The sequence below is a fragment of the Coregonus clupeaformis genome, chromosome 1 (genome assembly GCF_020615455.1).
Source record: "Coregonus clupeaformis isolate EN_2021a chromosome 1, ASM2061545v1, whole genome shotgun sequence".
Classification (NCBI taxonomy): domain Eukaryota; kingdom Metazoa; phylum Chordata; class Actinopteri; order Salmoniformes; family Salmonidae; genus Coregonus; species Coregonus clupeaformis.
In genome coordinates this window covers 15,376,542-15,664,899 of record NC_059192.1, presented here as the reverse complement: position 1 = coordinate 15,664,899, position 288,358 = coordinate 15,376,542, and the positions used below count along the sequence as shown (strand labels likewise).

The 288,358-nt window shown below is 43.5% G+C and overlaps 7 protein-coding genes, 3 long non-coding RNA genes and 2 pseudogenes across 12 annotated transcripts; 9 read left to right on the top strand and 3 right to left on the bottom strand.

The window, feature by feature from the left end:
• Nucleotides 1-38,321: 38,321 nt before the first annotated feature.
• Nucleotides 38,322-42,256, top strand: LOC121567415 (annotated as a pseudogene).
• Nucleotides 42,257-47,305: 5,049 nt separating this feature from the next.
• On the bottom strand, nucleotides 47,306-53,919 carry LOC121574284. Of its 3 annotated transcripts, none has more exons than XR_006002158.2 (3): nucleotides 53,842-53,919; nucleotides 50,697-50,818; nucleotides 47,306-48,480 (listed from the first exon to the last, which is right to left on the bottom strand). It is a non-coding gene; the product is annotated as an uncharacterized LOC121574284 (long non-coding RNA). The 3 variants fall into 3 exon arrangements; XR_006002160.2 differs by having other exon boundaries at nucleotides 53,658-53,918; XR_006002161.2 differs by lacking the exon at nucleotides 53,842-53,919 and adding an exon at nucleotides 52,609-52,648.
• A 323-nt stretch (nucleotides 53,920-54,242) lies between these two features.
• On the top strand, nucleotides 54,243-60,430 carry LOC121567342 (annotated as a pseudogene).
• A 2,242-nt stretch (nucleotides 60,431-62,672) lies between these two features.
• On the top strand, nucleotides 62,673-65,929 carry ifit8 (interferon-induced protein with tetratricopeptide repeats 8). The gene is made up of 5 exons (XM_041899816.1): nucleotides 62,673-62,750; nucleotides 63,446-63,910; nucleotides 64,145-64,448; nucleotides 64,971-65,198; nucleotides 65,402-65,929. The coding sequence occupies exons 1-5, from the start codon at nucleotides 62,746-62,748 to the stop codon at nucleotides 65,774-65,776; spliced, it is 1,377 nt and encodes a 458-aa protein (XP_041755750.1). The 5' UTR covers nucleotides 62,673-62,745; the 3' UTR covers nucleotides 65,777-65,929.
• A 1,551-nt stretch (nucleotides 65,930-67,480) lies between these two features.
• LOC121574275 (neurofilament medium polypeptide) lies at nucleotides 67,481-72,366 on the top strand. The gene is made up of 3 exons (XM_041886897.1): nucleotides 67,481-68,541; nucleotides 68,679-68,803; nucleotides 69,282-72,366. The coding sequence occupies exons 1-3, from the start codon at nucleotides 67,510-67,512 to the stop codon at nucleotides 71,716-71,718; spliced, it is 3,594 nt and encodes a 1,197-aa protein (XP_041742831.1). The 5' UTR covers nucleotides 67,481-67,509; the 3' UTR covers nucleotides 71,719-72,366.
• Nucleotides 72,367-74,265: 1,899 nt separating this feature from the next.
• Nucleotides 74,266-84,203, bottom strand: LOC121574257 (voltage-dependent anion-selective channel protein 2). Its single transcript, XM_041886882.1, has 10 exons — nucleotides 84,113-84,203; nucleotides 83,809-83,993; nucleotides 81,906-81,977; nucleotides 81,444-81,493; nucleotides 80,446-80,598; nucleotides 80,171-80,223; nucleotides 78,234-78,461; nucleotides 77,239-77,389; nucleotides 76,856-76,913; nucleotides 74,266-74,580 (listed from the first exon to the last, which is right to left on the bottom strand). The coding sequence occupies exons 3-10, from the start codon at nucleotides 81,970-81,972 to the stop codon at nucleotides 74,489-74,491; spliced, it is 852 nt and encodes a 283-aa protein (XP_041742816.1). The 5' UTR covers nucleotides 81,973-81,977; nucleotides 83,809-83,993; nucleotides 84,113-84,203; the 3' UTR covers nucleotides 74,266-74,488.
• Nucleotides 84,204-84,292: 89 nt separating this feature from the next.
• On the top strand, nucleotides 84,293-88,413 carry LOC121574268. Its single transcript, XR_006002155.1, has 4 exons — nucleotides 84,293-84,447; nucleotides 87,621-87,826; nucleotides 87,931-88,046; nucleotides 88,154-88,413. It is a non-coding gene; the product is annotated as an uncharacterized LOC121574268 (long non-coding RNA).
• Nucleotides 88,414-91,141: 2,728 nt separating this feature from the next.
• Nucleotides 91,142-94,169, top strand: LOC121583949. Its single transcript, XR_006003636.1, has 3 exons — nucleotides 91,142-91,185; nucleotides 91,838-91,973; nucleotides 94,130-94,169. It is a non-coding gene; the product is annotated as an uncharacterized LOC121583949 (long non-coding RNA).
• Nucleotides 94,170-105,065: 10,896 nt separating this feature from the next.
• Nucleotides 105,066-117,318, top strand: LOC121574243 (solute carrier family 22 member 7). The gene is made up of 10 exons (XM_041886872.1): nucleotides 105,066-105,443; nucleotides 105,536-105,639; nucleotides 112,266-112,420; nucleotides 113,031-113,199; nucleotides 113,490-113,613; nucleotides 113,907-114,016; nucleotides 114,755-114,969; nucleotides 115,223-115,331; nucleotides 115,662-115,868; nucleotides 116,766-117,318. The coding sequence occupies exons 1-10, from the start codon at nucleotides 105,066-105,068 to the stop codon at nucleotides 116,848-116,850; spliced, it is 1,656 nt and encodes a 551-aa protein (XP_041742806.1). The 3' UTR covers nucleotides 116,851-117,318.
• A 6,282-nt stretch (nucleotides 117,319-123,600) lies between these two features.
• On the top strand, nucleotides 123,601-143,629 carry LOC121574228 (solute carrier family 22 member 7). The gene is made up of 10 exons (XM_045207240.1): nucleotides 123,601-124,159; nucleotides 124,470-124,573; nucleotides 138,896-139,050; nucleotides 139,203-139,371; nucleotides 139,462-139,585; nucleotides 141,610-141,707; nucleotides 141,941-142,155; nucleotides 142,571-142,679; nucleotides 142,767-142,979; nucleotides 143,349-143,629. The coding sequence occupies exons 1-10, from the start codon at nucleotides 123,782-123,784 to the stop codon at nucleotides 143,428-143,430; spliced, it is 1,647 nt and encodes a 548-aa protein (XP_045063175.1). The 5' UTR covers nucleotides 123,601-123,781; the 3' UTR covers nucleotides 143,431-143,629.
• A 941-nt stretch (nucleotides 143,630-144,570) lies between these two features.
• LOC121574218 (cysteine-rich protein 2) lies at nucleotides 144,571-176,634 on the bottom strand. Its single transcript, XM_041886853.2, has 7 exons — nucleotides 176,467-176,634; nucleotides 175,308-175,402; nucleotides 156,885-156,942; nucleotides 152,074-152,199; nucleotides 145,869-145,943; nucleotides 145,413-145,507; nucleotides 144,571-145,001 (listed from the first exon to the last, which is right to left on the bottom strand). The coding sequence occupies exons 1-7, from the start codon at nucleotides 176,507-176,509 to the stop codon at nucleotides 144,864-144,866; spliced, it is 630 nt and encodes a 209-aa protein (XP_041742787.1). The 5' UTR covers nucleotides 176,510-176,634; the 3' UTR covers nucleotides 144,571-144,863.
• Nucleotides 176,635-178,889: 2,255 nt separating this feature from the next.
• Nucleotides 178,890-286,524, top strand: hhat (hedgehog acyltransferase). Its single transcript, XM_041886845.1, has 12 exons — nucleotides 178,890-178,994; nucleotides 180,079-180,207; nucleotides 181,831-181,898; nucleotides 182,072-182,185; nucleotides 182,308-182,502; nucleotides 202,934-203,149; nucleotides 205,416-205,590; nucleotides 214,265-214,415; nucleotides 235,683-235,718; nucleotides 248,777-248,978; nucleotides 256,850-256,994; nucleotides 286,248-286,524. Exons 2-12 carry the CDS (start codon nucleotides 180,090-180,092, stop codon nucleotides 286,331-286,333), a joined length of 1,506 nt encoding a protein of 501 aa, XP_041742779.1. The 5' UTR covers nucleotides 178,890-178,994; nucleotides 180,079-180,089; the 3' UTR covers nucleotides 286,334-286,524.
• The last annotated feature ends 1,834 nt before the right edge of the window (nucleotides 286,525-288,358 follow it).

Below are 288,358 nucleotides of genomic sequence, written 5' to 3'. Positions count from 1 at the left end.
AAATATATTTTCCTTGTTGGAGCTAATCAGCACCATATCAAATGGAACTCCAAAATAACTGTGCTTACCGAATACCAAGTCCCTATAAGCTGAGAACAGACAAGATCTTTTAATTGATGGGCACTCAGTTCTATGAAAGGTATTTTTTTCTCTTATCCAGCACAATCAGTCAATGCCTCCTAAAATTGCTCTTAAGATAAAGCTCTCTAGTCTTACAAAGACTTGATGAACAGGTATGTGAGCCAGGTGGTCTTAATGAAGGGGTAAGGATAGGGTAAAGGTTAGGGTTAGTGGTTAAACACTGTGGTTAGACAATGATAAAAAGCCTTGGATTAGAACATACTATAGGGTCAACCGCCAGAAAAGCTGTAAGAGTCTAGTTCTGCAACCCAAATGGGACCCTATTCCCTATATAGTGCACTACTTTTGACCAGAGCCCTGGCCCTGGTCAAAAGTAGTGCACTACATAGGGAATGGCTTTGTTTTTGGGACTCGTAACGGAACATGACGTAATAGTTTCAGGCACAGTAGCACAGTTTTGAGTGTGGGGTGATACATGCATATCATATGCAGTCAGCAGCAGCCCAATGATAAATCATCACTCTCTCAATTCCATAAGTGATTCATTACTATTTATCGCTGATAATTTCCAGAAGTGATTTCGGATGCTTTTCACTTAGCTGGGAGGCAGTAATTTACAAACTAATATGAAAGGAAAAAAACAATACAGCTGTATTTTTTTGTCCTTGACGGGCTACAATGCGCTAAGCAATCTGTAGGATAAATTAGATAGCTGCTGAAGGATCATCGATTTAGATACTTAATTTACTCCAGGTCGCTTCTTTAGAAATGTACAGAATGTACCAGACACAGAATGCCACAGAGGTAGAAACGTACCAATAAAATATTTCCAACAAAACAAAAATAAAATATATTGAGCCATTCTTGAAGGAACATAAAAGTTAAATGTGATGTGTTTGTTTATCTTTTCTATTTTAACAACTTCTATCAGCCTTAAAGCATTCGTTAGGTTGCTTATAGACAAAAGACAGGTTTATCATTTAACAAAGACAGATTTACAGAAGTAAAGTCATTTAGGTAGTGCTATAATGTTTTGTAGCTGCTGTAGTCGCCTTGGGCATGCTGTTAGGGAGGTTGCGGTACTTTCTGCTAAACAATTTGTGACAGTTGACTTTAGTGAGAGTTCTGTACAAAATCAAATCATACAAGATTTGATTACATGAAATCATAATAGGTGTGTGCGTGTGTGTGTGTGTCTGTGTGCGCGTGCGTGCATTCATGCGAGGGTATGTGTGTGCCTGTGCGTGTGTGTCTGTGTGTGCAGAGGTCAGGGCAAATTAGAGGGATGTGTATGAAACCCCTGTCCTCAAGAATTAGACTTCCGGGCCTAGGGCACTTCATGTGATGAGGCAGTACAATATGGTATCATTAGACCAGAGTCATTATTTCAAGTGTACAGTATATGTGCACAACCATTTTGACTGCTCTACTTCCCTTCCTCTGAAGCTATGAAGCGTGGGAAGGAAAGGTGGGCACTGTGATGAGTGATTTCGAAGGAGTCAGGCGCAGGAGGGTAAATCACAGAATAACAGGATTTATTCCGGAACACAGAGTTACGCAGAAATACGTCAAAACACTCAAGTGCGCAAAACAGGCGCACTGGAAATAACAAGGCACACAGGGAATATCCCGGCGATACAAAATACACGGAGCTCCACCGAGCTTCTCTACCCTCCACAATAAACAATCACACACAAAGACAAGGGGACAGAGGGAACACTTATACAGGTACTGATGAGGGAATATGAACCAGGTGTGTGTAATAAACAAGAAAAAAACTAATGGAATGATGAGATGAGGAGCGGCAGTGGCAGCTTCGGAGGAAGTCGTGACAGGCACAACGTTATGTTTGGCCCAGTATTAGGTCTCGCTGTCTTCAGTTATTACTATCTCTCTTCAATTCTCTCTCTCTCTCTCTGAGTGGTGTAATTCCAGCACACCATGGGTGAATTAATTAATTACATAGCTGGCTGGGTATCAAAGGTAAATATGATTTAATTATATTCCCTGTGTCTTTGTTAAGAAGCCAACTGTCAGGCAGTGGTAAGTGGGCTGTGGCTCTCTGTGGCGCCCCAGGTGTGTGTGTGTTTGTGTGTGCGCGCGTGCATGCATTCATGTGTGCTTGCGTGCGCCTGTGTGCTTGCGTTTGTGTGTGTGTGTGTGAACCGTGCTCAGCCAAGTCGGAGAAACAGGAATTAACAGGTACATGGAGATGGAGCGATCTCCAGGTCTCCCTGGTGAGCCCAACTGGATGACTGGCATCTCTCTGACAGCTCCACAGTCCCAGTGAACAAGAGCATTGTTCCTGGTAGCTACTGCTGTTAGCTTCAGTTAACATCTTGGGGAAAACAAAGCTATGCTACAGACACATACACATTCACTCCAGCAAAACTACTAATGTTTTGATCACACACATACAGAAAGTAATTTAACCCCTTGTGGAACACAGGCAGCATATTCTTCCCTTCCCTTAGGCATTCTAACTGATTCTAATCAACGACATCATTTAAAAAGTATGGCTTAGCATGGCCCTATACTCTGAGTTGATATTAATGTCATGGGAAGGAGTTCCCCTCGACCACGCCCTCAAAAAACAATATTCTTCCCATTGACCCCCATTTTAAAAGCGCCAACTTCGTCGTAGATTTTTTGTTATACAGAAACAACAAAACATGCCGAAAGCTGATGTGTTGTTCAATGTACATGTAACCAGGTAAAAAAAATCCCGACCTACGGTTCGCAGTGCTCCAATGTAGGGAAATAGAGCCTGCGAGAAGAGCCCTGTGGCTTCAGGCTATTCGGCGTGGGAGAGTGGGAAATGTGGGGACCCAGTGTCCAAGTAAGCTACACGTAGCTATGTGTGTGGAAAACATTTAATCACAGGTAAGTCATTTCATTTGTTTAGTATAGTCCGCTTGTAACTTCACTCGCTACTTGAAGCTGTATGGTCTGTTTGTTTGTGTTGTTGGTCTTGGCTAGCTTAATGTTCCGGTCGTTAGCTAGCTAGCACTTACTCACATGGCTGCTAGCACAGTCACGAAAGGGGCATTAGGGAAGCCCTACAATATTATGTTTTGCTAAGTAGTAAGAATGCTCGGTAGCAGGCAATGTTGAAAAGTAATCTTTAGACATGTACTTTTCTTAAATGCAGTTTTGTAATTGACTAAAACAAGCAGACAACAAGAAAATTTCATTTGAAAAAGGTTATGTTTTTGCTGTGAGCCAGGTTGTTTTCCCCTCGGGGGGGCCGCAACATTCTATCTAACACCAACTCATTGTCTTACGTCAGATTCAGATCCTGCCACTCCTACGTGACGCTCGTCCCTAAACCAATCTGTCTTGTAGGACGTGGAACTCCAATTAAAATGTGAATATTGAGCATCCGCCATTCAAATAAATAAAAACATAGTTCCTAATTTTCTATACCACTGCGCTCTCGTATGACTCTCCATGAAATAGGCAGAATAACTAGCTAAATTATTACAAACATTGTCACAGTGATTTAATAGTTTGCCATTGTAAGAAAATCTAAACAAAGTGGTGGCTATCTCCTGCAAAAATGATGTCGGTCTCCAGTGCAGTGACTTCAACTTGGTCAGCTACGTAGCTTACTGTTATAAACGTTAGCTAGCTAGTTTACTGACATAGCTAGTTAGCTCTACCTTGCTTTGGTGACACAAAAATCTTGCTTAGCCTGTTTAAATTACCCTGATGTTGTAGACATGCAGCCCCACAATTAGGAGGGACTGTTATCAGAAATCAGTCCGTCGATCATGTTTCTCCGCGATCATGAAGGTGTATCGTAAGGTCAGCTGAGTACAGCGGCTGACTCAGGATGGGAGGCTCCTCAACGACTCGCGGCAGAACAGCTGCTTCATGAAAACTCATAATAATGTTAGAAATAGCACTACTACTGTCACGACTTCCTCCGAAGCTGCCTCCTCTCCTTGTTCGGGCAGGCTTCGGCGTTCGTCGTCACCGGCCTTCTAGCCACTGCCGCTCCTCTTCTCATCATTCCATTTATTTTGTCTTGTTTTTACACACACCTGGTTCATATCCCCTCATCAGTCCCTGTAAAAGTATTCCCTCTGCCCCCCATGTCTTTGTGTGTGATTGTTTCCATGTGGAGGTGTCGATAGCTTGGTGGAAAATTACAGTTGAAGTTGGAAGTTTACATACACTTAAGTTGGAGTCATTAAAACTAGTTTTTCAACCACTCCACACATTTCTTGTTAACAAACTATAGTTTTGGAAAGTCGGTTAGGACATCTACTTCGTGCATGACAGAAGTAATTTTTCCAACAATTGTTTACAGACAGATTATTTCACTTATAATTCACTGTATCATAATTCCAGTGGGTCAGAAGTTTACATAAACTAAGTTGACTGTGCCTTTAAACAGCTTGGAAAATTCCAGAAAATGATGTAATGGCTTTAGAAGCTTCTGATAGGCTAATTGACATCATTTGAATCAATTGAAGGTGTACCTGTGGATGTATTTCAAGGCCTACCTTCAAATTAAGTGCCTCTTTGCTTGACATCATGGGAAAATCAAAATAAATCAGCCAAGACCTCAGAAAAAAATTTGTAGACCTCCACAAGTTTGGTTCATCCTTGGGAGCAATTTCCAAAAGCCTGAAGGTACCACGTTCATCTGTACAAACAATAGTACGTAAGTATAAACACCATGGGACCACGCAGCCATCATACCGCTCAGGAAGGAGACGCGTTCTGTCTCCTAGAGATGAACGTACTTTGGTGCGAAAAGTGCAAATCAATCCCAGAACAACAGCAAAGGACCTTGTGAAGATGTTGGAGGAAATCGGTACAAAAGTATCTATATCCACAGTAAAAACGAGTCCTATATCGGCATAACCTGAAAGGCCGCTCAGCAAGGAAGAAGCCACTGCTCCAAAACCGCCATAAAAAAGCCAGACTACGGTTTGCAACTGCACATGGGGACAAAGATCGTACATTTTGGAGAAATGTCCTCTGGTCTGATGAAACAAAAATATAACTGTTTGGCCATAATGATCATCGTTATGTTTGGAGGAAAAAGGGGGTGCTTTGCAAGCCGAAGAACACCATCCCAACCGTAAAGCACGGGGGTGGCAGCATCATGCTGTGGGGGTGCTTTGCTGCAGGAGCGACTGGTGCACTTCACAAAACAGATGGCTTCATGAGGAAGGAAAATTATGTGGATATATTGAAGCAACATCTCAAGACTTCAGTCAGGAAGTTAAAGCTTGGTCGCAAATGGGTCTTCCAAATGGACAATGACCCCAAGCATACTTCCAAAGTTGTGGCAAAATGGCTTAAGGACAACAAAATCAAGCTATTGGAGTGGCCATCACAAAGCCCTGACCTCAATCCTATATAAACATTTGTGGGCAGAACTGAAAAAGCGTTTGCAAGCAAGGAGGCCTACAAACCTGACTCAGTTACACCAGCTCTGTCAGGAGGAATGGGCCAAAATTCACCCAACTTATTGTGGAAAGCTTGTGGAAGGCAATTTAAAGGCAATGCTACCAAATACTAATTGAGTGTATGTAAACTTCTGACCCACTGGGAATGTGATGAAAGAAATAAAAGCTGAAATAAATCATTCTCTCTACTATTATTCTGACATTTCACATTCTTAAAATAAAGTGGTGATCCTAACTGACCTAAAATAGGGAATTTTTACTAGGATGAAATGTCAGGAATTGTGAAAAACTGAGTTTAAATGTATTTGGCTAAGGTGTATGCAAACTTCCGACTTCAACTGTATGTACTTTATCACCGGGATATTCACCTGTGTGTTTTGTTTTTCCCAGTGCGCCGTGAAGTCGCACTGTAGTTGTTTTACGCATTGCTGCGAACCCCTGTATTGGCCGAATTAACCATTATTCTGTGATTTACACCTCCTGCGCCTGACTGACGCTACAATTACAGTAGGTTGCTAGCTAGCTAGCTTTGTTTGAAAGCGTTCAACATTGTGTGAGCAGCACTAAGCAGATAGGTTGGTTAGCAACATCGTTTCAGTGACTGGCTCAGCTATCAAGCTGCTAATGTCGGATACATTTATGCTAGGTTTAGTGCCTATTGTCAAACTTGAAGCACACAAATCCTTAGCTAGCTGTAAAATGTGGCGACTAAGACTTCCTCACCTAACAAAAAGCAAAATTATGGACTGATTTATTTGTTTTAGCTTAATGCTACAGAGAAAGCCAAGTGTTCTGGAGGGGTTTGTCACCAACCAACCACCAAACAAACAGGCTGTTTATAGCACACAGGCCTCAGATAAACCGTGTGTCAGCCAAACAAGGTAAACCAAGCCTAATTGGAAGCCCATTAGCAAATAGAAAAACGGGTGCATTTTGTTTTAACCACGTTAGAATCGAAGAGAGCTGTGCCTTCCCCCCCAGTCTAGTAAACCTGAATCAAGGTTTACAGGCAGGGCTCAATAATTATAATGTTCTGTATCCTTCTGAGGGGCGAAAAAAATCAATAGACTAAGGACAAAGAAACACTAGCCCATCACTTAATTCTCGTATCACTGTGATTTAGGGGAAGAGGAGGAAGTTAAAGAACTGTAAATCTTTGTCTATGACTTTGAGGGTGCTTTATGGCAGCTCTAACAGCATCTAGGAGACAGAATGTCCATACCTTCTGCAGGACACACAATTTATAGCTTTATTAGCCTTTGTCTTAAAGAGCAGAGAGACACACCGGGGAGGAAGAAGATAACAGGGAGAGGGGAAGAGAGAGAGAGGAGGGGGGAGAGAGAGGGGGCAGGGAGAAATAGAGAGAGAGAGAGAGAGAGAGAAAGAGAGAGAGAGGGCAGGGAGAAAGAGAGAGAGCGAGAGAGAGAGAGAGGGGGGAGGGAGGGAGAGATAGAAAAACATGGAGAAGGAGAGAGAAAGACATAGAGACGGAGGAGGGAGTGAGAGAGAAGGAGAGGAAGGGAGAGCGAGAGAGAGAGAGAGAGAGAATGAGATGCCATCATCGCCAGAGACATATCTCTATGACAGGTTTATAGTCCAGGAGTCAGGCTTCTATTTTTGGGTGGGGGTGCCCCCCGCCCCCCCCTTCGCCTCATCCACTGTCCACCCCATACCCCTCTCCACCCTACCTGCCCCCCCCTCACACACGCCCCCACACCCTCCAAAATCTGGCATCTTGTGACATTTTCGGATGTATCTTTGCGCCCCCCCACAGACAGAGTCATGAGTTCTTCTGAACAGGGCAAATGTTTCCTCATATTTTTTGGCAATGCTCTGACAAGTCTCTTATTGTTTCTGTTGATAAGGCTACAGTGTTCTACAGTGTTCCTGGCTATTAGAATGAGGCGTAAGTCACCGAGACGCAGGGCCAGGCTGAATCAATAGATAATGAGAGAGATTTATTTTGAATTCTAAAGGCAGTGTTATTATCTAGGCCTGTTAAAAAGAGCTTGTTTGTCCACAGGGAACACTCGTGGCTGCATGGACAAAAGGTCAAATAGGGGGTGCTTATATTTGTCCTGTTTCACACAAGTGTGTAACCTGTACAAGTGTGTGGTATGAGATGAAAATGTGTTACTGCTTCACCCCTGAGAGTGGTGTCATGCACAGGGATCAGCCATTTGTGACAGTGACCCTGGAGGGTTAAGTGCCTTATTCAAGGGCAGATTGACAGCTTTTTCACCTAGTCGGCTAAGGGATTCAAACTAGCAACCTTTTGGTTATTGGCCCAACACTCTGCTAGGCTACCTGCTGCCCAGGACAGGGTGAAGACCAGGAATAATCACTTACACTTTAGTTCAACCCTCAATCATAAGGGCTACACAACACTGTCAAAACAATTACACAAAATATGTTGTGAAATGATATCAACAGCTTATGACAGCTGCTTGACTCTACACTGTGTGTCAAGATGTAAAATCAATAGGCACAGAAACTAGTCACAAAGTCCCCAACCAGAAGGAGGACTTTGCAGTAGCTGATACTTAGGGAAAAAATATAGAAAGTATGCTTCTTGTTTTTCATGACTGCACAATACCACAAAATGATTTGTGACAACATAGCTAGACGGCTGCTTGTTTTTCTCAGTTGGATGATTAAACAATGTTAAGACCAAATTAACACTGTATGTATCCTGTAACGTTAGTTTGATAAGTTATGGCCAGCAGCTGTTGGGCCAGAGTGTGTGGACACTGGCCAGAATCTGACTGTGCTCTGGACTGGACAGGACAGGAAGAACAGAAAACAATAGCATCTTAAGGACGTCAACACTAAAGGTGACAGAGAGGTCTGTGGGTTACTGCCGTGTCTCTCAACCAGTGTTGCCGCCACACACCATACGGAACAGTCAGGCTATGGATCATACTCCACACAACCTGTACTGACTTATACCTGTTTTTCCAGAGAGCCAGTATCAATACATTTTAAAAGCTACTTTTAAACTCTTCACTGAGACACAGTTGTCATGAAGGAGAGGAGGCTAGTAGGACCAGGAGTTTTTTCAGCCCACATAACCTGACCAGAAAAAACTCTGGGCCCTAGATATGAGGAAAGATGGACTATTTTTGGGCTATTGAGCCACAGCCCTCCGGTTGCATATTATGGTCATTTATCCGACGCTTCGGATCACCCAAAGCTACTTCCAGTTAACACAAGCATATGAAGAGGCTTTAGCCTAGCTCAGCCCTGGCCGTTAGTGAAGAGAAAGAGACAGAGAGAGGAAGGGACGTCTGTGCCCGGTAGCTCCCCCTGCAGTCTTGGAATACATTAACGTCTCTACTCTGAAATAATTACTCACTAGACTAGGTCCTTGTGACACTTGCGATAAATTAAAATCCCCCCTTAAGTTTTAAAGGCAAATGCATATTGTAACCATCACTTAGCGTCTGCCCTCTCCGTGTGTACAGATAATTTGTTGTAACAATGTGTTAGCCACAATTTGGTAACTGGACCCTACAGCAGCTGAGCTGACTACAGCCCAGTGAGCAATGTTCCAATAAAAAAATTAAATAAGAGAAAAACAACTCTGGAGATAGATTAGAGTATTAACGGCAGCACGTGTCCTCAAAATTAATATATTCTACTCCATGAAGCAGTAATTTAATTATGAATTATGGATACGTCTGCCATGAATCATCAGTGCACTTTATTAGCTAAATTGGAGGAGGCTAGAATCCAGTCATATCATGGTGATTTAAATGAATACTTATTTTTTTTTGTAATTCTGGATAGTGTATGGCGAGGAAGAGTTAGTGACCTAACACAAAGTGATTGTGAGCCCCCAGTTGCTAATGGCGATAAAAGAAAATGTAATCAGGATTTTTTTTATAATTGACAAATTAGACCCAGGGAGCTGGAATCTTTTTTTCTCTCTAAATGTTGTTTTGGCAATGACTTTCTGAGCCGTAAAAACAGTTTTTCAAACAGCTGCGCGTCCAAAAGAGGTAATTATATTGTCGGTAAACATACATAAAATTTAACCAAACACATCAAACACCCGTCCCCAGATTAACATGGAGATATCATTCTGTCTTCACAAAGCCACATCTGGGAGCCTATTTTTTCTATATCAGGACATATTGTACGAAGCATATCTCTCTGCCATAGCTATTAGCTTTCACTACTTGTCCACAATAACAAAGCAAATATTGTGTGCGTCCAAACTCTCTGTGTGAAAATATTCTGCATGTTAATATAAATTAAATGGTACGCTAGTGTTTCTATTCACAAATATAACCAAAATAAACGGTTGATATTTGAATGTGGTTACGACTCACTCACATCTCCTCACAAAGCTAATTTTAAACAAAGACCAAACATGCATGTTTAAGGCTGAAACAGCAGTCCATGCACATGTGCGGTCGGTCTGCGGGTGTTGTGCCAGACACCTCTGGGGGAGTTTTAATAGAGGACTCCCTGTTCTAGATGGGAATTTAGAAGATTACTCCACCATGATCGAGTGTAACCCCTGAACCCATAGGGTATAAGTGTGTGTGCTGGTGTGTGTGTGGGTATGTGTGTGCATGCATTTCTCTAGAATCTACAGTGATAGATCAATAAACCACACACACACACACACCTCTCTCTTTCTTTCTCTTTCTCTCTCTCTGGGAAAAGTGACAATTACAGCCTTATGAGGATCCATGGAGCCTGGCCTTCTCTCATTATCTATATTAAGAGTTCTGGGCTGGGGCTTGTTTAAGGTGGAAACGTAATATGTCCCCTGTGTCTCCTCTCCCTTCAACACACCCTAATGGTCCTGCGCAGCCTGGGCTCAGTGCTAGAGCAGAGACGTAGAGACTAAATGGGGTTATTTGAGTAAGAAATCAGGGCCCTGAAAGGGCAGGAGACAGATTAAGACACATTAGGTGAGACCTGGTTAGAGAGTGGAGGTACTGTATATCTGAGGTCTCAGCTGCTTCCATTCCAACATGGTCTCATTATTCAAAATGGCATTGTTGTTATTTGTCACCCAAGCTGACATATTTGTCATATTAGTTATATTTCACACATAGTAACATATGAATTATATAAAGCATCACTATAATGATGAACTAGGGTATGGCTTCTCTTATAGAAGGGAATGTACACTGAACAAAAATATAAATGCAACATGCAACAATTTCAAAGGTTTTACTGAGTTACAGATCATATAACGAAATCAGTCAATTTAAATAAATTCATTAGGTCCTAATCTATGGATTTCACATGACTGGGAATACAGATATGCATCTGTTGGTCATAGATACCTTTTTAAAAAAGGTAAGGGCGTGGATCAGAAAACCAGTCAGTATCTGGTTGACTGTAGTGCGACACATCTCCTTCGCATGGAGTTGATCAGGCTGTTGATTGTGGCCTGTAAAATGTCGTCCCACTCCTATTCAATGGCTGTGCGAAGCATCCCAAACATGCTCAATGGGTGACATGTCTGGTGAGTATGCAGGCCTTGGAAGAACTGGGAAATGTTCAAATTCCAGTAATTGTGTACAGATCCTTGCAACATGGGGCTGTGCATTATCATGCTGAAACATTTGGTGAAGGCGGCGGATGAATGGCACGACAATGGGCCTCAGGATCTCGCCACGGTATCTCTGTGCATTCAAATTGCCATCGATAAAATGCAATTGTGTTCATTGTCTGAAGGTTATGACTGCCCATACCATAACCCCACTGCCACCATAGGGCACTCTGTTCACAACGTTGACATCAGCAAACCGCCATCTGCCATCTGCCATCTGCCCAGTACAGTTGAAACCGGGATTTATCTTTTAAGAGCACACTTCTCCAGCGTGCCAGTGGCCATCGAAGGTGAGCATTTGCCCACAAAAGTCGGTTACGATGCTGAACTGCAGTCAGGTCAAGACCCTGGTGAGGATGATCCCGCAGGTGAAGAAGCCGGATATGGAGGTCCTGTGCTGGCATGGTTACACGTGGTCTGCGGTTGTGAGGCCGGTTTGACGTACTGCCAAATTCTCTGAAATGATGTTGGTGGCGGCTTGTGGTAGAGAAATGAACATTCAATTCTCTGGCAACAGCTCTGGTGGACATTCCTGCAGTCAGCATGCCAATTGCATGCTCCCTCAAAACCTGAGACATCTGTGGCATTCTGTTGTGCAAAACAACTACACATTTTAGAGTGGCATTTTATTGTCCCCAGCACAAGGTGCACCTGTGTAATGATCATGCTGTTTAATCAGCTTCTTGAAATGCCACACCTGTCAGGTGCATGGATTATCTTGGCAAATGAGAAATGCTCACTAACAGGGATGTAAACAAATTTGTGCACAACATTTCAGAGAAATAAGCTTTTTTTGCATATGGAACATTTCTGGGATCCTTTATTTCAGCTCATGAAACATGGGACCAACACTTGACATGTTGTGTTTATATTTTTGTTCCATATAGTTGAAAGAAGTGTGGAAAGACTGACAGACGTACAAAGCTCTTCTTTTTCAACTTCTCTTTCAATATATTTAGAATGTTAATCTAACTGTGTCATCTGACATTGTTAGTTCAGGTCGGAAATGTTGCTCAGAAGACAGACCGGCTGACTGAGGCTGACGAAACACAGTGACAAACAGAGAAATCTAGAGCACAAGGCTGGTGTGTGTGTGTTTGTGTTTGTGTGTTTGTTTGTGTGTGTGTTTGTGTGTGTATGCCCACACCAGATCTCCCTCTGTGTTTGTGTCTGGTATCTCTATCTAAGTGACACCGTTTCACATTGAGGGGACAAGCCCTGTCCAACACAAGTAACTAGGCTAGCTCTCTTCATATAATGTAGCAGGACAGCACTGAGAGAATAATCAAGCTGTAGATATTCAGATACCACAATTCATTAACATGCAACACAGAATCTATCTGCAATTTTAAAGCTGATCTACCCCCTAAAAGAAAAAAAAGAAAACAAACATGCAACACAGATGATGTGTAACTAGATGAAATGTCAGTGTTTGGACATGTATGTAATCAAAGAGTTTTAAGTTAGCATAAGTAGATTCTCATAGGATCCATGTTCCCCAATGCATTGACCAAAACAATGTCACACAATGACAGGTGCTGGTTTGAAACAGTCAATGTTTTTTTATTTGAGTTTCTCACTTTCACCTGACAAGAGTTAGAGAGAAGGGAAGAAGGGATGAGAGACAAATAGACAAATAGAGTAAGAAAGATCGAGAGAGAAAGAAAGAGAAAGAGAGATGGATATCAAGCGTGAGAGAAGAGGAAGAGAGAGAGACAAGGGGTGTCGAGAGTGGGAGTAAGAGACAGATAGAGAAAAAGAGAGACACACACACAGAAAGACAGAGAAACACAGAAAGACAGTGAGCTCTGCTGCTGAGGACCAGGAGTGTATTTAGGCAGGAGACGTCTGTCAGACAGCTGCTGTCAGTCTGGTCTTTTTGATGCCATCATCACAGTATTGGAAGCAAAGACCCGCTCACAGCTCAGACAGACAGACAGGAAGGAAGGAGAGGAGGAGAGAGAACGGCATTAACACCTGGCAAAATACTTTTTTTCTCAATTCAGAAATGTCTGAAATCTGTGTCCTTGTGCATTCTAAAGAATTCCATTGCACTCAGTGTATTCTATTCTATAATTGCATGATCCTCTCCTGTAAGAAATACAATACGTTTTTACCTTGATACATACATTTCAACTATTGCTAACATTAACATTGTCTGTAGCCTTCTGTACATAATGCACAGTGATAGCATATCTCTTTATTTTATTTTATTTATACTCTATGTCTGCCTTTCATCCTGACCAGAACAGGATTCTGGGTTCCCAGTTCCCACACCACACTGCTCTCGGTTAGTCATCAGCAGGATGACTCGGCAGGATGACTGATATAACAGGGTAACGACCGGAAAGTAAAAGGAAACAACAGGGAAACTGCAACGACCAGGTAAGAACGTGGTAATAACCCGTTAATAGTTAGTAAGTCACTGCTAAATACTGATATAGTGTGATGAATTGTCCAGGTTGTTATGTAGAAACAATTATTTGTTACTGAAGAACTATCAATAATAGAGGCTAATAAGCAGAAATTATTTCACCTCTTCTCAGCAGCACCGTCTACTTTATACTTATTAAGAATATACTTGGAACTTTTGTAGAAAGACTGTTTATTTAACAACTTACCTATATTGTATGTTGGCCAACCTCAAAACTTACTTTTTACGTCTTTGCTTGTAGCTGGGTACTTACCTTGTAGTTGCTGTCTTGTTTCCGTCTTGTTTCCCTGTTGTTTCCTATTACTTGCCGATGGTTACCCAGTTATTTCAGCACTGTACTTAAGTCATTATTTGTAATTGGTAATTGATATTGGTAATTTCTTTATAGTTTCACCATAGTTTCATTGTACTGTAAACCAAATATATTTTTTCCTGTTACCATGTAAATTACTATTACTTTCTTAAAGTCCCTGTGCAGTCTTTTTAATTATATTTTTAAATCATCACTGTATGTCTAATAAATAATTGTATGTTTATTTAATGAAAATAATAATATTATATATATGTTTAATAATTTATTTTCCTGAGCATCTTTTGGCCATTGAAATTCTCAGTCTGCTCATGTGGGCGTTAGAAAATAAATTTGAAGATATTTACACTGAACAAAAATATAAACGCAACATACAACAATTTCAAAGATTTTACTGAGTTACAGTTCATTTAAGGAAAACAGTCAATTGAAATAAATGAATTGGGCCCTAATCTATGGATGTCAAATGACTGGGAATACAGATATGCATCTCGTCACAGATACCTTAAAAAAAAGGAAGGGGCGTGGATCAGAAAACCAGTCAGTATCTGGTGTGACCACCATTTGCCTTTTGCAGCGCGACACATCTCCTTCGCTGTTGATGGTGGCCTGTGGAATGTTGACACACTCTTCAATGGCTGTGCAAAGTTGCTGGATATTGGCGGGAACTGGAACACACTGTCGTACACGTCGATCCAGCGCATCCCAAACATGCTCAATTGGTGACATGTCTGGTGAGTATGCAGGCCATGGAAGAACTGGGACATTTTCTGATTCCTGGAATTGTGTACAGATGCTTGATACATGGGGCCATGCATTATCATGCTGAAACATGAGGTGATGGTGGCGGATGAATGGCAGGACAATGGGCCTCAGGATCTCGTCACGGTATCTCTGTGCATTCAAATTGCCATCGATAAAATGCAATTGGGTTCGTTGTAATAGACTAAGCATAGGTGATTTGATTAAGTTAAAATGGTGCTGGAATAGTGGAGGCAGCTCCAGTTTTCTTTGCGACTTGCGGTAACTGTCCGTGGTTCTAAATCAACAGTTATTTAGTGGTCCGAAAATGTGGGAAACATTAACTTGCTTGACCATGCTGTAGGTAATGTAACTGTTTGTTACATGCAATAGGATTTGTGGACTTCACCGGACAGAGGTTGCTCTCCGGTTTTGTGATGAAAGGTGTGGTTGAATATATTCTGCCACTTTGTCTTCTTATTGTCTCGGCCTTTAGGCCTATATATCACGATCGTAAGGCATGTGAACTAACAGGTTATAGAGCAAACAACGCAATTATCATAACACATGGGTTGTAATATGGCTTTTAATCTGGCTTCGACAGTTATTTTACCCACACACCGCTACTGCTTTTCCAGGGTAACACCCAATGCAGACAGCACAGGTCCCCATATGGGAGCTGTATTCAGCCATATGATAGCCAACATTCCTTCTGTCTCTCTCTTTCTCGTTCTCTTTCACGTTCTCGTTCTCTTTCTCTTTCGCTTTCTCTCTCTCTCTATCTGGGCTGGATGGGTATTCGACAATAAGAACTGCTGTTAACACTCAGCGTTTGGCCTTGCACCTCCTGCTAAACTATTGAATTCATCACGCATTAAACATTCAAGATGTACCTGAAAGCTATCTGTGGTTTTCTGTTTATTGGCTCCATACACAGTTTCCATCTTTCTCCGAAGAACAAGTTACACATGCACTGTGAAATCGTTGTCGCCATTTTAACACAGAATATAAAGCATAAAACAATATAATAAACATAACTGGGGCAAATAAATGGGATTCATAACAACCCTATGGTGGGATTTATGTAAGATAAGATAGTCTTTGTCATAACTGATGGCGTTAGGCGCGTCGAGGCACCACCAAGAAACTAATATGGTCTTATAAATGCACCAGGAGCACTGCGAGAGTACCTCCATCTCTGCTCCTTGGCTCGCCTAAGTGCCTCAGCAATGTATTGCTTTCATAAGAGCGTGGCAACTTTGCAGCACTCTATTTGGCGGAAATACGTCTAAATCCTTTGGGCAGTGTGATTAAGAATAAAATACGTATTGTATTACCTTCGAATAAATTCAAATAATGGCATAAGGAGAAAATGGTAAGCGGTAGTAGACAAAGTCAGCGGGTGGCGCGATGGAGGGAGGTATTCATCACAAACACCCACTGTCCCCCGGCACCATGCCTAATGTATCACCTCTGAATTACTGTAATATCTGTCTGATGGATGTGTGCTGGGCCAGGCTGGGTATGCCCCAGACAGGAGCCTCTGTGGCTGGGTAACTTTGTGGAGAATTGGCCTCCGGCCCTGGAGGTCCATGCTGTACCTATACTAGCTCCCATCTGTTCCCCAGGCTACTGTACCTTCCTCGTTTCTTTATTCCCACCCTTCATAACTCTGACCACTCCTTTCTTACCTACCTTTATACCTATATCCTTTCTTACCTTGATAACTCTTTCCTCTCCCTACTTTCATACGTCCTTCCTTCCTTCTTCAATCGTCTCCTCTCCTCCACTCCCTCCACTCACTCCTTCCCTACCTTCAGATCCCCCTCCCTCCCTCCCTCCCTCCTTCCTTTCCTCCTCGACACTCCTAGAAAAAAAAAGGTGCTATTTAGAACCTAAAAGTGTTCTTCGGCTGTCCCCATAGGAGAACCATTTGAAGAACCCTTTTTGGTTCCAGGTAGAACCCTTTCCACAGAGGGTTCTATATGGAACCAAAATAGTTCTACCTGGAACCAAAACGGGTTCTTCAAAGGGTTCTCCTATGGGGACAGCCGAAGAACACTTTTGGAACCTTTTTTTCTAAGTGTATCCCCTTCCTTCCTCCCTCCCTCCTTCACTCCCCTCCTACCCCCCCAGTGTTGTAGGAGCCCCCGGGGCCTGCAGGGAGAGGTGCTGATAAGGCAGCCAGCCATTCGTCAGCCCAGATGAAGGCAGTAAAGTTGACTGGAGGAGCCCAGCCATGGCCTCAGGTTGGCAGACATGCAGCTAGGCTCTCTGAGGAGAGCTGTGACTAACACACACACACTCACACTTTCATACAAACACACACACACACACACATGCATGTGCACACACAGGCACACACACACAGACATGCACACCAACATCAAATCCATCAACTTTATTTCTCCCTGATGTGCTCCTATTTTCCTTGTGACTGCACACCACACCACTGGCAAAAAATATGTATTTTTACTGATATTTTTTCTGCGCGAATACAAAATAATTCACACCTCGCCTCCTCCCTGTCTCATGCCAAAATAATCAATGCTTTCCAGAGAGGGACTTGTGGTCCTGACGTGTGAGCAGAGAAGGCAGAGCGGAGAGGAGAGAAGCAGGAGAGGCAGGGGAGGAAGATGCAGTAGACATAGCTCTAGGGCTCTCCTTGCTGCAGATAATAAGTGAGGAGCAGTCCTTGGATATGTTTTACAGCTATCAAGACTCATCATATTTGACATGCATTCTGGTGTTTGCACAGTCTCTCTGCCGTGAAATCCTCTCCAGCTATATTCAGGGTGCAGTGAGGAAACACACATATTACAACGCACACTGCAGCGCACACAGATTGTGTTCTGAAAAGCGTTTTGAAAAGAAAATCCTCTTTCTCTGCTTCTTTTTCTCTTTCTCCCTGTCTATTTCTTTCTCTCTATTCTCTCTTCTCTCCCCCTGCTCTCTCTCTCTCTTTTCTTCTCTCTCTCGCTCTCCTTCACTCGCTCCTGCGTATCCCATCTTTTCTCCACGGCTCTGTTCTGTTCGGTGATGGCGCCGTTAGCACCTGTCAGCTGACTGACTTCTTGTTCCTGGCGGCTTATGAAAAAGTAATGGCCGCCTGGCCTCAGAGGCTGCTTTCCCATCAATATGAATTCACCATGGTCTTCATGGAACATTAGCCCCAGCCCTGTTTTCATACAAAGAGACCCGCCGCTCCCCTCCCGCTCACTCTGCCTCGCAGATACACCCAGGAAATGAAGAGAGTAAATAGTCCTTTAAAATGTTACATCCGCTCATGTGTAGAGCACTGGAGCTTAGGCGCCTGTGTGAGCATCAACATTTTTATTTGATATGTTTTGTGAAAAGCACACCGCTCTGGTAGGCAGCATCTCCAAGTATTATATGAGGCCTATTAGTTTTACTGTAAGTGAAACCATATAAAATGCTGCACGTCTCCCCCCACGATGTTATAATACTGTAGCACATAGTTCATCCTGTAGAGGAACAGTTAGATTCACCTGATTTGTTTCTATCTCAGTTGCTGCGACAGTATACACAGTGGTGCAGTTTGCATGACACACAGGGGAAAGAGCATGGTATAGACATCCCCCAGATGTCTGTACAATAGTAGCTAAATATTATTTGATCATTTAGTTAAACTTTTGCATGATGGCAGTACCTCAACTAACACCTGAAGCAATGAAGAGATAAAATATTTAAAGCACAACACACCTATCTAGAACTAATATTGTATAGCATTAGCAGATCTGCCATCATCCCTTGGCTCAGGGCTCTCAATTATCATTTTAAATTGGTAGCACTGGTGCACGTAACTTACATTTTATGGCCTACGTTGGGCCTATATGAATCCTACTTACTTTTGAAGCAAATCTCCAGAAGAAGATATCACTTTTCCTTTCTTTCTCTGCCACCAAATGTTTGCATACAGTATACTGTCAAAATTACCAGGTTGTTAGTAGGGTTGCACGATATGGACAAAAGGTCTAATTGCAATATTTCAACCAAATATTGCAATTGACTTGCGATATAGATCAAAAACACTTGGGTGAACTGTTGGAATCATAGAAATAGAATGATTATTCTAATTCTATGGTTGGTGTTGTCTGGCATGACAACAAATTAAAAAGCCAGGTAGGAGTTATGACAGGGTATAGGGTATAAGTGAAGGGGAGGAGACAGGTTAATGATTTCTAAGCCTTGAAACAATTGAGACATGGATTGTGTATGTGTGCCATTCAGAGGGTGAATGGGTAAAACAAAACATTTAAGTGCCTTTGAACGGGGTATGGTAGTAGGTGCCAGGCGCACTGGTTTGAGTGTTTAGAGAACTACAACGCTGCTGGGTTTTTCATGCTCAACCGTTTCCCGTGTGTATCAAGAATGGTCCACCACCCAAAGGACATCCAGCCAACTTGACCTGACGAATTGAGGCTGTTCTGAGGGCAAAAGGGAGTGCAACTCAATATAACAAATCATTAGGAACACCTTCCAAATATTGAGTTGGACTCCCTTTTGCCCTCAGAACAGCCTTAATTCATTGGGGCATGGACTACAAGGTTTCGAAAGCGTTCCACAGGGATGCTGGCACTTGATGACTCCAATACTTCCCACAGTTGTGTCAAATTGGCTGGATGTCCTTTGGGTGGTGGACCATTCTTGATATACACGGGAAACTGTTGAGCGTTAAAAACCCAGCAGCGTTGCAATTCTCGACACACTCAAATCGGTGCGCCTGGTACCTACTACCATACCCCGTTCAAAGGCACTTAAATATTTTGATATTGCCCATTCACCCTCTGAATGGCTGACATACACAATCCATGTCTCAATTGTCTCAAGGCTTAAAAATCCTTCTTTAACCTGTCTCCTCCCCTTCATCTACACTGATTTAAGTGGGTTTAAAAGGTGACATCAATAAGGGACCATAGATTTCACCTAGATTCACCTGGTCAGTCTATGTGATGTTCCTAATGTTTTGTACACTCAGTGTGTATATATATATATATATATACACACAGTACATTCGGAAAGTATTCAGATTTTTTCCACATTTTGTTACGTTACAGCCTAATTCTAAAATTGATTAAATGTTATTTTTTTCTCTCATCTGTCACACCCTGGCTCTGGGACTCATTATGTTGAGCCAGGGTGTGTGCATTCTATGTGTTTATTTCTATGTTGGTAGTTCTGTTGTGTCTATTTCTAGGTTGTTGTATTTGGTTGTTCAAATGACTCCCAATCGGAGGTAACGAGTGTCAGCTGTCGGCTCGTTATCTCTGATTGGGAGCCATATTTAAACTGTGTGTTTTCACCTTGTGGTTGTGGGTTTTTGTTCCGTATCTGTCAGTGTCACAGAGGACTTCACGTATCGTCATTTGTTTTGTTGTTTCGTGGTTGCTTTAATTTAATAAAGTCAACATGTTCGCTCAACACGCTGCGCCTTGGTCCGCTCCCTCATTGGACGGTCGTGACAGAAAAACCCACCGTACCAGGACCAAGCAGCGTGTCCAGGAGCCAAGGGTATGGACATGGGAGGTGATTTTGGACGATAAAGGGTCCTGGACTTGGGAAGAAATCCTGGCCGGGATGGATCGCCGGCCATGGAGTGAGGCAGTGGAGAGGCGACGGAGAGAGGAGCAACGGCGTCAGCAGGGCCATCGTCGGAAGGACGAGAGGCAACCCCAAAAAGTTTTTTGGGGGGGGCACATGGCTTGGGCGGCTGGGCAGCAGGAGGCTGCCACAGGGAGACGTGGAGAGAAGGCTACCGGATTACGGGAGCCATTGGCGAGTAGAGGGAGGGAAGTTGTTGTGGCACGGCGTGAGAGACTGATGTGTGTTACCAGTCCGGTCCGGCCCGTTCCTGATCCCCGTTTAAAGTTAGGGGCGCGTGTCGTCAGTCCGGCTCCGGCCAGCGGGGCTAGACAGGACCAGGGGTACTTTGGGGGGTGGCAGAGGAGGTGGGGATCAAGGCCGGAGCCAGAGCCACCGCCGAGGAGGTATGCCCGCCCAGCCCTCCCTTGTTTAGCCCTTATTGAGGCGCGGTCGCAGTCCGCGCCTTTAGGGGGGGTACTGTCACACCCTGGCTCTGGGACTCATTATGTTGAGCCAGGGTGTGTGCATTCTATGTGTTTATTTCTATGTTGGTAGTTCTGTTGTGTCTATTTCTAGGTTGTTGTATTTGGTTGTTCAAATGACTCCCAATCGGAGGTAACGAGTGTCAGCTGTCGGCTCGTTATCTCTGATTGGGAGCCATATTTAAACTGTGTGTTTTCACCTTGTGGTTGTGGGTTTTTGTTCCGTATCTGTCAGTGTCACAGAGGACTTCACGTATCGTCATTTGTTTTGTTGTTTCGTGGTTGCTTTAATTTAATAAAGTCAACATGTTCGCTCAACACGCTGCGCCTTGGTCCGCTTCCTTAGACGATCGTGACATCATCAATCTATACACATTACCCCATAATGACAAAGCCAAAACAAGTTTAGACATTTTTGCTAATTTATATATATTTTTTTACTGAAATATCACATTTACATAAGTATTCGGACCATTTACTCAGTACTTTGTTGAAGCACCTTTGGTAGTGATTATAGCCTCGAGTACCCTTGGATGTGACGTTACAAGTTTGGCTCACCTGTATTTGGGGAGTTTTTCCCATTCTTCTCTGCAGATCCTCTCAAGCTCTATCAGGTTGGATGGGGAGCGTCGCTACACAGCTATTTTCAGGTCTCTCCAGAGATGTTCGATCAGGTTGAAGTCCGGGCTCTGGTTGGGCCACTCAAGGACATTCACCTTCCAACAGGACAACAACCCTAAGCACACAGCCAAGACAACGCAGGAGTGGCTTTGGAACAAGTCTCTGAAACTTCGCCCCCAGTCTGAGGTCCTGAGCGCTCTGGAGCAGGTTTTCATCAAGGATCTCTCTGTACTTTGCTCCGTTCATCTTTTGCCTCGATCCTGACTAGTCTCCCACTACCTGCCGCTGAAAAACATCCCCACAGCATGATGCTGCCACCACCATGCTTCACCGTAGGGATGGTGCCAGGTTTCCTCCAGACGTGGCGCTTGGCATTCAGGCCAAAGAGTTCAATCTTGGTTTCATCAGACTAGAGAATCTTGTTTCTCATGGTCTGAGAGTCCTTTAGGTGCCTTTTGGCAAACTCCAAGTGGGCTGTCATGTGCCTTTTACTTAGGAGTGGCTTCCGTCTGGCCACTCTACCATAAAGGCCTGATTGGTGGAGTGCTGCAGAGATGTTTGTCCTTCTGGAAGGTTCTCCCATCTCCATAGAGGAACTCTGGAGCTCTGTCAGAGTGACCATCGAGTTCTGGGTCACCTCCCTGACCAAGGCCCTTCTCCGCCGATTGCTCAGTTTGGCCGGGCGGCCAGCTCTAGGAAGAGTCTTGGTGGATCCAAACTTTTTCCATTTAAGAATGATGGAGGCCGCTGTGTTCTTGGGGACCTTCAATGCTGCAGAAATGTTTTGGTACCCTTCCCCAGATGTGTGCCTCAACACAATCCTGTCTTGGAGCTCTACGGACAATTCCTTCGACAATTCCTTCTGACATGCACTGTCAACTGTGGGAGATTATATAGACAGGTGGGTGTCTTTCCAAATCATGTCCAATCAATTTAATTTACCACAGGTGGACTCCAATCAAGTTGTAGAAACATCTCAAGGATGATCAATGGAAACAGGATACACCAGATCAAATTTTCGAGTCTCATAGCAAAGGGTCTGAATACTACATTTGCAAAACTTTATAAAAACATGTTTTCGCTTCATCATTATTGGTTATTGTGTGTAGATTGATGAGAAAAATAATATTTAATCCATTTTAGAATAAGGCTGTAATGTAACAAAATGTGGAAAAAGGGAAGGGGTCTAAATACTTTCCGAATGCACTGTATGTACTGTATATATATACAGTTGAAGTCGGAAGTTTACATACACTTAAGTTGGAGTCATTAAAACTTGTTTTTCAACCACTCCACACATTTCTTGTTAACAAACTATAGTTTTGGCAAGTCGGTTAGGACATCTACTTTGTGCATGACACAAGTAATTTTTCCAACAATTGTTTACAGACAGATTATTTCACTTATAATTCACTGTATCACAATTCCAGTGGGTCAGAAGTTTACATACACTAAATTGACTGTGCCTTTAAACAGCTTGTAAAATTCCAGAAAATGATGTAATGGCTTTAGAAGCTTCTGATAGGCTAATTGACATCATTTGAATCAATTGAAGGTGTACCTGTGGATGTATTTCAATTCAGTGCCTCTTTGCTTGACATCATGGGAAAATCTAAAGAAATCAGCCAAGACCTCAGAAAATAAATTGTAGACCTCCACAAGTCTGATTCATCCTTGGGAGCAATTTCCAAACGCCTGAAGGTACCACGTTCATCTGCACAAACAATAGTAAGCAAGTATAAACACCATGGGACCACGCAGCCGTCATACCGCTCAGGAAGGAGACGCGTTCTGTCTCCTAGAGATTAATGTACTTTGGTGCGAGAAGTGCAAATCAATCCCAGAACAACAGCAAAGGACCTTGTGAAGATGCTGGAGGAAACAGGTACAAAAGTATCTACAGTAAAACGAGTACTATAACGACATAACCTGAAAGGCCGCTCAGCAAGGAAGAAGCCACTGCTCCAAAACCACCATAAAAAAGCCAGACTACGGTTTGCAACTGCACATGGGGACAAAGAAATGTCCTCTGGTCTGATGAAACAAAAATAGAACTGTTTGGCCATAATGACCATCGTTATGTTTGGAGGAAAAAGGGGGTATCTTGCAAGCTGAAGAACACCATCCCAACTGTGAAGCACGGGGGTGGCAGCATCATGCTGTGGGGATGCTTTGCTGCAGGAGGGACAGGTGCACTTCACAAAATAGATGCCATCATGAGAAAGGAAAATTATGTGGATATATTGAAGCAACATCTCAAGACATCAGTCAGGAAGTTAAAGCTTGGTCGCAAATAGGTCTTCCAAATGGAAAATGACCCCAAGCATACTTCCAAAATTGGGGTAAAATGGCTTAAGCACAACAAAGTCAAGGTATTGGAGTGGCCATTACAAAGCCCTGACCTCAAACCTATAGAAAATGTGTGGGCAGAACTGAAAAAGTGTGTGCGAGCAAGGAGGCCTACAAACCTGACTCAGTTGCACCAGCTCTGTCAGGAGGAATGGGACAAAATTCACTCAACTTATTGTGGGAAGCTTGTGGAAGGCTACCCGAAACGTTTGACCCAAGTTAAACAATTTAAAGGCAATGCTACCAAATACTAATTGAGTGTATGTAAACTTCTGACCCACTGGGATTGTGATGAAAGAAATAAAAGCTGAAATAAATCATTCTCTCTACTATTATTCTGACATTTTACATTCTTAAAATAAAGCGGTGATCCTAACTGACCTAAAACAGGTAAGATTTACTAGGATTAAATGTCAGGAATTGTGAAAAACTGAGTTTAAATGTATTTGGCTAAGGTGTATGTAAACTTCTGACTTATATACATACATACCTGTACATACATACAGTACCAGTCAAAAGTTTGGGCACACCTACTCATTCAAGGGTTTTTCTTTATTTTTACTATTTTCTACATTGTAGAATAATAGTGAAGACATCAAAACTACGAAATAACACATATGGAATCATGTAGTAACCAAAAAAGTGTTAAACAAATCCAAATATATTTTAGATTTTAGATTCTTCAAAGTAGCCACTCTTTGCCTTGATGACAGCTTAGCGCACTCTTGGCATTCTCTCAACCAGCTCCACCTGGAATGCTTTTCCAACAGTCTTGAAGGAGTTCCCACATATGCTGAGCACTTGTTGGCTGCTTTTCCTTCACTCATCCCAAACCATCTCAAATGGGTTGAGGTCGGGTGATTGTGGAGGCCAGGTCATCTGATGCAGCACTCCATCACTCTTCTGCTTGGTCAAATAGCCCTTACACAGCCTGGAGGTGTGTTGGGTCATTGTCCTGTTGAAAAACAAATTATAGTCCCACTAAGCGCAAACCAGATAGGATGGCGTATCGCTGCAGAATGCTGTGGTAGCCTTGCTGGTTAAGTGTGCCTTGAATTCTAAATAAATCACAGACAGTGTCACCAGCAAAGCACCCCCCTCCTCCATGCTTCACGGTGGGAACCACACATGTGGAGATCATCCGTTCACCTACTCTGCGTCTCACAAAGACATGGCGGTTGGAACCAAAAATCTCAAATTTGGATTTCCACCAGTCTCATGTCCATTGCTTGTGTTTCTTGGCCCAAGCAAGTCTCTTCTTCTTATTGGTGTCCTTTAGTAGGGGTTACTTTGCAGCAATTCGACCATGAAGGCCTGATTCACGCAGTCTCCTCTGAAAAGTTGATTTTGAGATGTGTCTGTTACTTGAACTCTGTGAAGCATTTATTTGCGCTGCAATTTCTGAGGCTGGTAACTCTAATTAACTTATCCTTTGCAGCAGAGGTAACTCTGGGTCTTCCTTTCCTGTGGTGGTCCTCATGAGAACCAGTTTCATCACAGCGTTTGATGGTTTTTGCGACTGCACTTGAAGAAACTTTCAAAGTTCTTGAAATGTTCCAGATTGACTGACCTTCATGTCTTAAAGTAATGATGGACTGTCGTTTCTCTTGCCATAATGTGGACTTGGTCTTTTACCAAATAAGGCTATCTTCTGTATACCACCCCTACCTTGTCATAACACAACTGATTGGCTCAAACGCATTAAGAAGGAAAGAAATTCCACAAATTAAATTTTAACAAGGAACGCCTGTTAATTGAAATGCATTCCAGGTGACTACGTCATGAAGCTGGTTGAGAGAATGCCAAGAGTGTGCAAAGCTGTCATCAAGGCAAAGGATGGCTGCTTTGAAGAATCTCAAATATAAAATATTTCTTGACTTGTTTAACACTTTTTTGGTTACTACATGATTCGATATGTGTTATTTCATAGTTTTGATGTCTTCACTATTATTTTACAATGTAGAAAATAGTAAAAATAAAGAAAACCCTTGAATGAGTAGGTGTGTCCAAACTTTTGACTGGTACTGTATATATATACACTGTATATATACACTGAACAAAAATATAAACACAACATATAAAGTGTTGGTCCCATGTTTCATGAGCTGAAATAAAAGATTCCAGAAATTTTCCATATGCACAAAAAACTTATTTCTCTGAGATTTTGTGCACAAATTTGTTTACATCCCTGTTAGTGAGCATTTCTCCTTTGCCAAGATAATCCATCCACCTGACAGGTGTGGCATTTCAAGAAGCTGATTAAACAGCATGATTATTACACAGGTGCATCTTGTGCTGGGTACAATAAAAGCCCACTCTAAAATGTGCAGTTTTATCACACAACACAATGCCACAGATGTCTCAAGAAGATAAGTTTTGAGGGAGCGTGCATCTGGCATGTTGACTGCAGGAATGTCCACCAGAGCTGTGCCAGAGAATTGAATGTTCATTTCTCTACCATAAGCCACCTCCAACTTCGTTTTAGAGAATTTGGCAGTACGTCCAACCAGCCTCACAACTGCAGACCACGTGTAACCACGCCAGCCCAGGTCCTCCACATCCGTCTTCTTCACCTGTGGGATTGTCTGAGAACAGCCACCCGGACAGTGTATATATATATTTCTTATGAAACTGAGTATTTCTGTCTGTAATAAAGCCCTTTTGTGGGGAAAAACGAATTCTGATTGGCTGGGCCTGGCTCCCCAGTGGGTGGACCTATGCCCTCCCAAGCCCACCCATGGCTGTGCCACTGCCCAGTCATGTGGCATTCCATAGATTAAGGCCAATTGAATTAATTTCAATTGACTGATTTCCTTATATGAACTGTAACTCAGTAAAATCGTTGAAATTGTTGCATGTTGCGTTTATATTTTTGTTCAGTATATATGAAAACATATCTAAATCCTCCTACCTAACTCTGTACTACTAAGAAAATAAAAAAGAGCCCTAATAACTTATAAAAGACCCTCCCCATCCCCCAAAATCCCTTCCAAAACTTTGTCCAACCTCAATGACCCTACACTTCAATCTTTCCCTCTCAACACATGCTCCATCGTTTCATCGACCATACACTCCAGACACAAACCATTCACATGCTTGCCAACCAGATGTAATGACAAGTTCAATGTACAATGTACTAAACTCAACTGAGCAAACACCACCTCTTCGTTCCTAATCTGACCTTTGAATCTTGGTCCATGACCTTTCTTTGCATATAAATGCCGGCCCTTGGGCTTAGAGTCACATCTCTTCTGCCACACATCTATCAAAATGGCTCTGATCTTACATTTGGCCTCACCTTTACCCAGTGGAGCATGAATATCAATTATTTATTGTTTTAAAGCCCTTTTGGCTATCTGGTCTACAATTTCATTCCCTTACACGCCCGAGTGGGCCGGGATCCAGCAGAATCTCACTACTACACCCAGCCTCTCGATTCTCCATAATAGCATTAAGGCTTCCAGTAGGAGATCACACCTTTTAGATTTGGTAGAGGATAAACTACTCAATACAGACAGAGAATCTGAGCAAAATACAATTCTAACAGGTTGAACATCCTCCACCCACTGGACGGCAACTACTATTGCCAACATTTCAACAAACTATACAGACATTTAATCTGTTAGTCTTTTACATATCTGCACATCAAATTCAGGAATGTAAACACCTGCTCCTGTGCAACCTCTATCTGGGTCCTTGGAGCCATCTGTGAAAAATGGTAAAAATGCATAAAAGCTTCTACCAATGTAATTGTCAACCAGTTTTCCTATCACTGACTTTCCACCAAGATTAAATCAACAACAGGAGCCGGTAGTAACAAAGGAGGAACATCCCCCATCACCACAGAAGGGCCAACCCCTCCCCAGCAAGCTTTCCAACTGTCCATCCAAAGCCACTGCCTTGTCTAATATATTCCCAACGTTCATCTAGAACAATAACAGTGGGATGATCAACCTCAAAGCCGTCCAGCCAAACCCAATACGCTAATAACAATTTTTTTACGGTATATACAGTGGGGAGAACAAGTATTTGATACACTGCCGATTTTGCAGGTTTTCCTACTTACAAAGCATGTAGAGGTCTGTAATTTTTATCATAGGTACACTTCAACTGTGAGAGACGGAATCTAAAAAAATCCAGAAAATCACATTGTATGATTTTTAAGTAATAAGACATAAGTATTTGATACATCAGAAAAGCAGAACGTAATATTTGGTACATAAACCTTTGTTTGCAATTACAGAGATCATACGTTTCCTGTAGGTCTTGACCAGGTTTGCACACACTGCAGCAGGGATTTTGGCCCACTCCTCCATATAGACCTTCTCCAGATCCTTCAGGTTTCGGGGCTGTCGCTGGGCAATACAGACTTTCAGCTCCCTCCAACTGTGAGAGACTGAATCTAAAACAAAAATCCAGAAAATCACATTGTATGATTTTTAAGTAATTAATTTGCATTTTATTGCATGACATAAGTATTTGATCACCTACCAACCAGTAAGAATTCCGGCTCTCACAGACCTGTTAGTTTTTCTTTAAGAAGCCCTCCTGTTCTCCACTCATTACCTGTATTAACTGCACCTGTTTGAACTCGTTACCTGTATAAAAGACACCTGTCCACACACTCAATCAAACAGACTCCAACCTCTCCACAATGGCCAAGACCAGAGAGCTGTGTAAGGACATCAGGGATAAAATTGTAGACCTGCACAAGGCTGGGATGGGCAACAGGACAATAGGCAAGCAGCTTGGTGAGAAGGCAACAACTGTTGGCGCAATTATTAGAAAATGGAAGAAGTTCAAGATGACGGTCAATCACCCTCGGTCTGGGGCTCCATGCAAGATCTCACCTCGTGGGGCATCAATGATCATGAGGAAGGTGAAGGATCAGCCCAGAACTACACGGCAGGACCTGGTCAATGATCTGAAGAGAGCTGGGACCACAGTCTCAAAGAAAACCATTAGTAACACACTACGCCGTCATGGATTAAAATCCTGCAGTGCACACAAGGTCCCCCTGCTCAAGCCAGCGCATGTCCAGGCCCGTCTGAAGTTTGCCAATGACCATCTGGATGATCCAGAGGAGGAATGGGAGAAGGTCATGTGGTCTGATGAGACAAAAATAGAGCTTTTTGGTCTAAACTCCACTCGCCGTGTTTGGAGGAAGAAGAAGGATGAGTACAACCCCAAGAACACCATCCCATCCGTGAAGCATGGAGGTGGAAACATCATTCTTTGGGGATGCTTTTCTGCAAAGGGGACAGGACGACTGCACCGTATTGAGGATGATGGGGCCATGTATCGCGAGATCTTGGCCAGCAACCTCCTTCCCTCAGTAAGAGCATTGAAGATGGGTCGTGGCTGGGTCTTCCAGCATGACAACGACCCGAAACACACAGCCAGGGCAACTAAGGAGTGGCTCCGTAAGAAGCATCTCAAGGTCCTGGAGTGGCCTAGCCAGTCTCCAGACCTGAACCCAATAGAAAATCTTTGGAGGGAGCTGAAAGTCCGTATTGCCCAGTGACAGCCCCGAAACCTGAAGGATCTGGAGAAGGTCTGTATGGAGGAGTGGGACCAAAATCCCTGCTGCAGTGTGTGCAAACCTGGTCAAGACCTACAGGAAACGTATGATCTCTGTAATTGCAAACAAAGGTTTCTGTACCAAATATTAAGTTCTGCTTTTCTGATGTATCAAATACTTATGTCTTATTACTTAAAAATCATACAATGTGATTTTCTGGATTTTTGTTTTAGATTCCGTCTCTCACAGTTGAAGTGTACCTATGATACAAATTACAGACCTCTACATGCTTTGTAAGTAGGAAAACCTGCAAAATCGGCAGTGTATCAAATACTTGTTCTCCCCACAGGCATCTCTCCTGCCTCCACTTGTAAGGCACTTACAGATGTTGATTTAAATGCACCAATACATGTGGAATAATCTCCAAGTAACGTTTATTTGGATGTGTTGTTGTCTCTGGGTCAGTTTAGGAGAAGGGGATTTTTATATTAATAAATGTGTTTGTTTTGTTTGATTGTTTATTGTGTATATATATTATTAAATATATAATATTAGCTATTTATTGAATTTTGTGTTTTAAATTGTGTATAAAAAAAAATTCTGTATTGTTCCCAGGGCACATTTGCAAATGCGACCTAGGTCTCAATGTGTTTTTCCCTGGTAAAAAAATAATTTCAAAAATCCTTAAACCTCTATACTGGATTCTGTCCAGCCGCTGAAGCCAAGTCTTTGCTGCTGCTCCATAAACTATGCACCCGTAATCAATTGGCCTCCTGATCAGAGCTCTATAAATATCCATCTGCGATTGTCTGTAAGCACCCCATTCATAACCAGAGACTGAGCGCATAAGATTCATCACCCTCTTACATCTTGTTTCAAAATGTATGACATGATATTTCCATGTATATCTCTCAATGAACCATAGACCCAAATATTTGAACATAGAAACCCTACCCATAGGCTGTCCATACAGAAACAACTGTATATTATCAGCAACTTCACCACTGACAATTTAAAACTCCATTCAATCGACCATTTTTCAACAGCCACTATAGCTTGTTTAATAGATTTGGTCACATGAGAGACATTCCTTCCCCTTTTCCAAATAGCTCCATTGTCAGCATATAGGCATGCCCCAATGCCCCTACCCACATTCGTAAACACATAATTAATCATAATATTGAACAGAAAAGAACTGATAGCACTGCTTTGAGGAATACCATTGTCAACTCCATAGGCATCAGACAAAATGAATCCTATTTTAATTTGATTAAATAAGAAGGCCAAAACCTAGTTGTACTGTTTTTGTAATGGGCTTCAAGCTTATAAAATCTAATTCATGAAAATGGGGTCATTTCAAATATATATACAATTATATTTGTGGATTAATTTACCTTTACGCAATGCCTTTTATGAAGGTTTTCGATTAAATTACCATTTTTCATGAATTTAATGATATAAGTTTGAAGCCCATTCAAAAACAGTAAGGGACTTGAACCAGGAAGTAGGCGGGACGTTCATAGCGTATAAACAGTGTGTAGGAACTGTGTGCTGCCTACTTGAGTGACTGGAAGCAAGCAGCCGCGGGAGGCAGCCTGTCTTGTTTGAGCAGTGTAGAGAAGAGTTTTGCGGCGAAATATTGTTGGATTTTCTTAAAACACCAGGTCGCACTTTAAAGCCCTGTCTTGGCCTAAAATGTTTTCGGATTTTTTAATAAAAATTGAAGGCAGAAATGTAAACAAAAAATTGTAATCTAAAGTTTAAATTTAAACAAATGTGTAACTTTCACTCCTGGTACTGTAGATCTGATATTGTCTACAAGTATAGCGTCTCTGGCATCGTACAAAACTTTGCTTTGGTATCCAACCAGTGTTCTCTCTCTGAGTTCCATCATCCCTTGGCTGGGAGGAATCAACAGGATCTCTATGCTGCAAACAAATCATGTCACCACTCCCTCCTTTACTGAACATAGTCCAGCCTGAAAGCAAAACAATGGAAGGATACAGCCACACGTTGCTCCTGAGAGCTATTGGCCTCTTCCAGGAGTTAATCCAGTGATCTCTGTGTGAAACAAAAGGGTCTGGCTAGCAACATCTGCTTGGCTTGGCTCGCTTAGGGCCTCCTCTCTTTCTCTCTCTTTTTTTCTCTTTCTTTCGCTCTCTCTCACCCTCTATCTCTTGTTTTCTCTCTAGCTATCTCTCTTCCCTCTATATCCCTTCCTCTCCTCTCTCCCTCTCCTTTTAAAATATGTTGAAAGTCAATTATCTCCACCACTTGTTCCTGACATCATGGTGCTAATACGAGCTGCTCTTGACCTTACGGCTGTGTGTCTTGGTTCAGATGAAAGCGTGGCGTCGCACCATGATTGGATTAACTTCAGATGTGCTGTGTGTCTTGCTCTATTACACTGGACACTCTGTGATATCCACACACACACACACACACACACACACACACACACACACACACACACACACACACACACACACACACACACACACACACACACACACACACACACACACACACACACATACGCATGCAGGCATACACACACACACACACACACACACACACACACACACACCTCCAGCTACCCCATTATGTCCCACTATCTCCAGTCCTCTACAACCCACCCTGAGGCCCATCTGTCACACACATATGCATGCACACATAGAACACATTGCATATGCAAACTCATGCACACACACACTCGACACACCCTTATCCCACATGCTCAGGGCTCCTAATAATCATATTCCGTGTCCCTCTTCCTCCATGATGAGCAGCCTGGAGAAACTCTTTCCCTCCATCTTTCTCACTCTCTGTCTCTGTTCCCTCCATCTCTCTCTCCATCCCTTCAGTCATCTCTCTGAGAGCTTATAATCGAGTCAATTAAGAGGGTTCAATGGCCATGGCAAATTGATCTGTTATGACATTATCATTAGCAGTTCCAAGGTGGGAGAGAGAAAGAGTCTGGCTGGAGAGGATGGGAGGGGCAATTTGTGAGTATTGACATATCACATGCCGCACAAAAGATTTGCGTACTTGCAAACTGACAGAGGGAGAATATGTTCCTTTCCCCCCAAAAAAACGGTCATTATTATGAGATATTCCTGCGTCACCTAATATTCAGACAACTGTCAGCATCTCCAGAAATAGTAGATATATCTCTACCTTTTAGAAACTCCAAGTGTGACTGACAGACTCTGACACACACCATACCACACACAATCACGTACGCACACACCGATGGCACTGCCAGTCAGCCAGGGGGTTAGATTAGACAGCCGCGAGAGTCGCTGCCTTCAAATCCGAGAGACTCAACCGCTAATTGTTTCTGAAGAAATTACATTTAGTCTTTCTCGGTTCCTTGCTCAAGGTGTCAGCACCTCAGCAACTCTGGCTCATACCTGAGGTTTCACGGGGCCTCGGGTGCCCCACAGCACACCGTTTGATGTTTCTGAGGACTGTCACCTCGTCGCGTGACTCCATGGTAATTGAAATCTGTATTTATTTACATGCCAGGTAATAGAAAAGATGCCTCAGTGATTTGAAAGTCAAACAACCCCACCATGCCACTCAAACCTGGTTTTATGCGGTGGCAGATTCCCTACGTTCCAATGGGTTTAGATATACAAGAGGGATGATAGTGTTGTAAATTGAACTGGTTAATCCCTCTACATTTTCCCACAACACTATTTTTATAGAGCAAGCTATTATTCCAGATTTTCCATGATTGAAAAGGAATGTTTTTGAAGTTATTTTATTACATTTGAATCTAAATTCAACTAACTCTTGAGGAGTGACCTAGATGCAAAACAGAGGTCCTTTGTGAGTGTGCAGTGTGTACCACAGGAACCTGCTGAGGGGAGGACGGCTCATAATAATGGCCGGAAAGGAGCGAATGGGATGGCATCAAACACCTGGAAACCATGTGTTTGATGTACTTGATACCATTCCACTGATTCCGCTCCAGTCATTACCACGACCCCAATTAAGGTGCCACCAACCTCCTGTGGTTTGCACCCTTATTGCTCTCCAATTGAATTGTGTGGTCTCCAAACAACCACAGGCCTCAGCCCAGGTCCAGCGCAGACACAGTCACCAAGTTAGTTGGAGCAAATCAACGTCAGCCAGCCTATCTTCTATAGTGTTTGGTAAAGGAATCTTTAAGCAACCCTGTCATGTTAGGAGACATCAGCTGTCAAAGGGAGGACAAATCTAAAGATATCAATTGAAACCCCCATCAGAAAAAGGAAGAGAAAATGTCTGTCAATTGTCTTGACGTTCTGCTCCGCTACGATTAACAGCAATTAGTATTAATGTATGCAGACCTTTCTGACTGCTGAGAGGATGGTGCTGTGTTTAACGCTAAACTTACTTCGGTAACTAAGCAATACATCACAGACATCCCATAATACAAGTCTCACTGATTATGTAATCGGCGTTACAGGCATGTCAATACTTGAACTGGTGATGTCACTGAATTCATCAAGGGCGATAAAACACGACATGTTTCCAGATTAAGCAAAACAGTATTTGTAGTCTGCCCTCTTCCCATTATTAGACAGGGCTAGGACTGCAGATTTTCTCGACAATATTGCCACTTTCTGGTGAAATGCTGGTATTACACTACAGTTCTTATAAAGAGACAAAAAGGCATACAGTGGGATAAGTGTAATGCTGAAAGTGTAGCCCCTTCAAACTCAACTCTGGACCTCGAAGCCAGTTCCACTGCATTTTCTTTTATTGTTCCCCTCTAATCAAGGACTAATTTAGACCTGGGACACCAGGTGTGTGCAATTAATTATCAGGTAGAGCAGAAAACCAGCAGGCTCCGGACCTGGTGGGGTAAGAGTTGAATACCCCTGGCACTGTAGCATATCTCCTGCATAGGCTTGTTTCTTAGAATTATTTATATTTATGCATTTCTAGATTCACCCTTTAAGACAATGTGATTATATTACAGGCAAAAAACACCTTCTGCCTCTTGGGGAGTGTAAAGGTCAAATGCAGCCGTTTGTATCTCAATATTAAATAATTTCTGGGTAACAATTAAGTACTTTACTGTGATTGTTTTCAATCAAAATGTTCAAAAATAAACAAAAATAGTTTCTTAGCAAAGAGCAATTTCTCAAGCAAGAATTTTGATAGGACTGTCTGGGAGTGGTCTGAGTGGGGAGGGGAAAACTGAAAACGAGCTGTTATTGGCAGAGGTTTGGAACTTTCTTTCTTATTGTTGTACTGACCAATTTACCCCCTGGTGATGTCACAGGCCAAAACTCCATCCCATCAAAACAGGCTGAAATTTCAGGCGTTCTTTTCAAACAGCTCTCACACTAAAAGGGCATTTTCATAATTTTTAGTTTCACAGTATTATTCCAACCTCATAGTGTGGAAATATATATAAAACACAGTAAAATTAGGTTTTTTACTGCACTGGGCCTTTAAGGAATCATGAACATCAATCTCAAAAGTTCTGGGATTCAGTTTGGGCCTAACCCTATCACAAACTAGGCCTACACCCTCCTACTGCGCATTGTGCCTGCATACATACATGTTTCCTGCACTGTATTCACTACTTTCTTCTAAAGACATGAAAACAGGATCCTCCTGAATTATTTTGTTTCATATTAAAACAGTTTACAACTCCCACCTTTTTCTTACCACTACATCACTGGTGAAGAGGAGGAGGAGCATGAAGCGGGGAAGCCCGCTGCAGATGGCACACACATCTCCACGTTCCTTAAACAGACACAAAGAGCAGCTGAGGGACCCGGTCGTGTCTGTAGAATTTGCTGGGGACCAGTAGGTACTTGGCACAAGTAGCAGGAACAATTAGCGTCACATAAGCATAGGCCCAGAGCAGCGGGGGAGCCAGAGAGAGGATGTGGGAAACAACAAAGCATCTAATTTTCACTGGGAAGACCTGAGATGAGCTGAGCTGAGCAGTGCTGCAAGCTCACTCCAAGGCGTCCCTTCCCTTTCCTTTACCCGTCACCACTCTGAGATTTCGGGCAAGTCCCCCCACCCCCCCCACCCCCCCCAAAGACAGCTCAAGTCATGGCTCATTTAATTGATGTGTACTTGTGGGCAAGGAGGTTTTGTTTGCATCCGTGCATCCCTAATTAGGGAATTGACAGAGGAAGCTCGCTGTCCTTGGAGAGAGCTCCCTTCCCACTCACATCCTCCAAAATCTGTTTTAAACAAGTCTGTTTCTCTCCCCCCATCACAAACCTATGAGAAGCTGAAATGAAAAGTTAAACTAGTGTTGTTTCTTCATGACACACTTTCAGCAGCAGGCCTAGTTGTGAGCGAGTTAAGGGAAACACACGGACAGGCAGCAGCCAAACTGTGTGACTGACTTGACAACCAAAACTATTCTATTGGGCTGGGATCTCTTAACCCGTCTAAATAGAAAACAAGTTGTTTCAAAAGATTATGTAAAGTACAGTATGCTGTAATATTAGCTGTAATTTGATGGTGCTAATCTTTCCCATTCACTTGGGATTGAGGCCTGCAGATATCTCCTAAACACATAAAGACATCTACAGAAAATATGTGTTGTGTAGTATGGATTCAGCTCAACTAAGGCCTATTTTAGGTATTAAATAATCGGATAAACTTTTATCTTAGGGTGAACATACACTTTAACTAACTCTTTAACATCAGTTTGATTGAACGGTATTGCTCATACTCAACCCCAATGTTATGCCACTGGGGGGCAATGAATGGCAGGTCTAGTATTTGTATTTATTATTTGACCCTCTGTACTGTATACAGTGAGCTTCAAACACAGGTTCCCTATGGCTGACACCTTGAGAACTCCACTGTTACATCATGGGGTGCTTGGGGTGGTGTCTGGAAAACACATTGTGAGGTAAGTGTTCTTGTAAAACATGTACATACAGAGTGGCCGATATATTGTCCCTCACCCTAACATGGTAGTTCAAAACAAACACACAAGGAGGCCACTTTGTATAAATAAGAGACCCACATTCACTCAATACACTCTCTTTGGTGTTCTCTCTATACAGCTGAATAGACACACTTCCAAAATGTCTCCAGATATCATGATGTATTTCTGCATTGGGCTTGTTCTTGCACTAACAGGTACAGTTGAAGTCGGAAGTTTACATACACTTAGGTTGGAGTCATTAAAACTCTTTTTTCAACCACTCCACACATTTCTTGTTAACAAACTATAGTCTTGGCAAGTCGGTTAGGACATCTACTTTGTGCCTGACACAAGTAATTTTTCCAACAACTGTTTACAGACAGATTATTTCACTTATAATTCACTGTATCATAATTCCAGTGGGTCAGAGGTTTACATACACTAAGTTGACTGTGCATTTAAACAGCTTGTAAAATTCCAGAAAATAATGTCATGGCTTTAGAAGCTTCTGATAAGCGAATTGACATCATTTGAGTCAATTGGAGGTGTACCTGTGGATGTATTTCAAGGCCAACCTTCAAACTCAGTGCCTCTTTGCTTGACATCATGGGAAAATCAAAAGAAATCAGCCAAGACCTCAGAAAAAAAATGGTAGACCTCCACAAGTCTGGTTCATCCTTGGGAGCAATTTCCAAATGCCTGAAGGTACCACGTTCATCTGTACAAACAATAGTATGCATCTATATCCACAGTAAAACGAGTCCTATATCGACATAACCTGAAAGGCCGCCCAGCAAGGAAGAAGCCACTGCTCCAAAACCGCCATAAAAAAGCCAGACTACTGTTTGCAACTGCACATGGGGACAAAGATCGTACAGAGAAATGTCCTCTGGTCTGATTAAACAAAAATATAACTGTTTGGCCATAATGACCATCGTTATGTTTGGAGGAAAAAGGGGGTATCTTGCAAGCCGAAGAACACCATCCCAACCATGAAGCACGGGAGTGGCAGCATCATGCTGTGGGGGTGCTTTGCTGCGGGAGGGACTGGTGCACTTCACAAAATAGATGGCATCATGAGAAAGGAAAATTATGTGGATATATTGAAGCAACATCTCAAGACATCAGTCAGGAAGTTAAAGCTTGGTCGCAAATGGGTCTTCCAAATGAACAATGACCCCAAAGTTGTGGCAAAATGGCTTAAGGACAACAAAGTCAAGGTATTGGAGTGGCCATCACAAAGCCCTGACCTCAATCCTATAGAAAATTTGTGGGCAGAACGAAAAAAGCGTCTGCGAGCAAGAGGCCTACAAACCTGACTCAGTTACACCAGCTCTGTCAGGAGGAATGGGCCAAAATTCACCCAACTTATTGTGTGAAGCTTGTGGAAGGCTACCCGAAACGTTTGACCCAAGTTAAACAATTTAAAGGCAATGCTAACAAATACTAATTGAGTGTATGTAAACTTCTGACCCACTGGGAATGTGATGAAAGAAATAAAAGCTGAAATAAATAATTCTGTTGGAATCATATTTTAAAGTAACTGTTCAAATTTTAAAAGCTCACATTAACATACCAAAATAATGTTGTTGACTCATAAAACCACTCAGTAAAACCCCATCTCAAACCTGTTATTTAAACTGTTTTTAAAAAATGCTTGTGATTTTCTTGTGATGTGACTTCACATCTTTGGGTGAGACAGGCCCTTCTGTGATTTGTTTAAGACCACATTATGCAAATGGCAAGCAGTTGTTTTTATTTTATTTTCTTCTCCGGTGGGGAGAAGGAGACTAGGGGAGACACAATCTACCCACTGGGCACAGACATCAATTTAACGTCTATTCCAAGTTGGTTGAAATAACGTTGATTCAACCAGTGTGTGCCCAGTGGATAGCTAGCTAGCTAGCCAAGCAATCCATAGCTGGTGTAAGCAAAAAGGACAAAGCCTATACAAAAACTATCTCACCAGTCAATTTTATAATTTTTGTGGTTTGTAAGAGTTGGCTGTTGAGAAGCAGTTAGCTAGCATGCGAGAAATCACAGCAAACTAAGCTAGCTGACTAGCCAACAAGAAAGCATGTCAAAGCAGAGCCTCCACACAACTTGGTTTACAAGCTGCAAAGTCTGCCGGGAAGAAGGTGCAGCCGGGCAGAGCCTCCACACAACTTGGTTTACAAGCTGCAAAGTCTGTCGGGCAGAAGGTGCAGAAGGTGCAGCCGGGCAACCTGCCCCCATGTGGAACTCGGAGTTGGTAGCTAATTCAAATATCCAAGTGCATGCACGTCTCATTGGCTGAGCTGGCAAATCAGCAGTTTTTTACTGGTAAAGCCCACACTATTCTGTTGCAAGTTACAGACTCAGAGAAAAGCTGCTTTTTAACATCCTTAAGCACTGCGATTTCTTATCCTGATGTTGACAGTAATGAATTTTAGACAAAGGTTAACTTGCTAAATCCTGAACCCACTGTACACAATGTTTGCCATGGTTCCAAACATGGCTTTAGGGGTGACAATCAAAATTACCTTTAGATGGGTTACAATGCAAAAACGATGTTGTTATAACAATTGTTTTGTTGGTCCGGGACAGAAATAGGGTCTGCCCTGCCAAGTAAGAGCCACAGTCAAGGGAAGAACGACCCTGTATTGCGGTATGTGGTGAACAACTCTGAGAGAACATCCTGTCCTGACCAAACTCAGACTGGTAAGACTGGACTGGGTTAGCCAGAGTTAGGGTTGTGGTTGAGGGTTAGGGTTGAACCGGGATGTGGACATGAAGCTAGGGTTAAAGATAGACTGGTAAGACTGGACTGGGGAGAACCAGGCTATTTACCGTGGGGGATCAAAAGCAGGGATGGTTTACTATTGTATCATGAGAGTTACATAGGCTACTATAACCACTAGAGGTCAGCATAGTACCATACAATCACTGCAGAGAAGCTAAATAGTCAGCAGTCCAGTGATCATTATTTGGTTAGATTATGCCATAGAAAAATGACTTTTTGGTCATTTTTGGTCATGTCCTTCCTATATGTTGCAGAAAACCCTTGAGGACCCATGGAGCGTCATGCTGGATGCTAGTGAACAAGCACAACTGATGGTAAAGCTGGCCAAACTGATCAATGCCAGCAAAACCATTGAAATTGGTATGTAATGATAAAACAAGCTTGTTCCTGAAAACATGTAATATTACTATAGTATATTATTTGGAAGACACATTTCTTTGTGGCAATATTTTCAACGTTCTAACACTAATTTTGAATTTTGAGTGAACTGTCCCTCATTATAATATCAGTGTAGACTCGCTTGCTAGGACATCAGCGGCTGTGAGAAGAGACTCATGTTAATGTGGTGACTATTGGCAGATGGAAATCATAAGAGCGTGGTTGACAGAGATACATACTAGGTGGAATGGGCTGAGAGTAGCTGAGGGCTTGGTTTAAAAGTCCAGGATCCACAGTATAATAGTTACAACTACAAACACTAGGCCTATATATAATGTATACTGGATGTATTTAAGTACTATCAATCTAGATGTAATGTTTCAAATAACTATATTTTTGCTATGTAACTACTGTGTAAAAAAATATTGCCATGTATGTAAAATATGTGTAGAATGTACATGTAATAAAAAAAAGAAAAAGCTGTAAAAAGTAAGTTATTTTTGTCCTCCGAAGAGGGGGGGTGGTGAATTAAATCAAATTGTTGTGTATAACAACTTCCCCAAATATATATACAGTGCCTTTGGAAAGTATTCAGACCCCTTGACATTTTTCACATTTTGTTACAGTCTTATTCTAAAATGGATAAAATAAAATAAAATCCTCAGCAATCTACACACAATACCCCATAATGACAAAGCGAAAACAGGTTTTTAGAAATGTAAGCACATTTTAAAAAAGAAAAAAAGAAAAAAGAAATACCTTATTTACATAAGTATTCAGCCCCTTTGCTATGAGACTCGAAATTGATCTCAGGTGCACCCTGTTTCCATTGAGTATCCTTGAGATGTTTCTACAACTTGATTGGAGTCCACCTGTGGTAAATTCAATTGATTGGACATGATTTGGAAAGGCACACACCTCTCTATATAAGATCCCACAGTTGACAGTGCATGTCAGAGCAAAAACCAAGCCATGAGGTAGAAGGAATTGTCCGTAGAGCTCCGAGACAGGATTGTGTCGGGGCACAGATCTGGGGAAGGGTACCAAAACATTTCTGCAGCATTGAAGGTCCCCAAGAACACAGTGGCCTCCATCATTCTTAAATGGAAGATGTTTGGATCCACCAAGACTCTTCCTAGAGCTGGCCGCTCGGCCAAACTGAGCAATCGGGGGAGAAGGGCCTTGGTCAGGGAGGTGACCAAGAACCTGATGGTCACTCTGACAGAGCTCTAGAGTTCCTCTGTGGAGATGGGAGAACCTTCCAGAAGGACAACCATCTCTGCAGCACTCCACCAATCAGGCATTTATGGTACAGTGGCCAGACGGAAGTCACTCCTCAGTAAAATACACTTGACAGCCCGCTTGGAGTTTGCCAAAAGGCACCTAAAGACTCTCAGATCATGAGAAACAAGATTCTCTGGTCTGATGGAACCAAGATTTAACTATTTGGCCTGAATACCAAGCGTCACGTCTGGAGGAAACCTCGCACCATCCCTATGGTGAAGCATGGTGGTGGCAGCAAAGTACAGAGAGAACCTTGATGAAAACCTGCTCCAGACTGGGGCGAAGGTTCACTTTCCAACAGGACCACGACCCTAAGCACACAGCCAAGACAACACAGGAGTGGCTTCGGAACAAGTCTCTGAATGTCCTTGAGTGGCCCTCCCAGAGCCCGGACTTGAACCCGATCGAACATCTCTGAAAATAGCTGTGCAGCAACACTCCCCATCCAACCTGACAGAGCTTGAGAGGATCTGCAGAGAAGAATGGGAGAAACTCCCCAAATACAGGTGTGCCAAGCTTGTAGCGTCATACCCAAGAATACTTGATGCTGTAATCGCTGCCAAATGTGTTTCAACAAAGTACTGAGTAAAGGGTCTGAATACTTATGTAAATGTGATATTTCTGTTTTTTATATTTGATAAATTAGGAAACATTTCTAAAAACGTGTTTTTGCTTTGTCATTATGGGTATTGTGTGTAGATTGATGAGGGGGAAAAAACATTTTAATCAATTTTAGAATAAGGCTGTAACTTAACAAAATGCTGAAAAGTCAAGGGGTCTGAATACCTTCCGAAGGCACTGTATATATCGTATTTTTTTCTCTCCAGGGATGTACAACACCCTGAACATTGCGTTGGTTGTACCAGAGAGTGGTCATGTGGTAGCATGTGAAATAGACAACAAATATGTGAACATCGCTAAACCTTTCTTTAAAGAGGTCAGATCAACATTCCACTAGTCATTGCACCATTGATATTCAGCTAGTTTACTTCCTCCATCATTCCTCTAGACAGGAATTAGATCTGTTCGTCCAGTATTCTACCCCAATACAACATCTGAACCCATTCAACCCGTTGGAATTCAGAAACATTGTCTCCCCAGAAGCTTCCATACAGCATATGCTGTATCTAACATCTGTCATTCAGACTTCACAAAGTGCTGTGGGTGGAGTGGTGAGGCTACCAAAGGTGCAAAGCCAAGCAGCAGAGAATCCCTCTCTCCACAATGAACTTAATGCTCCCCTCCAAACCCCAACAGTAGAAATGCTACTGGACACAACGCAGGTCAACCATTGGGACAAAGAAATGCTTGGTATTGTCTGCTTCAAACGATCTAAACTCTAACCAAATCCACATTTTATTTTAAGCACATTGAAACTGCTCAATGGACTTCACGGTAAAGAAAGTTAAACAATGAAAGACATGCAACTAATCACCCTTGTCATCCTCTCTCTTTTCTAGGCAGGAGTCGAGGATAAAATTAATGTTGGTCTTCAAACGTTTATAAAAACACTGGGTAGGTGACTTTAAAGAACCCAAACACGATTCCATTATGAAATGGGTTAATCCTTTTCAACGTGATCTTTTTTTGTCCTATATGAGCTTATAGCTGCTGGGGAAGCAGGCACCTATGACTTTGTGTTCATCAATGCGGATCAACGGAACTATGACAGTTATTACAAGAAGTCTCTTGAGCTTGTGAGACAAGGGGGGCATCATTGCCATTGATAATGTGAGTAGACTATACCAAAACCTTTATTCCTACTAGAGAGTTGTGTTTTCGAATATGATTGGAATAATGCCAGCATGCAATCGATTTGATCTAGTGAGCTAAGTGAGGTAAAGATGCATGAAAAGATAGGCCTACATAGAAAAGATGGCAACCTCCGTGTCTTTCTCCTCACTCCACTTACCTGTCTATCTGATCACCCTTCCTTCACCTGTCACCTGTCAGAAAGAAGTCTCAAAATGGTTGCACTCACTACTGTAAGTCGCTCTGGATAAGAGCGTCTGCTAAATGACTCAAATGTAAATGTGAAATGTATCTGACTAACTAATTATCTTACCTGTCTATCTGATCACCCTTCCTTGGCCTGTCTATCTGACACAGCCAGGTCACCCGTGATACAAGTCACTATTCGACGTCCATCCATGTGACGTCCATCCATGTCTAAGGACGTCGGGAGATTTTTTTTATTTTATTCTTTATTTCACCTTTATTTAACCAGGTAGGCCAGTTGAGAACAAGTTCTCATTTACAACTGCGACCTGGCCAAGATAAAGCAAAGCAGTGCGATAAAAACAACAACACAGAGTTACACATGGGATAAACAAAACATACAGTCAATAACACAATAGAAAATCTATATACAGTGATGACGTGGAAACTGGCCACTAGAGGCAACAGTGAGCACTGTTACCTTCAAGTAGGTTTCGATTTTGCTAGGGAGCTGGGGATGGCGGATGGGCGTAAAGGCGTCTGCATGCTTCCCAGCTGAAACAGTTCAGAAGAGTTTGTGCATATACACTACATGACCAAAAGTATGTGGACACCTGCTCGTCAAATATCTCATTCCAAAATCATACATTTACATTTTAGTCATTTAGCAGACGCTCTTATCCAGAGCGACTTACAGGAGCAATTAGGGTTAAGTGCATTGCTCAAGGGCACATCGACGGATTTTTCACCTAGTCGGCTTGGGGATTAGAACCAGCGACCTTTCAGTTACTGGCACAACGCTCTTAACCACTAAGCTACCTGCCACCCCAAGCTAATGCCATCATAGGCATTAATATGGAGTTGGTCCCCCTTTGAGGCTATAACAGCCTCCACTCTTCAGGGAAGGCTTTCCACTAGATGTTGGAACATTGCTGCGGGGACTTGCTTCCATTCAGCCACGAGAGGTCGGGCACTGGTGTTGGGCGATTAGGCCTGGATCGCAATCAGCGTTCTAAATTCATCCCAAAGGTGTGCGATGGGGTTGAGGTCAGGGCCAGTCAAGTTCTTCCACACCGATCTCGACAAACCACTTCTGTATGGACCTCGCTTTGTGCACAGGGGGCATTGTCATGCTGAAACAGGAAAGGGCCTTCCCCAAACTGTTGCCACAAAGTTGGAAGCACAGAATAGTCTGTCTAGAATGTCACTATATGCTGTAGCGTTAAGATTTCCCTTCACTGGAACTAAGGGGCCTAGCCCGAACCATGAAACAGCCCCAAACCATTATTCCTCATCCACCAAACTTTACAGTTGGCACTATGCATTCGGGCAGGTAGCGTTCACCTGGAATCTGCCAAACCCAGATTCGTCTGTCGGACACTCCAGAGAACGCCATTCCACTGCTCCAGAGTCCAATGGCGGCGAGCTTTACGCCACTCCAGCCAACACTTGGCATTGCGCATGGTTATCTTAGGCTTGTGTGCAGCTGCTCTGCAATTACAACCCATTTCATGAAGCTCCCAACAAACAGTTATTGTGTTGACATTGCTTCCAGAAGCAGTTTGGAACTCGGTAGTGAGTGTTGATTTTTACATGCTATGCGCTTCAGCACTCAGCGGTCCCGTTCTGTGAGTTTGTGTGGCCTACCACTTCGCAGCTAAGCCGTTGTTGCTCCTAGACGTTTCCACTTCACAGGGCAGCTCTAGCAGGGCAGAAATCTGTCATTAATTTTGAAGTTCTTTGCCGAGGAGATCTTAGTCGGGCAATTTTACACCTAACTAAGATGTTTGGTGCAGTATTTCTCAATAGAAAAATGTGCATGAAAACGAGTCCTCTTGTTGAATGACAACAAAGACTTTACTGAAGAATCCCTACTGTTGACCAATCACCAACGAAGGAGCGTATACTTCGGCTACCGATTTCGGCTTGCCTCAAGAAAACAAATTGTGTGCCCGAACAACCGGAAGAAAAAAAACGTACCGAAGTCCAAAATGAACAAAAACGTCACAAAATGTCATCATGCAGGAATTCTTCCAAACCGTTTTGCATCTGCCAGACGTACAGTGGGGAAAAATAGTATTTAGTCAGCCACCAATTGTGCAAGTTCTCTCACTTAAAAAGATGAGAGAGGCCTGTAATTTTCATCATAGGTACACGTCAACTATGACAGACAAATTGAGGAAAAAAAATCCAGAAAATCATATTGTAGGATTTTTTATGAATTTTCTTTGCAAATTATGGTGGAAAATAAGTATTTGGTCACCTACAAACAAGCAAGATTTCTGGCTCTCACAGACCTGTAACTTCTTCTTTAAGAGGCTCCTCTGTCCTCCACTCGTTACCTGTATTAATGGCACCTGTTTGAACTTGTTATCAGTATAAAAGACACCTGTCCACAACCTCAAACAGTCACACTCCAAACTCCACTATGGCCAAGACCTAAGAGCTGTCAAAGGACACCAGAAACAAAATTGTAGACCTGCACCAGGGTGGGGAAGACTGAATCTGCAATAGGTAAGCAGCTTGGTTTGAAGAAATCAACTGTGGGAGCAATTATTGGAAATGGAAGACATACAAGACCACTGATAATCTCCCTCGATCTGGGGCTCCACGCAAAATGATCACAAGAACGGTGAGCAAAATCCCAGAACCACACGGGGGACCTAGTGAATGACCTGCAGAGAGCTGGGACCAAAGTAGCAAAGCCTACCATCAGTCAACACACTACGCCGCCAGGGACTCAAATCCTGCAGTGCCAGACGTGGTCCCCCCTGCTTAAGCCAGTACATGTCCAGGCCCGTCTGAAGTTTGCTAGAGTGCATTTGGATGATCCAGAAGAGGATTGGGAGAATGTCATATGGTCAGATGAAACCAAAATAGAACTTTTTTGGTAAAAACTCAACTCGTCGTGTTTGGAGGACAAAGAATGCTGAGTTGTATCCAAAGAACACCATACCTACTGTGAAGCATGGGGGTGGAAACATCATGCTTTGGGGCTGTTTTTCTGCAAAGGGACCAGGACGACTGATCCGTGTAAAGGAAAGAATGAATGGGGCCATGTATCGTGAGATACCTTCCATCAGCAAGGGCATTGAAGATGAAACGTGGCTGGGTCTTTCAGCATGACAATGATCCCAAACACACCGCCCGGGCAACGAAGGAGTGGCTTCGTAAGAAGCATTTCAAGGTCCTGGAGTGGCCTAGCCAGTCTCCAGATCTCAACCCCATAGAAAATCTTTGGAGGGAGTTGAAAGTCTGTGTTGTCCAGCGACAGCCCCAAAACATCACTGCTCTAGAGGAGATCTGCATGGAGGAATGGGCCAAAATACCAGCAACAGTGTGTGAAAACCTTGTGAAGACTTATAGAAAACTTTGACATGTGTCATTGCCAACAAAGGGTATATAACAAAGTATTGAGAAACTTTTGTTATTGACCAAATACTTATTTTCCACCATAATTTGCAAATAAATTCATTAAAAATCCTACAATGTGATTTTCTGGATTTTTTTTCTCATTTTGTCTGTCATAGTTGACGTGTACCTATGATGAAAATTACAGGCCTCTCTCATCTTTTTAAGTGGGAGAACATGCACAATTGGTGGCTGACTAAATACTTTTTTCCCCCACTGTATATATCCTTAACAGAAATTTTGGTGACCTTATTTGACCCTTTCTGCTGCTTTTGAGACACAGTTCGATCCCACTTTGGGGCACTACTTGTTGAGTAATTAAAACACTAAACAATCACAATACAGTAACTATTGGTCCCTCTATGTATTATTATTCTAATACGTATTAATTATAGAATTTTGTCAGTTATTAATGATCAACCTTTAAACTGCACTCTTCCTCCCCTCTCTCCATGTTTCAGCTCCAGATGACAAAACCTGCACACTCCGAGGGTTGCAGGTCTGCCGACTTCCTTTTGGTCACACATTCTATTCTGAGAAATATCCAATAAACCAAAGACATTGCTTTAACTGTGAATGTACTTTATTGCAGACATTTTCCTCAAATAAAGTGGAGCAAACATAAAATAAACAGGTTATTACAATTTATTTACATTGGTTCTAATGTGGGTGTGTGAGTGTGAGATTCATATTTTGTAAAAAGACAAAAGCACACAGAATTTCCCCAAAACCTATACACATATCAAATTAAATGGAGCATACATAAAATAAACAAATAATTACAATTTATTTACATATTCGCATGCTATTGTGTGTATGTGTGTACATGTTGTATTTTATTTTTCCTTGTCAGCCACCATCTCTCCTAACCATGCTCCCACCACCAACTGTGAGTAAGCACAACTGCATGTCCGTTGTGGGAAATAGATAACACAATCTGTAGGCCTAAATATCTCCAATCCAAAAATAAAATGGAGCATACATATACAATAAACAAGTAATTAAAATGTATTTACATATTTACATACTAATATGTGCGAGAGAGAGACTGTGTGTGTATGTTTGATTTCTTTCTTGTTAGCCATCCATCACTGCTTTTCTGCTTCATAAAAAGCTGAGGTCTGGAACTCCCTCCAGGTCATCTCTCTCTCTAGTCCATGGCCTTGGTTGCCTGATGACTCACCCTGAATTTGAATCGCTACATACATTCATTGTGGAGAACAAACGTCAGTTTGGCCTGAGCGATGTGGATGGGTAGCCAGGGAATGGCCTTGGTACCTTAAAAATAATTTTGCTGGACAATAAACATTGTTGTACTCCTGGGAACCCTGTACATATGTGAGGGCTGTTGGGGCCCTGTTTCAGCACCAGATGACAAAACCTGCACACTCCCAGAGGGTTGCAGGTCTGACGACTTCCTTTTGGTCATTCATTTTAATCTGAGAAATATCCAATAAACCAAAATGCTTTAACTGTGAATGTACTTTATTGCGCACAATCCTCAAATAAAATGGAGCATACATAAAATAAACAAGTAATTACAATTGATTTACATTGGGGATAATGTGTGTGTGTGACAGAGAGAGAGAATGTGTGTGCATGTTGTGTTTTATTTTTCCTTGTCAGCCACCCATCTCTGCTTTGTCAGTCTTGATAGGCCCAGTGTATGCACTTCTGGTTGAGGCTGTCGGGCAGTGGTGGAGTAAGTGACAGTAATTATACAGTTCAACAACGTGTGTGTGTGCACATCTGTTGGTGTGAGTGAGCGTATGTGTATGTAATATAATTCTGAATTACATGTATCCATCTGGGAATCCTCAAAAGTTTCTCCCTTCACAGCCAGTGTAGTAGGAACTGGTGCAGCCAGTAAATTAAATACCACAGCAGAGGACTACTGTGACTGTAGCTGAACTGCTGGTGGTGGCAGATCTAAAAGAGAGGCACCATTTTCTTACCTGACAATCATACAACTAAAGAGAATTAATGAGTGTAAAGCCTAGATTCAATCAGATCAAGTGTTAACCGGCAATAGCCGACACCCAAATAGCTGATGTTTTGGCAGTGTCTGAGGTGTAACTGCGTTGGATCTGTCAAATCGGTAAGCAGCTGCTCTTGATCATTGTCACGATACTACACCGTCCTACTCGGGTTACAAGTTCAGAACGAGAAAGTGTATAGAAAAAATTACATTCAAATTCAAAATCATTAAATTAAATAATGAGGATTTCTATCAGCCTAATCAAGGTGTAGATTACAAATCAAATCAAAATGTATTTTCCACATGCGGCGAATACAACAGGTGTTCAAACATGTAAACAGCTGTTCAAACATGTAAACAGGGCTCCATGAGATTTCTGTTAATGCGACTCTGTGCAGCCAATGGCAATGTCCGCTTTAAGTATAATGCCAGGAGTCACTTGTGGATTTGACAGCTCTAACACAGTTCCACCTCAGACACTGCCAAAACAATCACTATGCGGATGTCGGCTAAAGTGTATGTGATTGAATAGAGCCCCAAGTGAGGGAGAGTATGCATGCGTGTATACAATAACCTGTATCACCTATCGCGGCCGGTGTAGCAGGTGCAGGGGCAGACGACTGCAGCTGTGAGGGCTGTGGTTGAGCTAATAAGGGTGTCAGACCTAAAAGAAAGAGGAACATAATTACAAATAATTATACAACAAAACAGAATGAGTGATTGAGTGAGTGAGTGTGTATACAGTGCATTCGGAAAGTATTCAGACCCATTGACTTTTTCCACATTTTGTTACGTTACAGTCTTATTCTAAAATGTATTAAATAGTTTTTCCCTCATATACCTACACACAATACCCCATAATGACAAAGCAAAAACAGGTTTTTAGAAATGTTTGCAAATGTATAAAAAATTAATAACTGAAATATGACATTTACATAAGTATTCAGACCCTTTACTCAGAACTTTGTTGAAGCACCTTTGGCAGCGATTACAGCCTTGAGTCTTCTTGGGTATGACGCTACAAGCTTGGCACACCTGTATTTGGGGAGTTTCTCCCATTCTTCTCTGCAGATCCTCTAAAGCTCTGGCAGGTTGGATGGGGAGCGTCGGTGCACAGCTATTTTCAGGTATCTCCAGAGATGCGGCAGGTAGCTTAGTGGGTAAGAGCGTTGTGCCAGTAACCGAAAGGTCGCTGGTTCTAATCCCCGAGCCGACTAGGTGAAAAATCTGTCGATGTGCCCTTGAGCAAGGCACTTAACCCTAATTGCTCCTGTAAGTCGCTCTGGATAAGAGCGTCTGCTAAAATGACTAAAAAAATGTTCGACCGGGTTCAAGTCCGGGCTCTGGCTGGGCCACTCAAGGACATTCAGAGACTTGTCCCGAAGCCACTCCTGTGTTGTCTTGGCTGTGTGCTTAGGGTCGTTGTCCTGTTGGAAGGTGAACCTTCGCCCCAGTATGAGGTCCTGAGCGCTCTGGAGCAGGTTTTCATCAAGGATCTTTCTGTACTTTGCTCCGTTCATCTTTGCCTCGATCCTGACTAGACTCCCAGTCCCTGCCGCTGAAAAACATCTCCACAACCTGATGCTGCCACCACCATGCTTCACCGTAGGGATGGTGCCAGGTTTCCTCCAGACGTGACGCTTGGCATTCAGGCCAACGAGTTCAATCTTGGTTTCATCAGACCAGAACATATTGTTTCTCATGGTCTGAGAGTCTTTAGGTGCCTTTTGGCAAACTCCAAACGGGCTGTCGTGCCTTTTACTGAGGTGTGGCTTTCGTCTGGCCACTAACATAAAGGCCTGATTGGTGGAGTGCTGCAGAGATGGTTGACCTTCTGGAAGGTTCTCCCTAGTCTCCCGAGTGGCGCAGTGGTCTAAGGCACTGCATCGCAGTACTAGCTGAGCCACTAGAGATCCTGGTTCGAATCCAGGCTCTGTCGTAGCCGGCCGTGACCGGGAGACCCATGGGGCGGCGCACAATTAGCCCAGCGTCGTCCAGGGTAGGGGAGGGCATGGCCGGCAGGGATGTAGCTCAGTTGGTAGAGCATGGCGTTTGCAACGCCAGGGTTGTGGGTTCGATTCTCACGGGGGCCAGTATGAAAAAAAAAAATAATAATGTATGCACTCACTAACTGTAAGTCGCTCTGGATAAGAGCGTCTGCTAAATGACTAAAATGTAAAATCTCTACAGAGGAACTCTGGAGCTCTGTCAGAGTGACCATCAGGTTCTTGGTCACCTCCCTGACCAAGGCCCTTCTCCCCTGATTTCTCTTCTCCCCTGATTTCTCAGTTTGGCCGGGCGGCCAGCTCTAGGAAGAGTCTTGGTGGTTCCAAACTTCTACCATTTAAGAACGATGGGGACCTTCAATGCTGCAGAAATGTTTTGGTACCCTTCCCCAGATCTGTGCCTAGACATAATCCTGTCTTGGAGCTCTACGGACAATTTCTTCGACCACATGGCTTGGTTTTTGCTCTGACATGCACTGTCAACTGTGGGACCTTGTATAGACAGGTGTGTGCCTTTCCAAATCATGTCCAATCAATTGAATTCAGCACAGCTGGACTCCAATCAAGTTGTAGAAACAGCTCAAGGATGATCAATGGAAACAGGATGCACCTGAGCTCAATTTCGAGTCTCATAGCAAAGGGTCTGAATACTTATGTAAATAAGTTATTTGTATTATTATAATTTTTTTAATGTGCTTAATAAAATCATCTAAAAGCTGTTTTCACTTTGTCATTATGGGGTATTGTGTGTAGATTGATGAGATTTTTATTTATTTAATCAATTTTAGAATAAGGCTGTATCGTAACAAAATGTGGAAAAAGTCAAAGGGTCTGAATACTTTCCGAACGCACTGTATGTGTGTGTGATAATTACCTGGACCACATCACACTGCTTGAGGTCTACAAGCCTCTGGAGGTTCCAGCATACCACTGCAGGCCTGGAACAGCTTGGTGGAAACATGGTTACCTGTCACCCACCGAGCCTGGTTGGCAGATCTGAAAGACAGGCACAATATTATTTTAATGACAAAGCCTTGACTACACACTAACCTAAACAGAACAGACTATGGGAGGCGCACAGTACTACATAGAGCCATGACTACATGGAACTCTATTCCATTTCAAGTAACTCATGCAAGCAATAAAATTAGATTAAAAAACAGATAAAAATACACTTTATGGAACAGCGGGGACTGAAGAGACACAAACACAGGTACAGACACATGCATTCACACACACACGATAACATACACACTATACACACACGTACACATGGATTTTGTGTGGTAGATATGTGGTAGTAGAGTAGTGGCCTGAGGGCACACACTTAATGTATTGTGAAATCTGTTGTGAATGTAGTCATGTTTTTAAATTGCATAACTGCCTTAATTTTGCTGGACCCCAGGAAGAGTAGCTGTAATGGGGATCCATAATAAATACAACACAAAAAAAGTATTATGTTTGTGTGTGTATCGGGCAACCACACAGCAGACTTCATTTTCCCAACTGCTCATTGTACTTGCCGTCGCAATCTGTGGTGTGTGTTCTGTGTTATTGTAACTTAGACGTGTCAACCATTATCATTTACATTTTAGTCATTTAGCAGACGCTCTTATCCAGAGTGACTTACAGTTAGTGAGTGCATGCATTTTCATACTGGCCCCCTGTGGGAATCGAACCCACAACCCTGGCGTTGCAAGCATCATGCTCTACCAGCTGAGCTACACGGGCCAACCTGACCACATCCTTGTAGTAGGACATTCAGTTATTAGCTTTGGAAAAAATGACTATCAACAGTGTACAGTAAAAAGGATATCAAATAATGACAATCAATCAAGTTTTAAGATAATCCGGGTAGCCATTTGATTAGCTGCTCAGCAGTCTTATGGCTTGGGGGTAGAAGCTGTTCAGAAGCCTTTTGGACCTAGACTTGGCGCTCCGGTACCGCTTGCCGTGCGGTAGTAGAGAGAGCAGTCTATGACTAGGGTGGCTGGAGTCTTTGGCAATTTTTTTTGCCTTCCTCTGACACCACCTGGTATAGAGGTCCTGGATGGCAGGAAGCTTGGCCCCAGTGATGTACTGGGCCGTACGCACTACCCTCTGTAGCGCCTTGCGGTCGGATGCCGAGCAGTTGCCATACCAGGCAGTGATGCAACCAGTCAGGATGCTCTCGATGGTGCAGCTGTAGAACTTTTTGAGGATCTGAGGATCCATGCCAAATCTTTTCAGTCTGCTGAGGGGGAATAGGATTTGTAGTGCCCTCTTCACGACTGTCTTGCTGTGTTTGGACCATGATAGTTTGTTGGTGATGTGGACACCAAGGAACTTGAAGCGCTCAACCTGCTCCACTACAGCCCTGCCGATGAGAATGGAGGCGTGCTCGGCCCTCCTTTTCTTGTAGTCCACGATCATCTCCTTTGTCTTGATCACGTTGAGCGAGCAGTTGTTGTCCTGGCACCACACTTCCAGGTCTCTGACCTCCTCCCTATATGCTGTCTCATCGTTGTCGGTGATCAGGCCTACCACTGTTGTGTCGTCGGCAAACTTAATGATGGTGTTGGAGTCGTGCTTGGCCACGCAGTCATGGGTGAACAGGGAGTACAGGAGGGGACTAAGCACGCACCCCTGAGGGGCCCCCATGTTGAGGATCAGCGTGCAGATGTGTTGTTGCCTACCCTACAAGTAGGCTAAATCATGTGAAGTTACAAGACCTCTAGGGCTTAGTCTACACTTAAATTAAATAAAGGATGCAGGACCTGAGCTCTAGGACCATGCCTCAGGACTACCTGGCCTGATGACTCCTGGCTGTCCCTGTCCCCAGTCCACCTGGTCGTGCTGCTGATCCAGTCTCTGACGTTTCTGTCTGCGGCTATGGAACCCTGACCTGCTCAGGGCTCACCGGAAGTGCTACCTTGTCCCAGACCTGCTGTTTGATCCGCTCTCTCTCTACCGGACCTACTGTCTCAAACTCTAAATGCTCAGCTATGAAGAGCCAACTGGCATTTACTCCTGAGGTGCTGAACTATTCAGGTTTGGGAATGGCGGGCCTAGAGTATTGGAATATTAACAATAATTAGTGCCCACATTTATGAATGAATGAAATTCAATTTGGGTTAGTTGTGTATCTCATCTGATTGAGAATTGCTGATGATATACTGTATATGTCTGTTTTCTTTTGAAAATGTGCCACTGAACCACACAATTCGATCTTGTGAGAGTGCACACAACCATTAGCTTATTTTAGCAGGTCAAAAATAACATACTTTTTTCAAGGTAGACCTGGCAAAGAGGGCAGAGCTCTCAAGTAAAAGGCATAACCATAGCAGCAGCTATGGTATGGATAAAGACAATGTGACACCACCACAGCTGCATTCATGTGTGATCTCTCTATAATATTAGCTAATTTAACCATTACCAGACCCAACTAATAACAGACCAGTAGGAAGGGTATTGTTGCTGTATTGTAGCCTACTGTACCCCACCCCATCAACCAACTACTAGCTAGTGACAAGGCTACGTTGTTATCCTTTAGTAATGTTGTACTGTAGCCTACTGTACCCCATATCAACCAACTACTAACAAGGCTATAATGCTGTCATTCAGTAGTAACGGTACTGTAGCCTAACGTTACTGTACACCACATTAACCACCTAGCTAGCTAGTGATAGCTTAGCTAGCTAGTGATAGCTTAGCTAGCTAGTGATAGCTTAGCTAGCTAGCTCCAAAGAAACAACCAACGACATCAACAGGCTTTTTAACAAAATATCTAGTTAGCTAGTATGATGCATGTAAAACAAATGTACAGATTATTACAAAGTTCGAAAGTAAAGTTTACTTAGCGTAGCGGTCTGCTACTCTTGGGAACTAGATGGAAGCATCCACATAGGTTACCTAGCGTCGTTAGCGCTAGCATGCTAGCTATCAGATTATCTATCCATGTTAAGCCATGCTGGTTTAGTAAAATAAATCCAATCGGACTGAAATAATTAACAGGCTGAAAGTACATTTCTGTGACTCACTAGCTAACTTCAGCTTGCTAGCTCAGTGATTGGTGCTGGGCGAAGAAATGTGCACCTCTTACTGTTTACAGTCTTCCCTATGGGAAATCAGACTAGCGCCACAAAACCAACCAGTGGCCAGAATTACATTACATCCGGGTTGGTTTAGAAACCCCATTTGCAATGTATGGGAAATGGTCCAAAGGTTGCAAGTTCGAATCCAGCGATAGAAAGCTGTTTTTTTTGATTTTTGTTTTAAGTCAATCCCAAACCTTAACCCTTACCTTAACCATTCGGAGTTCATGCCTAACCTTAAGATTTCGGAGTTAATGTCTAAACTTAACCCTAACCTTAAAAATGTTTGAGTTAATGCCTAAACCTTAAACACTTCGAAATTTGATGGATGAACATCTAACTCTGACATGACACTGTAAGAGCTAGTAATTCTCTCACCTGTCATTCTGAACACCTCACTGTTCCTCCTCACTTGTCTCCCCCTACCTCTAATGTAGTTCAGGTTCAATTATTTTATGTCATTTAGCAGACGCTCTTATCCAGAGCAACTTACAGTTAGTGAATACATTATTAATTTTTTATACTGGCCCCCCGTGGGAATCGAACCCACAACCCTGGCATTGCAAACGCCATGCTCTATCAACTGAGCTACATCCCTGCCGGCCATTCCCTCCCCTACCCTGGGCCAATTGTGCGCCACCCATGAGTCTCCCGGTCGCGGCCGGCTGCGACAGAGCCTGGATTCGAACCAGGATCTCTAGTGGCACAGTTAGTACTGCGATGCAGTGCCTTAGACCACTGCGCCACTCAGGTATGAGATTTGCGCCACTGCGCCACTCACTTATTAGATATGATTCTCCACTGAATTGCTGCCTGAAAAAGTTATATACATTAACATTTTAGTAATTTAGCAGACGCTCTTATCCAGAGTGACTTACAGTTAGTGTGTGCATACATTATTTATATTTTTTTCATACTGGCCCCCCGTGGGAATCGAACCCACAACCCTGGCATTGCAAACTCCATGCTCTACCAACTGAGCTACATCCCTACTGGACATTCCCGCCCCTACCCTGGACGAATTGTGCACTGCCCCATGGGTCTCCCGGTCGCGGCCGGCTACGACAGAGCCTGGATTCGAGCCAGGATCTCTAGTGGCACAGCTAGCACTGCGATGCAGTGCCTTAGACCACTGCGCCACTCTCATTAAATGGATTATATTTATAGCATGTTGTGTTTAAATGGTCTCTAAATCATTCTCAGTGACAGTGAGAACACCCTTGAAAAGAACCTAAAGAAACTGCAATGTCACGTCACCTGGGAGCTAAACAAGGAACAAGCTGACCTCAACCTCCTGGAGATAAAACTACATGAAACCCTGGAGGTAGTTCAGGAGGGCTATGAAGGCAATCTGAAGAGGCACAGTTTAAACCTGCTGGCTTATATTAAACACCTGAAAGGTGAAGATGATGGAGCACTGGAATGCTTAGAGAAGGCAGAGAGGGAAAACGCGAGAGGCTGTGTGTAGTGACGTATGGAAACCTGGCCTGGGTCTGCCATCACATTGGAGATGACATAAGAGCAGAAGGGTATATTCAGAAGCTGGAGGAGGTACACAAGGCCTCTGCCACAGCATCCACCTCTGTACTGCTTGTGCCCAGAGAGGTGCACAGTGAGAAGGCCTGGTCCCTCCTCAAGTTCTCAAAGCACCGCTACACAAGGTATCTAGATTAATTATTTCTCATGTATATTGTAATAAAAGGCTGACTGCTGACTGTTGGCTTCATGTACTGTTTAGTCTGATTTCACTTTTGGAAATCAACATCTCCTCTCCTTTCTGTCCATTTTCCTCCCCTCTCCCTCATCTACCCTCCCCTCCTCTCCTGTTCTCTCCTCCCCTCTTCTCTCCCCTCGCTCCTCTCCTCTCTTCTCTTCCCTTCTCCTCTCCTTAGAGCCAAGGAGTGCTTTCAGGAGGCTCTGCAGATGGAGCCTGAAGATAAGGAGTGGAACTCGGGTTTTGCCTTCTCTCTGTTCTGCCTGGAGGGCCTGGTGACTAGGGAGGGTCAGAGGCTCTCCTATGAGGACTCCCTTGCTGTTAAACAGCTGAAGAATGCCCTGGAACTCAACCCAGACAGCGCCATGACCAGGGTCTACCTGGGCCTGAAGTGCTACAAGAACCGGAGGAACGCAGAGGCCTGGGGCTATATGAGGAAGGCTCTGAGTCTGGCACCCTACGACCTCAGTGTGGTACTACAGGTGGGGAGATGTTTAGACTAAAAAGCATTGTGATGCTCTAAGACAACGTCACATAATTCTGTGATGTCTTGGACCTATAGGTATTTTGGCTTTAGAATGCACAGTTTCTGTCTGTATATGACTGTCCAGGGTCATGTGTACTAGTAGGGCATGCACAGTGTTATGCAGAGGGCGCCAATCTCTTCCCGCCTGCACCACGAGATAGCCAACAACTACCGCTGGAAGGCTAAGCAGAGCAGAGACCCCCACGACCAAACACTGCTCAAACGCTATGTTATTCATCTGGAGGAAAGGGCACGCCTCAATCCCACACACATCTACCCACAGGTTAGGACTCACACACACACATCTACCCACAGGTTAGAGATACATACATGGATGCTCACACACACACACAGTGATACACACACACAGGACAGGGAAGCTACACACACTATTACCACTGATTTACCAAATCCATTCTCCTCTCGACTCTGACCCAGGTGATATCCAAATACTTTATTCATCACTGAGTTATGGTAATAATACCGAAACAAAACATAATCTCCCCCTATCCAGCTGGCTGTGAGGTATTCAGAGCTGAAGGACACCAGTAAGGCCATTGATAAGTTCCAGGAGCTGTGGTCCCGGTCAGACCTGAAGCCCTCCGACCACCAGGCCTGGCACCGCATGTATGGGGACGTCCAGCTCTACCGCCTGGGCTCTGAGAGAACCGCTGTCAACCACTACAAGGAGGGCATGAGGCTCTATAACATATCATCTGAATGGAGTCAGTGTAGAAGAAAGCTGCTCAAAGTGCTGAGGGTTAACAGGGAGAGGAGAAGAGATGACTCCTATGATCTTAGGGAGTTTGTTGACTCATTCAAGAGAGGGGTTTTTAACGGGGAGGACGCTAGGGTGTCGGCACTGACACTGGGCCACAGATAGTCGATGTCATCTCCTTTGGGTGGTGGACCATTCTTGATACACACAGGAAACTCTTGAGTGTGAAAAACCCAGCAGCGTTGCAGTTCTTAACACAAACCGGTGAGCCTGGCACCTACTACAATACCCTGTTCAAAGGCAATTAAATATTTTGTATTGTCCATTCACCCTCTGAATGGCACACATACACAACCCATGTCTCAATTGTCTCAAGGCTTAAAAATCCTTATTTTACCTGTCTCCTCCCCTTCATCTACACTGATTGAAGTGGATTTAACAAGTGACATCAATAAGGGATCATACAGTGCCTTCGGAAAGTATTCAGACCCCTTGACTTTTTCCACATTCTGATATGTTACAGCCTTATTCTAAAATTGATTAAATCAATAGAAATCCTCAGCAATCTACACAGAATACCCCATAATGACAAAGTTAAAACAGGTTTTTAGAAATTTTTGCAAATGTATTAAAAATAAAAAACATAAATAACATTTTTACATAAGTATTCAGAACCTTTGTTATGAGACATGAAATTGAGGTCAGGTGCAGCCTATTTCCATTGATCATCCTTGAGATGTTTTTACAACTTGATTGGAGTCCACTTGTGTTAAATTCAATTGATTGGACATGATTTGGAAAGGCAGACACCCGTCTATATAAGGTCCCACAGTTGACAATGCATGTCAAAGCAAAAACCAAGCCATGAGGTCGAAGGAACTGTCCGTATAGCTCAGAGACAGGATTGTGTCAAGGCACAGATCTGGGGAAGGGTACCAAAAAATGTCTGCAGCATTGAAGGTCCCCAAGAACGCAGTGGCCTCCATCATTCTTAAATGGAAGAAGTTTGGAACCACCAAGACTCTTCCTAGAGCTGGCCGCCCGGCCAAACTGAGCCATCTGAGGAGAAGGGCCTTGGTCAGGGAGATGACCAAGAACACGATGGTCAATCTGACAAAGCTCTAGAGTTCCTCTGTGGAGATGGAAGAACCTTCCAGAAGGACAACAATCTCTGCAGCACTCCACCAATCAGGCCTTTATGGTAGTGGCCAGACGGAAGCCACTCCTCAGTAAAACGCACATGACATCCCCCTTGGAGTTTGCCAAAAAGCACCTAAAGACTCTCAGACCATGAGAAACAAGATTCTCTGGTCTGATGAAACCAAGATTGAACTCTTTCACCTGAATGCCAAGCGTCACGTCTGGAGGAAACCTGGAACCATCCCTACGGTGAAGCATGGTGGTGGCAGCATCATGCTGTGGGGATGTTTTCACGCGGCAAGGACTGGGAGACTAGTCAGGATCGAGGCAAAGATGAATGGAGCAAAGTACAGAGAGCTCCTTGATGAAAACCTTCTCCAGAGTGCTCAGGACCTCAGACTGGGGCGAAGGTACACCTTCCAACAGGACAACGACCCTAAGCACTGTGGTGGATATTATAAAATAAGGATTTTCTGGAGTCCAAGTCAATGTAAGATTCTTTATTTTTCTGAGCTCAGAGAGAAATAAACAGAGTTACACAGCGCAGTGTAGACAGTCTGAATTTTCCGAAGCATTGGGCGATAAGCACATATCTTTATCGTTTCTGTTCTTGGGCGGAACTCTGTTCCGTTTTTATCTATACAAGGACACAGGTGCAGCTGGTTTGCAACACAGGACTATAGTCCCAAGAACAGGAGATGATAATAGGACAATTTCACACAGTTTCACAAGGTTAGTCACATACTCAATTATGTGAACACATACAATTTCCCATTACAGCACACAGCCAAGACAATGCAGGAGTGGCTTCGGGACAAGTCTCTGAATGTCCTTGAGTTGCCCAGCTAGAGCCCAGACTTGCACCCGATCTAACATCTCTTCAGAGACCTGAAAAAAGCTGTGCAGCAACGTTCCCTATCCAACCTGACAGAGCTTGAGAGGATCTGCAGAGAAGAATGGGAGAAAATCCCCAAATACAGGTGTGCCAAGCTTGTAGCATCATACCCAAGCAGACTCGAGGCTGTAATCACTGCCAAACGTGCTTCAACAAAGTACTGAGTAAAGGGTCTTGTGTGTAGATTGAGAAGGAAAAAAAACAATTTCAACAATTTTATAATAAGACTGTAACGTAACAAAATGTGGAAAAAGTCAAGGGGTCTGAATGCTTTCCGAAGGCACTGTAGATTATATTTCGAGATATAGGTGTGGTTAACATTGGCTGCCATAAATGTTCATTTTACTGTGATCCCTGTAATAGAAACTGAAACTTAAGTGAGAGTAATGAAGGACACAGCCTCTATCAGTCAACACACTTCATCTGAACAGGGACAGCTGGCATTTGAAAAAACAAGTCTTGACTTGAATTATGAGTTAAGCTATGGGGGGTTTGAAGTTATAATTTTTTTGTTACAATTTAATTTTTGTATTTTAGAAAATTATATGTTAGGAAATTACCTCTAGGTAAGCAATCGTTTCATTCTTTAGTGCATTATCATCACTATTTGAGGGAATCATTTTGAGTGGCATTTATGCATAATTTGCTTTATTGAAAATGCTTTCTTCTCATTGTGTAATACGAATCCCTGGCAGTGCTGCATAGGATGCTGCAGAGGGCGCCAAACTCTTCCCGCCTGCACCACGAGTTAGCCAATAACTACCGCTGGAAGGCTAAGCAGAGTGGAGACCCCCACGACCAAACACTGCTCAAACGCTGTGTTATCCATCTGGAGGAGGGGGCACGCCTCAATCCCACACACATCTACCCACAGGTTAGGACTCACACACACACATCTACCCACAGGTTAGAGATACATACATGCATGCTCACACACACACACACAGTGATACACACACACAGGACAGGGAAGCTACACACACTATTACCACTGATTTACCAAATCCATTCTCCTCTCGACTCTGACCCAGGTGATATTCAAATATTTTATTCATCACTGAGTTATGGTAATAATACCGAAACAAAACATAATCTCCCCCTATCCCCCAGGTGGAGCTGGCTGTGAGGTACTCAGAGCTGAAGGACACCAGTAAGGCCATGGAGAAGTTCCAGGAGCTGTGGTCCCGGTCAGACCTGAAGCCCTCCGACCGCCAGGCCTGGCACCGCATGTATGGGGACGTCCAGCTCTACCGCCTGGGCTCTGAGAGAACCGCTGTCAACCACTACAAGGAGGGCATGAGGCTCTATAACATATCATCTGAATGGAGTCAATGTAGAAGAAGGCTGCTCAAAGTGCTGAGGGTTAACAGGGAGAGGAGAAGAGATGACCCCTATGATCTTAGCGAGTTTGTTGACTCATTCAAGAGAGGGGTTTTTAATGGGGTGGACGCTGGGGTGTCGGCACTGACACTGGGCCACCCACAGTCAACGTCATCTCCTTTGGGTGGTGGACCATTCTTGATACACACGGGAAGCTCTTGAGTGTGAAAAAACCAGCAGCGTTGCAGTTCTTAACACAAACCGGTGAGCCTGGCACCTACTACAATACCCTGTTCAAAGGCAATTAAATATTTTGTCTTGTCCATTCACCCTCTGAATGGCACACATACACAACCCATGTCTCAATTGTCTCAAAGCTTAAAAATCCTTATTTTACCTGTCTCCTCCCCTTCATCTACACTGATTGAAGTGGATTTAACAAGTCACATCAATAAGGGATCGTACAGTGCTTTCGGAAAGTATTCAGACACCTTGACTTTTTCCACATTTTGATACGTTACATCCTTATTCTAAAATTGATTAAAACAATAAAAATCCTCAGCAATCTACACAGAATACCCCATAATGACAAAGTGAAAACAGATTTTTAGAAATATGTGCAAATGTATTAAAATGTAAAAACAAAATATGTGCAAATGTATTAAAATTTTGTTTAAAAAAAAACTTATTTACATAAGTATTCAGACCCTTTGCCATGAGACATGAAATTGAGGTCAGGTGCATCTTATTTCCATTGATCATCCTTGAGATGTTTCTACAACTTGATTGGAATCCACCTGTGTTAAATTCAATTGATTGGACATGATTTAGAAAGGCAGACACCTGTCTATATAAGGTCCCACAGTTGACAATGCATGTCAAAGAAAAAACCAAGCCATGAGGTCGAAAGAACTGTCCGTAGAGCTCAGAGACAGGATTGTGTCAAGGCACATATCTGGGGAAGGGTACCAAAAAATGTCTGCAGCATTGAAGGTCCCCAAGAACGCAGTGGCCTCCATCATTCTTAAATGGAAGAAGTTTGGAACCACCAAGACTCTTCCTAGAGCTGGTTGCCCGGCCAAACTGAGCCATCAGGGGAGAAGGGCCTTGGTCAGGGAGATGACCAAGAACACGATGGTCACTCTGACAGAGCTCTAGAGTTCCTCTGTGGAGATAGGAGAACCTTCCAGAAGGACAACAATCTCTGCAGCACTCCACCAATCAGGCCTTTATGGTAGTGGCCAGACCGAAGCCACTCCTCAGTAAAACACACATGACATCCCCCGTGGAGTTTGCCAAAAGACACACATAAAGACTCTCAGACCATGAGAAACAAGATTCTCTGGTCTGATGAAACCAAGAATGAACTCTTTGGCCTGAATGCCAAGCGTCATGTCTGGAGGAAACCTGGCACCATCCCTACGGTGAAGCATGGTGGTGGCAGCATCATGCTGTGGGGATGTTTTCAAGCGGCAAGGACTGGGAGACTAGTCAGGATCGAGGCAAAGATGAATGGAGCAAAGTACAGAGAGCTCCTTGATGAAAACCTTCTCCAGAGTGCTCAGGACCTCAGACTGGGGCGAAGGTTCACCTTCCAACAGGACAATGACCCTAAACACTGTGGTGGATATTATAAAATAAGGATTTGCTGGAGTCCAAGTCAAAGAAAGATTCTTTTTTTTTCTGAGCTCAGAGAGAAATAAACAGAGTTACACAGCGCAGTGTAGACAGTCTGAATTTTCCGAAGCATTGGGCGATAAGCACATATCTTTATAGTTTCTGTTCTTGGGCGGAACTCTGTTCCGTTTTTATCTATACAAGGACACAGGTGCAGCTGGTTTGCAACACAGGATTATAGTCCCAAGAACAGGAGATAATAGGACAATTTCACACAGTTTCACAAGGTTAGTCACATACTCAATTATGTGAACACATACAATTTCCCATTACAGCACACAGCCTAGACAATGCAGGAGTGGCTTCGGGACAAGTCTCTGAATGTCCTTGAGTGGCCCAGCTAGAGCCCAGACTTAAACCCGAACGAACATCTCTGCAGAGACCTGAAAATAGCTGTGCAGTAACGCTCCCCATCCAACCTGACAGAGCATGAGAGGATCTGCAGAGAAGAATGGGAGAAAATCCCCAAATACAGGTGTGCCAAGCTTGTAGCATCATATCCAAGCAGACTCGAGGCTGTAATCACTGCCAAACGTTCTTCAACAAAGTACTGAGTAAAGGGTCTTGTGTGTAGATTGAGAAGGAAAAAAAACAATTTCAACAATTTAATAATAAGACTGTAACGTAACAAAATGTGGAAAAAGTCAAGGGTCTGAATGCTTTCCGAAGGCACTGTAGATTATAGTTTGAGATATGGGTGTGGTTAACATTGGCTGACATAAATGTTCATTTTACTGTGATCCCTGTAATAGAAACTGAAACTTAACTGACAGCAATAAAAGACACAGCCTCTATCAGTCAACACACTTCATCTGAACAGGGACAGCTGGCATTTCAACAAACAAGTCTTGACTTGAATTATGAGGTAAGCTATGGGAGGTTTGAGGGTATAATTTTTTTGTTACAATTTCATTTTTGTATTTTAGAAAATGATATGTTAGGAAATTAGCCCTAGGTAAGCAATCGTTTCATTCTTTAGTGCATTATCATCACTATTTGAGGGAATAATTTTGAGTGACATTTATGCATAATTTGCTTTATTGAAAATGCTTTCTTCTCATTGCGTAATACATTTATTTGCTATGAACTTTAAAGGCCCAGTGCAGTCAAACTGTACTTTTTCTTGTGTTTTATATCATATTGTACAACAGCTGATGAAACGAAAACTGTATAAGTGTGAAAACATTTGATCAGTGTTATTTCCTGATAGTTGCTGGTAGAAAGATACAATCTATACAGGACCTTCTAATCAGCAGGTTTTCATGGGCGGGAGTTTTGGCGCTAAATTTGGTAATAGACCAATAAGAACAAGTGTTCCAAACTTCTCTGCCAATAACATCTAGTTTTCAGTTTCCCCCTCCCCACTCAGACCTCTCCAAGACAGTCCTAGCAAAGTTATTGCTTGAGAATTCTTTTTTTTTGCCTAAATGGTTTTAGCTGCCCATTTTAATGGAAATCTATTAAAGTAAGGAACTTCATTGTTACCCTTAAATGATTTGATATTGATATAAAAACAGCTAAATTACTGTTGTGTTTAAATGGTCTCTAAATCATTCTCAGTGACAGTGAGAAAACCCTTGAAAAGAACCTAAAGAAACTGCAATGTCACTTCACCTGGGAGCTAAACAAGGAACAAGCTGACCTCAACCTCCTGGAGATAAAACTACATGAAACCCTGGAGGTAGTTCAGGAGGGCTATGAAGGCAATCTGAAGAGGCACAGTTTAAACCTGCTGGCTTATATTAAACACCTGAAAGGTGAAGATGAGGGAGCACTGGAATGCTTAGAGAAGGCAGAGAGGGAAAACGCTCATGGCGAGAGGCTGTGTGTAGTGACGTATGGAAACCTGGCCTGGGTCTGCCATCACATTGGAGATGACATAAGAGCAGAAGGGTATATTCAGAAGCTGGAGGAGGTACACAAGGCCAGTGCCACAGCCTCAACCTCTGTCCTGCTTGTTCCCAGAGAGCTCCACAGTGAGAAGGCCTGGTCCCTCCTCAAGTTCTCAAAGCACCACTACACAAGGTATCTAGATTAATTATTTCTCATGTATATTGTAATAAAAGGCTGACTGCTGACTGTTGGCTTCATGTACTGTTTAGTCTGATTTCATTTTTGGAAATCAATAACATCTCCTCTCCTTTCTGTCCTTTTCCCTCCCCTCTCCCTCATCTACCCTCCCCTCCTCTCCTGTCCTCTCCTCCCCTCTTCTCTCCCCTCGCTCCTCTCCTCTCTTCTCTTCCCTTCTCCTCTCCTTAGAGCCAAGGAGTGCTTTCAGGAGGCTCTGCAGATGGAGCCTGAAGATAAGGAGTGGAACTCGGGTTTTGCCTTCTCTCTGTTCCGCCTGGAGGGACTGGTGACTAGGGAGGGTCAGAGGCTCTCCTATGAGGACTCCCTTGCTGTTAAACAGCTGAAGAATGCCCTGGAACTCAACCCAGACAGCGCCATGACCAGGGTCTACCTGGGCCTGAAGTGCTACAAGAACCGGAGGAACGCAGAGGCCTGGGGCTATATGAGGAAGGCTCTGAGTCTGGCACCCTACGACCTCAGTGTGGTACTACAGGTGGGGAGAGATGTTTAGACTAAAAAGCATTGTGATGCTCTAAGACTACGTCACATAATTGTGCCACTAGAGATCCTGGTTCGAATCCAGGCTCTGTCGTAGCCGGCCGCGACCGGGAGACACATGGGGCGGCGCACAATTGGCCCAGCGTCGTCTAGGGTAGGGGAGGGAATGGCCGGCAGGGATGTAGCTCAGTTGGTAGAGCATGGTTTGCAACGCCAGGGTTGTGGGTTCGATTCCCACGGGGGGCCAGTATGAAAAATACAAAAAATAAAATAATGTATGCACTCACTAACTGTAAGTCGCTCTGGATAAGAGCGTCTGCTAAATGACGTAAATGTAATAATTCTGTGATGTCTTGGACCTATAGGTATTTTGGATTTAGAATGCACAGTTTCTGTCTGTACATGACTGTCCAGGGTCATGTGTACTAGTAGGGCATGCACAAAGTGTTATGCCTCCTGTTTCACTCCATTTAAAATGGGTTTCTCCTGTTTTCTGCTTTCTGAACACCTGTCCTAGGTGGGGAGATTCATGAAAAAGGAGGAGAGTTATGATGAATCCCTGGCAGTGCTGCGTAGGATGCTGCAGAGGGCGCCAAACTCTTCCCGCCTGCACCACGAGATAGCCAACAACTACCGCTGGAAGGCTAAGCAGAGTGGAGACCCCCACGACCAAACACTGCTCAAACGCTGTGTTATCCATCTGGAGGAGGGGGCACGCCTCAATCCCACACACATCTACCCACAGGTTAGGACTCACACACACACATCTACCCACAGGTTAGAGATACATACATGCATGCGCACACACACACACAGTGATACACACACACTGATTTACCAAATCCATTCTCCTCTCGACTCTAACCCAGGTGATATTCAAATACTTTATTTATCACTGAGTTATGGTAATAATACCGAAACAAAACATAATCTCCCCCTATCCCCCAGGTGGAGCTGGCTGTGAGGTACTCAGAGCTGAAGGACACCAGTAAGGCCATGGATAAGTTCCAGGAGCTGTGGTCCCGGTCAGACCTGAAGCCCTCCGACCGCCAGGCCTGGCACCGCATGTATGGGGACGTCCAGCTCTACCGCCTGGGCTCTGAGAGAACCGCTGTCAACCACTACAAGGAGGGCATGAGGCTCTATAACATATCATCTGAATGGAGTCAATGTAGAAGAAGGCTGCTCAAAGTGCTGAGGGTTAACAGGGAGAGGAGAAGAGATGACCCCTATGATATTAGAGAGTTTGTTGACTCATTCAAGAGAGGGGTTTTTAATGTGGAGGACGCTGGGGTGTCGGCACTGACACTGGGCCCCCCATAGTTGACTTCATCATGAGTAGCCTTCCGCTGTGGGTCTACCATCAACAGCTCTTTACTTTCTACATGTTTGATCATTCATAATAATAATTTACTGATAATGAATTGAATATACACTGAGTACATCAAACATTAGTAAGACCTTCCTAATGTTGAGTTACACCCCCCCCCCCCCATCAATTCGTCAGGGCATGGACTGTACATGGTGTCGAAAGCGTTCCACAGGGATACTGGCCCATGTTGACTCCAATGCTTCTCACAGTTATGTCAAGTTGGCTGTATGTCCTATAGGTGATGGACCATTCTTGATACACACAGGAAACTCTTGAGCGTTCAAAACCCTGCAGCGTCGCAGTTCTTAACATATATTTTGTCTTGTCCATTCACACATACACAATCCATGCCTCAATTGTCTCAAGGCTTAAAAATCCTTCTTTAACCTGTCTCCTCCCCTTCATCTACACTGATTGAAGTGGATTTAACAAGTGACATCAATAAGGGATCATAGCTTTCACCTGGAGTCACCTGGTCAGTCTATGTCATGTGTATATACTGACTGACCTTCACCTGGTCTAAAAACACTTTACATGCATTTTTTTTATAGGGGATGGGGTGAGGGGAATTAGGGGTGACGAATAAAATACTACATTGCCGCTCAAATAGAAATAAATATATATATAATATATATAAATATAATATATTTAAATATAAACATTTTGCCTATGACATTTTTGAAAATATGTGAATCACTGTGCATGGTATTCTATCATACATCTGAGAAGTGACTAGGAGTTAATTAAGTGCTTATTTTTGTGAAGATACACTATTTCACAATAAAAAATATATTTGCTGATACATTGTTTTGTTATATTGCAACCAATGACAGTAAACATTTTACATGTACTATTCTCTCTCTCTATGAGGGTTTCATGTCTGATCAATAGTGTAAAAGGCTATCCTTCATCTGATATCATATTCATATTATTCACTCAAATATATCACTGATTTATATGAAGCAACCTACATATAGTAAAACATTGCTTGTAGTGAGGTGTGAAGAACGCTGCATCACTGGAACACATCCAGGCCATTTGCCTGATTTCTGGCTTTTCAGCCAGCCTGTCTGTGCCAAGCCAAGCAGACTTGTGCATTTTCCTCATGTAGACATTTATAAAAAGGCGCAAGGTTAAAAGTGCTGCTTGACTGAGAAATGGGAGTGGTTATGTCTAGGCCTAGGGTAATTCTTGCATTACTATTTTACACTTGCATTACAGTAGTCTCTTGTAGGCCTATACAGTAATATACAGTTCTACTACAAGAAAAGCACATTCAGCCAAATCAGAATGTACAACCCCTTTCCATAATATTAAGAAAATCATCAAAACAAGGAAAGCTATAGCCCCTTGGATAAAACAATAGTCTGAACACCTTAAAATGTATTAAAGACGTATTAAAGACTTGTGACTTGTGGTTTTGAGGTGTCATTGTAGACTACAGACGTTTGAAAGGGAAATTCTCTCCTATAGGCTACATCACTGCTGTGTGCGACAAAACAATGAAGTAGAGAGAGAGGGGGGGGGGTTGGCAGGCAGTCAAGCCTACAGCTGATTCAATACATTTTCAGCACTATGGACAGTTCCATTCTGCAGCGCGAGCGGACAGAGGGGGTATAAAAGATAGGAGCAGCGCTACTTAGCCTGCACAGCACACCAACACCGCTGAGACAACTGAGGCAATATGAGCCACCAAATTGAGTATCGGTCGGGTTCTCCGCATAGGGGAGCTCAAGCTGACTATTCCCGCTATCAACCCAAACTGACCGGATACCCCTCGACGTTCAGGACCGTTATAGGCTTTGAGTCGACTACCGCATTAATGAACAGAGGATATGCGACGAAGCTGAAGAGTGAATTCGGATCGGTTCCGAGATCATCGGAGAGCTTTTTAGATTTATCAAACCCGTTTACCGGGGTGTTGACGAAAATGAATGAGAAAGAACTGCTGCATGGGCTGAACGACCGTTTCGCCGGGTTCATAGAGAAGGTGCGTCATTTGGAGCATCAAAATGAATTGCTCGAGAGGGAAATCGAGGAAATCAAACAGAAGGCACAGTCCCCTGCATCTCTGGCACAGGAGCACGAGTCGGAGCTTATGGATCTGAGGAAACTAGTGCATGACATCACCCTTCAGAAGCGTCAGATCGTTATAGAACATCAGAACCTGGAGGAAGACTTCCTCACCTTGAGAGACAAGTACGACCAGGAGGCTCGTGAACGCTCGGATGCAGAGAAAGGCATCCTGGTGCTAAAAAAGGACGCCAACGACGCGTACCTGGCCAAACTTCAGCTGGACAAGAAAGCGCAGTCTCTGGTGAACGAGATCCACTTCCTGAAGAAGAACCATGAGGAAGAGGTGTTGGAGATGGTGGCCCAGATCCAAGAGGCTCAGGTGAAGGTCGAGGGGCACGCCTTTGTCAAACCCGATATCACTGCGGCTCTCCGGGACATCCGTGCGCAGTTGGAAGGTCACGCCGCCTCCGACATCCAGGTGGCCGAGGAGGGCTTCCGTGTCCAGTTCGCAAAGTTGACAAAAGCGGCAGAGAGCAACAGAGAGGCGCTGAAGGCAACCAAGCAGGAGATCCAGGAGAACAGAAGGCGCTTCCAAGGGAATAACATTGAACTGGACTGCGCGAAAGGAACGAGAGAGGCCCTGGAAAAACAACTACATGAGCTGGAGGAGTGTCACTATTCGGAAATGATTCATTACCAGGTAGGCTGTGGTTTATTTTGTACCGCTAATAATTAATTGTAAATAAACATATGCATTTGTATGATGACCCCTGACATCATACCAACCAAAGTGGCTGATGTAAATTATTGACTCTATTTGTGTGCTTTTCTGTCCAGGACACTGTCAGGCAGTTGGAGAATGAGCTGACCAATGCTAAACTAGACATGTCTGGCCACCTGAGAGAGTACCAGGACCTGCTGAATGTCAAAATGGCTTTGGATGGGGAGATTCTCTCTTACAGGTAAGAGACATCAACTCTGTCTCTCTCACTAGATTAGGCAACTGATTGAGCTTGTGTGGAGCTTGTTTTGGTCATTTTGAATATCAAAGTCTAGCCATATAATATCCTTGACAAAGGAAAATATCATATATGTTATAGTGTCTATTTCTGGAGATAACCAGGAGGTGCACATTTTATTCTACCCCAGCACTAAAACATTTGAAAATGTGCAAAACTGTCATAGTGTTAGTGAGGGATTACTACAGACACAGTTAATAATGAAAACAATTAAGAAAGAAACAGTAGACATTTTATTGAAATACCGGTAGTTTGATTTCATATTTAACATATCAAATGAACAGACCATGGCTCATATCACAATACACAATGACACTTTAGTCATAATATGGATATTGAGACACATCTACACACATTGGGACATATCCATATTATTGTCATGATGGTAATAACGCCTAACTGTCTCTCTGTCTCCCTATAGGAAACTCCTGGAGGGTGAGGAGTCCCATATGTCCACCATCTCTGACACCCAGATCTCCATGCCCTACATCTACCGCCAGTCCCCTGTATACACCCTGCCTTCCCTGGCCCGGCAGGGAGGGCCCACACGCAGGTCTGAGCCCCAGTACAAGTTTGTAGAGGAGATCATCACTGAGACCACCAGAGAGGTGGAGTCCGAGTTTGAGGAGACAGGCTCTGAGGAGACGGCTGGGGGAGAGGGAGAGGAGCAGGGAGAGGAGAGTGACAAAGCTGAGAGGAGGAGTGAGGAAGATGAGGATGAGGAGAAAGCGGAAGATGTAGGTAAAGTGGATCTTAAAGTGTACGCCCCAGAGGAAGAGGGGGGACAGGAGGAAGAGTCTAAGGGACAGCAGATAGAAACATCAGCAGAGGTCGAGGTAAATGGAGATGGAGTTAGCCCTAGCAAGGGAGAAAATGGAGAGGAAGGAGATGACGAAAGAGAGGAGGAAAAGGGAGATGAGCCAGATGCAGTTGAAAAGACAGAGGACATTGACACAGGTGACAATACACAAAGTGAAGTCAAATCAGCTAAGGCCACCAGTGAGGAAGAGAAGGAAAAACTGGACACAACAGAAGAGATAGATAGTGAGATAAAAGATGCTGGGGAGACATTAGAAATAGATGACACCCCAAAACATGACATGTCAGAGGTTCCCATGAAGGTTCACATCTCCATAGAACCCAAAACTTCAGAGTCAGAGGATATTCAAACAGAAAGTTCAATAAAGGGTGGACCACAGGTTCCCACAGAGGATATCTCCAAAGAGCCCAAAAAGGTGTCAGAGGAGAGCAAAAAAGAAAGCCCATCAAAAGAGAAAAAAGAGGTAGATCTGAAAGAGCAGAGTGCCCCAGCACTGGAGCAGAAGCCTGATCAGAAGGAGCACAGAGAGTCAGACCAATTCCAAGAGGCAGAGAGTGCTGTGACAACACAAGAAGAGGATCTCCCTGAGCCCACAGAGAAGGACATGAAATCCCCTGATATCACTGCAGAGCTGAAAAGCAGCTCAACCAAGGAGACATGGGAACAGGTGAGGTCACCACATGATTCTGGTGTAAAAACGACACAGGATGACAAAACAGTAGAAGGTAAAATTTCAGCCGGAATTCCCAGCACAACAACAGAGTGTGAGGAAGAGCCTGTGCCAAAGATTCCTGAAAAGGAGGTGGGTCCGACAGAGCCAAAAGTGAGCAGCAAGGATGATAGTGTAAAAACTGTTGAGCAGATTGAATCTAATGGCAGTGAAAAGTTCACAAAAGATGTCTCAACAGCTGAGGAAAAAGTGAAAGAATCTGATACATCATCTAAACCAGAAACAACTATCACCCCTAAAGAGGAAACAACCCCACAACCAGAGCCAACTGTCACCCCCAAAGAAGAACCATCCCCAAAACCGGACCCAATGGTCACCCTCAAGGATGAGACATCACCTAAACCAGACCCCACATTCACCCCTAAAGAAGAAACATCAAAACCAGACCCAACCATTACCCCTAAAGAAGAACCATCCCCTAAACCAGAACCATTAGTCACTCCTAAAGAAGAAACTTCCCCAAAACCAACCCCAAACATCACCCCTAAAGAAGAACCATTCCCAAAATCAGAACCAGCAGTCATCCCTAAAGAAGAAACTTCCCCAAAACCAGCCCCAACCATCACCCCTAAAGAGGAGACCTCCCCTAAACCAGAATCAACCATCACCCCTAAAGAAGAAACCTCCCCCAAACCAGCCCCAACCATCACCCCTAAAGAGGAGACCTCCCCTAAACCAGAATCAACCATCACCCCAAAATATGAAATATCCCCTAAACCAGACCCAACTGTCACCCCTAACGAAGAAACATCAAAACCAGCCCCAACCATCACCCCTAACGAGATCCACCCTAAAGATGAAATATCCCCTAAACCTAATTTAATCATCACCCCAGAATCAATGACCACTCCTACAGAGGAGAGTGAAACGATCAGCAGTGGTGACAAAGCTGAGACAGTCACACCACCAGAGAAACAGTTGCCTGCCGTTGCAAAGAGCAAGGACTCACACAGAGAGGCACCAGAGAGCAGCACAAGTATGGCTAAAGAGCCTGAGAAGGTTACTGATCCCAACGATGAAATCCCAAAGACAGAGAACGTGAAGACCAAGGCCTCTGAAGAGATGTCTGTTACAAAGACATCGCCAGTGAAAGAACAGGATGTATCAGCCATGGGTTTGAAAGAGAAAACTGTTGACGGGAAGACAACAGAAGAGGCACAATCTAAAATAGATGAGAACGGCTTTACAGGAGGTGATGGAGAGAGCAAAGATGACAAAACTGCGAAGAAGACATCAACAGGGCTAGCTGCTGAGCCAATCGCAGAAAAGCAAGCTAAACCTAAAACCTGGGACTTAACCTCTTTTTAGAATGACCAGATTTAGGGGTCTGTATACGTTTTCTGTAAACCTGCATGATTAGTGCAAGCCTTGAAAGCAATATGAGAACTGCTCCACCTTAAAAGATTAACTGACGCTTAATATGTACAGTATCATAATTCATGACTGTCAATTATGAGGCACAATTAATGAACTGCTGCGAGAGATGTACTGTAATATTGAATGTAACAAATCAAAAGCTGTATTTTGCTGTATCTATTTTCTTCTGCCCAATGGGTGATAATGTGAATAGGGATGATAATGTGCATGGTTGATAATGTGATTTGATAATGCCTGAATGAGCCAAGAAATAAATACTATTTCCAGCTACTTTAACTTGCTGTGCTGTATTCCACCTGATAAGATGCATCACATACCAGTCAATTTAAGAGTAAAAAAAGGCTTTTGTCTTTACATCAGTGTCCCCATGATGAAACCAAGGTACTTTAGGGTCACCCAGTTGCTTATAAAAGTGCGTTATAGTCAGGTCTTTATATAGACCAAAGTATCTGGATAAGGTGACCCTCAATTCATAAGCTTTGAAAGCGTGTTGCTGACACACCACATTGTTTGACTGACCCTCACACTCTATTACCCTCTGGACTCAAAGGTTATCCATGTGAGGTAGTCTATAAGCCAGCTTCCAGGCCAACTATACTGAACAAAAATATAAACGCAACATGTAAAGTGTTGGTCCCATGTTTCATGAGCTGAAATAAAAGATCCCAGACATTTTCCATACGCACAAAATGCTTATTTTTCTCAGATTTTGTGCATACATTTGTTTACATCCTTGTTAGTGAGCATTTCTCTTTTGCCAAGATAATCCATCCACAACCGCAGACTACGTATAACCACGCCAGCCCAGGACCTCCACATCCTGCTTCTTCACCTGCGGGATCGTCTGAGACCAGCCAACTGGACAGCTGATGAAACTGTGGGTTTGCACAAACAAAGGATTTCAGCACAAACTGTCAGAAATCGTCTCAGGGAAGCTCATCTGCGTGCTCGTCATCCTCACCAGGGTCTTGACCTGACTGCAGTTTGGCGTCGTAACCTACTTCAGTGGGCAAATGCTCACCTTCAATGGCCACTGACACGCTGGAGAAGTGTGCTCTTCAATGATGAATCCTGGTTTCAACTGTACTGAGCAGACAGTGTGTATGGCGTCGTGTGGGCGAGCGGTTTGCTGATGTCAACGTTGTGAACAGAGTGCCCCATGGTGGCGGTGGGGTTTTGGTATGGGCAGGCATAAGCTACGGACAACGAACACAATTGCATTTTATCGAGACGAGTTCCTGAGGCCCATTGTCGTGCCATTCATCCACCGCCATCACCTCATCTTTCAACATGATAATGCACGGCCCAAAGTCGCAAGGATCTGTACACACTTCCTAGAAGCAAAACATGTTCTTCCATGGCCTGCACACTCCACAGACATGTCACCCATTGAGCATGTTTGGGATTCTCTGGATCGACAGCGTGTTCTAGTTCCCGCCAATATCCAGCAACTTCGCACAGCCATTGAAGAGGAGTGGGACAACATTCCACAGGCCACAATCAACACCCTGATCATATTATATTATTATATTATTAACTTGACACAACAGTGGGAAACATTGGGGAGTCAACATGGGCCAGCATCCCTGTGGAACACTTATGACACCTTGTCGAGTCCATGCCTGAAGGAATTGAGGCTGCTCTGAGGGCAAAAGGGTGTGCCACTCAATATTAGGAAGGTGTTCCTAATGTTTGGTATACTCAGTGTATGTGCAAGACACCCCAAGCCCAGAGAAGTTAAATCTCAATAAAAGCAAGGAGTTGGATTCTGGAGTTCAAATACTTTATTGATAAGTTAAAACATACACGCAACAACCTTCCAGGTTTCCTGTGATCTTGTTCTTAGTCAGCCAAGTGACCAGAAGAATCCACTGGTTTAGCATACACACTGAACTTGACTTAGAGTACACCACACCAAAGCCGGACAGTATCCAGGCAGTTCGGCTTTACTGTGAACCTTAGTAAACCCTCCCTTAGTCGTCTGCAGCAGTAGAAAACAAAGAAAGCCTGCCAGGTCGGCCAAGAATGAACGGTTTACCCCTAACAGACTCAGTTTCAAGCCACCCCAAAACTGCTCAGTTTAAGTGAGGGCTTCATCATGTACAGCTTTGATATAACATCTCAAACCCTGATCGCCGAATGACAGATCATAACAGTACAACACAGCTTTAAGCTTGTCCTCATGTGAGTGGAAAGGTATACGACAATATTTAAATAGTAGGGGAAGCCTAGCAAATAACACAATTGCAAATGAGACGTTCAGACAACTGAGAATATTAGATGATTCGTTAAAAATTGTAAAATCAGAAAGGTATGACCAAACCCAACTGCCGCGTTTAAACAATCTGTTGTCTCATCAAATAAAAACACTTGAGATAAACATAGAAGCCACAGGTGACCAACTAGCCACATTGGGAGGAGAATGATGTGGTGTATTTCATTGTCATGGCAGTGTTGGATAGACGCAATGAGAAGGTGTATAAATTATTGACCCACTGAAAGTGTGTCTTTTAATGGAAACAACTACAAAGCAAACATGTACACCAAAGAATGACGGGGTAGTGTTTTTTTCTTCTCTTGTTGTAGCCTCTGAACAAATCCCCTCCTTCCATGATATATCCCCTTGCTGGTTTGAGTTGGAAATACATTTGAAGGCCAGATTCTGCTGATATTCTCTTGTTCCCTTCACCGCAAGGAGAGTTTAGGCCTCCAGTTCCAACCCCAGGCCCAGCTTGTGGCCTCCAGCGTTGATGCCCTTACCGTCCACCAGGGCAGAGAGGGTGAGTTTCACACCTGCAACAGGGGAGAGAGAAGGTCAGGGTCGCATTCAGGATGAGGGTGAAAAGAAAATAGGTGTCAACTAGGGATGGAAATTAAGCAAGCCAGAGGCTTGTGAAAATCCTTAAATTCTATCCCTGGTGTCAACATTCTCAACATTGCAGATATAAATCTCCTATAGAGCAGACATGATTTCCTATCTTTAAATGAAAGAGAAACAAGTCTTTGACATAACAGACTTCTATTGGAGCCTTCTGTAGCACTGCATGAGTATGAGTATATCTATAACAACACTCAGACATCGATAGCAAGTGATTTGAATAGGATGTTGCATTACTAGGGACTCACTTGCTGAGATAATCAGCGATCAAGTCGTTGAGATCTCCCCTTTAAACAGCACGCATGACAGCAGTCGCTGGGAATGTCTGGTCGCTAGCTCCCTCTCCCTCTATTAGCCAACAGTCGCTTTGAGTCTACTCCTTTCATTGAAAATGACTGGTTGCCGGTAGTTCATTTGCAGATTCTCACTGTAATGATGTCATGTCATAGTATTGTGTGGACCAGGGGAGTTAGTAGATAAGTGGTTTGCTGCCACAGAGTCTACATTCCGTTATGTCAAAGGAGATTACTGATGTTGATCTTAGAATAATTGATGGACAGGATATATGACTTGGGGGTAAAGGGTAATAACATCAAAGAATGGGAGTGCCCATGATGATTACCAGATGTTTGTGGAGAGACTTGTAACAGAGTGTATATATAGAGAGAGTGGATCTTTGTTCTGGAGTTAGGAAGAGGCAGGGCTATGTCCTTCGTCTGTTATAACTAACCATGGTACCATATTAAATATAGTTTATGAACTCCCCAAAAGTGTTTAAGTACATCCTTACATTCGTAATCACCTGATACCCTAGAAACTCATAACACTCACCATGTGCGAGTCCACAGTAAAGTATTAACATCTTCAAAATCAATTTTGGTGCAGTACCGAGTGTATACATGCACTTATAGAAGCATGTCTACTTCTACTCGCCGCCATTGGACCCTGAAGCAGTGGAAACGTGTCCTCTGTAGTGATGAATCACGCTTCACTATCTTAGTTCCAGTGAAGGGAGATCTTAACGCTACAGCATACAATGACATTATAGACGATTCTGTGCTTCCAACTTTGTGGCAACAGTTTGGGGAAGGCCCTTTCCTGTTCCAGCATAACAATGCCCCCGTACACAAAGCGAGGTCCATACAGAAATGGTTTGTCGAGATCGGTGTGGAAGAACTTGACTGGCCTGCACAGAGACCTGACCTCAACCCCATCCAACACCTTTGGGATTAATTGGAACACCGACTGCGAGCCAGGCCTAATCGCCCAACATCAGTGCCTGACCTCACTAATGCTCGTGGCCGAATGGAAGCAAGTCTCCGCAGCAATGTTCCAACATCTAGTGGAAAGCCTTCCCAGAATAGTGGATGCTGTTATAGCAGCAAAGGGGGACAAACTCCATATTAATGCCCATGATTTTGGAATGAGATGTTCGACGAGCAGGTGTCCACATACTTTTGGTCATGTAGTGTATTATGACGTGTGGGTTGGCCCTCAGCTCATTAAAGCAGTGGGCTACAGAGGAGAATGGTGCAACACACAAGAGGACCACTTTGGAAACAAGTGTTTTAATTCATACTTAGTGCTATCCTCTGGGTCCACATTGTATATTCCCCTACCTATGTATGTGGACAGAAGCTAATACATTTAAAATGTGGCTCTATACGGCAGCATTTAGGATTTGAAATAAAATGTTTTAGATAAGGCGACAGTACAGAATGTCACCTTTTATTTGAGGGTATTTTTATACATATCAGTTCTACCGGTTAGAAATTAAAGCACTTTATGCATCTAGTCCCCCCCCCCGGCTAATTGCATAGTCTCATCATGAGGAATATATAATATTATGCACATATCAAATATTACCCCACTACACAGTTGTTGCCCAATACATTATTTACTATTAATTTCTTGTCATTTTGGAGTCACTTATTGTAAATAAGATTATAATATGCAACAAAAAAAAATTCCCTCTTGCTTAAACAGACGGTTTTTATGGGGGATTTTTATTATTATCCTAAGAATTCCGCAGGGCGCGGACATCGACTCTAGGGGGATAAAGTCCTAACATCAGAACTAAAGGAACACGAACCAGTGCTGTGAACTTTATTCTAGTGACAGATGATAAAATAACCTTTAGAAACACCAATAAGATAACGATTATAATTATTCTTAAACGAGAGGTCTTACCTGGTCTCAGCGTCTGGGTATAGCCAACACCGACAAGGCTGCTGTTGTTTACTTTAGCCTGAAAATACAGAATTAATTGATTAACTTAAAATCCAAAGGCAGAGTAAAGTTCCTAACGACGGCAGTCAGAAATGTACTTAGCAACTCTGATATTTGAGAGCCAGACAATGTAGTAAGTGTAGAAGACAGCAATATACTATACATAGGACACAGTCTAAAAACAAAAACAGGCGGTTTCCCCAGACACAGATTAAGCCAAGTCCTGGACAAAAAAAAAACATATTCAATGGAAAATCTCCATCGACAATGCTTTTCAGTCCTGGTCTAGGCTAAATCTGTCTGTGAAACTGGCACAAAGAGAGTCACTCCTGCTCTGTACTTACACTAATGGAGGCGCTCTTGTCCAGCTGGTATTTGGCTGCGATGCCGAAGCTTGTGCTGTTGCTGCCGGCAGTCCAGGCAAGGTTGACCGCTGTCTCCAGCACGGGGCTCACCTTCTGGTAGATGGAGCCGCCGAACTGTGCACCGTCGTTACTGTAACACAAGAAAAGGGAGAAGATTAGGGAGAGAACTGCACACAGTCATTACTAGGGTATTTCTCGGTAGGCCAGTTTGAAATAAAGCCCTTTACCCGCCTACGCAGTTTGTAGGAATTTTTTGTTGTTGTATTTTACCCCCTTTTTCTCCCCAATTTCGTGGTATCCAATTGGTAGCTACCGTCTTGTCCCATCGCTGTAACTCCCATACGGACACGGGAGAGGCGAAGGTCGAGAGTCGTGCGTCCTCCGAAACACAACCCAACCGCACTGCTTCTTGACACAGTGCCCGCTTAACCCGGAAGCCAGCTGCACCAATGTGCCGGAGGAAACATTGTACACCTGGCGACAGCGTGCACAGCGCCCGGCCCACCACAGGAGTCGCTAGAGCGCGATGGGACAAGAACATCCCTGCCGGCCAAACCCTCCCCTACCCTGGACGGCGCTGGGCCAATTGTCGCAGCCGGCTGTGACAGAGCCTGGAATCGAACCAGGATCTCTAGTGACACAGCAAGCACTGCGATGCAGCGCCTTAGACCACTGTGCCACTCGGGAGGCCTGTAGGGACATTTTGAGCCCTGTATAGGGGCTTTGGTTCAATCATTAGATATTCAATGATCATCATTTTCAGGTTGAACCATCACCATATTGCCTACAGCTCTGTCCATTCATCCATGTCCATTTTTGTGTGTGTGTGTATATATATATATATTTTTTTACAATTGAATAGACAATGTATTGCCTTTGAAGGTAATTGGTACTGTATGTACACAGCAGAGCACTGGAAATTCATAACATTCTAAATAGAAATTCATAATAAACACATGTATGCCCTCAATTACACGTTGGTGTGCAGCTGGAAGTCCCCGGTCTTGTATCCCACAGCGAAGTTGTTCTGGGTCATCTTAGACTTGGCCGTGTCAAATGTCATCTGGTAGCCAGCGAGCCAGCCCTCGTAACCCACGACGGCCGCTCCGTGGATAGTGGGGCCAGCGAAGTCAAAGTCGACGTCACAGCCCAGGTTGACAAACTCGCGCTTGTAGGCGGTCTTGACTTTGCCGCTCTTCTTGCTGGTGTTGGAAAGGAAAACAGCTTTGGTTAGCCATAGCCTACATTCTGAACCATAATATAAACAGCTCAGGCTTAATATAGCCAGTCTGATGGAAATGTAGCAACCGTAACAGAATATGAAGGCATTTGGGACAAACCAAGAGCTGGAAAACCTCACTCCAGTAGTAATTCACCGATACACTATTATGTTCATAATCAATAGTCCACAAGCAATAACAATCCTGAGCCACGTCTTTCTGGATCATCATTACACTAGCCAACAAGTCTTATAGTAGTTGCACCAACACACACCACAACCAACCAGACTTTATGAGCCTCTTGTGCTAATGTTACATGACACCAAGCTCAGTTCTAAACTAATAGCCTGGGCAGCGTGACGCTAGCTGAAAAGCTGTAGCCTTCTGTGGGTTGAAGTTGCCCCTAGACACTGATCTTGAGTCAATTTCACATTTTCTGTACTAACGGTTAAGGTTAGGATAAAGGAAGCTGATCCTAGATCTGTACCTAGGGGAAACTCGTCCCCCGGAGCTCAGTGGACATGCAGTGACAGTGCGACGACCACCCCCTCCTCGACTTGCCCACCATGTGTCACTACTAGGCATGTGCCATATTCCATCCCCACATGATTTACACTTCCAGGAAAGTCAATACTATGTTGACTGGCTGGGGAGGCACTACTGCATAGGAGTGGAGGTAGGGCCGGGGGCTTGGACAGGGCTCCAGGCCAACCCTTTCTCCTGGTGCCACTAACATTCAGTTGGTGGCACCAGCCCATGATTTGGTCGCACCAAAATTGTCCCGTGTTACGGTGATGGTATGATTCAAGAAGTAGGTTTCATCTAACATCTCCAAGCAGGACACATGATCAAGACACTTTGAAGTGCAACCTAAACCAATGACTGCAGATCACCAGAATTAGATTTATTTTATTCAATAGATTCATTTGCTAGCTTATTTTTGTGTGTACAAATATCACATAGCCCAAAATGACTTAGCCTAATTCATCATCTGAGGAAGTGGAAACTCATTAGCTAGATTGCTAAATATAATAGGCTGCTAGTTAGTCTTTTAATTTAATCTAACAGTAAATGAAATGCCCTAAATTTTTATTTGGCAGCATACTACCCAATGATGTCTATACATAGGCTTATGCAATCAGGAGAAACAGCCACAGTGGCTGGGCAGACTTTCATGGAGGAATACGGATATTAAAAGGCACTTTAGGCTACCGTTGGACCAAATAATGGTTTTAGTGGGCAAATATTATTATTTATTTTTTTTTGGGGGGGGGGAATAGCCTGAGAATTTGCAGCTCGCATTAATGCGACCAATAAAAAAATGCAAGTTGGATAGCCAAGTCAAAGGGACGCAAAATGCGACCAAATGGTCGCAGTCTGGAGGCAATGCTAGGAGAATAAACAACTCCATTCAAATACAAGCACAAAAACAACAGTAACACAATCCATGGCTTGGATGTGATAATAAATACTACACAGATGAGAGCCATTTCAGACTAAAGTTCATTTGACTGACCCGTCACCTCAGATCCGCCCACGTGCCTGTAAGGACTGCGCACCCCAGATCATGTTACCTTCATGTAAGGACACTACGTGCTGGACTGACTACATGTTCACACCATCGGCACCCATAGATCCTATAAGTACTAGAACTAGTCCTCTGCATTGAAATTGTACATGACTAATCTTACCCAGTGTTTGGTGAGAAGGTTGTGTCAAATGTCAGCTTAAGACCCTTGGCAATCTAGAAGGAACAAGAACAGAAAGTTGGAACAAGACTGGTAACTCAAGGTTGATCTACCTGCATTTAATTTGATCAAGACATATTAGATATTCATTATTTGTTTGAATCCCCTTTTCCAATTGTGTGTCAAGGCTATCATGACGCTTCATAGACAGCCGTACACAACAAAATCTAACCGATTGTTACAAAAGCACTTTAAATAAAGTTTTGTTGAATCCAAACCTGGTCTTCGATGGTGATCTCTGTTCCCAGGGTGTTGTCAGTGTTCCACTTCTCTGTGAAGGTCAGGCCGTACTCGGACCTCTTGTATTTGGTTTCCAGGCTGCCCGCCACCTTGCTGTTGTCCGTGTTTGAGGAGCCAGACGTTTTGAACTCCTGTATAACATTCGTAAAAAGACTCAAATCAAGATATGAACAAAAATCAATGTCGTAAAAATATCTGAAAGCACTTGGGTTTTTATTATCAAGGAGTGTATTGAACTATGCTGCTGTCAAGCTCCCAGGGTTGTAAATTCAAAGTTACCTTCTATTGCACAATTACTGCAATCATAAAGACATATACACTTCTACAAATGGTAGAGTAGATACAGTGGTGTAAAGTACTTAAGTAAAAATACTTTAAAGTACTACTTAAGTCATTTTTTGGGGTATTTCACAACTTTTACTTTACTACATTCCTAAAGAAATGATGTACTTTTTATTCCATACAATTTCCCTGACACACAAAAGTACTCCTTAAATTTTGAATGCTTAGCAGGACAGGAAAATGGTCCAATTCACACACTAATCAAGAGAACAACCCTGGTCATCCACTACTGCCTCTGATCTGGTGGACTCACTAAACACAAATGCTTTGTTTGTAAATATGTCTGAGTGTTAGAGTGTGCCCCTGGCTATTTGTAAATGTATTTTTTTTTTTATAATTTAAAAAAGTTTGCTTAATATAAGGAATTTTAAATGATTTTTATACTTAAGTATATTTTAGCAATTGCATTTACTTTTGATACTTAAGTATATTTAAAACCAAATACTTTTAGACTTTTACTCAAGTAGTATTTTACTGGGTGACACTTTTACTTGAGTCATTTTCTATGAAGGTATCTTTACTTTTACTCAAGTATGACAATTGGGTACCTTTTTATTTTTTTTAGTGAGTAGATATAATTCTACTTTCATTTTCAAAGTACACAAATGATTAGAAAGAAAATAAGTAAACTTACCACTCCGCTGTCAGACTTGGTCTTCACATCAAGCTTCACCAGGCCAAACCCTTCAGGGAGAAAGCAAAGTTCTTACAAATTAAAACCTATTTCACAACACTTTCGTTGTTCAAATTCATCCTCGGACAGTTACACCATATTACATTTTCACACTTTGATACGCCAAAACTGTAAACATTTTCATGCTGTGTGATAATTGATCCGGGGGAGAACATGTAGAAATGTGCTGTAAGAATGTTTTGCATTTATTGTTTTTATTATTATATATAAAATATTTTCCTTGGACACAAAAATAACACGTCACATCAATTGCTTACATATAGAAAGGGCACCTGCCCATCCCTCCTATTGGTTTAGCATGCCTCTAACAAACCTACCCTAATGGTTATTCTTACACAAGGTGTTCCATTACAACCACCACTACAGTATAGCCTATTTGTTCCAGAGTGAAGGGTACAGTACCATAGCCTTTGTTGAAGATGTCCTTGGCGGATTTGCCGAGGTCACCATATGATGGAGGCACTGCCATTACACCTGCAGCAAGGGAGAAAAAATGCATACATTACACAGTCAGAGTATATTTTGGTTTACAAAATGCCTGTGCAAGGGTGCCTGCTTCAGAAAACAATGTTTATTTTGAGTCTATAAACATAGCTATTCATCCAAAACAGCTAGTCATCCTTTGGGATAATATGTTTATTTTCCCCCAACTATACATTAAAAGGGCGTGGTTGACTGTCTGTATAGGAGCCAGCTCTATCAGCTCAGAGCATGGGTTCCCTTGCAGATGCTGATCCTCCAAGTGGGCATGATAAGTGGCCTGTGTGTCTGCATGGCCAACTTATCTAAACTGACACTAGGCCACAACTCCATGACTCACTCAATCAAGGCCAGGTGGAGGAAAATAAAACAATTCTAGTAGGGGTGGGTCTGGAAAGGGCTCCACTCTCCAGCCAAGTTCTGGCTCCTACACAGTCTGTCCTATTAATCAATAACTGGGTATGGTGCAATTCAGAGACTACATTACTATTATCCTAGAACAGTCTGTAGGACAGACAATGGTAGGTGGGTCTTTCCGTTACAAGACCACACAGTCATACCTAGGTCGTATGAGGCCTCATCTTTGAATGAGTGTATAGCATATGGTATACTGTAAGCGAGGGGTGTTTGTGTAGTGAATCCATTTTTGACATGATGTGGTTGTCATAACAGTGGAGTTGAGTACATCAGTTTGTATGAGACAATTTGACATTGTCCATGTCCACCACACTGTTATAATATGGTTCAGGAATGCCTAGTGTTCTACACTAACAGTGTCAAGACATTCACCTGTCAGTACACACTTTTCAGAAGTGGACAACCATAAATCCTTGCTACAATTTATGCTTCAATTAAGCAATTCAGTTCTCGTCATATGCCATGAAGCAGGCACATGACATTCAGTAGATGTTAGACTGACTGGTAACGTTAGCTAGTTAGCAGATAGTGGGAGCCTCCTGTAGCTCAGTTGGTAGAGCATGGCGCTTGCAACGCCAGGGTTGTGGGTTCGATTCCCACGGGGGGCCAGTATGAAAAATGTATGCACTCACTAACTGTAAGTCGCTCTGGATAAGAGCGCCTGCTAAATGACTAAAATGTAAATGTAAATTGCAGTTCTGTATCTAACGTTAGCTAAAGTGGCTAGCTAGCAAGCTAATGACATGGAAAATACTGGTATTCCAATTCTGGCAAGTGTAATGTCAAACGTCATACAGAGCAAAGGTTGGGAAGGTTAACTGAGAGAAGCCATTAACATTTCAACCTATCCTATGGCTAATAACCATCTAGTGTTGCTGTGGCGAGCTAGCTGGCGTAGAAGCGCGTGTCTACAACGTTCTGGACAATACATCAATGTACCTACTCCTTGTGCCTTTTCTGTACAGAAATGTATAAGTTGTTTCGACACGTTAAAAATAGTCAGTAATGCACACAACTAGCTATGTAACCTGCTGGACGTCTGCATTGCCAGACATGCATTGCATGCCAAGGAAGCTAACTAAATTAGTTACAGCTACGTTCGTTGGCAGATTGAGTTGGCGCACAATACTGGAGTTCTCTCCTAACTAACTCACAGTTAGCTGCTCCAAAGTAACCTAGTTTAATTTGTAGTCTTAATTTCACACATGTGCAGCGGACATAAGTTGTCCGCTACAGTCCCTGCAGCACAGCTCAATAGCTAGCTAATGCTAACCGGCTGGCTAGCTAGCTAGGAACATTTAGTGATAGCGTGTCAGGCAGTTCTCGGGCAAGCGTGGTCATAAACTGCGAAAATATATAGTTTGGCTTGTTCACCTACAGTAAAAGCCAGTTTAGTTGCTTCACTTACCGGTAAAATATGGGACTAGAGCTCAACTAAAGTGACTTTATTTCAGATGTTAGTGGCGCCGCTGTAGACTTCACCGGTTGGACTGGAGTGGAGGGCGAATTGAAGGAGACTGCAAGTAATGAAATCCACAGCCTATCAAACATCATTCAACCGAAGCGAAGGACCCCTCCTTGTCACATGTTCGCCTGTCAAAAAATAATTGCAGATTCATTACAAAATAACTACAAAATGAACAAAAGTTAAAAAAAATTTTTTTTGCTGTAGCTTGAATTTGTATATCAATTCAAAAAGCAGTCTTACGCACTTTTTTCTTATGCATAGAAATATGTCTGTATCATAGATTCATCAATTTCTGGGTGTAACTTCTCTGGACAACTATATTTGATCCCGTAGAGTAGGTCATGTGGAGTACGATCACTACGTTACGAAAGGCACTGAGGGAGTCGTTGGTAAAGTAGCATCGCTTGAATGACTTTTCTGTCATGGGCAGGTCGAGAGAAGTGGGAGGATGGGGAGCAATGCGTTTAAGAAATGGGAGGATCAAGAGCAAAGTGCCAAAATTGCTATCTAGAGAGATATGGAGCGGCGACTTTAATGCACATAACAGTTTAAGGGGAAGCACACATACAGATGCTAATGGTACTATTGTGGAAGATATGATGGAAACAAGAGCATTAGTATGTTTTAACGATGGATGTGGTACAATAGTTTATGTTGTTTGAGTGGTTACATCCTGCCTGGACCACACACTGGCTTCTAACTCTATTGCATCTATGTGTGAATGTAACGTAATGAATGATTATACTGTTGGAAGTGATAATTTCCCGATTTCGTGTACCATGAACTTTGATGTTACTATTCCGGACAGGGTACCATTCAGAAGATGGTGCTTTCATAAAGCAGACTAGGAAAAGTTTGGTGATCGTTGCTTAAAGTCTGTTGGAGAGTTGTCTTTAGAGAGGCCGGTTGATGTACAGCACCAGTCAAAAGTTTGGACACACCTACTCATTCAAAGGTTTTTCTTTATTTTTACTATTTTCTACATTGTAGAATAATAGCGAAGACATCAAAACTATGAAATAACATATATGGAATCATGTAGTAACCAAAAAAGTGTTAAACAAATCAAAATATATTTTAGATTCTTCAAAGTAGCCACCCTTTGCCTTGATGACAGCTTTGTACACTCTTGGCATTCTCTCAACCAGCTTCATGAGGTAGTCACCTGGAATCCATTTCAATTAACAGGTGTGCCTTGTTAAAAGTTCATTTGTGGAATTTCTTTCCTTCTTAATGCGTTTGAGACAATCAGTTGTGTTGTGACAAGGTAGGGGTGGTATACAGAAGATAGCCCTATTTGGAAAAAGACTAAGTCCATATTATGGCAAGAACAGCTCAAATAAGCAAAGAGAAATGACAGTCCATCATTACTTTAAGACATGAAGGTCAGTCAATACGGAACATTTCAAGAACTTTGAAAGTGCAGTCGCAAAAACCATCAAGCGCTATGATGAAACTGGCTCTCATGAGGAATGCCACAGGAAAGGAAGACCCAGAGTTACCTCTGCTGCAGAGGATAAGTTAATTGGAGTTAACTGCACCTCAGATTGCAGCCCAAATAAATGCTTCACAGAGTTCAAGTAACAGACACATCTCAACATCAACTGTTCAGAGGAGACTGCGTGAATTAGGCCTTCATGGTCGAATTGCTGCAAAGAAACCACTACTAAAGGGCACCAATAATAAGAAGAGACTTGCTTGGGCCAAGAAACACAAGCAATATGTTATTTCATGGTTTTAATGTCTTCACTATTATTCTACAATGTAGAAAATAGTAAAAATTAAGAAAAAACCTTGAATGAGTAGGTGTGTCCAAACTTTTGACTGTTACTGTATGTGCTGCCTCTGTGACCTCAGATTTTGAGTGCTGTGAATTTATATGTACCAGTGAGTGAAGTGGGTGAGAAAAGGAAGGTGGTTCCTTGCTGGACTGAAGAGTGCACTGCGGCTATTCGAGAAAGAAATAGGGCTTACAGTGTGTTGCATAGGATTAGGAATACGACTCCTGAGAATCTACTTGATTTCCAAAGGAAGAGAGCTTTTGTACATAGGGTCATTAAGTCTGTCAAGATAAATGTATGGAGACAGTTCTGCTCCACAATAGGCAGGGGTACTGAGCTGGGGGATGTATGGTCTATGTTGAAGAAGATGACTGGAAGAAGCAAGTCCACTCGAATTCCAGTTTTGGTTGTTGGTAAAAGAAAATGGCAGTAACTGATCAAGAAAAAGCTGACTTGTTGGGGAAGATTACAGGTGTATAGTTTATGAAACAGTGGCGAAGATTTGGCTTCAGAGGCTGGACAGAATTCAGTATCTTTAAGGATATTTATTGGTGCATTTTAACTTAGCTTATAATAATATGCCATTTAGCATACGCTTTTATCCAAAGCGACTTACAGTCATGTGTGCATACATTTTTACGTATGGGTGGTCCCGGGGATCGAACCCACTACCCTGGCGTTACAAGCGCCATGCTCTACCAATTGAGCTACAGAGGACTTATTGTGTTAGGCTGTGAGGTTGATCATCCCACTGCTACTGTTCTAGATGACTGTTGGGAATATACTAGTAGACAAGGCAGTGGTTTTGGTTGGACAGTTGGAAAGCTTGCTGATGAGAGTGGTTTGAGGGAGTTGAAGGTTGGCCCTTCTGTGGTGATAGGGGATGTGATAGGGGATGATCTAACCTTGGTAGGGAAAATTAAAGATTGGTCAGAAGTCAGTGAAATAGGGAAACTGGTTGACAATTACATTGGTAGAAGTTTTTATGAATTTTTACCGCTATTCACAGATGGATTTTGAGCATGTTAACACACTTTACAGTTTCAGTCAAACTTTATGTAGAAGTCATTAGGTTAATTTGACAGTCTTTTCATAATAGGCAACATAACATGTTATGTTGCATACAGTGGATTTACAGTGGATTTCTGGTAGGAGTCATATTGATGGATTTTATTGTTGACCTTGTCATTGAGTAGAATGACAATACAATATAGAGCCCAGCAGTTCCCATTCTAAGCTGGTTTGTGCCAGATTCTACAAGAGTGGATTATTGAGCCCAAAACTATTTTATTGTCATCCTATGATGATAGCCATGAGTTATAATAAGGAAATATAGATTTACTGATAAATGAAAAATCTGTATAGTCTGTTTGGTGCCTAATAATAAGCCTACAACAGTAATTATAATAAGCTTTATTAACAACACAATTCTATTGCCCGAGGCTAGTACTTTTCAGACTGGGCTAGAAGACAATGTGCCAAACTAGCCTGACACAGCAGTGACATTTTGCCTTTACAAACATCGCGTGCCACAGATTTAGGACCTGAATGTAGAAATCGTGGTCTGCTGGCCAGTGCCCAAAATCCTTATGTTCCATCCCTGCATGTCAGTCCCTTTCAGATGATCCTGCTATCACTGTTGGTCCTCCTCAGGGACCTCACGGCTGAGGGTTTTAACTTTCCTCTTGAGAATCAGAAGTCCAGTTGTATAGCTCATCGCAGTACTTCAGCTCTTTGGGCAAATAGTACCCTAGACTGTCCTGATCATCTAGTTGAGCATTCCAGATAAGTCCTCCATTCCAGCAGAAATGTCCCATCCACATAGTAGGATGTGCAGATAGACCAAAGCCCAGTCTATTTTACCGTTACTATAGTCAAGTCTGTGGGTTATGGTATTTTAATATAGATGTTACCATTTTAGTAATAAATTTAGCTAGCTAGTAAAACAAACTTTTTTTTTTGGTCTTTCAGATGGGCGGACCGGAAACCCAGTGACAACACTCGGGTCTGTAGCTGCCATTCTCCATTGGGAAAGGGAAATGGCCCTGTATTTAACAGAAAAGGTAGCTCATCCACCATGGCAGATGAGGAAGATCCAGACTGTTGATTGGGAAACAAGAACAAACAATGAGGCATGAGAATTGGCTGTTGAGGGACCACTTGTCACATTGTCCAAGGTGGGTTTGTGTTATGATAAACAATGTATTTTCTGTCCAGATAAAGATGTTGATACAGCATTGAAAAATACCCACCACTGACCAAATGTCTCTTTGTTTTCCAGTCCAACAGAAGTGCACCCTTCAGACCATCCGGTACGTTGACATACTGTGCCAGTGTGATCCGAGCACAAGCGTCCAGTTGTGGAGACTACAGCACATCTAGCCTGTGGACGGACAGGTCAGTAACTCTTCAAATATGATAGAATATTGTGTAAAGCATTGAATTTGTAGATGCATCGATATTTTTACTTTATGTCCCCTTTTCCCCATTTTTTCGTAATGAAGCGTGACATGCGGAACATCAGGCTCTCCCCACGAGAAGCAGTGCATGATCAACGCAACCCTCAGCAAGGAGATCTGCTGGAAGTGATGTACTCTCTCACGCTCTCGCTCTGGGGTAAGACATAATTTAAACATCACAGATATACTGTAAATTCCCACTGTGCCCATGATAAAATGCTATGTGAATTGTGTTGTAGTACTGAATGAAACTGAGGAGATGCACTCAGACCAGCCTTTGTGATTGAACTTACAGTGCCTTGCAAAAGTATTCATCCCCCTTGGTGTTTTTCCTATTTTGTTGCATTACATCCAGTAATTTAAATTGATTTTTATTTGGATTTCATGTAATGGACATACACAAAATAGTCCAAATTGGTGACGTGAAATAAAAAAAAATCTGGAAAAGTGGTGCGTGCATATGTATTCACCCCCTTTGCTATGAAGCCCCTGAATAAGATCTGGTGCAACCAATTACCTTCAGAAGTCACATAATTAGTTAGATTGCACACAGGTGGACTTTATTTAAGTGTCACATGATCTCAGTATATATAGACCTGTTCTGAAAGGCCCCAGTGTCACACTCTGACTTATGGGACTCTTGTATGTTGAGTCAGGGTGTGGAGATCTATGTCATTATTTCTATGTTCACATTCTAGTTATTGTATTTCTATGTTTGGCCGGGTGTGATTCCCAATCAGAGGCAGCTGTCGCTCATTGTCTCTGATTGGGGATCATACTTAAGTTGCCTGGTTGCAATCATTAGTTGTGGGATCTTGTTCCGTGTAGAGGCTTGTTTTGTGTTTAGCCTGAGGACTTCACGTTACGTTGTTTTGTTGTTTTTGTTCGTGTGTTTATCTTTATAATAAACATGTATGCATTTCACGCTGCGCCTTGGTCTGACCCGTCCTTCAACGAACGTGACAGAAGATCCCACCAAACACAGACCAAGCAGCATGCCCAGGAGCAAACACCCTGGACACAGGTGTGGAAGATTTGGTCTTGGGAGGAGATATTTGCGGGGAAAGGACCCTGGGCGAAGGTGGAAGCCCAGGCAGGAGAGGAGCAACGGCAACACAGAAGGCGCCGGCCGAGGAGGAAGCCCGAGAGGCAGCCCCAATAAACAATTTGGGGGTGGCTAAAGGGGTGGTCGGGGAGCGAGAGAGAAGAGCCCCGATCACTGCACCCGGTGGGTTTCCAGGTTGAGTCCCTACGACCATGGGAACAAGAGTGGGAACAGTGTTATACTGAGGAGTCGGAGGATGACGACGACGATGAGTTTCTGTTCCCTAACTCGTGGGGGCTCCCGGAGGAGTCCTCACTGGAGGAGGAGTGCCGAGAGAGAGAGAGAAGGATCGGATCTGCAGGGTAAGAGAGGAGGCCACCACATTACGGGGGCTGATAGCAAGAATAGAGCGGGAGAGCTCCATTCAAGAGGAGGCACTGGAGGAGGCTCGTAGGGAGAAGGAGGAAGTAGATGCACAGAGAGAGGAGCTGGTTAGGCAACATAAGGAGCATGGGTTAATAGAGGAACCCATGTATGCGGAGATACGCACTGTATCGCCAGTGCGCATGCACAGCCCAGTGCGTTCTGTGCCAGCGCCCCGCACGTGTCGTGCGAATGTGGGCAGCCAGCCAGGACGGGTTGTGCCGGCTCAACGCTCCTGGTCTCCAGTGCGCCTCCAAGGTCCAGTATATCCTGCTCCGGTTCTACGCACTGTGTCACCAGTGCACCTCACCAGTCCTGTACGGCCCGTACCTGCTCCTCGCACCAAGCCAGTGGTGTGTGTCCTCAGTCAGGCCCGGCCCGTTCCTGCTCCTCGCACCAGACCAGTGGTGCGTGCTCCCAGTCCGGCCCGGCCCGTTCCTGCTCCTCGCACCAAGCCAGTGGTGCGTGTCGCCAGCCCGGTACGACCCGTACCTGCTCCCCGCACCAAGCCAGTGGTGTGTCTCCCCAGTCCGGCTTGGCCCGTTCCTGCTCCTCGCACCAGACCAGTGGTGCGTTCTCCCAGTCCGGCCCGGCCCGTTCCTGCTCCTCGCACCAAGCCAGTGGTGCGTGTCGCCAGCCCGGTACGACCCGTACCTGCTCCCCGCACCAAGCCAGTGGTGTGTGTCCCCAGTACGGCCCGGCCCGTTCCTGTTCCTCGCACCAGACAAGTGGTGCGTGTTCCCAGTCCGGCCCGGCCCGTTCCTGTTCCTCGCACCAGGCCAGTGGTGTGTGTCCTCAGTCAGGCCCGGCCCGTTCCAGTCCGCTCCACCGGTGCACAGTCCAGCTCCGGTCAGCAGCTCCACTCCGGAGCCATAGCAGTCCGCTCCACTGGTGCCCAGTCCAGCTCCGGTCAGCGGCTCCAGTCCAGACCCAGACGTCAGCCCCTCTCCAGGTCTCCCACACCAGGGCCCAGACAGGGCTTGGTGCATCGTGGGAGGAAGAAGAGGGGAAGCAGCGCGCCAAGGTCCAGACCAGACCAGGGGCGCAACGGGGAGGCTGAGAGAATGTGGTCGTCACGCCCGGAGCCGGATCCGCCTCCGAGGCGGAATGCCCACCCGGACCCTACCCTGTTATGTCAGGTTTGTGCGGTCGGAGTCCGCACCTTTGGGGGGGGGGTACTGTTACACCCTGACTTATGGAACTCTTATATGTTGAGTCAGGGTGTGGAGATCTATGTCATTATTTCTATGTTCACATTCTAGTTATTGTATTTCTATGTTTGGCCGGGTGTGATTCCCAATCAGAGGCAGCTGTCGCTCGTTGTCTCTGATTGGGGATCATACTTAAGTTGCCTGGTTGCAATCATTAGTTGTGGGATCTTGTTCCGTGTAGAGGCTTGTTTTGTGTTTAGCCTGAGGACTTCACGTTACGTTGTTTTGTTGTTTTTGTTTGTGTGTTTTATCTTTATAATAAACATGTATGCATTTCACGCTGCGCCTTGGTCTGACCCGTCCTTCAACGAACGTGACACCCAGAGTCTGCAACACCACTAAGCAAGGGGCACCACCAAGCAAGCGGCACCATGAAGATCAAGGAGCTCTCCAAACAGGTCAGGAACAAAGTTGTGGAGAAGTACAGATCAGGGTTGGGTTATAAAAAAATATAAATCCCACGGAGCACCATTAAATCCATTATTAAAATTGAAAGAATATGGCACCACAACAAACCTGCCAAGAGAGGGCCGCCCACCAAAACTTTCTCATCAATGACAATGACATTAATGACAACATTTTAGAACTGAGTTATCAGTCATCGAAGTCTGGTATCCGGGGTAATCTGGTTAATGACTATATCATTGATTAAGTGGCTCTTTCCTTGTAGAATGTTGACAGCTGTATAGAACACATTGTAATGTTGAGATGCTCTTAACCTAACTTAACTTAATAGCTACACTCACCGACACAGGATAAACTTTATCCCTGATACTGGCCCTGACCAAACCGATAAGTTGCCCCTCACTATAGCTGCACTTCTCCACATGGCCAGACTTATAGTGGTCTTCTCCCCTTTTAATGCTCTTATGCTCAATCTTGAAAAATGCCAAAGTCAATATACTGTACAAACAATTATCTAGGCTAAGTAATACAGTTAACTTTTGATCCACTGCTCTGTTAGCTAGCCAAAGTGTAGTCAGTGGCTAGCTAATACAGAGAAAGGGGACAGAAAAAGTTCAACACTTTATTTAATTCATTTCAATACAGCACATGGATTCATCATGGATTGGGCACAGGTCTCTGATCGCGCTGGTGAACGGTAGCTGACAGTAATTTTGCTGAGGTCTTCTCTGTTGCTAATTATCGAGAGCGAATTACACGGATATCAAAACGTCACGCCAAGGTAAGCCTACACCAAACAGCCTTTATGTTCTTGATGTGCTTTTTAAAATTACATACATTCTTCAAAGTTCACAAAAAGTGACGTTACCTGATGAAGATTATCTCATAGAACAAAATGTATAAGATGTCCTAAGCCTGTGTTTCCCACAGACCTTATTTTTGGCATTTACCCAAAAACCCTCCAAAAACGCCATTAATTTTCCCCATAGGCTTTGTCCAATAATCCATGGCGGAGTTGATGCCTACAAAAAGACGCCATTACTATTTCTCTCTATGACGTTTCTACCCGTAGGTCGGAAATTACTGTTTAAGTCGAATGTTGTGTTCAGGAAAGTTAATGGAAATTAGTGCTAAACTGTAGCGTTGAAGAATGGAGCAAAACGGGCTAAAGTTGTTAATGAAGATGGGCCTCAGTCTAATGCCTCGTTCCTTGTTGGAGTATGTTTCATGGATAAGGATGTGTTTTTGGGAGATCCATTTGTGGTCAAGGAGATGGTGGATGACACACTGGGAAAGGTGGAGTCGATCAAAGTGACCCGGAGGCTTGCTGAGGGGAGGATGGCTCATAATAATGGCTGGAAACCATGTGTTTGATGTATTTGATACCATTCCACCAATTCCCCTCCAGCCACTACCACGAGCCCGTGCTCCCCAATTAAGTTGCTACCAACCTCCTGTGGTGTTGATGTATTGTATGTCAGAAGAACAAAAGGAAAGTGCATTATGTCACAGGGAATTATCGGAGTATGAAGTAGAAAGCTTTCCTGAACAGGGCAACGGTAAAGGTGTCATCTCTGGCATTGCGGTGGAAATTGAGGCTGAAAATCTAAAGCACCACATACCAAAAGTAGTGGATGCATGTCAATTGAACCATATGGTGAATGGAAGGAAAGAGTAAAGCCTATCAGTGCTATTTCTATTTGATGAAATGTCTCTTCCAACACATGTACAGCTGGGGTAGCATAGAGCCGGGACGAAAGTAACTCTCCCATTTTCTCAGATAACTCAGAAGCTAGGATGACATAATGAAGTCGACCTCCCTGCAAAAAAACAGCCCAGTCTGACCATGTTTCGCCACGTTATCAACAAAATGTGGTTTTGAGCAATGTACAGTAAGTACAAAATAAATAAATAAAAAAAGACCTGGAAGTGTTTTAAGGTTGTAGAGTTGTATTTGGTTCCAAACAAATGTCATTTTGTTAACCCATCTAGCTAGTGACTAAATGACAGCATAGGTTTCAAGTATGATGCTAGCTAGTCTTGGGTGTTGGCCTGGGAGAAGTTACAAGAGAGACGGGACGAAAGTAACACAATGTAAACTGATGACCTGGAATTAAAATAGAAAAACGTTTAAGCACAGACCATTGTCTCATCTACATAGTTCATATGGCTTTCATAATGTTAGCAAAATATTGTTGTGGTTTGTGAATCTTCACTGAGTGTGAGCTAACATTAGCTAATGCTCAGTCACCTCAGCAGCTAACCTAAACCTGGCTAGCACTGTTAATCTAGCAAACTAATAACTCACTGTACAGCTGATGTGGAGGACTTGGGTGAAAGGACCAGAACAAACCTTCTTTCCGTTATGTTTATTGTACTGTGGGGATCCATTTTCTCATAACTGGATGTGATGACTAGCTTAGAAAGAATGCATTAATGATTAAGCATAAAAGGTTTGTACTGTACTGATATAAATTGTTTCACCTAACAAGCTGTGATTAATGTGAGGAGCTGTTTTAGGGAGTAGGGGGAGATAAGAACTTGTGTCTCAAAATACTAGACTACACTGCCTCTTTGTGATCTGTGAACCGTCCAAGGACGTGTACTGCAAAAGTGCTGACTTTCTGGATAAGTTGCAAAACAACTAGACACCTGGCAACAGTGGAGCGCCAAGGGACTGGGACCAGCCTGAGCGCCAGCGATAGGTTGAGTAAGTCTAAACCACGCTCAACCTCTACCCTGATAGGCCCAGCAGAGAGCGGGAACTAAAACTGTCAGGATATTTAAGGAAGAATTTGTAATGAGGAAGCCAGTTCTCTGTCTGCCCTGCGTGGTATTTCAGTGAGCCCGTATACGAACCATCATACATTTTGCATATAATACATTTAGCTTGGATTGAATATCTCTTGATTATGTTTTCTCTTATTCCAATACCAGATTTGAATTACGCAATTTCTAACAATTGGTGACCTCCGACTGTGATCTGGTAGCGGAACTTCGCTGGAATTCATCCAGCCCATTGGACATCGCTGTCGTCGAACGGTGTGTTTCACAAAGTGCCCGGGCTTCTAAAAACAAGTAAGCAGACACCTATTGTTATGTAACTAAAGTTCTGCACATTGGCTTTTATCCAAATTAATTTTGTGAAGCACCTGTTTGATGTAAGTGAACTCTATTACGCTATAAATAACGATTATAGAATAATAATTCAATTTTATAAAATTACCTTGCAAATGTTTGATAAATCTGATGGTTAAACCCATGGGATAAGTGAATTAACTGTGTAATAGAAGCGGCTGTGTGCCCATAGAGGAGGCTGTGTGCCCAATAGAAGCGGCTGTGTGCCCATAGAGGAGGCTGTGTGCCCAATAGAAGCGGCTGTGTGCCCATAGAGGAGGCTGTGTGCCCAATAGAAGCGGCTGTGTGCCCAATAGAAGCGGCTGTGTGCCCAATAGAAGCGGCTGTGTGCCCAATAGAAGCGGCTGTGTGCCCATAGAAGAGGCTGTGTGCCCAAATAGACGAAGCTGTGTGCCCAAATAGACGAAGCTGTGTGCCCATAGAAGAGGCTGTGTGCCCATAGAAGAGGCTGTGTGCCCATAGAAGAGGCTGTGTGCCCATAGACGAGGCTGTGTGCCCATAGAAGAGGCTGTGTGCCCATAGACGAGGCTGTGTGCCCATAGAAGAGGCTGTGTGCCCATAGAGGAGGCTGTGTGCCCATAGAGGAGGCTGTGTGCCCATAAAGAAGAGGCTGTGTGCCCATAGAGGAGGCTGTGTGCCCATAGAGGAGGCTGTGTGCCCATAGAGGAGGCTGTGTGCCCATAGAGGAGGTTGTGTGCCCATAGAGGAGGCTGTGTGCCCCAGAGGAGGCTGTGTGCCCCGTTGTATACCGTTGTTGACTGTGTGTCATGAGAAATTTTAGTTGTGTGACATAGAATTACGATTGTGTGTCGAGTGTAAGTGTGTCATTTATGACTGTGTGACATATTTGACTGTGTGATAGGATTATGACTGTGTATTGTGAGTGAGTGCGATAACTGTGTACTATTTTTTCTGTGTGATAACTGTATACTATGTTTAACTGTGTAATAACTGTGTACCATTTTTGGCTGTGAATACAAATAATGAGAATTACAATTAGGAAATAAAGTTTAAATTGTGAAAACGTTAACAAAAGACACCCATAGGAGGTACTTTAAATAGTTAGACAGTGCGAGCTATGACTGAGGATCATAGGAGGTACTTTAAATAGATAGGCAGTGCGACGCTATGGCACATATCAGTTCAGACTAGATATGACTAGGTTCATAGGAGGCACTTAAAATTCTTTAAGAAAGGGGTGACGCTATTGACACGTATCAGCAAAGGCTAAGATCAGAGTGTTGTCGTATGCATGAGAGTGTGAATGATAAACCTGTATACCTTGATAGAAAACTAATTGGGAATTAAAGACGTCTGTGGCTGTCCAAACTGTATAATTTGTGAATAACTGTTGGGTTTGTGGTTGCTTAAACCGTATAACCCGTTAATAACAATTAGGAACATAAAGGTAAAGTGATGAATGGCTAGTGTGACTGAACTGAAACGTTTGAGCTGATATGATTGAACTGTGGCGTTTGATGTTTGACATAGCATAATACTGGTTTTGAATAGTTGTGTTGAAGCAATTTGGTTTATTATTTGATTTAATGTTTGATGTTCGACATAGCATAATACTGGTTTTAGGTGGTTGGGTTGAGGCTATTTGGTTTGTTGTTTGATTTAACGGTTGATGTTTGACCCTGCAAAATACTGGTTAAATAATTAGACTGAAATAATTTGGTTTATCGTTGAAATATAAATATGCACCGACTTTAACTAATTAGGTGGGAATAATTTGATTTAAATAAATAGACTAAAGTACTTTAAATAACGGCAGAATATTGGAAACGCTAAAACGAAAAACAGACAAAGCCTGTTCCCACTGGACACAGAAGGGAGAGTTGCGAGAGGAGGGGCTGGAGACAGCGAGAGTGTGGCTTTTGGAGTCAGGAAAGACTGGGAGTTGGCTGGGAACACCACGGGGCGATTGTTTGAGAGGTGCCTGTGGGTTTCTGACGATATATACGTATGAACTTGCTCACCCGAACGTAGACGTACATCATGGGTGAGAAAGTAGAGAATATTCACATTTGCATTTTTGGTAATTTGGCAGACGCTCTTGTCCAGAGCGACTTATGGGAGCGATTGGGGTTGAGTGCCTTGCTCAGGGGCACATCGGCAGATTTTTCGCCTGGTCGGCTCGGGGATTGGAACCGGCGACCTCTCGGTTGTTGGCGCGGCACTATTGGTCACTAAGCTGCCTGCCACCCCATATGAGTTTAAGGTTGTGCCGTTGTTTGATCATGTGATGAGGTTTGATGGGTGATCGGACTATGACTGGTGTAGTTATGGAAGTCATGTATAAATAGTGGAGAGCCAGTAGGGGGCTCCATTGAACTATTATGTTTTGTTTGGCATTTCAATGGCATAAGGTGAAATCTGTGTGTATGAGTGAATTCGGCGGCTGGTATGGGTGAAGGGAGAGAGAGTTTTTTGCTGAGGTGAAAGCTAGTGCGATTTTCATTTGGTGACGTCACTTGCTCTATGAACTGGAAGTATTTACTTTGAAAGCATCGCGGAATGTGTGGGGTGACTGGCGATGTATGTAGAAGGTCCCGGGTTCGAACACAGGTAGGGACAGTGGGTAAAGCTTTCGCATTGGGGCTATAGACCTAGATTACTACGTGGATTGAGAAATGTGAAAGGTTGAATTAGATAGCTTAAGTAGAAGTATTCTAGAAAGGTCTATGAAAATATGTTACTAGGTCCCCGCCCCTTCCCCGTTGGATAGAAAGGAGCAAGGGGAGGGGTGAGAGATAGTTCAAATGTTAGGAATATCATTAAATGTATGCTTATCAACAATAACAAGTATTTGTTTTATTAATTAGGGCCTAATCAGAGAGAACAGTTAAAGAAATTGAATAGTGAACTGAAATAATAAGATAGAGTCAAGCGAGTTGGGTTGAGCTGTGGGATTTCAAGTGGAGGTCTGAATGCTTGACTGGAAGGCAGTGCTTTGATAAATTCTAATTGTTATTACTTTATTCGATGGGTTGCTTGACGCCAGTGGTGTATACAAATAGTTGGTACATTTTAGAACGATAATTTATTTTCGTTATGGGGAACAGGGGATGCAAGTGGCATTGGCTGTTGTGCTGGGGGAATAGCGCCAGCCTGTGGTGGGTTCTGGATTTGTTACATAAACAAACTTATATTTTAAACTAAAGTGATGGAATAGGCTACAATTATAACATTATCAGAAAAAGGGCACAACATAATGTGTAATAGTTATTACAATTATTATTGATAGTTATTACAGTTATTATAAAATGTAAATTATCATTGATCCAGTAATGATAGAAGGATAGTAGAGGAAAGGCAAGGGATTAAATCTCATTTAGGGAAAGAGGAAGAGTATGAAGATATATTAGGGAGAAAATACCATTAACTGAGGGATATAAAACGTTTAGCTGAAAAGAAAACAGGAATAATTTACCCCTTACACCTTAATATAGACATTGCATTACTTTTGATGTAACCGTGATTGTATTGGCTTAGAAAGAATGCATTAATGATTAAGCATAAAAGGTTTGTACTGTACTGATATAAATTGTTTCACCTAACAAGCTGTGATTAATGTGAGGAGCTGTTTTAGGGAGTAGGGGGAGATAAGAACTTGTGTCTCAAAATACTAGACTACACTGCCTCTTTGTGATCAGTGAACCGTCCAAGGACGTGTACTGCAAAAGTGCTGACTTTCTGGATAAGTTGCAAAACAACTAGACACCTGGCAACAGTGGAGCGCCAAGGGGCTGGGACCAGCCTGAGCGCCAGCGATAGGTTGAGTAAGTCTAAACCACGCTCAACCTCTACCCTGATAGGCCCAGAAGAGAGCAGGAACTAAAACTGTCAGGATATTTAAGGAATAATTTGTAATGAGGAAGCCAGTTCTCTGTCTGCCCTGCGTGGTATTTCAGTGAGCCCGTATACGAACCATCATACTTATCATACATACATTTTGCATATAATAAATTTAGCTTGGATTGAATATCTCTTGATTATGTTTTCTCTTATTCCAATACCAGATTTGAATTACGCAATTTCTAACAGTACACAAACAACGCACACTTTTGAGGACTGACTAGCTCCAGCACAGAACAATCTAGGTTCTAGGCCGGGGCCGTACCTCAAGTAAACTGCCCCAAAATGAAAGTTACACAGAACATGAATGTGGTGCTGACTGGTGATTGGCCAACACTATTGCCAATCAACCCACACGGTAGGCGGGACATAAAGAGGCATAACTGCAATATCAACAAGTGACAAAATGTTTGAAAATTGCGGGTGTTTAAGCCTAGCTCAGTGCTTTCTGTGGTGGTGGGGCAGCCAGCGTAAAATACGGAGCGTAGGGGTTGGTAATGTTCTCTAGTTGCGCCGTGATTGGCTCAGTGTTCTGTCACTCATGGGGACACTACTTCGCTGCAAAATCTACAGGTAGAGCTTGAAAATTCAAGCCCCTTGGGTGCTGCCATGGAGTTACATTAGAAGTGCCCATCCAAGAAGGCTCAAGGTCATTGGCCACAGATAAAATTACATCAAATCACGTTATATCTATAGTAGCTTTGATTGGACTGATCATGTCAACATCATACTTTCAAAGTCTTAGCTAGCGAGCTAGCAGTCATCATCATGAATCAAGTCGACAATCTACTGGTAAATCCTTGTCATATGATGAGAAATAATGAAGAGAAATTCTATATAAAACGTATTGGTGCTCATCGGTGTGTGGTCCAAGTCTGGGTTTAAGGGTCTCTTTTCCAAGCTTAAAAGGCAAAACATTCAACATTGGCCATGCTGTCAATCCAGCATGACTTCTACCGCGCTCAAAACAAATGGTAACTCAGAATTGGGAAATCTCAGACTTCAGTGAGTTCAAGACAACTGGGAACGAGCTCCAACTGGGAAAATGAGTTTGAACGGTCATCCAACTCGGAATTGCATGTTGGGAACTAAGGCCTAGAGCTCCGACCTGAAGATCACTGACGTCATCATGATTCGACCTTGTTTTTTTCAGAGTTCCCAGTTGTCTTGAAAGCACCATGAATCCAGAGAATGCCAGACTTTGATGACAAATTTGCCAACGAAGGACCGCCGCGCCACCTTCCTGTTCAAGTGAGCACAGCACAACAAGGTGAGTCCAAAAATGTCTTGTATGCTGCTGCATAAATGATGTAATATGCCAGGGAGATATGTATACTGTAGAAAAGAAAGTAATTCTAAGTGTATGTTTTGTAGTAAGCTGTTAGTAGCCCATGTTCCTCGCCCTAATAATTTGGTCCCTTTTCCCCTCATAATTTAGCCTACTGTTCTGACTTTGTGGTGCACATGTAGCCTATAACCTGTTTTAGAGAAATGTAATCATTGAATATTGTAAGAGTTTTCATTGTCTGCTTATATGCCCCCTTTATTTATCCTATGGTTCTGACTTGGTGTACAGGGAGAATGCTGTAAGTATGGCCCATGTTCTGAATTCTGTCGCTGTACAAATAGTTATATTGACTACGTCCATCCTAGCTCACTCATTAATGTCTTAATCGAAATTACGGATTGCCTCTTATCCGCCGTCCCCTTATGCCATAGTTTGTACATCTCAACTGTCAGTAGAAACCACATTTGTTTAAGAAAGTCAGCCATATCAGCTATGTTTTTTTAAAAGGCAGTAAATGAGGCTGAATGAACTGTTTCACTGCCAGACAAGGCTCTGCTGATAGCCAGGTGTAGCAGTGGTAAGGTGTTGGGACTACTGTTGGGACTCTGCTGTTGGGACAGCTTTATGTAGGCCCTAACAGTTTGTGGGTACCGTTTGTCACCGTTGTAGTGCAATTAATGCACTGTTCAGTGTTGTGTTGTGTTGTGCAGTGGCTTTGCTGGCATGCATCAAAACATTTTGGGGGGGAGTTTGCCCCACCAAGATTTACATGCTAAAATCACCACTGGATAAGCATGAATTTGCCGTTTGTGAAGAGAATAAAGACGTTTATTCTATCAATACACGAGGAGCACGCCAGCTGGAGCATATCTGATTGGTAGGGCTAAGCATGAGAAGTCATTGAAAATGGTGAAATACATCTCCTACTACATTTATTGTGCACTTCTCGCCAGCTGTTACTTCTGTCCCAAGGGTGTGATACTCCCACCACGCCTGCAGGTACAAAAGTAATGTTGCAGTAGTTCTATTCTCGGTCTATTTAATTTCAACTAATTTACCCCAGAAATAAAATTACAGTTTCTAATGGTAGAGGACATACAGCGCCTTCGGAAAGTATTCAGGCCCCTTGACTTTTTCCACATCCACACCTAATCCAGGCACTTGTCATCTCCCGTCTGGATTACTGCAACTCGCTGTTGGCTGGGCTCCCTGCCTGTGCCATTAAACCCCTACAACTCATCCAGAATGCCGCAGCCTGTCTGGTGTTCAACCTTCCCAAATTCTCTCACGTCACCCCGCTCCTCCGCACACTCCACTGGCTTCCAGTTGAAGCTCGCATCTGCTACAAAACCATGGTGCTTGCTTACGGAGCTGTGAGGGGAACGGCACCTCCGTACCTTCAGGCTCTGATCAGTCCCTACACCCAAACGAGGGCATTGCGTTCATCCACCTCTGGCCTGCTGGCCCCCCTACCTCTGCGGAAGCACAGTTCCCGCTCAGCCCAGTCAAAACTGTTCGCTGCTCTGGCACCCCAATGGTGGAACAAGCTCCCTCACGACGCCAGGACACTTGAAACCCCACCTCTTTAAAGAATACCTGGGATAGGATAAAGTAATCAACCTACCCCAAAAGGCACCTAAAGGACTCTGACTCTCTGGTTTGATGAAACCAAGATTGAACTCTTTGGCCTCAATGCCAAGCGTCACGTCTGGAGGAAACCTGGCACCATTCTCATGGTGAAGCATGGTGGTGGCAGCATCATGCTGTGGGGATGTTTTTCAGCGGCAGGGACTGGGAAACTAGTCAGGATCAAGGGAAAGATGAATGAAGCAAAGTACAGAGAGATCCTTGATAAAAACCTGCTCCAGAGTGCTCAGGACCTTAGACTGGGGCGAAGGTTCACCTTCCAACAGGACAACAACCCTAAGCACACAGCCAATGCAACACAGGAGTGGCTTCGGGACAAGTCTCTGAATGTCCTTGAGTGGCCCAGCCAGAGCCTTGAACCCGATCGAACATCTCTGGAGAGACCTGAAAATAGCTGTGCAGTTATGCTTCCCATCCAACCTGACAAAGCTTGAGAGGATCTTCAGAGAAGAATGGGAGAAACTCCCCAAATACAGGTGTGCCAAGCTTGTAGCGTCATACCCAAGAAGAATGAAGGCTGTAATCACAGCTAAAGGTGTTTCAACAAAGTACTGAGTAAAGGGTCTGAATACTTATGTAAATGTGATATTTCTGTTTTTTTTATTTTTAATAAATTAGCAGAAATTTCAAAAAACCTGTTTTCGCTTTGTCACTATTGGGTATTGTGTGTAGATTAATGAGGGGAAAAAAACTATTTAATCAATTTTAGAATAAGGCTGTAACATAACAAAATATGGAAAAAGTAAATGGGTCTGAATTATTTCCGAAGGCACCGTATATAACATTTTCCATAGAATAAAAAAAATTCTGAGATTACACACCAATACAGAACTGTGTGTACATTGAGGGTAGCTGGTCTCTGTATTACTGTTCTACCAAGTATTCATACCACTGACAGACTTTTATGAGCTGTTTTGACTGCAACTCTAAGCATATTAAAAACTACATTTTAAGTGAGAATAGGCATTAGTCTGCTGATTATAAACTGGGTGGTTCGAGCCCTGAATGCTGTTTGACTGAAAGCTGTGGTATATCAGACCTGTATACCACAGGTATGACAAAACATTACTTTTTACTGTTCTAATTACGTTGGTAACCAGTTTATAATATGTAGCAATAAGGCACCTCGGGGGTTTGTGGTATATGGCCAATATACCACGGCTAAGGGCTAAATCCAGGCATGCCGCAACATAAGAACATCCCTTAGCCGTGGTATATTGGCCATAAACCACACCCCCTCATGCCTTATTGCTTCATTATAATGTTGTATAATAATGTTGCATATTCGCCTTCTGGTGTAAAAAACATGGAATTAAAAAATAAAAACTACGTTTTAAGTGAGAATAGGCTTTGGTCTGAAGCCGAAAAAGAAAGGAAATTCAGATGAGCACCACAATGACTATTCCACCCATGCTCTACCAAGGATTTCCAGCACACAGGTTTGACCTACTACAGTAGCTATGTTGGTATTGTACTTCAAACTATGTGTTGGCAGGTTGCTTAGGATTCAAACCTTCTCAAACAGCCTAATTCATAATTAACCGCATACAGCACAGTAAGATATTATCCCATTACGCTACCTTCTCAAGCTTTGCTTTTATACATACAAGACCATCAGGCTTGATTGAGCTGTTTTGTCTTGTAATAATGTGGTGCATGCATGTATTTCCTTAAACCTTTATTTTATCAATACATGTCACTGAGGTCAAGATCACTCCAACAGGTCCCCCTCCACCCTCTGAGGATGTATAACGTATTAGTATGTCTCCAGGATTCAAATAAACACTTTGTTTTAAAGAATTGCCCTAGAATAACACATTTGTTTGTGTAGATTCAGGGCGTATCGAAGTTCTGTATTGCAGTTCTATCAATTATTTATACCATTGGCAGACTGTGTATACAATTGGCAGATTTTTATGTGCACAAAAATAAGGTAATTTTGGTTTTGTAGGCAGTCATATGATACGTGGTATAGAAAAGTTCAATCTTAGGCTAGTATATGGGGAGCTATAGTGGGGAAAAAAAGTATTTAGTCAGCCACCAATTGTGCAAGTTCTCCCACTTAAAAAGATGAGAGAGGCCTGTAATTTTCATCATAGGTACACGTCAACTATGACAGACAAATTGAGGAAAAAAAATCCAGAAAATCACATTGTAGGATTTTTTATGATTTTATTTGCAAATTAAGTGGTAGGCCACACAAGTGGCCGTGCGTAAAAATTGTTTGTCCTCAGCTGCAACACTCACTAGAGTTCCAAACTGCCTCTGGAAGCAACATCAGCACAATAACTGTTCGTCGGGAGCTTCATGTAATGGGTTTCCATGGCTGAGCGGCCACACACAAACCTAAGATCCCCATGTGCAATGCCAAGCGTCAGCTGGTGTGGTGTAAAAATTGCCACCATTGGACTCTGGAGCAGTGGAAATGCGTTCTCTGGAGTGATGAATCACGCTTCACCATCTGGCTGTCCGACGGACAAATCTGGGTTTGGCGGATGCCAGGAGAACGTTACCTGCCCGAATGCATTTTGCCAACTAGAAAGTTTGATGGAGGAGAAATAATGGTCTGGGGCTGTTTTTCATGGTTCAGGCTAGGCTCCTTCGTTCCAGTGAAGGGAAATCTTAACACTACAGCATATAATTTACATTTACGTCATTTAGCAGACGCTCTTATCCAGAGCGACTTACAGTTAGTGAGTGCATACATTTTCATACTGGCCCCCCTGTGGGAAACGAACCCACAACCCTGGCGTTGCAAGCGCCATGCTCTACCAACTGAGCTACACAATGACATTCTAGATTATTCTGTGCTTCCAACTTTGTGGCAACAGTTTGGGGAAGGCCCTTTCTTGTTTCAGCATGACAATGCAAAAACTGGAAACAATCAAGTGATCGTGTCAGACGAAAATGATATCAAACGTTTTACCATTGCAACATTTCATCGCGATTGGTTGTGCCCATCATTTGCAACAACGTCAACGAGCGTCATCACTGTCTTTCCTTTGCCGTACATCAAACTGTCTTTATTACCAGCTGAGATAAACTTTTATGAGTTGATTTTACTCCTGGCTCAGACTTTGTCTGGGCAATGTCTTAAAACAGGTATTAACAGGATTTAGGACCTTTTCTGATATGCTTTGTGGATACAGGCCCTGGTGTCACTGGTGTCTTGGGTACAACAGAACAGCTACAAAATGATCCAAATGTTCAATGCTTTCCATCGTTGAATCAAAAGAGCTGGAAAATGGAGAGACTTACCCCTGTAGCCATTTGGATATGAAGGTACTGTTGTCATATACCCATCCATTCTGACAGAGGACTGTAACTGGGTCACTGTCATTGGAGTTGGACAGAAGGTTGAACTGGGGCTCTGAGAACATCTTACAGGAACTTGGGAGTCCCATCTTCCTTCACTGGAATACTGACAGTCAGATACTCAAACTATCAACTGCAAGTCTGCAACTCTGTTGATACACAACAGCTTGTTGGAGTTATGGTTATGTTTATAGGGTTAAAGTAAGGGTTAGTGTTAGTGGATAGTTAGTTTAAATGCTGTTGAGAGTTAGTTGAACATCTACAAACCAACCATTTATTTAGGATTTTCCAAATAAAGTGTTACCGATTTATCACTTCAGCACCTCTAATGCTATAGTTTATGGTACTTGCCTAAAAAAAACATAAGAATAACATCCCATTTATTGGGACCAAGCTTTTGCTTTATCAGCTGGTACTGTATCTTTGCTTAGGATCAATGAATGGTTAACACTATGCTGGTAAATGTGTCCTTATCCTATTTTCCGACTTTTATATAACACACAGAATGAATGACCAACTGTAAGAAGAGCAGAGGAGTAGAGGATTGTCTCTTCAGACAGCATTAGAGGGGGTTGCTGCTACTTTATTGAGAGGAGTTCTGGCGACTCCAAAGGGCTTTTCAAAATGAAATTTGACAATGTCCTCTCAGAAATCAATGGATTTGGGAAATTTCAAATAATGATCGTCCTGATTCAGAGTCTCTCTCGCATGACCCTGCCGTGTCACTTCTTACTGAATAACTTCATAGCTGCTGTGCCCTCTCACCATTGTGACCTTAGCGCTCTGGATGATGAGGGTGTCTTTGGGAATCTGACCCAGGAGCAGAGACTGACTGTCAGTATTCCAGTACAGGAAGATGGGACTCCAAGCTCCTGTAAGATGTTCCCAGAGTCCCAGTTCCACCTTCTGTCCAACTCCAATGACAGTGACCTAGCTACAGTCCCCTGCCAGAATGGATGGGTATATGACAACAGCACCTTCAAATCCACTCTTGCTACAGAGGTAAGTCTCTTCCTTTTCTGTCTGTTTTGTTTCAAAGATGGTAAGCATTGAACATGTTGATCACTTTGGTTATTGTTATGATCTCTTTAAAGTGGGACCTTGTATGCGATAGAAAAGGGATGAACAAAGCGACAGCTACCATTTTCTTCATTGGAGTAATGTGTGGGGCTCCTTTATTCGGTTTCCTCAGTGACAGGTATGTATGCACTATACAGAAAGAACCCTTACTACTTCACACAAACTCGTGTATACACACCAAGGTTATTATAATAAACGAAAACCGAAACGAAAATAAAAAAAACGAAAATTGGAAAAAACAAAAACTATACTGAAACTATTATCTATGACGCAGAAGCTAACTAAAATAAAATAAAAACCATCATAAATTATGTTTAGTTTTAGTTTTTTAAATCTAAACTTTGGGCAAACCAACTTCAAACTGACAGCCAGTGCCGTGTCTTCTTAACCTTGCAGTCAACTACGGTTTCAAAACAGTTGGCACAGGTCCTCCTGGAGTCACTGCGTGAGCGCTTCGCATGCATACTGAATCCTCTGGCAGCCAACTTCGATCCAACCCCTGCAGCAGTTTGCCTGAAGGGCCCAAGTGTGTCTGTGGCACTTCGCTCAACAGAGACAGAGACACTGATGAGGGAAGCAGTCTTTTTTCCTCCATCAAATCAGAGAGTACAGCCGTGGAGCAGCAGGACCGCAGGAAGATGCCAGCCTGATGAATCCAGCAATCATCGCAACCTCAGTGCTTCATGTTTAATATTACATAACACATGTTTAATACTACATAACATGTCAAATGTGCAATGTCTTCACTCTTTCTGACAGATAAGGTAAAGGTACTTGATTCTCCTTACATCTACTACTAAAGTTAAAAAAAAGCATTGGATTGGTGTAAACATGGGCAAGAAAGTTTCCTTCCACCATATTTCTTGCACCAGTCTAGGCGCTTATCCTTTAAATCCAAGTCACATTAGGATTGATTTATAATCCAAACCTATTCAAACCTATGTCCTGGAGTCCTAGTGGCCAAAAGCCTATATTAGCATGGGCAGCGCCGTTGAGGACTTCTGCCATTTTGATTTAGTCAACTGGGCGGGACTTCCAACTTTATTGGCTGATCCCTCCTGATGATCCGGTTGGCATGACCTGATGACCCGGTTGGAGTCCTGACAGCCGGGTCATCAGAAATAATCAGCCAATTAATTTTACTCGTGAAGAAAAAAATGGAAAATTTCAAGATAGAGATGGCCTCAATGGCGCTGCCCATGCTCTCACAGACGCCATCATGACACAAATACAGATACAGTGGGGAAAAAAAGTATTTAGTCAGCCACCAATTGTGCAAGTTCTCCCACTTAAAAAGATGAGAGAGGCCTGTAATTTTCATCATAGGTACACGTCAACTATGACAGACAAAATGAGGAAGAAAATTCCAGAAAATCACATTGTAGGATTTTTAATGAATTTATTTGCAAATTATGGTGGAAAATATGTATTTGGTCAATAACAAAAGTTTCTCAATACTTTGTTATATATCCTTTGTTGGCAATGACACAGGTCAAACGTTTTCTGTAAGTCTTCACAAGGTTTTCACACACTGTTGCTGGTATTTTGGCCCATTCCTCCATGCAGATCTCCTCTAGAGCAGTGATGTTTTGGGGCTGTCGCTGGGCAACACGGACTTTCAACTCCCTCCAAAGATTTTCTATGGGGTTGAGATCTGGAGACTGGCTAGGCCACTCCAGGACCTTGAAATGCTTCTTACGAAGCCACTCCTTCGTTGCCGGGCGGTGTGTTTGGGATCATTGTCATGCTGAAAGACCCAGCCACGTTTCATCTTCAATGCCCTTGCTGATGGAAGGAGGTTTTCACTCAAAATCTCACGATACATGGCCCCATTCATTCTTTCCTACTACGGATCAGTCGTCCTGGTCCCTTTGCAGAAAAACAGCCCCAAAGCATGATGTTTCCACCCCCATGCTTCACAGTAGGTATGGTGTTCTTTGGATGCAACTCAGCATTCTTTGTCCTCCAAACACGACGAGTTGAGTTTTTACCAAAAAGTTATATTTTGGTTTCATCTGACCATATGACATTCTCCCAATCCTCTTCTGGATCATCCAAATGCACTCTAGCAAACTTCAGATGGGCCTGGACATGCATTGGCTTAAGCAGGGGGACACGTCTGAAACTGCAGGATTTGAGTCCCCTGGCGGCGTAGTGTGTTACTGATGGTAGGCTTTGTTACTTTGGTCCCAGCTCTCTGCAGGTCATTCACTAGGTCCCCCGTGTGGTTCTGGGATTTTTGCTCACCGTTCTTGTGATCATTTTGACCCCACGGGGTGAGATCTTGCGTGGAGCCCCAGATCGAGGGAGATTATCAGTGGTCTTGTATGTCTTCCATTTCCTAATAATTGCTCCCACAGTTGATTTCTTCAAACCAAGCTGCTTCACCATTGCAGATTCAGTCTTCCCAGCCTGGTGCAGGTCTACAATTTTGTTTCTGGTGTCCTTTGACAGCTCTTTTGGTCTTGGCCATAGTGGAGTTTGGAGTGTGACTGTTTGAGGTTGTGGACAGGTGTCTTTTATACTGATAAAAAGTTCAAACAGGTGCCATTAATACAGGTAATGAGTGGAGGACAGAGGAGCCTCTTAAAGAAGAAGTTACAGGTCTGTGAGACCAGAAATCTTGCTTGTTTGTAGGTGACCAAATACTTATTTTTCACCATAATTTGCAAATAAATTCATTAAAAATCCTACAATGTGATTTTCTGGATTTTTTTTCCTCAATTTGTCTGTCATAGTTGACGTGTACCTATGATGAAAATTACAGGCCTCTCTCATCTTTTTAAGTGGGAGAACTTGCACAATTGGTGGCTGACTAAATACTTTTTTTCCCCACTGTATATGTCTATCCTGGCCCCTCACCTTAAGTAATACTGCCCCCCAGTGGTAAGAAGTGACATGCCAAAGAAAACAAACTATAGGCCTACAACACATAAATGGTTCCTAGCCTCCCACGCAAAGGCTACTTTCTGTGCCTAACACTAAAACTAAAGCTGAAACTAAATAATATAAAAACTAAAAACAAATGTTTTTTTCAAACATGATACTAAATAAAAACGAGTAAATCAAGTCTGAAAACGAACTGAAACTAAACTGAATTTCTAATAAAAATCTAAAAACGAATAGAATTATCAACTAATATTGCAACACCAGGGTTCTGGGTTCGATTCCTACGGGTCACCAGTACGAAAATGTCACTACTGTAAATGCTAAATGACTAAAATGTAAATGTAAATATTACATCGCAAAACTATAATAACCTTGATAACATACGCACTATACACACACGTACACATGGATTTTGTGTTGTAAATATGCGGTAGTAGAGTAGGGGCCTGAGGGCACACACTTAATATGTTGTGAAATCTGTTGTAAAGTTTTAAAAAATGTATAACTGCCTTAATTTTGCTGGACCCGAGGAAGAGTAGCTAATGGGGATCCATAATAAATACAAATACAAATACACCATTCTAGAACTACTGATAAGGCAGCAGCTACTCTTCCTGGGGACCAGCAACATTAATGCAGTTATATACAATTCAAGACATTACATTTCATAACATTTTTCACAACACATTAAGTGTGTTCCCTCATGCCACTACTCTACTATCACATATCTACAATTCAAAATCCATGTGTACCTGTGTTTAGCGTGCGTGTCTGTGCCTGTGTGTGTCTCTCTTCAGAGTCTCCACTGTTCCATAAGGTGTATTTTTAATTATTTTTTTATCTGATTCTACTGCTTGCATCAGTTACCTGATGTGGAATAGAGTTCCATGTAGCCATGGCTCTATGTAGTACTGTGCGCCTCCAGTAGTCTGTTCTTGATTTGGGGACGGTGAAGAGACCTTTGGTGGCATGTCTTGTGGGTTATGCATGGGTGTCCGAGCTGTGTGCTAGTAGTTTAAACAGACACCTCGGTGCATTCAGCATGTCAACTGTCACAAGTGTAGAGAGGAGTAGGCAGGAGGCAGTCGCAGGATTTAGAACTACTGAATTTATTAAAGCACCATAGCTTAAAGCGGAATGAAATCCACAGTGCAAAATATAAAGTACTCAGGAAATAGTAGGAGCGATTCCTCTCAGGAAAACAAGCAACATATACAATGACCGACAAAGACAAATGAAAGAGGGAGTATATATACAGTAATAGAGTGGGGATTGGAACCAGGTGTGTGTGTAATGATGACGAGACAAGTCCGGGGTTGATGAGTAAAGGGCGTTTGCCAGCAGCAGGTTCGGCAGCAGCTAGAAGCCCGGCGACGCCGAACGCATGAGCTGGACAAGAGGGGGAGCCAAAGTGAAGGCTGGTGTGACATCAACACTTCTTACAAAAACTTTGAGCCATGAGAAATTTACATACATATTATTAATGTTAGCTCTCCGTGTACATTTCAAGGGCTAGCCGTGCTGCCCTGTTCTAAGCCAATTGTAATTTTCCGAGGTCCCTCTTTGTGGCACCTGACCACACGACTGAACAGTAGTCCAGGTGCGACAAAACTAGAGCCTGTAGGACCTGCCTTGTTGATAGTGTTGTTAAAACAGCGCTTTATTATGTACAGACTTCTCCCCATCTTAGCTACTGTTGTATCAACATGTTTTGACCATGACAGTTTACAATCCAGGGTTACTCCAAGCAGTTTAGTCACCTCAACTTGCTCAATTTCCACGTTATTTAATTACAAGATTTAGTTGAGTTTTAGGGTTTAGTGAATGATTTGTCCCAAATACAATGCTTTTAGTTTTTGTAATATTTAGGACTAACTTATTCCTTGCCACCCATTCTGAAACTAACTGCAGCTCTTTGTTAAGTGTTGCAGTGATTTCACTTGCTGTAGTGTATAGTGTTGAGTCATCCGTATACATAGACACACTGGCTTTACTCAAGGCCAGTGGCATGTCATTAGTAAAGATTGAAAAAAGGGGCCTAGACAGCTGCCCTGGGAAATTCCTGATTCTACCTGGATTATGTTGGAGAGGCTTCCATTAAAGAACACTGTTAGACAGGTAACTCTTTATCAACAATATAGCAGGGGGTGTAAAGTCATAACACATACGTTTTTCCAGCAGTAGACTATGATCGGTAATATCAAAAGCCGCGCTGAAGTCTAACAAAACAGCTCCCACAATATTTTTATCAGAAATGTCTCTCAGCCAATCATCAGTCATTTGTGTAAGTGCCATGCTTGTTGAATGTCCTTCCCTATAAGCGTGCTGAAAGTCTGTTGTCAATTTGTTTAAAATAGCATTGTATCTGGTCAAACACCATTTTTTTGAGACATTTTTTTTTTACCAGCCCTTAGTAAATGTTTACTAAGGGCTGGTAACAGGCTGATTGGTCGGCTATTTGAGCCAGTAAAGGGGGCTTTACTATTCTTGGGTAGCATAATTACTTTTGTTTCCCTCCAGGCCAGAGGGCACACACTTTCTAGTTTGCTTAGATTGAAGATATGGCAAATAGGAATGGCAATATCGTCCGCTATTATCCTCAGTAATTTTCCATCCGAGTTGTCAGACCCTGGTGGCTTGTCATTGTTGATAGACAACAATAATTTGTTTACCTCTTCCACACTCACTTTACGGAATTCAAAATTACAATGCTTGTCTTTCATAATTTGATCAGTTATACTTGTATGTGTAGTGTCAGCGTTTGTTGCTGGCATGTCATTCCTAAGTTTGCCAATCTTGCCAATGAAAAAACGTTGGCAATATCAGTGGATTTTGTGATGAATGAGCCATCTGATTCAATGAATGATGGAGCTGAGTTTGCATGTTTGCCCAAAATGTCATTTAAGGTGCTCCAAAGCTTTTTACTATCATTCTTTATATCATTTATCTTTGTTTCATAGTATAGTTTCTTCTTATTTTTATTCAGTTTATTCACATGATTTCTCAATTTGCAGTACGTTTGCCAATCGGTTGTGCAGCCAGACTTATTTGCCATTCCTTTTGCCTCATCCCTCTCAACCATACAATTTTTCAATTCCTCATCAATCCACAGGGATTTAGCAGTTTTTACAGTCATTTTTTAAAAAGGGGCCATGCTTATTAGTAACTGGAATAAGCAATTTCATAAATGTGTCAAGTGCAATGTCTGGTTCCTCCTCATTACACACCACAGCCCAACAAATCTTCTTTATATCAACAACATAGGAATCACTACAAAACATCTTGTATGCACTCTTATACACTATATTAGGCTCAGCCTTTGGTGTTCAATTGAATCCTTTACAGAAATGAAATACTCTGATAGTGTCTAGTGTTTAATAGCATGTTGTTGTCTTTTACTTAGCTGCATTGTGTATAGAAATATGGGAACACTTTACATTATGTCACGCTCGTCGAAATGAGTGGACCAAGGCGCAGCGTGATATGCGTACATCTTCTTTAATAGTGTACTTAGCAACACAATAACACAACAAACGATATGTGAAGTCCTCGGTTAACAACACAAACCTACACGGAACAAGATCCCACAAAACACAAGTGCACAACAGGCTGCCTAAGTATGGGTCCCAATCAGAGACAACAAGCAACAGCTGATTCTCGTTGCCTCTGATTGAGAACCACCCCGGCCAACATAGAAACACATAACCTAGAACAGAACATAGGAAACAAAACATAGACACTACACAAAGAAACTAACACCCTGGCTCAACATACAAGAGTCCCCAGAGCCAGGGCGTGACATATTATGATATACTGATAATTTGCCTTTATAATGTTTTATTTTTCTTTGAACAGATTCGGCCGGAGGGCAATGCTGATGGTGGCTTACCTGTCAACTATGGTGTTTGCCTTTACCAGTGCCTTCTCCACCTCCTATGTCATGTTTTGTATCATGAGATTTTTCACCGGAGTGACACTATCTGGAATAAGCATAATCTCCATTGTACTCAGTGAGTTAGTCCCTGATTGTGCTTTGTATTGTAACGTGTTATACATATTAAAGTGTTAAACAGGTAGCCTAGCAGTTAAGAGCGTTGGGCCAGTAACTGAAAGGTCACTGGTTCAAATCCCCGAGCCGACTAGGTGAAACATCTGTCGATGTGCCCTTGAGCAAGGCACTTAACCATAATAGCGCCTGTAAGTTGCTCTTGATAAGAGCGTCTGCTAAAATGTAAAATGTATAATATTATTATAGTCTCCCTCTACAAGAGATTTTAAACCTCAAGGGAATTGATCTTGGTTAAATTTGGGGTTAAATTAAATACACTGGGTTTTCATAAATTATACATATAAAAAGGTTGATGATTGATTTAGTGATATATTGCATGACTGAGTGATCTTTTATGTTCCTGCTGTAGCTTCTAGGAATATTCAGTTTGTTCAATATGAACTTTAACTGTAGAGGCACTCTGCAAATTATGTAGAGACAAATCTGAAAAGTAAATGAAAAAAAAACTGAGTTGCGTGACATTAGATGTAAGTGTTAGCATAGAAATCTGTATTTACTTTAACATTCAAATATAATTCATTACAAACTCTCTTTCCTGGACATTTCAACAGGTGTGGAATGGTTTGACATTCAACACAGGACCTTTGCTGGAGTGATAGTAAGCCTGGATTGGACAGGTGGAAACATGCTGCTAGCTAGCATTGCATACTTTGTGAACGACTGGAGGTGGCTGACCATAGCAGTTACCTCGCCTCTTGTCTTGGCTGTCATTACCTGGTGGTACACAACCCATTTTACTTTGATATTATGTGTTATATTTGGTTTGATGAGTTCAAAGTTAAAACTTGTCCCGTGGTAAAACATGTATAGGTAAAACTGTTTTAAATGTTTGTGGATGTACGGGTGAAGTCAGACCTTACTATTTGTGCAATACAAATTCCCTCTCCTGGGCAAATAACGGTATATATATCTACTAAAAGGAAAGGTTTCTAACATGTTATTTCTAACATTATTATTAGAGACCATGTGGTGGTCTTGCCTGGTGTCAACAGGGATCTGTGCCATTGCAGGTGGCTTCCAGAGTCTGCTAGGTGGCTCTTAGCGAATGGAGAAAAAGAAAAAGCCCTTTTCTACCTGGAGAAATGTGCCAAGATGAACAACAGATCCAAGTGTATGGCTGAGATCACACCACAGGTACATTTAATGCTCACATATGTGGTATCATATTAGGAGAGCCATAGTCTCAACAGGGCTTCTTTCAATCTCAAGTCCTGCTGAGACTGAGGCTGTCCTAATATCAACACCGTACTCAGAAAATGCTGCTCATTTTAGCATGCGTGGCTTCATGACAATGGTGAAACTAATGACTAATAGCCGCAGGTTAAATACAATTCTGAGCTATCTAGGTAAGCAAATAAGATACACCTAGAAATGAGTTGTTGGATCAAAAGTTTAACATAAAAACATGCCTTTTTGGATGCCCACAGACCCTTACGAATGCAGTAACAGTTGAAAATGAGGACAAGAAGTACGGTTTTGTGGACCTTGTGAGAACTCCAAATATAAGGAAACTTGCCATTTGCACAGGGATACTATGGTAAGTAGGTGAAAACACTTTTGGATCTCACCAAGGTCTGATGCCATATAATTAATCTTACAGTAAATGCCCTTAAAGGGAAACTCCACTTAAAAACTATATTTTAGTATTTTTTCATTGGTCCACTGTTGATATAGTCCACATCATCGGCCACATGCAAAACGGATCATCATGATAATGTGGCCAGTGACACTTTGCTTCTTGAAAGTCCAATATCTTGAAAACTGCTGACATGAAAAAAATTTTGGGACTGTATCAACAGTGGATTAATGAAAAAAACAGTTTCCCTTCAATGTTTTCTCTCCAACTTGTCTGGCTATCAAATTTAAAGGAGCAAGATGTACTATTTTAGCCATAATTTCAATTTCTTCAAGGTTCTTAAAGGACACTGCTTAGAAACGCCTAAAATGGCTTAGTACTGCTTCTTACCTTATCATATTCAATTTGCCATCCATTGGGCCATCCATTGACATTTGGCGCACAGGAGGTTGGTGGCACCTTAATTGGGGAGAACGGGCTCGTGGTAGTGACTGGAGCGGAATAGGTGGAATGGTATCATATACATCAAACACATGGTTTCCAGGTGTTTGAGGCCATTCCATTTGCTCCGTTCTGGCCATTATTATGAGCCGTTCTCCTCTCAGCAGCCTCCACTGATTTGGCGCTAGTTGCAGGTGGAAATGTATAACCTTTAAAAGTATTTTTGATCATAAGTTCCTTATTTTCTTCAACCTGTAGGTATGGAGTTGCGTTTACATATTACGGCATCAGCCTGAACATCACTGGGTTTGGCATGAATGTCTACTTCACACAGTTCATATACGCTGCCATCGAGATGCCTGGAAAGATTGTGGTCTATTACTTCTTGAACAAGTTTGGCCGAAAACCAGGACAGGTTGGGACACTGCTTTTGACTGGAGCCTGTGTCTTCATCAACATATTTGTTCCTCAAGGTATTTGTTGGTTCCTGAAAGATATCGTTAGCTAATAATGGATTATTCGACTTTGCAACAGTGCACTACATGTGTTAAGTTTTTACTTTACTTACGTTTTTACTTACCTACTTACTTACCTTTGTGTTCCTTGTGGAACATAGACCATTGATGCTGTTTGTTTTCTTTGTGCACTTGCATTTTGAGCCCTGGGTGGTATTTGTCAGTTGTTGGCCTTAGATTCAGTCGTCCATGTTTTCATATCTTAACTCAGGTATGTGGGTGTTTCGTACCATCATGGGTCTTTTTGGGAAAGGCCTGTCAGAAGCATCCTTCACAATAATGTTCCTTTATACCACTGAGCTCTACCCAACAGTAGTTCGGTGAGTGACCAATAAACTACTATATCACATAGTGTTCACTTAATGTAATGACCAGTAGTCCTGGTGTGTATTCAGTGACGGGAAATGTCTTTCACAATGTTGCAGATAGAAATGTAACAAATAGCGCTAACACGATTCCTACTTGACAGACAATCAACTCTGTTCTACACAATACATTTCTATCTGAACGTTCTGTAATGTTGTTGCCTCCTTATAACACACATTGTTGAAGAGAAGTTTCCAATTTAATTATGCTGCCAGATTATCATTATTTTTGCACAGATCTGTCCTCTTTTGCACTCTAAATTACTTTTTCGTTTGGTCCCTCAGGCAGAACGGCGTTGGCTACACCTCGTTTGTGGGTCGGCTGGGCGTGTCCATCGCTCCCCTCGTCGCCCTATTGGACGATGTGTGGGAGCTCCTCCCTGCTGTGATATATAGCTTGGTGGCTGTTGGTACCGGACTAGTGGCTTTGCTCCTCCCAGAAACATTCAATGTTCGCCTGCCAGAGTTCATCGAGGACATAGAGAGACCAAGGTAGAGCAGGAATTGTATTTGGTAACACTTCATCTAAAGCATCTAGGTACAGTATATGATTGATTGATGATTTATTTATTTAATTTCAGTTTCATACACCATTTAGTGCACAGCCCATATGGGCTTATAAGATACAATCAAGTGCTTGTGAAGAAAAGGGGAAACAAATACAGTTTACAATAAGGATGCAGTTATATAATGCATTGTAAGACTTGTCATGGGTCTGATTATAAGACATTATAAAGGCTCATACATGCTTATAACAAGTTGTAAACATTATACCCATGCCAATGCATAAACTGAATTTTTATAAAGGCTCATACATGCTTACAACAAGTTATAAAGCATTATAAACCAGGTAGTTTGAGTCCTGGATGCTGATTGGCTGAAACTGCACCTCAGCTGTGTGTATATCAGACAATATACCATGGGTATGACGCAAAATACTTGTTTACTGTTCTATTTACATTGGTAACCAGTTTATAATAGCAATAAGGCACCTGGGGGGTTTGTGGTATATGGTCAATATATCACGGCTAAGGGCTGTTCTTAGGCACAACGCATTGCGTGGTCTATGGTCTGATATACCACAGCTGTCAGCCAATCAGCAGTCAGGGCTCGAACCACCCAGTTTATAATGGCCAATATACAACACCCCCTCTGGCCTTTTTGCTTAATTATATAAACGAAATTTTTATAAATGTTCATACATGCTTATAACAAGTTATAAAGCATCTACCTATGCCAAGGTTTAAACCGATTCTTTACAAAGGCTCATAACAAGTTATAAAGCATTATACGTATATGTTTTAAGTAAAGGTTACCCAGTATTTAATCAGTATTCAGAATTGGATGAATGACCATGTAACATCTAATTGCACCTTTCCTGCTTTGCAGAGCTGAACTGGATGGAGAGAGTGGCATTCCACTGAAGCAAGCTGATGAAAACAGAAATGGAAATGGAGCAGTTGAGGTTACATGAATCCACACAGAGATCCTATTAGATTACAAAAGGATTCTATATGTAGTTCTATGTGAATCCATGTCACTCAGAGAGACAGCAGTTTTCAAGCAAGTGCATGAAAGATGGACACAGAGCAGAATATCTACCTAGAAGAAATATAATGGATGGACCAGAAAATAGATGTACTAGGGTCCTACTAACTTAACCAAAACAACTAAAAACAACCAAAAACAACCCATCATAACCCTTTATGTAACACACATGATAAAAGTTACTGATAACCTCTGAAATATCAATTAGTAATAGTACTTACTTGGTTAGTACTTACATAGTACATACCTGGTTATTCCATGGTGAAAGATCATTGTAAAATGAATTGTATCCATTTTCTTACATGGACATTATTGAATCTACAGTTTTTTTCTTCAGAAATACTGGTGTTTGTGTGTCTTACCATGTGTCTTGGCAATAAACCTGTGTTCTATACATCCGTTTCCTATACTGAGTTATCCTAACTGGGTTAGAACTGGGTTCCTTACGACCGCTGTCACGAGTTGTAACTTGTATTTCGGATAATTCCGACTGCGTACTATTTAAATCAAATAAAATAAAATAAAATTGTATTGACCACATGCGCTGAATACAACAGGTGCAGACATTACAGTGAAATGCTTACTTACAGCCCTTAACCAACAGTGCATTTATTTTTAATAAAAAAGTAGAATAAAACAAAAAAGTGTTGAGAAAAAAAGAGCAGAAGTAAAATAAAATAACAGTAGGGAGGCTATATAACGGGGGTACCGGTGCAAGGGGGGCCGGCTGTTTTAATACTTTAGTTTCTAAATAATAATACAGCAGCGTATGGGGGTGGGGGGGCAGTGCAAATAGTCCGGGTAGCCATGATTAGCTGTTCAGGAGTCTTATGGCTTGGGGGTAGAAGCTGTTGAGAAGTCTTTTGGACCTAGACTTGGCACTCCGGTACCGCTTGCCGTGCGGTAGCAGAGAGAACAGTCTATGACTAGGGTGGCTGGAGTCTTTGACAATTTTGAGGGCCTTTCTCTGACACCGCCTGGTATAGAGGTCCTGGATGGCAGGAAGCTTGGCCCCAGTGATGTACTTGGCCGTACGCACTACCCTCTGTAGTGCCTTGCGGTCGGAGGCCAAGCAGTTGCCATACCAGGCGGTGATGCAACCAGTCAGGATGCTCTCAATGGTGCAGCTGTATAATTTTTTGAGGATCTGAGGACCCATGCCAAATCTTTTCAGTCTCCTGAGGGGGAATAGGCTTTGTTGTGCCCTCTTCACGACTGTCTTGGTGTGTTTGGACCATGATAGTTTGTTGGTGATGTGGACACCAAGGAACTTGAAGCTCTCAACCTGTTCCATTACAGCCCCGTCGATGAGAATGGGGGCGTGCTCAGTCCTCTTTTTTTTCCTGTAGTCCACAATCATCTCCTTTGTCTTGCTCACGTTGAGGGAGAGGTTGTTATCCTGGCACCACACGGCCAGGTCTCTGACCTCCTCCCTATAGGCTGTCTCATCGTTGTCGGTGATCAGACCTACCACTGTTGTGTCGTCGGCAAACTTAATGATGGTGTTGGAGTCGTGCCTGGCCATGCAGACATGGGTGAACAGGGAGTACAGGAGGGGACTGAGCACGCACCCCTGAGGGGCCCCCGTGTTGAGGATCAGTGTGGCAGATGTGTTGTTACCTACCCTTACCACCTGGGGGCGGCCCGTCAGGAAGTCCAGGATCCAGTTGCAGAGGGAGGTGTTTAGTCCCAGGATCCTTAGCTTAGTGATGAGCTTTGAGGGCACTATGGTATTTGAATGCTGAGCTGAAGTCAATGAATAGCATTCTCACGTACAGTGGGGAAAAAAAGTATTTAGTCAGCCACCAATTGTGCAAGTTCTCCCACTTAAAAAGATGAGAGAGGCCTGTAATTTTCATCATAGGTACACGTCAAATATGACAGACAAAATGAGATTTTTTTTCTCCAGAAAATCACATTGTAGGATTTTTAATGAATTTATTTGCAAATTATGGTGGAAAATAAGTATTTGGTCAATAACAAAAGTTTCTCAATACTTTGTTATACAGTGTGGAGAACAAGTATTTGATACACTGCCGATTTTGCAGGTTTTCCTACTTACAAAGCATGTAGAGGTCTGTAATTTTTATCATAGGTACACTTCAACTGTGAGAGACGGAATCTAAAACAAAAATCCAGAAAATCACATTGTATGATTTTTAAGTAATTCATTTGCATTTTATTGCATGACATAAGTATTTGATCACCTACCAACCAGTAAGAATTCCGTCTCTCACAGACCTGTTAGTTTGTCTTTAAGAAGCCCTCCTGTTCTCCACTCATTACCTGTATTAACTGCACCTGTTTGAACTCGTTATCTGTATAAAAGACACCTGTCCACACACTCAATCAAACAGACTCCAACCTCTCCACAATGGCCAAGAACAGAGAGCTGTGTAAGGACATCAGGGATAAAATTTTAGACCTGCACAAGGCTGGGATGGGCTACAGGACAATAGGCAAGCAGCTTGGTGAGAAGGCAACAACTGTTGGCACAATTATTAGAAAATGGAAAAAGTTCAAGATGACGGTCAATCACCCTCGGTCTGGGGCTCCATGCAAGATCTCACCTCGTGGGGTATCAATGATCATGAGGAAGGTTAGGGATCAGCCCAGAACTACACGGCAGGACCTGGTCAATGACCTGAAGAGAGCTGGGACCACAGTCTCAAAGAAAACCATTAGTAACACACTACGCCGTCATGGATTAAAATCCTGCAGCGCACGCAAGGTCCCCCTGCTCAAGCCAGCGCATGTCCAGGCCCGTCTGAAGTTTGCCAATGACCATCTGGATGATCCAGAGGAAGAATGGGAGAAGGTCATGTGGTCTGATGAGACAAAAATAGAGCTTTTTGGTCTAAACTCCACTCGCCGTGTTTGGAGGAAGAAGAAGGATGAGTACAACCCCAAGAACACCATCCCAACCGTGAAGCATGGAGGTGGAAACATCATTCTTTGGGGATGCTTTTCTGCAAAGGGGACAGGACGACTGCACCGTATTGAGGGGAGGATGGATGGGGCCATGTATCGTGAGATCTTGGCCAACAACCTCCTTCCCTCAGTAAGAGCATTGAAGATGGGTCGTGGCTGGGTCTTCCAGCATGACAACGACCCGAAACACACAGCCAGGGCAACTAAGGAGTGGCTCCGTAAGAAGCATCTCAAGGTCCTGGAGTGGCTAGCCAGTCTCCAGACCTGAACCCAATACAAAATCTTTGGAGGGAGCTGAAAGTCCGTATTGCCCAACGACAGCCCCGAAACCTGAAGGATCTGGAGAAGGTCTGTATGGAGGAGTGGGCCATATTCCCTGCTGCAGTGTGTGCAAACCTGATCAAGACCTACAGGAAACGTATGATCTCTGTAATTGCAAACAAAGGTTTCTGTACCAAATATTAAGTTCTGCTTTTCTGATGTATCAAATACTTACGTCATGCAATAAAATGCAAATTAATTACTTAAAAATCATACAATGGGATTTTCTGGATTTTTGTTTTTGATTCCGTCTCTCACAGTTGAAGTGTACCTATGATAACAATTACAGACCTCTACATGCTTTGTAAGTAGGAAAACCTGCAAAATCGGCAGTGTATCAAATACTTGTTCTCCCCACTGTATACCCTTTGTTGGCAATGACACAGGTCAAACGTTTTCTGTAAGTCTTCACAAGGTTTTCACACACTGTTGCTGGTATTTTGGCCCATTCCTCCATGCAGATCTCCTCTAGAGCAGTGATGTTTTGGGGCTGTCGCTGGGCAACATGGACTTTCAACTCCCTCCAAAGATTTTCTATGGGGTTGAGATCTGGAGACTGGCTAGGCCACTCCAGGACCTTGAAATGCTTCTTACGAAGCCACTCCTTCGTTGCCCGGGCGGTGTGTTTGGGATCATTGTCATGCTGAAAGACCCAGCCACGTTTAATCTTCAATGCCCTTGCTGATGGAAGGAGGTTTTCACTCAAAATCTCACGATACATGGCCCCATTCATTCTTTCCTTTACACGGATCAGTCGTCCTGGTCCCTTTGCAGAAAAACAGCCCCAAAGCATGATGTTTCCACCCCCATGCTTCACAGTAGGTATGGTGTTCTTTGGATGCAACTCAGCATTCTTTGTCCTCCAAACATGACGAGTTGAGTTTTTACCAAAAAGTTCTATTTTGGTTTCATCTGACCATATGACATTCTCCCAATCCTCTTCTGGATCATCCAAATGCACTCTAGCAAACTTCAGACGGGCCTATAGACATTTACTGGCTTAAGCAGGGGGACACGTCTGGCACTGCAGGATTTGAGTCCCTGGCGGCGTAGTGTGTTACTGATGGTAGGCTTTGTTACTTTGGCCCCAGCTCTCTGCAGGTCATTCACTAGGTCCCCCCGTGTGGTTCTGGGATTTTTGCTCACCGTTCTTGTGATCATTTTGACCCCACGGGGTGAGATCTTGCGTGGAGCCCCAGATCGAGGGAGATTATCAGTGGTCTTGTATGTCTTCCATTTCCTAATAATTGCTCCCACAGTTGATTTCTTCAAACCAAGCTGATTACCTATTGCAGATTCAGTCTTCCCAGCCTGGTGCAGGTCTACAATTTTGTTTCTGGTGTCCTTTGACAGCTCTTTGGTCTTGGCCATAGTGGAGTTTGGAGTGTGACTGTTTGAGGTTGTGGACAGGTGTCTTTTATACTGATAACAAGTTCAAACAGGTGCCATTAATACAGGTAACGAGTGGAGGACAGAGGAGCCTCTTAAAGAAGAAGTTACAGGTCTGTGAGAGCCAGAAATCTTGCTTGTTTGTAGGTGACCAAATACTTATTTTCCACCATAATTTGCAAATAAATTCATAAAAAATCCTACAATGTGATTTTCTGGAAAAAAAATTATTCTCAATTTGTCTGTCATAGTTGACGTGTACCTATGATGAAAATTACAGGCCTCTCTCATCTTTTTAAGTGGGAGAACTTGCACAATTGGTGGCTGACTAAATACTTTTTTCCCCACTGTAGGTGTTCCTCTTGTCCAGGTGGGAAAGGGCAGTGTGGAGTGCAATAGAGATTGCATCATCTGTGGATCTGTTGGGGCAGTATGCAAATTGGAGTGGGTCTAGGGTTTCTGGGATAATGGTGTTGATGTGAGCCATGACCAGCCTTTCAAAGCACTTCATGGCTACAGACGTCAGTGCTACGGGTCGGTAGTCATTTAGGCAGGTTATCTTAGAGTCCTTGGGCACGGGGACTAGGGTGGTCTGCTTGAAACATGTTGGTATTACAGACTCAGTCAGGGACATGTTGAAAATGTCAGTGAAGACACTTGCCAGTTGGTCAGCACATGCTCGGAGTACACGTCCTGGTAATCCGTCTGGCCCTGCGGCCTTGTGAATGTTGACCTGCTTAAAAGTCTTACTCACATCGGCTATGGAGAGCGTGATCACATAGTCATCCGGAACAGCTGGTGCTCTCATGCATGCTTCAGTGTTGCTTGCCTCGAAGCGAGCATAGAAGTGGTTTAGCTCGTCTGGAAGTCTTGTGTCACTGGGCAGCTCGCGGCTGTGCTTCCCTTTGTAGTCTGTAATAGTTTTCAAGCCCTGCCACATCCGACGAGCGTCAGAGCCGGTGTAGTACGATTCAATCTTAGTCCTGTATTGACTCTTTGCCTGGTTGATGGTTCGTCGGAGGGCATAGCGGGATTTCTTATAAGCGTCCGGGTTAGAGTCCCGCTCCTTGAAAGCGGCAGCTCTACCCTTTAGCTCAGTGCGGATGTTTCCTGTAATCCATGGCTTCTGGTTGGGGTATGTACGTACGGTCACTGTGGGGACGACATCATTGATGCACTTATTGATGAAGCCAGTGACTGATGTGGTGTACTCCTCAATGCTATCTGAAGAATCCCGGAACATTTTCCAGTCTGTGCTAGCAAAACAGTCCTGTAGCTTAGCATCTGCATTTATATTTCCATGCAGTTAAATACCTTTATTGTGGTGTCACGTTCAATAGAACAAAATAACCATTGTGACGTGTTTCAGCATATCTAGACTTTGTCTCATTTCCCTTTTTTCTAAACACTTGGGAGGGAACAAGCCTGAGTCTGTTGGTGCCATCCTGCTATTGTCACGGTCGTCGATAGATGAAGCGGACCAAGGCGCAGCGTGATAAACGTACATCTTTTATTGAAGTACACCACCCTAACAAAACAACAAACGAAACGTGAAGTCCTAGGTTAACACAAACCTTTCGGAACAAGATCCCACAATGACTAGTGAAAACAGGCTGCCTAAGTATGGGTCCCAATCAGAGACAACGAGCTACAGCTGCCTCTGATTGGGAACCACCCTGGCCAACATAGATCTAACCGATCTAGAACGAAAACCATAGCAAACAAAACATAGAAAATCCACACCCTGGCTCAACAATTAAGAGTCCCCAGAGCCAGGGCGTGACAGCTATCAAGTACTTGTCACTCATTGTCATGGTATGTTTGGCTTGACAATGTGCAATGGAGTTTGAAGAGCACAGACATCATGTTCCATTCTCTTTTTGAATTGTTAACATATTATTGAATTCTGGAAACTTTGAAATTGTGGAATGTTCTTTAGTTGCTCAAGCAACTCCTTGCTGTCAATGCATCACCAATTAATGTAGATTTAGGCATTCTTTTACAAGCAAAAGTGGTTTATTTATGTAGTTTTGCACAGTAAAAGATTGATCTATTTCGCAAGGTTAACTAACAATGAGACAGTGGGACCAACAGACAACCTTTAGACTTTAGGTAAAAGATTATGATATATTTTCTTGGATCCAAAGTACGAACGTGAATGAGTGTGATTGCTGTGCTTTCAGTATTACAAGAAGTCTATCTGGACCAAGTGGAAGATGAAGTTTGAACACCTACTCTCGGATATCAATGGATTTGGACGGTTCCAGATGATGATCATTATCATCAGCTTCATTGCTCGATTCACCCTGCCATGTCACTTTATGCTGGGTAACTTTATAGCGTCCGTACCCTCTCACCACTGTGATCTCAGCGCTCTGGATGATGAGGGCGTCTTTGGGAATCTGACCCAGGAGCAGAGACTGACTGTCAGTATTCCAGTACAGGAAGATGGGACTCCAAGCTCCTGTAAGATGTTCCCAGAGTCCCAGTTCCACCTCCTGTCCAACTCTAATGACAGTGACCTAGCTACAGTCCCCTGCCAGAATGGATGGTTATATGACAACAGCACCTTCAAATCCACTCTTGCTACAGAGGTATGCTTTTCTGTCTCTTTGTCACTAGACTATACAAGTCGAAAGGTAATGATGTAGTCAATGAATGTCTCATTGAATGAAAGGTCATGTTGTACTCATTGAATGTCATTCTTCGACCTCTACAGATGGTTGCATATAAATTAAGTGTTATTTGTAAGTACAAATCTCATTGAATGCATCTTTGAATATTGTTGCAGTGCTAGCAACTCAATGATAGTCTTTCACAAAAGGTAAGTAGAGAGGCCGTTCTCATTTATACTGTACCTTGAATGAGTTGTCTGTTTATTCTTATTTCTACCTCTCACATCAGTGGGACTTGGTGTGTGACCAGAAAGGGCTAAATAAGGCGACGGCCACCATCTTCTTCATGGGCGTGATGTTCGGAGCAATGACCTTTGGTAGTCTAAGTGACAGGTAAGTTAACAATCATTTATTAATTCACAGACAGTGGATTTTAGAGTCAATTTAAAACTAATCTCTCGTGTACAGACGCAGGTAACATAACTGGTATGGTAGCGTCTGTCAACAGAATGTGTGGATGCAATGATTAATGAGGAACCCTTGATGCGTCACTGAGCATTTGGACAAATCTTGATTTTACAGGTGTTAGTATCTTTTGGCCCATAGACTTGCCCGTAACTTGGAAAGGGGGGGGCTACCGCGCTGCTTCCACTCCTCGTTGTAGGATATTTTCTAACATGTCTTTCCCCGGAACTTAATCGAGCATCTGATGCAATTACGTGAGATTTTAGTTCTGGATTTCCAAGATGACCTAAAACCATGAAGTAGACTGTCTCTGAATGGAAAGAGAAAAGTTGTTAAGCTGTGAAAGGCCCAGTGCAGTGTCAATTTGTTTTTTCCTGTGCTTTGTATCATATTGTACAACAGCTGATTAAACTAACACTGTAAAAGTGTGAGAAAAATGTATATGTGTTATTTCCTGATTACACTACATGACCAAAAGTATGATCGTCTAACATTTTATTCCAAAATCATGGGCATTAATATGGAGTTGGTCGACTCTTTGCTGCTATAAAAGCCTCCACTCTTCTGGGAAGGCTTTCCACTAGATGTTGGAACATTGCTGCTGGGACTTGCTACCATTCAGCCAGAAGAGCATTAGTGAGGTCGGGCACTGATGTTGGGCGATTAGGCCTGGCTCATAGTCGGCTTTCCAAAGCTGTTCAATGCGGTTGAGGCCAGGGCTCTGGGCTCTGGGCTCTGGGCTCTGGGTTCTTCAAACTATTTCTGTATGGACCTCGCTTTGTGCACAGGGGCATTGTCAAGCTGAAACAAGAAAGGGCCTTCCCCAAACTGTTGCCACAAAGTTGGAAGCACATAATTGTCTAGAATGTCATTGCATGCTGTAGTGTTAAGATTTCCCTTCACTAGAACTAAGGGGCCTAGCCCGAACCATGAAAAACAGCCCCAGACCATTATTCCTCCTCCACTAAACTTTACAGTTGGCACTATGCATTGGGGCAGATTGCGTTCTCCTGGCACCCGCCAAACCTAGATTCGTCCGTCAGACTGCCAGATGGTGAAGCGTGATTCATCACTCCAGAGAACACGTTTCCACTGCTCCAGAGTCCAATGGCGGCGAGCTTTACACCACTCCAGCTGACGCTTGGCATTGCGCATGGTGATCTTAGCCTTGCGTGCGGCTGCTCAGCCATGGAAACCCATTTCATGAAGCTCCCGACGAACAGTTCTTGTGCTGACGTTGCTTCCAGAGGCAGTTTGGAACTCGGTAATGAGTGTTGCAACCGAGGACAGACGATTTTTGCGCTTCAGCACTCAGTGGTCCCGTTCTGTGAGCTTGTGTAGCCTACGATTTCACGGCTGAGCCGCTGTTGCTCCTAGACAGTTGACCGGGGCAGATCTATCAGGGCAGAAATTTAATGAACTCACTTGTTGGAAAGGTGGCATCCTAAGACGGTGCCACGTTGAAATTCACTGAGCTCTTCAGTAAGGCCATTCTACTGCCAATGTTTGTCTATGGCGATGGCATGGCTGTATGCTCGATTTTATACAACTGTCAGCAACGGGTGTGGCTGAAATAGCCGATTCCACTAATTTGAAGGGGTGTCCACATACTTTTGTGTATATAGTGTAGTTGCTGGTTGAAAATACAATCTACACAGGACCTTCTAATCAGCAGGTTTTGCATGGGTTGGAGTTTTGGCTTGCCTGTTGACAACACCAGTGGTACATTTGTTAATTTACCCATAACAAAGAGAATTCCAAACCTATAAAAGTTTTCCCCTCCCCACTCAGACCACTCCCAGACATCCTAGCAAAATTATTGCTTGAGAAGTAGTTTTTTTCTAAAAAGTTATTTCTGATTCTTTTTGACCATTTTAATGGAAAACTGTTATAAGGTACTTAATTGTTACCCAGAAATTATTTAGTTTTTAATATTTTATTAGGATACCCATTCATTGCCACGGGAAGTAGGGGTTCTGAGGGTGCTGCAGCACCCCCTGAAAAATTTGAATATTTATTTATTTATTTATTTATTATTATTATTATTATTAATTTTTTACTGGGCCTTTACAACTCCTGTATTAGCGGACCGATATAGCCGTCTTCAGCTGCAGGAAACTTTTTTTCACAAAAGTAGTGCACTGGGCCTTTCCTGCTCCTGTATTCAGAGCTGGTCCTGGCCATTCTGCTGCCCTAGGCGAGACAAACATATAGCCCCTACAAAACTAGAATACTCCCAGTAAGCAAAATATCGTTGAAAAGATGTCTAAAATCCGTATTTTCCAGACGTTGAAGTTAGGTTCAATTTATATTCTGAATGAAAGGTGAAAATATGTATTTTCCAGATATCAAGGCCGGTTGGGACCACACCAAATCTGAACCAAACATAGGCATCTACGGTTGAGCAAAATCAAGGCTGGTTCAGACCGGACCAAAAACCAACAACCGTGGACGTGGAAATCAAGGCCGGTCTGGAATGCACCAAAAAAAGATTGCTGGTCTGGACAGGACCAAAAAAAGATGTCCAAAAGACATCGGCGTCGGTCCGTGCTTACTGGGGTGTCGCCTACAGTGTCATCATGCAATGGAATTTTATGAATGCCCATCCATGTCTTAGTCCCACCATTTCTAAAACAGGCTTTTCCATTGGCTTTATTAGTCCTGATTCCTGTGACTAATCAATTTGGCTATTTAAGCTCTGAATACCAGCAACCCAACTTTATCAGGAGTTATCCTGAGCATATTTGCAATGTGTTTACACAGCGGGAAATTGATTAGTATTTTATTTTTCGCTATAGATACAAACTTGAATCCACTGATCATGACAATTTAGCCCAAGGGGTGAAACTCCTGGACAGCAGTTGTGAGTAGCCTGATTATCCATTCCATATTGTCCATTTTACTTTGGCCTGTACTGTTTTTAGGATATGTTGTTTGTTAACATGTCAACACATGTTTTATTTGATTGGGCGCCATTTAGGTTAGGCTATTTGATCGGAGAAACCTGCATGATGAAAAAAGTGTCTGTCTCATTACTTATACATGTTTTCTCTAGCCTGAAGGCTACAGAAAAGGCTACATACTCTTTCTACCATATACTATATCTGCTACATAATTTATGTTAGATACTTTTTTGACGGAACGTTTGTGGAGCGTGGCATCGATGCATCTCTCCAACAGCACCCAGGAGAGGCGCGCTGGGAATGGACAAGCGAAATACTTTGCGCCCCTGCCTTTGACAAAGCGGGCACTGCTTATTACAGGGCAGCATCAGTGCTCACCTAAAAAGCCCATATGCCACTGGTTGAGAGAAATTGTCATTGTTTTTGGGAAGAATTATGTGAGGTTTTATGTGTTGTTGGAGGTGTGTCTTGGTCAGTTTAGCTCAGAAAATGCCGCCCTCTTCAATCTGCCGCCATAGGCTGCCGCTTAATGCTGCCTAATGAGCGGGCCGGCCTTTCCTGTATTAGCGGACCGATGTAGCCCTCTGCAGCTCGGGAAGCATTTTTTTTTCTCACAAAAGTAGTGCATTGGGCATTTACTACTTCTGTATTAGCGGACCAATACAGCCATCTGCAGCGCAAGGATAAATATTGTTTTAGAATTCGCAGCACCCCCACCTGCAAACATCTTCCCTTGGCTATGTCCCAATTAGCTATTGCTGAACCAGCAGCTACTCTTCCTGGGGTCCACACAAAACATAAAACATGACATAATACAGAACATCAATAGACAGGAACAGCTCAAGGACTGAACTACACAAATTTAAAATAAGGACAATAGAACCAAAAAAGGACCTACTAACACAACAATGAGAGAAACAGAGAGACCCATTACTCTATGCCTACATCCAAATACATTAATATATTACATTTCCATTTTCATATATTCCATTTACATTCAGTAGCATCTAGCAGTTACACACATACATACACTACAGGTCAAACGTTTTAGAACACCTACTCATTCAAGGGTTTTTCTTTATTTTTACTATTTTCTACATTGTAGAATAATAGTGAAGACATCAAAACTATGAAATAACACATGGAATCATGTAGTAATCAAAAAAGTGTTAAACAAATCAAAATATATTTATATTAGAGATTATTCAAATAGCCACCCTTTGTTACGGTCCGGCACTGTTGGTCCTGTCCCCGCTTGTTTTCCTTTTCCTTTTTTCCCTGTGTGTGTTGTCTGTGTCTGTCTCCCCCTGCTGTGCAGCCCAGTCAGAGGATCTAGGTCAGGGGCGTGGCCATTCTCTCTCATGCTCAGTTACATCCAGCTGCAGCTCATTGTCACCAATCAACCAGCAGTTATCTACCCGGGCTGGACACCTCTCCAGCGCCAGTTCGTTCCTACACCACCTGTGGTAACTTGGCTCCGTACAGCAATCTCAGTTTAGTTGTTACCCTCTCAGCATTATAGTTGTCTCTGCCACGTTTGTAACCTGTCTCTCTTTCGACCAGATCCCGTCTGTTCCTGCTGCCTGCCTGCCTGCCACTCCCACGCCGCAACCTGCTCATCTGTTGTCTGATATCCTCGTCATCCAGCTCTCAGTGCTACTGGCTCTCCACCCCACTCAGCTCCTACCCCGGTCTGAAGCTGCTCCACCCTGAACTGTTTCTCTCTGCCAAAACACGCTGAATAAACAACATCTTAATTCACCCTCTTTGTCCGTGCGTCCGTCTCTGCGCCTGAGTCCCCCACCCAGCCTAACAGAACGAACTTGCCAAACATGGACTCAGCAGAGATGCCACATGAAACAACGGGTGATGGCGTACAACGCGCCCTCCATTCACAGGGAATGTTATTGGGACAACACGACCAACTCATCCGGTCTCTATTGGATAACAACCAGCGGTTGTTGGATCAAGTATCTCATCTCACCTCTCAGGTAGCTAACCTGGTAACACTCACTACTCTTCCTCCCTCTGCTTCTCCTCCGCCTGTTCCTCCTACAGTGGCTCCAGGTTCGGCTTCCGCTCCTGCCCTTCGGGAACCCCCTACAACCTCACCCGAACCTTTCACCGGGGACCTGAACAAATGCCGTGGTTTCCTGCTTCAGTGCCGCTTGGTGTTCCAACAGAAGCCCCTGTCTTTCTCCACGGAATCCTCAAAGGTACATTACGCTCTGGGGTTACTGAGGGGCAAAGCTTTGATTTGGGCAGAAGCGGCTTGTTCTACTCAGCAGATTGCCAGCCTGTCGTTTGACGATTTTTCCTCTCAATTGGAAGTTGTGTTTGATCACCCGGACCATGCCGGGACCGCCACAAAGAGACTGTTGAAGCTACGACAGGGCACGGGTAGCGTGGCTGAATACGCCATTGATTTTTGGTCCTTGGCAGCCGATTCCAAGTTGAATGACGAAGCTCTTCAGGGAGCGTTTGTTAACGGTTTGAGTGACACGATTAAGGATGAACTAGCTGTTCGTGATGAGCCTGCTAACCTTCATTTTCTCGTTTCCCTTGCTACACGAATAGACAACAGGCTACGGGAGAGGAGACAGGAGAGGGGCGGTCGGGTCCGCACCGCAGGCGGGGCCCCCTCGCTTTCTGCAACCCGAGCAACACCACCACTCGGACACCGCCCACACACCTCAGCGGATCCCTCCACGGAACTAGACGAGCCCATGCAGCTGGGCCGTGCTCGCTCTGTCCCCTGCCGAAAAGGAACGGCGCATGCGGGCTGGTGAGTGCATGTACTGTGGGGACCGCACTCATTTCCTGGTTAACTGTCCGGTTCGCCCAAAGACCAAGCTCGCAAGTAAAGGTGGGGCGTACTTGCGAGTGCTACACCTGACTCAATGCCCACAGCACCCCGTCTAGTTATCCCAGCTACAGTCCAGTTCAGGAATCTGTCTCTCCCATTAGCTGCTCTCATTGACTCTGGTGCTGAGGATAGTTTCCTTGACGTTAACCTGGTCACTCAGGCTGAGATCCCTGTTAAGCCCCTGCCTAAGCCTATAACAGTAACCGCTATAGACGGCCATCAGTTTGCCAACATCACCCACCAAACTGTCCCCGTTTCTCTCATGCTGTCCGGCAATCACAAAGAAACCATCCAGTTTAAAGTAGTCTCCTCCTCGGCCTCCCCTCTTATCCTCGGTTTCCCTTGGCTTAGCCTTCACAACCCCCATATTGACTGGCAAAACCACAAAATACACAGTTGGAGCACTCACTGCCATTCTGCTTGCCTTGGGTCGGCTATTCCGCCCTCGGTAGGTTCCCCTGCTTCCCCTGTCAAACCCCCCAGACCTCTCTTCAGTCCCTGAAGAGTACCTGGACCTGGCCGAGGTATTCAGTAAGTCCAAAGCACTTTCACTACCACCTCATAGGCCATACGATTGCGCTATTGAGTTACTGCCTGGAGCCCCTTTGCCGTCCAGTCGGCTTTTCAATCTGTCCCGTCCTGAGAGAGAAGCTATGGAAACCTACATAGGTGAGTCCCTAGCCTCTGGTATCATTCGTCCCTCATCTTCCGCTGTTGGTGCTGGGTTCTTTTTGTAGAGAAGAAGGACAAAACATTACGCCCCTGCATTGACTACAGAGGACTAAATAACATCACAGTCAGAAATACGTACCCCCCTGCCTCTCATCAACTCAGCATTTGAACCCCTTCATGGTGCCACCGTGTTTACCAAACTCGACCTGCGTAACGCTTACCACCTCATTAGGATCAGGCAGGGAGACGAATGGAAAACTGGGTTCAATACCCCTCTCGGACACTTTGAATACCTAGTCATGCCATTCGGTCTCACTAACGCCCCAGCAGTGTTTCAGGCCATGGTTAACGATGTGTTGAGGGATTTTCTACACCGTTTTGTGTTTGTCTATTTGGATGACATTCTAATATTCTCTAAGTCACAGGATGAACACGTCTCCCACGTCCGTCTGGTTCTCCAACGCCTCATGGAAAATAAACTGTATGTGAAAGCAGAAAAATGTGAGTTCCACCGGCAGTCCGTCCCCTTTTTTGGGCTTTATTATCGAGCGGGGACAAGTGTCACCAGACCCTGACAAGATCAGAGCGGTTGCGGAGTGGCCCACACCCACGTCTCGGAAGCAGCTGCAACGCTTCCTGGGCTTCGCCAACTTCTACCGCCCGCTTCATCAGGGGTTTCAGCCGAGTGGTTGCCCCTGACCAAGCTCACCTCCCCAAAGGTGCCATTCCTGTGGACGCCTGAGGCCGAGTCAGCCGTGAGTACATTGAAGGAACTGTTCTCCACCTCACCTGTTCTTATTCATCCAGACACTAGTTTGCAGTTTATTGTGGAAGTGGACGCCTCTGATTCGGGGTGGGGGCTGTCCTGTCACAACGTTCCCCCATGGACCAGAAGCTCCATCCTGTGGCCTTTTTCTCCAGGAGATTGACCCCTGCTGAGAAGAACTACGACGTGGGTAACCGGGAGTTGCTTGCTGTCAAGTTGGCGTTGGAGGAGTGGAGGCACTGGCTAGACGGAGCAGAGCAACCCTTCATAGTCTGGACAGACCACAAGAACCTGGCTTACATCCAGTCATCCAAGAGGCTAAACTCCCGTCCAGGCCAGATGGGCTCTGTTCTTCAGCAGGTTCAAGTTTATTTTAACATATCGTCCTGGCACACGTAATGTCAAGCCTGATGCTCTCTCTCGCCAGTTTACAGACAATGAAGACTCCAGCAATCCTGAACCTGTTCTGCCCGCTTCCTGTTTGGTGGCGGCTGTTCACTGGGAAATCGAGTCCCTCGTCCGATCGGCACAAGAGTCGGAACCTGGACCGGCCGATGGCCCCCCGACCTTCTCTATCTTCCCGCAGCCGTGCGGCGCAAGTGCTCAACTGGATCCACACCTCGCGCTTCTCCTGCCACCCTGGTATGAACCGTACACTGTCGCTACTGAAGAGGCACTTTTGGTGGCCATCCGTCGAGACTGACGTCCGGGAATACGTGGCGGCCTGTTCCATCTGTGCCCAAAATAAGGCTTCCCACCGGGCTCCTTCGGGCCTGCTGCGGCCTCTCCCAGTCCCGAGTCGTCCTTGGTCTCACATGGCCTTGGACTTCGTCACTGGACTTCCTATGTCTGAGGGTAATGACACCATACTCACCATCGTGGACAGATTCTCTAAATCTGCCCATTTTGTTGCATTACCAAAATTACCGTCTGCCAGTGAGACAGCCGACCTCTTTGTCCTACATGTATTCCGTCCCCATGGAATACCTGTGGACATAGTGTCCGATAGAGGCCCACAGTTCATTTCTCGGGTATGGAAGGAGTTTTGTTCTGCTCTGGGTGCCTCTGTCAGTCTCTCATCAGGTTTCCATCCCCAGTCCAATGGCCAGACTGAGAGGACCAATCAGGACCTGGAGGCTGCTCTACGCTGTGTGACATCCCAGAACCCGTCCACTTGGGCCAAACACCTCCCGTGGGTCGAATATGCCCACAATTCCCTCACCTCATCTGCCACCGGCCTCTCACCATTTGAGGCGGCTTTGGGGTACCAACCGCCATTGTTCCCGTCTCAGGAAAAGGAGTTAGCCGTCCCGTCAGTTCAGGATAACCTTCGTCGCTGCCGCAAGGTGTGGGTGGACACCCGTGAGGCCCTTCTACGGACAGCAGAGCGTAACAAGAGAGTGGCGGACAGGCACAGGGTAGTCGCTCCCCAGTTCCAGCCTGGTCAGCGAGTCTGGCTCTCCTCCAGCAACATCCCCCTGCGCACTGACTCCCGTAGCTGTCGCCCCGGTATTTGGGTCCTTTCGAGATCGACTCCATCATCAACCCTTCGGCTGTTCGGTTGAAGCTTCCCCAGGCCATGAGAGTCCATCCTACATTTCACGTGTCCCAGCTGAAGCTGGTCTCCTCCAGCCCTTTGTGTCCGCCTGTGGATCCCCCTCCGCCACCGCGATATTGTGAGCGACCATCCAGCCTACACGGTGCGGAGACTGCTGGACGTCCGGAGGCGTGGTAGAGGGCTTCAGTACCTGGTGGACTGGGAGGATACGGTCCCGAGGAGAGGTCCTGGATTCCCCGGACGGTTTATACTGGATCCGCAGCTGGTGGCTGACTTCCATAGGGGACCACCCTGACAAGCCGGGTGGGTCGCCGGGTGGCGCCCGTTGAGGGGTACTGTTACGGTCCGGCACTGTTGGTCCTGTCCCCGCTTGTTTTCCTTTTCCTTTTTCCCTGTGTGTGTTGTCTGTGTCTGTCTCCCCCTGCTGTGCAGCCCAGTCAGAGGATCTAGGTCAGGGGGCGTGGCCATTCTCTCTCATGCTCAGTTACATCCAGCTGCAGCTCATTGTCACCAATCAACCAGCAGTTATCTACCCGGGCTGGACACCTCTCCAGCGCCAGTTCGTTCCTACACCACCTGTGGTAACTTGGCTCCGTACAGCAATCTCAGTTTAGTTGTTACCCTCTCAGCATTATAGTTGTCTCTGCCACGTTTGTAACCTGTCTCTCTTTCGACCAGATCCCGTCTGTTCCTGCTGCCTGCCTGCCTGCCACTCCCACGCCGCAACCTGCTCATCTGTTGTCTGATATCCTCGTCATCCAGCTCTCAGTGCTACTGGCTCTCCACCCCACTCAGCTCCTACCCCCGGTCTGAAGCTGCTCCACCCTGAACTGTTTCTCTCTCTGCCAAAACACGCTGAATAAACAACATCTTAATTCACCCTCTTTGTCCGTGCGTCCGTCTCTGCGCCTGAGTCCCCCACCCAGCCTAACACCTTTTGCCTTGACGACAGCTTTGCACACTCTTGGCATTCTCTCAACCAGCTTCACCTGTAATGCCTTTCCAACAGTCTTGAAAGAGTTCCCACATATGCTGAGCACTTGTTGGCTGCTTTTCCTTCACTCTGCGGTCCGACTCATCCCAAACCATCTCAAAGCTGCTCTTCCTCCCGGGGAATGACTGCCCGTTGTGTCCGCCTCCCAGAGTGCAAAGAGCCTTGGCGTGACCCTGGACAACACCCTGTCGTTCTCCGCTAACATCAAGGCGGTGACCCGATCCTGTAGGTTCATGCTCTACAACATTCGGAGAGTACGATCCTGCCTTACACAAGAAGCGGCACAGGTCCTAATCCAGGCACATGTCATCTCCCGTCTGGATTACTGCAACTCGCTGTTGGCTGGGCTCCCTGCCTGTGCCATTAATCCCCTACAACTCATCCAGAATGCCGCAGCCCGTCTGGTGTTCAACCTTCCCAAGTTATCTCACGTCACCCCGCGCCTCCGCACATTCCACTGGCTTCCAGTTGAAGCTTGCATCTGCTATAAGACCATGGTGCTTGCCTACAGAGCTGTGAGGGGAACGGCACCTCCGTACCTTCAGGCTCTGATCAGTCCCTACACCCAAACGAGGGCATTGCGTTCATCCACCTCTGGCCTGCTGGCCCCCTACCTCTCTGGGAAGCACAGTTCCCACTCAGCCCAGTCAAAACTGTTCGCTGCTCTGGCACCCCAATGGTGGAACAAGCTCCCTCACGATGCCAGGACAGCGGAGTCACTCACCACCTTCCGGAGACACTTGAAACCCCACCTCTTTAAGGAATACCTGGGATAGGATAAAATAATAAAATAAAAAATAAAAAAATAGAAAAAATAAATATATATATATACAGTGGGGAGAACAAGTATTTGATACACTGCCGATTTTGCAGGGTTTCCTATTTACAAAGCATGTAGAGGTCTGTAATTTTTTATCATAGGTACACTTCAACTGTGAGAGACGGAATCTAAAACAAAAATCCAGAAAATCACATTGTATGATTTTTAAGTAATTAATTTGCATTTTATTGCATGACATAAGTATTTGATACATCAGAAAAGCAGAACTTAATATTTGGTACAGAAACCTTTGTTTGCGATTACAGAGATCATACGTTTCCTGTAGGTCTTGACCAGGTTTGCACACACATGCAGCAGGGATTTTGGCCCACTCCTCCATACAGACCTTCTCCAGATCCTTCAGGTTTTCGGGGGCTGTCGCTGGGCAATACGGACTTTCAGCTCCCTCCAAAGATTTTCTATTGGGTTCAGGTCTGGAGACTGGCTAGGCCACTCCAGGACCTTGAGATGCTTCTTACGGAGCCACTCCTTAGTTGCCCTGGCTGTGTGTTTCGGTCGTTGTCATGCTGGAAGACCCAGCCACGACCCATCTTCAATGCTCTTACTGAGGGAAGGAGGTTGTTGGCCAAGAACTCGCGATACATGGCCCCTTCCATCCTCCCCTCAATACGGTGCAGTCGTCCTGTCCCCTTTGCAGAAAAGCATCCCCAAAGAATGATTTTTCCACCTCCATGCTTCACGGTTGGGATGGTGTTCTGGGGGTTGTACTCATCCTTCTTCTTCCTCCAAACACGGCGCAGTGGAGTTTAGACCAAAAAGCTCTATTTTTGTCTCATCAGACCACATGACCTTCTCCCATTCCTCCTCTGGATCATCCAGATGGTCATTGGCAAACTTCAGACGGGCCTGGACATGCGCTGGCTTGAGCAGGGGACCTTGCGTGCGCTGCAGGATTTTTAATCCATGACCGGCGTAGTGTGTTACTAATGGTTTTCTTTGAGACTGTGGTCCCAGCTCTCTTCAGGTCATTGACCAGGTCCTGCCGTGTAGTTCTAGGCTGATCCCTCACCTTCCTCATGATCATTGATGCCCCGACGAGGTGAGATCTTGCATGGAGCCCCAGACCGAGGGTGATTGACCATCATCTTGAACTTCTTCCATTTTCTAATAATTGCGCCAACAGTTGTTGCCTTCTCACCAAGCTGCTTGCCTATTGTCCTGTAGCCCATCCCAGCCTTGTGCAGGTCTACAATTTTAACCCTGATGTCCTTACACAGCGCTCTGGTCTTGGCCATTGTGGAGAGGTTGGAGTCTGTTTGATTGAGTGTGTGGACAGGTGTCTTTTATACAGGTAACGAGTTCAAACAGGTGCAGTTAATACAGGTAATGAGTGGAGAACAGGAGGGCTTCTTAAAGAAAAACTAACAGGTCTGTGAGAGATGGAATTCTTACTGGTTGGTAGGTGATCAAATACTTATGTCATGCAATAAAATGCAAATTAATTACTTAAAAATCATACAATGTGATTTTCTGGATTTTTGTTTTAGATTCTGTCTCTCACAGTTGAAGTGTACCTTTGATAAAAATTACAGACCTCTACATGCTTTGTAAGTAGGAAAACCTGCAAAATCGGCAGTGTATCAAATACTTGTTCTCCCCACTGTATATTGTAAAGTGGTTATCCCACTGGCTATTAGGTGAATGCACCAATTTGTAAGTCGCTCTGGATAAGAGCGTCTGCTAAATGACGTAAATGTAAATGTAAATGTAATTTGGTTGACGTCGGGGGATTGTGGAGGCCAGGTCATCTGATACAGCACTCCTTCTCTCTCCTTCTTGGTAAAATAGCCCTTTCACAGCCTGGAGGTGTGTTGGGTCATTGTCTTGTTGAAAAACAAATGATAGTCCCACTAAGCCCAAACCAGATGGGATGGCGTATCGCTACAGAATGCTGTGGTAGTCATGCTGGTTAAGTGTGCCTTGAATTCTAAATAAATCACAGACAGTGTCACCAGCAAAGCACCCCCACACCATAACACCTCCTCTTCCATGCTTTATGGTGGGAAATACACATGCGGAGATCATCCGTTCACCCACAACGCATCTCACAAAGACACGGCGGTTAAATGTACTGTATGTACTGTATGTATGTGTATATGTATGTGTATGTATGTATATGTATGTATGTGTATATGTGTATATACATATATATATATATATATATATATATATATTTGCGAGAAAACAAAACATATGGGGGATTGGAAGTGATGCAGACAATTACATTGATGGAAGTTACAATCTATCAGCAACATTAAAGCTGATCCCCCCCACAAAAAAAGTAAAACAAATTCAATAAATAAAAAGACACGGCGGTTGGAATCAAAAATCTCCAATTTGGACTCCAGACCAAAGGACAGATTTCCACCAGTCTAATATCCATTGCTCATGTTTCATGGCCCAAGCAAGTCTCTTCTTCTTATTGGTGTCCTTTAGTAGTGGTTTCTTTGCAGCAATTTGACCATGAAGGCCTTATTCACACAGTCTCCTCTGAACAGTTGATGTTGAGTTGTGTCTGTTACTTGAGCTCTGTGAAGCATTTATTTAGGCTGCAATTTCTGAGGCTGGTAGTTCTAATGAACTTATCCTCTGCAGCAGAGGTAACTCTGGGTCTTCCATTCCTTTGGCGGTCCTCATGAGAGCCAGTTTCATCATAGCACTTGATGGTTTTTGCGAATGCACTTGAAGAAACTTTAAAAGTTCTTGAAATTTTCCGTATTGACTGACCTTCATGTCTTAAAGTAATGATGGACTGTAATTTCTCTTTGCTTATTTGAGCTGTTCTTGACATAATATGAACTTGGTCTTTTACCAAATAGGGCTATCTTCTGCATTCCAGGTGACTACCTCATGAAGCTGGTTGAGAGAATGCCAAGAGTGTGCAAAGCTGTCATCAAGGCAAAGGGTGGCTATTTGAAGAATCTCAAATATAAAATATATTTTGATTTGTTTAACACTTTTTTGGTTACTACATGATTCCATATGTGTTATTTCATAGTTTTGATGTCTTCACTATTATTCTACAATGTAGAAAATAGTAAAAAATTAAGAAAAACCCTTGAATGAGTAGGTGTTCTAAAACTGTTGTCTGGTAGTGTACATCAGTATACATATGCCTATGACTTATTTAGGTAAGATAGGTATTGTGCTGTAAGGTTTCTATTACAATTTTGCTGTTTGCTTGAGTAATTTGAGATGGAAGGGAGTTCCATCTATATAATACTGTGCGTTGCCTTGAATTAATTATGGATTTGGGGACTGTGAAGGGACACCTGGTGGCATGTCTGGTGGGGTAAGTTTGTCTGTCAGAGCTTCTTCACCACATTAATATTTCTCACTAAAACCAAAATTGATGCAGTCAATCTCTCCTCTACTTTAATTAAGAGAGACTGACAATTTGATATTGAGATAAAAACGGCTGCATTTGGCCTTTAATCTTTTTAAATCGATTAAATTAAGGGGAATTTTGTATTTCTATTCTCTCTACATAAGCTTTTACATTTCTAATTGAAAGAGGGGAGCAGCCTCACACTACAGAAACAGAAAATAGGCCCCTGCCATATGGGCTGTTCTAGCTTGGACAAGGCTACTTAATGTAAGTAGATATTTTTCTGTTCACTTTATCTTCACATGTTGTCTTTTTTCTCTAGGTTTGGTAGGAAGACCATGCTCCTGGTGTCCTATATATCTGGCATGCTGTTTGGTATTGCCAGTGCTTTCTCCACCTCCTTCATCATGTTTGCTGTGCTCAGGTTCTTCACTGGGTTCGGCATCACTGGCATCGTCATCGTCTCATCAGTACTCAGTGATTATACACACACACTTGCACACACCCAAGCACACACACACACACACTCAAATATGAAGCCCACCCACCACTAGACGAATACAGACAACCAACGTGGTGTCCCAAAGACTATCCTTGTCTCATCTGGTGTTGCGTTGTGTTGCCCTCAGGTGTGGAGTGGGTGGACATTGAGCACAGAAAATTAGTGGGAGTGATTGACAGCCTGTCCTGGACGTTTGGTAACTCCATGATTCCAGCCATAGCCTATTGTGTGAACGACTGGAGACAGCTGACCATAGTGGTCACCTCACCTCTCGCCCTGGCCATACTCACATGGAGGTCAGAGGGAGGGAGGGACTGACAAACAAATGAATGGACAGTTAACAGTTGCTGTGATATTGTGAATAACATCTTTACCTCCTCCAATAGGTGGATTCCTGAGTCAGCCAGGTGGCTCATAGCCAATGGGAAGTTTGAGAAAGCAAACTTTTATTTGCAACAATGTGCCCAGATGAACCAGAAGGAGGAGTTTGCATCCAAAATTACACCAGAGGTAAGGGAATGCCAGGATAGGATAAGTTTAAGCAATATGGTTCTTCTGATTCTTTCACCTTTCCTTCTAGCCTGGTTACAGATCTGTTTGTGCTCAAATCAAATCAAATGTTATTTGTCACATGCTCTGAGTACACCAGGTGTAGATTTTACCGTGAAAGGCTTACTTACAAGCACTTTCCCAACAATGCTGAGTTAAAAAGTATGAAAATTAGCAAATAAAAATTGAAATATTAACACAATAAAATCATAACAAAGCTACAGTATATACAGGGATACCGAGTCAATGTGCTGGGGGTACGAGGTAGTTGAGGTGATTGAGGTAATATGTACATGTAGGTAGGGGTAAAAGTGAGGCAATCAGGATAGATAATAAACAGAGTAGAAGCAGCGTGTGTGAAGAGTGAAAGATTGCGAAAGAGTGCGAAAGAGTGTGTGTGTGTGTGGCGTCAATATGGATGTGTGTGTGTGTGTTTTGTGTGTGTGAGCGTATGTAGTGTGTGTGTGTGTTGGAGTGTCAGTGTAATATGTGTGGGTTGAGTCCAGTGATTGTGCATAGAGCCAGTGCGAGAGAGTCAGTGCAACAAAAAAAAAGGGGGTCAATGCAAAATAGTCCGGGTAGCCATTTGATTAACTGTTCAGCAGTCTTATGGCTTGGGAGTAGAAGCTGTTCAGGAGCCTTTTGGTCCCAGACTTGGTGCTCTGGTACCACTTGCAATGTGGTAGCAGAGAGAACAGTCTAAGACTTGGGTGGAGTCGTTGACAATTTTTAGGGCCTTCCTCTGACACTGCCTGGTACAGAGGTCCTGGATGGCAGGGAGCTCGGTCCCAGTGATGTACTGGGTCATACGCACTACCCTCTGTAGCGCCTTGCGGTCGGATGCCAAGCAGTTGCCATACCAAGTGGTGATGCAGCCAGTCAAGATGCTCTCAATGATGCAGCTGTAGAACATTTTGAGGATCTGAGGGCCCATGCCAAATCTTCTCAGCCTCCTGAAGGGGAAGAGGTATTGTCGTACCCTCTTCACGACTGTGTTGGTGTGTTTGGATCATGATAGGTCCTTAGTGATGTGGACACCGAGGAACTTGAAGCTCTTGACCCGCTCCAGTACAGCCCCGTCGATGTGGATGGGGGCGTGCTCGGCCCTCCGTTTCCTGCATTCCACGATCAGCTCCTTTGTCTTGCTGACGTTGAGGGAGATGTTGATGTCCTGGCACCATACAGCCAGGTCTCTGACCTCCTCCCTATTAGCTATCTCATTGTCGTCGGTGATCAGGCCTACCACCGGTGTGTCATTTGCAAACTTAATGATGGTGTTGGGAGTCATGCGCGGCCACTCAGTCGTGGGTGAACATGGAGTATAGGAGGGGACTGAACACGCACCCTTGAGGGGCCTTGTGTTGAGGGTCAGCGTGGCGGATGTGTTGTTGTCTACCATCACCAGGGGGCAGCCTGTCAGGAAGTCCAAGATCCAGTTGCAGAGGGAGGTGTTTAATCCCAGGGTCCTTAGTTTAGTGATGATCTTGGAGGGCACTATGGTGTTGAACGCTGAGCTGTAGTCAATGAACAGCATCCTCACGTAGGTGTTCCTTTTGCCCAGGTGGGAAAGGGCAGTGTGGAGCGCAATAGAGATTGTGTAATCTGTGGATCTGTTGGGATGGTATGCGAATTGGAGTGGGTCCAGTGTGTATGGGATGATGGTGTTGATGTGAGCCATAACCTTCCTTTCAAAGCATTTCATGGCTACAGATGTGAGTGCTACGGAGCGATAGTAATTTAGACAGGTTACTTTGGCCTTCTTGGGCACAGGGACTGTCTTGCTAACTCCTATGGTCAGAGTTGGCAAGACAGCACAAACAGATCTAGGACCTGGTTACTTTCCCTCTGAAAGCCTGGGTGGGATTTTTCCCATATTGCTTATATATATAATATCTTTTCATATCTACAGGAGTGTCGAGGAGATAAAGTCTAGGGGTTGATTTGGGATTCAGCAACTGATCCGCCTCTGTTCTTCTCGCCACCAGACTCTGTCCAGTATCATTGTGACAGAGAGAAAAGACAGAACCTACTCCTACCTTGACCTGGTCAGAACCCCAAAGATGAGGAGACTGTTGTTCATCATGTCTAGCTATACATAATAATGTAAGAATAATGTAGAAATTTATTGATGCTATCAAGTTGGGTAACATTTCATTTGAATGTTCTGATCTAATGTCCACATAAGATAATATCATGAAATGTAATTTCAACATTAAATTAGACTTTTAGCTCACCTCAAACTATGTCAAAACACATTACATCAGTCTACACAGTTTAACAACACCAACAATGCCAACCTGATTTCTCATCCCAAAGGTATGGTGTGGCTTCAACATATTATGGCATTAGCTTCAACATCACTGGATTTGGGCTCAACATATATCTAACCCAGTTTGTATATGGTGCCATAGAGCTGCCAGCCAAACTAGCAGTGTACTACCTTCTGGATAAGGTGGGCAGGAGAAACACTGAAGTAGGATCTCTGCTAGGAGCTGGAATCTGTCTCACTATTAACATTTTCCTACCCAGAGGTGAGTGCTTTTTGTTTTTATCAGGGAGGCGGGCAATTCCAGTCCAGGAGACATCATCTTATAATGTATAGGAGTTGTCATCTAATACTGGAGTTGGAACAAACCCTGGCAGTACTAGATGATAACTCTACAGGAGTTATCACATCTCTACAGGAGTTATTATCACATCTCTACAGGAGTTATCACATCTCTACACGAGTTATCACATCACTACAGGAGTTATTATCACATCACTACAGGAGTTATTATCACATCTCTACAGGAGTTATCACATCTCTACAGGAGTTGTCATCTAGTTCTGCTGGGGTGTGTTCCAGTCTGTTTCAGTTATTCATGAACTCATCCTAAATATTTAAATATGGTGGGTAACTTTGACTTAAAGGAAAGGTCATGTCGTTCCTCTCCTCCCTTTCAGACATGTCTGTTTTAAGGACGGTGGTGGCGGTGCTGGGGAAGGGTTGCTCGGCAGCATCCTTCACAACCATCGTGTTATACAGCTCTGAGCTGTTCCCTACTGTGGTCAGGTAAATCACACCTCTGTCTCCGATTTAAAGTGTAACTAAAGACAGGTCAAAATGTGTGTTCTGTATCTTTCTCTCTCTGTCTCTCAGGCAGAACGGCATGGGCTACAACTCGTCCATGGGTCGTCTGGGAGTGTCTCTGGCCCCTCTCATCCTGCTGCTGGATGAGGTGTGGAGGGATCTTCCGCAGGTCCTTCTCTGCTCCATAGCCCTGCTGGCTAGCCTGGTGGCCAGGATGCTGCCTGAGACACGGGGCCGCTGTCTACCAGAGACCATTCAGGACATTGAGGACGGGCAGACAGGGTACGATATAGCCTCTGTGATATAGACACTTAGGTTGGGATTCAATCCAATGTGCGTTAAAGAGCAGTGCACTAGACAGATGACAATTAACTGTAAGTCGCTCTGGATAAGAGCGTCTAATAAATGACTAAAATGTAAATGTAATGCGCCTATTAAAGGCGAAATATGCAGAAATCGCTCCGCCATTGCCTAGTTGCTAAAATTGTAAAATGCTAGTCTATAAACCTAGCAAACCACAATTTCTCAAGCAAGCATTTTGGGTGTAATCTGTAAATTCTTTGCAAACATGGTTATTGATGATTATGAATATCATAGTAAGTGTTTTATCAATGATTATGTGTTTATTTCTTTTTTAATGTACCATTCTAGGAAGAGTTTGGCTGGATCCCAAGTTGTGGAAACAACAGAAATCCCTCTAAAATCAAAGGCCAACAATGAGATGGAAAATTGATACTAAGACAGTCTTTCTGTATATATTTTTTATATGCCAAAATGTGCACCAACAACAATTTTTCAAGTTCCACATCAAAAACAACATTCAAACCTAGCACTATAATTTGTATATGAGGAATAAAATATGCTTCTCTTGTATCTCGTTTCTCTTTTTAGTCATTTAGCAGACACTCTTATCCAGAGCGACTTACAATTAGGGAGTGCATAAATTTTTTCATACTGGCCCCCCATGTAGCTCAGTTGGTAGAGCATTGTGTTTGCAACGCCAGGGTTGTGGGTTCGATTCCCATGGGCGGCCAGTATGAAAAAATGTATGCACTCCCTAACTCTAAGTCGCTCTGGATAAGAGTGTCTGCTAAATTACTAAAAATGTAAATCTTATAGGACAAGAGAAACGAGATACAAGAGAAGCATATTTTATTCCTCATATACAAATTATAATTTTCCACTCAATTGCAATACTATATTATCTTATTTAGAAAATACCTTTTTGTTTCATATCAACGAGGAACAAAATATTATCTTTGATAATGTATCATAACTCTTTATGCATTCTTCCTCACCATAACCATTGGCAAATACATGCAATCAATCTTTAATATTGGATATGAGCCTGATGTTAAATACATATTTTATAAATCAGTGTGCTTAGTAGGTTGCAAAAGTGATTTAAATAATATTTTTTGTTAGTTTTTTACCCCTTTTTCTCCCAATTTCAATTACGATCTTGTCTCATCGCTGCAACTCCCCAACAGGCTCAGGAGAGGCGAAGGTCGAGTCATGCGTCCTCCGAAACATGACCCGCCAAACCGTACTCCTTAACACCCGCCCGCACCAATGTATCCGAGGAAATACCGTTCAACTGATGACCGAAGTCAGCCTGCAGGCGCCCGGCCCGCCACAAGGATGCACTGTTGGTTAAAATAAATGCACTGTTGGTTAAGGGCTGTAAGTAAGCATTTCACTGTAATGTCTGCACCTGTTGTATTCGGCGCATGTGACCAATAAAATTTGATTTGATTTGAAGGAGTTGCTAGAGTGCGATGAGCCAAGTAAAGCACTCCCGGCCAAACCCTCCCCTAACCCGGACGATGTTGGGCCAATTGTGCCCTATGGGACTCCCGGACACAGCCTGGGATCGAACCCTGGTCTGTAGTGACACCTCAAGCACTGCGATGCAGTGCCTTAGACCGCTGCGCCACTTGGGAGGCCTAAATACTCTTAAACATTATACAAACAATATGTAAAAAATACACACAAAAATACAACCATGTTTATCAGCAAGCGTGTGGTTGGTTTCATCGCAATACCTGTCAATTCAGTCACTGAATAACTTCAGTCACTCAATTCAGTAATTTCAGTCACTCAGTTCAGTCACTGAAATTACCCCAATCAAACCGAAACCCCATTCATCTCACTTTCAGTGTGTGGTTAGGACTGGCTGGGTATTTCAGTTTGCTCCATGTCTTCTTTCTCATAGATGTAACAGCCCACCTTGCCGATGTTCACTCCTTTTGGTCCATACAGGATGCCGTAGCAAGGGACGTGGCAGTAAGGTATCCCTTCATGCTGCAACAAGGGAAACATCAGCAATGTCATGTTTTAGTTTTGAAATTTGATTGAGATATTATTCTTGGGAAACCCATTCTTTGTCATGACCCTAGCATTTGTCAGAATAAGACATAAATGATGGGGGCATTTAGCTTTTCTTAATTGCCCCTCCCTGAGGGGATGAATACAGTTATATTGGTTTAATTCCGTATGATTTAATTGACCAACATCAATGCATCTTCAGATTGTCTTATAAGTCCATGTGGGCTAGGCATCCTGAAAATGCAAGACACTTTAATAATAAAATACATCAAATCAAATAACCTTACATGTGAATTTCGACACAGAAGCACTGATGTGGATCTTAAAAGCAGCCCTCGCTTCGGTCATCAGTAATTGTAGTAGACAGTAATAATGTGGATGTAATACCTCAGCATGTCCACCAGAGGTCAGTGTCTTCTTACACCTCTCACAGCGCAGGCATGGTCGGTGCCAGTTCCTACCCAGGGACATCACCTTCTCTGCTGCAGAGACAAACAGACAAACACATCACTACGATTACCGAATTCAGCTGGCATGTCAGGATAATTAATAAACAGTGTACAAGGTTCTGTGTGGATCAGTTAGTAAAAACCTGGTGATTACCACATTGAGGTCTTGGGTTCAATTCCCACAGGGATCACATTCCAAAAATGTCACTTTGAAAATATAATAGGTCCGCTAAGTGACCGCTTGAACTATCAGTACAACATAGAAAATAAACATAAGAAAGCACATGTAAAAAAAACATATACAAAAATATATGTATAAAAAATATAGAATGCACATTTGAGTGATCAACGTTTATATCATAAATCAATCATGAACAGTCTGACCAAAACGTACCAAAATAGACCACTTTTCCACAGCCAGGACAGAGTGAGGTCTCTCCAGCAAACATCCTGGTCTGAGGGGGAGGAACTGGAGAAACAACAGTAGCTAGAGGTTATTCATAAGTTCAACCAACAGAAACAATTAAGTCAGCCTCAATTAAACTCATAAGTTAACCCTACATAAACTCACAGATAGGTTTTCTGCAAGTTACAAGACAGCAAATATAAGACCACCCCAACAGACACAAACTCAACATACCCCTTTCCCTTTCCTTTCCTTTTCCAAGTCCAGCTGCTAAAATAAATTGAATCTCTTACTTTACATACTTATTCAAAATACACAATGTATCTATTCAGGTTAACCAAACACATATTTACATTTACATTTACATCATTTAGCATAAATTGAGAGTTTTCAGATTGAACAGTGACATGATACATAACAGAAAGTTTGGGTTTACAATGTTTTGCAAAAGGCAAAATTCAACAGATTATAAGTAATTATAATAATAACATTGAACAATCAACAACTACCCCACCCATTCCTTTAAAAACATTTTAATCTCTAAAGGAAATGCTAAACCCAACAAGTGGTCTGTTAAAAACATCTGTTGAAAGTTCTAACATGGGTCAATCTTGAATCTTGTAATCAGAGATGGTTGTTTAAAGACATAGGGCTCTATTTTAGGCTGGCATTAAGGCGCTAGTGTCAAACGCACGTTAGTTTAGCAATTTCGTCATGTAAAAACTGCCGTACTAGCATTTTCTAGCCCTAAAGCCAGGTTTGGTAATTTACCTGTCTTATATCAGCTCGCTTGCGCTCAGATGGGCGGGGTGGAAATATTTTAGGCGTGTCCTTAAAAACTTGATCCAAAGTGCTAATTTCAGGCAGCGCTGATAGGGATATTTAAGACCAACCAAAAGCTGGTTTTAGCGGTAATGCAGTTGGTTATGACATTAATTTTGACAGCAGAAACGCAGCCTATCCAGCCGTGACGCACACTGCCCATATGTGCATGGAACAAGAGTAGCCTAATGTGCTTTTGGTGCTTGTATACTTCATACAGTGAGGGAAATAAGTATTTGATCCCCTGCTGATTTTGTACGTTTGCCCACTGACAAAGAAATGATCAGTCTATAATTTTAATGGTAGGTTTATTTGAACAGTGAGAGACAGAATAACAACAAAAAAATCCAGAAAAACGCATGTCAAAAATGTTAAAAATTGATTTGCATTTTAATGAGGGAAATAAGTATTTGACCCCCTTTCAATCAGAAAGATTTCTGGCTCCCAGGTTTATTTTATACAGGTAACGAGCTGAGATTAGGAGCACACTCTTAAAGGGAGTGCTCCTAATCTCAGTTTGTTACCTGTATAAAAGACACCTGTCCACAGAAGCAATCAATCAGATTCCAAACTCTCCACCATGGCCAAGACCAAAGAGCTCTCCAAGGATGTCAGGGACAAGATTGTAGACCTACACAAGACTGGAATGGGCTACAAGACCATCGCCAACCAGCTTGGTGACAACAGTTGGTGTGAATATTCGCAAATGGAAGAAACACAAAATAACTGTCAATCTCCCTCGGCCTGGGGCTCCATGCAAGATCTCACCTCGTGGAGTTGCAATGATCATGAGAACGGTGAGGAATCAGCCCAGAACTACACGGGAGGATCTTGTCAATGATCTCAAGGCAGCTGGGACCATAGTCACCAAGAAAACAATTGCTAACACACTACGCCGTGAAGGACTGAAATCCTGCAGCGCCCGCAAGGTCCCCCTGCTCAAGAAAGCACATATACAGGCCCGTCTGAAGTTTGCCAATGAACATCTGAATGATTCAGAGGAGAACTGGGTGAAAGTGTTGTGGTCAGATGAGACCAAAATCGAGCTCTTTGCCATCAACTCAACTCGTGTTTGGAGGAGGAGGAATGCTGCCTATGACCCCAAGAACACCATCCCCACCGTCAAACATGGAGGTGGAAACATTATGCTTTGGGCGTGTTTTTCTGCTAAGGGGACAGGACAACTTCACTGCATTAAAGGGACGATGGATGGGGCCATGTACTGTCAAATCTTGGGTGAGCACCTCCTTCCCTCAGCCAGGGCATTGAAAATGGGTCGTGGACAGGTATTCCAGCATGACAATGACCCAAAACACACGGCCAAGGCAACAAAGGAGTGGCTCAAGAAGAAGCACATTAAGGTCCTGGAGTGGCCTAGCCAGTCTCCAGACCTTAATCCCATAGAAAATCTGTGGAGGGAGCTGAAGGTTCGAGTTGCCAAACGTCAGCCTCGAAACCTTAATGACTTGGAGAAGCTCTGCAAAGAGGAGCGGGACAAAATCCCTCCTGAGATGTGTGCAAACCTGGTGGCCAACTACAAGAAACGTCTGACCTCTGATTGCCAACAAGGGTTTTGCCACCAAGTACTAAGTCATGTTTTGCAGAGGGGTCAAATATTTATTTCCCTCATTAAAATGCAAATACATTTATAACATTTTTGTCATGCGTTTTTCTGGATTTTTTTGTTGTTATTCTGTCTCTCACTGTTCAAATAAACCTACCATTAAAATTATAGACTGATCATTTCTTTGTCAGTGGGCAAACTTACAAAATCAGCAGGGGATCAAATACTTTTTTCCCTCACTGTACATATGGACGCACCACTTTATTTTTTTCATTTCACTTCACCAATTTGGACTATTTTGTGTATGTCCATTACATGAAATCCAAATAAAAATCTATTTAAATTACAGGTTGTAATGCAACAAAATAGGAAAAAACGCCAAGGGGGCTGAATACTTTTGCAAGGCACTGTACAGTTGAAGTCAGATGTTTACATACACCTTAGCCAAATACATTTAAACTCAGTTTTTCACAATTCCTGACATTTAATCCTAGTAAAAATTCCCTGTTTTAGGTCAGTTAGCATCACCACTTTATTTTAAGAATGTGAAATGTCAGAATAATAGTAGAGAGAATTATTTATTTCAGCTTTTATTTATTTCATCACATTCCCAGTGGGTCAGAAGTTTACATACACTCAATTAGTATTTGGTAGCATTGCCTTTAAATAGTTTCACTTGGGTCAAACGTTTCGGGTAGCCTTCCACAAGCTTCCCACAATAAGTTGGGTGAATTTTGGCCCATTCCTCCTGACAAAGCTGGTGTAACTGAGTCAGGTTTGCAGGCCTACTTGCTCGCACACGCTTTTTCAGTTCTGCCCACAAATGTTCTATAGGATTGAGGTCAGGGCTTTGTGATGGCCACTCCAATACCTTGACTTTGTTGGCCTTAAGCCATTTTGCCACAACTTTGGAAGTATTTGTCCATTTGGAAGACCCATTTGTGACCAAGCTTTAACTTCCTGACTGATGTCTTGAGATGTTGCTTCAATATATCCACATAATTTTCCTTCCTCGTGATGCCATCTATTTTGTGAAGTGCACCAGTCCCTCCTGCAGCAAAGCACCCCCACAGCATGATGCTGCCAACTCTGTGCTTTACGGTTGGGATGATGTTCTTCGGCTTGCAAGGCACCCCCTTTTTCCTCCAAACATAACAATGGTCATTATGGCCAAACAGTTATATTTTTGTTTCATCAGACCAGAGGACATTTCTCCAAAAGGTATGATCTTTGTCCCCATGTCCAGTTGCAAACCGTAGTCTGACTTTTTTATGGCGGTTTTGGAGCAGTGGCTTCTTCCTTGCTGAGCGGCCTTTCAGGTTATGTCGATATAGGACTCGTTTTACTGTGGATATAGATACTCTTGTACCTGTTTCCTCCAGCATCTTCACAAGGTCCTTTGCTGTTGTTCTGGGATTGATTTGCACTTTTCGCACCAAAGTACATTCATCTCTAGGAGACAGAACACGTCTCCTTCCTGAGCGGTATGATGGCTCGTGGTCCCATGGTGTTTATACTTGCGTACTATTATTTGTACAGATGAACGTGGTACCTTCAGGCGTTTGGAAATTGCTCCCAAGGATGAACCAGACTTGTGGAGGTCTACCATTTTTTGTCTGAGGTCTTGGCTGATTTCTTTTGATTTTCCCATGATGTCAAGCAAAGAGGCACTGAGTTTGAAGGTAGGCCTTGAAATACATCCACAGGTACACCTCCAATTGACTCAAATTATGTCAATTAGCCTACCAGAAGCTTCTAAAGCCATGACATCATTTTCAGGAATTTCCCAAGCTGTTTAAAGGCACAGTCAACTCAGTGTATGTAAACTTCTGACCCACTGGAATTGTGATACAGTGAATTATAAGTGACATAATCTGTCTGTAAACAATTGTTGGAAAAATGACTAGTGTCATGCACAAAGTAGATGTCATAAGGCAAAGGGTGGCTATTTGAAGAATCTCAAATATAAAATATATTTTGATTTGTTTAACACTTTTTTGGTTACTACATGATTCCATATGTGTTATTTGTAGAAAATAGTAAAAATAAAGAAAAACCCTTGAATGAGTAGGTGTTCTAAAACTTTTGACCGGTAGTGTATCTTAAAAGATCAGATACAAGTCAGCCTTTTATATAACTCAAAGTAATGTGTCGATGTTACATAGAACACTACGTCCCTTGTCAAATGTGAAGTGTTATTATACGACAATTCCTCATTCCACCCCAGTGACGAATAGAGAGAGGGTCATTACAAGTGTGTGTTTGTGTCTGTGTAACCCTCTCTCTACCCCTTTATGTTGCTATATTTAACCCTTAAAGGTCATACTTGGAGCACTTGGCAAGGCCAGTTAATCTGAGCAGCCCTGATAAAAAGGACTGGTTCCTTTGTGTGTTTGTGTATATACACTATATAGCCAAAAGTATGTGGACTCCTGCTCGTCGAACGTCTCATTCCAAAATCATGAGCATTAATATGGAGTTGGTCCCCCCTTTGCTGCTATAACAGCCTCCACTCTTCTGGGAAGGCTTTCCACTAGATGTTGGAACATTGCTGTGGGGACTTGCTTCCATTCAGCCACAAGAGCATTAGTGACGTTGGGCACTGATGTTGGGTGATTAGGCTTGGCTCACAGTCTGCGTTCTAATTCATCCCAAAGGTGTTTGATGGGGTTGAGGTCAGGGCTCTGTGCAGGCCAGTCAAGTTCTTCCACACTGATCTCGACAAACCATTTCTGTATGGACCTCGCTTTGTGCACGGGGGCATTGTCATGCTGAAACAGGAAAGGTCATTCCCCAAACTGTTGCCAGAAAGTCGGAAGCACAGAATTGTCAAGAATGCCATTGTATGCTGTAGCGTTAAGATTTCCTTTCACTGGAACTAAGGGGCCTAGACCAAACCATGAAAAACAGCCCCAAACCATTATTCCTCCTCCACCAAACTTTACAGTTGGCACTATGCATTAGGGCAGGTAGCGTTCTCCTGGCATCCGCCAAACCCAGATTAGTCCATCTGACTGCCAGACAATGAAGCGTGATTCATCACTCCAGAGAACGCGTTTCCACTGCTCCAGAGTCCAATGGCGGCAGCTTTACACCACTCCAGCTGACGCTTGGCATTGCGTATGGTAATCTTAGGCTTGTGTGCTGCTGCTCGGCCATGGAAAGCCATTTCATGAAGCTCCCAACGAACAGTTCTTGTGCTGACATTGCTTCCAGAGGCAGTTTGGAACTCGGTAGTGAGTGTTGCTACGCGCTTCAGCACTCAGCGGTCCTGTTCTGTGAACTTGTGTGGCCTACCACTGGGGGCTGAGCCGTTGTTGCTCCTAGATTGTTCCACTTCACAATAACAGCACTCACAGTTGACTGGGGCAGCTCTAGCAGAGCAGAAATTTGACAAACTGACTTGTTGGAAAGGTGGCATCCTATGACAATGCCACGTTGAAAGTCACTGAGCCATTCTACTGCCAGTGTTTGTCTATGGAGATTGCATGGTGGTGTGCTCGATTTTATACACCTGTTAGCAACGTCTGTGGCTGAAATAGCCGAATCCACCAATTTGAAGGAGTGTCCACATCGTTTTGGCCATGTAGTGTATGTATGTGTGTGTGATGTGGCGAGAGCTAAGGAGGGATTTTGTTTTTCATCAAGACAATATGCTACTCTAAGCTCCCTTAATAATACTATTACTACCCCTGTCGCTGTAGCCTGGCCCCAGATCTGTTTGTGCAGTCTTCCTATGATAATTGTTTGTCATGACAATGACCATAGGAGATAGCAAAACAGCACAAACAGGCTACCGTCCCTTACCTTTGGGTTGGTTCCGGGTGACCTGCACGGTGGTCCATGGTGTGGTGGGGGATCCTTCTGAGGGGCTGTCAAAGGTCGGTTGAGGAGTGTCGTAGATGTAGCAGCCTGCCCCTCCGATGTTCACACCTGGAGGAGAGGTTATTAGGCAGCCATAGTATTATGTGATATTATGAGGAGCTAGAGTGGGAACTTAGCCAAAGTACCAGTATCTTACAACTAGTGCCATGGAGTCATTGGTTACCCTTCTGCTGTACCGAAATGTGGTTGTCAGTGTGTTATATTAAAAAAGGAAACGTTTTAAGGCCCAGTAGAGGTCCTACTGCATAACTCCCATCTTGGACGATAGGCAGAATAGCAGAGGAGGAAGAAGCCAAGGGGAAATGCCTGCTGTTTTTCAGTTGGGTTTGAGGTTCCTTTATCCAAACAACCAGAACCAAACCCCGCCCACATCCTACCAAACCACCAGAGACACACACATTCCAGACAAATTCCTTGTTTCTGTATGTATGTACTGGGTCAACTCAACTGTAATGCACATGATTAGAGGGTAATCTCACTCTTTGTAGATAATAATAATTTAGATAATAATTTAGATAATAATAATTTTCAAAGATATGAGCTGAAGTTCGTCAGATGTGTAACCGTCTTTACTTTACATTTAGCTTCCCCAGTCTGATGACCCTCACCTACAGTGGGGAAAAAAAGTATTTAGTCAGCCACCAATTGTGCAAGTTCTCCCACTTAAAAAGATGAGAGAGGCCTGTAATTTTCATCATAGGTACACGTCAACTATGACAGAAAAAAGGAGAAAAAAATATCCTGAAAATCACATTGTAGGATTTTTTATGAATTTATTTGCAAATTATGGTGGAAAATAAGTATTTGGTCAATAACAAAAGTTTCTCAATACTTCGTTATATACCCTTTGTTGGCAATGACACAGGTAAAATGTTTTCTGTAAGACTTCACAAGGTTTTCACACACTGTTGCTGGTATTTTGGCCCATTCCTCCATGCAGATCTCCTCTAGAGCAGTGATGTTTTGGGGCTGTCGCTGGGCAACACGGACTTTCAACTCCCTCCAAAGATTTTCTATGGGGTTGAGATCTGGAGACTGGCTAGGCCACTCCAGGACCTTGAAATGCTTCTTACGAAGCCACTCCTTCGTTGCCCGGGCGGTGTGTTTGGGATCATTGTCATGCTGAAAGACCCAGCCACATTTCATCTTCAATTCCCTTGCTGATGGAAGGAGGTTTTCACTCAAAATCTCACGATACATGGCCCCATTCATTCTTTCCTTTACACGGATCAGTCGTCATGGTCCCTTTGCAGAAAAACAGCCCCAAAGCATGATGTTTCCACCCCCCATGCTTCACAGTAGGTATGGTGTTCTTTCGATGCAACTCAGCATTCTTTGTCCTCCAAACATGACGAGTTGAGTTTTTACCAAAAAGTTCTATTTTGGTTTCATCTGACCATATGACATTCTCCCAATCCTCTTCTGGATCATCCAAATGCACTCTAGCAAACTTCAGACGGGCCTGGACATGTACTGGCTTAAGCAGGGGGACACGTCTGGCACTGCAGGATTTGAGTCCCTGGCGGCGTAGTGTGTTACTGATGGTAGGCTTTGTTACTTTGGTCCCAGCTCTCTGCAGGTCATTCACTAGGTCCCCCCGTGTGGTTCTGGGATTTTTGCTCACCGTTCTTGTGATCATTTTGACCCCACGGGGTGAGATCTTGCGTAGAGCCGCAGATCGAGGGAGATTATCAGTGGTCTTGTATGTCTTCCATTTCCTAATAATTGCTCCCACAGTTGATTTCTTCAAACCAAGCTGCTTACCTATTGCAGATTTAGTCTTCCCAGCCTGGTGCAGGTCTACAATTTTATTTCTGGTGTCCTTTGACAGCTCTTTGGTCTTGGCCGTAGTGGAGTTTGGAGTGTGACTGTTTGAGGTTGTGGACAGGTGTCTTTTATACTGATAACAAGTTCAAACAGGTGCCATTAATACAGGTAACGAGTGGAGGACAGAGGAGCCTCTTAAAGAAGAAGTTACAGGTCTGTGAGAGCCAGAAATCTTGCTTGTTTGTAGGTGACCAAATACTTATTTTCCACTATAATTTACAAATAAATTCATTAAAAATCCTACAATGTGATTTTCTGGATATTTTTTTCTCAATTTGTCTGTCATAGTTGACGTGTACCTGTGATGAAAATTACAGGCCTCTCTCATCTTTTTAAGTGGGAGAACTTGCACAATTGGTGGCTGACTAAATACTTTTTTTCCCCACTGTATGTATTGCCCCCCAAACTGACTGAACCCAGGTCCCATCTAGGAAATTAAATGTTACCGCCTATCTTTCCCATCCATGTTTTGTGGCACCTCCAAAACAATCATGTGATATGCAGGCATAATAATATAAGGTGATAATGCTTGTCAGTTTTTCGAGAGTGACTTAGACCTTTGGTTCGAAACGTTACACTCAATAAACTGTTGGAGCTTTCAATAGGTTGCAGATACAGTGCCTAGTGAGTCTACACACCTTTTGCACAGTCTACACATTTTGCTGCCTTAAAATTTAATCTGAAAAGGGATTAAATTTGATATTTTTCCTACTGATTTACACAACCTACTCCCCATTTTTAAAGTAAAAAAAAATTATAGAAACATTTTCCAAATAATACTTTTTAAAAATGAAGATGTCTTGATTGCATAATGTCTTCACACCCCAGAGTTAATACTTGGTGGAAGCACCTTTGGCAGCCATTACAGCTGTGAATCATTTTAAATAACTTTATACCAACTTAGGTTAGGGCATCATACAGTATATCTATTGTTTTTGTCAAAATTGCTCAAGCTCAGTACATTTGGTTGGGAATCATTGATGGACAACAATATTCGAATCTTGTCCCAAGCAAATTTAAGTTCGGACTGAGACTGGACAACTCAGGAACACGCAACACTTCTTGAAAAACCATTCTGGTGTGTCTTTGGCATTAACATTTGTGTGATTGGCCTTCTGGAAAATAAAACTCAATCCCAGGTTAGGTTTTCAGAAGACTGGGACAGGTTTTCCTCTAACTTATTACCTGGGCTTTGCTACTTTCATATTTACTTTGATCTTGACAAATGCTCCAGTCCATACTGGTGACAAGCATACCCATAAAATTATGCTGCCATCACAATACTTGAAAATACAGAGGGTTTCTCCTGTGTTGTGTTGTATTGGATTTAATTTATTTGCTGTGTTGTCTTGCAGTATTATTTAACAGCCTTATCGCAAACAGAATGGATGATTTAGAGTTGATTTTTAACACAGGCTTCCTTCTTGGAATATTGCTGTCAATTAATGATTCCCAACCAAATTGACTGAGCTCAAGCAATTTTGAAAAAACAATGGAAGAAATTTCCCTAAGAGTTGTGCAAAGTTGGTAGAATCTTATAGAAAATTATTCACAGCTGTAATTGTTGCCAAAGGTGCTTCCACCGAGTACTAACTCAGACATGAAAGCATACCTAATCAAGACATGTTCATTTATTTTTATTAGGAAAATGTTCTATAATTTTTCTTTAACTTTGACAATGTGAAGTAGGCTGTGTAGATCGGTAGGAACAAAATTGATTTTTTTTTGTTTTGATAGAATTTTAAGGCAGTAAAATGTGAAGACTGTGCAAAGGGTGTGTAGACTTTCACTAGCGACTATATACAGTGGGGAGAACAAGTATTTGATACACTGCCGATTTTGCAGGTTTTCCTACTTACAAAGCATGTAGAGGTCTGTAATTTGTATCATAGGTACACTTCAACTGTGAGAGACGGAATCTAAAACAAAAATCCAGAAAATCACATTTATGATTTTTAAGTAATTAATTTGCATTCGTAGGATTTTGGTGTGCTCCAAAATGTTGTCACAGATTTAAGCAACTGTGAAACGAGGCCAACTTTTTATGCAACTTTGAAATTGAAGCAATTTTAAGAAATGAGGCCACCCTGGATAGGAGTAGTGATTGAATAGGCTCTGGCCAGGCAGTATAACACCAGGGCAGGGGGTCATTATAGATATAAATCTGGGCCCCACTCAGTACACATAGGACGTCTTGCACTTTGATTCATGGGAAAGGAAATGCCTATGACCGTACAGCATCTGGTATAGTATCCGTGTGATGAAATTGTATAATGTTTTTAACATTGTTTTCTTAATCAATCAAGTAGTTTTATGTCTGTTTGTGTGAGTGAGGAAAGGAGTACATTTGTGCTACTGTATGTATTGTGTGTATGTTTGTGTGCGTACGTGTGTGAGTGCGTGCGTGTGTGTGTGTGTGTGTGTGTGTGTGTGTGGAGTGTGTAAAATACAGATGTAGGATCTTAATTTGAGCCAGTTTGCTACAGCAGGAAAATAATCCTTCAGAAACAGGAAATGTGAATTATATATTATGTGGATTATAATTAATGGACATTTTCATAGGGGTTGATACATTTTTCGTAAGGGAAAATCAAGTCTGAAATTTCAAAGTGGAAATTACAAACTTCAGACGCCTTTTTAAACCTTAAATACATTCACTACAAGTTTTACATTTCCTGCATTGCAGGAAAGTTATCCTGCAACAGAGTGATCAAATTAAGATCATACACCTGTATAGTGCTGCTTTTTTTTTTTTATACAGCAGCACTGTGTATCCAAGACAATTTCAACCTCTGGGACAATAAAGTGTATCCTATCCTATCATTGAATGAATGTCTTACTGAATTCAAGCTATAGCCATTCTTCCTCATATCTGTGATGATGCTTTTTTAACAGTAACCTCTTACCTTTGGGTCCGAAGAGAGTTCCATAGCATGGTTTGTGACAGTAGGGCAGCCCATCATGCTGAAAGACAGACAATGTCTAATTTTAACAATTAGTCTTATCATAATAAATAGCTGAATATTGTTAATTAAGAAAAACTAAAACCACAGGAAGTCCGCTCACAACAATGTGCAGGTTTAGTGCAACTTTCAACTGTAACTATTTACTGAAACAGTTCTACTTATTACTGAAATAAACTGTTTACTGAAACTGAAACATTTCACAATTCACTGAAATTGAACTTTACAGTCAGTCAGTGTCAGTATAAAGCATTAGGGTTTAAACCAATCAGACAGAGGTTATATTTCAGGAATGTGACCACTGACTGGTCACTGGCTTAATCACAAATGGCACCATACTCCCTTTATAGTGCACTACTTTTGACCAGTGCCAATAGGCAATTGTGCAGTATATGGGTCATTCTACAAAAGTGGTGCATCATATATAATAGACATACACTGAATGTACAAAACATTAGGAACCCCTTCCTAATATTGAGTTGCACCCCCTTTTGCTCTTAGAACAGACTCAATTAGTCGGGGCATGGGCTCTACAAGGTGTCGAAAGCCTTCCACAAAGATGCTGGCCCATGTCCTTTTGGTGGTGAACCATTGATAACCATTCTATAAAAACTCAGCAGCGTTGCAGTTCTTGACAAAAAGCATTGCGCCTGGCACCTACTACCATACCCCGTTCAAAGGCACTTAAATATTTTGTCTTGCCCATTCACCCACTGAATAGCACACATACACAATCCATGTCTCAGTTGTCTCAAGGCTTAAAAATCCTTCTTTAACCTGTCTCCTCCCGTTCATCTACACTGATTAAAGTGGATTTAACAAGTGACATCAATAAGGGATCATAGCTTTCAACTGGATTCACCTGGTCAGTCTACAGTATGTCATGGAAAGAGTTCTTAATGTTTTGTAAACTCAGTATGTGTGTGTGTGTTCGCCTGTGTGTGTGCGTGCACGTTTGCGAGAGCCAAGGATGGTATTTGTTTTTTAATCAAGATAATATGCTACTCTAAGCTCCCTTAATAATAATACTACTATTACCCTTCCGTTGCTTAAGGCTTTAAATCGTTTTTTTGGGGTGGGACTGCAATTTGCACCACTTCTGTTGAATCACCCATATAGGAAATAGGGTGCCATTTGGGAAGCAACCATTATCTTTCAAATTTAAACGAATGCCTTCTCCTCCTGACCTCTTCAAGTTAATAATGGAGGAGCTCTATCTGTCAGTCTAAAATGGACCGAGCAGAGCAGACAGAGAGAGCAGACAGAGCAGAGCAGAGCAGAGAGATCCTTTCAACCCAAATTCCTGTCAAACATCTCCCCAATTCAGACTTTATTTTTAGCAAACTGCTTCCATATGCTCTTGCTCCTTCACATTCCAGTGCATGAACTGGGAATAAAACAATATTTAGACAACTAACACCCGTCTGAGAGGAGGATAGAAGAGATTTAGGATGCTGTGACCTCAGCAGGCTCTTAAAGCTCTTCATTCTAAATGGCTGCATTTGTAACCGACCTTAGAGAGTTAGGCTGCATCCCAAGGGCCGGGCCCATAGGGCTCTGGTCAAAAGTAGTGCACTATGTAGTGAATAGAGTGCCTTTTAGGACTCGTCCTTAGAGACACGCAACGTATGTGTTACCACACCTCTTTTCGGACCAACACTGGGTTATTGTGTGTGGGAGACAGCTCAAACAGTACCTAAATGAATGAATGCACACACACACTCTGTCGTACAAAGCTCACTCTGACCACACAAGAGTGTTCTATGTCTCCTCAAGTACAAGATACTTGTATAACTCTACAAACTGCCCTCCTCACTCACACTACAACAACAACAAAGTAGGACAAACCTAAGCTCCGAAGAAGATTCTCCAAAAACACTTAAGTCACTCTTATAAAATACTATTTGGGACCAAAGTTCTTCATAGCGAAAAAATAAATACAACTTTAGATCAGAAACAGTAATATTACAGTGTAGGTACATATTAATACTTGGCATTTACAGTGCAACTGTTTGTGGGTCAATGGCATTGAAGTGAACAAGACATGCAGCAGAACTATCTGAGTTTTGAGAGTAGGGCTTTGTTATGAACCTCACATTTTACCCTATCAACCTCACATCTGTAGGGTGACAGTTAGAAAGCAAAAAAAAAAGCGTTTTGCCAAAACTGCGTAATTCCAAAATACACACTTTCATGATTTTGATGGAGACTCACTGCATGCGTCGCATATACACACTGTTAACTTTAAAGTTAAATCATCACTTCCTTCATTCCTATTTCAGACCTTTGAGTCTATATACGGACACTGAGGTCTGGAACGTCACGTTTACGACAGCCTGTGACTCAGCTAGTTCAGCAAATCTGAGCTCATGTTTTTTCTGGAGAGTAAAGTGTGTCCCAAATGGCACTGTACTACCTATGTAGTGCACTTCTTAAGTAGTGCACTGTGTTGGGAATCAGGGGCCATTTGGGACGCAACCTCTGATATCATAAGCATCCGTTACAGACCTGACAGTCTGGTGTGATGTCACACTTTCACTGTTCATTGTCACGTTGTCACTGAGGGTGTGGGTGTGATGCCATGAAGTCATGGAGCAGCCATTAATCAGTGTGATGAATGAGTTGATGATAGATGCAAAGGAAACATTGTATCAGCTTTGGGCTGGCATCGTAGACTACAATCCAGAAACTAAGGACATGCCTCTCTGACAAGGTCATTATAAATCTTGTAATTTAACCACAGGAGGCTGGTGAGGGGAGGACGGCTCATAATAATGGCTGGAATTGAGTGAATGGAATGGTATCAAGCACTTAGAAACTGAGTTTGATACCATTCCATTAACTCTGTTCCAGCCATTACTATGAGCCGTCCTCCCCAGTTAGGGTGCCACCAGCTGCCTATGCATTTAACGTCTACTTAACCTCATGTAAATGTCCTTTAACCTGATACAGCAGTGGGCTAAATCAGGGTCACACCAAGTGTTTCTGGGTAGTTTTAAACAAATCTACTTTGAAACAAAAGTATACACCTCACACACATGGTTATGGGCTTAATCAAAATAAGACATCTGTACCATGTCAGATATAGAGTTGAAATGTATTCAATTTTGAGTTTGAATCCCAATATTACACTTTACAGTTGAAGTCGGAAGATTACATACACTTAGGTTGGAGTCATTAAAACTTGTTTTTCAACCACTCCACACATTTCTTGTTAACAAACTATAGTCTTGGCAAGTCGGTTAGGACATCTACTTTGTGCATGACACAAGTAATTTTTCCAACAATTGTTTACAGACAGATTATTTCACTTATAATTCACTGTATCACAATTCCAGTGGGTCAGAAGTTTACATACACTAAGTTGACTGTGCCTAGATTTTTATTTGGATTTCATGTAATGGACATACACAAAATAGTCCAAATTGGTGAAGTGAAATGAAAAAAATAAAGTGGTGCGTCCATATGTACAGTGAGGGAAAAAAGTATTTGATCCCCTGCTGATTTTGTAAGTTTACCCACTGACAAAGAAATGATCAGTCTATAATTTTAATGGTAGGTAAACTTCCGACTTCAACTGTATATACACTGCTCAAAAAAATTAAGGGAACACTTAAACAACACAATGTAACTCCAAGTCAACTAGCCGGTGCCCCCGCACATTGACTCTGCACCGTTACCCCCCTGTATATATAGCCTCCCTACTGTTATTTTATTTTACTTCTGCTCTTTTTTCTCAACACTTTTTTGTTGTTGTTTTATTTTACTTTTTTATTAAAATTAAATGCACTGTTGGTTAAGGGCTGTAAGTAAGCATTTCACTGTAATGTCTGCACCTGTTGTATTCGGCGCATGTGGCCAATAAAATTTGATTTGTTTTGACTTCTGTGAAATCAAACTGTCCACTTAGGAAGCAACACTGATTGACAATACATTTTACATGCTGTTGTGCAAATGGAATAGACAACAGGTGGAAATGATAGGCAATTAGCAAGACACCCCCAATAAAGGACTGGTTTTGCAGGTGGTGACCACAGACCACTTCTCAGTTCCTATGCTTCCTGGCTGATGTTTTGTCACTTTTGAATGCTGGCGGTGCTTTCACTCTAGTGGTAGCATGAGACGGAGTCTACAACCCACACAAGTGGCTCAGGTAGTGCAGCTCATCCAGGATGGCACATCAATGCGAGCTGTGGCAAGAAGGTTTGCTGTGTCTGTCAGCGTAGTGTCCAGAGCATGGAGGCGCTACCAGGAGACAGGCCAGTACATCAGGAGACGTGGAAGAGGCCGTAGGAGGGCAACAACCCAGCAGCAGGACTGCTACCTCCGCCTTTGTGCAAGGAGGAGCAGGAGGAGCACTGCCAGAGCCCTGCAAAATGACCTCCAGCAGGCCACAAATGTGCATGTGTCTGCTCAAACGGTCAGAAACAGACTCCATAAGGGTGGTATGAGGGCCCGACGTCCACAGGTGGGGGTTGTGCTTACAGCCCAACACCGTGCAGGACGTTTGGCATTTGCCAGAGAACACCAAGATTGGCAAATTCGCCACTGGCGCCCTGTGCTCTTCACAGATGAAAGCAGGTTCACACTGAGCACGTGACAGACGTGACAGAGTCTGGAGACGCCGTGGAGAACGTTCTGCTGCCTGCAACATCCTCCAGCATGACCGGTTTGGCGGTGGGTCAGTCATGGTGTGGGGTGGCATTTCTTTGGGGGGCCCTCCATGTGCTCGCCAGAGGTAGCCTGACTGCCATTAGGTACCGAGATGAGATCCTCAGACCCCTTGTGAGACCATATGCTGGTGCGGTTGGCCCTGGGTTCCTCCTAATGCAAGACAATGCTAGACCTCATGTGGCTGGAGTGTGTCAGCAGTTCCTGCAAGAGGAAGGCATTGATGCTATGGACTGGCCCGCCCGTTCCCAGACCTGAATCCAATTGAGCACATCTGGGACATCATGTCTCGCTCCATCCACCAACGCCACGTTGCACCACAGACTGTCCAGGAGTTGGCGGATGCTTTAGTCCAGGTCTGGGAGGAGATCCCTCAGGAGACCATCCGCCACCTCATCAGGAGCATGCCCAGGCGTTGTAGGGAGGTCATACAGGCACGTGGAGGCCACACACACTACTGAGCCTCATTTTGACTTGTTTTAAGGACATTACATCAAAGTTGGATCAGCCTGTAGTGTGGTTTTCCACTTTAATTTTGAGGGTGACTCCAAATCCAGACCTCCATGGGTTGATAAATTTGATTTCCATTGATAATTTTTGTGTGATTTTGTTGTCAGCACATTCAACTATGTAAAGAAAAAAGTATTTAATAAGATTATTTCATTCATTCAGATCTAGGATGTGTTATTTTAGTGTTCCCTTTATTTTTTTGAGCAGTGTACATCACAGAGGACTGAAATATAACAAACCGTTTGACATAGAAACACTGGATTTCCGGTGGCTTTTCAGATTTTTTTTAAATTATGAAATTATGAACATGTTTAATAACATTCCACCCATGAGGCCACAAGGCAATTTTACTGCAGGAAAGGGCTACTGTTTTTTATGGAAAGATGCCAAGATCAGGAACCCATGCCTTTTGACTGTAATTTCAATGATCCCAACAGATATAATTATTGACAGTTCAGGAATGCAGATGCCAGTCTCCCTTCTCTGTCCCTCCCTGATGAAAAAGTATTAAAAGGTTTTAGAAAATGTTCTGAACAATGAAGATAACTCACTGCCGTGTATGAGGCCACACACACAGAGAGAGAGAGAGAGAGAGAGGTCAGTCCTTCACCCGACAGCCTGTCAAAAACACTCCCGTCCAGAAATAACAGCAGCCTATTCGTTCTCTCATGCCACAGCATTTCAGAGATAAAGAAGTGGATGGGACTGTATATGGGCTTGTGAAAGTGAACTAGCAGTGTTTGTACATTACTCCATGTATACTGTTAGGTTATCTATGACATTTTCATAAAGAAGGATAACTCCTCTGCATCTCCACTCAAACCTGTGTAAGAACAACTACCTCTCAAAAGTCAAGCATGTAAACCCTTCCAACCACAAGTAAACCTTAAAATCAACTAGTCATCTTTATCTTCTGATGAAAGGACAAAGACAGCATGGAGGGTTAGACTACTAGACTCTAGAGAATACAGCCATGACTTGTGAACTCATCTTTTTTTAGATGGAAAACCTGGAAAATGTTTCTAACAACGGCCTGTTTCTGAGAAAGACATACTGTATGAGACCTTCAGAACATTAAAACACTTTTGTGTTTGTTCCCTGCCCCCACTGAATCAACTGTCTGTGGGCCCAGGCTAGCCCACAATCTCCAAACTAACAACACTGAAACAACGCTTGACTTTGTCTCATATTGGTCTGAGATGACCTGAATAATTAGCCTCAGTAGCCCTAATATCACTCAACTCAAAGACTCCAGTGTTTGGGCCAGGACAATGACTTACCCCCAGGTTAGGGTATCAAACAGGATCAAACAGGCTTCCAAAACAATGATAGTGTTAGGCCTACTGCTGCTAGGTAGCTCTCTCTCTGCTCTCTCCCTCCCCTCTGTCTGTCCTTGATTGCAGGAGTGAAGTCTGGTGTGCGGGAGTCAGGGTTCCAGCTGCAGCTCATTCACCATAATCACCTCAGCCTTTAAGACCCGGTCAAACTTACCACTCATCGTCAGATCATAGTCAAGACGACCATGTTAGTCTCGCTGCCGACTCAACCTGTTTATTTTGCTCTTTGTGTTTTGGCCTGTTCTATTTACTTTTTCTCCTGTGCCACAGATATTTGGAACCTGACTCCTGCCTCCGCTTCACTCCTGCCACCACCATCCTGCTCTCCACTACCGGACCTCTCTTTTGGACTCACCACGGACATTAGGACATTACGGTACCACACCTGCCCTGACCTGGATCTGTTACCCTCCCTGTAACCTGGACTAGCTCTTCCCCTATTATTGGAAACCTGGACTATTGAACATTTTAAATAAACCTGTTAAACCTTCTCTGGCTTGGTGTACTTGTCTGCATTTGGGTTCTAATACTGGTAAATCATAACAGTATGATCTGACCATCATGAACCCAGCAGACAGTAGCTTGGATACCACCCCAGAGTGCACTCAAATTTGGACTGCCATAGCCAATCAGGGCATTTTACTTGGCCAACATGATACCCTGTTTAAGACGATTGCTGAGGACAGTCAGGTGCTGCTTAATCAGGTTCAATTACTCACCAATCAAGTGTCTGCCCTTACTACCCCTTCAGCCCAGATCAGAGAGCCTTTTGTTCCTGCTCCAGAGCGCTATGACGGGAACATGGGAACCTGTGGCGATTTTTTGACTCAATGCTCGTTAGTGTTTGAACAACAGCCCCTCACCTACGCCTCAGAAAGAGCCCGTATTGCCTACCTTATCAACTCTACTAGCGGTTCCGCTCGTGCCTGGGGATCCGCGGTCTGGGAGAGTCAGTCAGACATTTGCAACGCTTACGTTGCCTTCACCACTGAGATGAGGAAGGTTTTTGACCACCCCGTACGAGGCAAGGAGGCTGCGAAACGGTTGTTTTCTCTTCGGCAGGGGGCTCGCAGTGTGGCGGAGATGGCAGTGGAGTTTCGGACTTTAGCAGCAGTGAGTGGTTGGAATGACGAGGCATTACAAGGAGTGTTCATCAATGCTTTGTCTGAGACTTTAAAAGATGAATTGGTGTCATATGATGAATCGCCTACGCTGGATAATCTTATTTCACTCACCATCAGGTTGGATAATCGGATTCGGGAGCGTCGCCGGGAGAGGAGTGTTAGTTCCAAGCAACCTGTCTGTCATCAACAAACTCCTCCCCGCATCTTCCCTACGGAGAAAGCCGTGTCTTCCCGAGTCGATACAAGGAGCACTGAACCCGAAGCCATGGAGGTGGGTGGGTGCACGGTTGTCCTCAGAGGAGCGTGCACGTCGCATTCAGGCTCGGGTCTGCCTGTATTGTGGAGAAGCTGGTCATTTCGTTCCTTCCTGCCCAGTTCGTCCGGGGAAAAGGGCCGGCTCATCATTAATGGGAGAAGTTTTGGTGAGCCGAGCAGCGGATTCTTCCTCTTCTCCCCGCATTCTGCTCCAGGCATCCCTCCAGTGGCAGTTCCAGAATCTCTCTGTTAGTGCGCTGATTGACTCTGGTGCAGACGAAAGCTTTTTGGATAGAGAGTGGGCTCAACAAATGGATTTGGAGACTGTTCCTATGGACTGTCCGCTGCAGGCTAAGGGTCTGAATGGACAATTGTTGACCCATATTACCCATCAGACTGTTCCTGTTTGTCTTAGAGTGTCGGGAATCATCAGGAGAACATTCAATTCCATATTATCGACTGCCCACAGACCCCTCTGGTCCTTGGTATCCCCTGGCTCATAAGACACAATCCACACATTGATTGGGTGACAGGTAGAATTGTTTCATGGAGCACATTTTGTCATGTGAATTGTTTGTGTTCTGCTCTGACTCCTGCCAGTACTGTGCCTCGACCTCCACTGGAGTCCATGGATCTTTCTAATGTTCCTGACGTGTATCATGACCTGGCATCCGTTTTCTGCAAACACAGAGCTACTTCTCTTCCTCCTCACCGGCCTTACGACTGTGCCATTGACCTCCAGCCAGGAGCCCCGCTCCCCAGCAGTCGCCTGTACAATCTCTCCCGGCCGGAGACGGAGGCTATGGAGAACTACATTCGGGACTCCTTGGCGGCAGGTATTATGCGTCCTTCCTCGTCACCTGTAGGAGCGGGATTCTTTTTTGTTGCTAAGAAGGATAAGACCCTCAGACCCTGTATTGATTACCGTGGACTTAACAACATCACCATTAAGAACAAGTATTCTCTGCCTTTGATTAATTCTGCTTTTCCCCTCCTTCATGGTGCTACCATCTTTACGAAACTGGATCTACAAATGCGTATCACCTGGTGCGCATTCGTAAAGGTGATGAATGGAAGACTGCCTTCAACACACCCTTGGGACATTTTGAGTATCTGGTTATGCCTTTTGGGTTGTCTAATGCCCCTGCTGTTTTTCAGGCACTAGTCAATGATGTCCTTCGGGACATGTTGAATCGGTTTGTTTTTGTCTATCTGGATGATATCTTGATTTTCTCAGAGTCCTCCCAGGAACATGAACTGCATGTGCGCCAGGTGTTGCAAAGGTTGTTGGAGAACAAACTGTTTGTGAAGATGGAGAAATGTGAATTTCATGTGTCTGAGACCTCTTTTTGGGTTACATCATCGCTCAGGGGGAGTTGCGGATGGACCCAGCTAAGATCTCTGCTGTCACGGACTGGCCAGCCCCCTCTACCCGCAAAACAACTTCAACGATTTCTGGGGTTTGCGAACTTCTATAGGAGGTTCATCAAGGACTACAGCCGCATTGCGGCGCCACTCACCGCTCTCACCTCCATCTCACGACCGTTCGCTTGGAATGAAGGGGCCGAATCAGCGTTCGAAGAACTGAAACATCGCTTCGCCTCGGCTCCCATTCTGATGCAGCCGGACCCCGACCGCCAGTTTGTCGTGGAGGTGGATGCATCCGACACTGGGGTAGGTGCGGTGTTGTCACAGCGTTCTCCTGAAGATAACAAACTGCATCCCTGTGCTTTTCTCTCAAGGAAACTTTCTCAGGCAGAGAGGAATTATGATGTTGGCAATCGTGAACTGCTCGCCGTTAAGCTGGCTCTCGAGGAGTGGCGACATTGGTTGGAGGGGGCGGAACAACCCTTCATCGTTTGGACGGATCATAAGAATCTGGCTTACCTCCAGTCAGCGAAGCAGCTCAACCCCCGTCAAGCCAGGTGGGCACTATTTTTTGGGAGATTCAATTTTTCTCTGTCTTACCGTCCTGGGTCACGCAACGTCAAGCCTGACGCCCTGTCTCGTGTTCATTCGGCTGTTGATACTGGTAGTAACCCTGAACCCATTTTGCCTCCTACCTGCAGTATTGCGGTCGTCACATGTGACATCGAGGGATTGTTAGACAGGCTCAACATCATCAAGCTGACCCTGGGAGGGGTCCTCCTAACCGGATGTTTGTCCCTGAGTCTGCTCGGCTCCCAGGTACTTCAGTGGGCTCACTCGTCTCCCCTTACCTGTCACCCTGGAGTTTCGCGGACCCTTGACTTTGTGCGACGGAAGTTCTGGTGGGCCACGATGGAGGCGGACACTCGAGCCTTCATTGCTGCTTGTACGGTATGTGCAACGAGTAAGAACTCCACCCAGGCCAGCGCTGGTCATCTACGACCTCTACCTATACCCAGCCGGCCCTGGTCGCATATCGCTATGGATTTTGTCACTGGACTTCCCCCTCGTCTGGAAAGACTGTAATTCTTACGGTGATTGATCGTTTTTCTAAGTTCGCTCATTTTTTGGCCCTACCTAAACTGCCCACTGCCAGAGAGACGGCTGATATTTTGGTTGAACATGTGTTCCGCTCTCATGGTCTACCCACGGATATTGTCTCTGACAGGGGTCCCCAGTTTGTCTCCCAGGTGTGGAAAGCTTTCTGTAAAGCTTTGGGCATTACATCCAGCCTGTCCTCTGGATATCACCCCCAGACCAACGGGCAAGCCGAGAGAGCGAACCAGGAGATGGAGACCGCTCTTCGCTGTGTCACAGGGTCTAACCCTGGGTCATGGAGCTCCATGCTCCCCTGGGTGGAATATGCTCATAACACCTTGACTAACGCTTCCTCTGGTTTGTCTCCTTTTCTGTGTGCTCTGGGTTATCAACCTCCCCTGTTCCCTTCTCAAGAGAGGGAACTGGCGGTACCCTCGGTGCAGTCCCACATGCGCCGCTGCTTCAAGGTCTGGAGGAAGGCCAGGGTAGCTCTGTCCCGGGCTTCGGCGTACATGCAGAGGCAAGCCAACCGTCACCGGTCCCAGGCTCCCGGTTACTCTCCTGGTCAAGAGGTATGGCTGAAGTCACGGGACCTTCCATTGAAGGTGGAGTCTAAGAAGATGGCGCCTCGTTTTATAGGACCGTTCAAGATACTGTCTATTGTTAACCCCTGCGCGGTTAAGCTACAGCTTCCTGCCTCCCTACGGGTTCATTCCACCTTTCATGTTTCCCAGATTAAGCCTGTGTCGGTTAGCCCTCTGTGCCCGCCCTCTCGTCCCCCTCCTCCGCCCAGGATCGTGGGTGGGGGTCCGGTCTACACTGTCCGGCGACTTCTGGATGTTCGCCGCCGGGTCGTGGGTTTCCAGTACCTGGTGGATTGGGAGGGTTATGGTCCTGAGGAACGTTCCTGGGTGCCCAGGAGCTTCATTGTGGATCCTGCTCTGGTCCGAGAGTTTCATAGGTTACATCCCGAGAAACCCCGTCGGCCGCCAGGTGGCGTCCGTAGAGGGGGGGTACTGTTAGGCCTACTGCTGCTAGGTAGCTCTCTCTCTGCTCTCTCCCTCCCCTCTGTCTGTCCTTGATTGCAGGAGTGAAGTCTGGTGTGCGGGAGTCAGGGTTCCAGCTGCAGCTCATTCACCATAATCACCTCAGCCTTTAAGACCCGGTCAAACTTACCACTCATCGTCAGATCATAGTCAAGACGACCATGTTAGTCTCGCTGCCGACTCAACCTGTTTATTTTTGCTCTTTGTGTTTTGGCCTGTTCTATTTACTTTTTCTCCTGTGCCACAGATATTTGGAACCTGACTCCTGCCTCCGCTTCACTCCTGCCACCACCATCCTGCTCTCCACTACCGGACCTCTCTTTTGGACTCACCACGGACATTAGGACATTACGGTACCACACCTGCCCTGACCTGGATCTGTTACCCTCCCTGTAACCTGGACTAGCTCTTCCCCTATTATTGGAAACCTGGACTATTGAACATTTTAAATAAACCTGTTAAACCTTCTCTGGCTTGGTGTACTTGTCTGCATTTGGGTTCTAATACTGGTAAATCATAACAGATAGACCTTTGACATTTATCCTACCCTGTGAGATTTGTAAAGACTAGTCATGTGACCAACCATACCTGGCCTGACTATGGGGCCTATAACTATAATTCTATCAAACCAAGTTATCAGGAGTCTGTGATAAGTGAAAAAAATAATTTAGAATGCACATTTGGAAGCATTTCCAGACACTGGCTAGAATAGTTCCGATCCCCTTCTGTATTTTTTATAGATTCTTTGACAGCCACAGACAGCGGCCGAGTCGGGACTTAAACCCCCCTTGCCAGCGGGCATTTGTGGTCGACTGGCTCAACACTGCCTAGTTTACATCCATTGTTTATTGATTGTTTTATATCATGTATTTTATTAGTTTTAGTACAACAAACCCTCACTGGGGGATCCATGTAACAAGCTGAGTCTTCATTGTTCAGGCCCACCTGTACTTCCTTTATTTTGAGCTTATTTTCCAACTCTAATATCCGTCTTTTGATCTATTTCTGGGATTTGCTTATTATTATTGTGACTGTGTGTATGAGACATCCTTTAACAGGTGCTGTTAGTATGACTGTATGGCTGCTTTCTTTGATTTACATTATATACTGTGCATGACTAGGCAGAAATGTGGGGTCCTGGGGATCATACAAGAGGATTATGTTGATAATACTGTAATAGCAATAACATAACCCTACACTTTCTAGGTACCGATGGAATTCCATTACATTTCGAACTGGGCTCATATTCACAAATAGTCTCATATTAGGAGTGCTGATGTAGGATCCGTTTTGCCTTTTAGATTTAGATCACAATGAATAAAGATTACATGGACAGGGGAACCTGATCCTAGATCAGCACTGCTAAGATACTCTATGAACGCTGCCCCTGACCCTTAGTGACGTCTTAATACTTACATTCCCCAACCCTTTGTTATTTCCATCCATCATCATCAGTGTCATCTTTGCCTTGAGGGAGAAGCACCCTGGTGAAACGAGACACCAATCCTCCTGACCGAGTTTCATTATTCATTCACTAGAATTTGCGATGTCCCCTGAGCTAACATTCCATTCCATTGATGAGCTGGCTAGACTCCCCTGGGCTAGACTGCCATGCCAAGGGGAGGACATGCTGTGTATATATGTGTGTGTGTGTGTGTGTGTGGGGGGGGGGGTTCACACAGGAGTAATATTGTTTTTATTTTATTTTATTTTTATATATATTATTTTCAGTTTATCAGGGGGCACTGCAGCACCCTCAGCACCCCTACTTCCCGCAGCTATGTCTGCGAGATTGGGTGCAGTCAGATCTACAAGCACTAGATTCTGAACTTGAACGATTCAGCTCAGTGAGCTAGAAAATTCCTTAAATCTTCTGAGCAGGACAATGAAAGGTGGCATGACACAGGATGCGTTCCAAATGTCACCCTAGTCCCTATATAGTGCACTACTTTTTTTTATTTGCATATAGTGAATAGTGTGCTATTTGGGACACAACCACAGTGTAAGGATCAGTGTCACGATGCCTGGTGAGGGGTCGGAGTGGACAAAGGATGAGTGTCAGGTTATTCTAAAGCCACGCTTTGGTTCACGGACCAGCTATAATCAAAGGGACCCACAAAGACATAGCCGCTCAAAAGTTTCATTCTTGAGATGATTGGAATTTCTGGGCCACAGAATTTCAAAGCCACTGCTATAGCACTAGTGATCTGGCTTCTACTGCAGTTGCGCTACAGCAATTTTCATTATTTTTAGTTGATACAGTACATGGGTCTATAAACAATAACCCAGTAGTGCAACTCACTAACTGATAACACCCCTTACGTAGGATCTTCATTTGAGCCAGTTTGACTACAGCAGGAAAATAATCCTGCAGCAACAGGAAATGTGAATTATTATGTGGATTATAATTCATGGACATTTTTGTAGGGGTTGATACATTTTTCATGAGGGAAAATCAAGTCTGAAATTTCTAAGTGGAAATTACATACTTCAGAAGCCTTTTAAAACCTCAAATATACTACAAGTTTTAAATGTACTGCATTGCAGGAACGTTCTCCTGCAACAGGGTGATCAAATTAAGATCCTACATCTGTAGTTGTGATACAGTTTATGCTCAAATAGCTCGGAAGATTTAGGGAATTTTCTACTTCACTGAGCTGAATCGTTCAAATTCAGAATCTAGGGCTGACTGCACCCCCATCTCGCAGACATGGTCGCGGGAAGGAAGTAGGGGTGCTGAGGGTGCTGCAGCGCCCCCAGATAAATAAATAAATATATATATACAGTACCAGTCAAAAGTTTGGACACACATACTCATTCAAGGGTTTTTCTTAAATTGTACTATGTTCTATATTATAGAATAATAGTGAAGACATCAAAACTATGAAATAACACATAGTGAGGGAAAAAAAGTATTTGATCCCCTGCTGATTTTGTACGTTTGCCCACTGACAAACACATGATCAGTCTATAATTTTAATGGTAGGTTTATTTGAACAGTGAGAGACAGAATAACAACAAAAAAATCCAGAAAAACGCATGTCAAAAATGTTATAAATTGATTTGCATTTTAATGAGGGAAATAAGTATTTGACCCCTCTGCAAAACATGACTTAGTACTTGGTGGCAAAACCCTTGTTGGCAATCAGAGGTCAGACGTTTCTTGTAGTTGGCCACCAGGTTTGCACACATCTCAGGAGGGATTTTGTCCCTCTCCTCTTTGCAGATCTTCTCCTAGTCATTAAGGTTTCGAGGCTGACGTTTGGCAACTCGAACCTTCAGCTCCCTCCACAGATTTTCTATGGGATTAAGGTCTGGAGACTGGCTAGGCCACTCCAGGACCTTAATGTGCTTCTTCTTGAGCCACTCCTTTGTTACCTTGGCCGTGTGTTTTGGGTCATTGTCATCCTGGAATACCCATCCACGACCCATTTTCAATGCCCTGGCTGAGGGAAGGAGGTTCTCACCCAAGATTTGACGGTACATGGCCCCGTCCATCGTCCCTTTGATGCGGTGAAGTTGTCCTGTCCCCTTAACAGAAAAACACCCCCAAAGCATAATGTTTCCACCTCCATGTTTGACAGTGGGGATGGTGTTCTTGGGGTCATAGGCAGCATTCCTCCTCCTCCAAACACAGCGAGTTGAGTTGATGCCAAAGAGCTCTATTTTGGTCTCATCTGACCACAACACTTTCATCCAGTTCTCCTCTGAATCATTCAGATGTTCATTGGCAAACTTCAGACGGGCCTGTATATGTGCTTTCTTGAGCAGGGGGACCTTGCAGGCGCTGCAGGATTTCAGTCCTTCACGGCGTAGTGTGTTACCAATTGTTTTCTTGGTGACTATGGTCCCAGCTGCCTTGAGATCATTGACAAGATCCTCCCGTGTAGTTCTGGGCTGATTCCTCACCGTTCTCATGATCATTGCAACTCCACGATGTGAGATCTTGCATGGAGCCCCAGGCCAAGGGAGATTGACAGTTATTTTGTGTTTCTTCCATTTGCGAATAATCGCACCAACTGTTGTCACCTTCTCACCAAGCTGCTTGGCGATGGTCTTGTAGCCCATTCCAGCCTTGTGTAGGTCTACAATCTTGTGCCTGACATCCTTGGAGAGCTCTTTGGTCTTGGCCATGGTGGAGAGTTTGGACTCTGATTGATTGATTGATTGATTGCTTCTGTGGACAGGTGTCTTTTATACAGGTAACAAGATGATATTAGGAGCACTCCCTTTAAGAGTGTGCTCCTAATCTCAGCTCGTTACCTGTATAAAAGACACCTGGGAGCCAGAAATCTTTCTGATTGAAAGGGGGTCAAATACTTATTTCCCTCATTAAAATGCAAATCAATTTTTAACAAGCGTTTTTCTGGATTTTTTTGTTGTTATTCTGTCTCTCACTGTTCAAATAAACCTACCATTAAAATTATAGACTGATCATTTCTTTGTCAGTGGGCAAACATACAAAATCAGCAGGGGATCAAACACTTTTTTCCCTCACTGTATGGAATCATGTAGTAACCAAAAAAGTGTTAAACAAATCAAAATATATTTGAGATTTTAGATTCTTCAAAGTAGCCACCCTTTGCCTTGATGACAGCTTTGCACACTCTTGGCATTCTCTCAACCAGCTTCACCTGGAATGCTTTTCCAACAGTCTTGAAGGAGTTCCCACATTTGCTGAGCACTTGTTGACTGCTTTTCCTTCACTCTGCGGTCCAACTCATCCCAAATCTCAATTGGGTTGAAGTCGGGTGATTGTGGAGGCCAGGTCATCTGATGCAGCACTCCATCACTCTCCTTGGTCAAATAGCCCTTACACAGCCTGGAGGTGTGTTTTGGGTCATTGTCCTGTTGAAAAACAAATTATATTCCCACTAAACGCAAACCAGATGGGATGGAGTATCGCTGCAGATTGCTGTGGTAGCCATGCTGGTTAAGTCTGTCTTGAATTCTAAATAAATCACAGACAGTGTCACCAGCAAAGCACCCCCACACCATGACACCTCCTCCTCCATGGTTCACGGTGGGAACCACACATGCGGAGATCATCCCTTCACCTACTCTGCGTCTCACAAAGTCATGGCGGTTGGAACCAAAAATCTCAAATTTGGACTCATCAGACCAAAGGACAGATTTCCACCGGTCTAATGTCCATTGCTCATGTTTCTTGGCCCAAGCAAGTCTCTTCTTCTTTTTGGTATCCTTTAGTAGTGGTTTCTTTGCAGCAATTCGACCATGAAGGCCTGATTCACGCAGTCTCCTCTGAACAGTTGATGTTGAGATGTGTCTGTTACTTTTATTTGGGCTGCAATCTGAGGTGCAGTTAACTCTAATGAACTTATCCTCTGCAGCAGAGGTAACTCTGGGTCTTCCTTTCCTGTGGTGGTCCTCATTAGAGACAGTTTCATCATAGCACTTGATGGTTTTTGCGACTGCACAAGTTCTTGAAATTTTCCGGTTTGATTGAAGTAATGATGTACTGTTGTTTCTCTTTGCTTATTTGAGCTGTTCTTGCCATTAAGAAGAAAATAAATTCCACAAATGAACTTTTAACAAGGCACACCTGTTAATTGAAATGCATTCCAGGTGACTACCCCATGAAGCTGGTTGAGAGAATGCCAAGAGTGTGCAAAGCTGTCGTCAAGGCAAAGGGTGGCTACTTTGAAGAATCTCAAATATAAAATATATTTTGTTTTGTTTAACACTTTTTTGGTTACTACATGATTCCATATGTGTTATTTCATAGTTTTCATGTTCTTCACTATTATTCTACAATGTAGAAAATGTAAAAATAAAGAAAAACCCTGGAATGAGTAGGTGTGTCCAAACTTTTGACTAGTACTGTGTATATATTCTGAACAATAAAACGCAACATGCAACAATTTCATTGATTTTACTGAGTTACAGTTCATATGAGGAAATAAGTTAATTGAAATAAATTAATTACGCCCTAATCTATGGATTTCACATGACTGGGAATACAGATATGCATCTGTTGGTCACAGATACCTTTAAAAAAATGGGCCTCACAATGAGCCTCAGGATCTCGTCACTGTATTTTTGTGCATTCAGATTGCCATCGATAAAATGCAATTGTGTTTGTTGTCCGTAGCTTATGCCTGCTCATACCATAACCCCACCGCCATCATGGCGCACTCTGTTCACAACGTTGACATTAGCAAACCTTTCGCCCACACGATGCCATTCACGTGGTCTGCAGTTGTGAGGCCGGTTGGACATCCTGCCAAATTCTCTAAAACGACGTTGAAGGCGGCTTATGGTAGAGAAATTAACATTCAATTGTCTGGCAACAGCTCTGGTGGACATTCCTGCAGTCAGCATGCCAACCACACGCTCCCTCAAAATCTGAGACGTCTGTAGAATAGTGTTGTATGAAAAAGCTGCACATTTTAGAGTGGCCTTTTATTGTTCCAAGAACAAGGTGCACCTGTGTAATGATCATGCTGTTTAGTCAGCTTCTTGATATGCCACACCTGTCAGGTGGATGGATTATCTTGGCAAAGGAGAAATGTTAACAAATTTGTGCCCAAAATCTGAGATAAATAATTATTTACTGCGTATGGAAAATTTCTGGGATCTTTTATTTCAGCTCATGAACCATGGGACCAACACTTTACATGTTGCGTTTATATTTGTGTTCAGTGTATATATTACAGTATATACAGTATATATATATTTTTTCTTTACAAAATTATATTACTCCTTATGGAGGTCAGTGGCCTGCCCTACTCCCTCTGTCCCCATGCAACCCCTTCCCTCTCTCTCCCATCCTCTTGGGTAGGATAGCACAACCCTTCGATGTCTCCCTCCCTCCCTTTGTTCTGGGGTAAGATAGCACACCCCTTCCCTCACTCTCTCTCTCTTTCATTATATTTATTTCCCTCCTTCTTTCTCTCTCTGTTGACAGAATATTACGGCCACAGGGCCTCCCTTTACCTCAGCATGGTTGCCAGCCGACAGGGTCTTGTTACAGCGTTCGCATTTCAGGCAGAACCGGTGCCAGTTTTTCCCCAGCGAGCTCACCTTCTCAGCTGCAGGACAGACAGAGAGAGTTTGTTTACAAAGACTCAAATGACAACAACTCATAAACAATGATGTAGGCATAACACAATACAACCTTAGAATGTGGGTTATCAATTGGGTTATGAATACCTTACAATTTGGGTAGGACAGTTGAACTAAGCTCATAAGGCATTTACAGGTTATATCCTTCAAAAACATTGTTTGCAAATGATTTGTCTATTGCTGTTAGCTGTGATTATATCTCATTTTTGGGACATTATACAGAGGGTCACCTCTGTGTTGTTTCACAAGGTAGGCTATTACCAACACAGACTTTGTACTCTCCCCTCTCCCTGAAATGTAATTGGACATTTCGACCTCTCTCCCTCTGTCTATTACAGGTCACCACACTCCAGGATAAGGGTTCAACATGTAGCCAATAGATCTATAGAGAAAAGTGAATTTCAGCTCAGTTTCACTTGAAGTTCAATACCTAATCTTACAATATGCTCCATATTTTGCCATCAAACAAATGTCTGGAAGAGACAAGATTGATAACAACCAAGAGCTGTAGCCTCCTTCCTAATCATCAAGTCCAACAAGTGGTTTAACTGATGTAACCAGAATAACCTTGCCCATATGCTACGTTAAAGTAAATACACATGTCAAGTATTAATTAATTAAGTATTAATCACGTCTTTCCGATGTGAAAATAGTCCCGGCAGCAGAGATGCTGAAAGACCCATAGCCTGGCTTTGAAAAGGTAACATTAATCCTAATTTTAATTCTATATTATTTTATTTTTTGGGGGCGAAAAGCTCCTTGTCAGTAGGCTAAACGAATACGATGTCACCAGCAGGGACACTCTATTGTATTGTATTATATTATGTTCTGTTCTATTCATATCTGCACACAATTGTCACTACAATAACCATTTTAATTTTCAGTGTCAGTTAATTTTCTTTTAGTTAGCCCTATGCTAAATCATTATCATTATTCATCAAAATAAACAATCCAAGTTCTTTGATCATCTTCAATATTCACATTCCTTGGCATTGGCGGGGGCTATAAGTTTACAAAAATGATTCCTTACCAAAAAACACATCATTTGTGCATCTGGGGCACCTCGACGTCATTCTTCAGCAATTCTTGTCCAGCTGACGATCAAGTCTAACTTCAAATGCCTTCAAATTCTATTTGCAGGGCTGCCAGAACGATGCAGTGCCTATCGCGCCTTCAACTGTGTTCAACTAGAAGCAAAGCGATGTGGACGCTCCGCCTCCGAATGGAAGGTATGGAGTCGGGTGAAGTTGCTCCTAGACGCTGATCTTGGGTCAGTTTTGAATTTTCCCAAATGATTGTTAAGGTTCAGATTGCGGGGGGAAGCTGATTCAAGATTTGTACACAGGGAAAGTTCACCCTGGAGGAATGGGAGCTATAGCGTGCCATCCCATTGAACAAACCCAGTCTTTATTTAGGAAAGCTATGGTACCCTGCAATATGAAAGGGATAGTTCACCCAAATAACAAAATGAAACAATGGTTTCCTTACCCTGTAAGCAGTCTGTGGACAATATATGACAGCAATCCATGCTTTGGGTTAGTTTCCCTGGCACTGTTTCCACATGCTAACATTTTAGCATTTGTGGTTCAAATCCCATTCAAGTCATGGGACCGATATTAGCGCTTCATGTTCAAACATCTATAAGTCACTTAATTTAGCTTCACAACCAATTGTAGATACTTTCAGATAATTTGGATACGATGCACGAAAAATGCTAATATCGGTCCCATGACTTGAGTGGGATTTGTGCCACAAATGCTAAAACCTAAGCACGTCGAAACAGTGCCGGGGAAACTTAACCAAAGCATGGATTGCTGTCATGCCTTGTCCACAGACTGTTTACATGGTAAGGAAACCAATGTGCCATTTTGTAATTTGGGTGAACGATCCCTTGAACCTTGGCCTGAGGCAGCCCTCACTAGGGTCCGGTTTCCCAAAAGCATCTTAAGGCTAAGTTCATCGTCAGCCTTAAGATGCTTTTGGGAAACAGAGCCCAGAGCGGTTGTGTCCATAAACAATGCATTTTGGTCCACATGAGAAACATGTTTCCACCAGGGAACGTGTAAAGTCGTATCCTTTTTATAACAACAATCAGAAACTAAGAATAAGCTACAGGTGTCAGGTGAGACGAAACATGTTGTCATCCACTTTGCCCAGAGGAGAGAAGACATCCTATCAGCATATGTCTCACAATTCAAGATAGACTACTGTCATGGAAATGTTACTCCAAGCAGGCCTACGCTCCTGACTTCATATGTGGCTCTCTATCCCTACTCAGTGGACAAAGCTATCACCACACCACACAGGCTGTGTAGGACTGATAAGATCATAGGATACTTTGTAAAGAAATGATAGGCCTATAAGAGCATCAAATCATGTTTATAAGGGTAGCCTAATGTTGATATAGACCAGGGGTATTCAACTAGGGGAACGCGGACGTACTGCAAAATATATATATATACTGTATATACACGTTTTTATTTATTTTTAATTTTTATGAATATCACTAGCAACAAAATCACTTACATGCCTGCAGTAGAAAGTAAGAGAATACCTTATTTCTAATGATGTCAACTTTATTTCTCAACTCCTAATATTGATCAAATTAGTCTCATTGGAGCCAATTACATACACTCACTGGAGAATCTGACATAGGCTTTGAAAAAGCACTCGTGAATGAACTACCAGTACGGCAAGTGGTAAGCTTTCTTGACTCGGACATTCATTTTTGCCAACACATGGCTAACCTTTGTTTAACCAGTTAAACAGCGTTTGGAGTTACAGTACCTTTCTAGCTAATAGGCTATGTTAGTGTTTACACTTCCTCTTCCAATCATAATGTGGGGAGGTCAATATAATGAAAAACTATCTACCAAATCTATTCATTTTAAAATGTTGATTACTTTTCCTTGCCATTATCATTCACCTAATGGGGTAGGTGGGCAAGGGTCATGGCTAGAAGGTATCCAGCTTTTGTCAGAATTGACTTTTCGTAGCAGGTTTAGGAGATCTTACGCAGCAGGTTAGGATAATTAACGTGGCAGGTTATGATAACTAGGTTAAGGTTAGGAAAAGGTTTAGGGTTAGCTCAAATAAAATATAAAATAAAAAAATAATTTTGACGTAAATTGAACAAAAGCTGGATCCATCTAGATATGACCCTGGGCAAGAAAAGGTTGAAGACCCCTGAGCCTATGGCATTTCATGGGATATATAGTTTATTCGTTGAAATTACTAGTACTCTTACCGACTGTGGCTTTCCTCTCTTATGAAACATATTTAGGCATATTGATATAAAAATATGAACATTTCATCAAACGGGTCTGCAATTTATGTGATTGGCACTGATTTCATCCAATCATGTGATTGTAATGAAAAAAATCACTGTCTCAAATATAGCCAATCAAAAGTCTGAGTGACAAGCATCCAAGGAAAATGTGGGCGGAGATTTCCTGAATCCTGAGCGTTCGACAATTTTCCAAGGTAGCCGTGTTCACTGCCGGCCTACATACAAAGCGGAAGATGTAGCCGAGGGCATTTGTTTCTTTCACAGTGCATGTGAGTAACACAGTTGTTGCTCTCTGTTTTAGCCAATTAGTGAGTATTATGCTCAGTAACCAGCCATATTTGTGCCTTAGTCGGGCTCGCTAATAGAGGCATTGCTACAGCGTAAACAGTGTCAAACGGTGTAAAGTTCTGAAATCGGTTCATTTCGAATACAACGCCGTGCACTGCACACACGAACACATAGATGGTGGCTTTTTATATCCTGTTTCTGGAACCTGATCATAAACAGGGTCTCGTCTTTGCCACAATAGCCTATTGTTTCCAACGACGATTGTGGTATGCAGCGAATAGAAACGTGGTCCCTCACTCACCTCTGGCACAAAATGAGGTGGATGTTTCATTTGACGATTAAAGCTAGAATCCTTAGTTGCTACATCCATTTTTGGACTACCCATTGATTCTTGAAGAATATAACTTATTTATGCCTCATGAGCTCATGAACTGTTGTACCCCATCAGAACCCAAAATATAAACTTGCGTTACCCCAATGTTTGTAAGTAAACGCTGTATAGCCTCAAAATATGGTAAACATTTTGATATTAGTTAGTCCTTGCATCCATAGCTCAGTCAATGAATTTGAGAGTGGTTACATTTTTCCAGGCCCATCTTTTAGCTTTTTACCAAAACAGAGTCGGTGTCATGCTTTGTTTGAATTAAGGACTCTAGCTTTAAAGGCACAGTCTGTTAGGTGTCTACTAATTTCAAGTAATGAATGAAATAATTTATATACCTCCTGTTTTGGAAAATTTGACGTAGCCTAAATACAACTGACCTATAAAGTACTTATAAATAGCCTACATTACCTTATAACCAGAAACCTAAGGTCCTATAATTAGCATACACCATATTTTATTTTTTTGTCATAGGAGACTGCAAAAACTATGCATTAAATTAATATAATAAATAGGCTACCCTCTTGCTTTAAAACATGTTGGAGAGAAAAGTAGGGAATGTAATGTTGTTCTCATGGAATCAGAATGGTCCTCTATTTGTTGTTAGTGAGGGACAAATGTGGCCGATAAAGTGGCTGAAACATCTAATGTCTCTCACTCACTCTTCACCATGATCGTTCCAGTCTTGGCACTGATGGCCAAACAGAGCTCGACCCTTGCGGTGTTGCGGAGAGCAGAGGTCTGTACCTACTGGGTGCTCTCTCTTGGCTCCCATCTCTACTCCTTCTATCAACTGCACATGTTCTCCAAAGGTAAATGTACCGGTCTTAAGATAGTCTCTTTGATATAAAGGTCTATCAATTGGGCATTGTTTACATTTTTTCACACTGAATTTGCTAACTCTGCTGTATGCAAGATAACCTGATTTACCACCCTTTGTGGCCCTGTATTAGGCTACTTACTGTAAGTGGAGACCTCAGCTGTGCTGTGCGGTTTTTGCCTCTAGGTGGGGCTGTGGCATTGTTTCATACCCCTTGCAGAAACGTTTTTTTGCTTTGATTGAAACAAAACACAGGTATGCTACAGTTTAACAGCATCTGCTCTAAAATTCGCTCTGTACATAATTCAAAACAACACTGTACTCAGTGCTTGACTTGGACTGAAATAGGTGCCGGTACTCAATTTGGGTGCCGGTACCATTTATATTTAGGTGCAGGAGCTCCACAATACTTTTGAGCTAATATTCTATAAAATGAACCGGAGCTCAAGCAGTAGAATATTTGAGGTGCCGGTACTCTGTCCTCCTGTCCAAGTCAAGCACTGACTGTACTTCGAAACCACACTGTATATAACTCAAGAAGATCTAAATGCATGTCCCCATGAAACAAATTGAGATTAAATGGTTGGCAATGCATGCAGATGTTGCATGGACGTTTCACCGGTAAAACTAGATTTATGTGTGCGTAAAGTAGAGGTAAAGTAACATACGCAGAACGTGATAGAGATTTTTTTAGCTCTGGGGAAGAGGCTTCCAGGTGGGCGGAACGGGGCACTTACCTTCGGAAACGCAGCCTCGGCCTTATGTTTAAAATGAAACCATAGGACACAAAACAAAATCTCTCATAATGATTCCACTATGCCCAGACAGGAAAGGCCTAAGGGGAACAGAATCTGATGGGAGAAAATAATTAGTTCTACCCATTCTTATCAGAATTTTAACATTCTGAAGAAGGCTGATAATATTAGTATTCAGGGGATTACATGGGCAGGGCTGGGGAGAGGTGCAGTCCCATCTCACTCTGTTGCATTTTCATGCAGGAAGCAACGCCTTTTGTTTAGGTGACAAGGCAATAACCCCAAGGAACGGTAGTGGAAAAAGGAGTTTGATAAAAGAGAGACGAAAGGATAGTAAAGAAGCTGATGCTACATTGCAGAACAGGGAGAGGGGGAGGGAAATAATGCTAGTGTTAGGCTATATCTAGGGATTCCCTGTGTGTTGCAGTGTTTCTCCTAGCTAGGTTATTTTCCAGGTGGGGCGCAAAGGCCCCCAAATTAACATCCAGGGCCTCTTTTACCAAAATGTCAATTGAAACTGATTTAAGACAAATTATTGTAGGCAAGGGGAACAGAGTTGGTGGGGGCCCACCCCTCCCCTCCTATAATGTACAAGGGTAGGGGAGACACTGGTGTGTTGTCATCACAATGATTGCACCCAGTTCTCTTGAAAAAGCCTTCATGGAAAGCAAAGTGGATTAGGTGGACTGATTATAGTGTGCTATTCCCTTAATATTGCATAGTTCCCCACAGAGCTTGTCATACTTCATAGTGGAGTTCTTCAAGCCTCCTGGCAAAACTCTGGAATAAAAACAGAATGATTGTTGTCTGTACAGTCTCATTGTGAGAAGATGCCACAAAAATATGTTCTCTTTTCCTAGAACATGAAGCAGGATTGGAGAGACAGTCCCAACTGGAGAAAGGCTTTCTAATATGGGGGTATAAAAAGGTAAAAATCTTTTACGGCCGTTCAGGTCTACAAACATTTGACGACTTCCCGAGGTGCATCAATTTCTAGATTTTTTTTTCTCCCGAGATGTGTCTTTTTTTATTCCTAAGGTTTTGTCAAATGGCATGAAGTTTTCAGACTGGGCCCATGGTAAAATGAGTTGTCTTTGACAGGACCCCACAGACTTTGAGTGGAGTTTCTGGAGTCACTGGGCTAGAAAGTCTCTGCTGTGGACTCTGTTGGGCCATGCTGTGGTCTCCAGATTAGCCAGCTTCTTCATTCCTAAGGTATACTATACAAGGAAAACCTGAAGTGGGACCTTAACATTTTTACCCCCATTTTTTCCCAGACAAATTAGAACCAAAATACTGTAGCTTTAAGGCTTTTTTGCTTTTCCGCTCCCCATCAGTTCAGAGTGACAGCTCTGTTGGCCTATGGTCTCCTTGCGGCTTGCGGTGCGTTGGGGATTAAAGGAGTGGGTGTGGTCCTTGGCCATCTGGGCCTGTCATTGGCTGTTGCCCAGCTGTGTAACCCTGCTCTGTCCTGGAGCTGTGCCCTGCTGCTGCTTTCCACCCTCCACATCCCCCAACTGCAGGAGATACAGGTGAGTCACACCTCTTTTTACTCTCTCTTGCGCTCTCTCTTTTTCTCATTACATTTACATTTACATTTTAGTCATTTAGCAGACGCTCTTATCCAGAGCGACTTACAGTTAGTGAGTGCATACATTATTATTTTGATTTTTTTTCATACTGGCCCCCCGTGGGAATCGAACCCACAACCCTGCCGTTGCAAACGCCATGCTCTACCAACTGAGCTACATCCCTGCCGGCCATTCCCTCCCATACCCTGGACGACGCTGGGCCAATTGCGCGCCGCCCCATGGGTCTCCCGGTCGCGGCCGGCTACGACAGAGCCTGGATTCGAACCAGGATCTCTAGTGGCACAGCTAGCACTGAGACCACTGCGCCACTCTCATCCCCCCCACTGCAAGAGATACACACCGCTCTCGCTACTGCAGCAGAGTCACACAGACCGAAGGAGTTGTTCCCTAGTTATTTTTATATTTTTATTATAAAAAATATAAGAAAGTAACACACTTTTTTTCACCTTTATTTAACCAGGTAAGCCAGTTGAGAACAAGTTCTCATTTACAACTGCGACCTGGCAGTTGACTTTACAGATAGGAAGACAAAGGCCCCCAAAGCAATATCCAGGCCCTCTGGCATTTTTATTTATTCAACATTTTTCAAGGGAGACCTGGCCAAGAAGGCAGCAACAATCAATTTATTTTATATAGCCCTTCTTACATCAGCTAATATCTCGAAGTGCTTTACAGAAACCCAGCCTAAAACCCCAAACAGCTAGTAATGCAGGTGTAGAAGCACGGTGGCTAGGAAAAACTCCCTAGAAAGGCCAAAACCTAGGAAGAAACCTAGAGAGGAACCAGGCTATGAGGGGTGGCCAGTCCTCTTCTGGCTGTGCCGGGTGGAGATTATAACAGAACCATGCCAAGATGTTCAAAAATGTTCATAAGTGACAAGCATGGTCAAATAATAATCAGGAATAAATCTCAGTTGGCTTTTCATAGCCGATCATTAAGAGTTGAAAACAGCAGGTCTGGGACAGGTAGGGGTTCCATAACCGCAGGCAGAACAGTTGAAACTGGAATAGCAGCAAGGCCAGGCGGACTGGGGACAGCAAGGAGTCACCACGGCCGGTAGTCCCGACGTATGGTCCTAGGGCTCAGGTCTCTCAGTTGGCTTTTCATAGCCGATCATTAAGAGTTGAAAACAGCAGGTCTGGGACAGGTAGGGGTTTCGTAACCGCAGGCAGAACAGTTGAAACTGGAATAGCAGCAAGGCCAGGCGGACTGGGGACAGCAAGGTGTCAGCATGCCCGGTAGTCCTGACGTATGGTCCTAGGGCTTAGGTTCTCAGAGAGAAAGAGAGAACGAGAGAATTAGAGAGAGACATACTTAAATTCACACAGGACACTGGATAAGACAGAGAAGTACTCCAGGTATAACCAACTAACCCCAGCCCCCGACACATAAACTACTGCAGCATAAATACTGGAGGCTGAGACAGGAGCGGTCCGGAGACACTGTGGCCCCATCCGAAGAAACCCCGGACAGGGCCAAACAGGAAGGATATAACCCCACCCACTCTGCCAAAGCACAGCCCCCGCACCACCAGAGGGATATCCTCAACCACCAACTTACAATCCTGAGACAAGGCCGAGTATAGCCCACAGAGGTCTCCACCACAGCACAAACCAAGGGGCGCCAACCCAGACAGGAAGATCACGTCAGTAACTCAACCCACTCAAGTGACGCACCCCTCCTAGGGACGGCATGAAAGAGCACCAGCAAGCCAGTGACTCAGCCCCTGTAACAGGGTTAGAGGCAGAGAACCCCAGTGGAGAGAGGGGAACCGGCCTGGCAGAGACAGCAAGGGCTGTTCGTTGCTCCAGAGCCTTTCCGTTCACCTTCACAATCCTGGGCCAGACTACACTCAATCATATGACCTACTGAAGAGATAAGTCTTCAGTAAAGACTTAAAGGTTGAGACCCGAGTCTGCGTCTCTCACATGGGTAGGCAAACTGTTCCATAAAAATGGAGATCTATAGGAGAAAGCCCTGCCTCCCGCTGTTTGCTTAGAAATTCTAGGGACAATTAGGAGGCCTGCGTCTTGTGACCGTAGCGTACGTATTGGTATGTACGGCAGGACCAACTCGGAAAGATAGGTAGGAGCAAGCCCATGTAACGCTTTATAGGTTAACAGTAAAACCTTGAAATCAGCCCTTGCCTTAACAGGAAGCCAGTGTAGGGAAGCTAGCACTGGAGTAATATGATCAAATTTCTTGGTTCTAGTCAGGATTCTAGCAGCCGTATTTAGCACTAACTGAAGTTTATTTAGTGCTTTATCCGGGGTAGCCGGAAAGTAGAGCATTGCAGTAGTCTAACCTAGAAGTAACAAATGCATGGATTAATTTTTCTGCATCATTTTTGGACAGAAAATTTCTGATTTTTGCAATGTTACGTAGATGGAAAAAAGCTGTCCTTGAAACAGTCTTGATATGTTCGTCAAAAGAGAGATCAGGGTCAAGAGTAACGCCGAGGTCCTTCACAGTTTTATTTGAGACGACTTTACAACCATCAAGATGAATTGTCAGATTTAACAGAAGATCTCTTTGTTTCTTGGGACCTAGAACAAGCATCTCTGTTTTGTCCGAGTTTAAAAGTAGAAAGTTTTCAGCCATCCACTTCCTTATGTCTGAAACACAGGCTTCTAGCGAGGGCAATTTTGGGGCTTCACCATGTTTCATTGAAATGTACAGCTGTGTGTCATCCGCATAGCAGTGAAAGTTAACATTATGTTTTCGAATAACATCCCCAAGAGGTAAAATATATAGTGAAAACAATAGTGGTCCTAAAACGGAACCTTGAGGAACACCGAAATGTACAGTTGATTTGTCGGAGGACAGACCATTCACAGAGACAAACTGATATCTTTCCGACAGGTAAGATCTAAACCAGGCCAGAACTTGTCCGTGTAGACCAATTTGGGTTTCCAGTCTCTCCAAAAGAATGTGGTGATCGATAGTGTCAAAGGCAGCACTAAGGTCTAGTAGCACGAGGACAGATGCAGAGCCTCGGTCTGACGCCATTAAAAGGTCATTTACCACCTTCACAAGTGCAGTCTCAGTGCTATGATGGGGTCTAAAACCAGACTGAAGCATTTCGTATACATTGTTTGTCTTCAGAAACAATCAATACCTTACAGAATTAAAACATACAACAATACAATGCAACTTAACAACATGATCCAGCCCAAAAAAAAGCATTTACATTCCTCTGTAACAGAGTCTCCCATCAAAATGTTTAATTCATTCAGTGGCACTAACATATCTAGATGAAGAATGGATTGTAGACTATTCCATGCCTCTGGTGCACAAGACGAGAAGGCAGTCTTGCCTAATACTGTAAATGTCCTGGGAACTTTAAGTAGCAACCACCTAGCAGACCGCGTATGTTAATTGCTTGTGGTGAAGGAGACCAGACTACAGAGGTAAAGAGGGAGTTTACCCAAAAGGGCTTTGTAGATTAACACATACAAATGTAGCTTTCTGCCCATATAAAGTGAGGTCCAACCTACCATTTGGTACAAGGTGCAATGGTGGGTGAGTGACTTGGCATTTGTAATAAAGCACAAGGATGCATGATAAACAGAGGAGGTTGCATGCATATACAAGTCACCATATTAAATTACAGAGAGAAAAGTGGCCTGAACAAGCTTCTTTCTAGCCATAAGCGGGAAGCAAGCCTTATTACGAAAATAAAAACCCAATTTCAATTTAAGCTTCCTCACAAGATTATCCATATGACCTTTAAAGGACAACTTGTCATCTAACCATATACCTAGGTATTTGTAGGATTACACCTTTTCAATGGATAAGCCACCAGATGTGACAATGCTAACCTTCTCTGGCTGAGTGCGAGCTCTGGTAAAGGACATTCATTTTGTTTTTTGCACATTCAAGACCGGTTTGAGACCATAAAGGGAGGCCTGCAGTGACTGAAAAGCAGTCTGGAGCTCTTCAACAGCCTGAACCAGAGAAGGAGCTCATGAATATATGCCTTTTTCATCTGCATATAGATGCAAATTTGCTGGTTGCATCCCATTTCCCAAATCATTAATACAATTTGAGAACAACACAGGAGCTAAAATGGAAGATTACTTGATGTCTATTGTCACAGAACAGAGAGATTTGAAACAGTTAAAGCCTAACTCTTTTAAGCAGGTCTGACCATAGCCTGTTGCCGTCCCCATCCCCTTGTTGGTGTCTAAGTAGGGAGTCACGCCATTGTATATGATGATGTCATCTTGTTGAATAATGTTCGAATTACACATTGACTCTTGGAGGTACCAAATGTCCATATCTTTGAAATCTTTGTGTGCGTTGTGACGTCACGAGAGGCTACACAGCTTTCAGCGGGATTGCTCAAGTAGTGCAAGGAGACAAGGTTCAAACAAAACAAGGATTTTATTATAGGTCTTGGGAAATTAACGAAAATATAACAAAATTCTGTTCTCTTGTGGCTCTTTAAGGGTTAACAGTTCAGGGATGTCTCTTCCACATCCAAAATCATAATTCTCACTCGCTCAGATAACTTTTCCCCAGCCTTACTGTAGTCCACGTTGCAGCTAGTGGCCAACCCAGCAAAAAGTCCTTCCAAATGTCTCTCACGTATTTCCACAGGTGCATATATCCAAAGGTGAGTATTTCCCAAAGGTAAGTATCTCCAAATCCTTATATTCCTCATGGAAGTGGACGTGCAGCACTCTTGTCCTCCAGAGAGCCCAGGTTGGAGACTGTGTCTCTTCCCTTCCCAAACCTTCAGCTCATCAGCTCCTCATTTGTTTCAGCTGCGTGGGAAGATTGGCCATAGAGGGGTGGAGTTCCCGACCATACCAGCAGATGGAGCCATAGCTGTCTGGGTTTGCAGCCACCTCAGGGGGATGTAACGTCCCTCCAGGACACAGCCTCTCGTGACATCACACATCCCCCTCCTCGGGACCGACGTCCTCGTCGGGGTAAAGGCAGCGAAGAGGGCATCACGCCGGGAGAGGGCGTCCGCATTGCCGTGGTGCTTGCCAGCCCTGTGGACCACAGAAAAGTTAAACGGTTGCAAGCTCAAAAACCATCTGGTTACTCTACTGTTTGATTCCTTGTTCTTGGCCATCCACTGCAGAGGGGCGTGATCAGATACCACCATGAAACGTCGGCCCAGGAGATAGAACCGAAGGGACTCCAGGGCCCAGACTACAGCCAGACATTCTTTCTCCACCGTTGAATAGTTCTTCTCTCTTGGAAGTAACTTTCTGCTTAGGTAGAGAATGGGATGTTCTTCACCGTCATGTGCCTGGGTGAGGACAGCACCCAGACCCACCTCCGAAGCATCCGCTTGGACAATGAATTCCTTCTTGAAGTCTGGTGCCACCAGGATCGGACTGGAGCAGAGTGCTCGCTTCAGGTTGAGGAAAGCCGCCTCCGCCGCAGGGTTCCACTTCACCATTCGTGAGTGGCGTTTGGTCGTCAGCTCCGTCAACGGTGCAGCTATGGTAGCAAAATCTGCAATAAAGCGTCTATAGTAGCCAGCGAGGCCCAAAAATGACCTTACTTGCTTCTTGGTGATGGGCTGCGGCCAGTCCTGTATGGCCCGCAGTTTGGCTTCCTGTGGTTTGACCAACCCCCGCCCAATGGTGTACCCCAGGTAGTTTGTCTCACTGAAGGCCAGCTTGCACTTCTTCGGGTTTGCCGTGAGCCCTGCTTCCCTGAGCGAATCCAGCACCGCTTGTACCCGGGGTATGTGGCTGGCCCAATCCGGACTTTGTATAACAACATCATCCAAATAAGCCGCTCCGTGCCTCTTGTGGGGCGCAAGGACTCGATCCATCAGGCGTTGGAGCGTGGCAGGTGCCCCGTGGAGACCAAACGGAAGTCGGGTATACTGGTAGAGCCCCCTCCCGGGGGTGGCAAAGGCTGTCTTCTCCTTAGACGCCGGGGTCAGGGGCACCTGCCAGTAGCCTTTTGTGAGATCAAGAGTGGTTAGGAAACGAGCATGCCCCAAGGAGTCTATTAAATCATCGACACGAGGCATTGGGTATGCATCAAATTCAGACACTTCATTCAACTTTCGATAGTCATTACAAAATCGTACTGAACCGTCTGGCTTGGGAACTAGTACGATGGGACTTGCCCAGGCACTGTGGGACTCTTCGATTACTCCCAACTCCCGCATCTTCCTTACCTCCTTCTGTATAACCACTTTACGAGCCTCTGGCACGCGGTGCAGGGCGCTGGTTTACCGTTCGGCCAGGCATGGTGCGGATCTCATGTTGGACCACCTCTGTGTGACCGGGAAGGGAGGAGAAGACATCCTGGTTCTGCTCCACGAGTTCCAGGGCCATCTGTCGTTGATGTGGGGACAGATTTGGACCCAGCTGAACCTCTTCTCGCGCCGGTTCCTTGGTCTCTGTGGGGGTAGACAGCTGAACAGCGCCTCTCTGGCGTGCCACTTCTTTAAAAGGTTAACATGATAAATCTGCTCAGTTTTTCTTTTATCTGGTTGCCTCACCTTGTAGTTTACTTCTCCCATGCGTTCAATGACCTCATATGGTCCTTGCCAGGTTGCCAGGAATTTACACTCAACGGTTGGCACCAGGACCAGCACTCTGTCCCCCCGGCTTAAACTCCCTGGGTTGAGCAGATCTGTTGTAGGAGGCTTGCTGTTGCCGCTGACTGGCCTCCAGGTGTTCCCGCATCATGGGATAGATGGCCTTCATTCTCTCCCTCATAGCCCGACATGGTCGATCAGTGTCCGCTGTTGGCATGGCTGCTCCTCCCAGGCCTCCTTGGCGATGTCGAGCAGTCCTCTGGGTCTGTAGGAAAGCAAGAGCTCAAAGGGTGAAAAACCAGTAGAAGACTGAGGTACCTCTCTCACCGCAAATAATATGTAGGGTAACAGCTGATCCCAGTTGCGCCCATCTTCCCCTACCGCTTTCCGCAGCATGGATTTTAGTGTTTTGTTAAAACGTTCGACTAGGCCATCTGTCTGGGGGTGGTAGACCGAGGTTCTCAGCTGTTTGATTTTCAGTAAAGCACAGAGTTCTTTCATCACCCTGGACATGAATGGAGTCCCTTGGTCCGTCAATATCTCTTTTGGGATTCCCAGACTAGTTGAGAGACGGAACAGCTCCTTGGCGATTTGTCTGGATGTAGCCTTCCTCAGCGGAATGGCCTCCGGGTACCGGGATGCATAGTCCAGAATGACCAGAATGTATTGATGTCCCCTGGAACTTTTCGGTAAGGGCCCGACTATGTCTAATCCAATCCTCTCAAAAGGAGTTTCGATAATGGGCAAGGGAATGAGCGGGTTTCTATATGTGGGCTTTGGCGCAACCTGCTGACACTCAGGGCAACTACGGCAGTAGTTCTCTATCTCTTTGTGTACTCCTGGCCAAAAGAAACGTTGCATGATTCTTTCCTTAGTCTTCTCTACCCCCAAGTGGGCCCCTAGCGGGTGTGTGTGTGCTAGGTTGAGTACTGTGGCCCGATAGGGCTGTGGCACGAGGAGCTGTTCATGCACTTCATCATTTTTCTTGACTATCTGATATACTAACCCCCGGTTTACTGCGAAATGGGGGTAAGTAGGGTTTGTCTTATCACCTAACACTACACCTTCTAATACCTGCACATTTCTTAAGGCATTTGCAAGAGTAGGATCTTGTAATTGAGCCGTACCATACTGGCCTGTGAGAGGGGGAAGCTCTTGGGTGCCTGGGACGTCTTCTTCACTGGAGAACGGAGCACTTTCCTGGGCTGCGTTCTCTTCTCCCGTATCCGGACCAGTCTCGGTGTCGGTCTGGGCACCTGCCATCCCTATCAGAGCCCGGGCGGGAGTGAGTAACTCGGAGGATTGCACCGGAGCCTTCCCAGGATGAGTCTTGCCTCTCCGTTTCCGAGGTACTCGGGTTATCCTCTCCTGAGACTCTCTCCAGAGTGGGTAAAAGGCTGGGCAGTCTCGTCCAATTAGGACAGGGACGGGGAGGGAATCAACCACCCCCCGCCGTCGTGTGTATGGTTCCCCGTGTGCTGGTCATTGTAAGTTCAGTAATGGGGTATTCTCTGGTGTCCCCATGGACACAGGAAACTGGGAGGACTTTCCCCGGGGTCAGACACGTTGGGCCCACCAAATCCTTACGCACCAGGGTGGCCCGGCTACCAGAATCCAGTAAGGCCTCCACATCATGGTGATTCACAGTTACCGGGCAGGTGGGGGGTCGATCTGGGCCGCCATCTACGACTCCCAAGAGCGAGGCAAACGGTGTGTGGGTGCTGAGCTGGAGGACTCCGCAGTGGGCATAGGTTCCTCGGCTGGTTTCCCACACTGCCAGGAGATATGTCCCATCTCCCCACACCGGTAACACTGTCGAGTTTCCCCCTCCTGGTGTACTCTTCTTGGACCCGCCTGGTTTCTGGCTCCCCCTGGAGCCGGGATAAGTCCTGACGTGGCTGGGTTCGAGACCTTGGGGTCCTTTGGACGGGTTCTTCCCATTTGTGGTGGGGCCGCACTCCTGGGGTCTTTTCGGGAAGCATTCAGCATCTCCGCTGTGGCCTGGTACTTTTCCACAGCTTCCACGGTCAGATCAGCCGTGGTCAAGGCCTGTTGACTGAGGAACCGTTTTGCCTCATAAGGCAGGGGGCGCGTGAGTAACGATCCACCACAACGGCCTCCACCACCGCCGCTGCTGTATTCCTCTGCGGATCCAGCCATTTCCTTGCGATTCGGACAAGTTCATGCATCTGCGCCCGAGGAGGTTGGTCTGGTTGGAAGGTCCAGCTGTGAAAGCGCTGGGCCATACCAAACTTTGTGAGTCCATATCTGCTGAGGATCTCAGACTTCAGGGCATCATAGTCAGTAACCTGGTCAGGGCCCAGGTCCCGGACAGCATTCAGCGATTCCCCGGTTAGAAAGGGGGCTAACAGACCAACCCACTGTTGCTTGGGCCAGGCTTCCCTAGTGGCCGTGGCCTCAAATGCATGCAGGTATGCCTCAATGTCATCGGTAGCTCCCATCTTAGATATAAAGTCACTTGCCTTTATTGGGCGGGTATTTTGGACCACCCTCTGTCTCTGCAACTGCAATTCCTCTGCCTTCAGAAGGTTGGCTTTCTTTTGCTCCTCCAAGAGAGCCACGTTTGCTTGCATCTGGGCTTGCTGGCCAGCAACAAGGGCTTTCAATATGTCCTCCATTTCAGTCGGCGGGGAGCCTACGGCCAACTTGGAAAACTGGGTGATCAAACCTTCGGTATCCTCCTCTGACATGCACTATTAACGCTTGAGCGTGCCTGTATTCTCCACCATCTGTGACGTCACGAGAGGCTACACAGCTTTCAGCGGGATTGCTCAAGTAGTGCAAGGAGACAAGGTTCAAACAAAACAAGGATTTTATTATAGGTCTTGGGAAATTAACGAAAATATAACAAAATTCTGTTCTCTTGTGGCTCTTTAAGGGTTAACAGTTCAGGGATGTCTCTTCCACATCCAAAATCATAATTCTCACTCGCTCAGATAACTTTTCCCCAGCCTTACTGTAGTCCACGTTGCAGCTAGTGGCCAACCCAGCAAAAAGTCCTTCCAAATGTCTCTCACGTATTTCCACAGGTGCATATATCCAAAGGTGAGTATTTCCCAAAGGTAAGTATCTCCAAATCCTTATATTCCTCATGGAAGTGGACGTGCAGCACTCTTGTCCTCCAGAGAGCCCAGGTTGGAGACTGTGTCTCTTCCCTTCCCAAACCTTCAGCTCATCAGCTCCTCATTTGTTTCAGCTGCGTGGGAAGATTGGCCATAGAGGGGTGGAGTTCCCGACCATACCAGCAGATGGAGCCATAGCTGTCTGGGTTTGCAGCCACCTCAGGGGGATGTAACGTCCCTCCAGGACACAGCCTCTCGTGACATCACAGCGTGTATGTGTGTGTGCGAGTGTCCTTGTCTGTGTGTGTGGTTGGCACATTAATATTGCCTTTGTTATGGGGGTGCCCAGCCCCTCACACCACTCCCAGCCCCCTGTTATTGGAAGCCTGACTGTGCATTTCTTCACGGATGCTTTAACTGGGTCCTTCCACCGATTTAAGTGCCTTTTGAGTAGTGTAACTTGGTGGATGTATTTTTTTTTTAACCTAATATTAACATTCTGTCATAAAGAGCACATGTTCAACTTAATAAAAAAACATGTTTTCCCATCTAAGTGCCACATAAAGTAATGGGGTAGACAGTAATGGGGTAGACGATTTCATCTTAAATCAGACATAAATGGAAGCTTGTGTGCAACAGGGAGGGGCAATTGAATGCAAGCTTCACAAAAAAAAAAAGTAAATTGTGAAAAAATGTCTAACCTGTCATTCTATGTATGGGTAACAGGGTTGACGTGTTATGCTCGACGCACTCAGTTTTCCACCGCAAAAAAAGCAGAAAATGGCAAAAAATAGTAGAACCAGCTCACCTGCTTTTACACTATGATTTGAAATAAATATTTAAAAAGGAATAGTATCACCATATTAATATTTGAGTAAAAGTAAAGATACCTTAATAGAAAATGAAGTGAAAGTCACCTAGTAAAATCCTACTTGAGTAAAAGTCTAAAAGTATTTTGTTTTAAATATACTTTATTATCAAAAGTAAATGTTATTGCTAAAATATACTTAAGTATCAAAAGTAAAAGTATACAAATAATTTCAAATTCCTTATATTAAGCAAACCAGACAGCACCATTTTCTTGTTTTTTAAATTTCCGGATAGCCAGGGACACACTCCAACCCTCAGACATAATTTACAAATGAAGCATGTGCTTAGTGAGTCTGCCAGATCAGAGGCAGTAGGGATGACCAGGGATGTTCTCTTGATAAGTGTGTGAATTAGACAAGTGTGTGAATTAGACCATTTTCCTGTCCTGCTAAGCATTCAACATGTAATGAGTACTTTTGAGTGTCAGGGAAAATGTAAGGAGTAAAAAGTACATAATTGTCTTTAGGAATGTAGTGAAGTAAAAGTATAAAGTTGTCAAAAATATAAATAGTAAACTACAGATACCCCCAAAAATCTACTTAAGTAGTACTTTCAAGTATTATTACTTAAGTACTTTACATCACTGTAGAATTTTGGCACTTTAGCAAGTTTTTATTCATATAAAAAATCGGATATATTGAATTTTCCATGTGGTCTATATTAAAGAGCACTTCATTTAATATAACAAGCTTTTAAAATTGTATGTATGTGTGTGTGCAAATATCAGAAGGACGCTAAAGGCACTCATTTCGTGGAGTCTGAGGGTATGTCCCAAATGGCACCATATTCCCTATACAGTGCACTACTTTTGACCAGGCCCCTAAAAGTAGTGAACTATATAGGAAATAGGGTGCCATTTTGGACGCACCTGTGTTATCGATTGGCTGAGCCCAGAGCAGAGTAGACACCTGTATCAGCACTCTGTCACTGTGGCTGTTGTCTGACTATTGGCAATCCAGACTGACTGATGTTGTCAACTCTGTCCATTGTGATCCTCTTCTTCCTCCTGCTCCTTATCTGTCTCCTCCACCTTTTCCTCCTCCTTTTCCTCCTCCTCCTCAGTGTCCAGTGCTGAGATGACTTCAGTGATTTGGTGTATTTAAACATTGAAGAAGTCGTCCAGCGATTTCTAAACTTTTCCTGTTGAAAAGCGATATACTAAGTATAAATACAGTAATGTACACTTAAGGGTAAAACGACATGTTGTAGTGGGACTTTAAGGTCCCTGTTATCTCAGCCCTGGTTGTCTCTTATCTCTGTGCTGTCTCATCTTGCATGTTGACCTGCCACTCACAATTCACAGTGAGGGAGAATCGCTTCCTCGCTGTGACGACGGAGAGCCACATCTAAAGCCTCTGCAGCACCTCTGATGGATCTGTCTAGATTGATGTACTTAAGTGTCTGCCAGTGTCTGTTTTGGAAAATAATAGTATCAGGCATGGGTGTGGTTCGTGTAGTGCTCTTGCACTGTTCAAGGTGCTTCGATGTGATGTAACCTGTCTAGTACAATTGTTCAGCTGAAGCAGACCTTTATGTGAATTGTTTTAGGAAAACTTTTGTTACCTTAACCCAGCTGTTATATCCTGGCACCACACCATCATTTTTCTCTTAATCATATCATAACTTTTACCAGTTGAATGTAGACACAAATATGATACTTTTTTGTATATATTATTTTCTGAAATATTGTATAAAATATGCAAAATAGGTTATATCTCGTTAAATATGCGCCTGGAAGGGATGAGACAGCCAAGCCTATGGGTTCGTAACTTTAACTCCGCAGCGCACACACACACACTTACACACATCAACTGATTGGGCGGCAGGTAGCTTAGTGGTTAAGAGCGTAGTGCCAGTAACCGAAAGGTCGTTGGTTCTAATCCCCGAGCCGACTAGGTGAAAAATCTGTCGATGTGCCCTTGAGCAAGGCACTTAACCCTAATTGCTTCTGTAAGTCGCTCTGGATAAGAACGTCTGCTAAATGACTAAAATGTAAATGTAAAAATTAATGGACTGCTAAATGCATGTTTTTTTTCTCTTGCTTTGTTTGTTCTTTTCCATGTTATGTCTATCTCTGAGAAGCTACCCAGGAAAGGGCTGAAAATCGCCCATATTAATATATGTAACCTCTGAAATAAGGTTAAGGAAATCAATGCTTGCTAACATCATATAACATTCATATATTAGCCATTTCTGAGACTTAGATAATTCCTTTGATACTGCAGTAGCAATACAAGGATATAACATCTATAGAAGAGGCAGGAATGCTTATGGGGGAGGTGTTGCTATATATATTCAGAGCCATATCCCAGTATTGCTTAGAGAAGATCTCATGTCAAGTGTTATGGAAGTACTGTGGCTGCAGGTTCACCTGCCTCATCTAAAGCCTGTTATTTTGGGCTGTTGCTATAGGCCACCAAGTGCTAACAGTCAGTATCTAAATAATGTGTGTGAAATGCTTAATAGTGTATGTGATGTAAACAGAGAGGTCTACTTTCTTGGGGACCTGAATATTGACTGGTATTGATCAAGCTGTCCACTAAAGAGGAAGCTTACTGTAACCAGTGCCTGTAATCTAGTTCTGGTTATTAATCAACCTACCAGGGTGTTTACAAACACTACAGGAACAAGATCATCCACATGTATTGATCACATTTTTACTAATACTGTAGAACTGTGTTTGCTGGGGTCCAGCAAAATTAAGGCATTTTTAAAACCATTACAATACATTCACAACAGATTTCACAACATATGTGCCCTCAGGCCCCTACTCTACTACCACATATCTACAACACAAAATCCATGTGTACCTGTGTGTATAGTGCATATGTTATATTGTGTTTGTATGCATGTGTCTGTGCCTATGTTTGTGTTGCTTCACAGGCCCCGCTGTTTCATAAGGTACATTTGTATCTGTTTTTTAAAATCTAATTTTGCTGCTTGCATGAGTTACTTGATGTGGAATAAAGTTCCATGTAGTCATGGCTCTACAGTCGTGGTCAAAAGTTTTGAGAATGACACAAGTATTGGTCTTCACAAAGTTCGCTGCTTCAGTGTTATGAGATATTTTTGTCAGATGTTACTATGGTATACTGAAGTATAATTACAAGCATTCCATAAGTGTCAAAGGCTTTTATTGACAATTACATTAAGTTTATGCAAAGAATCAATATTTGCAGTGTTCAATCAATCAATCAATTTTATTTTATATAGCCCTTCTTACATCAGCTAATATCTCGAAGTGCTGTACAGAAACCCAGCCTAAAACCCCAAACAGCTAGTAATGCAGGTGTAGAAGCACGGTGGCTAGGAAAAACTCCCTAGAAAGGCGAAAGCCTAGGAAGAAACCTAGAGAGGAACCAGGCTATGAGGGGTGGCCAGTCCTCTTCTGGCTGTGCCGGGTGGAGATTATAACAGAACCATGCCAAGATGTTCAAAAATGTTCATAAGTGACAAGCATGGTCAAATAATAATCAGGAATAAATCTCAGTTGGCTTTTCATAGCCGATCATTAAGAGTTGAAAACAGCAGGTCTGGGACAGGTAGGGGTTCCATAACCGCAGGCAGAACAGTTGAAACTGGAATAGCAGCAAGGCCAGGCGGACTGGGGACAGCAAGGTGTCATCATGCCCGGTAGTCCTGACGTATGGTCCTAGGGCTCAGGTTCTCAGAGAGAAAGAGAGAACGAGAGAATTAGAGAGAGCATACTTAAATTCACACAGGACACTGGATAAGACAGGAGAAGTACTCCAGGTATAACCAACTAACCCCAGCCCCCGACACATAAACTACTGCAGCATAAATACTGGAGGCTGAGACAGGAGCGGTCCGGAGACACTGTGGCCCCATCCGAAGAAACCCCGGACAGGGCCAAACAGGAAGGATATAACCCCACCCACTCCGCCAAAGCACAGCCCCCGCACCACTAGAGGGATATCCCCAACCACCAACTTACAATCCTGAGACAAGGCCGAGTATAGCCCACAGAGGTCTCCACCACAGCACAAACCAAGGGGGGGGCGCCAACCCAGACAGGAAGATCACGTCAGTAACTCAACCCACTCAAGTGACGCACCCCTCCCAGGGACGGCATGAAAGAGCACCAGCAAGTCAGTGACTCAGCCCCTGCAACAGGGTTAGAGGCAGAGAACCCCAGTGGAGAGGGGAACCGGCCCGGCAGAGACAGCAAGGGCTGTTCGTTTGTGTTGACCCTTCTTTTTCAAGACCTCTGCAATCTGCCCTGGCATGCTGTCAATTAACTTCTGGGCCACATCCTGACTGATGGCAGCCCATTCTTGCATAATCAATGCTTGGAGTTTGTCAGAATTTGTGGGTTTTTGTTTGTCCACCCGCCTCTTGAGGATTGACCACAAGTTCTCAATGGGATTAAGGTCTGGGGAGATTCCTGGCCATGGACCCAAAATGTCGATGTTTTGTTCCCCGAGCCACTTAGTTATCACTTTTGCCTTATGGCAAGGTGCTCCATCATGCTGGAAAAGGCATTGTTCGTCACCAAACTGTTCTTGGATGGTTGGGAGAAGTTGCTCTCGGAGGATGTGTTGGTACCATTCTTTATTCATGGCTGTGTTCTTAGGCAAAATTGTGAGTGAGCCCACTCCCTTGGCTGAGAAGCAACCCCACACATGAATGGTTTCAGGATGCTTTACTGTTGGCATGACACAGGACTGATGGTAGCGCTCACCTTGTCTTCTCCGGACAAGGTGTTTTCCGGATGCCCCAAACAATCAGAAAGGGGATTCATCAGAGAAAATGACTTTACCCCAGTCCTCAGCAGTCCAATCCCTGTACCTTTTGCAGAATATCAGTCTGTCCTTGATGTTTTTCCTGGAGAGAAGTGGCTTCTTTGCTGCCCTTCTTGACACCAGGCCATCCTCCAAAAGTCTTCGCCTCACTGTGCGTGCAGATGCACTCACACCTGCCTGCTGCCATTCCTGAGCAAACTCTGCACTGGTGGTGCCCCGGTCCCGCAGCTGAATCAACTTTAGGAGACGGTCCTGGTGCTTGCTGGACTTTCTTGGGCGCCCTGAAGCCTTCTTCACAACAATTGAACCTCTCTCCTTGAAGTTCTTGATGATCCGATAAATGGTTGATTTAGGTGCATTCTTACTAGCAGCAATATCCTTGCCTGTGAAGCCCTTTTTGTGCAAAGCAATGATGACGGCACGTGTTTCCTTGCAGGTAACCATGGTTAACAGAGGAAGAACAATGATTTCAAGCACCACCCTCCTTTTAAAGCTTCCAGTCTGTTATTCTAACTCAATCAGCATGACAGAGTGATCTCCAGCCTTGGCCTTGTCAACACTCTCAACCGGGTGTTAACGAGAGAATTACTGGCAGGGCTGAAATGCAGTGGAAATGTTTTTTGGGGATTAAGTTCATTTTCATGGCAAAGAGGGACTTTGCAATTAATTGCAATTCATCTGATCACTCTTCATGACATTCTGGAGTATATGCAAATTGCCATCATCAAAACTGAGGCAGCAGACTTTGTGAAAATTAGTATTTGTGTCATTCTCAACTTTTGACCACAACTGTATGTAGTACTGTGCACCTCACATAGTCTGTTCTGGACTTGGGGACTGTGAAGAGACCTCTGGTGGCATGTCTTGATTGATTGAGGAATTGAAAAACTGTATGGTTGAAAGAGATGGGGCAAAAGGAGTTGCTAGTAAGTCTGTCTCCACGTCTGACTGGTTGACTAACTGCAAATTGAGAAATTATGTGACTAAACTTAACAAAAATCATTTAGAATTTTGTAAAGTTAGTGTGGGGACAGGTGGAAAAATAGTTATCGATCAATAATGACAAACCTCCTGGCATTGACAACTTAAATGGAAGGCTACTGATGATGGTAGATGACTCTATGACCACTCCTATCTGTCATATCTTTAATCTGTCTAGAGGAAGGTGTGTGTCCTCAGGCATGATGGGAAGCCGAAGTCATTCCGCCACCTAAGAGTGGTAAAACGGCCTTTACTGGTTCTAACAGCAGACCAATCAGCTTACTGCCAGCTCTTAGCAAACTGTTGGAAGAAATTGTATTTGACCAAATACAATGCTACTTCTCTGTAAACAAATTAATAACATGCGTTCAGCATGCTTATAGAGAAGGGCACTCAACATGTACTGCACTGACACAAATGACTGATGATTGGTTGAAAGAAAGTGATAATCAGAAGGTTGTGGGAGCTGTACTGTTAGATTTCAGTGCAGCCGTTGCTATTATTGACCATAACCTGTTGTTGAGAACTTATGTTTTATGGCTTTTCAACCTCTGCCATATTGTGGATTCAGAGCTATCTAATATAACTCAGAGGGTTTTCTTGAATGAAAGCTTCTCTAATGTCAAATGTAGAGTGTAGTGTACTGCAGGGCAGTTCCTCTACTTTTTTATATTTTTACCAATGACATGCCACTGGCATTAAACAAAGCTTTATGCTGATGATTCAACCATATACATGTCAGCAACCACAGCTAATGAAGGCACTGAAACCCTTAACATGGAGTTGCAGTCAGTTTTTGAATGGGTGGCCAGTAATAAACTGGTCCTGAACATCTCTAATACTAAGATCATTGTATTTGGTACAAATCATTCCCTAAGCTCTAGACCTCCGCTGAATCTGGTAATGAATGATGTGGCTGAACAAGTTAAGGAGACTAAATTACTTTGCTACCTTAGATTGTAAACTGTTATTGTCAAAACATATATATTCAATGGTTGTAAAGATGGGGAGAGGTCTGTCCGTAATAAAGAGATGTTCTGCTTTTTTGACACCACATTCCACAAAGCAAGTCCTAGTTTGGGCTAACTTGATTATTGTCCAGCCATGTGGTCAAGTGCTGCTACGAAAACCTAGTTAAGCTGCAGCTGGCCCAGAACAGAACGGCACGTCTTGCTCTTTATTGTAATTTACATTTTACATTTTAGTCATTTAGCAGACGCTCTTATCCAGAGCGACTTACAGTTAGTGAGCGCATACATTTTTCATACTGGCCCCCCGTGGGAATCGAACCCACAACCCTGGCGTTGCAAGCACCATGCTCTACCAACTGAGCTACAGGAGGGCTAATATAAATACTATGCATTCCAGTCTCTCTGGGCTAAGAGTTGAGGAGAGACTGACTGCATTACTTCTTCTTTTTTATAAGAAACATTAATGTGTGTAAAATTCCAAATAGTTTGCGTAGTCAACTTACGCACAGCTCTGACACACACATTTACCCCACCAGACATGCCAACAGGGGTCTTTTCAGTCCTCAAATCCAGAACAAATTCAAGAGAGCATACAGTATTATATAGAGCCATTATTGCATGGAACTCCCATCTCATATTGCTCAAATGAACAGCAAACCTGGTTTCAAAAAACAGATCAATCTATTTGACCTAGATATTTTTTGTGTATGTATTGATATGTTGGCTATGTGTGCCATTTAAATGTATGTAGTTCTGTCCTTGAGCTGTTCTTGTCTATTAATGTTCTGTATTGTGTCATGTTTCATGTTTTGTGTGGACCCCAGGAAGAGTAGCTGCGGCTTTCACAACAGCTAATGGGGATCCTAATAAAATATCTAAAATACCATATTTGGACAAGTCAGCCAAATATTTTGGTTTAATTTTTTTTAAGACAGCCAGGACCGGACTTACTCAGACCGGTGTTTCTAATGTTTGGTATACTCAGTGTATGTCCATTTAAAAGTGGTTAAAATTCATGAAATGTTGATGACGGTAAATTGATAAACTAAAGAAAATATACATTTACATTACGTTTTTGACATTTTTATGTTTACTTTTTGAAAGTACTCATTGAAGGACCAAAATGCAATAAAATCTCAAAATTGATAAGTAGATGCAAAATTGTCATTTCAGCCTGTGGTGCCTGGTCTTAAGAAAGACACCACATTACAGTGGATGGTTAGATACATTTGTCATTTACATTTACATTTTAGTCATTTAGCAGACGCTCTTATCCAGAGCGACTTACAGTTAGTGAATACATATTTTTTTATACTGGCCCCCTGTGGGAAATGAACCCACAACCCTGGCGTTGCAAACGCCATGCTCTATCAACTGAGCTACATCCCTGCCGGCCATTCCCTCCCCTACCCTGGACGACGCTGGGCCAATTGTGCGCCGCCCATGAGTCTCCCGGTCGCGGCCGGCTGCGACAGAGCCTGGATTCGAACCAGGATCTCTAGTGGCACAGTTAGCACTGCGATGCAGTGCCTTAGACCACTGCGCCACTCAGGAGCCATTTAGCAGATGCTCTTATCCAGAGCGACTTAGTTAGATGACTACTATGTTTCTTTTTTTTTTTTATTCTCTTTGTTTCTCTTTGTTTCTTTAGAGTATGTGTTGATTCATCTGTCGTTTCTCCACTTGGAGAGAAGGAAACTTGCTCTCCTTTCTCCTAACGCAGTTAACCATGTTACACAGTGATTGCACTATCACTCTCCCTCCCCCTTAATTACCTTAACGTGCAGTAGATATCAACAACGGCTCTCACTGCTATTATAGCATCCTGATGATCACCATCCACTCCCTTTATTTATTTATCTCTCTCTCTCTGATTTGAGGGAATAATGAATGGAGCCAAATACAGGCAAATCCTTGATGAGAACCTGCTTCAGAGTGCAAACGACCTTAGACTGGGGCAAAGATTTACATTCCAACAGGACAATGACCCTAAGCATACAGCCAAAGCGACGCTGGAATGACTTCAGAACAATAATTTGAAAGTCATTGAGTGGCCCAGCCAAATCCCAGACTTGAATCCCATTTAAAATCTGTGGAAAGAATTGAAGATTCACCGCCGCTCCCTATCTAACTTAACAGAGCTTGAGAAAATATGTAGGGGAGAAAATCCCCCAATCCAGATGTGCAAAGCTGATACAGACATACCCAAGACAACTCAAAGCTGTAATCGCCGCCAAAGGTGCTTCTACAAAGTATTGACTCAGGGGTGTGAACACTTATGTTAATGAGATATTTCTGTCTTTTCATTTTCAAATTTCTAAAAACATGTTTTCACTTTGTCATTATGGGGTATAGTTTGTTTATGGTGGAGGAAAAATCTATTTAATCAATTTTGAATTCAGGCTGTAACACGACAAAATGTGAAATAAGTCCAGGGGTATCGATACTTTCTGAAGGCACTGTATGGCTATATATTTTGCCCTGCAGATAAAGAAAAGCAGCCTGCACATGGTTTATTGCATCATCTACAATTGTAACATTGGGAACCATCAATGACTATGTATGAGCGTTCTCTCTCACGATGTGTTTCATTATTGAACTGGCATTGTTGATTCATTGTTTGTTTTGTAGTACACATTTATTTAGCCTCCTGCCTTCATCACACACAAAGGACCAGATCTGGTAGAGATGTTAGTACAGTAAGGATGATGAGACTTGAGTTGTTTCTGCCTCTTCAAATGGAAACCAACCAAATCCCTGCAGTGTTCTTCTTCAAAGAGAGGATGAGTGTTTTCACGGATTCCTAGAAGAACAGCTACTGCTATGTCTCTCTCTTGCTCAAAACGTGAACTCTCATACCTTAGGCTTAGGCAAAATACACTAGAAAACTTGGGTCACGTTCAGCAGGGTGCAACATACTGGCACTGAACATTGCAGATGGAATGTCATGAGTAGAGTTGACATGATTCCTTACTCTACATGTCAGTGAGGCATGTCTGTCATACACAATATTTGAACAGTTTACAATGTTGTGCTTTGCTGAACACAGCCTTGGGTCATGTTCATTAGGCCACACCTTCGGAAAACGAAAATACGTTTTTCTTATTGAACAAGTTCAGATAGTACCTTGTTTCTCTCTGTTTTCGACCATTTTTGTGGTTTCTGGTATGTTGTCTCCCACAGAGAAGCTGGTACCAGACAGAAGAGGAGTACTACCTCTTACTCTTCAGTGTGGCTGTGTGCGGCCTGCGCTTCATCAGCTTCAACCTGGAGCACTGCTGGTGCCCCCTGGAGGCTGGAGGACTGCAGCAGCAGCTCTACTGGCTGACAGCCTACTCCTTCTACCATCCTTTGTTCTTCAACGGACCCATCCTCACCTTCAAGGACTTCCTCCAACAGGTGAGATATCAGCCAATTATCTGTTAGGACAGGTTAGATATCAACCAATGAGATGTCAGGGCAAGAGGAAGTCAGGCGAAGTCAGTCAATGATCTTTTAGGGCAGGAGGAAGTCAGGTGAAGTCAGCCAATGAGCTGACGGCGCGGGAGGAAGTCAGGTGAGATATCAACCAATGAGCTTTCACCTTCAAGGACTTCCTCCAACAGGTGAGATATCAGCCAATTATCTGTTAGGACAGGTTAGATATCAACCAATGAGATGTCAGGGCAAGAGGAAGTCAGGCGAAGTCAGTCAATTATCTTTTAGGGCAGGAGGAAGTCAGGTGAAGTCAGCCAATGAGCTGACGGCGCAGGAGGAAGTCAGGTGAGATATCAACCAATGAGCTTTCACCTTCAAGGACTTCCTCCAACAGGTGAGATATCAGCCAATCAGCTGTCAGGGAAGGAGAAAGAAAGGTGAGAAATCAGCCAGTGATCTGACAGGAAAGGCGCCAATTTTCTAGCAATTTTCCCTGCTGGGTACTCCATTCAATTTTCATTTGAGAGCAATTGATGCAGAAGTTATTTTTTTAGCAAATGGGTAATGGAGCAAGATCAAGAGGTATCCCCTTGGTTCCAAACTCTTGCTTCCCAAAATGAAACATCACTCTCCAATTTCTCATCACAGATTGAAAAAGACAAGTCAGTGTTGCAAGATGTATCTGTGATTCCTCTCTCTCTGGTATAGTTTTAGACTCTGAGTGTGAAGGCTCAGGGATTTCTCAGCGCCTTGGGGTGAGGTTCTGACTGAGCGAGTTTTATAAGAGCAAATAAAAGTGCTGCAATGATCCGTTGCTGTAGCTTTAGTGAGTCAGCAGTCGGCATACTTTATACGCCACTCTTTGAGCATTTGCTTTAGCCTGCCTGGAGGGCAGGTTGGAGGAGGTTTGCACTTTTGGGACTTTTCTATTGGTTCCATCGCAACAGGCAAGCTCAATCAAGCACAGCTAAAGTACTAGGAAACATTTGAAATACTATTTGAACCCAGGTCTGCAAAGCACAGCTAAGCTTCTTCAGGGAGGCTAAAGCAACCACACAAAGTATTTGAAAGAATTCAAATGGTATTTGAATCTAGGTCTGAGTGAGAGAATGTCATATTGAATAGGTAAAGGCCAAAAACAGGGGAAGCTAACTGGGGTAAGGTTATTGGGGTATGTGGGTAGTGCTTGTATGGAAAGAATCCCTTCCATTATTTATCATGTCCTCACCAGTCCCATCACCATACGGACTATCAGAGGAGCAGTGTAGGCTGGTAACTTGAAAAACTGAGGAGGATGGTAAACCCACGGTATAGGCGTGGACCGCACGGAGACGACAAAGCATGTTTCAAAAATCGTCAACGACATTCTTTTAACCTTACATTTAATGAAGACATTTATATTAAAATATTATGGGGAATGGGATTGAGAAGGCTACTTACAGTGTTAGGAAGGGATCACAGCAGTGATTGAATGAGGGTATGAGGCATAAGTTGAGATGTTCAGAGGCTTGACTTCAGTGCAGGACAGGGATTGTGGTGTTCAGAGGCTTCAGTGCAGGACAGGCTCATCATGGATGGATGGTGTTGAATAGCTCAACTATTCCACTGAGGGTAGGACAGGATTTGACTGGGTAGACGAAAAACAATAACACAACACCGTTAGACAAAAGAGCTAAGAATGAGTTAGTCCAAGCAAGGATTAAAATCACATTGTGTAATAATGTGATTGGGTTTATATGTGATTGACTACATACAGTAATGAGAGAAAATTGACAGGGCTTGGAGGGGAAACATTCAATGCGCCAGGAAGAGGGTGAGGAGCCACGAGCCTCCTAGGTTTTGTATTGAAGTCAATGTAACCAGAAGAGGACGGAAAATAGCTGTCCTCCGGCTACACCATGATGCTACCCCAGAGGGTGCTGTTGAGACTATTGTAGACCTTTATTGCACAATAGTTTGTTTTAATCAGGTATTTGGTAACGTAAATATATAACATAAGTATAACTTTTTATTTTTTTTATTTACATTTTATTTTTATTCACTGAGTAGTATGGTCCTCCCCTTCCTCCTCTGAGGAGCCTGTATGAATGCTCCTCACAACACTCTGAGCACCCCAAAGTCATATAATGTTAACCAATGTGTTATAGCTTTTTTATAAAAAATATATAGATGATTACGTTTATAAACCCCTTTTATAAATCATTTTTTAAGTGTACCTTAATGTGTTACCTTTGTGTGATTGTTGCAGATGCAGATATCTGTGAAGGATCGTGGTGGTAGGATGACGTTCCTCTCACTGCTGGCCAACGCTGGGAGGATCTGTGTGTGGTGGCTTATAGCAGAGTACTTGATCCACCTGATGTACATGCACACTATACAGGCCAACGAAACATATCTGGAGATCCTGCCGCCTTGGGCCTTGGGTAAGTGTTTCTGTGTGTGTGTGTGTGTGTGTGTGTGTGTGTGTGTGCGTACATGTGGGCATGTGTTTATGCATACATGTGTGCGTGAAGTATGTACATGCATGTGTGTTTGTAATGTTCAAAACCGCCGTACTCTATTGAGCTAAGGAAACCGCCTCAAACTTGATTCTTGAGTTCGATGATAAAGCCATCTGTTCAGTTATACTCCTAATAGTGTATTCTGAAATACAATTTTACACATTAATACTATCAATATTAATATCTCAAAAGTACCCTTTTTGATTTTGTTCATTTTTAGACATTGTTTTAAATAATATACTCTACAAGTACATCACATTTCCAGAGTGGTCTTTCTGCTACTTTTAAAGATGATCCATTTTATAAGCACCACCAACACAGTGAATGGCAAAATGGATTCAAAGGAACTCGCTTTGCTGGTGATTTTTCAGATTCAGATTGTTTAATAGTCACATGTACAGGTGCAGCTGTGATTGCAGGGTACAGTGAAAATCTTGCTGTATGTGCAATGTGGCATGTGATTGGTTAAGGCCTGTGATTGGTTAATGACCTATAATGTAAATGTATAAAATTGATAATTTCTTCAAAAGTAGCAGAGAGCCCACTCTGGAGACCCATGGGGCGGCGCACAATTGGCCAAGCGTCGTCCAGGGTAGGGGAGGGAATGGCCGGCAGGGATGTAGCTCATTTGGTAGAGCATGGCGTTTGCAACGCCAGGGTTGTGGGTTCGTTTCCCACGGGGGGCCAGTATGAAAAATAAAAAAATTATGTATGCACTAACTAACTGTAAGTCGCTCTGGATAAGAGCGTCTGCTAAATGACTAAAATGTAAATGTAATGTAAATGTAATGTTTGAAGAGTATATTGTTCAAAACAATATGTCAAAAAATAAGCTAAGTCAAAAGGGGTACTTTTGAGATATTCATAGTAATTTTTGTAACCATGTACAGTTCACGGATCATAAGGTCTTACAGGAGGCATGTATAGGTCTAAAAAGGGCCTAAAATGGCCGCCACCATCATGATTTGTGATACAAATGTAAAAACCATGATAAACATCATTCCTCCCAATAAAGTTTATACGTGAGTATTACCAGAACAATCGGAGATACCAAAAATATTTTCGGGCCATGCTGCCGTGGAATCGACCCAATACAAGTTTTCAGGCAGCCTAATGGTTTTTGAGATGGAAAGCTACTTAGTGTAGTAGTAGTTAGTTATGAAGCAGGACACAAATTGACAGCTGCTTTTAAATGATCTGAATTCTTCATCTTGGAGGTAATGAAATAGGTTGGTTTGTCACCGAACAGTCTGCACTATACCGTCTGCAGTAAGCAATATGGCAGCCATTCTCCACCTGGCCTATCAGAGGGCAAGATGGAGCTACCACCATATTACTAACACGGATCCAATCCTCTCAGATATACACAAGTACCTAGGGGTAGAGGCTATGGGTTTATTGTTTTGATTCAGGGTTTCTTTCCATGCAGTCTATCTGCTAGTCCACTATTGAACACTAAGATTGCGTAAGTGAAGGTTAATTATTTTGGCGCACTTGAAGGAAAATAACCGTATTTGAATCTTAGAAGGTCAATTCACATGGCAGTTGTTATGAGGGAGTTGTGCGTTCCAAATGGCACCCTATTTCCTATGTAGTAAACTAATTTTGACCTGGGCCCAAAGTTGTGTCATTTGGGACTTAGCCAGTGACTGCTGCCCTCTTGTGAAGCAAGTTGAATGTTTTTCTATTTGTGGAAAGGGATTTAAAGATAGATTGGGTAGTAGGAGCACAATACACAATTCTACATGTAATATCACAAAGCAATTCCTGCCACTCATCTGCATCCCCATGTTGGCCATAGATCATTTAAATGGACATCCTGTCAGTCAGTACTGTACTGTATGTTCGTAGAGAGATAGGGCTCTATGCCTTTAGTGTGTCAGTCAGTGTGTATGTAGCCTATTGTACTGTACAGTGCATTCGGAAAGTATTCAGACCGCTTGACTTTTTCCACATTTTGTTACGTTACAGCCTTATTCTTAAATTGATAAAATTATAATTTTTCCTCATCAATCTACACACAACACCCCATAATGACAAAGCTGAAAAAAAGGAATTGTCCGTAGAGCTCCGAGACAGGATTGTGTCGAAGAACAGATCTGGGGAAGGATACCCAAACATTTCTGCAGCATTGAAGGTCCCCAAGAACACAGTGGCCTCCATAATTCTTAAATGGAAGAGGTTTGGAACCACCAAGACTCTTCCTAGAGCTGGCTGCCCGGAAAAACTGAGCAATCGGCTGTAACGTAACAAAATGTGGAAAAAGTCAAGGGGTCTGAATACATTCCGAATGCACTGTATATTCTGAGAAAGAGCTCTATGCATTTATGATCCAAATCAAATTGGTATAGACTAGCAGTGAAATCCTTACTTACTTTTCCAACAATGCAGAGTTAAAGATAAAATAAAAATAGTGACACAAGGAATAAATTCACAGTAAATAATGAGTAAAGAAAACATGGCTATATACAGGGAGCACCAGTACCGAGTCGATGTGTAGGGGTATGATGGAATTGAGGTAGCTATGTACATACAGTGCATTCGGAAAGTATTCAGACTTTTTCCACATCTTATGTTACAGCCTTGTTCTAAAATGAATTTTAAAATAATGTTTTCCCTCATCAATCAACACACAATACCCCACAATGACAAAGCGAAAACATGTTTTTAGAGAGTTTAGCAAATGTATTAAAAATAAAAATAACTCACATTTACATAAGTATTCAGACCCTTTACTCAATACCAATATTGAAGCACCTTTGGCAGCGATTACAGCGTCGAGTCTTCTTGGGTATGACGCTACAAGCTTGGTACACCTGTATTTGGGGAGTATCTCCCATTCTTCTCTGCAGATCCTCTCAAGCTCTGTCAGGTTGGATGGCTGCCAGCTGCACAGCTATTTTCAGGTCTCTCCAGAGACGTTAGATCGGGTTCAAGTCCGGGCTCTGGCTGGGCCACTCAAGGACATTCAGAGACTTGTCCCGAAGCCACTTCTGCATTGTCTTGGCTATGTGTTTAGGGTCGTTGTCCTGTTGGAAGGTGAACCTTTGCCCCAGACTGAGGTCATGAGCGCTCTGGAGCAAGTTTTCATCAAGGATCTCTCTGTACTTTGCTCCGTTCATCTTTCCCTCGATCCTGACTAGTCTCCCAGTCCCTGCCGCTGAAAAACATCCACACAGCATGATGCTGCCACCAGCGTGCTTCACCGTAGGGATAGTGCCATATTTCCTCCAGACGTGACGCTTGGCATTCAGACCAAAGAGTTCAATCTTGGTTTCATCAGACCAGAGAATCTTGGCAAACTCCAAGCGGGCTGTCATGTGCCTTTTAGTGCAGAATGGCTTTCGCCTGGCCACTGTACCATATAGGCCAGATTGGTGGAGTGCTGCAGAGATGGTTGTCCTTCTGGAAGGTTCTCCCATCTCCACAGTGGAGCTCTGTCAGAGTGACCAACGGGTTCTTGGACACCTCCCTGACCAAGGCCCTTTTCCCCCCGATTGCTCAGTTTGGCCGGGCGGCCAGCTCTAGGGAGAGTCTTTGTGGTTCTAAACTACCATTTAAGAATGATGGAGGCCACTGTGTTCTTGGGGACCTTCAATGCTGCAGACATTTTTTGGTACCCTTCCCCAGATCTGTGCCTCGACACAATCCTGTCTCGGAGCTCTATGGACAATTCCTTCGACCTCATGGATTGGTTTTTGCTCTGACATGCACTGTCAACTCTGGGACCTTAAATAGACAGGTGTGTGCCTTTCCAAATCATGTCCAATCAATTGAATTTACCACAGGTGGACTCCAAGTTGTAAAAACATCTCAAGTATGATAAATGGACACAGGATGCACCTGTTTCCATTGATCAGGGTCTGAATACTTATGTAAGTAAATAAGGTATTTCTGTATTTTATATTTAATAAATTGGCAAAAATGTGTACGCCTGTTTTCACTTTGTCATTATGGGGTATTGTGTGTAGATTGATGAGGAACATGTTTTACTTAATCCATTTTATGGAAAAAGGGAAGGGGTCTGAATACTTTCTGAATGCACTGTGTAGGTAGGGGTAAAGTGACTAGACAACAGAATAGATAATAGACTGAGCTGTAGCAGCGGCATGTCTGGCGAGTGTGAAAGTGTGTGTGTGGCGTCAGTATGCATGTGTGCACATGCTATGTGTGTGTGTGGGACTTTGTAATGTGTGTGTGTGTGTGTGTGTTGGGGTGTCAGTGTAAGTATGTGTGAATGTGTGGGTAAATGATAAACTCCTGGATGTGAGTCTTGGGCTTTGGATTCCAGTCTAGAATCCTGCATGTTCTCCATAGAAATATAATTATGGAATAATAATTATTTTTTTCCATACCCCATACTCCCTGGTTCCATGTCCTTCCCAACGCCCCTGTTCTCACCGATCTGAGTGGACTTAGTAGATGTAAGGAAGATTATCTTGAGGACTGGAGTTGGAGAGAATCCTGGTATAGAACATTCATTTTAGAAGTTGTACTGTATGTCTGATTTTTAGAAATAGCTAATGTGAGAATGTCCGCTGTTAACATGGAGGTCCCCAATAGTATTTTTTCCTCTCTCAGCCTATCAGCATAAAGCATTGATAAGCTACACAGATGTAGCTAGTGTAGCATGGCAAAACAGCAGTGGTAGGTTGGACGGTACAGTAATTTACTGCTGATGCTGCACTAAGTGCAGACCATGGAGGGGAATTACACCCCCATACCACTCCTTATCTATAGTGCAGCACATAATCAGGCAATACAAGTTTAGCAATCTCATCTTTTGCTTAGTAATGCTACCCTGTGGTTATTTTTAGATGTGCTATGGTTGTAATAACTTCATTAGACAATGTAATAGCAGTAATCCAGATGCACATGCCTGGGTAGGAAAAGGGCATGGTTGTCCCATAGTTGTTATTATTATGAGTGGTGTGTGTGTTGTATGTACAGTATATGTATTGCCACCACAGGCTATTTTTGATTTGAACAAAATTTAAAAAAGTAAAAATGTAGTTTACATTCCCTTCTCTTTTGTGTATGCTCATTCTGTTCCTCTATTTTCACTGTTCTTTCTCCTGTCGCTCCCATGAGCGACCATTTTTCGTTCAGTCATGGAAACCGCACACTACAAAACGTTTAAGTACATTTACATTTTACATTCTAGTCATTTAGCAGACGCTGTTATCCAGAGTGACTTACAGTTAGTGAGTGCATACTTTTATTTTCATACACAATTTATGTTCTCACGGTGAGGCTATTTATTATTTCCATACTGTTTAGAAAACCTTTGTGAAGGCATTTTCAAGCAGATTCAGGGTTGAGATAAGAGCGCCCAACTTGGACTTCCTTGTAAATTATTCATTGATGTCAGTGGGACATTTGCTGGAAATTGAATTCACAGGTGGTTCTCAAGTCTAAAAACTGTCCAATATAAATAAATGATACATGCTCCATGTTCAATTGAAATAACCAATGGAAACAGTCAGCAATACTGTGTGTTTCAAATAGGGCAAAATGTTATTTTTCCTGACATGTTCCTGACATGTTGACCCCAATGCCCTGCCTGCCTGTGGGGAAAACAACCTGTGGTTACCTAGGTTACCCCATTGTCTCACAGCAAAAACTTCACCTTTTTCTAAAGTAATTTTCTTGTCTGCTTGTTTTAGTCAATTACAAACTACATTTAAAAAAAGTACAACTTGGCTGAAGATTACTTTTCAACATTGCCTGCTCCTGGGCATTCTCACTACTTAGAAAAACGTAATATTGTAGCGCTTTTCATGATGGTGCTAGCAGCCATGTGAGTGAGTGCAAGCTAGCTACTGACCGGAACATTAAGCTAGCCAACAACACAAACAAACGGACTATACAGCTAGAAGTAGTAAGTGGAGTTAAAACAAACTATACTAAACAAGTTAAATGTCTTACCTGTGGTGAAATGTTTTCCACACACATACAGTGCCTTCAGAAAGTATTCACACCCCTTGACTTTTTCCGCATTTTGTTGTGCTACTGCCTGAATTTAAAATGGATGAAATTTAGATGTTTCTTGTCACTGGCCTACACACAATACCCCATAATGTCAAAGTGGAATGTTTTCAGATTATTATTATTTTTTTTAACAAATAAATTAAAAGCTGAAATGTCTTGAGTCAATAAGTATTCAACCCCTTTGTTATGGCAAGCCTAAATAAGTTAGAGTAAAAATGTGCTTAACAAGTCACACAATAAGGTGCATGGACTCACTCTGTGTGTAATAATAATGTTTAACATGATTTTTGAATGACTACCTCATCTCTGTACCCCACACATATAATTATCTGTAAGGTCCCTCAGTCGAGCAATGAATTTCAAACACAGATTCAACCACAAATACCAGGGAGGTATTCCAATGTCTCGCAAAGAAGGGCACGTATTGGTAGATGGGTAAAAAAACAACAGACATTGCATATCCCTTTGAGCATGGTGAAGTTATTAATTACACTTTGGATCGTGTCTCAATACACCCAGTAACTACAAAGATACAGGCACCCTTCCTAACTCAGTTGCCGGAGAGAAAGTCAAACGCTCAGGCATTTCACCATGAAGCCAATGGTGACTTCAAAACAGTGTAATGGCTGTGATAGGATAAAACTGAGGATGGATCAACAACATTGTAGTTACTCCACAACACAAACATAAATGACAGAGTGAAAAGAAGGAAGCTTGTACATAATAAAAATATTCCAAAACATGCATCCTGTTTGCAATAAGGCACTAAAGTAAAATTGCAAATAAGGTGGCAAAGAAATTCACTTTTTGTCCTGAATCAAGGTGTTATGTTTGGGGCAAAACCAAAACAACACATTACTGAGTACCAATCCATATTTTCACACATAGTTGTGGCTGCATCATATTATGGGTATGCTTGTAATCGTTAAGGACTGGGAGTTTTTCAGGATAAAAAAGAAACTGAATGGAGCTAAGCACAGGCAAAATCCTAGAGGAAAGCCTGATTCAGTCTGCTTTCCACCAGGCACTGGGAGATGAATTCACCATTTCAGTAGGACAATAACCTAAAACACAAGTCCAAATCTACATTGGAGTTTCTTACCAAGAAGACGGTTCCTGAGTAGCCGAGTTATAGCTTTCACTTAAATCTGCTAGAAAATCTATGGAAAGACCTGAAAATTGTTGTCTAGCCGATTTGACAGAGCTTGAAGAATTTTGAAAGGAATAATGGGCAAATGTTGCACAATTCAGGTGTGGAAAGCTCTTAGAGACATACCCAGAAAGACAAAGCTGTAATCGCTGCCAAAGGTGATTCTAACATGTATTGACACAGGGGGTTGAAGACTTATCATATCAATATAATATATATTAGTGTTTTATTTTTCATTAATGTTTTACAAATGTTAGAATTTTACTTCCACTTTGACATTATAGTATTTTGTGTAGATCGTTGACAAAATATGATCATTTAAATCCATTTGAATCCCACTTTGTAAAACAAAAAGTTGAAAAAGCCAAGTGTGAATACTTTCTGAAGGCACTGTATATATTGCCGACCACCCCACGGTTTGGGAACCACTGCCCCAGAGGCACCAATTCAACCATCTTTAGAGAGCCTTATCAAATATTAATATGCACAGATCTCTTTCTCGTCACCATCATCAGTTGTAGGGTCTCTGTACTGAAACTGTAACTCATCTTGCCATCATAAGTAGACATGCACTGTAACAATAACATTCCACCCATATCTCTTTGGCTGCTTTCCAATAGTCTTATTTCACAGGGTTTCGGTTTATTCCATTTCAATTAAAAGTTGAATGTATTTCAATTTATGAATTTCTTATTTATTCAGGGTACAACTCTGACTTATGCTTAAATCATTAATTAATATTAATAGGAGACTTGCATGGAAATTCGACTTGAGCGTGCAGATCTGAAGACCGAATATCGCCCTTATTGAATACCAATTAATCATGAGAGGAACTGACTTGATTTATGATACTTGAGATGTTAACTTAATGTACAGTATAAGATGTCATATCATAAACTGATCCTGGCAGTTAATGTGTATTTTCGTTTACTTAAATCAAACCTCCATTGCAGTTTTTACACAGTAGAATATAAACATTACCTTTCTTCCAGTGGACTAGGAAAAAACGCAGTATAAGACGTGCACAATTCAGAGTGGGAGATTGGTAAGGTAAGGGCGCAGATTGCAAGTAGTCAGAATACCACCTTGGGGCAGTAGTTGTGTAAACATAGATACTATAAACAAGGCTATATCTCTCCCTCTCCTTATCTATATCTCTGTCTCTACCTCCCTCTGGCAGGCTGTCCCTGGCATTAATCCAGTTCTATGTACTGTATATACTAAGTACATAGTACTGACACTATATATGTTAAGGCAGGGTTTCCCAAACTCGGTCCTAGGGGACCCCAAGGGAAGCACATTTTGGTTTTTGCCCTAGCACTACACAGCTGATTCAAATAATCAACAAATCATCAAGCTTTGAGGTCCCGAGGACCGAGTTTGGGAAACACTGTGCTAAGGCTTCATCCGTCTCCTCCTTACCCATCTCTCTCGCTCTTGCTCTACCTCCCTCAGGTGGGCTGGCCCTGGCGTTAGTCCAGTTCTTCTACGTGAAGTACCTGGTTCTGTTTGGTGTTCCGTCTCTGCTAGCTGGAATGGATGGGCTGGACCCCCCGACGCTACCGCGCTGTGTCAGCATTATGCACAGTTTCACAGGAATGTGGAGGTGAGGCTGGAACACACAGGCGCACTGTCGCACACAATCTATTTTAAGTCAGATCAAGAGTTTTCTCACTGCAGCTCTTGAGATGAGGCTGGAATAGGATGTAGGATCTTAATTTGAGACAGTTTGCTTCAGCAGGAAAATAATCTGCAGCAATAGGAAATGTGAATTGTCATGTGGATTATAATTAATGGACATTTTGTAGGGGTTGATAAAAAAACATTTGGAAGGGAAAATCAAGTCTGAAATTTCACAGTGGAAATTACAAACTTCCGAAGCCTTTTTAAACCTCAAATACACTACAAGTTTAAAAAGTCATCCTGCAACAGGGTGATCAAATTTAAGATCCTATATCTGTACAACCAGCGCCTTTTTATCTTGACCTTCACCAGAACGAGCCAAGATTGTCAGAATAAGGGTGTGTGTGGGTGTGTGTGCATGCTTGCGTCTGTGTTTTGAGATGTAGTTTTTAATGCGTCAGCAGGTAAGCTTGATAAGGCTTGCTAAATCCATTGTAGGCATCAAACAAGCCAATCAGTCTAATTTGATTACAAAGCTGATGTAAGTGCTGTGCCAAACTTTTACTGCAGGTGGCAGTGTTGCCTAAGTTTGTCTACCAATTGAAAGTCTTGGGAATTTCATCTGAATAGAACGCACACTCAGGGTAGCCTACATTGGCATAAAAAAATTTATGCTCATCATTGACATATTACATAAGCCTTTAATAATGTCTAAAAATTTGATATTTGATGGCTGTGTCATGATGGCATGGTTCATGTCCTATTTTTACTTTAGGCTGACAAAGACCCTGTAGGCTGAGTGGCTGATCTTGGGTTGTTGCTAAAAGGCTTTAATGGAAAGCATGTAGCAGGTATTATGTTGGCGTTCATGTGGAAACCATGGGTGTTCTCTTAGATTCAGTGATCTCTTACGTTGGCAGGGAGTTCTTGTTCTAGAAGTCTAGAAGTAATGGGGAAATGTTTCTGTTCTTTTATTGACTTGGTCTCATGTGAGAAAGCTGTAAAAATATATATATATATATATATATATATATATATATATATATATATATATATTTATTATATACAGTGCATTCAGAAAATATTCAGACCCCTTGACTTTTTCCACATTTTGTTATGTTACAGCTTATTCTAAAATGGATTAAATAAATGTTTGTCCTCATCAATCTACACACAATACACCATAAGGACTAAGTGAAAACAGGTTTTGCAAATGTATTACAAATCAAAAACAGAAATAACTTATTTACATAAGTATTCAGAGCCTTTGCTATGAGACTCCCAAAAAATGTTTGGGCCATCCACTGACACCGCCTAGTATATAGGTCCTAGATGGCAGGAAGCTTGGCCCCAGTGATGTACTGGGCCGTACGCACTACCCTCTGTAGCGCCTTATGGTCTGACGCCGAGCAGTTGCCATACCAGGTGGTGATGCAACCGGTCAGGATTCTCTCGATGGTGCAGCTGTAGACATTTTTGAGGATCTGGGGACCCATTCCAAATCTTTTCAGTCTCCTGAGGGGGAAAAGGTGTTGTCGTGCCCTCTTCACGACTGTCTTGGTGTGTTTGGACCATAATAGTTTGTTGGTGATGTGGACACCAAGGAACTTGAAACTCTCGACCCGCTCCACTACAGCCCTGTCGATGTGAATGGGGGCTTGTTCGGCCCTCCTTTTCCTGTGGTCTACAATCAGCTCCTTTGTCTTGCTCACGTTGAGGGAGAGGTTGTTGTCCTGGCACCACACTGCCAGGTCTCTGACCTCCTCCCTATAGGCTGTCTCATCATTGTCGGTGATCAGGCCTACCACTGTTGTGTCGTCAGCAAACTTAATGATGGTGTTGGAGTCATGCTTGGCCAAACAGTCATGGGTGAACAGGGAGTATAGGAGGGGACTAAGCACGCACCCGTGAGGGGCCCCCGTGTTGAGGATCAGCGTGGCAGATGTGTTGTTGCCTACCCTTACCACCTGGGGGGGGGGGCGCCAGGAAGTCCAGGATCCAGTTGCAGCGGGAGGCGTTTAGTCCCAGGGTCCTTAGCTTAGTGATGAGCTTTGTGGGCACTACGGTGTTGAACGCTGAGCTGTAGTCAATGAACAGCATTCTCACATAGGTGTTCCTTTTGTCCAGGTGGGAAAGGGCAGTGTGGAGTGCGATTGAGATTGCATCATCTGTGGATCTGTTGGGGCAGTATGCGAATTGGAGTGGGTCTAGGGTTTCCGGGATGATGGTGTTGATGTGAGCCATGACCAGCCTTTCAAAGCACTTCATGGCTACCGACGTGAGTGCTACGGGGCGGTAGTCATTTTGGCAGGTTACCTTCGCTTTCTTGGGCACAGGTGCATCCTGTTTCCTTTTATCATCCTTGATGTTTCTACAACTTGATTGGAGGCCTCCTGTAATAGATTCCATTGTTTGGACATAATTTGGAAAGGCACACACCTGTCTATATAAGGTCCCACATTGACAGTGCATGTCTGAACAAAAACCAAGCCATGAAGTCGAAGGAATTGTCCGTAGAGCTCCGAGACAGGAAATGTCTGCAGCATTGAAGGTCCCCAAGAACACAGTGGCCTCCATCATTCTTAAATGGAAGAAATTTGGAACCAACAAGACTCTTCCTAGAGCTGGCCGCCCGGCCAAACAGCAATCTGGGGAGAAGGGCCTTGGTCAGGGAGGTGACCAAGAACCCGATGGTCACTCTGAGAGAGCTCCAGTGTTCCTCTGTGGAGATGGGAGAACCTTCCAGAAGGACAGCCATCTCTGCAGCACTCCACCAATCAGGCCTTTATGGTAGAGTGGCCAGAATACTTAAGTAAATGTGATATTTCCGTTTATTTGTAATACATTTGCAAAAATGTCTAAAAACCTGTTTTTGCTTTATCATTATGGGGTACTGTGTGTAGATTGATGAGGAAAAAAACAAATGTAATCAATTTTAGAATAAGGCTGTAACGTAATAAAATGTGGAAAAAATCAAGGGGTCTGAATACTTTCCGAATGCACTGTATGTATATGAGCCAGTTTCGTCATTACTCAAAAGACCGGTGATTGGGACCTCAAGCATCGTACCCTAAGCGCCATGTGAACCCCAAGCACGTGTAGTATTACAACAGCTAATACTGGTGGTGTCTCGTCATTAGGTTCTGAACTTTTTCCTGGCCAGGTCACATGGTAAGAACAAACTGTCTCTACACATAGGGGACACCAAGAACTCACAGAGATCATTTGATCAACATACTGCAACAAGATCACTCTCACTGTGTGATGCTTAAGGTTTCTAATGTCCTGTGTTTTGGGTTACGAGGTCCATTTCATTTTTACAGTTTTCTTATCTGAGAACAAGGTTATAAAACAAAGTAAGTGTTTCCTTCAACTTTGTTATAAGTAGCAGTGTTAATAACATACTACAATACACCTCACAGCGATGGAACACAGTGATGGGTGAAAAAATCAATACTTACGTTTCCAGATATTATATGTTTTGATATATTGTATCATTTTGACAATCTCAATATTATTTTTGGGCTAGTTGGCTGTACCTGCACCAAAACACCAGTGTTTATCCTTCATAGCTTGTTCTCAGTCGTCTTTTTAAATAAGGAGCCAATTATTTTTCAGCACTTTTATTTCCCTGACTGATCCAAACTCGTTTTCTCATGGCTCTCTTGCAGACAAATGGTGAGCAATATGTTTGTAACATCAATCACAATAAAATCACAGTATCAAATCGCAATACATATAGAATCGCAATACAAATCGTATCGGCGCCTAAGTGTCGTGATAATATCGTATCATAAGGCCCCTGGCAATTCCCAGCCCTAGATGACAGCTGGGTTACAACTTATTAAAATACCCCTCTGTGGAAAACCATCTCTCAAACCCTCTTTCTTACCCTGGGACATAGACTCAAACTTTATAACTCTCCAGCCCCAGCAGAGGCAACCATCCCCTGGTCGTTCACACCGCTGGTCCTGGTCACTCTGTTGCTAGGGGTCTTTCTAGGACACACCCAGTGAACTCTAATTGGGACATTTGACTGCCCATCACCACATTTGACCCTGCCTACCTGCATCTCCTCAGGGCACCTGTCCAATAGGCAGGTGGGACCTGGACAAGTATAAAAGCACAGTCCAGACCAATCCGGGCTCAGTTTTCAGCAAGCAGTGGCAGATCGAGGAGCTCTCCCATAAATCTCGGCTCTGCACACCAACAGCTGGGCCACACCCCATGGATCTTCCTCCTGTCTGATTAATAATATAATATGCCATTTAGCAGACGCTTTTATCCAAAGCGACTTAGTCATGTGCGCATACATTTTTACGTATGGGTGGTCCCGGGGATCGAACCCACTACCCTGGCGTTACAAGCGCCATGCTCTACCAATTGAGCTACAGAGGACCATACTGGTTGTACTGTAAGCTTGTATGTACTGTAAGCTGTCTGATAGCCATTTCTGCCATAGGCCTTAAGATGGTCACTGGCCAGTGTTATTATTGTTATGCAACCTAAGATGGCCGCCCCCATTGCCTTATCCAACATGGCTTCTGTTTACATATTCCCATTGTTAGCCACATAGCATGCTAACATGCTACCGCTAATGGTTCTGGTTATATTATTGCCTTGTTAGCCCATGACCTTCAGCCTGCTTGCCTAGCGTGCTAAGTTATTACCTGTGCTAGTTGGCCTTGTGTATACATTGCGCAATGTTTATCATATTAGCCCATTGCTAACACCTTATAGCTGCTATTGTATATATTGGTAAACTGTGTGCTGCGTTTGCTATAATAGCCATAATACCATTAGCCTCACTAACGCTAGTTGCCCTGTATATATTGTTAAGCCTAATAGGATGCTATGCTAATACCTGATGTATGCTATGCCATGTTCACTGCTGCTGTACCATTATGTACAGTGGGGAGAACAAGTATTTGATACACTGCCGATTTTGCAGGTTTTCCTACTTACAAAGCATGTAGAGGTCTGTAATTTGTATCATAGGTACACTTCAACTGTGAGAGACAGAATCTAAAACAAAAATCCAGAAAATCACATTGTATGATTTTTAAGTAATTAATTTGTATTTTATTGCATGACATAAGTATTTGATCACCTACCAACCAGTAAGAATTCCGGCTCTCACAGACCTGTTAGTTTTTCTTTAAGAAGCCCTCCTGTTCTCCACTTATTACCTGTATTAACTGCACCTGTTTGAACTCGTTACCTGTATAAAAGACACCTGTCCACACACTCAATCAAACAGACTCCAACCTCTCCACAATGGCCAAGACCAGAGAGCTGTGTAAGGACATCAGGGTTAAAATTGTAGACCTGCACAAGGCTGGGATGGGCTACAGGACAATAGGCAAGCAGCTTGGTGAGAAGGCAACAACTGTTGGCGCAATTATTAGAAAATGGAAGAAGTTCAAGATGACGGTCAATCACCCTCGGTCTGGGGCTCCATGCAAGATCTCACCTCGTGGGGCATCAATGATCATGAGGAAGGTGAGGGATCAGCCCAGAACTACACGGCAGGACCTGGTCAATGACCTGAAGAGAGCTGGGACCACAGTCTCAAAGAAAACCATTAGTAACACACTACGCCGTCATGGATTAAAATCCTGCAGCGCACGCAAGGTCCCCCTGCTCAAGCCAGCGCATGTCCAGGCCCGTTTGCCAATGACCATCTGGATGATCCAGAGGAGGAATGGGAGAAGGTCATGTGGTCTGATGAGACAAAAATAGAGCTTTTTGGTCTAAACTCCACTCGCCGTGTTTGGAGGAAGAAGAAGGATGAGTACAACCCCAAGAACACCATCCCAACCGTGAAGCATGGAGGTGGAAAAATCATTCTTTGGGGATGCTTTTCTGCAAAGGGGACAGGACGACTGCACCGTATTGAGGGGAGGATGGAAGGGGCCATGTATCTCAAGATCTTGGCCAACAATCTCCTTCCCTCAGTAAGAGCATTGAAGATGGGTCGTGGCTGGGTCTTCCAGCATGACAACGACCCGAAACACACAGCCAGGGCAACTAAGGAGTGGCTCCGTAAGAAGCATCTCAAGGTCCTGAACCCAATAGAAAATCTTTGGAGGGAGCTGAAAGTCCGTATTGCCCAGCGACAGCCCCGAAACCTGAAGGATCTGGAGAAGGTCTGTATGGAGGAGTGGGCCAAAATCCCTGCTGCAGTGTGTGCAAACCTGGTCAAGACCTACAGGAAACGTATGATCTCTGTAATTGCAAACAAAGGTTTCTGTACCAAATATTAAGTTCTGCTTTTCTGATGTATCAAATACTTATGTCATGCAATAAAATGCAAATGAATTACTTAAAAATCATACAATGTGATTTTCTGGATTTTAGATTCTAGATTCCGTCTCTCACAGTTGAAGTGTACCTATGATAAAAATTACAGACCTCTACATGCTTTGTGAGTAGGAAAACCTGCAAAATTGGCAGTGTATCAAATACTTGTTCTCCCCACTGTAGCTATGCTGTTACTGCTAGGATATGCTACATAGCTACTAGCCATCACTGTTATTACTGTAATACATTCCCCTTTTGTTCCATTACAGAAACCACTTCTACTAGTCCCCTCTTGCTACGTTGGTGTGTGTGTGTGTGTGTGCAATTAAGTTTGTTCTGTACATCTCTCTTCTACTGGTCATTTGAAAAAGAAATGGAGAGCCGCACACTCTAGGAGCTCAGATGCAATAATTGAATAACCAACGTCTTGACAGACAAGCTGTCTTCATCAGGGTATAATGACAAACACTGCGGGTCACTAGTTTATATAGTGTCAAAGGACACACACACAGGTGTCTGTAATCATGGCTGGGTTTGGCCTGATATCATTGGTTAATTCACAAATAAACAGAACATACAAAAAACATGAATAGATAGCATGCGATCATAGATACAACTTGGCTACATAGGCCCACAAATATTTACAATGAATAGCAAAATCACAATAATCACAAGAATGGCTTCAAATCAAAGTCTACGTTGAGACCGAAGTGAGCAAGGGTCTTTCAATTAAAGATCCAGGCAGCCTCTCTTTTTAACAATAAGTTGTCGAGGTCACCCCCTCTCCTAGGGAGGGTGACATGTTCGATGCTGATATAACGTAGGGACGAAATCGAGTGGTTTGCTTCCAAAACGTGGGCAGCAACTGGGTATATCGAGTTTCGTACTTTTTAATTCGCGCTTTGTCTTACCCACATAATTTTTACCACAAGGACAAGTTATAAGATACATAACTGCCTTAGTGGAGCACGTAATAACACCTTTGATTGGGATCGGTTTCCCTGTTTGGGGGTGTTTGAAGGATCTACATTTGTAAGTGCCATTGCATTGAGCGCAGCCATTACACTTGTAGTTTCCATCCGGTAGAGGCGCAAATAGATGTTGTGCAGGGATATTTAGGGGTGGTAAATCAGAGTTTACCAATTGATCTCTGAGATTTCTGCCCCGCGAGAATACAACCAAGGGAGGGTCCGAAAACACATTACCAATACTGTCATCGGATCTTAGAATGTGCCAATGTTTGTGAACGATTCCCTTAATTTGTTCAGATCACTTTGAATAGCGTGTAGTTAGAACGCAAGAATGCTTCTTTTTGCGAGACTGTCCTTGAAAGAGATCAGGTCTTGATTTGTTTTGAATTTTCTACTGGTCATTACCACGCCTTCTAAGAGGCGCCGGGACGATTGTACCTATATTTAACCAGCGCTTCTTTCGGAGACCACCATTAGTTGGTGGCACTATTTTCATGGTCCTTCGAGCCGGATAAGGGAGGTTACTATGGCGAGATGATGGACAGACGCAGCTTTAGAGATGCCTGGCCTGCCTCAGTGGGAGAACTACCTCCACCAGCCTGGGGACCTCCAGCTGCAAGGACACGGACCGTCCCAACTCCTGCTGGACAGCCTGGCTTCATGGGCATCATGAGCACCTTGTCCCTCACCTCCCGCTCCAACCATGCTTCTGAAGGGTTGGCCTCATGGGGCGGCGGGCCTCTCTCTGAGTCTGGTGCCACAGGCAAAATTTTTTTTTATATGGTGTTACAGTCCTGAAGTCTTAATGGGAGTTTGATTACTTTATCTTGCCCTGCCTCAGCTCCTGCCGTGCGCTTTCTGGATTCAGAACTGACATAGATTTATTGGCACTTCCACTTCAGGTAAACACAGGCAAATGAAATGTACATACACGGAGGGAGGGGATAGTGGGCGAAGATAGGGGGCCTGGGGAGAGGAAGGGGTTGTGATGCTCCTCCGTGACAAATTAGCCCTTACAGGATACTGATGGCTACAGGAAATGTAGGATTTGGCCAGTGGCTCGGGTTCTGTGTTATCTAACATGGTTTTGGCTGCTGGTGTTGACACTGACGCTGTCCTGCCCCCGGTCTTGGCACGGAATCCCATCCCAACAACATCTATCTAACTGTTCACTACTGAGCCCCGGTTCCCTGAAACAGAAAGGGAATATTGGAGGCAGAAGGGATTTTTGAAATGTCATAGGATACTCAACTCGGTGGGTGCATGTATATGCATATGCCTGTGCAAGTTCCTATGTGTGTGTAATAGCTGACCAGGCTTCAAGATACTGTGCTGCCTGCCACGGGCACCAAGTGTGGTGTTAAACTAAGTGGATGATTTATGTCTAATATGTCTGCATTTAGTTAAGCAAGCTGCTGAATCTGAGCCATGAATGACCTTGGACAGGTTTATCTGGCCAGCCTCTCTTTCTGTTGGCTAAACAGATGGAGGTAATTATGGGGATTTGACGATAGAGAGAGGGCAATGCAGCCTCCCTACGGTATGCCAGTCCCCTGATTGCCTATTAATTCACTGACACTGAAGACCGGTTGTGCTGACTCTTACGTTTGTCGCACTCATGCACACACACACTTGCTAGCACACACCAGTGGCGTCATTAGGCCTGGGCTTGATCCAGCCCCAAAGTTTTTTAGTTTTTTTACATTTCAGTCTATGAGTTTCCATCACCACACATCACTTGCGCTATGCAGTATATTTTTGTTGTTTTACTGACCAATTTTTATGACAAAAATAAACGATCCAATACCCTGCGCTAGGCAGTAGCAGGCACTGCAAGAAGGGCTGGAGTGACGCGGTGCCTGCTGTGATTTGGTCACGTCACTTGACCCCTCCCCCACAGGTGTTGTTAATGTTTGGTACACTCAGTATATTTAATCCTGTTTAAAATTAGCAATGTTGAGGTGGTAGAACTGACAAAATGAAATACGTATGGGTAAACATGCTTGGCTCATGTCTGTTATTTCCATATAGGCTATGTAACTATATGTACAAAAAAACTGCCCATTTATTAAATTGGTGAAATAATTTAATTGAGCTTTTATTTTTATTACTCTTTTTATTCACTTAGCTACTTACTTTTTATATTGTTACATTGTCGAGAGGTTAACCTGAAAGTAAGCATTTAATTGCAATGTGTACCCCATGTATATCGTGTATATGACAAATAGTGCTGCGAGATCATGTATTTTCAGGTAGAGAGATACCGTACCTCGTGAAGCAATAGCTGCTCTCTGTCACATCACGATCGCACATTCTTCTCTCTTCTGTAGCAAGCGTAAAAGAAACAGAACGGGCAAGTAGATACGCAGTGGGATTATGGTCATTGTAGTTCATTACCACGTTTTAGCTAAACTTTGTAGAATATTGGCATGTTGGAAACTACAACTCCCTACTACATCGTACAATTCAGGCTGGATCTGATTTATCTCAAGAGAAACTGTGTGATGTGCACATTGAGCTCACAGAAGAAGAAAAAGTAAATTGAACCGATGTCAGTCATTTAGTTGTTTAAAAGCAGAAAGATAACCAATCGCTCAGCACTAATGACGAATAAACAAACTTGAACGAAAGGGGAAAAGATGGCCTGCTTTGTGGTTAGATTTGTAGGTCAACAAAACATTGAAAATACATAGGCCCTTAAGTTATGTGTCCTCAAATGTAATGTAATCAACACATCTCACATTAGCTGGTAGAACTGACGAAATGAAATGAATCATAGAGGTCTAATAACAGTTGTTTTGGCTCATGTCTCTTTATAGTCATAAAGTCTAGGGGCTATGTAGCTTCTTATCTCTCATGTTTGGAGTTGTGTTGCTCTGTTATGCGGACACTTGAATTTGTCTTTAGAGTTGAGTTGCCCTGGTCGTGTCAGTATACAGTAACCTTAAAGAGCAACTGGCCCCAAAAAAACAACTTCTCATTTAGAAACAGCCTGTATTATATTGATATGAGTCAGGAACATTTATTCTACTGTCAGAATTTACTACAAAGTGTAAATAGGATAATTTTGGTGATAGTCAGTCTCTTCCAAAAGTATTGTGAGACTTGTGGTCATGACTGCATCACAACGTAAATTAAGGATGGGTTTGTTTCAATCCTGCCCACAGCTGGCAGCACACAAGTGATCATCAATTCGGAGTGCAGCTGCACGTGACCCGGTCGTAATGCCTGTGGTAAATTTGGGTTGACTTTGGATATCCCTATGGGGCTAGTTAAGGACCATCGTTAATTACACAATGTACATGGGACAATATGTTAATTTCAATAGCTCCAAATTTCAATGATTTCAAAATCTCAAACGAACTATAAATTGTAGAAATTCTTATACAAATATTGAAAGCGTTTAATGAGAACTAAAAGGTGTGCAACATGAAAAGATTGTCTCATTTACATTGTGTAATTTATTGACGGTCCCTAACAAGGCCCGGAGATAGGCTATCCAAAGTCAAAGTCAGGTCGCACACCAGCCGGCTGAAGCTAATTGGCAAAATAATTTGGCTAACTCACCCACCTGCGAACACGTACATGAGACACCCACATCAAACCACACCCCGAAACCAACTCACGTTTGAATTCAGTCATCGCCACTAGCATTTCTTAATTAACCAAATCTAAAATGAAGCCAAATCAGGAAGTGCAGTTGCCCTTTAAAACTAACTAATTACATGTCACACCTCTACCTTGCTACCTTTCAGATGAGCCAAGGAGGAGAACAGATGAGAACAGCAGGCCAGTGGAGCACTTAGAACAGCAGCAGCCAGGGGCAACTGTTGGGAAGAAACAGAGACAGCAACAGAAGATTAGATGATAGGGAGAGACACCAGACAAGACACAAAGACAGCAACAGAAGAATAGGATATGATGGAGAGAGACACCAGAAGAACAGAACAGGCCATAACAGAAGAGGATAGACAAAGGAGACAGTAAGAAAAAAGAACCTGAGACGGCAACAGACAAGACACAGAGAAAGTGACAGCAGAGGGCAGATGGAGAGAGAACAAAGGTGGATTGAGCACAGAGTAGACTGTATCACTTCAAGCTGCTCTATAGATTCTAATTTGTTTTATTTATTTGCACAAATTATAAAGAGGTGAAATAGACAGTGGGAAGGTGCAAGTTACCTGAAAAATATCTAATCTCCCACACCCACACACCCACCCACCTCTTTATATATAAACACTGAGTGTACAAAACGTTGGGAACAGAGGGATCATGACAGTATTTTGCTCCAGAATTTCATATTTCTGTGGGTTTAGTCCAAAGCCAAAATGTCAAGAACAATATGAAAGGAGGATTTTTTGGTGTTCAATATGATTTATCTCCTTCCTTTTTATCTGCTGAAAATGAAAATAGGGAAGAATGAAGGCTGTTCTGAGGGAAAAATGGGGTGCAACTCAATATTAGGAAGGTGTTCCTAATGTTTTGTACCCTGTGTGTGTGTGTACACACACACACACACACACAAACTCTTACACTCACACACCATTTGCATTGAGTTTTCAAATCAATCAAGCCACCGCTCGCTCCACAGATTTGGCATTTACAATAGCCTACAATCAACATAACCCCATTGCAAAAGATAGATAGACCCCAGTCTATCAGTATATGAGTCTGTCTCTGTCTTTCACCTGATTTTAAAGTCTTCATTAAACATCTGACAAAAGGGCTCACTTGGACCAATCTGACCCTAATGACCATTAAACATACAGTATTCCCAGATCCCAGACTGTGGCTTTAATTGGTGTGGGAAGCTCTATCTTTGTCTCTGTAAAATCACAACCCGACAACACAGTAACCCACTTTACCTTCTTCTTTCGTTTTATTGCTGGTTCAATGCTGAATGAATTGGATTCCTCTTTTTAAAACCATAATGTCAGCATAGAGCGCAGGCCGTATTTGTGGCAGTCGTTAAACTTTGTTTGTCTCCGTGGGGTGATCAGAGGCTTTCAGAACAGGGCAGATGGCAACAATTAACTGAGGAAAACAGAATTATACTTAAAAAGAAGACTATTTTAGTTTGTGATGTTTTCTTTTTGAGATGCACATAGCCAATTTCCCAAAACCTTTGACTGGTATGGAAATTAAGTATTGAATCTTGAATCTTGATTACAATATCTGTATGGAATGTTTTGGAATATAGGTTTCCTTGCATAAGGGCTAGATACAATATACAGTAAGTCACAATATGCCAATATATCACTATGTGGTTACTTAAGTGATAATGCCCTCGAAGCCGGTGTTTGGAGGATATATTGGCACGGTTTGCCGGCCCTCGACTTAGTCTTGGGCCTAACAACAACCGTGCCAATATATCCTCCAAACACCGGCTTCGAGGGCATTATCACTTTTATACAACGGGTTACCAACATATTCAAATAATGATTGACATATTTTCATTAAAAATGTTATTTTGATTAATTTATTCATACTATTTCATCCTTCCACAATATATAGTCCCGACACACATCTAGGGTTGCTACCCAAGCAGGCTGGTCGTTTGTTCTATCGGTTCGGTTGCTAGAGACGCGATCCAGTCATTCAGTCTTTTTGTTCTGTAACTATCGACGCGACCCATTCGTTCGTTCTAAATGTTCCATTGCCATACTGGCTGGCAACGTTCTTATCCCATGCTTGCTAGCTAGCCAACTGCGGCTAACTTACAGTCAAGTCAAAAAGTGCAGCCAGAATAACAGCAATGTAGCTGCATTTGCATTTGTTTAAACTGTTTTCTAGTGATATTTATTTGGATACATCCATAACAATGAGGCACGATCTTTCCTGGCATAGAAAATGTGCTCACTCGTCAGGACACTGTTGTTCAGAGGAGCTAGCCAACAACACAGCTAACAACACAATCACTTCAAACTGAAGCTGGAAAGACTGCAAACTAGCTGCACTTGGTTTCATTGTACCTTTTTTCAATTTACATTTCTTTGTATATATCCATAAAAATTATGCCAGCTGATTCATGATTTCGACTGGCTGAGAAACGCTGCCTGCCTGTCTGTCTTGTCCCGACTCCCAACACGTTCATAACTATGGGACAACTGGAGATCGAATTTGAATATTGAAACAATGTTGCAAATGTGAGAGACAGACAGCAAGATTTATACAAATCTCTGCTGTTGAAAACTAAATGTTAGTCTAAAAGAAATGTGAGATAATGTCTAGATGCTTTTTAAAGTGGAGATCAAGTTTATAAATTGCTTGGCTGGGCTGATGAGACAGTGGATTGTGCAGTCAGATGGAACAGAGTAAATAGGCATTTTAACGTTGTAGATTTAGCCGGTGGTAAGTTGTGGAATAGACACCGGCTGGAATGCGGTTTTAACCAATAAGCATTCAGGATTAGACCCACCCGTATAATATGTGTTAACATTTACATTACATTTTAGTCATTTAGCAGACGCTCTTATCCAGAGCGACTTACAGGAGCAATTAGGGTTAAGTGCCTTGCTCAAGGGCACATTTACGTCATTTAGCAGACGCTCTTATCCAGAGCGACTCACAAATTGGTGCATTCACCCTATAGCCAGTGGGAAAACCACTTTACAATTTTGGGGGGGGGGTAGAAGGATTACTTTATCCTATCCCAGGTAATCCTTAAAGAGGTGGGGTTTCAAATGTCTCCGGAAGGTGGTGAGTGACTCCGCTGTCCTGGCGTCGTGAGGAAACTTGTTCCACCATTGGGGTGCCAGAGCAGCGAACAGTTTTGACTGGGCTGAGCGGGAACTATGCTTCCGCAGAGGAAGGGGAGCCAGCAGGCCAGAGGTGGATGAACGCAATGCCCTCGTTTGGGTGTAGGGACTGATCAGAGCCCGAAGGTACAGAGGTGCCGTTCCCCTCACTGCTCCATAGGCAAGCACCATGGTCTTGTAACGGATGCGAGCTTCAACTGGAAGCCAGTGGAGTGTGCGGAGGAGGGGGGTGACGTGAGAGAACTTGGGAAGGTTGAACACCAGACGGGCTGCGGCATTCTGGATGAGTTGTAGGGGTTTAATGGCACAGGCAGGGAGGCCAGCCAACAGCGAGTTGCAGTAGTCCAGACGGGGAGATGACAAGTGCCTGGATTAGGACCTGTGCCGCTTCCTGTGTAAGGCAGGGTCGTACTCTCCGAATGTTGTAGAGCATGAACCTGCAGGAGCGGGTCACCGCCTTGATGTTAGCGGAGAACGACAGGGTGTTGTCCAGGGTCACGCCAAGGCTCTTCGCACTCTGGGAGGAGGACACAACGGAGTTGTCAACCGTGATGGCGAGATCATGGAACGGGCAGTCCTTCCCCGGGAGGAAGAGCAGCTCCGTCTTGCCAGGGTTCAGCTTGAGGTGGTGATCCGTCATCCATACTGATATGTCTGCCAGACATGCAGAGATGCGATTCGCCACCTGGTTATCAGAAGGGGGAAAGGAGAAGATTAGTTGTGTATCGTCAGCGTAGCAATGATAGGAGAGGCCATGTGAGGATATGACAGAGCCAAGTGACTTGGTGTATAGGAGAAAAGGAGAGGGCCTAGAACTGAGCCCCTGGGGGACACCAGTGGTGAGAGCACGTGGTGCGGAGACAGCTTCTCGCCACGCCACTTGGTAGGAGCGACCGGTCAGGTAGGACGCAATCCAGGAGTGAGCCGCGCCGGAGATGCCCAGCTCGGAGAGGGTGGAGAGGAGGATCTGATGGTTCACAGTATCAAAGGCAGCAGACAGGTCTAGAAGGACAAGAGCAGAGGAGAGAGAGTTAGCTTTAGCAGTGCGGAGAGCCTCCGTGACACAGAGAAGAGCAGTCTCAGTTGAATGACCAGTCCTGAAACCTGACTGGTTTGGATCAAGAAGGTCATTCTGAGAGAGATAGCAAGAGAGTTGGCTAAAGACGGCACGCTCAATAGTTTTGGAAAGAAAAGAAAGAAGGGATACTGGTCTGTAGTTGTTGACATCAGTGGGATCGAGTGTTGGTTTTTTGAGAAGGGGAGCAACTCTCGCTCTCTTGAAGACGGAAGGGACATGGCCAGCGGTCAAGGATGAGTTGATCAGCGAGGTGAGGTAGGGGAGAAGGTCACCGGAGATGGTCTGGAGAAGAGAGGAGGGGATGGGGTCAAGCGGGCAGGTTGTTGGGCGGCCTGCAGTCACAAGTCGCAGGATTTTATCTGGAGAGAGAGGGGAGAAAGAAGTCAAAGCATAGGGTAGGGCAGTGTGAGTAGGACCAGCAGTGTCATTAGACTTAACAAACGAGGATCGGATGTCGTCAACCTTCTTTTTCAAAGTGGTTGACGAAGTCATCCACAGAGAGAGAGGAGGGGGGAGGATTCAGCAGGGAGGAAAAAGTGGCAAAGAGCTTCCTAGGGTTAGAGGCAGATGCTTGGAATTTAGAGTGGTAGAAAGTGGCCTTAGCAGCAGAAACAGATGAAGAAAATGTAGAGAGGAGGGAGTGAAAAGATGCCAGGTCGGCAGGGAGTTTAGTTTTCTTCCATTTCCGCTCCGCTGCCCGGAGCTCTGTTCTGTGAGCTCGCAATGAGTCATCAAGCCACGGAGCTGGAGGGGAGGACCGAGCCGGCCGGGAGGATAGGGGACACAGAGAGTCAAAGGATGCAGAAAGGGAGGAGAGGAGGGTTGAGGAGGCAGAATCAGGAGATTGGAGGGAGAAGGATTGAGCAGAGGGAAGAGATGATAGGATGGAAGAGGAGAGAGTAGTGGGAGAGAGAGAGCGAAGGTTGGGGCGGCGCATTACCATCTGTGTAGGGGCAGAGTGAGTAGTGTGGGAGGAGAGCGAGAGAGAAAAGGAAACAAAGTAGTGGTCGGAGACATGGAGGGGAGTTGCAGTGAGATTAGTAGAAGAGCAGCATCTAGTAAAGATGAGGTCAAGCGTATTGCCTGCCTTGTGAGTAGGGGGGGACGGTGAGAGGGTGAGGTCAAAAGAGGAGAGGAGTGGAAAGAAGGAGGCAGAGAGAAATGAGTCAAATGTAGACTATGCGGCTACTACGCGACTTTACCTTAGCATTGTCTCATCACAACGGAGTGGGTTTTTATGACCAATTCTGTTCCAATTAGAAAATAACAATATAGGGAATGTAAAATGTGATATACAAATAAGCTTTTACCCAAATTAGACTATAGTGTGTTCAATTGTTTTTACCCCAAATCGACACCTAGGCCCTATGCACTTGTGGATATCTGGAAAGATTGGATAGGTGTAAGCAATATGGAAAAACTACATAGCCTATCCATTACTATATTCGTTTTACTTATGCTTTCAGATATCAACGGGTGAACAGGGAATATAGAGCTAGGGGGTCGATTTAGGATTGGCCATATTTTCAATCCCTCTGCTGCTCGTAGCTTCACACACCTTTTTTAATGTATAGAATATTATCCAACTCCCCACCAATCTCCATGGCCCTTAAAGTGGAGTGCTTCTGAATTCTGAAAGTGTGCAATTGATGTATAATACAGAAGACTATCCTGCCAACGAACGAAGCCATACAAACACACACACACACACACACACACACACAGAGAGTGACACTCATTACCCCCTCTCTTTAGCCCTCACAGGAAAGTGCTTCTGATCTGACTTTCCACACAGCTAATACAGTTTATTCCAGGGAGTTGCGTTATCCGGCTGCCTCTCTTCTCTTACCTCTGACTCTCCGACCTTTACCAATCAGAGAGAAGCTAAGCAGCCTCCAGTCCCCTCACATCTCCCTTCCAGGTGTCTCCCCTTAATGTAGGCTGCTGGAAGGAGCATGGGCCATAAATTAGATTACAGTGGGCAGACAGGGTACTGGGTGCAGTCTGGATCGGGTGGTGATTGGTCATGCGTCCCAAGTGGTACCATATTCCCTATATAATGCTTATGTACCCTGGTCAAAAATAGTGCACCACAGTATATAGGGAATATGGTGCCATTTGGGACGCACACTGGGTGTGCCTCCAACCCTCTGTTCTGCCAATAATATATACAGTGACGGAAAAAGTATTTGATCCTCTGCTGATTTTGTACGTTTGCCCACTGACAAAGACATGATCAGTCTATAATGTTAATGGTAGGTTTATTTGAACAGTGAGAGACAGAATAACAACAAAAATATCCAGATAAATGCATGTCAAAAATGTTATCAATTGATTTGCATTTTAATGAGGGAAATAAGTATTTGACCCCTCTGCAAAACATGACTTAGTACTTGTTGGCAAAACCCTTGTTGGCAATCACAGAGGTCAGATGTTTCTTGTAGTTGGTCACCAGGTTTGCACACATCTCAGGAGGGATTTTGTCCCACTCCTCTTTGCAGATCTTCTCCAAGTCATTAAGGTTTCGAGGCTGACGTTTGGCAACTCGAACCTTCAGCTCCCTCCACAGATTTTCTATGGGATTAAGGTCTGGAGACTGGCTAGGCCACTCCAGGACCTTAATGTGCTTCTTCTTGAGCCACTCCTTTGTTGCCTTGGCCGTGTGTTTTGGGTCATTGTCATGCTGGAATACCCATCCACTACCCATTTTCAATGCCCTGGCTGAGGGAAGGAGGTTCTCACCCAAGATTTGACGGTACATGGCCCCGTCCATCGTCCCTTTGATGCGGTGAAGTTGTCCTGTCCCCTTAGCAGAAAAACATCCCCAAAGCATAATGTTTCCACCTCCATGTTTGACGGTGGGGATGGTGTTCTTGGGGTCATAGGCAGCATTCCTCCTCCTCCAAACACGGCGAGTTGAGTTGATGCCAAAGATCTAGATTTTGGTCTCATCTGACCACAACACTTTCACCCAGTTCTCCTATGAATCATTCAGATGTTCATTAGCAAACTTCAGACGGGCCTGTATATGTGCTTTCTTGAGCAGGGGGACCTTGCGGGCGCTGCAGGATTTCAGTCCTTCATGGCGTAGCACATACCAATTGTTTTCTTGGTGACTATGGTCCCAGCTGCCTTGAGATCATTGACAAGATCCTCCCCTGTAGTTCTGGGCTGATTCCTCACCATTCTCATGATCATTGCAACTCCACGAGGTGAGAACTTGCATGGAGCCCCAGGCCGAGGGAGATTGACAGTTATTTTGTGTTACTTCCATTTGCGAATAATCGCACCAACTGTTGTCACCTTCTCACCAAGCTGCTTGGCTGATTGATTGATTGCTTCTGTGGACAGGTGTCTTTTATACAGGTAACAAGCTGAGCTCCTAATCTCAGCTCGTTACCTGTATAAAAGACACCTGGGAGCCAGAAATCTTTCTGATTGAGAGGGGGTCAAATACTTATTTCCCTCATTTTTTTTATTTTTTTTATTTCACCTTTATTTAACCAGGTAAGCCAGTTGAGAACAAGTTCTCATTTACAACTGCGACCTGGCCAAGATAAAGCAAAGCAGTGCGATAAAAACAACAACACAGAGTTACATATGGGGTAAAACAAAACATAAAGTCAAAAATACAACAGAAAATATATATACAGTGTGTTCAAATGTAGCAAGTTATGGAGGTAAGGCAATAAATAGGCCATAGTGCAAAATCATTACAATTAGTATTAACACTGGAATGATAGATGTGCAAGAGATGATGTGCAAATAGAGATACTGGGGTGCAAATGAGCAAAATAAATAACAATATGGGAATGAGGTAGTTGGGTGGGCTAATTTCAGATGGGCTGTGTACAGGTGCAGTGATCGGTAAGGTGCTCTGACAACTGATGCTTAAAGTTAGTGAGGGAGATAAGAGTCTCCAGCTTCAGAGATTTTTGCAATTCGTTACAGTCATTGGCAGCAGAGAACTGGAAGGAATGGCAGCCAAAGGAGGTGTTGGCTTTGGGGATGACCAGTGAGATATACCTGCTGGAGCGCATACTACGGGTGGGTGTTGCTATGGTGACCAATGAGCTAAGATAAGGCAGGGATTTGCCTAGCAGTGATTTATAGATGGCCTGGAGCCAGTGGGTTTGGCGACGAATATGTAGTGAGGACCAGCCAAAAATAGCGTACAGGTCACAGTGGTGGGTAGTATATGGGGCTTTGGTGACAAAACGGATGGCACTGTGATAGACTACATCCAATTTGCTGAGTAGAGCGTTGGTGGCTATTTTGTAAATGACATCGCCGAAGTCAAGGATCGGTAGGATAGTCAGTTTTACGAGGGCATGTTTGGCAGCATGAGTGAAGGAGGCTTTGTTTGCGAAATAGGAAGCTGATTCTAGATTTAACTTTGGATTGGAGATGCTTAATGTGAGTCTGGAAGGAGAGTTTACAGTCTAACCAGACACCTAGGTATTTGTAGTTGTCCACATACTCTAGGTCAGACCCATCGAGAGTAGTGATTCTAGTCGGGTGGGCGGGTGCCAGCAGCGTTCGATTGAAGAGCATGCATTTAGTTTTACTAGTGTTTAAGAGCAGTTGGATGCTACTGAAGGAGTGTTGTATGGCATTGAAGCTCATTTGGAGGTTTGTTAACACAGTGTCCAATGAAGAGCCAGATGTATACAAAATGGTGTCGTCTGCGTAGAGGTGGATCTGAGCGTCACCAGCAGCAAGAGCGACATCATTGATATACATGGCGAAAAGAGTCGGCCCAAGAATTGAACCCTGTGGCACCATCATAGACTGCCATAGGTCCAGACAACAGGCCCTCCGATTTGACACATTGAACTCTATCTGAGAAGTAGTTGGTGAACCAGGCGAGGCAGTCATTTGAGAAACCAAGGCTATTTAGTCTGCCAATAAGAATGCGGTGGTTGACAGAGTCGAAAGCCTTGGCCAGGTCGATGAATACGGCTGCACAATACTGTCTATTATCGATTGCGGTTATAATATTGTTCAAATCAATTTATAAAATTTTTGACATGTGTTTTTCTGGATTTTTTTGTTGTTATTCTGTCTCTCACTGTTCAAATAAACCTACCATTAAAATTATAGTCTGATCATTTCTTTGTCAGTGGGCAAACGTACAAAATCAGCAGGGGATCAAATACTTTTTTCCCTCACTGTATAAGCATGAACAAGCCTACACCCTATGGCACGGAGCATAGCCAGATAGCCTAGGCCTACAGAAGGCCAACTCATATTCTGTTCTTCTGAAATACATGTAATTCATATCATAATGTTTCTTTAGAACTGACTAAAATAAATAATGGATTTCTTGTGATGGTGTATAATAAATTGATTTATTATACTTTTTTCAAATGTAGATGTTCCTAAGGCGCCCATCAGCGGCTTGTATGCGTGGAGGCCTGGAGATGCTAAACATGTTTATGTTTATTAATGGTAAATTACCGTGAGGCCGGTAGTCTTTTGCATGACAATAACTGGTTGACAAAATGTCATGACCTCGACAGCCCTAGGCACACATACACAATCCATGTCTCAATTGTCTCAAGACTTTAAAATCCTTGACATCAGTAAGGGATCGTAGCTTGTGACACAAGTGACATCAGTAAGGGATCGTAGCTTGCACCTGGATTCACCTGGTCAGTCTATGTCATGGAAAGAGCAGGTGTTCTTAATGTTTTGTATGCTCAAGGTGGTGTGAAAGCAAAATAACAAAATACTATGGAAAGTTGAGCATTCTTCCCTATTTTCATTTACAGCAAATAAAAAGGAAGGAGATAAATGATATTGAACACCAAAATATCCTCCTTTGGTTTTGGACTAAATCCACAGAAATATGAAATGCTTGGGCAAAATACTGCCATGATCCCTCCTCTCCCTTCTCTCTCTCTGTGCACCTGTTGAAACAGAAACATGTAGGACTGTGGAGTCAAAGGGATGGCAGATAATGAGGGACAGTTCAAAGTAACAGCAAAACAGATTTAAATTCTTAATTTATTTCATGGGTAGTTGTGCTCTTTCATTTCAATAAACTGACAGACATGGTAACCAAATTGGTAACATGTGTATATCAAAGATTTCATCACCCTCCTATCTCCTTAATGTGAATATTTCTTGTTTTCCAGACACTTTGACGTGGGGCTGTATCACTGGCTCATCAGGTGAGACTCAAATATTCAACATTTCCTAAAAATGTGTATGATCATTTTAAATAGGAAAAACCTATTTTGACAAATCAAGAGCAATTTTGTTAGAAATGCTATACCACAGGATTGAAATGTGTGTAGAAACTTGATGCCACATGATTGAAATATGTGTAGAAATGTGTTACCACAGGATTGGAAAAATGCAACACAATTGAAATAGATGGTTTTGATGCCTTCCTGCAACAACAGCCTGTTTCAAATTAACATAGGTGGGAAAGTGAATTGGAAAAACTGGTAAGAAGTGAAAGTGTGTTTCCTTCAAGCCTTTTAAATTTATTAGGGGTTCAAGCAGCGAAACTGGGTGAAACCCTATTGTATTAGTTGTCCTTCAAATTTGCCTCAAGGACCCATAAGGTCCAACATTATGGATTTTCTGCCATTTAGAATTTTGTGAAAAACACTTAAAACGCTCCTCCTCTGGCACCGAATGACCGATCTGCACAAAACTTGATATATAATTTATAAATAGCATCTATAGACCAAGGTCTCTCAACATAATATTTTCCAGGCTAGCATCTCAAATAACATGGCCGCTACTGACCAATAAACATTCACGTAGGCGTGGTCTGGCACATAAACAAATATAAATCACACACAGATATTCGTATTCTTACAAAACATGATAGACATGTTCCAAACACTGTCAAGACTCAACATATGCAAGCACATTCTGATCGACCAAATGGTGGCGCTATAACGGGCACATATATATTTTCATCTGTTTGACTCAGAGTGATTAAATTTGGCACACATGCTCGGGGATGAGTGTAGCAAACCTGTAGAGTATGGTTTAGTTTGGCCGCATGGTGGCGCTGTTAGACAAAAAAATAAATAATACATGCTCATTGGCTGTTGTTTTATTGTGTTTGCACTGTATATGTGAACAGCGACTGCGGGGCTCAGGGTAGAACCTGTAAAACACTAATAACCATCCTGTGTTCAATTAGTAGCTCTGTTCGAAGACACTATTTGGGGTTATCGTCTTCGTGAATTGTCCTTTCATTCTTGTCCCTATGTTCAGAGAGGAAGCAGTACATAACGAAGTGAAATTAACAAAGTGTACTTTGAAAGTATATATATATATTTTTTAATGAACTACCTGAACCTCTTTATTTTTTATTTTTTTATAACTGCAGCTTCTGTGGGTACTCGGCCTGATGCCGGAATCCACAAGTCATGAGCTTGGTTCGAAAAGATTCACACACACCTTACTTATATGAGATTCATTTTCACATTCATTGTGCTGAATCACTGGCAAGCTTATTTTTTCCCCACACAACAAAAGCAGCATAGAAATATGGTGTTTGAGTTTCTCTATTAAATATGTATCCTGGTACATTTGGGAAGCACTGTTTGTACTCCCTGTGAGCACATTCATTGTTGCATATTCAAGAGCTCAGTAAAATTCCCTGTACAGAAACACACTGTCATTACTACCTACATAGGCTTGTGCCAATGTGGATCTCCAGCAAACAAAAGATCTTTGATCCACTGCTGTATTTGCATGTATTCATTATTACGCCGTGTATTGCCATCACAGGTGAACCACTTGTGTGGCATATTTATTTGTATTTTTTGCTTTGTTTGAAAAATGCTCATCTCTTTGAATATGCGCATATGAAACACATGCATAATGAATCTGTGTTCATTTCTACTTTCAGTTTTTCTGTGTTTTTAATGATGGACAATAAGCTCTGAATGTGTTAGTTTGGGCTCCATGCTCAGGTCTGGTGAATGCGTTTAGAAAAAGGTTCCTCACCTTGGGTTACCACACCATCATTATCAGGTCAGTCACCTGCCACAATGTCACCAGACAAGAGATCCATCAGCCTAAACTCGAAGGGCCAGTTTCCCGGACCAAGATTAAGGCTAGTCCTGGACTAACATGTATGTTCAATCAAAGGTCTCAGTTGAAAATTGTTTTTTAGTGCAGGAATATACCTATTCTGTGTCCGGGAAACCGGCCTATAACAACAGATGCATTTAAACGTTTTCCTGCCCAATTCAATCAAAACCATTGACTAGAGATAAAGCATCATTGTGCTGTAAGAATGCAATCATGGTCTCTGCCATTATATAAAATGCTTTGAATTACATACTGAACAAAAATAAAGTAAAGTGTTGGTCCCATGTTTCATGAGCTGAAATAAAAGATCCCAGAAATGTTCCATTCGCACAAAAAGCTTATTTCTCTCAAATTTTGTGGACAAATTTGTTTACATCCCTGTTAGTGAGCGTTTCTCCTTTACCAAGATTATCCATCCATCCTGACAGGTGTGGTACAGTGGTAAAGTTCTCCCACTTAAAAAGATGAGAGAGGCCTGTAATTTTCATCATAGGTACACGTCAACTATGACAGACAAAATGAGAAAAATAAATCCAGAAAATCACATTGTAGGATTTTTAATGAATTTATTTGCAAATTATGGTGGAAAATAAGTATTTGGTCAATAACAAAAGTTTCTCAATACTTTGTTATATACCCTTTGTTGGCAATGACACAGGTCAAACGTTTTCTGTAAGTCTTCAAAAGGTTTTCACACACTGTTGCTGGTATTTTGGCCCATTCCTCCATGCAGATCTCCTCTAGAGCAGTGATGTTTTGGGGCTGTCGCTGGGCAACACGGACTTTCAACTCCCTCCAAAGATGTTCTATGGGGTTGAGATCTGGAGGATTTGAGTCCCTGGCGGCGTAGTGTGTTACTGATGGTAGGCTTTGTTACTTTGGTCCCAGCTCTCTGCAGGTCATTCACTAGGTCCCCCCGTGTGGTTCTGGGATTTTTGCTCACCGTTCTTGTGATCATTTTGACCCCACGGGGTGAGATCTTGCGTGGAGCCCCAGATCGAGGGAGATTTCAGTGGTCTTGTATGTCTTCCATTTCCTAATAATTGCTCCCACAGTTGATTTCTTCAAACCAAGCTGCTTACCTATTGCAGATTCAGTCTTCCCAGCTTGGTGCAGGTCTACAATTTTGTTTCTGGTGTCCTTTGACAGCTCTTTGGTCTTGGCCATAGTGGAGTTTGGAGTGTGACTGTTTGAGGTTGTGGACAGGTGTCTTTTATACTGATAACAAGTTCAAACAGGTGCCATTAATACAGGTAACGAGTGGAGGACAGAGGAGCCTCTTAAAGAAGAAGTTACAGGTCTGTGAGAGCCAGAAATCTTGCTTGTTTGTAGGTGACCAAATACTTATTTCCCACCATAATTTGCAAATAAATTCATTAAAAATCCTACAATGTGATTTTCTGGATTTTATTTTCTCAATTTGTCTGTCTTAGTTGACGTGTACCTATGATGAAAATTACAGGCCTCTCTCATCTTTTTAAGTGGGAGAACTTGCACAATTGGTGGCTGACTAAATACTTTTTTCCCCCACTGTATATCAAGAAGCTGATTAAACAGCATGATCATTACACAGGTGCACCTTGTGCTGGGGACAATAAAAGGCCACTCTAAAATGTGCAGTTTTGTCACACAACACAATGCCACATATGTCTCAAGTTTTGAAGGAGAGTGCAGTTGGCATGCTGACTGCAGGAATGTCCACCAGAGCTGTTGCCAGAGAATTGAATGTTCATTTCTCTACCATAAGTCGCCTCAAAAGTCGTTTTAGAGAATTTGGCAGTATGTCCAACCGGCCTCACAACTGCAGACCCTGCAGACCATGCCAGCCCAGGACATCTACATCCGGCTTATTCACCTGCGGGATGGTCTGAGACCAGCCACCCGGACAGCTGATGAAACTGTGGGTTTAACCAACTGAAGAATTTCAGAAACCGTCTCAGGGAAGCTCATCTGCGTGCTTGTCTTCCTCACCAGGGTCTTGACCTGACTGCAGTTCAGCGTCATCACAGACTTCAGTGGGCAAATGCTCACCTTCAATGGCCACTGGCACGCTGGAGAAGTGTGCTCTTCACGGATTCATCCCGGGTTTCAACTGTACCGGGCAGATGGCAGACAGCGTGTATGGCTTCGTGTGGGCGAACGGTTTGCTGATGTTAACGTTGTGAACAGAGTGCCCCATGGTGGCGGTGGGGTTATGCTATGGGCAGGCATAAGCTACGGACAACGAACACAATTGCATTTTATCGATGGCAATTTGAATGCACAGAGATACCGTGACGAGATCCTGAGGCCCATTGCCGTGCAATACGTCCGCCGCCATCATCATGTTTCAGCATGATAATGCACAGCACCATGTCGCAAGGATCTGTACACAATTCCTGGAAGTTGAAAATGTCCCAGTTCTTCCACGGCCTGCATACGCACCAGACATGTCACCCATTGAGCACATTTGGAATGCTCTGGATTGACGGGTACGACAGCATGTTCCCGTTAATATCCAGCAACATCGCACAGCCATTGAAGAGGAGTAGAACAAACATTCGACAGGCCACAATCAACAGCCTGATCAACACTATGTGAAGGCGATGTCGTGCTGCATGAGGCAAATGGTGGTCACACCAGATATGGACTGGTTTTCTGATCCATACCCCTACCTTTTTTTTTAACGGTATCTGTGACCAACAGATGCATATCTGTATTCCCAGTCATGTGAAACCCCTAGATTAAGGCCTAATGAATTTATTTCAATTGACTGATTTCCTTATATGAACTGTAACTCAGTAAAATCTTTGAAATTGTAGCATGTTTATATTTTTGTTCAGTGTTTAACTCCTATAGGTAAAATGCTTTGAACACTTGTAATAACACTACATAAAAGCTAATCATGACCACCATTATTATCCATATCCATGTCATAATAATGGAAGTTAGGTACCCTCCAGCTCTGAACACTGATACAATGTCCATCTGTAGCGGTTTCCCTCTCTTCCTTGATTTTTTCTGATTGTGCCGATCGGCTCACCGCAAATTATATGCGCAATGCCCACCTCCCCAGCTCGCCAAAGTGGTGCTGAAGTAGTTCTAATGCAGTTTTAAATCCGCTTTAATTGTCTGCAGCATCCCTGCGTTCCCTGTCTTAAGTGTGTAGGTGATAAAGGTCCTGTTCTTCAGATCTCTTAAGGCATGCAAATGGCTGTCTTCTCTCCCACGTAGGCTGCCTGTGGCATCGTCTCCACTCATACACCACTATAAGACTTCATCAGCTCTCTCAATGCTACAATCTGGGATTCGATTATCAGTGGGTATACTGGATATCATACATTTTTAAGACCAAAAATGTATGTACCAATCCCAGACTGTACCTTTAACATTGTCACCATGGAAATAGCCTCAGCCCACTTGAGGGATCTTGAAAAGCATGTAAAAGCAGCCTGGGCCCTGTAGAACAAGTGATGGGGTGTTTAAACCAGTGCACAGCTGTTAAACAAGTTGAAATAAAATGAAGGGACAGTACCCTTTATAGATCAAATTGCCCTATTAAAGGCAATTGATTAAGTTCTATTCCATTCTATTATACATTTCGGAACATGCTAACCTTGGTGACAAAGCTAGCCAGGTAAATACACTCTCTTTTTGTGATTTCGTTTTTGCAGTGCATTTCAAAGGAAAACACTGGCTGTTGTATTGAAGGAAGGCGCCCAAAATGCAGCCTCATCATTCAGATGCGTTGATTAGCCAGGGGGAGACTGTCTTAGATGAGTTGTTTCCACTGCAGCTCTCCAGCGCACACACACATAGCAGCACAGTGAGATAGTAGCAGACCTGAGTTCAAATACTATTTGAAATAATTTCAAAATGACCTAGAGTGCCAGACGGGCATGGCTTTGCACTTGAGACTTTGCTGTTGATTCCATTGCAACGGATGAGCTCAGCCAAGCTCAGCTAAAGCATTTGAAATGATTTATTTTAACTCAGGTCTAAGTAGCAGCACGTTGAGATAATAGAGAGGGCCCCAGGGGACACATACACAGACCATATACTGAGCTCTAGTAATTATAATAGGACAAATCTCTCCCCATCTGAAATGGTGGTTATTATTCACACTGACTGCGTACCAAATGGCATCCTATTCCCTATTTAGTGCACTACTTTCGACCAGGGCCAATAGGACCTCGTAGGAACCAGTCTCCTTAACCAGGGATGTGTATCTAGAGATGTGACATTTTCAATTTACGTGTAACGTTAAGATGAAGGGGCACTACATTACTGAAGGGGTTACGACATTCAGCATTTCCCCCCTCTGTTCAATACTGCTTTTGTGAGTTTAGGAGGGCTCTCCACATACTTTTGTATATATAGTGTATACACAGCATTCGGAAAGTATTCAGTCCCCTTGACTTTTTCCACATTTTGTTACGTTACAACCTTATTCTAAAATGGATTAAATTATTTTAAGTCAAGGGGTTTGAATACTTTCTGAATGCACTGTATACACTATATATATATAAATGTATGTGGACAGCCCTTCAAATTAGTGGATTCGGCTATTTCAGCCACACCCATTGCTGACAGGTGTATACAATTGAGCACACAGCCATGCAATCTCCATAGACAAACATTGGCAGAAGAATGGCCCCTTAGTTCCAGTGAAGGCAAATCTTAACGCTACAGCATACAATGACATTCTAGATGATTCTGTGCTTCAAACTTTGTGGCAATAGTTTGGGGAAGGCCCTTTCCTGTTTCAGCATGACAATGCCCCCGTGCACAAAGTGAGGTCCATACAGAAATGGTTTGTCGAGATCGGTGTCAAAGAACTTCACTGGCCTGCACAGAGCCCTGACCTCAACCCCGTCAAAACACCTTTAGGATGAATTGGAACGACGACTGTGAGCCAGGTCTAATCGCCCAACATCAGGGCCCGACCTCACTAATGCTCTTGTGGCTGAATGGAATCAAGTCCCTGCAACAATGTTTCAAGTTTTAATGTCACATGAACAAGTACAGTGAAATGCCTTTCTTGTAAACTCAAAAACCCAACAATGCAATAATCAATAACAATGTATTACTAGAAAAAAACACGATAAATAAGAATAGGAAATATGAAATACACTATAAATTAAGTAAGTAAGCAAGCATACTATATAGAGGAATAATTGTATGTGCAGGGATACTGGAGTGATGGAGGTAGATATGTATAGGGGATTAGGCAACAGAGGAGCAGCAGCTTTCATGTGAGTGGGTGTGCGGGTGTGTAGAGTCAGTTTAAATATATGTGCATATTATGAGTGAGTGAGAAAATGATGGCGTGAGTGTTTGTGTGTGTGTTGGAGTGACAGTGTGTGTGAGTGTGTAGGGCCCTGTGAGTGTGCATAGAGACAGTGCAAATATTGAAATAAAAGGTTAATACAAGGTAAACTCAGTCCGTGTAGCTATTTGTTAGCTATTTATCAGTCGTATTACAACATCTAGTGGAAAGCCTTCCCAGAAGAGTGGAGGCTGTTATAGCAGCAAAGGGGGGACCAACTCCATATTAATGCCCATGATTTTGGAATGAGATGTTCGACGAGCAGGTGTCCACATACTTTTGGTCATGTAGTGCATCTACTGCTGTACATATTATTCTTAGTATATCTTGCCTAAATTCATCCCGTGTAAATACATATATATCTCAGGTAGAGTATGAAAAATGTATGCACTCACTAACTGTAAGTCGCTCTGGATAAGAGCGTCTGCTAAATTACTAAAATGTAAATATACAGTGGGGAGAACAAATATTTGATACACTGCCGATTTTGCAGGTTTTCCTACTTACAAAGCATGTAGAGGTCTGTCATTTTTATCATAGGTACACTTCAACTGTGAGAGACGGAATCTAAAACAAAAATCCAGAAAATCACATTGTATGATTTTTAAGTAATTAATTTGCATTTTATTGCATGACATAAGTATTTGATACATCAGAAAAGCAGAACTTAATATTTGGTACAGAAACCTTTGTTTGCAATTACAGAGATCATACGTTTCCTGTAGGTCTTGACCAGGTTTGCACACACTGCAGCAGGGATTTTAGCCCACTCCTCCATACAGACCTTCTCCAGATCCTTCAGGTTTTGGGTCTGTCGCTGGGCAATACAGACTTTCAGCTCCCTCCAAAGATTTTCTATTGGGTTCAGGTCTGGAGACTGGCTAGGCCACTCCAGGACCTAGAGATGCTTCTTACGGAGCCACTCCTTAGTTGTCCTGGCTGTGTGGTTCGGGTCGTTGTCATGCTGGAAGACCCAGCCACGACCCATCTTCAATGCTCTTACAGAGGGAAGGAGGTTGTTGGCCAAGATCTCGCGATACATGGCCCCATCCATCCTCCCCTCAATACGGTGCAGTCGTCCTGTCCCCTTTGCAGAAAAGCATCCCCAAAGAATGATGTTTCCACCTCCATGCTTCATGGTTGGGATGGTGTTCTTGGGGTTGTACTCATCCTTCTTCTTCCTCCAAACTCGGCGAGTGGAGTTTAGACCAAAAAGCTCTATTTTTGTCTCATCAGACCACATGACCTTCTCCCATTCCTCCTCTGGATCATCCAGATGGTCATTGGCAAACTTCAGACGGGCCTGGACATGCGCTGGCTTGAGCAGGGGGACCTTGCGTGCGCTGCAGGATTTTAATCCATGACGACGTAGTGTGTTACTAATGGTTTTCTTTGAGACTGTGGTCCCAGCTCTCTTCAGGTCATTGACCAGGTCCTGCCGTGTAGTTCTGGGCTGATCCCTCACCTTCCTCATGATCATTGATGCCCCACGAGGTGAGATCTTGCATGGAGCCCCAGACCGAGGGTGATTGACCGTCATCTTGAACTTCTTCCATTTTCTAATAATTGCACCAACAGTTGTTGCTTTCTCACCAAGCTGCTTGCCTACTGTCCTGTAGCCCATCCCAGCCTTGTGCAGGTCTACAATTTTATCCCTGATGTCCTTACACAGCTCTCTGGTCTTGGCCATTGTGGAGAGGTTGGAGTCTGTTTGATTGAGTGTGTGGACAGGTGTCTTTTATACAGGTAACGAGTTCAAACAGGTGCAGTTAATACAGGTAATGAGTGGAGAACAGGAGGGCTTCTTAAAGAAAAACTAACAGGTCTGTGAGAGCCGGAATTCTTACTGGTTGGTAGGTGATCAAATACTTATGTCATGCAATAAAATGCAAATGAATTACTTAAAAATCATACAATGTGATTTTCTGCATTTTTGTTTTAGATTCCGTCTCTCACAGTTGAAGTGTACCTATGATAAAAATTACAGACCTCTACATGCTTTGTAAGTAGGAAAACCTGAAAAATCGGCAGTGTATCAAATACTTGTTCTCCCCACTGTAGATTGTATTTGGATTACTGTTACAGTGCTATTTGGGTTGTTAATTTGATTATTTGTGTTTCATTAATTTTATTATTTGTGTTTTTTAAACAATGTGTTAATTTTTTATTATTTGTTGACTTGTTTGACATTTTACTGCATTGGTAGGAGCTAGTAGCAAGCATTTCGCTGCATCCACTATAACATCTGCTAAACTATATACGCAACCAATACACTTTGAGTCCAGAGTCCAGAGCTAGCTCTGTCTTGACCCCATTGATTGACGAGCGCAAGCGAGTTACTGTTGTTCAAGTTGATGGTAACCAAAAATAATTTGTACAAAAAGGAAACAAAAAGGGCTTGCATCCCAAACACAAATAATCCAAGAAAAGTGGGCAGGCCTGCCTGGCCTAGAAGTTCTCACGCTGCCATCACCAGCAGTAACTTTAATTGCCCACCACTGTGCACAATCAACACTTAACAAGACTTCCTGGCCCGATTGATGCTGCCACCTGGGGCTGGAGTGTGGAAGTGATAGTGTAGTGTCGAAATGTGCTCTTAACATCTCAACTACCTAACTATTCCATAACAATATGCACAGCAACAATAGCAAACAATGTGTCTGGGGCACAACTTGGAAGTTAGGCTCCAATTGTGTGCTACCTTGTCTTTTTTAATATGAGCAGAATGGTGACGCCAGGCAGAGGGTATTTTTCTCCTCCCTTGTCTTTTGTACAATTGCTTAATACTTGTATTGAGCATTATAGCAGTGGCCTAATTGATTCAACCTTGAACAAACAGGCTGATTATGACAGTCAGAGAGTAAAGTTCTAACAATGCAGTGAGTGTTGCTGTGGTAAGAACAGTGAGTGTTGCTGTGGTAAGAACAGTGATTGTCTGTCTGAAAGCAGTAGATCTAATCTTTGTTAGCGATAAGAGGGCTATGTTGGCAGATCGGGTGCAATCAGGTGTTGCTGTGGTACATTGAGTTTTTGCTGCGGTACAAATCTGTGTTACATTGAGTGTCTGTGTGAAAGCTGTGGTAGAATCTGTGTTCACGATAGGAGGGCTGTGTTGTAAGATTTGGTGCCGGGTTGACCGTTGTGTCTCCTTTGGGGATTAGTGAGACGCCACAGGAGCAGAGCGGATGACAACGGGCAGCCTCCCAAACACACACAGTGATATTAATTGTATAAGTGACACAGAGGAGATGACAAATCCACCCCCACACACTCACTTGAGAAAAGAAAAGCACACTCGCTAGTCTACATTGGTGATATGTTTCTAGGCTAGAGTTTGTTATGCTATTCTAATCTTAAACTGTTTTCTCCACTTCCCTCGCTTTCTTTCTTTCTTTCTTTCTTTCTTTCTTTCTTTCTTTCTTTCTTTCTTTCTTTCTTTCTTTCTTTCTTTCTTTCTTTCTTTCTTTCTTTCTTTCTTTCTTTCTTTCTTTCTTTCTTTCTTTCTTTCTTTCTTTCTTTCTTTCTTTCTTTCTTTCTTTCTTTCTTTCTTTCTTTCTTTCTTTCTTTCTTTCTTTCTTTCTTTCTTTCTTTCTTTCTTTCTTTCTTTCTTTCTTTCTTTCTTTCTTTCTTTCTTTCTTTCTTTCTTTCTTTCTTTCTTTCTTTCTTTCTTTCTTTCTTTCTTTCTTTCTTTCTTTGTAGCTTTACCTCTGTTTTCCTCATCCTATGGTTAGGTCTGCATCAGCAGATTGCAAAGCAAACACATACAAAGAAAATGCTGTTACATTTTGATTCAAACACCTGTGAATCTTGTTATCCTGTCTGTTGTGTGGCCTTGAATTTACAATAATTACTTTTTCATGACGGCTACCCAGTACTGCTTCTACGAAGAAGAAACGGAACCATGCTGAATGTCAAACTCCGCTAAAACAGACATAGAAAAACAAGGAAGAGGAAGGCGTGTGGGAGAACAAGAATCGCCGCTCTGTGTTACCACTCTTCATACTTACTTACACACACACACACACAACCGGTTACCCCTCGTCGTACCCCAGAGACTGTGTATAGCTGTAGATCATCTGAGAAATCCCTCCTTTCCAATTTAGAGGTTCATCATTCGTTGTAGTGGGTGTCTCTCTGCATGCAAAGAGGTAGGGTATTTTTTTTATGAAACACATTCATCATAGTGTAATTATCTCTGCATCCCTGGTCTCGTTACGCACAAGATGTTCTTACTGTTTGCAAAGCTGTCATCAAGGCAAAGGGTTGCTATTTGAAGAATCTCCAATATAAAATATATTTTGATTTGTTTAACACTTTTTTGGTTACTACATGATCCCATATGTGTTATTTCATAGTTTAGATATCTTCACTATTATTTTACAATGTAAAAAATATTATAAAGAAAACCCCTTGAATGAGTAGCTGTGTCCAAACCTTTGACTGGTAGTGTATATGTGCAATTTATAGACTATAATGATTTAATACAACAGAATGTTGTTTAAATGCTGAGCCCTTTATGTCCCTACCAGCCTATTGTGTTGCACTCGCAAATGCTTCACAATGTATTTGATTTGTAGGCTATAGCCTTGACATAATTTAAATAATATAGCCTAAATAATTCATTTTCATTCTTTCTTGACTACCTGTCTGGCTCCTGACCTATTTAGTGTTTTATATGCTGTTTAATACCACATGTAGCCTATTTGAAATGATGAGCGCTTCTTACAGTCACCTTTTCCTGTTGTTTATTAAAATACTTTTCATTCCAATCCTATGGTTTGGTTTCAATACTTCAAAACCAAATGGTAGGTCCAGGTAGTCACAAGAATATACTGAAAAAATATAGAAATGCAACATGAAACAATTTCAAAGATTTTAGTCTATTTAAATAAATTCATTAGGCCCTCATCTATGGATTTCACATGACTGGGAATACAGATATGCATCTGTTGGTAACATACCTTAAAAGAAATGGGCCTCACAATTGGCCTCAGGATCTCCTCACGGTATTTCTGTGCATTCAAATTGCCATTGATAAAATGCAATTGTGTTCGTTGTCCGTAGTTTATGCATGCCCATACCATAACCCCACCGTCACCATGGGGCACTCAGCAAACCGCTCGCCCCCACAAAACGCCATACACGTGGTCTGCGGTTGTGAGGCCAGTTGGACGTACTGCCAAATTCTCTAAAACAACGTTGTTAGAGAAATGAACATTCAATTCTCTGGCAACAGCTCTGGTGGATATTCCTGCAGTCTGCATGCCAATTGCACGCTCCCTCAACTTGAGACATCTGTGGCATTGTGTTGTGTGACGAAGCGGCACATTTTAGAGTGGCCTTTTATGGTCCCCAGCACAAGGTGCACCTGTGTAATGATCATGCTGTTTAATCAGCTTCTTGATATGCCACACCTGTCAGGTGAATGGATTATCTTGGCAAAGGAGAAATGGTCATTAACAGGGATGTAAACAAATTTGGCACAACATTTTAGAGAAATAAGCTTTTTGTGCTTATGGAAAATATCTGGGATCTTTTATTTCAGCTCATTGAACATGGGACCAAAACTTTACATGTTGTGTACTTTTGTTCCGTGTAGATGGGTGTTGGTTAAATTGTGATTGCGAATTCGGAGCAGCATTATTTTTTTATATATATTTTTTTGTGAGTAGCAGTTTGTATTGGAGCGGTTGGAGAGGATGTGGAGCGCTGGAGCTCCATGAGCGATGACCGGGATTTCCAACCTGCTCAACTCCACTCACATGCTCTGTTACCTGGTAGCCCTGTGTTTTGTGTATCATGTCTTTCTGAAGTCCATGCTACCCGTGGTTGCTGACTTTGTCGCTCTCCCTGTCCCAGGTACATTTACATCCCATTAGGAGGCTCTCACCATGGGCTGCTGTGGAAGATGCTGTCCACGGCTCTGGCATTTGGCTTTGTGTGTTTCTGGCATGGAGGACATGACTACCTACAGTACTGGGCTCTGATGAACTGGGTCGGGGTGCTGGTGGAGAATGGAATGACGATCCTCCTCTCTTCTCCCCTCGTCTATCCATCTATTGTAAGTGACTGAAGTCCTTACTCACCTTAGCTCTCATCTACCCCTCTATTGTTTGTGAGAACACATGATTGTAAATGAATGAATGAATGACCGTCACAGGTTTTGCGAAAATGGAATCAACCTATCGATTTCCCCGGACATTGCCTTAACTCATGTGTCTTCAGAACGGTCCCAACTACTTTACTTTACTGAATTACTAACTGTTCCTCTAAGGCTCTTTTAAATTAATCTGGTCTTTCCGTGTGGGTGGGGTTGGTGTCCGTGTGGGTGTTTGTGTGTTGGTGTCTGTCTGTATATGTTTGAACGCACTGCTCTGTGTTGACTGCGATTTACAGCAAAGCCATAAAAACGATGTGGCAGGACTTATCAGCTCAACCCACACACACTCGCACGCATGAACACACACACACACACACACACACACACAAAGTGCTTAGTCAAGCCTGGGTCTGTTGGCTGACTCTTCATCACACTGGAAGGGGAGTGAAGCTGAGGCCTGGACCCTCTCCCTTCTTTCTTTCGCTCTCTTTCAGCTTCTCTCTCCTTCTCTGCCTCTCTCTCTCTCTCGCTCGCTCTCTCTTTCGCTCTCTCTCTCGCTCGCTCTCTCTTTCGCTCTCTCTCTGGGAGAATCTTGAATCCTTGCGTCCTCTTTTGAAAAAGGTTAAAGGTATTCGAGGAGAGAAAACGTGGAAACAAATGCGCTTGTATGAAATGAGACTCCTCTAGCGTGTCCTCAGGCAAATGACGTTGGAATCCCGAAATACATGTGAATGTGGTAAAAAGAAATTAGCTAGTTGTGCTAGACATTTTATAGATAAAAGGATACGCAGCTTATTGTTTTTAAATGTGTGTATGCTTTTATCATCATAGACAGCTCTTTCAAAGGGGGTGTGACGGATTTCAAAACTCTTCCACCTTAGGATACACCTGAGCATCCTACACTGGAGGAGGCAATTTAGGAGAGGAGTAAACTCCTCTGTTCTCTTATTAACTAAATGACACTCTCTTACATATGACAACCACTTATCGGTTCCCTTTCGGTCAGTCAACTTCAGTACAACATACTATGGGGGAGTCGCACTCTAGCGACTTGAAGGATCTACAATCACGCCTGACAAGGCCAATGAAATCCGCGCCTCGCTGGAAGCCATGCCTTACACAGGTGATAAGGCTCAGATTCATTCCTTAAATTATTCCGCTCTTCACCTCGGTGTGAAACAAAACGATTCACGCTACTAAAACAAACAAGACTGTCTTACGTTGCGCCAAATAAACTGTCCCTTAGTGGTAGAGCTTGCCCGCCCCCTGGACGTTGTGCGCTGAAGTTTGTGTGGTTGTCATAAGTTTCCTAATCAATCATTAGTTATTATTCTAATTGCTTGGCCTGTCTATAGCAATAGGTAAGATGGCTAACGTGACCGAAACAATGAAAGCTAACAAGCCGGGTTCGGGTTTGCAACCATGCCCCAATGAATTAAAAGATACTCACGTTGGTTGTCTTGTATGTCTCGGCTCGGTGCATGCTCAGGCTGCCCTCGCTCAAATCTGTTTGTGTGGGAGACTAGGGGACGGCTGGCACTGTCCTTTAGGGGGCTTGGTGTTTCCGATAGTGACTTCCTCTCCCGGGTGCCCTTACCTCAGCTGAGTCTGCGTTGCGGGACGCGGAGGTGGTTTGGGTCATTGGTCTAGTCAAATGTCTCCCGGTTCCTGTGTTATGCTCTGTCAACAGTTACGGGATGCTTCTCTGAGAGAGGGCGACCAGGTTCTGTGGGTATCCCCCCCACCGCCTGTGTCTGCCTTGATTAGGCACCGCTTGCCTCTCTTCCCAGAAGGGTCTGGATCCCACCTGGGTGATCCGGTCCTACGCACACTTTCAAGACCAGGCTAGCTAACAAGCGCTGCATAGCGTGCTAGCCGGGTAAGCTAACGCACCGAGGCGAGCTAGCTACTACTAGCTAGCTATCTTGTTTAGTATATACTGTACGTAGCGTTAAGTCGCTTGGTTATTCTAAACGGACCGTGCTGCGGTCAGAGGCTAGCTAGCCTAGCTTAGACTAAAGAGCCTCCTGGCTAACGTCGGCTAGCATGCATAACTGTAAATGATGCTTACTAGCCCTGCCTACAACCCCATTCCTTTTTTCAATTCCTGGAGTTGGAGGGAATAGAGAGGGTGAGGATTGCGTGCTCCTCCCCTGAGCAGCTGCACAACTCCACAAAAACATTGCTGTGACGACGGTGCCCACACGTTTCTTTTACGGCAAATGGGGTATTATGTCTGACATTGCGGGAGCCCTCTGTGCCCATAAGAGGGCCGGGCTTCATGCAGGCTATACAGTCTTACGGAAGCACAATGTGTGTTGGAAACTTGTCCCTGTTTAATGCCCCTCTGGTACCCCGCGTTCCATGGTGTTCATGTGGTGGTTGGTAGCGGAGTCCAGCAGGGTTGGACACAACCATGCTATTATCCAACACACCGTCTCTGTGGTTCATATGGACTCTGAAATTAGCTGTCTTTCTCCAGCTCACCACTTTCTATTCCTGGGAATTCGATTCAATTACGAATCGCCCCTGTCTGTTACCACAGAAGGGGTTTGTTTTTCTGAGCTGTCTGTTCCAATCCCAGCTACAAATTTTTTTCCCTGGGTCTATTTTTAATGTGTGTGGTCCAGTGCTGGGTGCCAGCTGGTTACCGTAATGCATCTTACCGCCTTAAACGAGTGAGGTTTGTTGTGACAACAGTACTCCCAGGTGGTACTGCCAATCGGGGTTCGTCACTGATCGCCGAAGCCCTTGTACCGAGAGTGGGCCAGGCTTTAGGCAAACTCCAGAGTTCCACAGTGTTCACAGGTGTCCAAAAGTGTTGTCTTCCGTATGTGAGTTCGATGAAAAGTGTCCCTTCTCCATGTTCAGACACACGGTTGTCAAGAGTGGTGGAAATGGAAGAAGAACCAATCTCTCCCAGTCCACAAGATGGCGTCCCGTCAGGGTACAGGCTACAATTTGTTGTGTGTCCCCCACGCTTCTGCATCATCATTATGTTGACTGTTCTGGAGGCCTCAGCGCCCGTTTTGAGTGAGAATATATCGCCTCCATCTCCAGAAGCAGGCAATCTGAATGGTTCCTGTGTCGAAGATCCAGGACAGCTGGTACAGCCGGTATGTCCTGGTTCCGAAAAGGGACAAAATGCTCAGAATGCTCACGAGCCGCCGACTATTACAGCCGATTGGCTGGTCCAGGGGACAAGTGACGTTACACACATCCATGCTGCTGTCCCGTATTCAGTCTCTAGGCTTCATAAGAAAGCAGAAAAATAGCTGTTTGACTCTATCTCAGCGCATTTCGTTTCTGGGTCTTGAGCTAGATTCCATGGAGGATGTCTGGGTTCAAATTTCGGCTGGGTCACACAGTGCATTTTTGCCAATGCTGACTGGGGATGATAGCTTCTGTGATGGAAGTCGTTCCCGTGGGGCTATTGTTGATGCGGCCCTTCTAGCACTAAGTGCTAGCCACTCACCTGGAAACATCTTTAGCAGTCGCTTCGGGTGTCCCTGTCATGCTATTGTCAGGGGACTCCCATGGGCTGAGTTGTATCCCGCAAGGTGATCACGACAGACACATCCCTCCGAGGGTGGGGTGCGCTGTACGACGGCACCTCGATTCGGGGTGTATGGACACTGGTGCGGAGCGCACTGCATATAATTTACCCGGAGCTCTTAATGGTGTATCTGGCGCTCAGGTGCTTCCCCCTGCCTTTGTTGGGCCGGCTTGTGCTGGTCAGAACCAACAAAGTGCATCAACAGACATGGCTCACTCCCTATTGCTGTGGAGCAGTTCGCACATGCTCTCGCTTTGGACGACGCATGTCCCCGGTTGCCTCAACTAAGGTGCAGATATTTTATCCAGGTGAGACACTCTCTCTCAGGAGTGGATGCTACATCCCTGGGTGGTCTCCATAATATGGGAAATGTTCAGCAGGGCCGACGCAGAGCTTTACGCATCACGAGAAAATGCGTAGTGTCGTCTATTTTTCTCGATGAGGGATCCGAGTGCCCCGTTGGGAACAGACGCTCTGTCACACCAGAGGCCTCGGACCCTCCTTTACGCGTTTCCGCCAGTGGTTCTGATTCAGCCCACGATGAAGAGGGTGAGCCGGCAGGGCTTATTATTGATTATTGTGGCTCCCTGTTGGCCCAGACAGCCTTGGTTCAGGCGCATGGGCAGGTTTGGCAAGCGAGGCTGGAGATTTGGTTCCTATGGGCCTGGCCCCGGAGAGGGCCTATCTGATGGCTAGAGGTTTACCTCTGGATGTTATTGCTACCATTCAGTCTGCAAGGGCACCTTACACGAGAGCGCTGTATGTGTGTGAATATGTGGCAAGCATTTGATCTCTGGTGCCAGGATAAAGGACTGTGAGGGACATCCTTATGTTCCTACAGGAGCTTTTTGAGCAGGGGCGGGCATTTTCCACGTTAAACGTGTACATGGCTATCTAAGGGTGTCATGTGGGAATTGACGGAGCCTAACATGGGGCCCACCCCCTGGTTGTGCAGTTCCTGAAAGGTGTACGTTGTCTCAGACCAGTCTTTAAACCTATTGCGCCCACATGGGACATGGCGCTAGTTTTAGAGGCACTGTGTGCGGCCCCCTTTGAGCCTCTGGAGTCGTTGGATCTGAAGATCATGTCTTACAAAACCTCCCTGCTCATGGCTTTGGCCTCGGCTAAACATGTTGGGGATTTTCACGCGTTATCCGGCACTCAGTTCCCCCGGGCGACTCTGTGACATTGCGTCCAAATGCGGCCTTCGCCCCGAAAATCATGTCTATGTCCTACAGGTCCTTTTGAGTTATTTTTCTTTTGCTTCTGAAGAGCAACAGAGCTTGTGTCCTGTGTCCATTGCGAGCTTTACGCACATACATTGAACGGACCCAGGATATCTGGTTAGTTGACCAGCTTTTTTTATTTTTTTTGCTGATCCAGCTGCGGCAGGCCACTCTCCCCCTGGCATATAGCAGCAAGGGGCAAAGGTGACCTAGCGGTGTACGCGCCCACTCCACCAGGGGTCTGGCAGTGTCTTGGGTGTTGTTTAAAGGGTTGACTATAGGAGATATTTGTGCTGCGGCGAGTTGGGCATCACCACACACTTTTATAAGGTTTTATCGCTTGGATGTCACTGCTCCCAGTGTAGCCCCAGTGTGCTTACTGCTGGGACATGGGAAAGTCTCTAGGCTGCGCACCGTGTGCGCAATACCCAGACTGCTGCATCTGGCGGGGTCAGGTCTGGGTGGTCTGCCATGGGCCGTTTTCTTTTAGTATCCGTTGGGGTCGGCTTGGGGCGTGATTATATTTCCCCATAGCATGTTGTACCGAAGTTGACTGACTGAAAGGGAACATAACGTACTGTTCCCTGAAGGAGGGAAACTGGGTACAACACCCACATCTTTCTATTACACTTCTCACTGCACCCATTCCACATGATTGTCATTCTGCAGTTTATCGTAGTTTATCAGTCTACACCCCTCTACTCCTTCCGCCCTCGAGCCTCCCAGCCCACTCCTTCTGACCAGGCTGCCTGTGTGTGTGTGTCCTGCAGTATGCTGCAGTGTTTCCGCTAGATTAGTCTCTTCTAGGTGGAGCGCAAAGCAACATCCAGGTCAATTGAAACCAACAGAAGCCAAACTCTTTTAGGCAGGAGGGAACACAGCTAGATGTGTGTGTGTGTGTCTGCCTGTGTGTTTTATGACAGTGATAGGATGATTGATGAGGGGAAGTAGGGATGCTTCTGCTGATTTCCGCAAGTCTCCTATTCTCCCTCTTCCACTGCCCCACCTCCCTCCCTCCTCTCCGCCCAGTTCCTATTTCTCTCCCCAGGCAGCTATTTGTTTAGCTCCCTCACCTCCTTCACCAGAAATGAAGGGAATTATTACAGATGGCTACAGTAGTACTGAAAAATGTGTCATGAACCGTAAACAGTTCCATTCCCCTGCTCAGCATGTGTGAATGAGACTTTATTTTTAGGCTCGTACAGATGGACCTAATGCTTTTTAATTAAACTCACTAGTTCAGGTATGATAGTAGGTTGTTCCTGAGTGGCGCAGTGGTCTAAGGCACTGCATCGCAGTGCTAGCTGTGCCACTAGAGATCCTGGTTCGAATCCAGGCTCTGTCGCAGCCGGCCGCGACCGGGAGACTCATGGGCAGCGCACAATTGGCCTAGCGTTGTCCAGGGTAGGGGAGGGAATGGCCGGCAGGGATGTAGCTCAGTTGATAGAGCATGGCGTTTGCAACGCCAGGGTTGTGGGTTCAATTCCCACGGGGGACCAGTATGAAAAAATATATATATATGTATTCACTAACTGTAAGTCGCTCTGGATAAGAGTGTCTGCTAAATGACTAAAATGTAAATGTAATGTAAATGTTGTTCCTCCCTCTGTAACTGGTATGGTAGTGACATCTTGTTGTTCCTCCCTCTGTAACTGTTATGGTAGTGACATCTTGTTGCTCCTCCCTCAGTAACTGGTATGGTAGTGACATCTTGTTGCTCCTCCCTCTGTAACTGTTATGGTAGTGACATCTTGTTGCTCCTCCCTCTGTAACTGTTATGGTAGTGACATCTTGTTGCTCCTCCCTCTGTAACTGTTATGGTAGTGACATCTTGTTGCTCCTCCCTCTGTAACTGTTATGGTAGTGACTAGGGATGTGAATTGAGATCGTAAAAAAACACATTGCAGTTATCACAAAACTACCACTAACAGGTCCCAATCATCATCATCATATAGAGGGGAAAAAAACTACGAACACTTAACGCAACAATGCTGTAACGTTAGTTTTTTTAGCTAGTTTATTAACTGGAAGTGTAATGCGCAGCAACTCAAACAAGGAGTGGGGAAGGGGCCATGCAGTGTGCGTCTGTGAGTGACGAGGGGAGCAGGGAGGGGGAGAGATGTGCTGGTAGACTAACTTATTGCTAGATATTTATCATCTCATCTGATTACATAGTACCTGTCTTGTTCTTGACTGCATCAAACCAAGAGAAGCTAGTTAACAACAACTCTATTCAGCCTACCTGTTGGCTATTGGTGTGGTAGCCTGTCCTTCTCATTTCACTTTTAGTTCTGTCATTTTAATTCCATCTTCCATTGATTAGTATAGATACTGTATCTCCTATTAACTTGCCTAGTGATGGTTTGATGACTTGTAATTGGATGAAAACAACAACAAGCTACACGTGCCACTCTCCTGAAAAGAGGAAATCTGCATTGTGAATTCACTTGGAATTTTACTAAATGTTCTTATCGCGTTAACGGAAAAACCGATAACAAAAGCACTGTTTAAACGTTAAGAAACATTGTCCAGTTGTCACATACCTAGTAGTGACAGCATGCTGCTCCTCCCTCTGTAGGAGTGCTGTCTCTCCCCGGAGGCCTTCTCCACTGTAATATTTATGTTGCCCCTCCCTCTGTATGTTACTGTAACTGTTATGTTGCCCCTCCCTCTGTATGTTACTGTAACTGTTATGTTGCCCCTCCCTCTGTATGTTACTGGAACTGTTATGTTGCCCCTCCCTCTGTATGTTACTGTAACTGTTATGTTGCCCCTCCCTCTGTATGTTACTGGAACTGTTATGTTGCCCCTCCCTCTGTATGTTACTGTAACTGTTATGTTGCCCCTCCCTCTGTATGTTACTGTAACTGTTATGTTGCTCTTTCCTCTGTATGTTACTGTAACTGTTATGTTGCCCCTCCCTCTGTATGTTACTGTAACTGTTATGTTGCCCCTCCCTCTGTATGTTACTGTAACTGTTATGTTGCTCTTTCCTCTGTATGTGACTGTAACTGTTATGATAGTGACTGCATTGCTCCTCCTATCTCTAGGAGCGCTGTATCTCCCCGGCCATGAGGAGGCGATGTTTGGCTCTCATCTCAGCCTTCTCCACAGCCATGCTCATCCTGTCCAACCTCATCTTCCTTGGGGGAAACCATGTCGGCAGGATCATGTGGAAGAGGGTCTTCATACAAGGTGAGTTATCTACTATATCAACCCAAGAATATCCCCCTCTTCCCTGACACTCTGTGGTACTCTGGTTTGACCACTGGCTTTCTTTTGATTGACTTCCCAGTAGATTGACTGATTCAGTCCCTTCAAATCAGTGAGGACAAATATGTCAAAATCCTCACTGTAAAGATGAGGGTTTTAGATCTGACAAGGCTGTGTTGAACGTGTTCCCCGAAAATGTGATGGCACAGTCCCTTAACGAAGCATGAAAACGAATGACGATTAGATGCGTGCACACACACAACACACTGACCCATGTAGCTGTGTTCCCTCCTGCCTAAAATAGTTTGGCTTCTGTTGGTTTCTATTGACCTGGATGTTGCTTTGTGCTCCACCTAGAGAATAATCCTTTGGAAACACTGCAGAAGACATAGTGCTCTAACCAGATGGTCTACCACCACCACCACCTCTGGGCTGTGGCCCAAATGGCACCCTATTTCCTCTATAGTGCACTACTTTTGACCAGGGGCCATAGAGCTATGGTCATAAGTAGTGCATTATATATGCAATAGGGTGTAATTTGGGACACGCCATTGGTCTGGCAGCAACATACAGTACTGCAGGACAGTTGCCCATCCTGCTGCTTCCACTTCTTGAGATGGACTTGAGACAGTTGGTCTGGCCTACCACCACACACACACACACACAGACACAAACAGAAGCACACAAACACACACCCGACACCCACACACACCACCAATTCACTTCTGGCAGAAGCTCCATATTCCCAGATGTTCTTCATTTTCCAATCCAAGCTTGCACCATTCCACAACATCCATAACATCCATTCTCTGCCAACTGATGTAAGGTGGTAGAACTGCTTGGGAGTCAAGCTTCTTCTCATCGTAACTCTACCCTTTCTCAAACAGTGTAGCCCAGCCGCTGACATGGAGATGATAGCCCAATAGTGTTCAACGGAAAAGTTGTGCTCTCCCATTCACACACACCTCTTTTTGGAGTTTGTCTTCCAATGACTATCATAAATGCATGGCTCTAGCCTTGTAGTGTGGGTCGGATTTTGCCACATCATGATATTAGAGTTTATGCTATTCTCCAGCAGTAGCCCCTTCCCTAGGACTGTACCTGCATCCCTCCCTCCCTCCCCTCACTCTTCCCCTCTCCCTGTGTCACAAAGTGCATCACAAGCAAGTAATTATACCATGCAGACAATAACAGTAAGTCTCTCACCGGCAGAGCAAAGGAACCATTCAATAGGCCCAGGTCAAAGTAGTGCACTATAAAGGGAATAAGGTCCCGTATCCACAAAGCGTCTCAGAGTAGGAGTGCTGATCTAGGATCGGTTCCCAACCTGGCCATATAATCTTATTCATTATGATATAAAAGGCGAAACTGATCCTAGATCAACACTCCTACTCTGAGATGCTTTGTGGATATGGGCCCTAGTCTCTATTTCTAGTGGATGTGATTACCGGGTGCAGTAGGGGGCATAGATACAGTATAAGAGCCAGCATCATAAGTGTGATCACACCTCTATACTGTAAGCTCTCTATGCAGACTAGAATATGATGGCCATTTGCGTCCGTGCATGCTGACTGACTCCCCATTGAAAATGCATTTAATTAGCAATAACTTTATTAAAGTACTGCCTGTATTGTAGCCTACTACTTTCTATCACGTAAAGTAGGTGCTATATCTTCGTATAGCTGTGATGTTTATAGTACTCTAATGTATGTTAATCTCCTTGGTGCTAAATTTGCTCATCTACAGTGGCTTGCGAAAGTATTCACCCCCTTGGCATTTTTCCTATTTTGTTGCCTTACAACCTGGAATTAAAATGGATTTTTTGGGGGTTTGTATCATTTGATTTACACAACATGGCTACTACTTTGAAGATGCAAAATATTTTTTCTTGTGAAACAAACAAGAAATAAGACAAAAAAACTGAACTTGAGCGTGCATAACTATTCACCCCCCCCAAATCAATACTTTGTAGAGCCACCTTTTGAAGCAATTACAGCTGCAAGTCTCTTGGGTTATGTCTCTATACGTTTGGCACATCTAGCCACTGGGATTTTGACTATTTTGTGTATGTCCATTACATGAAATCCCCCCAAAAAACAATTTAAATTACAGATTGTAATGCAACAAAATAGGAAAAACGCCAAGGGGGATGAATACTTTTGCAAGGCACTGTATCTACCATACATTATTACACTTATCTAACAACACCATTACATTATTTCAAACAGTCAATGGAGCAAGAAGTGATTGTCCCATTCATAGTTTTGTTCCTCTTTTTAACTTTGTAAGGTGGTGTGTTAGCACTGTTAAATGCACTTTAAATAAACTCTGACTTCATTGTATCAGTGAGGTAATGGTATTAAAAAGACAGACTCCTGCTCTGAACATTCTAACACAAAGTGCACATACCTTTATAAATGTGTTGCAGTGGTTAGCATGTTGTTGGATGTTGTAACATGGTAATGTGTGACTAACTGTGTTACAATGGTTGGAATTAAGTTGTGTGTTGCCAACATTGTCACTGTGTCTGTGGTGAAGTGTTGGGAGCTGGCTGGTTGACTGGTGGAATCTGCGCTGTGCAGTCTGTGCTGGTTGGCTGGTGACATTTTGACAGGGAGAGCGTGGCAATAGCCAGGTAGACATCTGTTGCACGGCTGTGCTAGCACCTGTCGCTTTCCAATCTCCCCAGGGCACTTTCTTCTGCTCAATTAATTAATACCTAAAGCAAGACTCGGGTCCCTCCCTGGAGTCTGGCATCTCTCTCTCTTTCCTCCCTCCCTTTTCCCTCCACCTCCCTCTCTTGATCCCCCTGATCCCTCCGCTTTCACTCAGCTCTTTTCAATCTAGATTTCTCTCTTTTACCTTTTCCCCTCTCTCTCTCGCTCTCTCTCTCTCTGCTTCAGTGACATAATCCTATGGCAAATACTGTATATGTGAAACAAGTGAGAATTTGTTTTTTCCTGTTCACACAAGGGCCATGCATTAATGGGGTGGGGGGGGTGGTAAAGGTGGGGTGGTAAAGGTTATAATGTTAAACTCTCTCACATCCTCTCTCTCATTATTAGTTTCTATCACGTCAAGTTCAGTTCCAATGAGCCTTGTTGGACCGATGAAGTGTAATCATTCGTCACAATGCATGAGTAGACATTTCTCAGCTCTCCTGTGCCTCCCGCCTGGCAATGTCTCTCTGACAGCCCATGCCCTTCAGATAATTCCCATTATTACTACTCAGTTCCGTTTATGGTGTGCTAGAAATTCTCTCAATTCTAGGGGTGCTAAAATCAGTCATCTAAATCCTGTTGAGCTACTCCCCCTCATATCATACAAAATATACAAGTATATTTAACAAATATACACGGGCAATAGCACAAAAGAAATAGCCTCTGTATCAGGCTTATGCTGTCCTATCTGAATGGACACAGGTAGAGAGGGCAAGACTGTACAGCCTCCCCTTGAGAAACTAAATATAATCTGTCTAACAGGAGCTCAAACGGGTAGGCCTACATAATATAAGCACTTGGCCCCCAGGACCATACAATTACCCAATTGGCAATTACAACCAAATAAACTGGTTCTACAATGTAAAAGGCAATTTCCACATCCATTAGTACATTCGTCTTAATCAGACTTAATGATTATTAATGATATTTCAACACCATGCATACATGGAACAATAATTGTATCTTCAACGTTCTGGCTCCAAAGCGTGGAGCGCAGGGCACGTAGCCTATTTCTATGGGCGCTGAGGCGCGCACACTCCTATTACGCACAACCAGAATGACAGAAATAGGACACAGACACACGGAACTCTGACATCTTGGAAATATGAACAAAGGAAACCATACATTGAATTAAATAAACATACAGTTGAAGTCGGAAGTTTACATACACTTAGGTTGGAGTCATTAAAACTTGTTTTTCAACCACTCTACAAATTTCTTGTTAACAAACTATGGCTTTAGAAGCTTCTGATAGGCTAATTGACATAATTTGAGTCAATTGGAGGTGTACCTGTGGATGTATTTCAAGGCCTACCTTTGCTTGACATCATGGGAAAACCAAAAGAAATTAGCCAAGACCTCAGATAAAAAATTGCAGACCTCCACAAGTCTGGTTCATCCTTGGGAGCAATTTCTAAATGCCTGAAGGTACCACGTTCATCTGTACAAACAATAGTATGCAAGTATAAACATCATGGGACCACGCAGCCGTCATACCGCTCAGGAAGGAGACGCGTTCTGTCTCCTAGAGATTAACTTACTTTTGTGTGAACAAACAGCAAAGGACCTTGTGAAGATGCTGGAGGAAACCGGTACCAAAGTATCTATATCCACAGTAAAACGAGTCCTATATCAACATAACGTGAAAGGCCGCTCAGCAAGGAAAAAGCCACTGCTCCAAAACAGCCATAAAAAAGCCAGACTACGGTTTGCAACTGCACATGGGGACAAAGATCGTACTTTTTGGAGAAATGTCCTCTGGTCTGATGAAACAAAAATAGAACTGTTTGGTCATAATGACCATCGTTATGTTTGGAGGAAAAAGGGGAAGGCTTGCAAGCCGAAGAACACCATCCCAACCGTGAAGCACGTGGGGGTGCTTTGCTGCAGGAGGGACTGGTGCACTTCACAAAATAGATGGCATCATGAGGAAGGAAAATTATGTGGATATATTGAAGCAACATCTCAAGACATCAGTCAGGAAGTTAAAGCTTGGTCGCAAATGGGTCTTCCAAATGGACAATGAACCCAAGCATACTTCCAAAGTTGTGGCAAAATAGCTTAAGGACAACAAAGTCAAGGTATTGGAGTGGCCATCACAAAGCCTTGACCTCAATCCTATAGAACATTTGTGTGGCAGAAATGAAAGAGCGTGTGCGAGCAAGGAGGCCTACAAACCTGACTCAGTTACACCAGCTCTGTCAGGAGGAATGGGCCAAAATTCACCCAACTTATTGTGGGAAGCTTGTGGAAGGCTACCCAAAACGTTTGACCCAAGTTAAACAATTTAAAGGCAATGCTACCAAATACTAATTGTGTGTATGTAAACTTCTGACCCACTGGGAATGTGATGAAAGAAATAAAAGCTGAAATAAATCATTCTCTCTACTATTATTCTGACATTTCACATTCTTAAAATAAAGTCGTGATCCTAACTGACCTAACTCAGGGAATTTTTACTAGGATTAAATGTCAGGAATTGTGAAAAACTGAGTTTAAATGTATTTGGCTAAGGTGTATGTAAACTTCCGACTTCAACTGTAACTTCTACCTCATGAGTCTTGTTAATGTGCACAATAAACATCGCGCCCACTCAGATGGTAAGAATTGGTTAGCTAAATGAAAATGTATCATAGGCCTATCAAACATGAAACAGAAATGTCTGTGTTGCAATAAACGGTATGGGGATGGAATGATTAAACACTAGCAATTATTGTAGTATTATATGGAATATAGATTTACCACATAGGGCCTATGCATTTAAATGTGTGAAAGCAAGAGCAAACATTTCAACAAGAGAAAAAAAGCACTCCACTGGTGGGAGTTTGGAGAGTGCAAGTGAAGAGCCACGCCTATGGTGCGTCTTTGCAACAGTAATCATTCATTTTAAACAAATTCCAAATGCAAGCTTCATAAGTAAATGATCAATTTCAAGCATGCATAACAAAATACCAGTAGGCCTATGCTAGTAATTGTTGCCCCATTTGCTGATGAGCAAAGTAAGGAGTTAATATTCTTCATCACCATCTTTTTTTGGGAGGTATTTATTATGGCAATCCTCTCTTCCTATAATTTGACGTTTGTGCTGCACCCAATCCTATAGCTGTACAGCAAATCAGCAATCTGTTGGCTACCTCACCACCCAACCTGTGTTTATTGACAGTTTGCTGGTCCAATCAGGGTGCCGATTGTGCGTTTCACTAGCCAATCTGTTGCAGGTTTTTTTGCTAGGGCGATGCTGCGGCTATTGTCTGGTTGTGTGTAGAGTAATCCATGTAGACTCTGTGCCACAATGTGAGTGTCAAAACATTACAAAACCTAGCCAGGTAATTTCAAGTCATCAGTCTCACGTCAAAGTCAAGTCTCAAGTTATTTTATTTTCTGTCAAGTCCAGTCTCAAGTCATCAAATTTGTGACTTGAGTCAGACTCGAGTCCAAATCATGTGACTCTCGTCCGCAACTCTGTATTATCTCCAAGATGGACATACAAATCCCAACATTTTAGTGTGCTCTGAAACATGGTTAAAACGCTCTGTTGAATTCCATTGCACTTGCTGATTATAATGTTTACAGATGTGATAGGCCAAAGAAGGGTGTAGGTATAACAATTTATGTGAAAAACTACTTTAAGGCGACCCAATCTCTCAATGTCTTGCTTCCGAAACAATTTGAGCTACTAGTTATAAATGGTGTTATTTCCCCAGAATATTAATTTCTACACTACATGACCAAAATGATGTGTACATCTGCTCATCGAACATCTCATTCCACAATCATGGGCATTAATATGGAGTTGGTCCCCCCTTTGCTGCTAAAACAGCCTCCACTCTTCTGGGAAGGCTTTCCACTAGATGTTGGAACATTGCTGCGGGGACTTGCTTTCCATTCAGCCATGAGCATTAGTGAGGTTGGGCACTGATGTAGGGCAATTAGGCCTTGCTCGCAGTCGGCATTCCAATTCATCCCAAAGGTGTTCGATGGGGTTGAGGTCAGGGCTCTGTGCAGGCCAGTCAAGTTCTTCCACACCGATCTCGACAAACCATTTCTTTATGGACCTCGCTTTGTGTGCATTGTCATGCTTAAACAGGAACTTCCCCAAACTGTTACCACAAAGTTGGAAGCACAGAATTGTCTGGAATGTCATTGTATGCTGTAGTGTTAAGATTTCCCTTTACTGGAACTAAAACTATGAAAAACAGCCCCAGACCATTATTCCTCCTCCACCAAACTTTACAGTTGGCACTATGCGTTGGGGCAGGTAGCAATCTCCTGGCATCTGCCAAATCCAGATTTGTCCGTCCTACTGCCAGATGGTGAAGCGTGATTCATCACTCCAGAGAAGGCGTTTCCACTGTTCCAGAGTCCAATGGCGGCAATCTTTACACCACTCCAACTCATGCTTGGCTTAAAAGTCACTGAGCTCTTCAGGAAGGCCATTCTACTACCAATGTTTGTCTATGGAGATTGCATGGCTGTGTGCTCGATTTTATACACCTGTCAGCAACGGGTGTGGCTGAAATAGCCGAATCCACTAATTTGAAGTGTTGTCCACATACTTTTGTATATATAGTGTATGTTGCAGGTATTTATCACCCTCCCTCCGCCACATCGGGCGCAATCAATACTGTCTCTAAAATAGTGATATTGGGGATCTGAATCTCGATTGGCTCACTCTCTCGTCTGATTGTCTTAAATCAGCATGTATTGATCTGAACTTAGTCCAACTGATTTCAAAGCCCACTCGTTTGAATGTAAAGAGTCCTGCTAAATCAACTTTTATCACTGGTGATCATTTCCGTACACATCATTTTCTCTTATACAGTATACTGTAGTTCTGTTGGCTGTGTGTCTCTGACTACCAGAAGGGCCTAACATTAGCTATTATTCATACAGTGCCTGGCAAAAGTAATCATCCCCCTTGGCGTTTTTCCTTTTTTGTTGCATTACAACCTGTAATTTAAATGGATTTTTATTTGGATTTCATGTAATGGACATACACAAAATAGTCCAAATTGGTGAAGTGAAATTTACAAAATAACGTTTCAAAGACATCTAAAAAAATTAACAACGGAAAAGTGGTGCGTGCATATGTATTCACCCCCTTTGCTATGAAGCCCCTAAATAGTTATGCACGCTCAAGTTTTCTGTTTTTTTGTCTTATTTCACACAAAAAAATATTTTGCATCTTCAAAGTGGTAGGCATGTTGTGTAAATCAAATGATACAAACCCCCCAAAAATCCATTTTAATTCCAGGTTGTAAGGCAACAAAATAGCAAAAATGCCAAGGGGGGTGAATACTTTCGCAAGACACTGTATATAAATCACTTCTCCAAAAACATCCAAACTACCTCACCTCATTTCTAAATTGGAAATCTAGTAAATATAAGATTTAGGGCTCTGATTTAAAAAAAAAGAACGTAATAATAATAATTCCTTGGGGGGACACATCACTGGTACTTGATGACATCTGGACAGGACTAAGTGGGATGTTGTCATGACGCCACGTGACAGTTACTTGACCGTGTCTATAATAGTGACATGAAGGCCAGGTTAACAGGAAACAATCAGTGTCTTGTCTGGTAGTGATGAAGAGACAGAACAACCCTCTTTCCAACCCACCCGGCACTCCTTATTCTCACTCTCCCTTTTCTCTCTCTCACTCCGTTTCACTACGGTTCCAGATTTAAATAAACTCCCAGATTTTATTGTGCTGTTTAATAATTAACTCCACAGCGAACATACAGCTCACGACGACGACGCTGCGCTGCCTCCCAGCCTCTGGGACACTTTAAGGCCTTTAGAGCTAATTTGAGTGCTTTGTTTATTATTTTGTCCGCAAGCATTTTTTTGTTAACTCTGAAACGTGATGTGTTGTATAGTACAGCTTATTCAGAGGCTACACTTCACACAGATAGATTCCCATCTCAAATGAATGGCTTTTTAGTGTGAGTCCCAAATTGCACCCTATTCTCTATAGTGTACTACTTTTGACCATGGCATAATGCACTATGTATGAAATAGGGTGCTTTTGGGACATACTTAGTTTATCTTTACTGTACTACAATCCTTGTTTTGTGAAATATCTTATTGCCTCATTAGTTTTAGTTACAGATACTGATGGCGCTGTGTATCATCAAGTCCCCCTGGCTGTACTTACTGTATGGATGGTGATGTGATTACTGTAATACTATCACATCATTCAGTACCCATGGTGGTATTTGCTGATGGTGATACAGTATAATGCTGTTAAGTTCTCTTCTGCTTTGATGGTGATGTGATATCATCATAGGGTATTGCCCTCCCACTGACAGACATTTTCATCCATCCATCCTCTCTAGCCTGGTTAAAGCAGACTGAACGCATTGATGGGGAGTGCTGCATTCAGTCTGCTTTAACCAGGCTATATCTTCTCAGTGTTTCAGGGTCAAAACCATTTTAGTTGAGGAGGATAAAGACCTGATGGTTTCTATGAAATTGGATTGTACTGTAGCCCGCCCTACTTACCTATCATTATGTCTGATATGAAGATTCAAAGGAGCCTCATCAACACAGATGCATGTGTGTGTGAGATAGAAGGCATCACAGAGACATACAGCGCTATCAGCCCTGCCCACAGTCATCCCCCTTCTGCTGCATGGGGACCACCAGGGACCACCAGCCCTGTGGCAGAACATTGTACGGCATATGGCAATAGGTTACTGCCAGTGCAACTGGGGAAGCGAGACTTACATTACACACACGTATTACTGTAATACTAAGTAACCTACCTCTCCACTACACTACAACACAATGTAAATCAGCAAGAATTAGGCTATTTGAGTGTGTAAATATTGCAACAGAGGTGCTTTTAATACAACTGATAACGAATAGCCTACAAAACAGAAAGACAACCGTTCAAAATATTTTCATCCCAAAATTGTCTGTCTGACTGCCCGCCCGCCCGCTCCTGCCCGCAGCATGAAAAATGCAGATCGCGCTGCAATGCTCTCTGTCGGGCCCACAGATCCCACGGAATGCCTGTGGGAATGCAGCTCTCTAGTTGGGCGCACCAGTGCTACCAATGAAAAATGTTAATTTAGAGCCCGGCCTACAGGGCACTATATAGGGAATAGGGTGCCATTTGAGTCTGAGGCAGTGATTCTCATGCCATAGGTTAATGTCAGTGCTACTGTAATAGACTGGAAAAGGGAGCCTCTTCTTAATACCAGTGTTGTACCCAAGAGCTGATGATGCATTAGTCTGAGGCAGCAATTCTCAAGTTATTGGTGAGGACGCAAATTGGGGTCGCGAGAGGTTTAAAAAAAGGTTGCAGACCTGTTTCTAAGAATATACACTGAGTGTACAAAACATTAGGTACACCTTCCTAATATTGAGTTGCACCCCCTTTTACCCTCAGAACAGGCTCAATTCGTTGGTGCATGGATTCTAAAGGGATGCTGGCCCATGTTGACTCCAATGCTTCCCACAGTTGTCAAGTTGGCTGGTAGTGGATCTCTACTCCGACTAGCTCGTTCCATTTCATCCCACACAGATGCTCAATTGGATTGAGATCTGTTGACTGGGTAGGCCACTGCAGTAAGCTGAATTCACTGTCATGTTCGTGGAACCATTCCTGGACAATCCTAGCCTTGTGGCAAAAATCTATTCGCAGATGGATATACTGCTGCCTTGAAGGGATGCACCTGATTGGCAATGATGTTCAGATATCCTGTGGCATTCAAATGTTGCTCCACTTTTATCAAGGGGCCCAATGTGTGCCATGAAAACACACAATCACACCACTACCACCATCAGCCTGCAATTTTGACATGCAACATGATGGATGCATGTACTCGTGGTTTTCTCCATACCCTAGTCCTCCCATCAGCGTGAAACAGCAGGAACCGGGATTCATCAGACCAGGCAATGTTTTTCCAATTCTCCAGTGTCCAGTGTTTTTGTTCCTTAGCCCACTGCAACCGCAGTTTCTTGTTTTTTGCTGAAAGAAGTGGAACTCTGTAAGGTCGTCGGATGCCATAGCCCATTCGTGTCAAGGTACGACGAGTTGTGCCTTATTTTTTGGGTCTTTGGGCACCAATGTTGTACTGGACTGTCAGTTGACTAACTCTAGCCCGTCTGTTGCTCTGCACAATTCGAGTCAGCCTCCTTTGTCCTCTTTTATCAATGACCCGTTTTCGACCACTGGCCTGCTGCTGGATGTCCTTTGGGTGGTGGACCATTCTTAATACACACAGGAAACTGTTGAGCGTGAAAAACCCAGAAGCGTTGCACTTCTTGACACACTCAAACCGGTGCGCCTGGCACCTACTACCATACCCCGTTCAAAGGCACAAATATTTTGTCTTGCCCATTCACCCTCTGAATGGCACACTTACACAGTCCATGTCTCAATTGTCTCAAGGCTTAACATTTTTTTATTTAACCTGTCTCCTCCCATTCATCTACACTGATTTGAAGTGGATTTAACAATTGACATCAATAAGCGGATCATAGCTTTCCCCTGGATTCACCTGGTCAGTCTATCATGGAAAGAGCATATTTTGTACATTTACTGTATATCTTGTAGAATACAAACACTTTCTTGTTGAAAGTCAACAGACATGCAGTTAGTCTGTAGATAGATAGTTTGTAGAGCATCTACAGATGGACTATCCAAATAGTGTTACCGACTATTTCATATTTCGAGGGTCAGCGGCAGCCACAACATTGATTTGATAATCCTTCTTTTGCTCTGTAGACACGCTTAAATTGAATTGGACTGAAGTGGGTATATCTGACCAAGTACTGATTCTGTGCTCTTTATGATCCTATTCCGTTTTTTCTATTTTCTTACCTTTGATATTGAACACTGCATTGTTGAGGAAGAGCTTGTAAGTAAGCATTCACTGTTTACACCTGTTGTATTCTTTGCACGCGACAAATTAACTTTGATTTGATTTGGGCTGTAAATGACTCACGACTCCACTTGCCGCACCTCTTCATTCTTAACCTACTAAATCATTTTATTGCAGTCGAAAGCTGCAATGCGGAAATCCCTAGAATAATATACCGTAATGACATTGCCCATTTTCATGCCTCATCACTGCCTGCATCATAAATGGCACTCTATTTCCTACATAGTGCACTACTTTTGACCAGAGCCCATAGGCACTATATAGGGAATATGGTGCCATTTGGGACGCAACCCCAGAGTGGCCTTTTCTCCCCGTTTGTACTTATTACAGACCTCTATGGTGCTAATCAGCACACAAAGGCAGCCATGTTGGCTAATTACAGGTTTCTGATTGAATCCTTAATAACAGTAATCAAACTGGTGTTTTTTGTCAAATCACACACCCAAACCCTCCACTCTGGGTCATGTTCATTAGGCACTAAACGGAAGAAAGTTTTATGAAACAGAGCGGGAACTACCTGGACTTGACCAATAAGAAATATTATTTGTAGCAAAAGGTTTGGAAGCTTTTTACGTGCCCTAATGATATTGAACACTACTCTGGTGCCGTCTCCTCTAACAGGAAGAATGGGTTACCTCATGTAGCCTTTGGCAAAAACCAGCTTCAGTCGTGATTACGGATGTACATGTATTTGGATTACTCCTGCATTGATGCAAATATTAAAGCAATAATACACAAGGGGGCATGATTGTTTGTGGTTTTAGCACGGCTGTGCTGCGATCATAGGTACAAACGACATCCAAGCACTCTTTTAAACTGTCTACATAACAGCATTATCTAGAACTTATAACAGAGAGTACAAGTCCAGTACCAATAGGTTTGGATACTACCTGATGTGTAATGTAACATAGAGGTGTGTCTCTGCCCAAAATTGGCCTTAAATCCTTATGTTAATCCTGGGTCTGTCCTTGGTCATAATCCCATTCTAATCTTCTCCCCGACCCTTTGGCTGGCAGTGGGCTGGAATTACAGTATCACAGCAAGACACCCGGCACCCTAAGGGGCACCGCAAGGGAGGTGATCCCCCTCTCAGGGCTAAGGCCTATATCTGTTCACATGATGTAATGAACTGAAATTAAGACACACAACACACATCCCTCTCTCTTTTGAAATCTCTGTTTACCCTTCCTCTCTTCATTTCTGTGATGAAGAGAGGAAAATGTATCTTTCTGTTTTACTCCTCGTCTCTCCTCATCCTTCGTCTCTTGTCTCTGCGGAAACCAAATGTGGACGTTCTTGAGAGTGCATAAACCTTTTCCGCCAGACTTTAATCCTTAAAAGTCACCTGTGCGTCAATCTAATGAACATAATAAAACATTTCCCATCAAATTCCGTCAATTTAAGCTAAAGATATGTTTTTTTGCACCGCATCCGCCTATGTCGCCCTTCCTGAAAATCAGTCTTCTCACGAAAACGTCTGTAGCGTCCGAACGGTTTGGTTTACTAACTAATATGGAAAGATGAGACTGTCACAAACACGATGGTGTTCTCCGTTTTGCTCTACAACCCCCACAAGCCTCATGGGACTCGTCTGAAGTCGGTAACGCCGATGTGCCAGCGCTGTCTGTAGCGTCCAAACCGTTTGGCCTACAAACTAATATGACCTCACTGTGGAAAAGGGAGACTCTCACGAACACGATGGTATTCTCTCACACAAGTGTCACAGGACTCATCTGAAGGTAACCAGGTACCGGTTTGAAAAAGGAATGGAAGTATTAAAGTAGTTTTGTGCCAACAAACAAAAAGGGGTTAAATATGTGTTAGAAAAACATAGGGCAGACACTTCAAAACCTTATTCCTTATGATACATTTTTGGACTGTCTGTTTTGCCATTTATTAATGTTATTCAATGCGTTTCTATGGGCTATATTAGTAAAGGCCAAATTCAATATTTTATCAAATACCGGGGTCCTAAAATTCTACATCAAATAGCTAAATAATCCATGGTATGACCATCTTAAAAGAATTCCATATGTTAGTTTAGTAGAACCCCCCCCATCCCCCCGCCCCCAAACGCTTATTAAAGCAATGATCAAAACAGTTTCCCAGCCTGCTGTTAAAAGCAGTGGTGAGGCTGAGTAAGAATGTCCAGTCACTCTAGGCTTTTAGTGCTGTCAGGACCATCTGCTCTATAGAAGTGTGTTTACACCGTCCTGTAATGTCTTGGGGTTAGTATATAGCCCTGTCTGATCTGTACAAGTGTCTTGTATTTTGTTGTACGGAGTGGCTGCGATTCCAGATTTTCTGGAACCTGACGAAGCTGCTAAAGATATGGTCGACATGTTCAAATTTTTGCATTCCGTGCCTCAAGTGCGAATTTGTTATGTTGTAGCCTACACAAAAGACATGCTGGACATGTTCGTACAAGCATATCAAACACAAGCAAGACCCATACAGGCAGTCAAAAAGGAGATTATTTTCTCATCATTGCAAACGTTGGCTAGCTCTTTTTTCAGAAACTCTCGCTACGATATGGCAGCATAACTATGAAGATTATCATCACAAATAGTAGTCAGTCTAAAGTAGTAGTTGACTAACGATGTAAGGAGTAATAGCGTACCGGGCGCTGCAAAATGAACTCGACCATTGTCCGATTCTGTTACCGGTCCAAATACAGTGGATATAAAAAGTCTACACACCCCTGTTAAAATGCCAGTTTTTTCGTGATGTAAAAGAATGAGACAAAGATAAATAATGTCAGAACTTTTTCCACTGTTAATGTGACCTATAACGTGAACAATTCAATTGAAAAACAAACTGAAATCTTTGAGGGGGAAAAATTAAAAATAGAAAACTCACAATAACCTGGTTGCATAAGTGTGCACACCCTTAAACTAATACTTTGTTGAAGCACCTTTTGATTTTATTACAGCACTCAGTCTTTTTGGGTAGGAGTCTATTAGCATGGCACATCTTGACATGGCAATATTTGCCCACTCTTCTTTGCAAAAGCGCTCAATCTGTCAGATTGCGAGGACATCTCCTGTGCACAGCCCTCTTCAGATCACCCCAGAGATGTTCAATTGGATTCAGGTCTGGGCTCTGGCTGGGCCATTCCAAAACGTTAATCTTCTTCCGGTGAAGCCATTCTTTTGTGGATTTGGATGTGTGCTTTGGGTCGTTGTCGTGCTGAAAGGTGAACTTCCTCTTCATCTTCAGCTTTCTAACGGACGCCTGAAGGTTTTGTGCCAAAATTGCCTGGTATTTGGAACTGTTCATAATTCCCTCCACCCTGACTAAGGCCCCGGTTCCAGCTGAAGAAAAACAGCCCCAAAGCATGATGCTGCCACCACCATGCTTCACTGTGTGTATGGTGATGTGCAGTGTTGTTTTTGCGCCAAACATACCTTTTGGAATTATGGCCAAAAAGTTCAATCTTGGTTTCATCAGACCATAACACATTTTCCCACGTGCTTTTGCAAACTTCAGCCGGGCTTGGATGTTTTTCTTTGTAAGAAAAGGCTTCCGTCTTGCCACCCTACCCCATAGCCCATTCATATGAAGAATACGGGAGATTGGTGTCACATGTAGCACACAGCCAGTACTTGCCAGAAATTCCTACAGTTCCTTTAATGTTGCTGTAGGCCTCTTGGAAGCCTCCCTGACCAGTTTTCTTCTCGTCTTTTCATACATTTTGGAGGGACGTCCAGTTCTTGGTAATGTCTCTGTTGTGCCATATTTTCTCCACTTGATGATGACTGTCTTCACTGTGTTCCATGGTATATGTAATGCTTTGGAAATTATTTTGTACCCTTCTCCTGACTGATATCTTTCAACAATGAGATCCCTCTGATGCCTTGGAAGCTCTCTGCGGACCATGGCTTTTGCTCTGAGATGCAACTAAGAAAATGTCAGGAAAATCCTACTAGAACAGCTTAACTTTATTTGTGATTAATCAGAGTCACTTTAAATGATGGCAGGTGTGTAATGACTTCTATTTAACATGAGTTTGAATGTGATTGGTTAATTCTGAACACAGCCACATCCCCAGTTATAAGAGCGTGTGCACACTTATGCAACTAGGTTATTGTAAGGATTTTATTTTTCATTTTTCCCCCTCGAAGATTTCAGTTTGTTTTTCAATTGAATTGTTCACATTATAGGTCACATTAACAGTGGAAAAAGTTCTGACATGATTTATCTTTGTCTCATTCTTTTACATCACAAAAACCTGCCATTTTAACAGGGGTGTGTAGACTTTTTATATCCACTGTACACATGCTCGGGCTGCCTAGAACGTTCGGCTGCCCAGAGGTGGAACAGCTAGGTAACCTACTTGTGTAGGTCTACTTGCATGATTATTCAGTGGTTAAAGCGCAGATTGTTTTTTGCGCCAATGCAAAACTCAAGTGGGGAGTTACAAGATGGGAAGGTTAGTTCTTTTTTAAGACTGAATTTGTACGGATCTTGGACATAAATGTGACGGCTCTACAATTATTTTCTGTCAAAGAAAGTATTACAGCTGTCACACACGTGCGTGTGCAACACACTCATGCTCTACACACTTAACAAGGCATAAGGTCCTTATGTTCTCCGTGGCCGACATGAGTAAGACATTTAAGCGTGTTAACCCTCGCAAGGCTGCCGGCCCAGACGGCATCCCTAGCCGCGTCCTCAGAGCATGCGCAGACCAGCTGGTTGGAGTGTTTACGGACATATTCAATCACCACCAATCCCAGACTGCTGTCCCCACTTGCTTCAAGATGTCCACCATTGTTCCTGTACCAAAGAAAGCAAAGGTAACTGAACTAAATGACTATCGCCCCGTAGCACTCACTTCTGTCATCATGAAGTGCTTTGAGAGGCTAGTTAAGGATCATATCACCTCTACCTTAGCTGACACCCTAGACCCACTTCAATTTGCTTACTGCCCCAATAGTTCCACAGACGATGCAATCGCCATCGCACTGCACACTGCCCTATCTCATCTGGACAAGAGGAATACCTACATCAGAATGCTGTTCATTGACTATAACTCAGCATTCAACACCATAGTACCCTCCAAGCTCATCATTAAGCAAGCTTGGGGCCCTGGGTCTGAACACCGCTCTGTGCAACTGGGTCCTGGACTTCCTGACGGGCAGCCCCCAGGTGGTGAATGTAGGAAACAACACCTCCACTTCGCTGATCCTCTACTGTACTCCCTGTTCACCCATGACTGCGTGGCCACGCACGCCTCCAACTCAATCATGAAGTTTGCAGATGACACATCAGTAGTAGGCCTGATTACCAACAATGACGAGACAGCCTACAGGGAGGAGGTGAGGGCCCTGACGGAGTGGTGCCAGGAAAATAACCTCTCCCTCAACAAAACGAAGGAGCTGATCGTGGACTTCAGGAAACAGCAGAGGGAGCACGCCCCTATCCACATCGATGGTACCGCAGTGGAGAAGGTGTAACGCTTCAAGTTCCTTGGCATACACATCACTGACAATCTGAATTGGTCAAACCCACAAAGACAGTGTGGTGAAGACGACGCAACAGCGCCTCTTCAATCTCAGGAGGCTGAAGAAATTCGGCTTGGCCCCTAAGACCCTCAGAAACCTTTACAGATGCACAATTGAGAGCATCATGTCGGGCTGTATCACCCCCTGGTACAGCAACTGCACCGCCCGCAACTGCTGGGTTCTCCAGAGTGTGGTACAGTCTGCCCAATGCATCACCGGGGGCACACTGCCTGCCCTCCAGGACACCTACAGCAACCGATGTCACAGGAAGGCCAAAAAGATAATCAAAGACCTCAACCACCCATGCCACAGCCTGTTCACCCCGCTATCATCCAAAAGGTCAGGTCAGTACAGGTGCATCAAAGCTGGGACCAAGAGACTGAAAAACAGCTTCTTTCTCAAGGCCATCTGACTGTTAAATAGCCATCACTAGCCGGCTACGACCCAGCTACTCAACCCTGCACCTTAGAGGCTGCTGCCCTATATACATAGACATGGAATCACTAGTCACTTTAATAATGTTTACATACTGCTTTACTCATCTCATATGTATATACTGTATTCTATTCTACTGCCATTCCGACATTGCTCGTCCTAATATTTATATATTTCTTAATTCCTTTCTTTGACTTTTAGATTTGTGTATTGTTGTGAATTGTTAGATACTACTGCACTGTTGGAGCTAGGAAAACAAGCATTTCGCTACAGCCGCAATAACATCTGCTAAATATGTGTGTGACCAATAAAATTTGATTTGATTTTTAGTGTTACTTGTAACCCTTGTCTTCTGTTTTCAGAAAGATATACAGTGAGGGAAAAAGTATTTGATCCCCTGCTGATTTTGTACGTTTGCCCACTGACAAAGACATGATCAGTCTATAATTTTAATGGTAGGTTTATTTGAACAGTGAGAGACAAAATAACAACAACAAAAAAAAAAAAGGCAAATTTTATTTATTGATTTGCATTTTAATGAGGGAAATAAGTATTTGACCCCTCTGCAAAACATTACTTAGTACTTGGTGGCAAAACCCTTGTTGGCAAACACAGAGGTCAGACGTTTCTTGTAGTTGGCCACCAGGTTTGCACACATTTCAGGAGGGATTTTGTTCCACTCCTCTTTTCAGATCTTCTCCAAGTCATTAAGGTTTCGAGGCTGACGTTTGGCAACTCGAACCTTTAGCTCCCTCCACAGATTTTCTATGGGATTAAGGTCTGGAGACTGGCTAGGCCACTCCAGGACCTTAATGTGCTTCTTCTTGAGCCACTCCTTTGTTGCCTTGGCCGTGTGTTTTGGGTCATTGTCATGCTGGAATACCCATCCACGACCCATTTTCAATGCCCTGGCTGAGGGAAGGAGGTTCTCACCCAAGATTTGATGGTACATGGCCCCGTCCATCGTCCCTTTGATACGGTGAAGTTGTCCTGTCCCCTTAGCAGAAAAACACCCCCAAAGCATAATGTTTCCACCTCCATGTTTGACGGTGGGGATGGTGTTCTTGGGGTCATAGGCAGCATTCCTCCTCCTCCAAACACGGCGAGTTGAGTTGATGCCAAAGAGCTCGATTTTGGTCTCATCTGACCACAACACTTTCACCCAGTTCTCCTCTGAATCATTCAGATGTTCATTGGCAAACTTCAAATGGCCCTGTATTTGTGCTTTCTTGAGCAGGGGGACCTTGCGGGCGCTGCAGGATTTCAGTCCTTCACGGCGTAGTGTGTTAGCAATTGTTTTCTTGGTGACTATGGTCCCAGCTGCCTTGAGATCATTGACAAGATCCTCCCGTGTAGTTCTGGGCTGATTCCTCACCGTTCTCAGGATCATTGCAACTCCACGAGGTGAGATCTTGCATGGAGTCCCAGGCCGAGGGAAATTGACAGTTCATTTGTGTTTCTTCCATTTGTGAATAATCGCACCAACTGTTGTCATCTTCTCACCAAGCTGCTTGGCGATGGTCTTGTAGCCCATTCCAGCTTTGTGTAGGTCTACAGTCTTGTCCCTGACATTCTTGGAGAGCTCTTTGGTCTTGGCCATGGTGGAGAGTTTGGAATCTGATTGATTGATTGCTTCTGTGGACAGGTGTCTTTTATACAGGTAACAAACTGAGATTAGGAGCACTCCCTTTAAGAGTGTGCTCCTAATCTCAGCTCGTTACCTGTATAAAAGACACCTGGGAGCCAGAAATCTTTCTGATTGAGAGGGGGTCAAATACTTATTTCCATCATTAAAATGCAAATCAATTTATAACATTTTTGACATGCGTTTTTCTGGATTTTGTTGTTTTTATTCTGTCTCTCACTGTTCAAATAAACCTTCCATTAAAATTATAGACTGATCATTTCTTTGTCAGTGGGCAAACGTACAAAATCAGCAAGGGATCAAATACTTTTTTCCTTCACTGTATTAGCGCATACACAGTCCGTTTGAACAACGGATATAGGCTATAACACATTTGTCACAGGGTTTCCTATACACCGGATATTATCATGTAGTGCACTTGGACTAGAGAGCAAAGGTGTGAGAGGCCACTAAAACCGATTTACACCTTCAATTCTAGATGTGTTATTTCTTTCTTTAGATTGATCATATCAGCAGTCTCAAATTGAGATTCCAGCTACCATCTTTTTCATTAAAGTCTAACCTCCTGACTGCGAGAGCAAACAAAAAAATGTTATCCTCTTACCTCAATATTACATTAGCTAAAATAACACACATTTTGCACTGAAGGTTCCAATTTAGATCGACTGTCTGTCCTCATTCATTTATGTATCAAGTAGTTTTCTCCCGCTCCAAAGACCGACATGGAGGAGAGTTTAGATCTTGGAGTACACACCTGCTGAATTTCAAATCAACCCCCTAGCTCAACACCTAAGATTGGATATAGATCTAAGCAATACGGTAATAGCTTTATCTTGGCTTCTGATTGAGTGGAAATTCTATATTGTCTGGGTCGTCATACTATATTGCTTCCACCTATCTAATCCTCTCAGATCTACATGGTCTTCCCTGGAAAATGCTGCTCCTGGTATACTAAATAAGCACATGTGAGTTTTCTCCCTGAATGGACTGGCCACATTTGGCTGGCTTGAGAAAGCTGCTTCACTGACACGCATTCACAGAGCACAGCACTCCTTTCCCTATGGGCTGCTCTTTCTCTCTCTCTCTAACCAGTGAAACTCAAACTGTGGCCCCTGAACACTTGTCCACATTTGCTCCCTCCGTGCTCTGGTCTGCTGCATTGATAGGGCTGCTCTCGATTTGGAAGAGCGAAAGAAACAAGCATGACAGAGTCTTGTATTGGTGGGTGAATGCCTTTCTTGGACTACTGTCTGTCTTATGTGCCAATCAATTTCCTTAAATGGCGACGATTAGAAAGGCAGGTGTGCACAGTGCAGCGTCTGAGTGGTAACTAGCTTTAGTTATTAACATGACATCACATAACAGATGTCATAGGAAATCAAAATAACTGATTTCTGGTTATGAAAACTGGCTTATTGCTGTCATAAAAAAAATGTAATACAACTTTCCTGAACCAACACTTGCTCTTGACCCCCCCACACACTTTCTAGCTCTTACTTTGCTGATAACTACTTTCTTGAGGAAAAGTGTACATACTATGCCTGTGGTATGTGGTTGTCCCACCTAGCTATCTTAAGATGAATGCATTAACTGTAAGTCGCTCGGGATAAGAGAGTCTGCTAAATGACTAAAATGTAAATGTTATGTCAAATAAAAAGTTTACGCTAAATAGCTAGCTAATGTGCAGTAACTTTGTTCATGACCCGAAGCGATGAGAGCATACTAGTGCTGAATCCCCAAGCAAAGAGAACATAGTATGGAATCCCTAAACGAACGGCTACATGCTACATTTAGACAAGGTGTAAAGGTCTGAACTCTCTAGGGAAAGTACATGTATCAAATTGTCAGTGCTGTCTGTCAGGGGAGCAGATCTCAAACTTGACAGGCTGTTTCCTGTCTGATTTTCAATAACCACATGGGTGCATTGACCCATCATAATCTCCCTAGTTGTCCCTAAGTGATATTGATCTGGATATGATGTGGCAAATTTTTTGCGAAGACAATGGATCTCTTCTTTTTTTCTTTTTTTTTTTCTTTCACCTTTATTTAACCAGGTAAGCCAGTTGAGAACAGGTTCTCATTTACAACTGCGACCTGGCCAAGACAAAGCAAAGTAGTGCAACAAAAACAACACAGAGTTACATATGGGGTAAAAAAAAACATAAAGTCAGAAATACAACAGAAAATATATATACAGTGTGTGCAAATGTAGCAAGTTATGGAGGTAAGGCAATAAATAGGCTATAGTGCAGAATAATTACAATAGTATTAACACTGGAATGCTAGATGTGCAAGAGATTATGTGCAAATAGAGATACTGGGGTGCAAAAGAGCAAATTAAATAACAATATAGGGATGAGGTAGTTGGGTGGGCTAATTTCAGATGGGCTGTGTACAGGTGCAGTGATCGGTAAGGTGCTCTGACAACTGATGCTTAAAGTTATTGAGGGAGATAAGAGTCTCCAGCTTCAGAGATTTTTGCAATTCGTTCCAGTCATTGGCAGCAGAGAACTGGAAGGAATGGCGGCCAAAGGAGGTGTTGGCTTTGGGAATGACCAGTGAGATATACCTGCTGGAGCGCAGACTACGGGTGGGTGCTGCTATGGTGACCAATGAGCTAAGATAAGGCGGGGATTTGCCTAGCAGTGATTTATAGATGGCCTGGAGCCAGTGGGTTTGACGACGAACATGTAGTGAGGACCAGCCAACAAGAGCGTACAGGTCACAGTGGTGGGTAGTGTATGGGGCTTTGGAGACAAAACGGATGGCACTGTGATAGACTACATCCAATTTGCTGAGTAGAGTGTTGGAGGCTATTTTATAAATGACATCGCCGAAGTCAAGGATCGGTAGGATAGTCAGTTTTACGAGGGCATGTTTGGCAGCATGAGTGAATGAGGCTTTGTTGCGAAATAGGAAGCCGATTCTAGATTTAACTTTGGATTGGAGATTCTTTATGTGAGTCTGGAAGTTGAGTTTACAGTCTAACCAGACACCTAGATATTTGTAGTTGTCCACATACTCTAGGTCAGACCCGTCGAGAGTGGTGATTCTAGTCGGGTGGGCGGGTGCTAGCAGCGTTCGATTGAAAAGCATGCATTTAGTTTTACTAGTGTTTAAGAGCAGTTGAAGGCTACTGAAGGATTGTTGTATGGCATTGAAGCTCGTTTGGAGGTTTGTTAACACAGTGTCCAATGAAGGGCCAGATGTATACAAAATGGTGTCGTCTGCGTAGAGGTGGATCTGAGAGTCACCAGCAGCAAGAGCGACATCATTGATATACACGGAGAAAAGTGTCGGCCCAAGAATTGAACCCTGTGGCACCCCCATAGAGACTGCCATAGGTCCAGACAACAGGCCCTCCGATTTGACACACTGAACTCTATCTGAGAAGTAGTTGGTGAACCAGGCGAGGCAGTCATTTGAGAAACCAAGGCTATTTAGTCTGCCAATAAGAATGCGGTGGTTGACAGAGTCGAAAGCCTTGGCCAGGTCGATGAAGACGGCTGCACAGTACTGTCTATTATCAATCGCGGTTATAATATCGTTTAGGACCTTGAGCGTGGCTGAAGTGCACCCGTGACCAGCTCGGAAACCGGATTGCATAGCGGAGAAGGTACGGTGGTATTCGAAATGGTTGATGATCTGTTTATTAACTTGGCTTTCGAATACTTTCGAAAGGCTGGGCAGGATGGATATAGGTCTGTAGCAGTTTGGATCTAGAGTGTCACCCCCTTTGAAGAGGGGGATGACCGCGGCAGCTTTCCAATCTCTGGGGATCTCAGACGTTATGAAAGAGAGGTTGAACAGACTAGTAATAGGGGTTGCGACAATTTCGGCGGCTAGTTTTAGGAAGAAAGGGTCCAGATTGTCTAGCCCAGCTGATTTGTAGGGGTCCAGATTTTGCAGCGCTTTCAAAACATCAGCTGTCTGAATTTGTGTGAAGGAGAAGCGGGGGGGGGCATGAGCGCTTCTAAAGCCTTCTAAACCCTGTTGGATCAGATTTAACATGGACCGATATTTTGGGTTACAAAATGTGATCCTCTAACATTACATTTACATTTACGTCATTTAGCAGACGCTCTTATCCAGAGCGACTTACAAATTGGTGCATTCACCCTATAGCCAGTGGGATAACCACTTTACAATATGTTTTTTTTTGTTTTTTTTTAGGGGCGGGGGGGTAGAAGGATTACTTTATCCTATCCCAGGTATTCCTTAAAGAGGTGGGGTTTCAAATGTCTCCGGAAGGTGGTGAGTGACTCCGCTGTCCTGGCGTCGTGAGGGAGCTTGTTCCACCATTGGGGTGCCAGAGCAGCGAACAGTTTTGACTGGGCTGAGCGGGAACTATGCTTCCGCAGAGGAAGGGGAGCCAGCAGGCCAGAGGTGGATGAACGCAATGCCCTCGGTTGGGTGTAGGGACTGATCAGAGCCTGAAGGTACAGAGGTGCCGATCCCCTCACAGCTCCATAGGCAAGCACCATGGTCTTGTAACAGATGCGAGCTTCAACTGGAAGCCAGTGGAGTGTGCGGAGGAGCGGGGTGACGTGAGAGAACTTGGGAAGGTTGAACACCAGACGGGCTGCGGCATTCTGGATGAGTTGTAGGGGTTTAATGGCACAGGCAGGGAGCCCAGCCAACAGCGAGTTGCAGTAATCCAGACGGGAGATGACAAGTGCCTGGATTAGGACCTGTGCCGCTTCCTGTGTAAGGCAGGGTCGTACTCTCCGAATGTTGTAGAGCATGAACCTGCAGGATCGGGTCACCGCCTTGATGTTAGCGGAGAACGACAGGGTGTTGTCCAGGGTCACGCCAAGGCTCTTCGCACTCTGGGAGGAGGACACAACGGAGTTGTCAACCGTGATGGCGAGATCATGGAACGGGCAGTCCTTCCCCGGGAGGAAGAGCAGCTCCGTCTTGCCAAGGTTCAGCTTGAGGTGGTGATCCGTCATCCATACTGATATGTCTGCCAGACATGCAGAGATGCGATTCGCCACCTGGTTATCAGAAGGGGGAAAGGAGAAGATTAGTTGTGTATCGTCAGCGTAGCAATGATAGGAGAGGCCATGTGAGGATATGACAGAGCCAAGTGACTTGGTGTATAGGGAGAATAGGAGAGGGCCTAGAACTGAGCCCTGGGGGACACCAGTGGTGAGAGCACGTGGTGCGGAGACAGTTTCTCGCCACGCCACTTGATAGGAGCAACCGGTCAGGTAGGACGCAATCCAGGAGTGAGCCGCGCCGGAGATGCCCAGCTCGGAGAGGGTGGAGAGGAGGATCTGATGGTTCACAGTATCAAAGGCAGCAGACAGGTCTAGAAGGACAAGAGCAGAGGAGAGAGAGTTAGCTTTAGCAGTGCGGAGAGCCTCCGTGACACAGAGAAGAGCAGTCTCAGTTGAATGACCAGTCCTGAAACCTGACTGGTTTGGATCAAGAAGGTCATTCTGAGAGAGGGGGAGGGGGAGGATTCAGCAGGGAGGAGAATGTGGCAAAGAGCTTCCTAGGGTTAGAGGCAGATGCTTGGAATTTAGAGTGGTAGAAAGTGGCCTTAGCAGCAGAAACAGATGAAGAAAATGTAGAGAGGAGGGAGTGAAAAGATGCCAGGTCGGCAGGGAGTTTAATTTTCTTCCATTTCCGCTCCGCTGCCCGGAGCTCTGTTCTGTGAGCTCGCAATGAGTCATCAAGCCACGGAGCTGGAGGGGAGGACCGAGCCGGCCGGGAGGATAGGGAACACAGAGAGTCAAAGGATGCAGAAAGGGAGGAGAGGAGGGTTGAGGAGGCAGAATCAGGAGATTGGAGGGAGAAGGATTGAGCAGAGGGAAGAGATGATAGGATGGAAGAGGAGAGAGTAGTGGGAGAGAGAGAGCGAAGGTTGCGGCGGCGCATTACCATCTGTGTAGGGGCAGAGTGAGTAGTGTTGGAGGAGAGCGAGAGAGAAAAGGATACAAAGTAGTGGTCGGAGACATGGAGGGGAGTTGCAGTGAGATTAGTAGAAGAGCAGCATCTAGTAAAGATGAGGTCAAGCGTATTGCCTGCCTTGTGAGTAGGGGGGGACGGTGAGAGGGTGAGGTCAAAAGAGGAGAGGAGTGGAAAGAAGGAGGCAGAGAGAAATGAGTTAAATGTAGACATGGGAGGTTGAAATCCCCCAAAACTGTGAGGGGTGAGCCATCCTCAGGAAAGGAACTTATCAAGGCGTCAAGCTCATTGATGAACTCTCCAAGGGAACCTGGAGGGCGATAGATGATACTGAGCTATATTGTATGCAAAAACATGCATAGGACATGTGTACATTACAGTCCTCTAGTACTGTACTGTACATTCAGTTTTTATTATGTTAGGAATCAATTAAAATAGTAATTAGGTTATATGCTGTATTATAATTTCTTTCCAGATACAGTGGGGTCCGAAATTATTGATACCCTTGATAAAGATAGGCAAAAATGACTGTATAAAATAAATAATTCAAATACTGAGCTATATTGTATGCAAAAAACTATGGAAATTATATTATTATATACTAATACAATTAGTCGGAGAAAGAGATTTTATTTAACAAGTAGGATTCCAACTCATAAAACATTTTAGAAAAAGGCTCTGTGCCGTTATACTCGCAAGGTTGTATTGAAAACAGGTGTCAATATTTTTACCACAACCTTTTTTGAGATTTTTTTAAAATTACTTGTTGAATAAAATCTATTTATCTGCACAATTGTATAAGTATAAAGTAGTATAATTTCCCAATTTTTTGGAGCATACAATATAGCTCACTATTTGTATTATTAATTTTATACAGTCATTATTGCTCATCTTTATCAAGGGTGTCAATACTTTCGGACCCCACTGTATGTGAGTCAAGTCACACTATTCTCATTCACATTCTGACTACATAGTCAGTCTCTCTCTCCCTCTCCTTTTCTGGCTCAGTTATGTAGCTGGCTGGTCTGTGAACCTCTTCTGGCTCTCATGTACACTCCCCTCCATATTTATTTTGTTAAATTTGGCTCTGTACTCCAGCATTTTGGATTTGAGATGGAATGTTTCATATGAAGCAATAGTATAGAATGTCACCTTTTATTTGAGGGTATTTTTATACATACAGTGGGGAAAAAAAGTATTTAGTCAGCCACCAATTGTGCAAGTTCTCCCACTTAAAAAGATGAGAGAGGCCTGTACTTTTCATCATAGGTACACGTCAACTATAACAGACAAATTGAGAAAAGAAATTCCAGAAAATCACATTGTAGGATTTTTAATGAATTTATTTGCAAATTATGGTGGAAAATAATTATTTGGTCAATAACAAAAGTTTCTCAATACTTTGTTATATACATTTGTTGGCAATGACACAGGTCAAACGTTTTCTGTAAGTCTTCACAAGGTTGTCACACACTGTTGCTGGTATTTTGGCCCATTCCTCCATGCAGATCTCCTCTAGAGCAGTGATGTTTTGGGGCTGTCGCTGGGCAACACGGACTTTCAGCTCCCTCCAAAGATTTTCTATGAGGTTGAGATCTGGAGACTGGCTAGGCCACTCCAGGACCTTGAAATGCTTCTTACGAAGCCACTCCTTCGTTGCCCGGCGGTGTGTTTGGGATCATTGTCATGCTGAAAGACCCAGCCACGTTTCATCTTCAATGCCCTTGCTGATGGAAGGAGGTTTTCACTCAAAATCTCACGATACATGGCCCCATTCATTCTTTCCTTTACACGGATCAGTCGACCTGGTCCCTTTGCAGAAAAACAGCCCCAAAGCATGAAATTTCCACCCCCATGCTTCACAGTAGGTATGGTGTTCTTTGGATGCAACTCAGCATTCTTTGTCCTCCAAACACGATGAGTTGAGTTTTTACCAAAAAGTTCTATTTTGGTTTCATCTGACCATATGACATTCTCCCAATCCTCTTCTGGATCATCCAAATGCACTCTAGCAAACTTCAGACGGGCCTGGCTTAAGCAGGGGGACACGTCTCGCACTGCAGGATTTGAGTCCCTGGCGGTGTAGTGTGTTACTGATGGTAGGCTTTGTTACTTTGGTCCCAGCTCTCTGCAGGTCATTCACTAGGTCGCCCCGTGTGGTTCTGGGATTTTTGCTCACCGTTCTTGTGATCATTTTGACCCCACGGGGTGAGATCTTGCGTGAAGCCCCAGATCGAGGGAGATTATCAGTGGCCTTTTATGTCTTCCATTTCCTAATAATTGCTCCCACAGTTGATTTCTTCAAACCAAGCTGCTTACCTATTGCAGATTCAGTCTTCCCAGCCTGGTGCAGGTCTACAATTTTGTTTCTGGTGTCCTTTGACAGCTCTTTGGTCTTGGCCGTAGTGGAGTTTGGAGTATGACTGTTTGAGGTTGTGGACAGGTGTCTTTTATACTGATAACAAGTTCAAACAGGTGCCATTAATACAGGTAACGAGTGGAGGACAGAGGAGCCTCTTAAAGAAGAAGTTACAGGTCTGTGAGAGCCAGAAATATTGCTTGTTTGTAGGTGACCAAATACTTATTTTCCACCATAATTTGCAAATAAATTCATTAAAAATCCTACAATGTGATTTTCTGGATTTTTTTTGTCTGTCATAGTTGACGTGTACCTATGATGAAAATTACAGGCCTCTCTCATCTTTTTAAGTGGGAGAACTTGCACAGTTGGTGGCTGACTAAATACTTTTTTCCCCCACTGTATCTGTTTTACCGTTCAGAATTGAAAGCACATTATGTATCTAGTCATTTTAGCTTCACTGTCTTAATACATATGGAGGGGAAGTGTATATGGCTCAATGTCTCTTCTGACCCACCATTGCCGCATCCTGCTTCAGCATCTCATTCTGACCACATAGTCAGTGTCTCTCTCTCCTCTGCGGAACCTCTTCTGGCTCAGGTTTGTTGCTAGGTCCCACTACCTCCTCTCCTCTTCTGGCACTTCTCTCTCTCTCTGTCTCTCTCTCTGTCTCTCTCTCTCTCTCTCTCTCTCTCTCTCTCTCTCTCTCTCTCTCTCTCTCTCTCTCTCTCTCTCTCTCTCTCTCTCTCTCTCTCTCTCTTTGTCTCTCTCACTCTTTTCGTCTCTCTACCTCTCGCTTTCTATCTCTCTCGCCTCTGCTGGATCTCTTCTGGCTAAGACACAGTGTAGCTCCCATTGTGGCTGGCTGGTCTGTCTCAGAGCCAGAGATGAGATGATAATGAGAGTCTGATCAGGACAGAGAGAATCGAAGGATGTCTAGTGTTGTAGTGGTGTGGGTGCAGGTTTGGGCTGGAGCACCAAGGTGAGAGGCTGGAGAAGAGCCAGGTCTGGGGGAGGGGAAGGAAAAGGAGGAGGAGGAGGAGGAGGAGGAGGAGGAGGAGGAGGAGGAGGTGAGGCGGAGTAGAGGGGAGGTATGGGCTGGAGCAGCAAGGTGAGAGGCTGGAGACAAGCCAGAGGAGGAGGTCTCTGTGAGCAAGGATAGACATTTTGGGTATTTTTATTCAGAACTGTGTGGAACTGAGGTGAACTGACTGTGAACTTGTCCAATTAGTTTAGCTTTTTCAAAACAACCTCCGTTTATGCAGACTGAACACAACCTTGACTGCAGGTCCTGTTTAAAGTAACTGTCCAGTGTTTCCAGATTCCTATGAAATATGACCTATAATTAATTACAATAGTTTTTCTTCCAAAAGATGGCAAATAAGTATGTTAAAAAGCAGCTTTTCTTTGTTGGAATGGTGTGGGTGAATACCGATCATTAAAAATATTAATGCGAGTATGACATCATCCTTTGAGGAAATAGCAAGCAGGTCTGTTTGAGTTTGAAGTGTTTTTTTGTCCAATTTATGCTTTGGCCACAAATACGAGTATAGGATGAGTCAAAAACATTTTTGGGGTATGAGTTAGCAGAATATTAACTTTTAAAAGTGAGATTTCCACTGGACAGTTACTTTAATATACATTTTACATACATTTTTAATGGCTATGTATATACTGTGAATTGATGGGTGTACTGTAAACAAGTGAATGTGTATGTGTTGCTGGCCTTTAAGGATGTCTCTCTCTGTCTCTCTCCAGGTTGGTGTACAGTGGCTCCACCCATGATAGCCTTCCTCTATTGCTTTGCCCAGATCGGACTGGAGTGGGAGCACAACCCACCCTAAATCACCAACCCCACAGAGACTGCAGGAAGGGAGGCAGAACTCACCCTAACGCACCAACACACAGTGCTGACTCTGCTATGTGGGGAGAACAACCCACCTTAAACAACCCCACAGTGGACTCAGGTAGCCTAGCGGTTAAGAGCATAAGGCCAGTAACCGAAAGGTTGCTGGTTCGAATCCCGAGCCGACTAGGTGAAAAATCTGTCTGTGCCCTTGAGCAAGGCACTTAAACCCTAATTGATCCTGTAAGTCGCTCTGGATAAGAGCGTCTGCTAAATGACTAAAATGTAAATGGACTTTGCTATGTGGGGAGAACAACCCACCGTAACCACCCCACAGTGCACTCTGCTATGTGGGGAGAGCAACCCGTCCTTAACCACCCACCCACAGTGGGGACTACCAATGAGACCTGCTGAGGAAACCACTGGCCCATGTACATATTTGACTATAAGAAAGTGACTACAGTATAAGAACCCTGACCGTCAAGCTACCTGTACCTACAGTATGAGAACTGCTGCTTAATATTTGGGTGCATAGAGGAAAACACACATATGGAAAAACAGTGGATGCTGTTCAGTGTTAATAACCTGACAGTGAGGCTTGCAGTATCCAACCTCTGAGGTTTTGAATCTGTTTTCCCAAAATCAGCATTTCCTGGAATGGAATGGCTGAAGGCACCTCAGTACATTCCTTTGACTGTCTTCCAGATTAGCATTAGTTAGCATTACCTGCACTAATCCTGTATCGGTCTCATAGCGCTAAAGGGATCAGCAGATCTGTGTTCTTTAATCAGTTTAACTACCATGTAGGGTCAGGGGAGAAATCCCTACTAATTAGACTAGCCTAGCGCTACTCTGAAAGGGATTTAGGACGATGTCCCAAATGGCATCCTATTCCCTATGTAGTGCACTACTTTTGACCAGGGGCAATAGGGCTCTGGTCAAATGTAGTGCACTAGATAGGGAGCTACACCCTTAGATTGGTCTTATGACATTCCGAGAATCCAAAAATCCAGCCAAGAAGAGAATACGACCTGCAGCGTTAAATCTTAAATAGCTTATAATAAGAAACCCGCCACACAACCCTATTAGTGACGGATTACCAGTATAGCAATAATTTCATCGCACGTAAAGGTTGCTTCAAAGGGTGCCCCATACATCTTTCGGAGCCCCGTGTTAATGTTAGTCAAGTAGGCTGTTCTTATTAATGATGTGCTTGTATAGAGGCAGTTCATCGCCCAGTGAGCCGGCCCTAATCTTTAGGTTGGCAGTGACTGACCTCGGTTCTACATGGGCCGTTGTCTATTCCTCCGTCACTGGATCCCTCACTCCCTCTTTTTCTCTGTTTTTGTTTCTCTTTCTCTCTGTGTCCGACTGAGTCTCTCTTTTCTCTCTCCATCTCTGTCGGGGATGAGGGCCCAGTGTGGTGTTAATTGAATGTTAATGTGATGTTTTAATCAGGCGCTCTAGCGTTCAGTAAACATTCCGCTCTTTCAGGAGGCAGCCAGGCCATGCAGGTGTTAGATGAGGGGTTAAATCTAGCTAGCTGTCTCTTACCTAACATGATTGGCTGGAATGGAGTAAATGGAACGGTATCAAACATATGTAAACCATGTTTTACTCCGTTCCATTTATGCCATTCCGGCCATTACAATGAGCCTGTCCTCCTATAGCTCCTCCCACCAGCCTCCTCTGCTATCACTGTACTATAAGTGTGACATGATGTGTATGCAAGGGTTTGTTTTTCTACTGTTGATGATGATAGGAGACTGTCCTGTACCTTATCCTTGTTATAATGGTGGCTTCTCCTGTTGACGTGGAGCTTTGTCTACTTAAATGTTTTCCCTATCGAATAAATAGTTTTCTTCAACATCACACAATTGTGTTTGAAATTACCATGGTCTCATTTAAACAAAATGAACAAACAAAAAACTTCTAAATCAAACAGCCGACGGCTATGTATAAAATATTTATTATTATAAATAGTATTTTACATATCTTTACAAATACTCTCATTTGTGCTTGC

Excerpts from the sequence above, each read along its gene's own strand:
- ifit8 (XM_041899816.1), top strand. Across the intron at positions 64,449-64,970 it reads ACCTCAGTGTGGTACTACAG|GTGGGGAGATTCATGAAAAA; the intron begins GTGGGGAGAGAT and ends CACCTGTCCTAG. Across the intron at positions 65,199-65,401 it reads CCACACACATCTACCCACAG|GTGGAGCTGGCTGTGAGGTA; the intron begins GTTAGGACTCAC and ends CCTATCCCCCAG.
- LOC121574275 (XM_041886897.1), top strand. The coding sequence starts at position 67,510 with ATGAGCCACCAAATTGAGTATCGGTCGGGTTCTCCGCATAGGGGAGCT. Across the intron at positions 68,542-68,678 it reads CGGAAATGATTCATTACCAG|GACACTGTCAGGCAGTTGGA; the intron begins GTAGGCTGTGGT and ends TTTTCTGTCCAG. Across the intron at positions 68,804-69,281 it reads GGGGAGATTCTCTCTTACAG|GAAACTCCTGGAGGGTGAGG; the intron begins GTAAGAGACATC and ends GTCTCCCTATAG.
- LOC121574257 (XM_041886882.1), bottom strand. The coding sequence starts at position 81,972 with ATGGCAGTGCCTCCATCATATGGTGACCTCGGCAAATCCGCCAAGGAC. Across the intron at positions 80,224-80,445 it reads AGATCACCATCGAAGACCAG|ATTGCCAAGGGTCTTAAGCT; the intron begins GTTTGGATTCAA and ends TGTTCCTTCTAG. Across the intron at positions 76,914-77,238 it reads ACAAGAGCGCCTCCATTAGT|GCTAAAGTAAACAACAGCAG; the intron begins GTAAGTACAGAG and ends CTGTATTTTCAG.
- LOC121574243 (XM_041886872.1), top strand. The coding sequence starts at position 105,066 with ATGAAATTTGACAATGTCCTCTCAGAAATCAATGGATTTGGGAAATTT. Across the intron at positions 112,421-113,030 it reads CATAATCTCCATTGTACTCA|GTGTGGAATGGTTTGACATT; the intron begins GTGAGTTAGTCC and ends ACATTTCAACAG. Across the intron at positions 113,200-113,489 it reads TTGGCTGTCATTACCTGGTG|GTGGCTTCCAGAGTCTGCTA; the intron begins GTACACAACCCA and ends GTGCCATTGCAG.
- LOC121574228 (XM_045207240.1), top strand. The coding sequence starts at position 123,782 with ATGAAGTTTGAACACCTACTCTCGGATATCAATGGATTTGGACGGTTC. Across the intron at positions 139,372-139,461 it reads CTGGCCATACTCACATGGAG|GTGGATTCCTGAGTCAGCCA; the intron begins GTCAGAGGGAGG and ends CTCCTCCAATAG. Across the intron at positions 142,980-143,348 it reads ATTGAGGACGGGCAGACAGG|GAAGAGTTTGGCTGGATCCC; the intron begins GTACGATATAGC and ends GTACCATTCTAG.
- LOC121574218 (XM_041886853.2), bottom strand. The coding sequence starts at position 176,509 with ATGACGTCGAGGTGCCCCAGATGCACAAATGATGTGTTTTTTG. Across the intron at positions 152,200-156,884 it reads AACTCTCTTCGGACCCAAAG|GTGTGAACATCGGAGGGGCA; the intron begins GTAAGAGGTTAC and ends CCTCTCCTCCAG. Across the intron at positions 145,944-152,073 it reads CACCCGGAACCAACCCAAAG|TTCCTCCCCCTCAGACCAGG; the intron begins GTAAGGGACGGT and ends TTGTTTCTCCAG.
- hhat (XM_041886845.1), top strand. The coding sequence starts at position 180,090 with ATGGCCAAACAGAGCTCGACCCTTGCGGTGTTGCGGAGAGCAGAGGTC. Across the intron at positions 180,208-181,830 it reads ACTGCACATGTTCTCCAAAG|AACATGAAGCAGGATTGGAG; the intron begins GTAAATGTACCG and ends CTCTTTTCCTAG. Across the intron at positions 256,995-286,247 it reads GAAGAGGGTCTTCATACAAG|GTTGGTGTACAGTGGCTCCA; the intron begins GTGAGTTATCTA and ends GTCTCTCTCCAG.